At 44.6% G+C, this 288,358-nt stretch overlaps 1 protein-coding gene across 1 annotated transcript; it reads left to right on the top strand.

The window, feature by feature from the left end:
* Positions 1-71,091: 71,091 nt before the first annotated feature.
* Positions 71,092-229,410, top strand: EPHA4 (EPH receptor A4). Its single transcript, XM_086943736.1, has 18 exons — positions 71,092-71,250; positions 78,450-78,517; positions 82,391-83,054; positions 141,172-141,327; positions 160,411-160,746; positions 192,784-192,908; positions 195,513-195,672; positions 198,759-198,870; positions 204,860-204,918; positions 206,210-206,323; positions 207,018-207,203; positions 210,930-210,991; positions 211,410-211,619; positions 213,775-213,924; positions 217,986-218,179; positions 220,330-220,485; positions 220,730-221,574; positions 226,567-229,410. Exons 1-17 carry the CDS (start codon positions 71,157-71,159, stop codon positions 220,842-220,844), a joined length of 2,961 nt encoding a protein of 986 aa, XP_086799862.1. The 5' UTR covers positions 71,092-71,156; the 3' UTR covers positions 220,845-221,574; positions 226,567-229,410.
* The last annotated feature ends 58,948 nt before the right edge of the window (positions 229,411-288,358 follow it).

Below are 288,358 nucleotides of genomic sequence, written 5' to 3'. Positions count from 1 at the left end.
ACGGAGCCACGAGATGGTGGTGCTTTCATGCTGACGCCAGCTTCAGTCTGAAACATCCAGAAACAAGGTGGGGCTTTCATCGTTTGTGAAAAAAAAATGTTTTAAACCAATGAAAAGTGTTATTTTTAGGTCATATGATCAAGCCTTCCATCATTAGGAAACCAAAAGTAAAATGAACCAATGAAAAGTTTTATAAACAAGTCACATGACCTGTTATGCGGCATAGGGCCATCAAAAGCGTAGAAAATACGTTGGCACGTGAGGCGGCGTCAGTAGCAGACCGATGTGCGAATAGGTCGAAGGCAGCACAACGTGCCAAGATCCGGATGGCACCGAGGTGGTGTCCAGCAAGTTGCCGCACTGGTGTGGCCATCCTACAATTCTGCGCCGAAAGTCGGCGTGGGGCGCCCCGTTGGCCTGTGAGGTCGCGTCAGTCAGTGGGGGCTGTTTGAGGATCTGACTGCATTGGAAAGCAATGTGATGCTGTGCGTCGCCCCCAAAATGGAGGCTCCTCGGCTGCAGTGGGGCGCCCCTTGGTGTTTCACTCGCTATCTAGCTGAGTTGTGTCCACAGTAGACCGAAGGCAGCACAACGCGCCGAGATCTGGTGGCACGGAGGTGGTGTCCAGCAAGTTGCCGCACTGGTGTGGTCATCCTACAATGCTGCGCCGAAAGTCGGCGTGTGTTGCCCCGTTGGCCTGTGAGGTGGTGTCAGTAGCGGACCGATGTGTGAATAGGCCGGAACCAGCACAAGGCGCCAAGATCCGGATGGCACCGAGGTGGTGTCATAGTTGAGAGTTCTGAGCAGTGCTTGTAACACTGTCTGAAGCTTATTTGCACCTGCTGCAGTTTCACTATTGCCCTGGTGTGGCCAAAGATCGCCCATGATATAGGCGGCCGGCTCCCGGGGTCCAGCGGAACTTTTTTCCTTTTCCTTTCTGCATCTTGTCCCACAATCCGTTTGACCTGAAGACACGACCAGGTCCCTGAATGTGTGCAGGGGGGCACTATTGATTGAATCAAAATGGCGGCTTCACACAAAGCTGACTCAAGCGTTGCTGCTGATGCTATACAGACAAAAACTGGTTTTCAGTTTGTACATTCTTCAGGATTTTTCCATCCAAGGCTGGTTGAGAGTTTGTAGAACAATGGTTTCAGATTTTCAACATACTACTCTTCAACATTCTTCCTAAATGTAACAATGTGAGACTCACTAGGAGAACGGCTGTTTATCTTTCATTTCAAAATGCTGCCTTCAATATTTTCTGAATGGAAGACACCACAAGGCGCTGAGATCCGGTTGGCACCGAGGTGGTGTCCAGCAAGTTGCCGCTCTGGTGTGGCCATCCTACAATGCTGCGCCGAAAGTCGGCGTGGGGTGCTCGAAGGGGGGGGGGGGCGGCGCAAACGAGCCGAAATATAGTTATGGTAATTATAACATGCATCGTCATATGGAGAGGTGGCACCAATTAATTATAGTGCTGCACAAATGAGAGATTTGGTGGACAACTCCCGACCTGCCAGTACATTCACCAATGAAGTGGCACTGACAGCATCAGAGGCAAGGGAAACGGTCCCAAATATTCAGAAGAACTTTGGAAAGATTAAAATGACATGTTTAGATTGTGGCAAATTAATTTCATGTGGACAGATGAGTGTTACTTTAATAAATAGAGCTTATGAACATCATCATAGTCGATGGTTGGTGGAGACATTTTGACTATATCCTGGACCTGCCCGGCCTCGCCCAAAATGGCGCCGGTATAAATGGGACTCGTAACTCCTTGTTGTGTACTGGTTGCACAACCTTGATATCACGAGATACGTATGCAGTTTTGAAGCACATGGCGGGCGGGGACGAGAATTGATTGAATATTTCGACATCCCTATTGATATTAAGTTCTGATGTGTTATTGATTACTGTACTATTGAAAGTTCGAATTAACGTCACCCATGGTACTTGCCCGCAAATGTATATCTAGATAATTTTATTGTAAGTGGCCCTGTCGTATTTTAATTACAAAATGTACGTCCACCGATTCCACAACTGTTAGACACCTTAGTTCTTGCAACCTAATGGCCCGCTCGTTACGTTCCTCTACAGTGTAAATGTCTCCTCATCATATATGATTCCAGTTTGCTCCGTGGCCGGCCCACGTGGTTATAGGCCCGTATTTGTATACTGACATTTTCACAATAAAGGTTTTTAAAACAAAACATGGTAGTAGTATTTACATTGGTAAAGTTTTTAATTTTAGTCACTGTTTTCGAATCAGTAAAAGGCAAGTGAAATAAAGCAGTCCAATTACATGACGGATAAAAGGTATAATACGCAGGAACGCAGTAAAGATAAATGGTGAAGGGCTGTTGTGTTTTCTACTCCTGCAACATAAAGTGATCGATAAGAATCTGATATTCAGGCGTATCGGCGACTAAGACAGCAGGCCGAGCCTCTTTTGCTCAACGGCTCCGTCATGGGACGAAGAAACGCCCTTTTTCTCGAAAAAGGAATATATTTTACTTGCAGGACAGTTGTAAATTTTCCGGGAAAGTACATTAGCCTGGAACATTATAACATATGTTTAAGAAAAAATAATGTTCGAAAGCAATAAAAAGCGTAATGTTTAGGTCATATGACCAAGCCTTTCATCATTAGAATAACAAAAGTAAAATGAACCAATGAAAAGTTTTATTAACAAGTCACATGACCTGTTATGCTTACGTTACGCGCTGCGCGCCGCGCCCCGGATCGCTTCCGGGAAGCTGCGCTTCGCGCACCGGAGCACTTCCGGGTGCGCTAACGCGGCTTGTCATATAACGCATTACGCGACAACGTAGGTCCAGAATATAGTCAAAATGTCTCCACCAACCAGCGGTCGGAACACAACCCCTTTCAGCAGTCTAAAAAGTTCTGTTAAATGACAACAGAAGGGACAGGCAATAAGAACCATCAGTCAAAGAGGGGAGGGCAAGTTCTTCTCTACCGGGTCACGTTGGGGCGCTACCGGAACTGATCGAATTGGTAGTCTACAGTGTTTCTGGATGTTTCAGACTGAAGCTGGCGTCAGCATGAGAGCACCACCATCTCGTAGCTCAGTCGTGGCCATTCCACGAGCAATCATGGCAGTCGCTCCCCACCAGAAGCCTGCGGGAGTCGGGGGCCCCCAACACTTTTGTAGAATCTTCAAGGCTGAGGGGACGCTTTCGAGAATGGGGCCCAAGCCCTAGCAGACAAGCGTCCGAGTTCCAAGGTGTCCCAGGGCCATTTTAGTGGACCACGCTCAAATCTGAAGAGCCGGCCGCCATTTTGAGAGTCCTGTGGCAGCCGCCTATCGCTGCATCGCAAGAGCGGGAGCAATTGAACTACATGGTGAGCGAGACGCTGTAGTCGCAAGAGCGGGCGGTAAACAGTTGAATGGCGGAAGAGGCACAGTGTAGCAAAAGCGGGCGGAATGGCAACTGAAACGGTAAAGGGGCGCCCCACTACAGCGTGTCTTCAGGTCAAACGGATTGTGGGACAAGGCCCAGAATGGAAGAGTCACCAAAAGGCAAAAAGTTCCGCCGGACCCCGGGAGCCGGCCGCCTATGTCGGGGGCGATCTCAGGCCACACCAGGGCAACAAGACTTGGGGAGAGGGTCGGAGCCAAGCGTCTTCTCCCAGTCCGCGCCATTACACCGCCCCTCGGGGGCCTTTGTCAAACGGTTTAGGGAGGTACAGTATCACATTGTTTTCAAATGCAGTCAGGTCCACAAACGGCCCCCACTTACTTTGAGAATAGTGAAGCTGCAGCAGGTGCAAATAAGCTTTAGACAGTGTTACAAGCGCTGCGCAGAACTCTGAACTATGGCACCCAACATCCAGGACTTATGTTATTTGTGCAAGGCAGTGACATCGAAGCAACTCAGGGACCAAAACCATGAACGTACACTCATGTATAAAATCTTACTATTGATGCTTGACTGAGGCCAAGGAGATCAGAGTGCATGAGTCTCATGCTCGATCGATTGAGCTAGCCGGATCGGGCAACAAAAAGTATAAAATAGTTATGTAAATAGTTATTTAATAAAATGTTTTACCCTATTACTTTGCTGGTGTGTTGTATATATTTATAATATTTGCATAGTGTTTGTCGTTATTTTGGGTGGGGTGGGTGGCGGAGCTGAGCTGTCTTGCAGCCATCATCGTGTGGAGCTCAGTTCATCTCACTAGTTTCGTATTTCTCAAGAGGGGTTGTTCTTAATGTTTCTATTTTAGCGAGGTCAAAAAGAGATCCCATTAGTGGCCTACTGATTTTGCTCGATTCCTTTTGTTTTTTTAAACGATTTTTCACTATCTGCAAAGACTAAACAGAGTATTGCGACTCTGTGCTTGTTTGTAAATAGAGAATGAACCAAAGAAAACCAATTCTAAAACAGTAAATACTTGGATAACAATCAATCAAATGGAGAGAGAAGCAGGCACGACGGATTACAACGGGGGCAAAGGCCTGCGTTAACTACCCTTCACTATCTGCAAAGAGAGAGTACTCCTAAGAGAAAAGCGGGGGGGGCAGCGTTCAAAGCACATCAGCGTGCATAAACACGAAAATGTTTTTACCTATCACGTACTTGACATTTGACAGCTTTTGATATTTGCTATTAAAAAACCATTGAAATTCACTGAAAAAACCATAGGTTATAGACCATATATAGTTAGCAATTAGCATTTACAAAACCTAGAAAATTCACTGAAAAAAACATAGGTTAGAGACCATATATAGTTAGGAATTATCATTTACAAAACCTTAATTTACTCGCACAAAACCGTAGAAATTCAAATATATAGTTAGTTGCAATAACTATATATCGCGCACCCGCAATCCACTGCTGATGATGTCACATATTACATCATTCATGACATGGTCAGTGACATCACTGATGTCATCACTGATGTCATCTCACATGACATCACTGATGACATCACTGATGACATCTCAAATGACATCACTGATGACATCTCAAATGACATCACTGATGACATCACTGATGACATCATTCATGTGATAATACGATGAAGCTCTTCAGACTCTAATATAACCTTAGATCCACTCAGTGTAAACAGACACTCACAGACTGTCACTCATCCATGGAGTTACTCACACACCTAGTCAGTCATGCAAAGTATCAATCACACCTCCATTTCCTCAACTATACAGTTATACACACTTTACTAATTCAAACATATTCTAACACATATTTACTCTCTTATACAATCTCTCATACAAGTTCACAATGATTCATAAAGCCACTCTCAAATTCACTGGCTCTTATGTTCAGTTATTTATATATGTCTACTCTCACATGGACTGTGTTTTACATATGTACTTACTTTGACATGTAGCACTGAGATATCCATTCACTCACCAATACCCTCATGCACACAGTCAACCGCCCATGCAGCTGTTTCCACATGCACTTTTGAACCCATACATCTAGTGAATCAACTGCTCACACATCTTTGCACAGAGTCATACACCTCCCAGCCACTCATACACATACTCAGTCTCCAATACAAATACTTGGGCAACCAATGAATATCCCATATAGTTACTCATATAGCTACTGATTAACATATTCAGCAGTTTACAGAACAACAGACATAATGATGCATAAATTAAGACAGTTTAGTCACTAACCCATGCACTCAGTGTGACACATTTAATCACTCTCTCATACAGTCAGTCATGCACCTACTAAATTCTTCATCCAGACACTTATACATCCACTCATTCTTCAATATGTAAAACATATTTAAACACACAGTCACTGGATGATGTCATCAGTGATGTCATCAGTGATGTCACTGACCATGTCATGAATGATGTAATATGTGACATCATCAGCAGTGGATTGCGGGTGCGCGATATATAGTTATTGCAACTAACTATATATTTGAATTTCTATGGTTTTGTGCGAGTAAATTAAGGTTTTGTAAATGATAATTCCTAACTATATATGGTCTCTAACCTATGTTTTTTTCAGTGAATATATATATATATATATATATATATATATATATATATATATATATATATATATATATATATATATATATATATATATATATATATATATATATATATTATATATATATATATATATATAGATATGGATACATATATATATACATACATACATACATACATACAAAGATATACATAAATATATAGTACATCAGAACACTTTACTTGGTGATACACAAGTGAAACATTTGCAGAAACTCAATTTCCAAACATTGTTTGCCAACTATATAGTTTTATCAGTAAAACGGCATGTCACTTTTTGGTTACTTCAATGGAAGATGTGCTGATTGCAAATTACAGTGTGCTATCACTTCATGCTTTAGTTACAAATTAATTAAAAGTTGTAGTTTTTAGAATGAAATCAGTTTTTATTAGCAGAACGCATAATGATAGTTATAGACAACATAACACCTACAACCCAAATGGGTCGGCCGAGATAAGAGTTACCAAAGGAGACAAGGCAAGTAACCATTGTGAGCACTATGCAAAATAGAAGATACACAGCAAGCCGCCTACAACCCAACCTTGGCCGGCCTCGCCAACCGAGGAGCTAAAGGAGCTGAGCCCAGCCCACATACATTCAATAAAGGAGAAATTCATTCTATATTGCGTAATGTCCTCAAAGTGCATCTCTCGAAAAGGGGGTAGTTGCTAAGCCGTCAAACCCGCCATTTCCAAACTGAAAAACAACAGAGTCCCAAGGGAAAGAAAAGAAAGACACCCGCCCCACCCCACCGCAGCTCCCTCTGAGAGATTCAAGAACCTAGAAATAGTACCCCCCAAGAAAAGCAAGGTTTTAATGACCAAGACATGGTATCACTCCCCCCCTGGGGGTCCGGGATCAACCTCAAATGCGCAGATAAATAGAACAGGTCAGTTCTCAAAACTCACAGGAGAGAATAGATATAAAGGGGTCCAAATCTTCATACAATCAGATTTATCCCCCAATGTTGCCATTCTTTCCATGCCAAGAAGGGACCACAACTGGTGAAGGCACTGTGTATGGTCTGGGATTCTATCAGATTTCCAGCAAGATAAGAGCACTCGATGGGCGGCATTAAGTGCCAGAGCCATCTGCCTAACTATTATTGAGCGAATAGGGAATGTTAATGCGTTAAATAGACCCAGTTGCATGTAAGCAAAACCGTATAACTTAATTAAATGGAGTACATTAACAAATAGACAAAAAAATCATCCCAGCATGAACAGCAAATTTATGTGCAAAATATGTGCAAGTTAAGCTACAATAGAACCAGTATTACAGGACATGCCAATTGTTTAGACCTTACTCTCCACATTCAAAACTGAGATTGTGAGGCGGCAAACACTATGGGTTGCTTTGTATTGGTTCTCAATATCCTAGTTGCTGTTCTATAATCTCCTGTGCCCAGAAGCCAACCAAGTGGAAGTATCCATTTCCCCCCGATATCCTTTGTAGGCTGCACAGAAGAATAGAACATGTTCTATGGTCTTGTTGAACCAAACACAAAGAGGACAGGTTCCTTTCAAATCCTTAGAAGCTTGCAGCCATTTAGACTTAAAAGACCAAAGAGTAAGAGTCCCGTAACGAAATTTCAACTATAACAATTTAGCTAAAAGGAGCTCAACCTCATCGAAAAACGGTTACAATTTAAAATCAACTTTAAAATCAAGGAATGCAGAAGCTAGAGACCCTGTTCCGCTTGCCGAAAACAAGTAGATGTCTTATACTGCCAATACCAGCTCTTTATGGCAGCCATAGTATCCCACTAAGGTCTGCTGGAGTAGTTCATAGATTCACACAGCCTACTTGAGTAAGGGATTGCTGGAAGTACCTAACTTTTTTCAGGCACCTGGTGATCTGAGGACCTCCTCGAGACCCTGCCGATAGGCTAACAGCCATGGTGTCATCCAAATTCTGCTCCAATAAAATATAGTAATAAGCCCTATTTTAAAGCTAAGCGATGTCAGCCCCAGGTCTAAGCGCAAGGGAATGAGCGGGGTGGTAACAGGAAGGTTGGTAGGTGAATGCATAAAACAGTTTTCATCTTTATTCTCAAGCTAACATTTTTGTGGCCCCAAAGATCCACACAGTATGATGCAGCCCCCACAGTTTGAATGTTATACATTTGTAGAGCTGGAGAGATAGAGCGATATTGGAAGCCCCTGAGGCACCTAGTAATTCCACAAGTGTACTGTTCGAGTTTCAACCTGCATTTTAACAATATATAGAGACAAATCTAAGCGTTCAGGAAATGTAACCCCTTCCCCCCCCCCCAGCCGTCCCTCACCCCCCCCCCCCCCCCCCCCCTTAGGTCAAAAAAATTGGAAATCGCTCCAACTGGGCTCTGTGCAGTTCAGGGTTGGCCTTAGATGTCGGACAAGGGTTGAAAACCGTATACTTAGTCTTGCTGATGTTGATCTCCAAGCCCCTCTGCTTGCAGAAGCACCCAAACTGAGCCAAGAGCTTTTGGAGCCCCATCAAAGAACTAGAAATCAGAAGGGTGTCATCCACAAACAGTAAGGTCAGGATCCTAACACCAGCAAGACTTGGTGCATCATTCTCACAATCGGCCAAGTACGCCACCAGACCATTAATAACCAAGCATTGGCATAGCCAATAGGTCTCGCTTTTGGGACCTTATAAGTGTTTAGCCATGCAACAGTTTATGTTGTTGCGCCAAGGATATTGTGCTGCAAAACTAAATACTTCTAATGTCCCAAAAGCGAGACCTATTGGCTATGCCAATGCTTGTTTTAAAAGGGGAGGGGATCCCCAGGCCCATTTCCCAAGTCCTTATAGCCCCAGAAGAGCCGCCTCTGGGGATAAAAGTGACAGAACAGGGGAGGGGACTATGCAGCCCCTTCTCGAGTCTCTTTAGGCCCTGATTCGCCAGAGCCGCTTTAATAATGGGAGGGGTGCTGCATGGACCACCTCCCCAAGCTTTATTAAGCCCTGAGGACCCCATTCCACAGAGCTGTTTTCCTATTAAAGGGGAGGGGGCGCATGGCCCTCTCCCCGCGCCTTATTAGGTCCTAGGGAACTCATCCTCAGGGCATTTTTTTTTATTTTGTGTTTTGGGACCCCCCTTTTTGCTCCGCTCCAGCTTGACAGATCACCTCGAAACTTTTCATGCACAAACTAGTCAACAATGAGGACCTTTTTCGAAAGTCTCATGTAGTACTGTCAAAAGTTGCCAAAGTTAATAGCGAGAAGTCTATGGAAAATACATGGGGATTTTGGAACAGCTGACCTAGGTCAGCTGTTCCATAGCAAAGCGTATTTTGTGTTGCTATTACCTTTGGCACCTTTGGACAATACTACAGACTTTCAAAAAAGGTGCTACTTTTTGACTAGTTTGTGCATGAAAAGTTTCGAGGTGATCTGTCATTGTGATGCTGGTTTAGATCTATGTTTATCAGCCATGAGGCAGTCCAGGACGACAAAACACGTGTCAGCTGCTGTCCTATTATTCATTGAGGAGTGTTTTCTGAAATAAAAAAGCCTTTTTGTACCATCAACTTCTCGAACTTCAATCAACGTCTGCAAAGGAAGTGTTGATTGTTAAAGAGACATTTGTTTGGATAACAGTAACAGTAATGTGTGTGCTTCGGTGCATTGTTTAAGTAACTGTGCTAGACTGCATTGCTGTATGGATGTATGGATGGATAGATAGATAGATAGATAGGAAGATAGATAGATAGATAGATAGATAGATAGATAGATAGATAGATAGATAGATAGATAGATAGATAGATAGATAGGTTTTTAACAACAAATGTATTTTAATATACACACACACACACACACACACATATATATATATATATATATATATATATATATATATATATATATATATATATATATATATATATATATATATATATATATATATATATATATATATATATATATATATATATATATATATATATTACCTACTGGCTATCGCCAGTAGGTATATATAGTTAGAATTTTTTCTCTATGGGACTTTTGAAAATTCTATGTCTAATAACTTTGGCGTTTGTGGACGGAATCGGCTGAAATTTTCAGGAAAATGGCACATTTTGATTCTGAGCAGCCCCTGAAAATTTGGGGGGGTTTCGTCAAGGGGGGGCCGAGAAAAAAGGGGGGTCCCAAAACGCGTTTTTCCCATTCATTTTTCCATAGGGCGGTTGGACTCACTTTTAGCTCGAACGGCTGAATGGATTTGCACGAAACTTGGCAAAATTGTAGGGACTGTTAGCCCGATGTGCCTTTGCTAGGTCTCAATATATGTGCTCCAGTAGTTTTTGAGAAATTAACGTTCAAACCAAGATATATATCTGTAACAGCGCTCTGGGCAGCGATCCGGTCCGCTTACTTTTCGCTTATCGGAACTTTGCGCGCAGAAAGCTGATTGGCTCTCCGGTGTCTGTCAACATTCTAAACAGTCCGGAGCGGACGCCATCTTGTCTCTCGGTAGGATCGAGAGAGAAGAAGAGGTGGAAAACGAAAGGGGAATTTAATGAAAGGGGGCAAGGTATCCCCCTCTTGACCCCCTAGGAATGTTGTTGGGGTTATTAAAGGGTCCCGTGGGGAAAATAAAAAAAAAATGATTTTTCACGGTAGAAGCGCGGCCGCGAACTGGTAGCGAAACGGGAATTCGCCATTTTGAGCTTCGTTAATTAAATTACTAGTTATAAGTGGGTGCGGGAGACGTATCCTAATCCCCTATGTTTCCTGAGGGTGGCTGAGGAGGCTGATATATGTTGATACATCTCTTCCAGCGGCTGTGCGTGAGCTTTTTTTTTTTTTTTGCTGCGTGACAGTCCGGAGCGGCCGCCATCTTGTCTCTCGGTAGAATCGAGAGAGAAGAAAAGGTGAAAAACTAAGGGGGAATTTAATGAAAGGGGGCAAGGTATCCCCCTCTTCACCCCCTAGGAATGTTGTTGGGGTTATTAAAGGGTCCCGTGGGGAAAATAAAAAAAAAATGATTTTTCACGGTAGAAGCGCTTCACGGGCCGCGAACTGGGCCGCAAACTGGTAGCGAAACGGGAATTCGCCATTTGCTTCACGGGCCGCGAACTGGGCCGCAAACTGGTAGCGAAACGGGAATTCGCCATTTTGTGCTTCGTTAATTAAATTACTAGGTATAAGGGGGTGCGGGAGAGGTATCCTAATCCCCTATGTTTCCTGAGGGTGGCTGAGGAGGCTGATATATGTTGATACATCTCTTCCAGCGGCTGCGCCATCTTGCCTTTTTTTCGAATGCCACAATTTTGTCGTGCACGGCAGCCATTTTAGATGCCAGGCTGGTCCCAGGATATCACCTAACCCTGCGGATGTAGTTTATGGCCCCAGCTGTAGAGAATTCAGACATGCCAATCCTCCTGATTCAGGCGTGTGACTACTGATTTCAGTGCTAGTCTCCCGCCTCCCGATTTCTGCAAGCAAAAACCCGGGGGCATATTACGAACAACTAGCGATAATTTTTGTCTCTAACTTGTTTAGAGACAAAAATTATCGCCGCACATCGGCGATTTTTATCGCAGATAAACCTTGCTATTATCGCAGAAAAGTCAGCGATATTCATGTATTATTGACCTAATGCTCTTAGCCATGTTATCCACCTCCCATTGGATAACATGGCTAAGAACTGCTCAGGGCAGGTGTTAGATTTTGGAGATATTCGCGCTTAGCGCGAATATCTCCAAAAGTTGGTAATAGAAGGTAGCGATGTTAGGGACTGTTTCCAGTCGCTAACATCTTGGCACGCCACTTTGCATGTCATTAGTGATAAATATCACTGACATGCAAAGCGGGGCCCAAGATGGTCGCTATCTCCTTTTAGCTGTCACTAACTGGTGTTAGCGACAGCTTGGTAATAGGGAGATAATTTTATCTCCGCTTTCATGGCTTTTAAAGCCAAAAAAAGCGGAGATAAACCCCCTTGATAATATGCCCCACGATTCCTTGGGGGTTTCAGCCGACAGGGCTTGGTATTGTGTTACATGGTAATTTTTCCATGAAACGTCAGAGGGTCGATGCAGGGGTTCTAGAAGAGGTGATAAACCATTTAAGCCTCATGAACAAGCGCATGGTCTTTTAAAGATTTGTGAAGTACTCGGGGCGGCGGTGTGTGTGTGCCCTCTTTCAGGAGCGGGCGGGGGGGCACTGCCAGCAACTTGCCAGGTCAGGTAGTGTTCAACACGTGCATCACCCTTTCTCTGCCTGCTATTGCGCTCCATGCTTCGGAAAGGTAAGAAAAAGAACGTACATTTGAGTTTGAAATGTCCGATCCTGCAGCAGCACACTTCCAAAGCCCACACATGACAATAACCCGATTCAAGGCCCCATTCACCCGTTTTTAAAAAAATAGATAACACTCCAACAAAGTAAGGTTATAAAACTTTATTAACTACTAACTTTAACAAACGGAACAAAAACTAAAAACATTTAAACATTTCTCAACACAAAAAGCAACAATGGTTAGAAGCGGTCTTTTGTGCGAATAGTCCCAAGGCAGCACAACGTGCAGAGTTCTGGACGGCACCCAGGTGATGTCGCCTGGGTGCCGCACTGGTTTAGGGATCCTACAATGCTGCTCCGAAAATTGGCGTGGGGCGTCCCGGGTGGGGCGGGGGGAGGCCTCGTCAGTAGCGGTCTGTTGTGCGAATAGTCCCAAGGCAGCACAACGTGCAGAGTTCTGGACGGCACCCAGGTGATGTCGCCTGGGTGCCGCACTGGTTTAGGGATCCTACAATGCAGCACAGAAAAACAGCGTGGGGCGTCCCGGGTGGTGCGGGGGGAGGCCTCGTCAGTAGCGGTCTGTGTACAGTGTCACATGGCTGACACAACATGTACGACAGGCACCCAGGTGATGTCCAGTAAACTGCCGCACTGGTTTTGGTATCCTACAATGCTGCTCCGAAAATTGGCGTGCGGCGGCTCGGGGGGGGGGCGTGGGGGAGCCGGCGTGAACGGGCCTCCCCAGGTGGCGGCCATCTAGCTGAGTTGCGCTCGCTCTTGCGGCCACAGCGTCTCGCTCACCATGTTGTTGAGTTGCTCCCACTCTTGCAGTGCAGCGATAGGCGGCTGCCACATGGCTCTTAAAATGGCGGACAGCTCCTCGGTTTTAGGCCTGGTCCACTGAAATGGCCCTGGGACACTTTGGAACTCGGACGCTTGCCTGCTAGGGCTTGGGCTCCATTCTCGAAAAGCGTCCGCTCAGCCGTGAAGATTGTATAAAAGTCTTGGGGGCCCCCGACTCCCGCAGGCTTCCGGTGGGGAGCGGCTGCCATGATTGCTCGCGGAATGACCACGACGGAGCCACGAGATGGTGGTGCTCTCATGCTGACGCCAGCTTCAGTCTGAATGATCCAGAAACAAGGTGGGGCTTTCATCGTTTGGGAAAAAAAAATGTTCTAAACCAATGAAAAGTGTTATTTTTAGGTCATATGACCAAGCCTTCCATCTTTAGGAAACCAAAAGTAAAATGAACCAATGAAAAGTTTTATAAACAAGTCACATGACCTGTTATGCGACATAGGGCTACAAAAAGCGTAGAAAATCCGTTGGCACGTGAGGCGGCGTCAGTAGCGGACCGATGTGCGAATAGGCCGAAGGCAGCACAACGGGCCGAGATCCGGATGGTACCGAGGTGGTGTCCAGCAAATTGCCGCACTGGTGTGGCCATCCTACAATGCTGCGCCGAAAGACGGCGTGTCCAGCTGAATTGCGGTCACTGTTGCGGTACAGTGACTCGAACGCGCCGAGATCCGGATGGCACCGAGGTGGTGTCCAGCAAATTGCCGCACTGGTGTGGCCATCCTACAATGCTGTGCCGAAAGACGGCGTGTCCAGCTGAATTGCGGTCACTGTTGCGGTACAGTGACTCGAACGCGCCGAGATCCGGATGGCGCCGAGGTGGTGTCCAGCAAATTGCCGTACTGGTGTGGCCATCCTACAATGCTGCGCCGAAAGACGGCGTGTTCAGCTGAGTTCCGGTCACTCTTCCGGCACAGTGACTCGAACGCGCTGAGATCCGGATGGCACCGAGGTGGTGTCCAGCAAGTGGCTGCACTGGTGTGGCCATCCTACAATGCTGCGCCGAAAGTCGGCGTGGGGTGCCCCGTTGGCTTATGAGGTGATGTCAGTAGTGGACTGATGTGTAAATAGGTCGGAACCAGCACAAGGCGCCAAGATCCGAATGGCAAGTCCTGGATGTTGAGTGCCTCAGTTGAGATTTCTGAGCAGTGCTTGTAGGACTGTCTGAAGCTTATTTGCACCTGCTGCAGCTTCACTAGGTCCGGCGGAACTTTTTGCCTTTTCCTTTCTGCTTCTTTTCCTACAATGCGTTTCATCTGAAGACACGACCAGGTCCCTGAATGTCTGCAGGGGGACGCTATTGATTGAATGAACGCGCCGAGATCTGGATGGCACCGAGGTGGTGTCCAGCAAATTGCCGCACTGGTGTGGCCATCCTACAATGCTGCGCCGAAAGTCGGCGTGGGGTGCCCCGTTGGTTTATGAGGTGATGTCAGTAGTGGACCGATGTGTGAATAGGTCGGAACCAGCACAAGGCGCCCTGCACTGTTGAGCCTTTTTCAATGCCTGTTTTTTGTTGTTTCCCCTCCATCAAAAACAAAACAAAAATACAAGGCGCCAAGATCCGAATGGCAAGTCCTGGATGTTGAGTGCCTCAGTTGAGAGTTCTGAGCAGTGCTTGTAAGACTGTCTGAAGCTTATTTGCACCTGCTGCAGCTTCACTAGGTCCGGCGGAACTTTTTTCCTTTTCCTTTCTGCTTCTTTTCCTACAATGCGTTTCATCTGAAGACACGACCAGGTCCCTGAATGTGTGCAGGGGGACGCTATTGATTGAATGAAAATGGCGGCTTGACACAAAGCTGACTCAAGCGTTACTGTTGGTTCTATACAGACAAAAATTGGTTTTCAGTTTGTACATTCTTCAGGTTTTTTTTTTCCATCCAAGTCTGATTGAGAGTTTGTAGAAAAATGGCTTCAGATTTTCCACATATTACTCTTCAACATTCTTCCTAAATGTAACAATGTGAGACTCACTAGGAGAACGGATGTTTATCTTTCCTTTCAAAATGCTGCCAACAATATTTTCTGAATGGAAGACACCATCTTGTAGCATAAAGGGCCGAAAGGGGTTCTGGTCTGGCCGATTGTTGGTGGAGACATTTTGTCTATATCTTGGACCTGCCCGGCCTCGCCCAAAATGGCGCCGGTATAAATGGGACTCGTAACTCCTTGCCCACAAATGTATATCTAGAAAATTTTATTGTAAGTGGCCCTGTCGTATTTTAATTACAAAATGTACGTCCACCGATTCCGCAACTGTTAGACACCTTTGTTCTTGTCACCTAATGGCCCGCTCGTTACGTTCTTCTACAGTGTAAATGTCTCCTCATCATATACGATTTCAGTTTGCTCCGTGGCCGGCCCACGTGGTTATAGGCCCGTATTTGTATACTGACATTTTCACAATAAAGGTTTTTAAAACAAAACACGGTAGTAGTATTTTCATTTGTAAAGTTTTTACTTTTAGTGACTGTTTTCGAATCAGTAAAAGGCAAGTGAAATAAAGCAGTCCAATTACATGACGGATAAAAGGTATAATATGTAGGAACGCAGTAAAGATAAATGGTCAAGGGCAGTTGTGTTTTTCATGTCTGCAACATAAAGTGATCGATAAGAATCTGATAATCAGGCGTATCGGCGACTAAGACAGCAGGCCGAATCTCTTTTACTCAACGGCTCCGTCATGGAAGGAAGAAACGCCCTTTTTCTCGAAAAAGGAATATATTTTACTTGCAAGACAGTTGTAAATTTTCCGGGAAAGTACATTAGCCTGGAATATTATAACATATGTTTGAAAAAAAAATATTGTTCGAAAATAATAAAAAGCGTAATTTTTAGGTCATATGACCAAGCTTTTCATCATTAAATTAACAAAAGTAAAATGAACCAATGAAAAGTTTTATTAACAAGTCACATGACCTGTTATGCTTACGTTACGCGCTGCGCGCCGCGCCTCGGATCACTTCCGGGTGCGCTAACGCGGCGTGTCATAAAACGCATTACGCGACAACGTAGGTCAAGAATATAGTCTAAATGTCTCCACCAACCAGCGTTCAGAACACAACCCCTTTCAGCAGTCCAAAAAGTTCTGTTAAATGACAACAGAGGGGACAGGCAACAAGAACCATCAGTCAAAGAGGGGAGGGCAAGTTCTTCTCTTCCGGGTCATGTTGGGGCGCTACCGGAACTGATCGAATTGGTAGTCTACAGTGTTTCTGGATGTTTCAGACTAAAGCTGGCGTCAGCATGAGACCACTACCATCTCGTAGCTCCGTCGTGGCCATTCCACGAGCAATCATGGCAGCCGCTCCCCACCAGAAGCCTGCGGGAGTCGGAGGCCCCCAAGACTTTTGTAGAATCTTCACGGCTGAGGGGACGCTTTTCGAGAATGGGACCCAAGCCCTAGCAGACAAGCGTCCGAGTTCCAAGGTGTCCCAGGGCCATTTTAGTGGACCAGGCCCAAAACCGAAGAGCCGGCCGCCATTTTGAGAGTCCTGTGGCAGCCGCCTATCGCTGCACCGCAAGAGCGGGCGCATCTCAACTACATGGTGAGCGAGACGCTGTAGTCGCAAGAGCGGGCGGTAAACAGCTGAATGGCGGAAGAGGCACAGTGTAGCAAAAGCGGGCGGAATGGCAACTAAAACGATAAAGGGGCGCCCCACTACAGCTTGTCTTCAGGTCAAACGGATTGTGGGACAAGGTCCAGAATTGAAGAGTCATCAAAAGGCAAAAAGTTCCGCCGGACCCCTATGTCGGGGGCGATCTCAGGCTACACCAGTGCTATAAGACTTGGGGAGGGTGTCGGAGCCAAGCGTCTTCTCCGAGTCCATGGCCATCACACCGCCCCTCAGGGGCCTCCGTCAAGCTGTTTAGGAAGGTAACATATCACATTGTTTTCTAATGCAGTCAGGTCCACAAACGACACTCACTTACTTTGAGAATAGTGAAGCTGCAGTAGGTGGAAATAAGCTTCAGACAGTGTTACAAGCACTGCTCAGAACTCTTAACTATGGCACCCAACATCCAGAACTTATGCTATTTGAGAATGGTAGTAACATCGAAGCATCTCAGGGACCAAAACCATTAACGTACTTTCACGTATGAAAATCTTACTTGGGGAGGGGGCAGGAGCGAAGCGCCCCCTCCCAGTCAGCGCCACCACACCGTATGTTGAAAATCTGAAGCCATCGTTCTACAAAGTCAACCAAACTTGGATTGAAAAATCTAGAAAAATGTACAAACTGAAAACCAGTTTTGGTCTGCATAGCATCAGTAACAACGCTTGAGTCAGCTTTGTGTCAAGCCGCCATTTTGATTCAACAAAGCACAGGCATTGAAAAAGGCTGAAATTCAGAACTCTAAACTATGGCACCCAACATCCAGGAGCTTGCTATCTGGATCTTGGAGCCTTGTGCTGTTTTCGATCTATTCACACATCGGTCCACTACTGACATCATCTTATAAACCAACGTTATGTAAATAGTTTTTTAATAAAATGTTTTACCCTGTTTCTTTGCTGGTGTGTTGTCTATATTTTTAATATTTGCATAGGGTTTGTCGTTATTTTGTGCGGGATGGGTGATGGAGCCGAGCTGTCTTGCAGCCCTCATGGTGTGGAGCTCAGTTCATCTCACTATTTTCGTATTTCTCAAGAAGGGTTGTTCCTAATATTTCTATTTTAGCGAGGTCAAAAAGAGATCCAATTAGTGGCCTACTGATTTTGCTCGATTACTTTTATTTTTTTACACGATTTTTCACTATCTGCAAAGACTAAACAGAGTATTGCGACTTTGTGCTTGTTTGTAAATAGAGAATGATCCAAAGAGAACCAATTCTAAAACAGTAAATGCTTGGACAACAATCAATCAAATGGAGAGACAAGGAGGCACGACGGATTACAACGGGGGTAAAGGCCTGCGTTAACTACCCTTCAGTATCTGCAAAGAGAGAGTACTACTAAGGCAAAAGAGGGGAGGGGGGGGGGGTTGCAGCGTTCAAAGCACATCAGCGTGCATAAATACGAAAATGTTTTTATCTATCACGTACTTGACATTTTAAAGCTTTTCATATTTGCTATTAAAAAACCAATGAAATTCACAGAAAAAACCATAGGTTATAGTGGATATATAGTTAGGAATTTGCATTTACAAAACCTTGAAAATTCAATGAAAAAACCATAGGTTATAGGCCATATATAGTTAGGAATTCGCATTTACAAAACCTTATTTTACTCGCATAAAACCATTGAAATTCCATATATAGTTAGAAGCGCTAACTATATATCGCGCACCCGCAATCCACTGCTGATGATGTCACATATTACATCATTCATGACATGGTCAGTGACATCACTGATGACATCACTGATGACATCTCAAATGACATCACTGATGACAACTCAAATGACATCACTGATGACATCTCAAATGACATCACTGATGACATCACTGATGACAACTCAAATGACATCACTGATGACATCTCATTTGTCATCACTGATCACATCACTTATGTGATAATACAATGAACCTCTTCAGACTCTAATATAACCTTACATACACTCAGTATAAACAGACACTCACAGACTGTCACTCATCCATGGAGTTACTCACACACCTACTCAGTCATGCAAAGAATCAATCACACCTCCATTTCCTCAACTATAAAGTTATACACATCTTACTTATTCAAACATATAATAACACATATTTATTCTCTTATATAATCCCTGATACAAGCTCACAGTGATCGATACAGCCACTCACACATTCACTGGCTCTTATGTTCAGTTATTTATATCTGTCAACTCTCACATGTATTGTGTTTTACATACGTACTTACTTGCTCATGTAGCAATGAGAAATCCATTCACTCACCAACACACCCATGCATAGTCAACCGCCCATATAGCTGTTTCCACATGCACTCTTGAACTCATACTCCTAGTGAATCAACTGCTTACACATCTATGCACAGAGTCACGCACCTCCCAGCCACCCACACACACACTCAGCCTCCCATTCAAATACTTGGGCAACCAATCAATAACCCATATGGCCACTCTTATAGCTACTGATCAACACATGCAGCAGCTTACACAACAACAAACATACTGATGCACAAATTAAGACAGTTTAGTCACTAACCCATGCACTCAGTGAGACACATTTAATCACTCACTCATACAGTCAGTCATGCACCTACTAAATTCTTCATCCAGACACTTATACATCCACTCATTCTTCAATATGTGAAACATATTTAAACTTTACAGACACATACAATCATTTGAGTTGTCATCAGTGATGTCATTTGAGATGTCATCAGTGATGTCATCAGTGATGTCACTGACCATGTCATGAATGATGTAATATGTGACATCATCAGCAGTGGATTGCGGGTGCGCGATATATAGTTAGCGCTTCTAACTATATATGGAATTTCAATGGTTTTATGCGAGTAAAATAAGGTTTTGTAAATGCGAATTCCTAACTATATATGGCCTATAACCTATGGTTTTTTCATTGAATTTTCAAGGTTTTGTAAATGCAAATTCCTAACTATATATCCACTATAACCTATGGTTTTTTCTGTGAATATATATATATATATATATATATATATATATATATATATATATATATATATATATATATATATATATATATATATATATATATATATATATATATCACACACTTCTTTTGTGGAAAAGAAAGCAGAAGCCACCATGGGGAAATCCGAAGGAGCAGCTTTATTCTCTTTTACAACAGGCAAATGCATTTCGGCCGCGAGGCCTTTCTCAATGCCCACAGTTGTAGAAATGGACACGCCTCCTCCCCTTGGGCTACTTTGAATGTCCAGCCCAGTCTTGATTGGCTGTTCTCCATATATATATATATGTGTGTGTGTGTGTGTGTGTGTGTGTGTGTGTTATGCAAATTGTATATTTAATTCTGCAGTAAGCATTATTATTGATTAATAATTTTAAATGACCAAGTGCCACAGTTTCTGTTATGTGCGCAAAACATTTGCAAGTTATTCTCTATGACATTAATATTATCTTCTGTAAAACTTAAGTGCTACTGTTTTAGGTAAGATCATTTCGTCATAAATAATGGATATATATTGTATATTTTGATAACATGTCCTACTTTTGGTTTGTGATCAATGCCCAGAAGGGTTGTGCTGTCTCATAGTAACACCTATTGTATGGTGTTCCCTTAGAAAACAATCAGTCAAATATCTTTAAATTTAGAAAGTGTACTGGCCTGTGTACATTGTCTTTCCTCTTCCCTTTATTGTGAATTGTGTTCTCTGGTCTGGATTGGCAAGGACGGCATTTAATTTTCACAAAATATTTTTGCACAAAAGGGGCCTTGATCGCAGCGAGGTTGTGAATGTTTTCAAAGGCAAACACCGTGTCCTTTGCTGCCATATATAATTGGAGAGGGTGAATTCTGCCCTAATGACATTTGACATTGAAATTATTAGCACTTTTGGTTAAAAAGAATAATAATCTTTCATGTCTGACTGAGTGCTCTGGAGACTGAAAATTAGCTGATAGCTGAGCCGGTTCTCATGCTTCAGACCACCTCTTTAAGATATGATTTCCAATTATTTTGGCCAAAAAGAGCCACCATAGCATTGAAGCGTTGATTTTGGTCGGTGGAGCCTGGGTGTTTACCAATCTCTGCAGCATTGTGATTGGTATGGAGAGCCTGGCTGTGCTTTCCAGGAGTCCCACGGAGCAAAGCAGGAACAGAGACGCGGAACCCGGCAGCAAGGTATGTGTTTTTTCCAGGGCCGTTTTTGTTACAGGGCCGCTTTTGCAGCATAGCTGCAAAATCGGCCCTGTACCAAAATCAGCCGAAAACCGGCCCCAGCAAAGTGCTCGGCGACCCCTCCAAACCACCCGAGTGGGGAGGGGGGCCGGCCAAGCACTTCGCCGGGCCGGTTGTAGTTCCCAGTCCGACCCTGGTTTTTTCTCAATTTTACAGTGCGTCCCCCCTGCCCGCCACCAGCGAGCCATGCCGGCCGCCACTGGTACTTAGGGTCTGATTTAGAGCCCACCGTACAGGTTTCTCCATCACAAATGTGGGGGATATATGTCATTCACCATATTACAAATGCCATTAGATATAATGCACTTGTAAAATGGAGTGCTGGATATCTGTCACGTTCGTGGAGTAACCCATCCACCAAACTCTAAATCAGACCCAGAGTACTGGAACTGATAGCCCTGGGGATCCAATCAGATGCCGCTGAACTGTGGCACAAAGCTGCCCAGAATCAAATGAGAATTACAGGTAAACAACTATCAACCTAGGCCTTTGTTATTTTCAAAACTAGTTTAAGAGTGTCTACGGCTCTGGCCAAAATTTGGAAACCGTATACTTTCTCCTACTTACAATACATAACAAAGTAATTTTGCCCATACATTTCCATGTCTTTTCACAATATTGTTGGCGCTAATGTTTCAGAATTTACTATCTGGGCTGTACTTTCACTACACTGTGTAATTCCAGCTGGCAGTGGCATAATGCAAAAGGATGTGGCACCCCTTCAGAATGTGATGAGTGGCCCCTAAGTCTCACATTTCTCACCGACATTCATTGGCCTTAGACTGAATGGCCCATTATCCCACCTCCGAAGTACTGGGGTTCTCCTGAACAGTTAGGGCTACCCCTGACCCGCAGAGGCAGCGGGAGCCTGTTTTGCACCCCTCCTGCCACACAGAGTTACACGTTCGGTTTATGGGTTATTGAAGGAAAAATTGCAAATCTGTGGGGTGATACTGCCTGTTATTAATAAATCTCTAGGGAAAACTACCACCCACGTTGCATTCTCCCCCCAAAAATCACAGCTTTCCTGCAGATGCCTAAGTTATGTGACAGCATGTAAACAAAGGCTTCAACAGGCTGACAACGCCTTCTATTTACAGGGGGCCCCTTGTTGCAGTTATCTCTTCTGCCTTCTTCTGTGGGTGTTCGAGGGGAAGGTATTTTTGGCTTGGAGTGGCCCAACAGGTTTGTCTCCAGAGCTGAAAGCTTGAAAAGTGCTGTTTTAGCACAGACTTTGTGATGACAGGTGCCATTTGCTGCGCACATGTTGGCTGCCTGTCGAGCTCAGCGGGCAGTGACAGTGGCCTTCTTGTGAATCCTGTTTTCATCCACAGCCCCCATGGGCGCATCTGTTAAATGCGAAAAAACGACGAATTTCACAAAACTGGACAAAAACATCTTAAATGGCTTGTTTTTCATAACGTTGAGAAAGGAACCAAAAGAAAGCAGCCTGGTAAGCATTCCTAATACATGTTTCTTCTAATCTTCACTTTTTATCTCTGCCTTCTGGGTCGTCCTGAAAAATATGTGCCTTACACACATGCAGACATTTTGTAATTTGATACCAAACAATAATGCATCTTCTGGTTAGGGATGGTTCTAGTGAGCCGTCCCGTCTGCCACCTGCAGGGGGTACCATATTGAACCTACAACCAGCACACATTACTATTGAGCTATGGAAGAGAGGTGACGAAATGTGCCTACACCTTGGGGGATTCAGATGTTTGCACTGGCCCTGCTTATAGTCAACCAGCCAACCTCGGTAAGGACGGCCTTATCTTTGGAAATTAGGTGGACATTTGCAAAAATATTTTCAAATACACGTAGGAGAAAACGGTAACATCTGCTGGGAACATCTTAGTGGGGCAAATAGTGTCAAGTCTGTTGAATGTGCTGATATGGCTTCTTTTTGATTTATTTCTGAATCTTTCGAAAGCAAGAGTAGAGCCTCCGTCTACCTCAGGTGCATCCCTCGTCAATCAGTCTGTGTCCTGGATCCTATGCCTCTCCGTGCTAACTACCCTTACCTGAACGGGCCTTTCTGTGACTATCCCTGGGCATAAATGGACTGGTTACTTACTGGAAATCTTCACTACTAGTTCTAGTCTTTTTCATCACAGTCCTTGATAAATGAGGCTTTCCCTCACAGTGGCAGCTGCCACAAACAAAGGGTGGTGGGGGGGGTGGAGGGAGCGTGGAGGGGAGTGTGACAGGGGGGTTTAACAATAAAAAAATGTAAAGGAACTTACCATAAGCTGCTGGCCGCCTACTGCGTCACGTCTCTGTGTGCTCTTCCTGGTTCCATGCTCCCAGCATACACTGGGGCAGACTCCCTGAGCAATCCCCGCGCTGCTCTCATGCTGTGAGAGCAGTATGGGGATTGGCCTGAGAGGGCTGAATAGACAGTCCGCTGAGGACAGGGTCTGTGCAGTTTCTTCAGCCTCAATGTACAATACAGCCAGCTTGGAGAAACCTAAGTGCACATGTGTGTTTGGTCGGCCTGAGACGGCCAGCCAAACCCACATTGTGCACTTAGAAGTACACATAGCCAGTGGCAGCTCGCCGTAGGAGTGCTGCGGGACGATGGGGCAGAGCGGGGAGGGGCAGGGTGGGGGGTAGTAGTGTCCGACATACGACAGACAGGAGTAAGGTAAGTAATTGAATAAATAAAACAATTGACCTTAGGCGCGCTGCATCGCCGAGTTGGCAATGTAGAGCGCGCAAGGTAAATTGTTTTATTTTTCCAATCCCTTACCTTCCTCCTGTCCGTCGTAGGTTGGACTCCACTACCCCCCCTGTAGTGTCCAGCCCCAATAACTCAGACAGACACAGCGTGTTAGGAAGGACCTTCTTTATTCAGCGTCTTCACTCGTCCACGGCTAACGGCTTACTGCCCTGCCCTTTCGTCACCCAGCTCCTCCCTTTCCCTTTCCGCCCGCCCTTGTCCCTCTGCTCGGGCCGGTTCTAGTGCCTGACCAGTTTGGTCATTGAGCACTGCTACATTCACGTCATTACATCTCCCCCCTCTGTGAATAAAAGAAAACAAAATATATGAACACCACATCAAACAGTCTTTCTTTAAAGTTCTTCAGACGGTTTTGTGATCACACGTCTGGGGCGTGACTGGAGTTCGGGACTGCCATGCTCGTTCTCATCGGCAATATTCATCAATGCCTGGCTGTGACTTGGCATTGTCTCTGACTCTCTCTCTTCCAGTTTCGGTTCGGTCAGTAATTCTTTAACATTGGGTCCGCACTTTTTGAAGTATGTCACGTTCCTGGTAAGTCTTCTTCCGTCGGTCTCGGCAGTGATCATGGTTCCTTTTTGTTGGATCACTTTCAGCGGAACCTCATGGTATCTGCAGTCGGTCTTCCGGTGCTGCTCTTGTCGTGCCAGCAGCCAGTCTCCCTCTTGGATTTGAGAAGCAGTAGCGTGACGCCTCTCATCGGCATAGTCCTTCATCTTTTCTTTTTGAGTTTTGTCTCTGGCCGCGATCTCCTCATGGTCAGAGTCGGGATACTGTTCGTTCGTTGCCATATTCATCATTGGTATTCTGGTGCGCACTGGACGTCCTAGCATGAGAGTGGCAGGACATTTGCCTGTGGTGGAGTGAGGCGTATTTCGTTATGCTCGCAATACCTCGTTTAGTGCTGCCTGAAGGTTCTTTCCGGTGAGTTCTGCTTGCTGAATGGCCTTCTTAATCGTGGCCATGAAACGTTCGATCATTCTGTTGGCCTGTGGCCATAATGGTGTGATCTTGCGGCGTGTGAAATTGAGGTGCTGAGCGAAATCAGCAAAGTCATGGCTGTTGAATGGAGGCCCATTGTCTGACTTCACCACTAGGGGAATGCCCCATGCAGCAAAGACTTCCTCTAGGATCGGTATGGCACTCGATGCTCTCGTGGATGTGCACAGTTGTGCGATGGGGAATCTGGAGTATTCGTCCATAATGACCAGGACCTATTGGCCCAATTTGATTGGCCCAAAGAAGTCAATGGCAATGTGTTGCCAGACGCCCTCCGGTAATGGAGGCATTTGTAGTGGTGCGGGAGGATCCGGATGGCTCACCAGTTGACACTGTGGGCAGTCTTTGAGGGTCGTCTCCACCATCAAGTCTAGTGTTGAGAACCATACTCTTTCACGGAGAGCTCTTTTTGTGGCCACTATGCCCCGGTCTCCTTCATTTGCCAGGTTGATGACCCCTTGTCTGAGTTGTCGTGGGATCACTATTCTGGTGTCTCGTAAGATGAGACCATTTTCTGCTATCGATAGTTACTCGCGGACATGTTTGAAGGCCGCTATCTCTGGGTCGTATTGTTCATTGGTTTGCGAGTGTCTCCAGCTGTTGGTTTGGATCAGACGTTTTACCTCTTGCAAGGTGGCATTGGTGTGTGTCGCTTCACAAATGGCTTCCAGTGGAACAGCTGGAGGCCTCGCTTGATCCACTACGAAGTGAATGTATTCATCCGTGATCGATTGTTCTGGTTTGCTGGACTTGGTGGGGTGCCGGAACATGTAGTCCGCGGGGTTTGCATCTTTTCCTGGCTTGTGAATTATGCTGTAAGTGTATTCTTGGAGCCGGAGGCCCCATCGTTCTATTCTCGTGGCATTTTTGCTCGCGGGTTACCAAAGATTGTGGTCAAGGCTTGGTGGTCAGTTACTAGTGTGAAGTGCTTTTCAAAGATGAAGATATGAAAGTGTTCGCACGCCCAGACAACAGCCAAGCTTTCTTTTTCCGGCTGTGAATAGGCTCTTTCCGTGTCTGTCAGACTTCTGCTGGCGTATGCTACTATGTGTCGCCTGTCTTCTTCTCTGTCATATTGAGCGAGGATGGCTCCTAGTCCTACAGGACTGGCATCCACCGTGATTTCTGTCTTTCGTTTCGGATCAAAGTAGGCCAGGTTCTTTGCTGACTCTACAGTCCTCTTGATCTCTCGAAATGCCCGTTCACATTGAGTGGACCACTGGAAGGGCTGTCCTTGTTTTGTGAGCATCCTTAGCGGGTAGCTTAGCGTGGCATAGTCAGGTATGTATCTGGAGCAGTAGCTGGCCATGCCTAGAAATGATCATACATCACCTACGTCCTCCGGGCTTGGTGTGTCGTTTAGTGCTGCTACCTTTTCTGGGTCTGGTTTCATGCCACTTCCAGAGAAGATGTGTCCGAAAAATGTTAGTGTTGGTTTATGAAGTTCACACTTGTCTTGGACTCAAAGGGCTTCAGCACCCCCGTCGTGTGTGGCAACCCGGGATGAGACAGCTTCCCGGGCACACACATAGCCACACCTGAGTACTTCACAGGTCTTTTAAAGACCTTTTGCATGTTATTGAGGCTTTGATGCCCCCCCTTAGAGCCCCTGCAGCTCCACTCTGCCTTTTGCTTGAAGAATCAGCCCCCCGAAATGTTTTCTTAGCCCCCCCCTGAAATTTGACCCTAGTTGCGCCTCTGCCTCCACCGCCCCACTCCACCGCCCCGCAGCACTGAACATAGCACTTCCCCTACCCCCCTCCCATGACCTCTCCTGCCTCTCCCTGCACACACTGCCTCAGAGCTGGCAAATGAAAAATAAGATGCTATCATCGTTTTATTTTTCACTTGCTGGCTCTGAGCCAATAGGGCGAGGTGCCTCCCTGCATTGTACAGATATAGCTTGCTTTTCCGAGCAATAAGATTCAACCAAAAAAATATTCGACTTTACATTTCATCTCTCCTGATAAGGCTCCTCCCATTCCTGTTAGTCAAATAAAAGTTATCTCGATAGCAGCATCTTGTATTAAATTATCTCAAGAAAAAAATATATTATCTTCGTTGACTTCTTAGTTGTCAAGGTGACAAGAGTGAAAATTTGGGGCAACGTAGAGGAAGACTGGAAGACTAGGACTAAGAGTAATGAAGACTAATGGTGAGTACTTTTAATACGGTTGTGTGATGAAACCACACATGCTAGTTCCACACGGTCTCAACAATGCAAGTCTTAACCAGGAATATACCTTTACCATGCATGCCTTTACAACAAATTATGCATTGTATGGTAAGTCTTCACCCCCGAACCCTTCTCCTGCCCTCTGCCCAGAGTCCTTAACCGACCCCCTCACTCCTGAAAAACAACCCCCTCCTCCCAAGCCCTAGAACTTCTCTGCCTCCAGTCCTAAAAACTATTCTGCCCCCTAAGCCCTAAAAACTATTACAATCCCTGCCCCCCACCTGAGCCCTAAAACGTCCCCAAGCCCCCGTCGTCACCCCTAAAAATACCTACTCCCTCCTAAAAAACAACCTCTCCCCAGCGCTGAAAACTACCCCTAGCCCTGAAACGACCCGACCTCCAAGCCCTGATAACTACACCGTCCCCCGCAGCCTTGAAAACTATCCGGACCCTCCCCCCTGAAAACTACCCTGACCCCCTAGCCCTGAAAACTACCTTGAACTCCTGCAGCCCTGAAAACTACCCCGAACCCCCAGCCCTCAAACCTACCCCAAACCCCCAGCACTGAAAACGACCCCATACCCCCAGCCCTGAAAACTACCAACCCTTTCAGCCCTGAAAACTACCCGACCACCTTGAACCCTTGAGCCCTTGAACTACCCGACTACCTTGAACTCCCAGCCCTGAAAACTACCCCAGCCCCATTCCTCAAAACTACCTGAACTCTTGTAGCCCTCAAAACTACCCTGAACCCCCAGCACTGAAAACTACCCCATACTTCCCCAGTCCTGAAAACTACCCCAAACCCCCAGCCCTAAAAACTACCCTGAACCCTCCCCAGCCCTTAAAACTACCCCAAGCCCCCCAGCCCTCAAAGCTACTCCGACCCCCTACCCCAGCCATACAAACTACCCTTCAAAACCCCAGCCCCATTTACCTCACAGCGTCACGTTCTCTTCTGATCCTTCCTGCTGCTTGGCTGCTTCTGCCAGCCAGCAGCTAGAAGCTAGACTGCGCACTGCCTTAACCACGCATATGTGTGGTTAAGGCATATGCGTGGTTAAGGCAAGTGTGGTAGCGCTTGCGTAGTCGGAACACTCGTCGCTGAAGCCACAGTGTTCTGACTGTTTACCCTTTTAATACATACAGGGAGAGGAGGATGTCAGGCCACAGTACGTTCTCACTAGTTAAACACCCAGTCACAACAAGGGTACAGTAGCTTCACAAGGAGAGAAAATCAACTGTTTCCCAATTTTGGGAACACAAATCAAAGTCCGGAGTATGTATGCCACAGAATTCCTGTCAGGGTATGAAGGAAGATCATTCTTATGGTAGAGGAAGCCTCCCACACATATTTGAGTCATGCTTCATCATTGGAAACCTTTTCCCACCCTAGTAGGACAAAACCACCAGTGCGAACTTGACCTCTTGACGGACCTTGACAGGAGGGAGTTCTTAGATAAAACTATTGGACAAAGGCAAGATCAAGATTAATTAAAAATGTCTTGAGGTTCCACGATATATCATCTTTAATAGTGGGGACCTCAGCTATACATAAAAAACAAATTGAGCGTTATGTCTGAGGACAATGGCTCAACCTGTCTCTCTAAGCCATCATGTTTCTGGCAACATGTTGCTGGCCTTGTGTTTAGACTTAACTGATCTGAGGCATTCTTCAGGGCTCTGGATCCTTAACTTTCTCAAGCAGACTAATCGGTGAGAAACATATACTTACAAACAAAGAAAGCCCAGGTGAGTCCTACCTTGGTGTTGAACATCATATATACCTCACTGGTAGTGGCGGGGAGCTGACTGTCTCAGGTGGAATCACATGATGTGCCTATTGATGTATGTGTGACTATAAGGGACATTGTTCCCCTCCCTGGCCAGGATGATGGTAGCCACTACAATCTATTATTAATATACCTTTCAACACTAGGGCAGAAACATGTTTGCTTAGAGAGACTGGTTGAGCCATTGTCCTCAGACATTTTAACTCAATTCGGTTTTTAGGTATACCTGAGGTCCCCACTATTAAAGGTGATATACCGGGGAACCACAAGGAATTTTTAATTAATCTGGATCCCGCCTTTGTCCAGTAGTTTTTATCTAAGAAATCCCTCCTGTCAGGGTCCATCAGGAGGTTGAGTACACCCTGGTGGTATTGTCCTCCTAGGGTGAGAAGAGGTTGCAGATCATGAAGCATTACACAAATATGTGTGTAAATTTGGCTCTTCCATAAGAATGGTCTTCCCTCATACTCTGACAAGAATTCTGTGACCTCCATACTCTTGACTTGTACTCCCAAAATTGGAAAACTATTCATTTTCTCTCCTTGTGAAGCTACCATACCCGTGTTGTAATTGAGTGACTACCAGTAAGTATTCAGGCCATTATCTCTTTGTCTGTCTTTCTCGTCCCATGAGGCTCTATCCAAGTCAATGCCTGAGGCAGCCAATTGCAAGGAATAGCCTATGTACCTTAATTCCACCTACCTTAATAACTAATGCAAAATTCTTCAAGTAAGAGATCCAAAAGGTATATCTTCAACAAAAATCTTGAAAAGCTGCCTGGCTTGATTTCATGCATCTCCTTGTTAGCCCATTAAGAACCTCTTTATATAGCGGAAAGGCATCCAAATCATTTATCTGTAGAGTTGAATACAATCTTCTCCCACCTGCTTTGAGACTGGATCTGGAAAAGAGGTTATTTCTCAAATTTTGCAAAACTGTTTACAGTTGAGCTCCCTGCAGTCTTACACATGTCTTTGGCTAAAGCACTTATGAGGCTCTATGAGCACCGAAAAGTGTAGAGAGACCCGAACAGTAGCATTCTACACTGTAAAGGACAGGCAGTTTCTTACATGAGCCCAGTTTCTAAGATATAAAATCTAGTATTACAGCTTCTCAGGTGAGAACTTACAAACAGGAAATAGCAGCTGACACAGGTTAATCCCTGGGACAAGACAATCCTTTAATAGGTGAGTTGCACAAAGTAGATTTCAAAATGAATCTATCCTGTGCCTGAAAATGCAGAGCGCACAAACATTCACACCGTGTTGCACCACACCTGAGATAGCTAAGGCAGGACCCATTCAGGGTGCATTTGCACTGATGCCATGTGGAGGCGCAATACCATTTATTATCTTCATGGCATTACCTTCATGGCATTTGGGACAACTAAAGCAGGACCACCACAAAGGACAAGAAATAGCTCCAAGAAGTCGCACTGTAGAAGATAACCCCGTTCACATCTCACATGAAGGTAAGATGACCTGAGCAGATATTTACTGAGTTCTAAAGCAGGAACTGGAAATATAATAACAAACAATTGTTAAATTCTTACCTTGTACAAGTGATAAGTCTTATGTTCTTTCAACAGAAATAAAAAAAGATGTTGTGGCTGCAGAAATGCTGGGAGCACCTATGGTGTACTCATCTGCACTCCCATTGACATATTAACGTTCTCTCCCAGTCACGCAAGAAGGGATATGTAGACGTATGCTACACAAGTACGACATAAACACTGGGGGAGCATTATACACAGAGGGGAGATTTAAACAAAAAGAGTTTTTTTTTGGGCGGACAGACTCCCACTCCCATGGATCTCTTGATGTATACAAGGCTTAGACAAGATGTTAAGGTGGCAACACCGCAGTTCCCTGAGGAGCCGCCCAAACTACCTCCATTACATACTCTCCTTCAAGCTGACAATCCCTCACATGCAGTGTCACGCCTTTACAGAACTGCTATCACGCTACAAATAGGCATCAGTCACAACGTGAGAGCGAACTGGGAGGAGGAGATGGGCTATCCAATGAGTGATGAGCAGTGGCTATACTGTTGTCAGCAACCAGGAAAAATCAAAGCAAGTAGGAGGCTAAGGATTATTCAATTCAAGTTTCTACATAGAATTTATTATACCTCAGCGAGGCTGCATAAGTATAAAATTAAAGATCATGATTATTGCGGGAGGTGTGAGATGGGAGAAGAGACTGTCATACACCTGGCCTGGAATTGCATTTCAATATCTAAAGTATTTGGAGGAGGTGAGGGAAACTCTACAGAGTATGGTGGGTGCACGGATCAACATCACCCTACTGGTGTGCCTGTTGGGATATACCAGCAAAGTGGAGCTATCAATTCGGAGATTTGTGGCATTAGGGCTACTTCTAGCGAAACGTAGAATTGCATGCAGATGGGGAAGGGTCCCCAAATATACGGAGTGGTTGAAGGACATGATATATTGTCAAGAGGAAAACAGCAAATATGGTGAACTGTTGCCACAGAGCTCCAGACCCCATGATATATGGGACCCTCTAAAGACTTACCTTCTTCAATCATCATAGCTTGGTATGGTATACGCGCCCCATCCCTAGTTATGGCTGAAAGCTGATAGTGCATATTCACCTGTTAAGTACCTTATGCGCAACAAGAAAGTATTTGTATTAACCTTGAAAGAGCACTTCTGGCGGATACCACCCTGTTCTGCACATGCTGAAAAAGAATGATTGACTGTCAGTGCTGGGAATGTCTAGAACTGTGAAAATATTGTATAAGGTATGCATATCTACCATATGCAAGGCCTATGCCATGTGATAATTGATGTTTATTTTGAAAATGCAAATAAAAAAGTGTAGCAGGGATTCCGTTCTCTTACAGAACTGTGCATAGAGATCCGGAACCTCAGTGAATTAGGGTGACCCAAAACTCACCTCAGTATCCAAAATCCCCTTACCGAGCTAGCTACAGTGTCTCATTGGTCATAACAACTCCCAATGACTTAGACAAACCAGAACATGAACTTAGGTTACCTCAGGTATCGTGGAACACATGAACACTCCTTCGCTCTATGATCATTTCAAACCAGAACGTGGAGTAAAAGAGGACATGTGCACATTTGAAATATTTATTATTCAATGCAAGGTTCTCAAACGCAGTATCTTATATAATACAAGAAGACATATTATAAGAATCAGAGTTATCAGCATAGTTACTAGTCCATAGTAAGCAAACGGTGATAGCATATTATAGTGCAAAAATGAATAGAAATTTATAACACCTATTTCTCGCACTCCCTATTTAGCATACTATATTATATCTAAGAAGGTCTCATTTGGGTTTTAGCAGGGCGGGCCCATACCTCTGAATCTCAGGAGGAGAAGATCACATCATCTGCCACCAGCTCTCTGCATGCGAAGCATCTTCAAGTGTGTTTTTGCATTCTCAGTAGCTCTATCTTAAACCCGCTTAGAGCCCAATGTTGGCAGCAACTGTATTTGTGTTATGTCTAGTGGTGCGAGGATCAGACCTCCCAGCAACCATGTGTTAAGTTATTCTTAGAGGGTTCAGTACTCACTGTTCAGACAGTGTACCAAGCACGACTGATATCAGAGTAATAACATATTATTCTCAAATAAATCACATCTTTCGTCTAGGTTGAAAGCTACAATAAAAATTATGCGTCGTGTGCAAACTAAAGCCGAAGGAAAATATGTCGTTTAAACACTTAATAAACTCATGCTAACTTAACACAGCATATAGAAAAGCAGCATCTATATGACACCCCCCCCCCCCAATGATCCGAGGACGGTAAAAAAAAACAAGCCAATACTAGAATAGAGGCATAACATGAAAGCAGAGTTCAACAATATTGAGCCAAGCTAAATGTATATATAAAAATTATATAAAAATATGTACGAATGCCTATAGTGGCCAAACAAAATGTAATCAAAAGTCTTCAACGCGAGGCCACTGTAGTATAAAGTGATAGGCCTGGGTCGAATAAATTCTAATGTTCAAAAGAAAAAGGCACCTTTCAAAAATTCCAAAAGTCACGTGCCATAATAAAGAAAGTCTCCAAGGCATCTCATGATTGGACAGAATATGCAAAATAGGCAGCAACAGCTTCCAACATGAAATCACTGTCATCATCCGAAAACAGTTCAGCCATCCAATTAAGCAATGGGAAAGAACATACGTGCTCCTCCAGCACCGGATCCTCTAGCAACATCAGGACAACTCAGTGGGTTCTCAAGAACGCTATGTGCCAGAAGCTCATGCGCCGCTGCGGGTATGTCCCACTGACCCATTAGTCCATGCATCGCTGCCAAGGCCATAATCCTTTCGCCAGAACAAACCAAATCGTGAGCAACTACGGGGCCCATCAGGTGATTAAATTCGACGTCAGGAGATATCGACAAGCAGAGACACAAATCAATGGCCCAGTCGAAATCGCAGCTCAGGCAATGAAACACAGGCTGGACACATGTGAAATAGGAAAATCGAAACGATAATCCAAATGCCGCGCTTAAAGTCGCAAGCGGCAGGGTGCCATAGTAATCAAGCATCCGGTTACGAAACAGTGTCAGGAGGAGCTGAGCGGCTTCTTGCGCTGGACGGGCATCCATGTTTTAGGAAGCAAAATAATATCAAAATGCCTGCAGCCAAAGCCAGCAAAACAGGGAATCCGCCAAACAAACTTGAAAATATAGAATGGAAAAGCGCGGGGATGACACCAAAATTTTTTCAAAGGTAGTCACGAGACCACTGCTAACTAATTTTAAAAAATGAGCTAAGCCAGACGTGGAGGAGGCATTAAAGATTTGATGAACTAATTCGCAGAAATGAAACGGCAAGTCATTATTTAAAAGTGCCTGCACCTCTGTGCGTGTGTTAGCTATGTGAAGGACATAAGTTTCACGGGCCGAGCTCAGGGCCACTTCCTTTTGAGACAAAAGGGCTCTTATTCTACTCATGCCATTGAACTCCGCTTTCAAGGTTAGGATGCGCGGCCAGATGGAAACATCTGAATTCCCATGTGTGGGAGGATATAGTACATTCTTGCAACACACCACACGTTTTGATACAGTAACCACATAAGCGATACCGACCATTAAACCACAACACTCTTCTTTATTCAAAAGCAAATAACTACCATTTGACAATAATGTAAATGTGGGAACAATCGCTGGTACTGGTGTGCCTTTCAAAACACAGGCTAAATTAGGCCAGTCCTGATTACAAGAACCGTGTAACTGGATGTGTCCGCATATTAATGAACGGTCACTTCCTTTCCATCCTTCAGACATCTGTATGTGTATGGTAGAGACCATGCCTCATGGAGGAATGCGCTGCCTAGTGGTTCATATCGCCCTATTGCAATATACCGCATACAATTAGTGAATTTGTACAAAGCAAATGGTAATGTAATTAATCCATGGATTAGCCATGTTGCAGCAGCGGCTTCAGCTACAGAAAAGGGTAAAGATTCTAACTTTTCAATATGTAACATAGAAAATGATGCGTCCCGCATTGAAAGCATGCGCTGCTTGTCAGTCAAATTAAATGGGGCAAAGAGGGAGGACACATTCATGTAACTCCAGGGCACACGCCCCGCCTTATTAGTCTGTAGTGTCCAGGCAAACTGCATTACAGAACGCAATTGATTTTGACCATGGTATAATACAGACACCTCATCATTCACAATGTCAACTACAGAAGAAACAATATTATTCAACGTGTAAATTCGGGAAGAAAGCATGTTAATACTGTTATCGACAACTGCAAACACTTTTTCCAAATTTGCTTGGTCAATAGCCCTTAGGCGCTTAGCAGCCTCAATTTGCGAAAATTTCCAAATTTAATTGTAAACCGCATAAATCCACCGTTTAGATCTACCATTAGCCGGGCCTTTTATAAAATCATTTAAATCCACATTATCATTTAACTGGGATAGATGTAGTTTAACTGCAGCTAACGTGGAATGTTGTAACCAATTCTGACACAGTTTGCCCAGAGAGTAAGTTGTGACAGTATGATCAGTTTCAAATCGGGGATCAGGCCTGACTTGTGTAAACCCTTCGGTCAAACCCAGAAAACGACGTTGGCAAGAATCAGCACTTCTATGCCACCTCAGCCAACCCTTCGGATCCAAACTGGACACATTAAAGGATGAATTATGCAATAGAGTTTGTAACTCACGAATGGACAATTCAGTATAATTACCCCAACCTGAATATTCTTCCAACTCGGGGATAGTTGGTGTATTTAATTTTTTAGAAGTAGCCAATCCAAAGCATATTGTTTGGGAAACAGTAGAATCTAAAAACAACATGTGATTCGGTATGAGACATGCACGGTGCAAAGCCTCAGTGCCTTGTACCTGCCAATCTTTGGTACCCCAAACCGATTTAAGGTCAATTGTTTCCTTCCATAGCTCGTAGCCATCCACAGCTAACTTGTCTAGAAAGGACTTCAAATACAGCAATTTTGTATCGGTAAGTCTAACTTTGGACATGGACTTTTGTGTCATTTTGAAACAAAATGACTCAGGATTTGATTGATTAAAGTCTGTAAATTAAGTGTATTTTTTCAGAAATGTACTGGAGCTGCCTCTTAATGGAGCAGGGCAATGTTCCCACTGTGTGTAATTTACAGTACCCCTTCTGGAACTTGTTTTATGCAGAAAATGATTACCATAATGTTGAAAGCAAAACAAATCACCATAATTAACAGAATCTAAGTATAAATCCTCAGCATCAAAGGTAGCATAATATTTTAAATCAGAGAACAATGCTTCCACGGCCTGAATATCCCAATCATCAGAACGTATATTTTGTTTTACTACATCCCCCATGTTTACTCTAAGCACATTCGGAACATTAATCACTTCAGTGGGGCCATGTATTTGAAACCTAACCGCATCCCACACAATCCCATCAAGAACAGGCCAAGCAGTGATGTTAACTGTATTCAAATCTCTTTTCAGTCTGTGTGCTGAATGTGAAGAGGAAAGAGGGGCCAATGTTCCATTAGGTACCGAATTCCTGTTCTTTCTTTTACATAGTGGCCATCGATCAGACGGAAAAAATAAAACACAAAACCAATTGACATAAAAAGATAAACTGAAAATAGAATCATCCAAATGTATGTCCAAGGGGGAACCCAAAAATGTTTTTTAAATAAAGTGGCATAAATTGCAATATTTGAGGGTTTCTTCGAATGTACTGAAACAGAGTCAAAGGAGAAATTGGATTGTGTGGCCAAACGAGTCTGCAAATCCGGCATTGATAAATCAGTTGCATAGGTGTAGTTCAGCTCATCAGTGCCATTAACAGGAAAGGTATTTAATAAAGGACTGGAAATAACAGGCATCTCGAGGGACACCTCTGGCTCAGCACCAAAAGTAATGGCCAACACAGAATGCCTCACCATGGAAGGACAGGATACCGCCGGTGTCATGCTATGAAGAATCGGCCACCCTGTGTATCTTGACATTGTCAATTGAGATAAATCTGTTTTCCTTACGACCTGGAAGCGGTGGTAATATGACTGTTCTCGTGCCCTTCACTCCAAGAACTCGAACCGGTGCACGATATGAAGGACCAAATTCTTTCTTGTTATCGATCTTCTCTCGAACCAGTTCTCCAACTTGGGGTAGCCAGCCAACTACCGGGATCTGCAACGCATCATCCGATGTGGAGGGCAGATGTTCCTTAGCTAGACTGTCTCTGGTCTTTTGTAGATCTTGTAAAACATTGCAATGTTCATCTACGTCAAAGGCCGCGGCCTGGGCCTTGCAGTCTAGACCGTCGAGGTCAGGTACATACATCTTGATACCAAAGAGCATTTCGTAGGGGTTCCACCCACCCAGAGACCTTCTAGGGAGATTATTAAGAGCACGCTGCACGCCATTGAGATGGGCCAACCAGTTTCTGCCAGTGCCTATAACTCGAGCTGTCAAAGATTGCTTTAAGTCACGGTTAATTCGTTCCACTACACTGTTACCCTCAGGTCTGTACAGAGACGAAAACTTGACTTGGACCCCCAACGAAACCATAGCATCCTTATAAGCCTTAGAGGCGAAAACCGGACCCTGGTCCGAATGGAAGGTACCACAGGCAAAAATCCCTACAATGACATGCAAATCCTAAATGACAGTCCGTGAATCAGCGCTGCGATGGGGCCATACCCACACAAAGCGTGTGCATGAATCAACTGCTACTAAGATGTACTTATACGCAGTATCAGAAGAAAAAGGACCGCAGTGATCTAAATAAACACAACCTAGTGGTTTATTAGAAATGTACAACTGTGTCTGAGGCGGACGCGCAGCAGTTGAAGGCTTAATCTGCTGGCAAATGTCACATTGAAGGACATAATCGCGCGTCTGTTTGTACAGTCCCCGCCACCAGAACCTCTGTTGTAGCTGAGTTACAGTGGCCGAGACGCCCGCATGCGCAGACACCACACCTTCATGAGCCGCTGTAATCAAATTAGCTCTGCGATCCGAGTTGGGAATTAAATGTTCGCCAACTTCAGGAATTTTCACATAAGGAACCTTATTGGGACTTAAGTGGTATGTGTACTTTGAAGGGAACCCCGCAGGATATTTACCTCCCTTCTCAGTAGCAGCAACGGCTGCCAAGATGTCATCATCTATTTTACTTTTGGACCGTGTAACTGCTGCAACTAAGTATTTTGATACTGCTGACTTCGCCGCTTCATCAGCAAGCGAATTACCGACAGCGTGGACTCCCACACGCTGGTGGCCAAGAGTATGAATCACAAACACGAGTGGCAACTTTTCTTTAGGTTCCGCCACTCGGACCCAGATCATTTTATGTTTTATTGTGCTACCTTTGGAATCACGAAATTCATTCTGAATCCAAAAGAACAAGTTTTCATTGTAAGACTGGACACAGTAGTAAGAGTCACTTACGATTAAAGTCATCACACAAGTATCTACGTACTCCAATGCAAGCATCAGAGCACGAAGCTCTGCTAATTGTGCAGTGCAGTCACGAAGTGTCTGCGTGTGAACGACACTGGACTTGAACTAATCGTTCACAATAGCACCAACCACAATAACGCATGCGGAAACGTAGGCATGTTTAGAGCCATGCGCAACCTGCGCCGAACCATCAGTGTAAATGATGCAATGGAGCCGGGTGAACGAATTCATACTGTAAGTACTCCTGCGACCGTAAAGTGGCGTCAAAAATAAACGTGACATCCTGGGATGTCAAGGATGCAGCCCATTGAATCCACCGAGGGTGCAAAGCTTTGGAATTTGGTACACTGGCTTTCGTAACTGCCTCCAAGACAGGACATGGGGTAACAACCAACATGCGTTTTCCCTGTGACAGGGCACGTTCCTTGAGAATTGCCATCTGCACAGCCGTTAAAACTTTCTCCACAGTGGAAAAACGCATTTGAGCCGAAGTGTACAAGTGTGACTTGTAAGCAATAGGTACTGTATCTCCTTCATTAAAAGTTAGGTACGTGAAACCTACCGTCCCAGGGACAATTCTTATCACCAGGTTGGTCTGGTTATCACGAGTCTGTAAATATTCAGAGGCGAGCAAATCAGCTTGCAAAGACTGCAGAATAGCTGAATGCTCAGGCAGCCAGCATGATTTGGAAAAATATGGTTGTATCAAAGCATACAAAGGCTTGATACGCTGGGCATATTCGGAATGTAAGTTCTCCCGAAATTTAAAAAGCCCAGTAAAGACTGTAATTTTTTCAGTGTTGTCGAAGCGCGCAATGTGCGCATTTCTCCAGGAAGTGAGGAGCCAAACCTTTTCCTTCATTGTTGAGTTCATAGCCTAGAAACAACACTGTGTACTCCGCAATGCGCGATTTTGCAAAGTTAAACTTGTAACCCATGTCTGCAAAGTTACAAATAATACTGTTCACTCGACACAGATGCTCCCAAAGTTCGTCGTCTGTGAGATATATGTCATCCACATACGAACAAGCATCCGGGTCGATTCTCTCCAACTGAGAGACACTGCGGGCGGAAAAACTCCAGGACTATTCTATAGCCCGTTGGGAGACGCCTAAACATTTTTTGCACACCGCCGCATGTGAAGGAGGTCCATTGGGAACTTAGACCGTCCAATCTATGGGCATAAAAACCATTGGAAATGTCAAGCGTGGTTTTGAAACGCTTACGCACAAGACTATTCACAAGGGCAGAGCCGTGAGTATTCTCTACTGCACAGTTACGGCAATGCGAGTTTAAATGCCGGTAATCCAAAACGATATGAGCCGTCCGGCTTGTTTACAGTAAAGAGGGGGTTATTCATCGGTGACACACATGTTTCAATTACACCCTTATATTCCAATTGTTCAAGGATAGCCGCAACTGAAGCTTTGGCTTCACGTCTTATGGGATATTGAGGTTGAGGCTGCGGCTGAGACCGTGAAGGAATCTTGTGGCTTGGGGACAATTTTTCTCAGCCACACTGATTGCGGTACACAGCCGGTGCAAGCGCCAGAGCCCATTCTTCTGCAAAGTGCAGCACTTCCACTCTCGAAACAGTGTTCGCGAAACTGGGGAGGATCACCTCCTCCCCTCGCGCAGCTGCAAGAACAAAAGGAGGGGGCCAGTCAGCCTCCGAAAGCAAAATGTCATACGTAGATGAAAGACTTTCCCAAAATACCCCTTTGATGGTACGCTGTATGCCACCTTCAATTAACAGGACAATTTCAAAAAGTCTATCAGGGGGAGCAACTCTCGTATCAGCTGTTTCAATCACAACATAAGTGTCAGTCGCTGTCACCTTCAGTAGTGGACGGAGGGCCTCTCTCACTATGGTAATCTCCGCCGCGCTGTCCAGCAAGGTCAGAGCCCACGTCAGATTCCAAAGCTGCGTTCTCACAATCTGGGGCATATCGATGCGCCGTTAAGGCTGCGACTTTCTTCTTGGCAAACTGCGGTCTCTTAGGCGTAGAGCCCTCCTGCTTGCCTGTTCCGTTGCGCGGGCGGGGCTGGTCACGACCTTGCTGGCCATCCCGGCCCCTCACGCCCCCTCCACCACCGGTTGACGGGGCCGATGAGTCCTGAAAGGAACGAGGAGAGCGTTGTTCAGAAGCCTGAAAACGATCAGGAGATTTAATCATCGCGCGGTCGCGCAAATCATAAACACGTTCCGACTGCGCAGGCAACGGAGACGCAGGGCGTGAAGTCTGAGCTTGTTGTTGTTGTTGCTTACCCTGTTTCTGTTTTTTAGGCCAATTTTGTTTTTTAATGGAATTGGGCTGAACCGCCGTTACCGAAGATTGTCCCTGGGGCTGCTTTTTCTCTTTATCAGAAAAAGGCTTAAGACCCTTGGCATTGCGGCCAACCGTTTTATAAGCCGCCACAATTATCTTCGCTAACTTTCGGGGTTTCTCAGCATCGGGAATCGCCTTTAACGCGTTAGCAACCTGAAAGTTCACTGCATCCGCCTTGACATTTGCAAGGATCAGATCGCAAACTACATCAAAGGTGCCACACAGGCGCATACCCAACTCAACCGCAGACTCCGGTCCGTGATCATCTTGAACACGTTTAAGGACCGTAGACAGATTGGACATAGACGGGGTGCCAAAGCATCTCGAATAGACCGCTGCAAAAGTCTTTCCCCATGTCTCACAGTCAACGAGCTCAGGGGCCAAATCTTTCGGCAAACTAAGCGTAAGAATCCGATGTTTTTCACCCGGAGTCGTATTTGGAAATAGCGCTTCCAGCTGGTCAAATTTCTCGGCAAGCCAGAAAGGAAATTCATCCTTATGCTGGGGCTTCTTGCCCATCACGGAATTGACCATTACAGGACTGATTTTCAAACCAGTCTGCCCTGCCGGAAGCGCCGCACCTCCCGGGGCTCCACCCTGAAGATTACGGCTTGTGTAGTGTACTAGCGCTCGAATCACGGCAATAGCGACAACATGAAGTCGCCTAAGTTCAGATAAGTTACAATTGCCGTGTAGAGGGTGAGGAGTAAATCTAGCCAAAACAGGCCAATTTGCGCCTGGAATGGACAAAGGATCTAACCTCGGAGCGGTCAAACAATGGGGTAGGGCGCCACCAAACAAAACTCCATGCTGCCAAACATCAATAGGTACTTCCTGCGCTCTGTACGGAGTATACACATCAGGTACAGCAGTGGCAGTGTATGTGTGGAACACTCCAGAATTTGCGTCCACCGGCGGAAACGTCACCCATGAATAAAACAATTCATATGGATAAGCATGTTCCGCACTAACCACCATTATCACAGCCAAGCCTTCCAAAGGAACATTATAAGTCCGCAAATGATCACGCACCGCAATGCGACTATGTTGCGGAATGTCCACGGCTTGTGCCATGACAGCACAGGAACGTGAAAAAACAAAGATTACTTTGTAGCACAACTAGGTAGTAATTCAAGAAAACCGTTTTAGATAGAATCAAGCTTGAAAAAGACCTATTTCAAAAATAGGTAGGTTTTTCCGACAGCACCGTTTTCCGGAAACAGGAATGAAGGGGTTAAGGATTGAATGATATACTACTCGAGTGTCATGATATAAGACCACCAACGATCGGGCGCCATGTAGCAGGGATTCGTTCTCTTACAGAACAGTGCATAGAGATCCGGAACCTCCGTGATTCAGGGTGACCCAAAACTCACCTCAGTATCCAAAATCCCCTCACCGAGCTAGCTACAGTGTCTCATTTGTCATAACAACTCCCAATGACTTAGACAAACCAGAACATGAACTTAGGTTACCTCAGGTATCGTGGAACATATGAACACTCTTTCGCTCTATAATCATTTCAAACCAGAACGTGGAGTAAAAGAGGACACGTGCACATTTGAAATATTTATTATTCAGTGCAAGGTTCTCAAACGCAGTATCTTATATAATACAAGAAGACATATTATAAGAATCAGAGTTATCAGCATAGTTACTAGTCCATAGTAAGCAAACGGTGATAGCATATTATAGGGCAGAAATCTATAGAAATTTATAACACCTATTTCTCGCACTCCCTATTTAGCATACTATATTATATCTAAGAAGGTCCATTTGGGTTTTAGCAGGGCGGGCCCATACCTCTGAATCTCAGGAGGAGAAGATCACATCATCTGCCACCAGCTCTCTGCATGCGAAGCATCATCAAGTGTGTTTTTGCATTCTCAGTAACTCTATCTTAAACCCGCTTAGAGCCCAATGTTGGCAGCAACTGTATTTGTGTTATGTCTAGGGGTGCGAGGATCAGACCTCCCAGCAACCTTGTGTTAAGTTATTCTTAGAGGGTTCAGCACTCACTGTTCAGACAGTGTACCAAGCACAACTGATATCAGAGTAATAACATATTATTCTCAAATAAATCACATCTTTCGTCTAGGTTGAAAGCTAAAATAACAATTATGCGTCGTGTGCAAACTAAAGCCGAAGGAAAATATGTTGTTGAAACACTTAATAAACTCATGCTAACTTAACACAGCATATAGAAAAGCAGCATCTATATGACAAAAGTTTTTTTTTTTAACGATGTTGTGGCTATATTGATCTCTCAATTTGGGCTAACAGAAAAGCGAGTAGCCGAATCCAGAGGCATTATGAGTAAAGTCTACTATTTTTGCGGTTCAACCTTTATACAAAGATAAGCAAGCTCTGCCTGTACAAGGGAAAGTTAAATTAGTAAGCAATGAGAAAATGAACCAGGAGGTAATAAGTGCATCCAACACTCAGTTGAGTAGCAGAGCGCTTTCACTTGGAGAATGAGGGACTCCGGTTTGGTAGATTCCCTACAGAGATTCAGTGTGCAGTATCCCACTGCCTTGCTCAGTCTGCAACTGAGTGGAGCAGCCGCTGAACTGCATAGTCATTTTGCTCTCTATGTTTTATAGCAGCTTGTTAGACCCCGTTCGGGGGCTACAGAGCAGATAGAGGCTACCAGCCCCCAAACATGACGGTTGAAGAGGTATCATTATTTTTTGTTGCCAATGGTGAACACCTTTTTATCTAATTATATATCTCAGTTTAACCTATTCAACTTGTATGCAGGCTGTACCTTTTACTTTTTTGTCAGACCAGTGACACTTTCATGTGAGGTGATAGTAAGAATGAGAGATGTATTCTAAAATACCTAACACGTGTTTGATGGAACACATCACAGTGTGGTCATGTGCATATGGGTGAAACCAACATAAGGTTTAGCCAAAGGTAGTTTTTCACTTAAGCATGCTATTGGATCATTATTGGAGATTAAAACGTTTTGGTTCTGACAAAATGAATGATTTATGTTTTTTGTACATACAGGCCCCTGAAGAAGGGATATGTGTATTCCGAAATGCACAGGGCAACATAATCTAAACTTTGGAATTGAACTTCAGAGGCAGTGGGATTACCATTTATGTCATGATTTACATGAAAAAGTTTGAATTTGTATTTGGTTGATTTATGCAAAATTATATAAATGGTGAATGTATACATTGTTTTTTTCTGAACATGAAACTGAAAAGAAACAATGAATAAATATTAGTACATTTTACAGACAATTTTGTATGTTAAATACATTAACACCGTGCGCACCTAGATTCAGGTACAGTTTAACTTGATACATACCACAGGTTGAGGGGGTATGTCACTGGTGTCCTTTGTATGTCCTACAAAGGCTCTCCAAACTTGGCCACGTACAACCATTTCCACACTTAATTCTCAGGGTAGTGAGGACATGCAGGCGCAGGCTTCTCAGGTAATGTGTGGGGGGGACAACAGTTTAAGACTCAAGAAACAAGCAAAGGGCACAATAACTTCCATGCAGATCCCATGCTTATTTTTAGGAAAACAAAGTACTTTTTTAATTACAAAGTTGTACTCAACACTACAAAATTCAATTCAGTATACAGGTAGTGACTCTCGTCTTGACTCTCTTGTGGAGCTACACCCATTATCTCCCATCGTGTTATCACCCACCTGGGTGATCCCATAATAAAATGTCCCATAGCAATATATTGTAGAAGCATGAATTAGGCTCAGGTGTGGACATTAGTGCCTCACAACTCAAATGTGAAAACAGTTCATGTGTTTGCAGGAGTTCTTAACTCTTGTGATGTAACTGGTGAGAAGTCAGTCTTTAATTCCTTTGCATTAGACCAGCGCAAACTCAGGGGCTTGATCCCACCACAGGCAGTGGTCTGTGGTGACTGGGTAGAGTAACTCTGAGGGAGTAGAGGAGGCTGGGCGCAGCCCGTTTCTGTCCATACATGGCCACCAGATTAGTCTGGAGTCAATGGGTGGTCCTCGCACCATCAAACGTGCTGGTTCAGCTACTGTGACACCGTCATGGCCGGTGAGGTCATCAGTGCAAATGCAGCCGCAATGGGGCTGGATCAAACACCACACCATTTAAAGCCCCGATGGAGTCAATTCTAACACTAAGGCAATTGTAGACACCCCCACGTCGAAGTGAACATCATGGCAGTTTCACTGACTGGGCAAATACGAACAGCAAGGAAGCTGTAGTTCCAACCTGACCGATGATAAGTCCAAGGCAGTTACAGCACCGAGCAGAGCAGGACAATGTGAACATCAAGGCAAGCTTTAGGCAGACCCCTAGGTCCACCAGCAGAACGTGGAGACTTCAGGTGGTGTTCCCTCATCTATAAGAGACTATTTGTCAGACAGACATCATCCCTGGTCACAGAGCAGTTCTTCAAGTACTCCCTTCCTTGGTTAGGAAGAACTTGAAACTGGAACAAAGTAGGGTGTGTTGAATCCCACTTTTATCCACTTTTTCAAGCGAAAGGATGTGTCTCCGGTATCGCAAACTTCAAAATAAGTTTGTGGTGGTTCTCTTTCAAGTGTCCATCTTGGGCTGATCTCCAGAGGCAGTCTTTGTGCAAACTAATGTTTCTCACAGCAGACAGCACTAGGGATGTCTTCAAATTTAATCTCTGACAACAAGGTCACAATGAAGTGTGAGATTGCTGTTCTGGTCTGTCATTAGCTTCTCTGAAGCAGTAATCAGGGCTAGACAAAAGGGCATGTCTAACCCCGCAATGTCCTTATCTTGAACAACAGAAACTGCAGACCTACCCAAATGGTGATGCTCAGGAAGAATTAATCAGCAGCTCCTTGCTAACTGAATCATCATAGAATATGTAAAGGCAATCCTGTCTCCATGCTCCTGAATCTCCACCACAGCCGGACTGAGAACGTAAACCAGCCCTGGCAATTAGGCCGGACTGGCCTGGGGGTGGTGGAGGGTGCTGGTGGGAAACACTGCTGCTGCTTTTATTACAGGATGATATTGCAGCAATGCTACAAAAACGGCCCCCAGTAACAAGAAAATGGCCACCACTGCTACACAGCCCCTACACTTTCGGCCCATCAGGAAAACACCCAGTGCCCGCTATGGCCAATGTGTGATTTCCATCTATTATACACAGACATGCAGGCAACAAGCTCCCAGTTTGGGAAAGTTCTTTTCATCCCCATCGTGTACCATAATAAACCAGAGACTTCCAAAATTGAGCCTAATGGCTTCCATGCTCTTATCCACAGAGTCATACTACTGCACATCTGCAACAGGCACACTACACGTACAGGCACTCAACATGCACACAGAATGTCAGCACAAGGTTCTGGGTAGTCGCATAACAGTGGAACTTTACACAAGAGGGCAAGTTTACAGCGGCCTCATTGACTCAGATAAAAACTTCAATCATGCTATAAATCGCAAAACATGGTATTTCTGCTGCCATTACTGCTTTATGAGCCTCACCTAGAACAGGAAGAGTAGTGATCTGTGCGGGCATGCTTGGTGTGCCACTGCAGGTCATGGGATAGGATCTGGACCTAAATTAGTCTGCACACATGCTAGATTAGTAAAGCACAAGGGCAAATATCAAAGTTAGGATACCAGATATTCACAGAGTCAGGCACTCATTCATTTTTCATTTCAAAAACTTTATTTCGATTTCATATAGAAACCATAAAAGTATACATAAACAATTTTAAAATACATTTGAGTTAATCAACCATAAGATCACAGTACATAATTACATAATTATTAAAAAACAAAATTCATCCATATCTTTTTCTGATCACCAAAGCAGATCTAATAAAATTTAAAACGGCATTACAGATATGTGCAGTTGACAACGATAGCAAATGATCATATGCTTCTTTATAGTAACGCGTTTCGAATGTTTCCAACAAAGGTTTAAGGAAAGTGTTTCTTGGTGCTTTATACAAAGTGCAGAAAAGCATGAGGTGGAGAGTATTTTGTGAAACCCTATTGTTACAAGGACAGTAGGGTAACTTCTCCCACCAACCCCCCTGCTTTGGGAAAGCAAACAAAAAGTGTAAGGTGCCAAGGCGAAATCTCGTGAGATAAAAACGCCATTGTGTGTTTGTAATATATGACAAATAAAACTGGGGGACTAATTTTCCCCTTACACTTATCACATGGTCATTTGTCTTTAAAGAACCTGAACAATTACTGAAAGCATTTTTAATAGTCTCCTTGGCATCCCTACCAAGCAGTTCAGGATTGGTAAACATCTTGCCTAAACCTATGTTATTAAAAGTTTCTCTAACATATCGCAGCCACGGGATTTGGGTGTAATAATCAAGCTTAAGGCAATCTTGAATAATGTCTTTGGTTAGTTTCAATTCTTCAGATTGCCAAACCTTAGCCCATAATGTTAAAGGGGCAATATGAATAACATCTCTTATAAACTCGATTCCAATTTCTCCGTGGCAAAATGTATTAGATGTACCCGTTGGGACAGATAATAAGCGTTTAATAAACTTATTTTCAACAGTTTGTATTTTTTCACAATTATACGAGCCCCAAACTCCTGAACCAAAGGTCAAGGCAGAAACACATTTAGCTTTGTATAGTAATGTGATTTCTGCTACACGTCGCTGGCCTAATTTGCTGGCAAAGCGGAAGAGAGCTTCAATTAGCTGTTCCACCTTCTGAACCCGTGCTGTCAGCAGGGGCTCCCAGCTCAATTTTTTGTTGAAGAGGTTACCCAGATAACAAAAGTTATCCACCTTCTCAATAGTGGCATTCTTCACCACATATTTACGTGTTTTAACATTTTTTGGACCACAGGTCATGGCAAAAGATTTGATAAAATTAACGCCTAATTCTAATTTGCCCATGAAAGTATCAAAAGCATCCAGAGAGATCTGCATACTATTGGAGGTAAGTGCCATTAAAACAGTGTCATCTGCATAAGACAACATTGGGATTCGTCTTCCATTTATCTTTGGGAAGTCAGCAGATGTTTCTAGCAAGAAACCCTCTAAGCCGTTTGTATAGATCAAAAATAAAAAAGGCGCTAAAATACATCCTTGTCGGACGCCTTCAGTGGATAATATAGGTTTTGATTTCTCACCACCACGGCCATATCTGACCCTAACCGTTGTGGCAGTGTGTAACCTGCGAAGCAGGGTAACCAGTGGTTCTTCAAAACCCATAGAGTCCATCATACGCCATAGTTTGTCCCTACATACTGTATCAAAGGCGCTGGACAAGTCCATGAATGCCAAGTGTATAGAACCATTCTTGGCACCCATGTACTTGCCCATAATCAAAGCAAGGTTCAGGCACTGCTCGTTTGTTCCTTTGCCTTTCCTAAAACCGTATTGTGAGTCCACAATTACCCCTGAAGACTCAGCCCAGGTTTCCAGCCTTGCCAATATCACCCTACCCATCAATTTACATGTTGAGTTTATTAGTGATATTGGCCTGTAGCATCTAGGATCATGTTTGTTACCCTTTTTAAAAATTGGAACCAAAACGGCCTCTTTCCAAGAGGCCGGAATGGGACCAAGTATTAGTGCCTTAAAAACATTCATAAGTAGAGGAGACCAAAACTCTCGGTTACATTTAAAGAGATCTAGTGGTACTGAATCAGGACCTGGGGCCTTTGCAGGTGCCCCCTTAGTCAGGGCAAGCTCTACTTCAGCGAGCGTTATTGACTCGCTCAACTTCTTTGCTGATTCCACGTTAACATAGAGGTAGTCGTCCACCTCCGGGATAGCAGTATATAATATCTCTTTGGGATTAAAGATTTTGTTATAATGAGTTACCCAGGTTTCCTCTGGTAAGTGAACTCGGATAGTGTTTTCGTCCCCTGATTTCAGAAAGGGCCTATTTATTACTTCCCAAAAGAGTCTGTTGTCCCTTAGATTTACTGCCTTGTCTAAATCTTCCCATGCTTTGGATTTCAATTCATTTTTCCTTTTGATAATTGCCAGTCTATATTGTTTCCTAGCTAGTGTAACCATATTTCTATCTCTAGGGTTTTGGCGCAGAGCTTTAGTTAAGGTTGTTTGGGCTGCAGAGCATTCAGCATTGAACCATTCAGGCCCCTGATCTAGGTTCTTCCCCCCTACCTTTACTAATAAATGTGTGGCTACATTTTCCATTAGTTTCTCAAAGCTAGTGATTATCTGGGCTGGGTCAGGATTAGTCGAAAGGCAGATGTCAATCTGAGCCATATTTTCCTTAAAGATGTCCATCTCCAGTTGTCCAACCACTATTTTATTCCATTTCACCGTAATGCCCTGATTCTTAGTATGTACTATCGGTTGCTCCTGGGGCGATTTTGAATCAGAGGTAATGGAAAAGCTCAAGGTTAAGGGGTTATGATCACTAGCCGGGTTTATCTCAATTTTGAAACCTTTTAAATGATTAAAAAGTCCCATGGAAATGATTGCAAAATCAATTGTGCTTGTTCTTCCCCTTGTACCCTGAAAAGTGGGTATATCCACATTACCCGAGAAACTATTCATATCAAGGATACATAGATTATTATTTATTAGAATGCTATTTATGGCTTCACCTTGTTTTGTATGTGAAAAATGAGCCATAGGGTGGTCATTTAAGTCTATCATCCCGCAAGCTCTAAACCCACTAAGTTTACACAACTCACAATTAAAGTCACCCAACCACATAATCAAAAGGGGGAAAACTCTGTTTCTTACATTGATACTCTCTTCCTGCAATTTATCAATAATTTCCGTTTCATTAGGGTCAAAGATATTGTAATACCAATTTATAAGAAGAACAGTTTCCACGAAAAGGTTCTTGATAATAAATAATTGGTACCAAGGTCTTTCCACCACTAAGTTAACGGTCGTTAAATTATGTTTTACTGAGATTGCTGTCATAAGTCCACCCTTGGCTCGCCCTGAGTTTGATGGTATTGCTAAGGTGTTAAAACTTTGAAAACCATCTAAACTCAGATCCGCTGTGCTCCAGGTCTCCTGTAAACAAGCTAAATCAAAAGAATCTACAAATTCTACCCAGGCCGGGTCCTCCAGCCTACGGGCAAGGCCCGCTATGTTCCAAGAAAGTACACAGAAATTGCTAACATTCTCACAAGTATTACAAACCTTCTCACAGTTATCATCTTTTTCCACTTGCAAGCTATCTAGAAGAAGGGCTTGGGGACATTGATCTTCCTTCGCTCCTATAACATTTATAACATTTGTTACCAAATCCACGACCTCCTGTGGTTCAATTATTTGGGTGTCCCTATCAACATTTCCCACATCCGAATCATTGCCCATCTCTAGAGCTCTACACCTCGATATACTATTCCACCATGCTGGATCAGAGTAGTTTGTTTGGTGTTCAGTTGGGAGAAGTCAATCGTTTAAGTTCAAAGGAGTCAGAGGGTAGAACATATTTGATAAAGGAATATTCCAAAATTCCCTAGGATTAGTTGGATAATGATTGTTTGAACCAGAGTACAAATTTGGGTAATTTACTCCAGGGTGGAAACTGGGGTTTCTGGGTTTTCTAAAGTTTCCATTTGGATAATTGAAGGATGGATTATTTGTGTGTGGTTTCTGATGATGGTTGATGTTCAAACCATATCTCTGCCTATGTTTATTTGATGGAAACATCATATTTTCCGGGTAGAAATATGTCAAACTACGTGTAGAAACTCCACCCTCATTGCTACCAACAAACCAATCATTTATGTACGATACCACCCTTTGGTCCTTAAAATTCACTATAATCAAATCACCCTCTATATCCTTAGGACGTATGCCTATCCATTGGCACCTCCTAACTGATACAATATCCCCATTCAGATATGCAGGTAATGGTCTGTTCATACACAACCAAAGAATCACTTTATTTTTTAAACTTATATCTGATTCAAATTCCCCCTCCCCAGCTACTGGTACTCCTGTTAACACAATAACAAAACCAAAACACTCTGGGGGTAACTGTACCGTATTTTTATATAGTAATTTGGGTCTGTTAGTGTTAGTGGTTTTTGTTTTTGGAGTGGTGACTTTATCAGTTTGAGTAGGCTTCAGCGCCATAGCAGGAACATTTTCTTTTTCCAAGTTTTTTGAAGCCAAATTTGCTGGTGTAACTAATGGGGGGGGAGGGGGTTTATTGACAGTTTGGATCTTCGGGTTATTAAGGGAAATCTGATGGCTAGAATCTTTGTTAGCAATTTGTTCCCTGGGCTTAGTAACCGAAGTAGGTGATGTTATATTCTCTGGGGGTATGGAGTGGGGGAGAAGACAATCTAACTTTTTATCCAGCCTTTTTAGCCGTTCCACAAGAGGGAGAAAAAGAGCCTTCAGCATGTTTTCAAGTGCTTCCAAGAGCTCAGCACTAGAGATGTTTTTATCTTCCCTATCTATGTTCCTTGGTAGAGTATCAGTACCCTCTCTTGCATCTGTTGCCTCTGTTACCTTATCACTTATATCTACTAACAAGGTTTGTCTAGGGGTTGCCTTCTCAGTGGGTTCCCATGGATTGAGAAACCTAGTTTTATTGTTGTTTTTATTTTTATTTTTATTTTTACCTCCCTTTCTTCTTCTTTTTCTAGCTGGGGAGGATACACCTTGTTTGCGCTTTTGACCTTGTTGTACCTTATTCGCTTCAGTGGGAGGGGTAAGAGGGAGCGACGAAATGACCTCTGTCTGTATCTTCAAGGGGGGAGAAATAGCACAATGAGTATCAAGTTCTGGGGATAGCGGGGTATTCAGGTCTATAAGGTTATTTGATATTACTGTGGGCAAGTCGCTCAAACTTTCCACAATCGTATCCCTAGCCCCCAAAGGAGGCTGACTTTCCTGAAAAATTAAAGGTATGCTATCTGTGTTAAAAAGCTCAGCATCCGCTTCCGCCTGTTCTACTATGGATATAGAAAGTGTCCCTTTATTAACATGATGAGCCTGGTTTTTAAGTGCCTCTACAGATAGATGCCGTTCGGCCCTTTTTTCCGCTAGTAATAATTCACGGTCGATATCCTTAGAGGCTTTAGCAAAAAATGTATCTAAAGGACCGAGTATAGAGATGCTCACACGGTCAGGAAGGGAATTTGGTGTAGAAGCAGACATCCTTTAACTTAAAACAAACAAATATTAGATTATGGACATAAAAGACTTAGGGTAACAATGAAATATACTACACACGAAGGGCCAGTATAAGTAACAGCACTTTACCTACATATAAATCTAGTCCACTGATCAGAGGGGTGGCCCAGCCCGGCCGCTTTCGCCCCCTGACGGCCACAGACGGCCCCGCCCTTGTCCCGGGCTTCTCCCGGCGCTCCCGCGCGCTTCCGCGCAGCGGTGCTGACAGTGTCAATTTATGATTCACCAAGGGTAGGGGAGGAGTAGACAGGGAGAGCGGCCCAGGTGTTCTTGATTGGGGCTGGCAAGCGCTCCTGGGAATAGTAGTCCCGGTCCAGCGCTTGCACTCGCTCGCAGCCCCGCCTGTCACTCGCCTTCAGAGCCACCGCTGGAGTCCTTCCTGAGATCACCCCTAACGCTGCGGGACCCGCGGAGCGGGTTCCGCAAGAGGTGGGCTGGTTTTGCTGCTTTGTAATAAGCGCCGTCCAAGGGTTGCTGCAGTTTTACGATGATGCGTCCCAAAGCTCAATCCCCAGCGCAGGAGTCTTAAAGGCACAAGGGAAGGGGAGGAGTAGACAGGGAGAGCGGCCCAGGTGTTCTTGATTGGGGCTGGCAAGCGCTCCTGGGAATAGTAGTCCCGGTCCAGCGCTTGCACTCGCTCGCAGCCCCGCCTGTCACTCGCCTTCAGAGCCACCGCTGGAGTCCTTCCTGAGATCACCCCTAACGGAGCGGGTTCCGCAAGAGGTGGGCTCGTTTTGCTGCTTTGTAATAAGCGCCGTCCAAGGGTTGCTGCAGTTTTACGATGATGCGTCCCAAAGCTCAATCCCCAGCGCAGGAGTCTTAAAGGCACAAGGGAAGGGGAGGAGTAGACAGGGAGAGTGGCCCAGGTGTTCTTGATTGGGGCTGGCAAGCGCTCCTGGGAATAGTAGTCCCGGTCCAGCGCTTGCACTCACTCGCAGCCCCGCCTGTCACTCGCCTTCAGAGCCACCGCTGGAGTCCTTCCTGAGATCACCCCTAACGCAGCAGGACCCGCGGAGCGGGTTCCGCAAGAGGTGGGCTGGTTTTGCTGCTTTGTAATAAGCGCCGTCCAAGGGTTGCTGCAGTTTTAGGATGATGCGTCCCAAAGCTCAATCCCCAGCGCAGGAGTCTTAAAGGCACAAGGGAAGGGGAGGAGTAGACAGGGAGAGCGGCCCAGGTGTTCTTGATTGGGGCTGGCAAGCGCTCCTGGGAATAGTAGTCCCGGTCCAGCGCTTGCACTCGCTCGCAGCCCCGCCTGTCACTCGCCTTCAGAGCCACCGCTGGAGTCCTTCCTGAGATCACCCCTAACGCAGCGGGACCCGCGGAGCGGGTTCCGCAAGAGGTGGGCTGGTTTTGCTGCTTTGTAATAAGCGCCGTCCAAGGGTTGCTGCAGTTTTACGATGATGCGTCAGGCACTCAGGTCAGGGGAACATGCGTGTATAGCATTCAGGCATCATTTGTGTCCCAACACAACTGCTGGGGCAGGCTCTGGTCATTCCTCTTTCTTTCTGATGATTCTGTACACTTCTTCACTGCCTGAAAAGTTTCTAAATTACAAAACCCTGCCGGAAATATCCCAGATTTCTGGAGTTTTAGGACAATTGTCAAAATTCGTGGAACTTTAAAAAACACGATTTTTCTGCAGACCAATCTGTTTACTTTCCCGTACATACATACATTGGATACTGGTTGCTAAACATGGTACACACTTTTATTTAGCATGTAGCGTCAAAACGTAGTTAGTTGTGAAAAAGCAGATTCTGTCCATCTGCGTGCAAAAATTTGTATATTACAGGGAAAAATAAAATAAGTCATTTGAAAATGACAATTGTTGGCTTAAAATAGTTTTCATTCTATTCAACTTTCAATGGCTGACATTAAATGTATTTTATGTATATGTAGCTTTATATTGCATTCTCCAGACCAGAAGGGTTCCATAAGAAACAACTACATTTTGTTCCAGAACACCGAAAATCACAGAAAAGTATTTTAACTCACAGCACAGGTGGTGGACCTGGTGAGGCAGTGTTTGCCATTACTACCTGAAGAGAACACAGACAACTCACATGTAGATATACAAAGTATATTCGACATGTATTTACAGAAATCAGCAAGTTCAAATTTGAAGGTTAGCATTGATATTTCTTAGAACATTCCATAATTCTTAATATGCCAAAGGAAACTACTTGGTAACACTAAAGATAACTGCATAATACCATTTGTTCTCAAGAAGACCATACCAAGTCCCCATCTGGAAGTGATCCTCAGCTGCTGCCCAAGATGCACGGCCTGGGCCCTCCCTCAACCACATCTTGAGGCGCCTAAAGGTCAGAGTCAAGGAAAAATATGTCAGTTATTAATCTTCAAGTACCTTCTAAGGGACACCAGGTTAAGTGATTGGGACAGTCAGAAAACTCTATCTCTTTCTCTCCCTGCTCAGTCCCTCTAGCTCAACCTGTCTACCTCCTCCTCTCTCTATCACTACTGATCTCTTGAACTATCATCACTCTTTCGCTACCTTGCTCACCGCTTTTTACCTTTACGTCCACTTCTCTACTGCCTTCTAACTTAACCATACCTCCCTATCTACATTGCTTCTCTCCTCTCTCCTCGCTTTCTATCTCACCTTTCTTTATTTCATTTTCTGTTCTTTACCTCTCCAGCTTTTGTTTTGTTCTACATTGCCAATTACTAAATCCCGCCCTTCTCTTAACCCGTTTCTCTGTCTATGCTGTCTCTATCTCTGTACATTCCTCTACCATACTCTACTTCTCTTTCTTTACCTTACCTACATTTCTGCCTCAGGTCTCCCGCTTTATTTCACCTCAACTATTCTACATCACAGTTCTCTTTACCTCTTTTTTTATCTATATTTAAATGGCTCTGTACGTACCCCCATCTCTATCTATATTTGCTCTACCTCACCTCTGTCTACCGCACCAGTATTTCAATGCAGCATATCTGCCCCTCCTCTCTTTGCTTCTCTCTCACCAACTTATCTCTATCATACTCTCTAACTTATCTCTATTCCTCCACCCATCTACTTACCTCAACACCCTCTACCTCAGCCCTCTCTCTCCATTTTACTGTTTCCACTCACTCCTCTCTCTCAGCCTCGCCACTCTCTACCTCGCATTTTCCTCTACCTCGTTTCTCTTTTGACTTCATTTCTTTCTCACTTCGTCCTCTCTGTAACCCACACCTCTCTCTCATATACAATCAGATGTCAATTACCTCACCATATATTGGCTACTTCACCTCTTCGCTCCTCTTTTCTTTCCACTCTCTTCCCTGTACCTCATATCCCTCGCTAACGTACTACTACTCTGCTATCTCTTTTTCTGGAACTCCACTTTTTGTCCATATATCATTATCCCTCTATGTTACTCTTTTCTCTATCTTTACCTCCTTCTCCATTTCAACTCTCTCTGTATAACCGCTCTCTTTCTCTCTTTGTACATCTCTCTATTTCACCTCCTTTCTCTACCTCACAACTCTCTCTGTCTTTATCACCTCCTATTCTTCACATCATCTGTCTGTTGCTCTGCTAGTTACACTTTTTAGGTCTCGTAGCGAAAACACAGCGCGTTAGCGCTGTGTCTCGCCAGAGATCTTTTGTTGCTGACCCTGCTTCCCAGGAGACAGCACCTGGCGCGCGCATCGCCTTGGAGGCGAGTTGAAACTGCCACGCGAACGCGTGCTGTGGCCAGGCGCTGTCTCCTGGGAAGCTCAAGCACCACACACGCATTCGCATACACACAGACACACACACAAGCGCCCATGCACGCACGCACATACATACATACATACAGAGACACCCCCCCTCACACATACACACACGCGCGCACACACACACAAGTGCACCAAGGCCCCCCTCCCCCGCCATCACCGTCGCACACATACATACACACACGAGCATACACACACACACAAGTGCACCAAGCCCCCTCAGCCTTTTCGAACTTACCTGGCCAATGTCGGGGACTCTGCTCTCAGCACGCGGCGCCCAACCTCCTGCTGGCGCGGCCCCGGGGCTCTACACCGCTCACAGGAGCCCCAGGCCGCGAGACGCATTGACTCCGCCTGCCTCCTCTTCCGGTCTGGACGTGACCCCGCCCCCGTCACAGGCGACCGTGCCTGACTTCCGGGGCGGCCGCGGCGGGTTTTCCTGTTGTAACATACCACCACCGATCCAACCCCAGGTAAGAGTCAACAAGTGTTACAGTCTGACATTCAACTAGGCTACAACCATTATTATGGCATGTACGTGCTTTCCCAATCTGAGCACCACTTCAAAAGGAACTGGGTGATCAATTATTCGACCTGTCTTGTTTGTCGGTTTAATGTTGTGAGAGGCTGGTAGATAGATGACTCATGTTTAGCTTAGAACTGGTTTGATACGTTCGTGTGAAAGTAAAATGAATTGACCTTGGAAGACCTGTGTTGTGTCTTACGTGTACCGACTGACGGTTGTTCGGTAGGGTTTATCAGTTTTTTTCTCAGAAATTAGGTTAGTCGGACCACTGTTTTAATATCAGAGGATCCATATTACAATTGCGAGAGTTTGGGATTCAATGGCGTAGTACTAAATGAACGGAGAGAACAAACCCTAGGCCCCTGCCATACACCCTCTCCTCCCCACGCCCCCCTCCCCCTCCCCCCCAAAAACAATTGGAAGCGCAACTATATAAAACGGGAGCAGGATGGAAGGCGATTAGAAAGTGAAAAGGCTGCAGCAGCAGGAAATGAAACAAGTGCAGTACCAAGGTCACACATGCACCGTGGGCTGAGGTGGCACCAAGAGTCTTTTTCCACGTACTCTTGTATAGAGGGCGGGTCAAGCCTGTTCACGCCTGCGCCAGACGCACAGTGTGGAGGTGGCTGTCCAGAGAGGCCGAGTCGCAGGGCAAGAAATGTGTTATGGAAGTCCAGACCCCTCATTTGGCTTTTGCTGATAGTTACCAGTTAACGTCCTGACAGTAAACCAGACACCCACGTGCATCACCAGGGGTAAAAAAAAAAACACAGTCGATAGCAAGCGCAGATACGAACGGGTCCTTGAGGGAAACTAGTGTAGACATGGGGGAGAGGTAAGTGGATGAAAGAGCGGCGATGGTATTGTTGAGTGAGATAGTGGCGGAAGCTCGGGGCAATCAAAAGGGGATCGACTTTGGGGGATGGAGAAAGTTCTGTCAAGGGCCTGGCCACAATGAGTCCGGCGGGTCAGACTGTTTAAATGAGAGATTCAGTGCACTAAGAATCAACTATGCTCCCTCCCTGGCCTCTGGGCCTAGTTGGCCCACCCCATGAACCTCTCTGGGCTCTTTGTCATTTATTGATTCAGGATCCCACATTTCTTTCTGCCCCCCGTTGGCATCTGCTACAGGTAGACCGGAGCTCGCAAATCCTCCTTTACTCCGATTCCCGAACCCCCTTCTTTTAGGCACATATTTAAAAGCAGGTACCAATACAGTCAGACAATTTCCTGCCTCTGGTTTCTGGAGTGGTACTTTTAATGCCAAGTAACAATGCTTTCAAGCAACTCAAGCAATGCAAGTCAGACAGCCTATGTGGCCCAACCAGAAACCAATAATTACACACACATTCACGAGAAACAACTGCTGCATAGCACTCAGAGAGTAAGGTAAATTTGGGATTGAGGGGGGGGCGGAGGGGAGTTGCAAAAAATGAACGCAGACCAGTACCACCAAGAAAAAATCTCCTCCTGCGTGTTCTTGACACACAGACCTCAGATGGTCCCAGGCTTTTTCTCTTGCTTATTTAACCACTACACCTATGTCTGTTATAGCTTTTTTCCCCTTCTTAGGTCTCGTAGCGAAAACACAGCGCGTCAGCGCTGTGTCTCGCCAGAGATCTTTTGTTGCTGACTCTGCTTCCCAGGAGACAGCACCTGGCGCGCGCATCGCCTTGGAGGCGATTTGAAACTGCCACGCGAACGCGTGCTGTGGCCAGGCGCTGTCTCCTGGGAAGCTCAAGCACCACACACGTATGCGCATACACACAGACACACACACAAGCGCCCATGCACGCACGCACATACATACATACAGAGACACCCCCCCTCACACAACATCCATGTCATCGCTGCGACTTTCGGCCAGTCCTGTTTTTACAGCCTATGACACTAAGCATGCTGGGACTAGTAGTTTTACTCTACGTATACCACGCTATCAGCCCGCGAGTCTCGGAATGTTCATTACAGTTACTTGGAATAAGGAAGACTGAAAGTCATCCCCATTACTTGTGACGTGGGGCCATTTAACAGCCATGACTGCAGCCTAGACACGGGCTGTGCTGAGACTCAGTCGGAGCCTCAGCCGCCAATTCCCACCCTCCCTATGTATTGTTGGGGAGGGGGGTGGGAGTGCTGGTGGGGGCAGGGAGCGAGCAGAGATTCAGCGCTGAGGCACGGGTAAAGAGAGGGCCCGGGCGCCGTGAGCGGAGGTATCATTGACATAAGCCTGCGCTCTCACAGACTGCGGACACGGAGCCTGATGGCCTGCTGCCGCTGAATCCGAGCCCAGAAACATTATGTCATGGTGTTATAAAGCGATTACCGCCTCCCCAGGGGAGGGGGCGCTCGGGTCATCCAGCCATTCACACGTGTCAGCTGAGCCCAGCCTCCCTCGCTTTGTCTGCCGCTTCATAAACAAACACTCCAGGCCAGAACCCACACGCGGGAGTCGAGAGGGCGCTCACGGGGATGAATACGCACTCTGCACTTGCTGGGTGCTTGCTTACTTGCATCGTTTCAAGACAGTGGTTGATTTGCCAGTGAGATACTCGTCACTTAATGCTTGTTACTAGCCTATTAAACATTGGTGCATGGGTTTTGGCGTACATTTATTAACATATTATACACTCGACGCCTTGAGACCTTTTGATGAAACGTGCGCTATACAAGAGTATAAGAGATTAACCATTGTTATTTGTAATATCAATACATCTAAGTCATGTAAATACAACTCATATTGCATTACAAATGCTATAGGTGTCATATTTGCAAATGTTATAGCTATTGGCATTGTCATACACAATGCCAATAACTCAAACTTTAATGCTGCGAGACCTATTGCATTGTAAATGCTTGTTTTCTTTGCATTTAATCTCTGTTTATACTCTTCCCTCTCTGATTTTTCCCTGCTGCAGCAAGAATGTGTGTTGTGATGGGAATGTATCCAGCAATCAAAGCTTCAATGGCAGTGTCTTTGTACATATGTCATATTTTAACATTAAAAACGAATCTATTAAATACTGACTATGTTACCTTTTCGGACACCTGACTACAGCGGAAGGAACTGGCTGGGTAAACACTGATTCCCATGTAAAACATTTTTGTTGCTTGAACAATATAGAGAAAATAAATGTGATTTGATTTGAACATATTTTATTTAGGCAATCAAGTCCATAAAAGTTTTTACCAAATAATTTTAAAAGATGTACAGAGATGAGACATTAAAATATGCTAAACAGATTACCAGATGAAGCTCAATATGCATACCAATTTAAAGCGCAAGTGACTATTAGCATGATCATAAAGGCCGTGAACCGATATTCAGCATAAGATTTTTAATCAGTTCTGCAACTTTTGCCCGATGTTTCTGAGGCTGAATAAACATTTTAATTACATTTAGCAGGATATCCAGAATAAAAAGACCTGAGCTAGTGGGCCCAAGATTTTAAACTGGCACAATATTATAAAAAGTGTTAAACTTTGAGAGAATAAAGTGCTGAATCTGATGAGGCACTAATGATAAAAAGGACATTTTGCCAAGTGCTAAAAACAAAAGAGCCTCGATATGCATACCAATATAAAGTACAAGTGACTATTGCCATGGTCAGAAATGTGCACCGATCGTCAACGAGGGTGGGTAGAAACATTTAGTTACATTTAGCATTTAATAATGTATAAAGCGCTGTGCCCTAAGAGGATAAGGTGCTAAGTCTGATACGGATCTGACAATAAAGAGTGTTGATTTAAGCTTAAATATTCACAACAAAGCTAGGGGGGCTGGGAAATGTCAAAACTAGCACTAGCACCATAGAAAGCTGATGTTCCAAAACAAACACACTCAGTGGGTAAAAGTTAAATGTACTTCGATGAACAGACATGAATCGTTATGTTCCGTGTGATGGAAGGCTATGAAAAGTACCTCGTTTAAAAAACCTACAAAATAATAAATTCAAATTAGAAGTGGATGTCTTCCACTAACAGCCAGGGCGCTGGGTTCAGGGTATTCTTTTAAAAGATTCTTCAAGCACAACCAAACTGTAAGGGTTGATGATGTAAAATAAATGTTTTTATCAATGCCTGTTGTACCTTTCGTTTGGTACTCTTTGGCTGGCGGACGCTTGGCTTTTTGACCATGTAATTGTTTGACATGCACTTGTCTCTGAAAGTTTAACATGTAATTCAGTAGTGTTTGGCACCAAGATTGAATTAGCTGAAAACAGGTAACAAAATATATGTTGTTACAAACAGGGGCCCCCAAATATGTCTTGTCGATGTCCCTAAAAATGATCATGATGGCAGTGGTCTTACTGTGGATATTCGGTTGCTCTGGTTTTCATTGTCACAAAGTTGACCATATCAAATTGTCATGAATATAAAATTGCCACACAATGCATTAATACAGCTGCTTTGCACGTTTGCAATTTCCAGTTAAAGTCATATTATAGCCTACTCTTAGTTGTGTGGTTTTGAGTCACTTCTTGCTCCTAAAATGACTCCAGGTTACTCTACTAGGGGCCAGATTTACTAAAAGTTCATGCAACACGGCACTTGCGCTGCGTGAAAGGGAGTGAGCAGAACAGAGTAATATCTACTAAGATGTGGCACTGTTCTACACTCTTCCTGCTCTAGCATACTTTTGTCAGCCATGTGCTATTGCAGACACTTTTGTGCAGGGCTCGAGCCGGGGTACCACGTGGGTGGACGGCGTCCCCCCATTTATTTTACTGGGGGGACGCCATACCCCTGCCAAACAGCTGGACTTAACTCTTTGGCCTCTCCGGGACGAGGAGCTCGGCACCTTTCGTGACGTCACTTACTGTTGTGACGTCACTTCCGGTGACAGCGTCCCCCCACTTCTTTTTTTACGACTTGTGCCCTGCTTTTGTGCCACAGTGCTAGGGTATCTGTGTTCTCTAAACAATGTTTTGTGTACTGGATACTTCCCTTCCAGTATAAAAATGATGCTTTAAGACGTTCCCACTTTGTATGTGTGCGGTAAAACAGAGCACATCTGCAAAATAGGAAAACCGAGGAGAAACGAAAACATTTGTCTTTATTACTTCTGCCTTGAGGAGGCATAAGATTTTGGCACAAATCCTATTTCTACGAACTTTGTAGACAGGGATTTGCTGCAAACCCATTAGTGGTGGCATGCGAACAAAGTGCAAAGTGAAGCAAGGCAGCGAATTGCACAACTTTGTGTTACTTTGAGATACAATCCAACACAAATCCAGATTTGTGTTGGACAGTAAATCCCACTATAACACTTTGCATCAGGTTTTAGTTACAAAAGTAACACAAACCCAAGGCAAAGCAATGGTAAATCTGGGACTGGATTCATGATATGTGAAATGTACTTCCCGGACAAAAGAAAAGCAGAGACAGAATCAATCAAAACCGCTCATAGAGCCACCAATCCATTAAGACTGGTCTGCATAATTTCGACAGAGGGAGAACCATTGGGGCACTGTTCCTAAAATTCTAAACTAATGTAAGACTCAAAAAGACACAAAGGGGCTTAATATGATTTGCTTATTATACTTCGATCTGTACATAAACCTCTGTTTAAGCATGGATCAGAATTACAACTTGATAGGTTTTTAACGTATCTGATAATTATAGGATGTGTTAAATGCCACAACCTGTTTTAAAATTCCAAAATCTGCATGTTATTCCCCAATAACTTGCAAGAGGTGTTATTTATCATACATGATAAATAACATACCCTGTGGTATTGTTAGCAATTAAAGTTATAATTACACCCAAGGGAGGTAGCACCCCATGACCATGGGCTAATTTGAGCTAGGACTGATTGGAAGGTTGGTTAGCATGTGGACTCAGCGTACTTGGGTAATGAAGTTTGTGATTGATGTTTTCTCTAGGCCCGTGTGGTACTCACAGTATGGCCCGCGGGCCGCCAGCGATCATACAGGTCTTCCTTCGTGGCCCGCGGACCTTGCAGGTATGTACTCATGGCCCCCCAGAGGGGGGAGAGAGTGGAGAGAGAGCGAGAGAGAGAGTGGAGAGAGAGACAGTGGAGAGAGAGAGACAGTTGAGAGAGTAGAGAGAGAGTCGAGAGAAAGTGGAAAGAGAGTAGAGAGAGAGACTGACTGAGAGACTGACTAAGAAAGAGACTGATAGAGAGAGAGAGACTGACTGAATGACTGAGAGAGACTGATTGACTGAGAGACTGACTGACTGAGAGAGACTGACAGAGTGAGAGAGAGACTGACTGACAGAGAGAGAGAGACTGAATGACTGACTGAGAGAGAGACTGACTTACAGAGTTAGAGACTGACTGACGGAAAAAAAGAGAGACTGGAGAGAGAGAGACTGACTGACTGACTGACAGAGAGACTGAGAGAGAGAGACTAACTGACAGAGAGACTGACAAAGAGAGAGACTGACAGAGAGAGAGACTGACTTAGAGAGATTGACTGAGAGAAACTGACTGAGAGAGAGAGACTGACTTACTGAGACTGACTGACAGAGACTGACTGACAGAGAGAGATAGACTGACTGACAGAGACTGACTGACAGAGAGAGAGAGACCGACTGAGAGACTGACAGAGAGAGACTGACTGACTAAGAGACTGACAGAGAGAGAGAGAAACTGAGTGAGAGAGAGAGACTCAGTGAGAGAGAGACTGACTGAGACTGACTGACTGAGAGAGAGAGACTGACTGACTGACTTACTGAGAGAGAGACTGACCGACTGACAGAGACCGACTAACAGAGAAAGAGAGAGACTGACTGACAGAGAGAGACTGACTGACTGAGAGAGAGAAAGACTGACTGACAGAGAGAGAGACTGACAGAGAAAGAGAGACTGACTGACTAAGAGATAGAGAGAGAGTATGATGGAAATTGGGTCAAAGTGTGTATGAAGCTATGCAATGCCTCTTAACGCCTTAACCGCAGCGGTTTTTCAGCCGCGGTGCGGGCGTTCTAAAGGGTGGGCGGGGCTCCGTCGGCCGTTGGCCGGCGGCAGCACTAGGGAGGTAGTGGCCGACGGGAGCACGCAAGGGGTTAAGATTGCTATTTTCTGCTAATAAAAAATGTATTATCAAAATGTGCTCTTTGTAGGTATATCTGCTTTTAAAATACAGCATTGTCACATTGTCTAATGTTTTGAAACAGGTTTGATTTGTTTACTCTAGACCCACCCCCCAATGACCCCGCCCCCAACTTACCCCACCCCTTCCGGTGCGGCCCTCAGCCACAAACCATACTGTAATTTTGGCTCTCGACAGAAAGTTTATGAGTACCCAAGCTGTGAGTACCCATGTTCTAAGTAAACTTTATTCCTAATTTCCTAGTTGCTGGTACGAAAACTAAAGAAGCAAATGCAAAATATATGCCTCTGTATGTTTAATAAAATAACTATTTTCCTTTAACCCTACCTGGGGAAATCAAGCTTATTTTTAGATGACACTGCAGTACTGATCTACCTGGAAAAATATTTTCCACAACAAATATGTATCTGAACAAGAGACAGGAACACGGAAAAGGAAAAGTTAGTTATGAAGGGCTGGGTTTCCAATCTGGAAAACGTGTGTAAACAAAAAGATTGCTATTTTTGGGAGACATCCAAAACCCTATTAAAATGAGTGTGTCTGTGTGTGTATGTGTGTATATATATATCAATCAAGGGGCTGGACTGTCACATGGCAATGAGATTCATCATTAACAACATTGCATATTCATTACCTCATGTGACTTTCAAGAATGCCAGCTGAAAAATACAGCAGTTAAAGGACATTATTTGTTTTTACTATGCTCAAAGTTATTTGTTTGTTTTATGCTCCAGTGAAATTATATAGATGGGGAAAAGGAGGAACTTATACTAGCCATGATGCAGACTGCCTAATGCAAATTAAGTTCATATGTTTGCGAGTTGTCGCAAATTAAATGAATGTTGGGTCAATATTATCGAAAGGGTAAATAACATGCTTAAAAAGTTGCAAATCTATACTACAATTACGGTTACCCGACTATGTATAAGGAAAGCATGGATAAACCAACAAGCACCGCATCTAGAACAATGGTGGGACTTGTTATGTGTTCATTATGAATTCGAACTTGCAATACCAAGAAAGAATGGCCGAGCCTTCATGAAGGGATTTAGAAGAATATGGCACTACTTAAATTAATGTTATAAATGAATATGTTTTATATCTGTCGACTGGTGAATTGTTGATGTAGCAGATACTATATGTGTAAGTTTGCGGGGGCTCTTGAATGCATAATGATTAAAATATGATTAATTCTCATTTTTGTAATCCTCTTTTTCGAGTTTACTAATAAAAAAATAACCTTGGAAACGGACCCTTTTGCACAGGGGCAGGGACCCAGACCTCGATGAATTATTCGCGCAGTACTGCGCTGCATGAAATTCTGCTGCGCAATTAGTGAGAAAAATATTACAGCGCCATGTTTGTAAAGGATTGAAAGGTCGTGATGTCATGGATCACACTTGTGCTAAAAAAGCTGCGGCGCAAGGGGACCCCACTAACTTTGGGGGGATCCCAACCCTTCAGGAATCTCCCAATCAGCCCTGGATCTATAAATGTCTGTGATACATGGGAGACCCGGGGGCATTCTTCTGTGCTGCACCACTCGCCAAAAAGTGGACCTGAAAAGCGCAATAACCGCCTGTTTTTAGGCGCGTGAATTTATGCATAAGCCTGCAACGTTCTGCAGCCACACTCGACGAATTAGGCTACTTGCATGTTTTATTCTGTGGTAAGAGCAATTTCTGCTTCGTTGCCTCTCTGTCCGAAGCATTAGCCTCATTTCACCTCTGTTCTCGGAGGACGGTGTTTTCAACCACTAGGCGGCGCTCGTGACTCACTGGCGCAGACCCTCGGCAGACCTCGGGTCCGGCTCACCGTTGCAGGAGCGGCAAGGGGCCCCTTCCCCCACAGCCCACAAACCCCGCCGAAGCGGGACGCGTCACCCAGTTTCAACCCTAAAAAAAAGCTCCTCGGCGGATTCATTGGATTGAAATATAGGAACGGCATCCGAGTGCAAATTGCTTTCTGCAGTACGTGCTTGGAATTGTTTTTAGGCTGGCTGCTGCCGTGTGCGCCCTCTAACAAACACATGCTCAATGTGCCGATTCTAACATACCACATACAGTGTGCATGCTAACATTATCAATCTGCTGCTAGAACTGTGCATGCGACAATTCCATTTTGATGGTGCATGCAAAATCCAGTGTTCCGGTGCACACCTGTGCAACAGCATGCCTGCATGCTACATGCCCACTTGAGATCTTGGAGTGTTGTTAAGTGGTGCGTGCGCGCATTCCTAGACTCCTGCTGCCTGCTTCGATGTACGTGCTGACGTTTTCCGATGCGTGCAGCAATAGCATTTCCCCAAAAATATCCAGGGCCTTATTTATGAAGGACTTGCGCCGCCGGTGCGTCACTTTTAACATGGGAAAAAGTGACGCACCGGCGGCGCAAGTCCTTCATAAATAAGGCCCCCAGTGCGTCTGCTAACACGTTTAGACTGGAGTTGCAGTGCCTACGGAGATTTACAGTCCACTGCGACAGTCGGACTACCAGTTCTACACAGGGGCTAGACTATGCCTGGTAAGGCTTCCAGGCAGTTTATAGGTACATGATCTTGGCCCTTGTTACTTATGCGCTGCCTAGTGACCAATCACAACTGCCTCTTGGGCGTCTTTGTGACCCTTGCAGATTGTGGCTTCAAAAATGACTACTCTAACACGTGCATATTGAGTCGCCGCCTCAGTTTATAATTTCCAGTCAATTCGTATCTTTTATGTAACTCATAATCCTAACTCCGTATGTATCGCAACTGGTTCTTTTGTAAAGCGCTCTGACACCTTCGGGTAATGTTCGCGCTATAGAAAATCGCATTAAATAAATAAATACATAAATAAAGTACCGTCTCATTTCAGACTGCTGCTGTGTTTAGAACACTGGTGGCACAGTGTGCCCCTTGGCATTCGTATTTGGCGCGAACTCGACTTGAGTGCTCTCTTTACAGGAGCAGCAGTTACATCACACAAGATCAGATTTTTTTTAAAAGGCAGGTTAAATGATCTGCCCAGGACCACAGGGTGTGGAACCGACGCCAAGACGCTTGCCAATTGCCGTTGGCATGCACAGCTGGCAGCGTCCGATTGCTGGCATGACATGCCTGCACTCACCCCCTTACTGGCCGTGCATGAATCATGCTTCTACACAGTTCCAGCTATGATCACTGCACATATGTGGACCTTTTCAGTTCTTCGAAGCCCTGGGGTCTGTCTCTTAAGCCCTCCCATATGTCCCTCTGCCCTCACATGTGGCCCTGGACTTACTGTCTCTGAATTCCCTGACTCCAGACTTCACACGCTGCTCTTCTGTTTCACGCTGTAATGTTGAAATTCGCGGCTTCCTGCGACGGCTCCGGGCTGCATATGGAAAGCACCTGATTGATTTTTACGCACGTGTTTTGTTTGCCCCCTCACCTCGCCCCAACCCCCAAGCCACACGAGAGGGGCGGAAGTGCCCAGGAATACACATCTGAGCGCTCCAGTGTTTGAGGAGTAAATACGGCGTCCCCAGGTAGCGGCAGATATGCCGGGGCTATCTGTTAGCACAGGGTAATAACGTTTCAATTTACTGCAGGGTTCCGGGACTCAAGTGTGCAAACACCACACCGGTTACACTTCCGGTTACATTCTACCGTGGGCGCACATAGTGCTGGGATGTAAAGCCAGCTGCATGCCAGCGTGACTCCGCACACAAGGCAGGAACCCTCAGGTGGGCTGCAGTTTATGGGGCGCGAGATCGCATCGAGGCGCTATCTGGTTTCCACAATGCAAGACGCGGTTGGATGCAGTGAATGCATTCCTAGAAATTCGTTTGGTACCTTCTAAGAGCCACTCTGCCTAAGGGGTACCAAGCCATGACACAAAATGGCGCAATTCCAGCACTGTGTGAGCAGCATTACTGGTCAGGGATTTTCTGACACACCTCTAACAGTTTCACTTCAATGTGAATGGTTTGTAGTGATATTGGAGGACGGGCACTTTAATTGAATGCAGAGCCGGTCCTAGGCCTTCTGAGGCCTTCTGAGGCCCCGGGCGAAAGAGAAGATGTGAGGCCCCTCTAGGTGCCTTACTGCCTGCGCGAGTGCACTTTTCCCTACTCAGCGGGGCCGGCAGGGGGCCCCCTGAGCGCGAGGCCCTGGGCAGCTGCCCATACCGCCCATGCCTAGGACCGGCCCTGATTGAATGTAGATTGCACTATTACTTTACGGAACGCGAGGAAGGATTTCGGGACGGGTGACCCCCCACTGAAGTGAATGGGAGACATTTCTATTTTGTTGGAGGGTAACAGTGAGTCGGAGCGCGCCGACACCCTCGGGAGAGTGGAGAGTTACGGTTGCCACCTCCTGCCATGCCAGACGGGCACAATGATCGCAGACTTTAGATAACATGTGGCAGTCTAATGTCTTCTCGGAGTTGGAGTTTGGTTTGCTGCGACTGGAAACAAATAACGTGCACATCTTAAAATGGTGATTTGTAACAGAACAGGACAGGAGTCTAGACATGGTTCCTCGTCAAATGAACTAGGTGGCAAATCTTCTGGGCAGCTTCATAATATGTATTTCTCTTCTATATAGTGCTATATGTCTGCTTAGCCATGCGATAAACCATGTAGATACCTGCGAAAGAAAAATACAATGCATGTATGCGCCTGCTTTGTCGAATCTAGGCTATCCAAGCATGGATCTATGCTAGGCAGGCCGAGAAGAACATTTAACACTCTTTTTTTATTTTTTTTATCTGTCCTTGTAGTCGCATTCGGGGGTGCAAACTCAAAATAAAACCTTGTGGGTATCGAACAGCTTGCCTAAGAGGACCTTCCCTTGGGGGACCGGCAGGTATGCATGAAGGACACGCTGAGCGTCCAACTGCTCCTGGCGGGGAGGGGTAGACCCTTAATTCGGGCTCTAACAGCGTCCATCGGAGGCCCTCCCTTTTCAATTGTCTTGCAAAAAGACTTCATTTGCCCATTGCATTCAAAATGGAGGCTAATGACTCGAGGCGACTTCAACACACGAGACTCCTTGCTTTGAATGGAGACCCTCTCTCGATCTGCCTCTTTCCATCAAAGAGTCATGGTTTGCTTTTGTTAGAAACAAATGCCTCGAAGGGTCATCTCCCTGTGGGCTCTTCAAGGCCCCTCCACAATGTATAGGTCGATGGAGATGCTCCTGGCTGCCTCCTTTCTATTTCTTGCATTCTCATTTCCCTGTACCTGCAAGTTCCTGTTATTGGATCCCATCCCCTGATTTGGAAGAAAACACAGCTGCACTTAGAGTGGAGTAGGCCCCTCCCCCCCCCCCCCCCCCCGCACTTCCTGCGCTGTTGATAGCTAAACCCCATGCCCCATGCCCCGGGTCAGAAAGAGTGCTGCGTCCAGTCATCATGGGTAACATTAAATGTGGGCAATATAACACATTGGTAGGGGTGCATTTTGAGAAGCTGCCCAGAAGTGGCTCGTCCATGCAGACGATCACTCAGGGCATCAAGATAAGCAGTGCAGACATTTTGAGATTTTTTAAAAACTTTTTTAGGTGATTTAAGAATATAAAAAAATGTATAAAAGAAACGGTGGAGGCACTGATAACTTGGTTCTCCCAGGGTGCCAGTTACTAGCAGCTAGTGTACAGCCACCCAGGAGGGGCTCGGTATTATCAGACACAACCTTTCTATATTGAAATGAGCTCAGGGGCATGATGCAAACCCCTGCAGACCCTATGGAACCACGGGTGCTGACTCTTATGTGGCGGTAGGGTGGGGAGGGATGTGTAGCAAAAAAAAAAAAAGCAATCACTTGTCAGGTGCCCAGCCCAAGACAGTGGCAGCGGGGCAGTACCCATGAGTTTTCAGAAGCTCAGATGCATAGTGGTGAGCAGGATTTTGCGTTTCAATATGCGACAAGCTATAGCGTGCCCTCCACCAATGTTGAGCTAGACTGCAGTGACACTCAAAGTACGGCCCGGGGGCCGCCTGCGGCTCTCCTGACCATCACACGTGCCCCCAGGTTAACAGCAGCACTGAACTGCTGTTTATTTAAGTAGCACAAACATTAAGCAAGATGTTAAATAAATGAAGAAACTTTTATTTACATGGTAACTAAACTGAAGTAAAATATTCTATGAAAGTATCTTGCAACGTTTAACCACCCACAAAGTCCAACTCCCATCCTGCTACTATCAGTGCAGCCAGGGCCGAACTGGCCGTATTGGGTGCTGGGTGTTTCCCTGATGGGCCGCCAGGGTGGGACCGTTTTTTGGACCCCTGTGGTGCTGTTTTTGCTTTTGGGGCAAGCTTTGCAGCATAACTGCAATATTGGCCCGCTGTAACAAAAGAAGCAGCAGTGTTATCCACGCACACCCCTGTAAGCCCTGCGTCCAACCCGACTCAATTGCCAAGGGTGGGTTGCGTTCCCAGTCCAGCCCTCAAGCTCATCACAGACCACACTTTGCGGCTTCTCTGAAAATGTTTGAGAGTACCTATGAGCTAGAGTCTGCCATTGCAGGTAGCTAAATGTCTGCTCATTTACTGTTTTTTTCTTAGGTGGTGTCTGGGTTTCCACCAGCTTTCAGACTGACTCTGCCTATCCAAAAGAAACAATTGATGAAGGGAATGCCAGACAATGCAAACATTCATCGCCAGTCACAAGGATATGGGTTTAATCCATCATTCTTTTGCTCACCACTCCACCCCAGTTTGGACTCACCCATATGCAAATAAGTCTTGACTCTGTTTCTTATGGGAACAGTCCAGCCCGAACTGCCAAGCCAGGTCCTCCCTGGACCTGTAGCAAGCATCCTGGGACTGGTTTCAGGGCATCACCCTTCTTCAGCCAGGCTAGCTTGAATCCAGTGGTGTAGTGAGCACAGGACCCACGTCGGGTATTCCCTTTCCACCAGCCGCGGTCGGCAGTGGGAGTACCTGCAGGTCGGTGACGTGGGGAGGGGCAGGGTGGGGGGTAGTAATGTATGGATTACGGAGCTTCCCAGGTAAGTAGACATTTAAATGCATAAAACGAATTTCGTTGAGTGCACTGCATCCCCAAATGCGATGCAGTGCGCGCAACAAAATGTGTTTTTATTATTTAAATGTTTAATTACCTGTAAAACTCCCTAATCCATATATTACTACCCCCTACCCTGCCCCTCCCCCTCCCCACGTCACCACCCTGCAGGTACTCCCACTGGCGGCCGTGGCTGATTTCCACTCAGGGCAACATATGCAAAAGAAGCAATCGATGGACGGAATGCTGGACAATGCAAACATTCACCCCCAGTCATAAGTATCTGGGTTTAATCTGCCTATCCGCCTGCTTACCATAATGGCTATTTCACTCTGTTTATACTATATACCCTACTAGTCTCTCCAGTCTGGTATGGGGTGTTTATGCTATTGCTGCTATGTGGCGCTCCCCTGCCTCACAGGCATGGAATTGTGTCTTTTTTTATTTATTAATTTATTTACTTTTACTTTAGCTGTTTGAAGCAGAGCTCTTTCTCACAAGCAGTGAACTGCACAGAGGTGGTAGAGTGCCAGGCATAGCTTAGAAAGGCAGGAGGACCCTGTGCTGTGGGGGGGGGGGGGAGGGGGAATAGTTGAGAGCACGGGGTGGTCACAGTGGCATAGGTCAGGGGCATGGATGTGGATTAGCGGTCAAAGCTACCGATTTAAGAGCTGGGGAGCCAGGTTCGAGCCTTGGCGTCGGGTCAACATCCTGTGATTCTGGGCAAATCACGTAATCTCACAGTGCCTCCCAGCAATGAATGTGTCCTTGTGTAACGTAACCGGTGATCATGTAGAGCGCTCCATACCTTCAGTTCGAGTTCGCGCAAGGTAAAACGGGAAAAAACGAGCGCCCATGTGTCCTGTGGTTTCTTACTTTGTCCTTTCTGGTTGGAACAAATACATTCCAATTTTGATGTTCCCAATTTATCAGGAGAGCCAGTGAAACAATCAGCTACAAAGATATCCTCAACGTCTCTTGTAAAAAAAAAAGGTTTGCCTGAACTGTAAAAAAGAACAGCGGCAGAACGGTCAAATGGTTATAAAAGCAGTGCCCGATATAACGGTTACAGTTAACACCTTGGACCCACTTTTAAAAAGAAAGCCTCTTCACTGCCTGGAGATTCGGAGTTATGGCCTGCTTCGGGGAGGGTAACTGTAGTGCCCCCCTAGTTCATTCTACAGCCATGTAGACGCACTTTATTTTCCCCTATGGCACGCCTTGGAGGTAAGTAGCTGCACGTTATCACGTGTTCTGGCGAAGGGGTACACACAAGGGACTTTGCCAACTGCTGTGTCGTGTGCGTGTGTGGGGGGGGGGGGGAGGAGGGGGTCGTCCGTATTTTTTTTTTATTATGCGTTTTTATATTGGTAATTATTAAGAGGTAGGGGGATGTAATGTACCTCCTATTCGGCCCCAGAGGTAACTATCCGCACTTTACCTCCCGGGCTGTGGAACAGGCGGCTTATCCTGCCGCCTCGGCGCGTGAATCGCGCCCTGTCATCTCCGAGCTCCCCCCTCCAGACAGACTTCCTGAGCCAGACCAGGTAGAGAAGGGGCGGGGCGGCGCAGAGCGGCCACTCTCTGACTGGCTCGCAGCGTGAATGACGGGTGACACGGCGCTCCGAGTCCCGCCCCTGCCGGCAGTGCCGCGAGCCCTGCACGGAGCGCGAGCATTGATTCCACTGGGATAGAAGCGGCTCGGGTGGCAGCAGCAGCTCCGGCTCCGCAGCAGCAGCAGCAAGCATGGCCCGCACCCTCAGCACCCTGCTCCTCCTGGCCGCCCTCTGCGGGCCTTCCCTCGCCGTCACCGGCTCTCGGGTCTACCCTGCCAGCGAAGGTAAGGGCCCTAGACGGGGCCCGGACATGGGCACCCCTGGGAGGTCTATCGCCGGAGGATAAAGTTCAGCCGCGCGACTGCAACTTGTGATGGGATGCGCGAAAGGGAACCAGTGCTCTGTGGATTGACAGCAGAGGGACCAGGGCATGGATGGTGCCAACCTGGCTTGCAGGACAGCGGGCACCTGGGCAGGACGCATCCTCCTTCTTCAGTTGGGCACAGATGCCACTGGATATTTAGTCTCTTTCTACCGCTTCTCTCTACTCCATCCTTTTTTCCCCTTTCTTTCCTGCCACCCATGGCTATCTTTCTTTACACATTTTCGACTTTTTTCCTTCTCACTCATCTTTGCCTAAAACCGAAGTGTCTCGTCCCCTTCCTTGGCTACGGCACTTAAACACCTCCCCATGTTTACCGTGATGTTCTCGACTACCCCAAATATTGTGGGGGTACTCCCTGGATATCTACCGGATGCTTCATCGCCGTATTTTTGGGGTTCTCCGATGGTGGTAAGGTTTTTGATATGGACCTGCACAGTGTCACCATTTTCGGTGTGTCAGTCAGGCGCTTAAAAGCCTGCGTTCTTTTTGTGGCGCTGTGTGACCTGGTTTCTGTGCACTTGCTTTTGTAGAATGTAGGCGCTAGATGCGCGTTTTTATAGAGCTGGATCAGAGTTTAATCTGGAGTTATTTTCCGTATTGGCTGCTAAAATGATGATTTAAAATGTGATTCGGCTATCACAGCCCTCAAGTGAAGTGAGACGGTGTGCTTCTGAAAGACCCCGCACCGTGTCTCCAATCTTCCCTGCGCTGGTTTTGGGCGCTTTAAGGCCAGGTCTTTTGGTCCTTGGTGGCCTGCTGTTGCGTGATTTATGATGAGGTTTTGCGATGGGGTATTCAGGACTATGTTCGTGGCTGAGAATTATCGGGCTATGGCTGTAGAGAGGGAAGGCAGCTAGGTTTCGGGTATGGATTAGGGTGATATGTTTTCTGAATGGTCCAGTTATTGTGTGAGTTGGTGTGTTTTCTGAGTGATTGCTATGTAGTATTTCGAGGGTTACCATATTTTTGGTCGGGGTGATTTCTTTAAGGATGAAGGGGATCCATCAGACTTGTGGGCGAGGGTAATCTTGGTTTTGGATGGGTGTGAACGGGATTTTGATGGGGTGCGTGTTTACATTTACCCCCTTTGTGATGCATGTATTGTTTGTGGCATCGGTTGTTTTGTATTCGAGGGAGGGTGACCAGGGTGCGATGCACGTGATACGTTTTTTTGAGCGAGAGGGATCGGTTTTGTGGCTGAGGGTGCTATATTTTGAGGTTTGTGTGAGATGGTTTCTGGTTGAGTATTTTGTTCGTGATTGTATGCGCTTGGGTGATCTGCGGTAGCCCCTCTGCGATCCTTCCTTGGTCAGCACCTCCTGTTCTCCTGCTCTCCCTGCCAGTCGGACTGGCATCACACACACACAGGCATATCTCCAACATGGGCCGCTTGCCTTGTGGATGTGGCTCCAAGAAGGGGAAGTGGATTAAAAGGGCATTAAGCCAGCAACTCACCCAAGAAGGAAGACTCATGTTTGCCATGTCCAAAGCCAGAATGACTGCCACAGGCCTCAGAAGCTGAGCGCGGCCGGGACCCTCTCTTTGGACTTCTGAAGGCTTGGGTCGTTTCGGCCTCTCCTGGAGGTTTCCGAGAGCCCGTGGGCCTCAGTGCGCTACCAGGATAAATGTCCCGAGCTCGGTAGACGGCGGTGGGGCTGTTATGGCTGCGCCTGTCTACAAATACTAATTGCTATTTCGGGTTAAGCTCCGTGTTTATGTTGAAAGCAAACCATACGTTGCAGGCGCTATCTTCGGAGAGTGTCTGGTGCTGGAGTTGTGAGGTTTGTGGCAGACAGTCTGGGGGTGCCCGGTTTGTTTCATGTGCAGTCGGAGCACACCACACACAACTCCCATGTATTGGCTGCTTTGTCCCCGGCCCTAGCCATGTCGGCCGCGCGCTAGGTGTCGTGCACTGGGCCACCGTTACATAACGGGTGTTGTACTAGCAGAAGGACGTGCAATGGCTTCTCTGCTCCCTCCTGTAAAGGGTTCTTTTATTCAGGGCGCGCGACGTCCTTTTTGCATTGCTCTTGAGTGAAGCAAACATGACTTGGTTAACATGACCTGAATCGCTTCTAGGCGCTTTGCAGAGGGCGTGTAGGGCCCAGGTCTAGCACACCTCGCTCCTGTACTGATAGTTGACTCGTTTCAAAGTGCGTGTGGAACTTTAACCCAGGGATTTGGCCACGGTCAAGCTAGTTCGACCGAATGGAGTAGCGGAGGGTAGAACCCAACCAGTGCTTGTTTAACCTTCTGCAACTTTGCATTGAGACCAAAAGCTTGCACTGATGCAGAGCTAATTCCTTCTAATTCTTTAGCATGCACGTGTTTAGACGAGTTGTGAAGAAGCAGCATTGCAACAATGTGCCGAAATGATTTTAAGAGCTGCGCAGTCTGATTTTGGTAGGACACACGCTTTAAAGCTCCCTCGAGAATTTAGACGCTAGACCAGAAGTATTGAAAGTAGACATAAATACCTGACGATATGTTCAAGCCACCAGCAATACCTGCTACGAATTTAACGTCCACAAAGCAAACCCCGATGCCAGCTTTGTAAAGTTACTGTATTACTGACAAAGCCGGCGGCGCGTTTCGACACTGAATCCCTTATCTTCGGCAGCTCCAAGGTAGAGCTGTACTGTGAGGCGCGAGTAAAATAGCTCGGTGGGTCAGGGCGACTGTTGTATAGATTTACGAGCAAGCTCCTGTCAGACGTTTTTAAGTAGTCGCGTTCGCCATCCACAGTGTTAAGTGACAGCAAAATTAATGTGTGTGCATAGTAAAATATCATAATAAGCAGAGTATTGTTGCATTTTTTTAATTGTGCATTGGAGAAAAGATTAGTTGTGCGCTCTGCATTAAGACCATGTTTGAAGTCAAAGCGTGTCACCCATTTATTTATTTAAAAAAAATATATTTTTATTTGATTTTCACAGAGAAATAAGACATTAAACATTTATATATTGCGTTTTCCATACAGGGAGGCAATCACTTTTAGGATACGGCATTAGTGCTCTATAAAATACTAATTGCCGGATAGCAGCTTCAGTCTCTCTTTATCTTCACTGGAATCCCCAAATGGCCAACACCAGGTGTAATGGAGGGTTGGGGAATGGACAAATTGTTATGGCACAGTTTGCTGTGGAAAGCCAGGAGTATGGCAGGGCAGCAGCTTGCTTAAAGATAAAATGTTCGTATAAGGTGAAAACAAGAGTCATACATTTCCCCTTTATTGGGGTGGGGTGAGGGAGGTTTGCATTCTTTTAATCAGCAGGCAGCACGCCGTGCTGACATGAGGAGACACCCAGGCAATGCCCACAAATGTACTTCAGAATATTGAGGGCAGAAAAGTGCCGAGGCCGAATATCAAGCCCCGAAATAATATTATGAGGGGAATTATGTAAGCGCAGCTTCGGTATTATTGACTCTACATGTTATTTGTTATGTTATGTTATGTTATTTTTGTTTGTACCGGCCGCGCACAGCTGCCCCAGCAAAGGGGCGCATCCACGTCCTTCGAAGATATATATATATATATTTATATAATATACACACACACTCACACATATATTATATATATATATATATATATATATATATATATATATATATATATATATATGTGTGTGTGTGACATTGTTTGGTTCTCGATGGTTCACCCACGTTATTCTGGCGTTATTACGTCGTGTGTTGCCTGTGATGGCCATGATGCCCAGAGCCCTGTGGCAGTGAGCTGTGCAGTGGCATTGATGCCCTGGGCGCCAAAGTGCACTACAGTGGTGCTGTTGTTCCGAACAGCCTTTTTCATTTTCATGGTCCTGCAGCTTTCAGTGTCTGTGCTCAGTTCATTGACCCTCCTTGCATGTGGGGGTCATTTCTCTGCCCTGCTGTTGTGGGTAGCAGTGCTGTTTCAGTGCTGGATTGTGTTTTCTAGTGTGGTCTGTGTGATGGGTGGCCCTAGTGTGACTGGAATCTCCAGGCGGGGTCTGCTGCCTCAGCCCGTGTTGGCACTGCCACCATGGGCAACAAAAGACCCCCCCCCCCATCCATCCTCTGCTGCCTTGGTGAACCAGATGTCCCGAGTGGGTCGTTCCCTCGGAAGTCTCTGCTGCCATGAGAGGCACTCTCTCTGGGAGGACCCTACTCCAGGGCCGCCACGTTGCTGTGTGTGTGGGGGGGGGGGGGGGGGGGGGGGGGGGCGCTGCTAGGAATAGGTTGTTATCGAGGAGGCCCTGATGCCCGGACTGTTTTGCTGCTTTGCTGGCATGTTTTCTCGGGTTGCCCAGCTTCTAGCAGTTTCTTCTATAGAAGGGCGTAATGACACCTCTTCCTGGAGGCCTGTACTGCTATGAATTGTTTGTCCTCTAGGCGGCCCCCACCTACTTCTACGAGTGACTGATTTATTCTTCAGGAAGGACTACTGCTATGACTGTTGAGTTCACTATGAGGGTCGAGTCCAGTTCCCTCAAGAGACCTATTCTCTTGGATTTCCCTGCTGCTATGAGTTGTTTTTTTTGGGGGGGGGGCCCTGCTAGGTGAGAGACTATTTTCTTTCGTAAGGGCAAGACCCTGTATTTATGAGTTTGCATGTTCTCACAGAGAGCACCCCTGCTATGAGAGCCCTGTTCCTATGATTAGTTTGTTCTGTCTGAGTGGTAATGCTGCTATGAGTGATTTGCCATCAGAAGGCCCTGTTGCTATTACTCGTTTATTCTCTAGAAAGGCCTTGCTGCTATGAGTGTTTTGTTCTCTAGGAAGGCCCTGCTGCTATGAGTGGTTTGTTCTCTAGAAGGACCCTGGTGCTAAAAGTGGTTTGTTCTCTAGAAAGGGCCCTGCTGCTATGAGTGGTTTGTTCTCTAGGAAGGGCCCGCTGCTACAAGTGGTTTGTTATTTAGGAAGGGCCCTGCTGCTAAGGGTGGTTTGTTCTCTAGGAAGGGCCCGCTGCTGCAAGATGTTTGTTATTTAGGAAGGGCCCTGCTGCTATGAGTGGTTTCTTCTCTAGGAAGGGCTTGCTGCTACAAGCGGTTTGTTATTTAGGAAGGGCCCTGCTGCTATGAGTGGTTTGTTCTCTGGGAAGACCTTGCTGCCACAAGTGATGCATTATCTCAGATGGCCCTGCTGCTATGAGCTGTTTGGTCTCTAGGTGTGCCCTGCTGCTATGAGTGACACATTCTCCCGGATTTCTCTAGTGTTGTGAGTTGCTTGTCCTGTAGGAAGGCCTTGCTCTCATGAGTGATCACGGTCCTGTGGCCCAGCCTTCTGCCGAGAGTGGCCATGCTCTCCAGGGGGGGCTTGCTCCCATAAGTGCCACTGTTCAGCGTCCCCTGGGCTCGAGAGACTGCACTTTATTGCTTTTCATTCGCCTCACGTCCTCTTCTCTTCCTTCTCCCATCTCATGAATCGGGCCTCAATGTGGCCTTTGTCTCCGGTGGCCCTCTACTATTGAAAGCCAGGGAGGGGCGTCTACTTTCCTGGGGGACGCTAGGCTGGAGGTTTGGCGACGGGAAGAGACTCCTCCCTGTCAGCACTCACCTCCTGGGTGAAATACTCTGACACGTCCTCGCAGGTGTAAGAAATGTGGTTCTGGCCCGAGGTCACGTGTAATGATTTTTAGTCACTGTTCTGATTGACTAATTTGCCTTTGATTGCGGCGGCTGTACATCGGCTGGTTCGGTCTCAGCCTCCGGGTTGCAGTCAGGCTCGCGCTTATGGCGCAGTTAAATGTGGCCGCTCCATTTCTGCACGTGTGAGAAAAAAAGATGGCGGTAATAGGCAGACCTGGGCCTGGAAATGCGGGCGTCATTACAGAGCACAGAGCGCCCAGCACTTTCGGATTTACCTCAGGGGTTTGCTGCTAGAACACGTCTCGTAACAGGCGGTATACATTAAAATGCTTTTTTCATGTAACACATAAAGCCGAACATGACACAAAATTAGGGGCGCGAAAGTTTCAGTTATTTTTCACAGAATAAGTGCAATTTTCACAAAATATTAGTGCATCTGACGAAATTCTTTTCACTGGTATTACTTGCAACTTTTCCCTGTGAACCTACACCTTGCACCAAAAACTTTTCTTTGGTCTATGATTTATACTCAAAATAATCTCACAAAGGCATACATACATCATGCACAACTTGAGCACAGAACCACGCTAAGCAAAAGTGCAAAACTATAGTGCTTTTTTGTGGTGTAAATCCTGAGCTGGGAGTGGAGCTCATACTGCTGGTGTAGGCCTTTATATGTATGTATAGGTATAATTATTGGAAATGGCTCCTTCCAAGGGTTTGCCAGGCAACTACTTTTGGGACAGCGCCTCTCTGCGTCTCGTGCCTGCAGAAAACGTGCTACAAAATACATCTATCTACCACAGTACAGAACTAGCCCCGGGCCTCCCCTATTTTCCCTTCTGGCATGTTTGTGGAGTCACAGGTTTATAAATTTTTTCAAAATCCTGTCAGAACTATATTTTTTGGCACAGGGGAGATTTTTTGTGTATGTAAAACATTTGCTAGGCCTACTAAATATTCAATGTAAACATAACGTGAGACCCTCTGGTGGGAACAAATATATCCGTTTACAAATAAAGCAGTTCTACAAGGAGCAGTGAACATATTAACAAGACAGTGCAGTGTGTTGAATCAAGGTTACATGGAGCAGTCGTGCAGGTGATGATGACGCGAGCAATAAAAATCACAATACATTACATTTGCTTTACTTATACATATCGACACTTTTTAAACACAAAGCATACTTGAAATTTCGGTAACAGAGAATTTAAGCAGTGTGCCTAGACTTATAAAGTCTTTATTCTAGCTCCAAAGGTGGGTTTAAAACCACCAAATTATCCACTCATTTAGGAGTCCATGAATGTCAGATCCGTGCCACCTTTTCTGAATAACCACTAACTCTGTGATTGAATTTCGTTAACAATAATTGTGTACAAAGGTTTGATATGTGCCTCTCCTGAAAATCGTGAATGGGCCTGGCCGTCTTGGACCTATGCTGGACACCCATGTACTAGGCCGTCTTACCACCCATTAAACGCTGTTCAGTCTCAGAAGTGACGTTTATCATATTCTCTTTCATTTTCCTTTGCAGTGACGCTCCTGGATTCGAGATCGGTGCAAGGCGAGCTTGGGTGGATAGCCAGTCCGCTGGAAGGCGGGGTAAGTGCGTTGCAATCAAACAGTGAAATGGAATGATTAGTGCATTTCTGGAGAGCCCTAATGGCTCGATTATTGTTGATTGTGGTGGGCAGGTCAGATTTCCGCCAGGGCCCCATGAAGTGAATTAGCTTTTGTGGGAGAAACCCAAGACTCTCCTGGGATGGCTCTAGTCATGGAAGACCAAGTACCAAAAAGGGCCGAGATTGGGCCTGGAAATGAAGAGGCCGGCTGAGGCCTGTCTCGCATGCCCCTTCAAGGGTAGGAAGGCAGCGGGGAAATGTGATCCGGTGTACACACCAGAATCCGCACCTGTAATTGGGGTATCCGAACCAGGCACAAGATTGGAACAAACTGTTCATCTGTTCTGAGGTTTTTATACTTCCAAGGAATGGCTGCGCCAAACAAAATGCATTTGTGTTTAATAAAAGTTGTATATCTTCATCAACAAAGATGGACTGCCTCCGGTAATAGCTCTGTGGAGGAAAAAGTGTCCAAACCTAACTATTTTCTGGCTTTCTGAAAGAAGGCAGCCTATGCTGATGTTTATATTTGTAGTTTATTTCTAATAAAAGTGTCATGGTGTGTCGAAGCCTAGGTGGGAGAGACATGCAGCAAACATTACTAGAGGACATTTTATTCTTGGTCATTGTGTAAAATGAATGGCAAACACCTTTTTTATTGAGGGCACAGCAGCAGAAAAATACTTTGTTAGTTACGGTCAGCGAGCCATCCACACACTTTAAACAGTGCACAATTGACCCCTGTGCAGCATCGCATTTAATCACTGAATTAGATATCGCAAAATATCGATTTTGAGCATTTTATAGAAGAGTTGAAGACATATAAAGTAATTTACTTAAGATTCACAGCCCTGCCTTGTGTCGAATGGATACATAGAGAGAAGTGTCGTGTTCCGCTGTGCAGCCGCTTGCAGGACATATTTACGATACAAAAGAACTACTCTGCCCAAACGCACTAGCAAAGTGGAATATCTCAACTTTATCTGGGATAGTCATTCCCGGTACTTGACCAAGCTAATCATTTACACACAATACAACAATCCAGGTTTAAATACATTTAATACAAAAATATCTAAAAATATACTTCAAGCATCCTATACATGCAGTATCAATCTGAAATTGAGCAGAATATATATATATATATTTTGTATTAGACACAACCAGGCTCACATGGATTTTCTAGGTTGCAACAGAACTGGTGCAGGAACTTGGTTTGGTAAAGTGAATGTTTCAATGAAAAACCGTACAATTGCTTGTGTTCTTGGATCGTACACATCCCATGGATTTCTGTTAGCTTTAAGGCAAGTGGAGCTGATCCAGGTTGATTTTGGGCATGAACATGATAGCCAAGCCTCACACAAGTGTGCTGGTGCCTATCACTCTAGGCTGTTGCTAGGGCACCTACTGCATCCAAGTCACTGTGATTGACAGGCCGGTACAGAGAGTGCACACTCACTGCCCATTGTAGACAATCAACCTTGTCCTTTGACATGCACGCTGCAAGAATTCTGTCTTCTAGACACCCCCGTTAATCCCAAATCCCTGGCTCACTCATTAAGAATACCTCCCTCACATTTCACTGAGGGCCAGCCATGCAGACACAGCTTATTTCGATCCCACTCGTCAATAGATGAACAATCCCATCTACGACTAATTGGAACGCCCATCCCTCCACTAGGCAGTAACTGTAATTTCTCCAATTCATTAGAGTGGGAGGTAATTGTAGTAGTATTGTAGGTACGTAACTATTTACTATTCTTAACTCTATATATACATATCCTTATGTATAGAGTGAAGACTATTTAGACCTATATTAACTCTTAGATTCTAGTGGTCAGTATTCTGGTCACAATATTTTTGTAGGACAATGTTTAATACTCGATTTTCCGGTACTAGAATGCCTAGCTTGTTTTTTTTAGTTTGTAATGAGGGATGCAGTCAAGCTTGTCTGCCTCTTGCAGTCTTTTTGTGCATTGTTTGTAATTGGATGAACTGCTCCCTCGTTAGGCACTCCTGCTTTCTTCAATTCATACTTGAGTTTAAAAAGTGGCCACTGTCGCCTCTTTGGTGCAGAATCCGTCTGTGCTCTGCAGTGACGTAGATATTTGGAAGCAGAGGACTAGCTAGCTGGCAGGAACCAAACTTAGCCCAAGAGAAGACTGCTTATCGCACAATTAAGCAAATTAATGATTTACCTCAAATTTCACAGTTGGGCGCAAAGCTTTGGGGCATGACAAGTAAGGTGGCTTATCTACCATGCTCTCCCCCAGACAGACGTGGATTTAAAGAGTTAACTATCATCAATGCTAACATTTTTTGTTGCGTCCTTGCATGTTTCAGTATTTTTCCCTCATTAGGATTTTTGGATGAGTGACCATTGGCAAAAGGAGTCTTAACATTATTTGACAAATAATTATTGCTTGTAATTTCCTTCAGGTACAAGGCAAGCTGCAGCTTGACCCATTGGAAGCACTGTATTATATTTATGCTGCCAGTGAAGCGATTTACATTTTTCATTTACATGTAATGAAACAGAGAGACCTTGGTCCCCGAATCGTCACTTTTGGAAACCCACAAGTGGAAATTGTACTGATAAGCGTTCCCTTGCGTGTGCTAGACACAAGTACCACTGGCAGGTGGTGATGTAGCATCCTGCTTAGACTCACTCATATTGATCATGAAGCAGAAACCATAACACCTCTGTTGCAAATTGAAACGAACACACCTCCTGACCCCCCACCCATTCCCTGTTAAATATTTAATATCATCCATGGGAAGGTCAACAGGTGCGATGTCCTTGTTGGAGTGATCCAGCGACACTCCAAATATTTATTGTGTTCTGCGTAATTTGCATGCCACAACCTGGTCCTTTTTGGGTTATTGAACCAGCATAAGCATGCACAAGTTCAGCGGGTAGGGAAACGATCTTGCATAATGTACGATAAGATCTTTGAATCAGAATCATGTAGCCCACATGTGTCACATGCTTTACAGTGTCCTGTGGTTGTATCCTGTATCCTGTTTTTCAGTGTATTTCAGTATCAGGTATACAATAAATGTAACAAATAACACAGAGAATCAAGTTTGTAAATTGTCAGAGAAACATAGTTTAACCTCATGCGTGCTCATGACGAGCTCAGCTTGTCATGAGACACGCGTGCGCTGTGCTCATGTCGAGCGGAGCTCGTCATGACGGCCGCAACGCTCGCACGCGGGGATAATTCCCCCGCTGTACTGAACGTTCTGAGGAAACGGGTGTGGCCGTGACGAGCTAAGCTCGTCATGAGCAGAGCGCCAAAGTGCTGCGTGACGAGCTTAGCTCGTCACGAGTACCAGGGCCCCGTGCGCACCCCCCCTCCCCCCAGCACAGCGGGGGAATTACCCCTGCGGTGATGGGGTTAAATATTTCCTCTGATTAAATGAGACCGTGAGCAAAATGTCCCAACTCCTACCTTCAATATAGCAGTGGTGGCTATCACAGAATATTGATTGGACGCTAAACCCACGAATACCCGTGTTTACATGTTCAGAAGTAAGACACTAACATGAATTTGAAGGTCATGGGGAACATTAGTTTCTTATGTAATTAAGGATCAACACGATCTTGTTTGTCATTTGTTATAGCTGTGATTTTAAAATGCTTCCACCGATTATGGGAGTTACAACACTGTTAATGATGTAGTTGTCTGCCCGTAAAAACAAGGTAGTTCCCTCTGAAGACCCTAGGTGGTTGTCCAGGGCAGATTGGGATCCACTTCTAAGGATTTTGCTGCTAAGAACACACAATTACCTTCAAAAAGGTGATAAATAATAACCACGTCTCATTGATAACCTTTATTTCTTTCTCCACCAGTGGGAAGAGGTCAGCATTATGGATGAGAAGAACACACCAATACGTACCTATCAAGTGTGCAATGTGATGGAGCCGAGCCAAAACAACTGGTTACGGACTGACTGGATTCCGCGGGAGGGGGCACAGAGAGTGTACATAGAAATCAAATTCACACTCAGGGACTGCAACAGCTTACCAGGTGTCATGGGAACGTGTAAGGAGACGTTCAACCTCTACTACTATGAATCCAACAATGACAAGGAGCGATCTATCCGTGAAACCCAGTTCGGCAAGATTGACACCATTGCGGCCGATGAGAGCTTCACGCAGGTGGACATCGGAGACCGAATCATGAAGCTAAACACAGAGGTTCGGGATGTAGGACCACTTAGCAGGAAGGGGTTTTATTTGGCATTCCAGGATGTGGGAGCCTGCATTGCTCTTGTGTCAGTTCGTGTGTTCTACAAAAAGTGCCCGTTGACTGTACGCAACCTGGCTCAATTTCCAGACACCATCACCGGTGCCGACACCTCGTCACTCGTCGAGGTCCGTGGCTCCTGTGTCAACAACTCGGAAGAGAAAGATGTGCCAAAAATGTACTGTGGGGCAGATGGCGAATGGCTCGTACCAATTGGCAACTGTTTGTGCAATGCTGGCTATGAAGAGCGAAACGGAGAGTGCCAAGGTAGGAAAATACACATTGTACTTTTCATTAGCGATCCGAGCATGTAATTAATCGAATTATAGATGACACCAAATGGCCACAAGCCAGTAATTAAGAGTCTCTAGAGTCTTAGGTTGGACAGAGGGGTCTGACGAGCAGGTCCAAGAGCTCCAGGTGGCAAGGCCTAGCCATGTGTAATTCTGACAAAACAAATGATGCCACTGCAGTCGGCAGAAGGCGAGTGGCATTGGCGTAGCATGCTTTTACATTAGTATTGGCTAGATTCAGCACAGTGTGCAGAAATCATGCACACATTAAGTAAAGAAGCAGAAACAGGTGGTTCATGCATCCATCTGTCTCCTATCATTGAAATATGAGGCGAATCTGTACTGAATGTTCTCGAACGAATTAACAATTTTACATTTTGAACATGGGTTGGGTGTTTTGATTGCTAAATCCCTTTCTCTTTAAACAAAGGCACAATGTGAATTTGAATATTCTTTGTGATTTGTTTTATGTTGTGTTGATCTGGTGCGTTATACGCTGTCTCGACTCAGACTCTAATACATGTAGTCAAACTTTAGCTCATGTGTTTGCTTCCTGTGTCAGTTTTACTTTTCTCTCCATCACCTCTTCAACTCTCCTCCAACCACTAGCTTACATACTTTCTCCTAGCTTCTTCTCATTGCTCTCAAATGTGTCCATTCCCCTATTAAGAATGGGAATCTTGTCCCATTCTCCCAAGCCCTCCACATTCCCGTACTGTCTCAATGTTGGCATAACTGATCCCCTGCCCTCAATAGCCACAGTTTGAAACTCACTGCTTGCTAACAGCACCCACATCTTCACCAGTCCTTGAATTTGTATGGGTTCATGTTGTACTTTCCTATGTTATCCAGCATTTGTAAATGGGATATGAAACTACCCCAACAATGTAGTCATAGCTCTCAAACTTATTACATGTGGCCATGTCTTTTTAGCTGGTAGAAGGCACAGGTAGGCTGTGCTCTTTTGGAAAAATTTAATGTGATTAGTAATGGTCTGGTCGAGCAGCAATTAACATATGCAGCCAGTGCAGATGCTAGCATTCTTGAAGGTATGCAAGTAGGGATAGTGTGCTTTTCGGGCATCATTTGTCCTACTTACCCAGTCGATGAATCATGCCTTGATAATCATATTGTCAAGTAAAATTGTTCAATGTGAATAAAGTTTGCATATCTTCAGAACGTTTGCTACAGAACTTTTATAGGTTGTGCTTTGTTGATAGATAATACATTAGATCAAATTATTGGAGGAGGGAAGAATCATTGCCTTGCACCACGGAAATTCAAATGGCCATGTTTGAGAGTTGATTACTAATTTCTTTATAGGAAGCTGCAGCCATACCCCTCTCTGTCTTTGCTGAGAGCTCAATTCATAGATATTCATGCAATGTTTAGGTGTTCCCATATGTCGAAGTCGAGATTTATCATCTCACAAAGGCCACGAACTGCTCAGAGGGTGTAATTGGTTGCACGTGTTTGTCCTTGTAATTAATCTTCATTTGGAGCTGGACTGCTCAGTGTCTCTCCATCCTCTCCAAGCATAACATGTGATCTTCATGGCTGAAACTTGTTGTCTTCATTGTGTGTTGGGGTGGGCCAGGAAAGTCTGTTTTCCATCTCTTGTCTGCTCTGTAATTACAGAGAAGAAATATAACAGACGGCCTACATTCAGTCATTCCACCCTGGCTACTTTTCAAGGCCTGCACCCACAGGTCTTAGCATCTTTATTGGTAAACCGCACTCCGAATTAAACCGGTGCTTTCATAAGTCCGAATATGATGAAGCCGACATTCCGGAAAGCCGCTAAACCTTCTGATTTGATTGGATTTTTGGGGATAATTGCCTTTTTCTGCCTCCTTGAGCAGGCGTTCAATTTAAACTAATGTAAGAACAATGAATTACGCATTCCAAAGTTTACTGGTTTGCATATCAACTGTGGCCGTGTTTGTGTGGCACAACATTCGCCACTAACGTGTTTACCTGAAAAGTTCAATCAGTATGACATTGACTGCTGTAAGTTTGGATCTGTGTGTGTGTGTGGAACTGAGGCAACTTCAAAATTTCCTCCTCGTGATGTTCTCATAGCAACCACCCAACCCACAGCGAGTCTTGATGGCGCCAAATTGCGGTGGCATTTGAATAAAAAACGAGAAATGAAATACAGCAAGGGCCCAAAGAGTTGTGTGTCATGCATTACGTTGCGTTCTGGACTCTTTTTGATGGAGATTCAAGTAGGCATATTCATGGAATATTGTTGAACACGTTTAATCAATTTCTTCTTGGCTTTTTTCTACAAACGTACTAAGTTGACGTTTTGAGCAGTTGCAGTATGGTCTAGCACGAGATTTAGAGTATTTTTGGTTGATGAAACTATACATTTTTGTTTTATTAACTATGTTCTTTTTTAATTGATTTATATGCAACAGAAACACAAAAATTGATGGAATTGAAGAGGGTAGTAGCATAGTACCACATATCGAAGGGTATGCATTTTGCTGCATTTCTTGAAAAAGGAAGGGAGCAAAAAGTACAGTAATACAACCTGTAAAATAGGCTGAATAACATCTTGATGCAAGTTAGCACAACCCTAGGGTGATCGGGCCTATGGTGCTACACAACCAGAAGGTTTCTGAAGTCTCAGGCTAAAGGTCCGTACTGGGTCCTGTTGATTGATACTGATGCAATACGTTGCATGGCCATTCGTCCAAGCAGATTGAGTTAATTACATGGAAAATACAGGGTTGTTCTCCAGCCGTCTCTTGAGAACTGTCCCTGGTGAATAGTACTAAATGGTAGCATTAAAAAAAGTAAGCTAGGATGTTGTCCTTGGCCCCTCAATGTTACAGCTTCTGTTTTTTGCTTGTTTACCTCGCAGCATTTGCTTCTGCCTGAAATTCTGAGGGGAGGCATCATAGTGCAAGTTTAGTGCACACAGAGGTATCAACACTTACTTTACTGTTCCGTCTAAGACTTAAGTCGAGGATACAAAGTTAGCTGCAGTCGAACATGTAGATGATAAGGGAATATCCTTATGTTCCTTATTATCGTGGTTTTCTACATTCAGTTTTAAGTTCAGTCTCTCTTGGCACCTTCTGCTTATCATCTCTGTCATCCTAGTCTGACTGTGATCTTCCAAGTATTCCTAAAAAGAGCTTGTCATTACTAACAGTGTGCAGTGTTAGCCTCAAAGTGGTAGTTTTTTTGTCCTGGAATGTTTGGTTCGATTCTTTGAAAATTAAATAAGTCTACGTCCTCTTAAACAATGGGTTGGGCCCTCTTCTAGTGCCTTGTGGAAAATGCTGCATGGTACAAGGCGCCACAAGTGCATTTGTATGGGTTGCATTAGCAGTTGAAACTCTTGAACACTTCCACAGGCCTTTAGATGGAAGAGAAACCCCATCCACCATTTGTGGTTGGTTTTCAGCAAGTGACAGATGATCGTCCAATGCCCCGGTGAAGTGTAACAGTGAAGAATGACTGAAATGGTGCATGCAGGGAGTCTAAGACCCAGTGGTAGAGGTAAACGTGCAAACTGTGACATGCGTGACATGGCAACGGGCAGGGAGGGTTGGCCACTTGTGTTGTTAAGAATGTTTATTTTACCCAAGATGTCCCTGGGTGAGATTATACCAGATAAAGGGGTGCTCTCTCTGGATTTGTTCAATTCGGTGCTCTAATGTAAATTTCTTTAAATGTTATCAATCAACGTGAAGAGAGCAGTAGGCCATGTTCCGTCTTGGAGGCAGTCACCAACTTGACTCTGGGATTGATATCAGTTGGTTCAAACATCTTGTCATCTCTGTGTGGTGTTATCACATCGAAAACGTGTGTTAATGGTCACGTGAGAATAGCCAATGAACATGGAGCCCATGGTCTGGGAGCTGTGCCTCAGACCCAAGTAGTCTAATATACATTTCTCTTCTGCTCATTGTAGTCTAGCATGCTGCACTTCGTTATGTGGCATGCTGGGAGATAAGATGTGTGGGCTGCTGATTGGGTCTGTGCTATGTTTTTAAAGAACACACAGAGAATGTTATGCTGATACTTGCGAGTAAAAGCCATCCGTGTGGCCTGTGGATTCAAACCATATTTTGATGTTTGTGGTAAACAGGTGGGACGCTTATCAAGTGGTCGATGCCTCTCAGTCCAACACAAAGGACACATATAACTTATTTAGGTCAAAAGTTATCTAAGACCTTTTGACTTTACTAAAATTATTTGTATAATATAGTTAAATGAGTTTTCAGTCAGCCCTCTTCATCGATTGGTCAGTTATGTTGTCATTCACATTTTTCTTCTGTCCAACACAACATACAGCATGGGGCAATGGGCTTGTCCACTTCAGCCATTAGTTAACTTCACTATGACTGGCAGTATTCTACTCTTTCACAAGAAGCACATCCACACAAAAAGTTGCCTTCAGTACCAGTGACTACTACAGCAATTGATGCATTTGAGACCAAAATCATTCTTACTTTAATCCACTTTTTTAGATTGACGAGGCCCAGCAGCTTCCCTGCAATAGGAGTTTTTCAAAATCCATAACAAAACAAACATTGACAAAGCCAAAAGGGAGATGCAAATTCCAGTCCGATTGGCTTTACCAATGTTTATTTTTTATTTTGTACGGGGAGAATGTAGTTTAGTTCAGGTCTCTTTTACTACAGAGCCTAAAAGAGGCCTGATAGGGAGTCTTATGGTTTCAGTGACAGACCCGCTTGCATCTGGCATTGCAATATTTACAGCTGCAGGAATTGTTGCAAATTATGTGCTCTACACACTATCCGTTGCCTATTCCTACTGCTTTCCAATTTCGCTCTGGGTGTAAATTTCCGGTGTGTCAGTCCTAAGTCTTAGTCGGACATTTAATGATCACTATAGCTGCACAATTATCGCAAATGGGGCACTACAGTATTGTATATGTAAGTGGCGCTAGGACCTAATTATATGCATTTTGTACCAACTCACTGGCACTCATTTTATCATCCTCAAAATCATGAGAGGCTGAGTGGAACCACCGGCTTCCAACCTGCGCACTTCATAGCCACATTCTCCAGTTAACCAATTTTCACTCTTTGCCTCATCGCTCACAGATTGGGCTACGAACGTCATTCCTGCAAACCTTTCACCGTCCCACAAACAAGGCCTTCTCGCTTTCTGTAAACACAGCATTCCCTTTCCCTGGCTATGGCCGCCGCATTGAATGACATCTGTGTCATGGGAAGTGAAGCTAGCCCGGCTTGAAGGTCCAGGAGCCCGCGCCTTTCAAAGGGTACAAAGGGGCACCAGCCTAGGTGGGGGACTCGGAGCCGGGCGCGCCCCCATTGTCCCCCTCCGGCCGGACAAATACACGGGCGGGTCAGGGGTCGTCCACTTCCTCATCCATCTTCCTCCTGTCACTTCGAGGTCACCGGAGGCTGATTAAGATCTCAAGCCCGACAAAGGCTCGGTGGGCCGGGCTGGAGTGCGGGGGCGAGCGGCCGAGGCCTGCTGCTGCCCAGGGCCCCTCTGCCCTGCGTGCCCGCACAAGGGACAGGGTGACACTTCCTCGCGCCCTCCTCACCGCAGCTCGATATGCTAATGAAGGCCAAGAATAAGAAGCCGTGTCAGAGTTTACAAGGTCGCGGCAGTGGGGACCCGCCCAAAGACAGCTGCAAGTTCATTCCACTTGTTACCTCTTAATTAGCCAACTTTGCAACGTCACTAGCACGATCGCGCATGCGTAGAGAACACACCGTGGGGCTGCCCCGGGTACTCAACAATCTGCCTGACTTGGGGATGTCCAGCTGATGCTGCACGTGCCAATAAAACCAGAAATGTAAGAATTTAGGAAAAAGGACAACACATATACATTTCGCGTTTAAAAGGGCATCCGCACATTTATTTTCCTTTTCTCTGTTATTTTGTACACAAGTTAAACCTAGACGTCACAATCAGTACCAATAGAAGTGTAGGAAAGTAACTGGAGGAACAATCTTTCAATGAGTAAGAGGTATACTGGTGCCTGGCAGAGTACAAGGGCTATGTTGTGGGCTAATCTCCAACCACAACAGGATGTTTCCAGCCCTCTAGTTAACTCAGAGCTACCAGTTACCATAAAAACAATGTAAACTCCCTTGGTGACCCCCGTGTCTGCAACTCGATCCTTTAGTGAGCGTTATTGATTGACAGGAAGCAAGGAGGAGGTGTTGATTCTGACTAAGGTTTTGGCTTCTCTGTGTGATCGTCTACACATGCACATATACATTCTTTGACAGAAGTAAACACTAGGGTTAGGAGACATACTGATCATGAAAAAGAGCATGCATTTCAACTAGAAAATGCACTATTCAGCTTAGCAAATCAGTGAATGCTAAAAGTATTATCTGAACACAGTCAGTGCCCTGTGTTCACAAAAATAAAATAAACTTAGTTTTAAGCTGCAAGATCTTGATAAATGCTGCTGATGTGCTCCAAGCATGTAGCTGCCGACTTCTCGCCCTTCAAATAATGGAGAACATATGTGCTACACAGTGTGACTCTCAACTAAACATCAACATTTTAGGTTTCCAAACCCACATTTATCATGAATGGAAAAGAAAAATATATGTAACTTTGGATATATTCCTCCTAAAACTGACACCATAAAAGCACCGAGAGCAAGTAGAAAATAAGTTGGTAAAGGCGGGCAAAGTGTAAGATATGGGGGAAGACACACAGTGGAAAGTAAATGTTAAAACATGAGATAACCACTCACTGTAGGTCCCAGAAGGCAGCTGCTAGGACGGTTACGGAATGCAGAAAATTCACTATCACCTTCTCCTCTTGCTAGAAGTAGAATCTGGGGTAACACTAGAAGCTGCCATACTCGTCCAGATAATCACACACTATCAGGCATCATTCTACCTGAAGCAAAAAAAATCAATGCATTCACACTCAAGCACCAGCTCTGAGCGATGAGCATCAGTCGAACAATTCCACTTAAAGCAGGCAACTGCAAGTGGAGGCCTGTAGCAGTAGAGGCTGGAGCCTTAAATGCCCTGTTGCTCCGAAACAAATCTACTCTCCTACGAGAAAGACATCTCCCTGAAAGTGAACTGAAGCAAAACTGGACTAAACACCCCCTGTAATGAGAGCAGTATACAGTGGCGGTGCGTCCATTGGGGGCGTTGGGGCGGTGCCCCACTAGCCATGGACGACCGCACTGCCAAAATGAGCGTAATTACTTTTTTTTAAATAAAACTGAGCCGAGCGCGCAGGCACCCGAGCACTGCGCGCTACCGGCCCGGGACAAGCCCGACTGAATCGGGCATCCATTAAGGAAGTGGGCCGTGGGGGGCGGGGCTGAGGCAGAGAGTGACAGGCAGAGGCAGGCAGCACACAGTTACCGTACAGACAGCTGCCCGCTGACAGCGCATGTAAAATCCCGGAGTCTTTAATATTTTGACTGGCCCGCGCATGCGTAGACTGTAGCCCTCCTCCCCCCCCTCTCCCATCTTGCACTCAGAGACATAGGCAGGACCCGGGCCCCCGGTCTGATGTAGGGCAGATAGTACCCTGCTCTTAAGCCAATCCTGGCGCAGTGGCGCTGTTAACGCTGCGCCAGGATTGGCTGCTGCAGCAGGATGGTGCCACATGGGTGTTGGCTGCTATCTATGCTGAGGGTCGCACACTATGGCCAATCACATATGGCTATGTCGCCATGTAGTTTGTGATTGGCCATTTGCCTACGCTGTGGGGACGTCACCGTGCGTGGCACACCAGTGCTGGAGACTCTTCGTCGTGACCGGCAGCAGTGAAGAAAAGTACTGTCACACCCTGTCCTCGTAGACTCTACGATGGCTTAACCTCTTTCAAATACACCAGATATATTGTCTCAGTTCCCGATATGCTAAAAAATCTTTAAATCTATCAGGATCAAAACGGGTGCAGATCTCCACTTTAGCTGCTTTCCTACGATGTTTCCTGCGTTCTGAAAAGACGTCCGGTGTTTGAACTAACTGGAAACCTTTTGAAAACCTCTTGAACCTGGAAGCCTGGCGCTGGCGCCTAGAATCAAGCAGCCACACACCAGGGTGCGAAACAGAGTTACTCACCACTCACCGCTACCTGTCAGCTGTTCCGTAAATCAGAGGGATCGAGTGGCCGCGAGTCTTCTTGAGTATCTGGGAGCAACTGGGATCAACTGTGAGTAAGCACACACTGCACCCCACATCTGTGTATTTATTAACGTGCTAATATGCTGCTCACTGCGCTAGCAGCATTAACGGCGCGACTCAGACTCTGCCTCTCGATCGCGGCTGGGAACCCGCTCTCTGTCACTGCCTGCTATCGCCTGCTTCACTACTACTGGCCTCCGTTTTCCTTTTTTTTCTCACCTTCACCTCGGGCCTCTGCGCTTCAAAATCCGCCGTGGCCATCTACTGCCTTATTTCGCCGCTGCATTGCTTGCCTGTGAAGTCGTTGTTGCGTTGCCGTTTCAGAGTGCAGCCTGCGGCCTGCCTGGACCTTTGCTTGTGCAGCAGAGTAGGCACTAGCAGCAGAAGTAGTGTGCGTGCAGTCTGAGTTAGTGCCAGCCATCCGGTCCACCGTCCACCCTCCGTAAGTTAAACCGAAACTGGTTAGAGTTGTGTGTGTAAGAGCAGGCACAAGTTAACAGCACACCACTGTTCCAAAATCACGCAGCACCCATCGGCTGTGCGTCTGGTAACGCTGGGAAATGGTCTCAAAGCTGGGGCGGCCACATTCACAAGAAACAAGGCAATTAGTGTAAAACGTCCGATTTCGTGGCAAAACCCCTACCTAAAGAGAAGCGCTGACTCCTTGCAGAACTTTACCGTCTGATCCCCTGCATTTCCCCTCTCCCTGTCCCCGTGTGGGTGGGCAGCACAGCCTCGCCGTCAGCATCAGCATGCCAGCAGCTGCTCTCCAGCTGGCCGTGAGAATGATCAATTAATTTCACTACCAAAGAGGGTAAAGGCAAAGAAACAGGTGCCAATCAGTTCATTGCCTCACAGCAATAACCCCCAGCAAAAGTGGCATTTAAGTGAATTATGATATTTGTTTTGACGAAAAACACCAGTGTGCGGGCGGTGGAGGCAGTTGAGGGAACAGGGCCCTGCATTTCCAACTTGTTCTGCTGCCTAGACCCCCCCTTGATTACTGCAATGCACAGGATTTGCTTCTCCCGCTATATGGTAAATAGTAATGAGGTAACCCAGGGCCAGAGCTGCTTCCTAGAAAAAGTACAATTAAATGTGCCTTTTATCTTACCAATTAATATTCTTGTCTAAATACATTAATCACAAAAATGCCTGCCCCTAAATGCGCTTTAAAGACTGGGAGAAGTTATAGGCCAAACTAACTTGTTGTACAGATACAATGAACATTTAACCCGTATTTACGCTTGTCACATGGATGGGGTATAGTATAGGTAGTCTAAAAAAATGAAGGAACAGTTTTTTTAAAAGTTATATATAGCGCAAACTCGATCCAACCGAAGGTGTTGGACTCGGAGCGCTGTACACGAGCACCAATTGTATTATGCAAGGACACCTTTTTTGAGGCACAAGGATTGTAAAAGATTTGCCCAGAATCACAAGATGTTGAGCTGAAGTGCAGAGACTCGAACAGGGTTCCTCATTTCTTAAAGTCGGGGTCTCTGGCCTTCCCCCCCATCCTCTCCTTTACCTTCAGAGGTCAAGTCAGCTAGCAACGTACAAGCATTGGTATTTATTTCATTTTCCATGGACCAAACGTGAGAAACAAAAAGAGAGGTTTCTCTCCCCGTCCTCATGGTTGGTCAGCTGATGTTGAACACATCTGCTATATCAAGAACTAACAAAGCAACCAAGAAGTTTGAATTTTGTGAACTGCTTGCATACAGAGGCAAAAACAGTACTGGGGCACATCCACACAAAAATGGAATGTTATCCACTGTAACACAGATATGCATTATGCACCCTAGCAATCGGTCCCATGAGTATACATATATCCAGGGCTTTACGTGGGCCAGGTCACTGTTCTCAGCCCCTGACCCGACTAGTAGCTTCCTGACCTTTGCTCTGCATTCTAAACTATGCTCAGCGCTCCATCTGGTACTTGTGTTGCCCATTTATAACGCGCTCCTTTTCAATTGTCCAAACCCTCTGTCTGGTTCTCATTGGTAAAGCTCTGCCATGCACATGAACTGGCTTCTCTTCCGAGCTGCAGGCCAGCAGCAGCACCTGAAGGAAAGGATGAAAGGCGGAGTCGACCCACTTGCATTCGAACCGTCCGTCGCTATGAGGTCGAGCTCAGCCTCAGATTCCTAAAGTGTATAATCAATAATTAATACTCTGCGCCATGGCGGCTGGTACATCCAACAAAGTTAATTTTGTTTGCAAAGCGCACACTGTTACTAGTTAAATTGCTTCTAGGAGGTGCTTTCGAGAGCAGCACCAGTACGTGTGAGAGAGGTTTGCACTCCGCGCTTGTGATTGTATGCTGCATTCATTGGTTGGTGCTGTCTTCCCTGCTGTGGTTACAGTTGTGGTCATTGCGTTGGTCTCTACCCTGATGGCACCTTTGATCACTACTGGAGTCCTGTTATATCTTTAGCTCTGTAGTACTTGCAGCCGTTGTTACTGTTGTTGCATCAGTTGTTGCTACAGTGGTGGTGGCAATTGTCGCATCGGTTGTGACTCAATCGGAGGCAACTGTTGACGCTATTGTACTCCACTGGTGTGGTTACTACTGTGGTCGCTGCTGTTGTCCCTGCAGTGCAGACAGCTGTTGTTGCTTGTATGGTCCTTGTCATGATGGAACCTGTGATTGCTTCATTGGTAACTGCTATGACAGCACATGTGTTACTGCTTTAAGGACAGCATTTGTTGCCGCTCTGGTCCCTTCTGTGGTGATAGATGTGGCTACTACTGTAGTCCCTGCTGTGATTGCTCACTCAAGTCACTGGGAGTACCAGGGGCAGAATGTGTGTCAGGAAAACTGCATAGTTCAGTCGCATAAAGGGACTGTTTTTCATTGCCTTTACGAATGAAAAACGCAATTCAAAATGTACAAGTGCTCAAAAAAGCCCAGAAATCCCCTGTTTATATTTTCCCAGGTATTCTCATGTTTGCTGTTAAATGAGATCTTGCCAACGCAAAATCTGTCTCTAGCAGACCTGATAAGATATAGCCAGGGGCCACGAAGGTAGAATGCAGTTTTCATTTTAAAGGGCCAGTAAAGCATTTTATCCCGCTCAGTACACTGTTCCTTTCTCTAGCTGTCAGTACCAAACAGAGTCGAGCTTTATCCCCATTCAGGGAAACATTCTGTTTACAAAGAATGGAAAAGCTGGTAGCCGAAGTGGAATATTTCCGTGTAGCGTATGTAAACACAATTCCCTTTTTCAAGTGCTACTGAATAGGTTTTCATATTATGGCAGGCCGTCATTAGCTCAACTCTAGCTTTTCATGATGTGTGGGTAGTGAGACAGACCGACCCTCTGTTATAATCCATGTCAATGTTGTTTGTAAGGCGCACACAACATAATTGAACTGCTTCTAGGTGCTTTTCTGAACAGAAACAGTATTAAGTGTGAGGGTGGTTTGCATAGAGGGGGTGTAAGACCTGGGGTCACCAGCTCTTAAGGGGGTAGCATGGCTCGAGCAGGAAGGCAGCCAGGGGCTTGTGTGTAAAGCAGCTACTTAATGCACACATCCAATGAAACACACAGTGGAGCAATAATGGAGACCACACCAGTAGTTGTATTTGAAAGAATCAAGATCTTTTATATAGGCTTTCAAATAGAGCGTTGCATTATTAATTCATCAGCATTTCAGGTAAGCATTTCATCGAGACATTTCATGAATCACGTTCAGGTTACATTTTTCTATGAATGGGTGAACATTTCATTAGAATATTAACCAGCTCATCTAGCAGTGAAACACTAGCTAACCCCGCTTGTCGTATCAACTCTCTGACAGGCAACGGGGTAACTGTATTAACCTGGAGGATCCTACAAGAAGTGACTATAGTAATGCCTTTAAATATCACATCAAACCTCTCAAGGACGCCTTTCCTTAAAGGTAATACAACATTGGGGGAAGAGAACACCTGCACCCTGGCATTGGTTAGCAATGGGAGGGTGCCCAGAGTCCTAAAGCCAACAAAAAGTAGGTGTGAAAAATGAGGCAAGGGCAAAAAATACAGGGAAAGACCACCCAAGGGCTGACAGGTCTAACAGGGGGCTTGTGGGATTTTAAGGCAGGCAAGCATTGCTGGCTGATTTAAGTGGATCAACTCTAGCTTTTCATGGTGTGTGACGAAGGGACTTCACTGCCCACAGGGCCACTGCTGTAGGGTTACTTGGCGATCTGCTTTGGGTCCAACACTTAGGATTGAGCCTCTGGACATCAACAGCAAAAAAAGGGGTCTGGTTGTCAAAGGACAGTAGTCGCTGACTGCCCGGGCGCCCCTAAAAAGACAGGCACTACCGAGGTCTATTTGGTGCTGCTGACACTGCTGAGGCTGGGCTCATGGTAAGGGGGGCCGAACTATAGAGGTGAAGAACTGAATAGAATTGACTCAGTTGGAGCCCATGACCCCTCATTGCCATGGGACACCCTAAAACACTCCCCGCATTGCTCTGCCATAATTTGTGGCCCCAGGTCATGTTTATCCTAGAGAGAGATCAGAGTTTTGTCTAATGGAGGTTTTGACTCATGGAAAGGTAGCAGAGAAGGTTAATATGCCTGCTGCAAGGAACATGTACCTGATCCAGATCACAAAATGCTGTAAAGAGGTCAGTGAGTCACTGCATTTGTCTGTTATGAAGCTCTGTTGTTATACTGAATAAGCAGCTACCTAGTATGTTATATGACAGCTCTTTAATAATGTAATACCTGCACTTTCACAATTGCTTTATTAACCTTCCTGCTTTCTCAAATTTGCTTGAAAATGCACCATTTTTCCACTATTTTGTCAAAATTTTCTCGGGGGGAATTCCCCCCGAACCCTCCTTCGGGGGGTCCAGGCTCGCTCGCTACGCTCGCTCGCTACGGTGTAGTATCATTATCACTTTCCGCCCCACCACTTTCAAATGTCACCAGCCGCCACTGGCAGTATACTAACTCTGCTCTCTGCAGAGAACAATGGATACATGAACATTGGGACACACCTTTCTCCCTCTTTAAGTGCTGGATCAGCCATATACTATAGGACTTTGTGGTGAGGAGCGGTTATCTACTGGCTATGTTCTGACTATGGCTTAATTTCCAAGTGTCTCCATTTTTTTGTCTGACAAAAGTAAGTGGCCCATGGAAGCTGTGCTATAAAAAAAAAAGAAAGAAATGTGCAAGACCATGAAAGATCGTTTTTGGCATCTACAAGAGAGACATCAAAGTGCACAATTTATTTGGCTATACAACTTATTTGGCTGATACAAGACGAAAACTCGCAACTTTGGGCATTTTTTTTGTTCATTGCTGCATTGTGTGCATTTGTTTTCAAGTGCAAATTCAGCAACTTCAGTAATTTGCCTAAAAAACAAATTTGTGCTTCATAAGAAAGAGTTTAATTGCTGAATTCTGCATTGTAATTTCCAGCTGCATTAGCAGGCGACAGAAAGAAGGCCCTTTTCAATGATCTGATCTGTCTGAGGAGTGGATAAGATGTTATATTCATGGACACCGCGGTGTGGCTGGTGCGGGAGAGGCACTCGAGCACCTGTCAGCAGAAAACCCTTGGCGAGACTGGCTGCCTTTCTCCGTCGTTGCCATTTTTGGAATTATTCGCTCCTCCTTTGATAACAGTGGCTTAAAGAAGCCATCACTTGAATGAGACGATTCCTTTTATCTCTATGTCTTTGAAGCCTGGCTGCGATCAGGGAGAGGAGCAATTCCTTTCGTATCAGGCGGGAGAACCCAGCCTTGGTTCTTTTTCTATTTTCTGGAAAACATTGTCTTTCTAACATCTTTTCAGAAAATATGAAGGCAGGATTGCACGGAGGAGAGTTGGGGTGAAGGGGCAACAGGCTTATCACAGGAGGGGAGCACTGAGCTCTTCGTTTAAGATCTGCAAAATGAATAGGCTAAAAACAGTCTCGCGGGGCTCTACAGATTTGGGCAACCCTTGTCGATGTAGACGAGATCTCATGGAACAGAATTAATTGAGAGACTTAGCTGTTGTATTTGCACCCACTAGAGAGTTTCCAGATGTACCCCCCTTGCTGTTTTTGCTGCGTTCTATCTGGTTACCTCTGATGCATCTCAGCTGGTTGTTAGTCGAGTGGGTCACGTTGCAGTTGGGTTGTGTACGCGTTTTTAGTGTCCTGAAAGGTAGTACCTGCCTGAGGGACCAAATACCTCTATTATACTAACACCTATCATTTAAGAACCGAGTAACAGCTCAATTTATATTGAACTACTTAGACTCAGGTGTATAGCAGTGTTTGGTTTTCTGTCTCTCACGTGTTGGAAGGTCAGCTGCAGGATAGAACAAAATGCCTCCCTTTTAGTTCATCTTTCCATGGGTCTCTTAGTTTCAACCTTGCTTCAGTTTAATCAAAAATGCATTTCCCTGCATGAGCTATTCATGCTAAATTACTCTTTCTAATTTGAGTTTTTAATTTACTTATACCATGTTCTGATTCATTATTTTTGTAGCCTCCATTTTTTAGATTTTTTTTAAAGCATAACATTACCAATATGTAGATAGTTAATCTAGTGCCTAGGCGGGATGGCTTCTCACTGACCAGGTTACTATCCAGAGCTATTACGCACAGTTCCTCCTGTTACAAAAGGATACTTTGACCAACTTAACATTCTCCACGTCTTATCTTAAGAAAGCTCTATATAGTTACATGGTTATACTACACAGACCTACATACTACACGTCTGGTGTACCAAAGACGTTCATACTACTCTTGGCCACTCTCGACTGGTTTCGAGGGTACACCGGGTTGCGCTCCACAGATCTCCACGGTATACCAGGCTGTTCTACACAAATCTTGATATTATCCAGGATGATTATAAACAGATCCTCAAACTACACAGTGCAGCTTGCAGAGATTTGGTTACTGAATTTCTAAAATAATGATGCAAGCAAATGTCTAAAAAAGAGTACAAATAACACAAGAAAGCCATTTCATGAGCAAGTTGAAGGCCTGTGTAGTTACTTTTGACTTGTGGCACACATTTGTTTCTAGTACCTTTGGGGTAAGTTGTGTCAGCACATTTGAATTCTGAACTTTTATCAAATGGAAACTCAAAAGGTCCCCAATCATGCCTTAACAGCTTACAGTGTTGTAAATGATAACCCCACATATCACAGCCCTGATGAAGAAAGATCCACCCCAAAATCCTTTTCAAAGATTTTCCATCACACTATAGTGACGGGGCAAATTCTTCTTCCACATGCATTAGGGTTTCGGTATTTCGGGGTGGGGGTGTTCTGCCAGGTTTAGAAAGGTCCCACTCTTCAAGTCTGAATCTACTGGTGCCCACATTTAGTTTTACACTGTCAAAAATGCTGCCACATGTTGAGTTTTAAAGTGAGCAGGCGTTTTGTAGGTGTGGTGTAAATTATTTTCCTTATGAATAGCTAAAGAGTAATTAAAAAACCAGTGGATGAACTCTGTATTTCTTATTTTATATTCTTTGCAACTGTAACTTTGCATAGTTCTACTGTGGCAACATTTTTAACATTATTGACATCTGCCTGGTACAGTGAAGATTCTGCCAAACAGCTACATTGAGGGAGCATTCGCTAAGAGCGTTGCAGCGACTGGTTTCGTGAAAGGGCCAGCAATGATACCGTCTTGACCTAACTGGAATAATTTTGGGATGGTTACCATAATTTTGCAATGCCCCTATTGTCATAATCTGTGGGGTGGCGGAGTGCAAAGCACTTATGTTCTACCTTTGACCTACAATTTACCTGCCTTCAGGTTTCCGCAGCAGTTGGCAAGTGACACTTCTTTGTCGTCTGTATGAGTTTTGGTGATGTTGTCTGCATGAGATAGTGATACTGCTGATTCACCTAACTTGAAGTGGTTGTTGTATTGTTTGCTGATGGAGTGGTTCTGTGCCATGTGTCTTTTCCAGATTGTTTTGTAGATGTTGAGGCATTCTGGTTTTGTTTAGTGCTGCTGACAAGTGAAACATTGCCACTTATATGATTTTTGCCTCTGTTTTGACTGAGTGAGAGTATGGAGTTGTGCCAGGCATGTAGTCTTGTGTATACTCTATTTGTTGCGGTAGCAGCAAATCTGCTCTGTGTCTGCCGTCTTTCAGATTGTTTGGTAGATGCTTATCCATTCTGGTTGCGTTTAGTGCTGTTGATGAGTGAAACATTGCCATCTGTATGACTTTTTCAATTGTGTTGGCTGCAGGAAAGCAATGTGTTGAAGTGGCTTGCTTGTGATGTTGTGTTGTAGCACTTATTGCTGAGGCAGTGATTCTGTGCTATTTCTCCCGTCTTTCGCATTATTCTGTAGCTGTTAAGGTGTCCTCGTTATGTTCTAGTTATGGTAATACTGTGTGACTTTTACCACCGAGCCAGCTGCATTAGAGTGTGTTGTTGGTGTTTCTAGCAGCGCTGCTGTGTTTGCTGGTTATGTGCTTTCTGTTCAGACCTATCCACGAGCGACCCATGGCCATCAGTGTCTCCTTTGATCTTGCCACAAATGTAGAGTGCTCAGATCTTGGACAAAAGTCCAATGAACATTATTAACATTCTACTTAGGAGTCAAAGTTTGAGGCAAGCAGTCCCTAACCTTACCTTCCATCAGCTTGGCTAGTGTGGTTACTCATGAGACTCATTGCTTTTCATGCTGTGTCTCCTCTGAGGGGGCTCAGGGGGTTGACACGCTCACAGGACTGGAGAACAATTAAGACTCCCATGACTAAATGGCCTTTTTTATGAATATTCAGAGCCCGGTTCTCCTCTGTGGGAAGCAAACACGTTGTTTCCCTTTCCTCCCTCTCCCTCTGGAGGCAGTGAGGCTTTCTTCCATGAATGGGGATTGTCAGCTGTCTGGCTCGTTTCCCTTTCTGCCAGCAGCAGCATCTTCATTTGCATATCTTGTATACACCCTCATGCAAAATAGCACACCCACTTCCCCGTGGCACAAAGAACGCAGGAGCTTCCTATTTGGAGGCCCAGGCCAAATCCCCTTCTGTTTATGCACAGCCTGCTGATTTCGATTCCATGCAAATTATTTCTGTTTTGATTTAGGCTTTTGTTTAAGAGACACAGAAGTGCCGTATCTGCATGCCACCCTTTTTGTCCCTGATCCTAAGTTTTCAAAATGGAGTTGGACTGTTTCTGCAGGAGCCCTGCTGTCCGCAGTCTACAGCCCCTCAGAATTCCGCCCTTGACGGCTTTGTTTGTGGTGGAGGTTGCCAGCTTTTAGCGTTCTTTTAGTTCCTAGAAGAGTTTTTACAGACATGTAGCCGTAAAGTACCAGTAGAGGTGACTTTCCGTTGCCCCTGATTGGGGAAAGAATGGAAAATGTACTCTTGAAAATACCCCAAGTCAAGTGCATTAGCTAGAAAGGGAAATGCACAATTTACAGAGAAGCCCTAAATTGAAAGTCAGCTCATTGGATCGTGAAGGCAGAGGTTTTCTTATTAGACAAACTGTAACAACCTCGTTTGTAGCTAATGTTTTCTGGATCCGAATACCCTGTTGTGGTTTTTTTGTGGTATGCTATTCTTTCCCTTGTTGAACGGCTGCTGCTTGCTCTTTGGTTCTGGGCTGAAATCCTTGTATACAAGGAAGGCTTCATGAAGTGTGAGTTCAAAATTGGGGTAGAAACGTGTGTAAGTGAACACATTGGTGGGTTTGGTAGCTATTGTGTGTGTATGTCGCCACAGAGATTCACACTCACTGTATGTGAATTATCAGATGTTGGAGAGGTTGGTGGCTGCATGGTGGTTTTACCATGAGTAGGTTATCATAAGGAGGTGGTTGCTGGTTCTAAAGTTTCTAGATTATCACAAAGTTTAGGTAGCAATACAGGGTGTGTAGAATATTATACATTGGTGGATGTGATGACAGTGGAGTGTGTGTTTTATTACAGCAGTGCAGATATGTATAAAGATTAAGGAGTGGAAGGTGGCTGTATGGGTACATAGATTATCAGAGGGGTATGTGTTCATGGTGTGTTTCTGGATTATCAGATTAGTTGTGGATCTGTATTGTGTGTACTTTTTTTTACAAAGATGTGTTGTACATTGTGTAGATTATGAATGGGTACTTATGTTGACGGTTGCTTGTCAAGTTGATTCCCGGCAAGTTGGAGATGTTTAGTTTATATATGATAGGGGCATGGTTGGTGGTTGTATATGTTGATTTTTTTTTGGGTGGGATTGTGTTGGGTGTAGATTATTAAGGGGGCCGGTGGTTTTGTGGTGTGCATATTATAAAAGGGGTTGAGAGGCTTGTGTGTTTTGTAGATTAGGATGTTCACATCGGTACCATGGCATGTTTCGTTTCACTCTAACACTGGTTTTTCCACAGCAAGCAAATCGTGTAAAAATGTGTATTTTTGCTAATATTTTATGCCGTATTTGCAGTATTTCAGTGCGATTTTGAAACATTCAGTCAGAAAGCATCAGGGCACACTTATGATTTTGTGCATAGGTCTGTTGGTATTCTCAGAGGTGGTCAGACGTGTGTTTTGTCAGCTACTTGCTGTGTCTCTCTTACAAATCTGTAGTTCAGCAACGCTGCTTGTAAACTGAGTCGCAGAGTGCCTGGTTTGGCCCTGTAATTTAAGTCACCGTGTTTCAGGCCACACTGATAAGGTGAGTGTGTACCCTTGTGCAACATCTGACACCAGCCGATGCAGCGGTTCAAAGTCTGATAGGGGTGGACTGTCTTGATCGGATAAGAGCGGAAGGGACTGCTTTCTTGGTATGTATGCGGGCAGTCTGTGAGCAGGTCACTGAGAGGCAACAACTTTTTACCTCTATGTAGTCTTTTTGCTAAACTTCTGAACTTATCAAGTAAATCTCCAAAGCCACTTGACAACATAGGGGTCAATTCATAATAAAGTAAATATGCACCCTTAGAGGCATGCCTACTCCTAGGTGCATATTTATTACTTCTACGTTTCACGTACATGCATGGTCCTGAGCTTGGAAAGCTGCACCAGGCGCAGGTTACCAGACCTACTGCAGGGAATGTCATGCGACAAATCCTCTGGGTCCTGTTGCTCCTGTGCCTAATTCTGCATAGTGTAGAGCTATGCAGCCCAATATGAAAACACTCAGTTTTTTGCCTGGGGTATAACATTTCCCCACTTGGAGCCCCTTGCCCTGCAGCCCAAATATATTTGGCGATGCTCTTGGAATGGAGTACATTTCTGACCATTTTCAGGCTGGAGAGGTGTCGGATCAGAGCTTGGGAACACCCACCAACATACCACGTCTTGTACTGCCCGTTTTCCTCCCTTTCCCTGGTATTTACTACTTCACATTTTTGCACACTTGAGAAATCCACAGTATAAAGGCATTTACGTCTGCCAGAAATCCTTTCTGTGAACTCTTTACAAATGTAAATGGAAGTATTTTCATCCGTAACCAAAAATAGCTTTGAAAACGTCCCCATCCTCTTTACCAAGGTATGCATCTTTAGTTGCTTTTAACAACAGACTTTGGAGCTGGCTCTTTGACAACAGTCCTTCCCTAATTTTTTTTTTTTTTTTTTGAAATATATTTTTATTGCAGGAATCAGTAAACTGTTACAATTATGACCAGCATCAAAAATACACTGAAATCAATCGACTGCATCCCGTCCACCCCCCGCAGCACGTTTTTAGACACTAGACTCCAGCCCACAGTTCCAAAGTCGGGCGATAAAATCCAGTGGGGGTTCAGCAGGAGCGAAAGGCTGGTCCGGATAATCCACTGTCCGTCATCTGCTTTTCTAAACAAGCCCCCAAACCCAAAAGAAAGTCCCACCCACAAAACTCTAACTTGCAAAGAAACCCCCTCCCCCACCCAACCCCGCCATCAGTGTATGGTAGCTACCGCAATAGGATTCGTGAGAGGACCCAAGATGTGCGCATCAGTAACAGTAAACACCATCGCCTATCGGGACTCAGGGCGCGCTGCTATCTCACTATCAGAGTCGCTGGGGGCGCAATAGTCTCTGAGGGCCTGCACTAGTGTCTCCCATTCCAGCGCTGTCTCCTGTGCTCGTTCGTTACGTTGTCTCCCAGCCAGTTGGTATCTCAGCGTGCTCTCCCCCGCCGCCCACTTCAATAATTCGCTATGCCATCTGCTCCCAGTCGGACCAGCTCGTGCCTTCCAGTTCCTGGTCACCTCTCGTTTGGCTAAGAGAAGCCCTAAATCAATAAATTTACTGGAAATTTTGTTTTTGGGGGTATGTGGAAACCAATGCAACAGACCCACCGCCGCATCAACCAATAGAGGTCTCCCCGTCACCTCCGTCAGGGTCTTCTCCACCTCCACCCAGTAGGAGGATAGACCCGGGCAGGCCCACAACATATGGAGGAGGTCTGCCTCTGGCGCCGGGCATCTGGGGCAGGCTGCCGAGCCCGTAGCGAAATACTGTTGGATTTTCGCCGGGGTCAGGTATGCCCGATGGAGTACATAATAGTGGACCAACTGAAAACGTGCGTGACGCGTCCCCTTCCAAGCTCGCCGCACGAGCTGAGACCAGGTCGCTTCCGGGATTTCCTTGCCTATGTCCGCCTCCCACCGGGTCTTGAGGGTCGTAAGGGGGGTCAACCCTTCATGATCAATCTACCGTAGAGGCAGGTGACCGCCTTCACCGTGCCCGCAGACATCATGACGTATTGACACACCGGAGACGTAGGAGGTTCCTCCTGTCCGCCTTTCCAATGCGCCTGGATCGCACGGACCAGGGCCGAGTGCAACAGGAAGTCCCCTGGGGGAATCTCGAAGCGGTCAATGAGCTCCTGGAAAGGCAAGAGTACCCCGGCCTCATAAAGATCCCCCACCAACTGCAGCCCCGCGTCCTCCCAGTCCGCCAACCGTGACCAATCCCCGCCATGGGGCAACGCCGTCAGCATCCCCAATGGTATTTCCGGCGCATACGGTATCCGGAGTTGGCCCCTGGCGTGAGCCCGGTTCCAACACAGGCGAATGGTCTTTTCCTCCAACGTCAGGTCCTGTAAGGTCAAACGTTGGCGTAGAGCTATGAAAGATAGGACATGCCTGGCCATCCCTGTACCTCTCCTGTCCTCCGGGCCTCGGAACTCCCTGGCAACCTCCTGGGTGAGAGTCTGGAGCTGCGCCGCCAGATAGTATTTCTCGAAGTCCGGCACTGCAAGTCCCCCTTCGGCTTTCGGCCTCATCAGGGTCTTAAGGGCCACTCTACGGCGGCCCGAGCCCCAAAGGAATCCAGTCATCGTCGACCGTAAGAGCCTAAACGTGGCTGGCGGGATCCAAACTGGCAGCGCCCGGAAATAGTATAGCAGTCGGGGGAGAGCCACCATTTTGAGGAGGGCGACCCGCCCCGCCAACGAAAGCGGCAGTGTAGCCCAGAAGTCCATGTTCCCCCGTAGAGCTCGACTACATCTGGCGATGTTTCCGTCCAGGAGGTCAGATGGATCATGATAAATGTACACCCCCAGGTATCTGAAACAGTCAGGTTCCCATCTAAGTCCTCCAATGAGGACTGGACTAGGGGTGCCTCTACGGACCGGGAAGAGGCATGTCTTGCTCCAATTTACCCGTAGGCCCGAGACCGCCCCGAACGCCGTGAGCGCCGTCTTAGCGCCAAGTAGGGCCTCGACTGGGTCCTCAAGGAAGAGTAATAGGTCGTCGGCATATAACGAAACATGGTGCGGGCCCGAAGGGGTCCGGAAACCACTGTAATGCGCCCCCGACCGGAGTAACACTGCGAGGGGCTCCACCGCCAGCGCAAAGAGAAGTGGGGATAACGAACAGCCCTGTCTCGTGCCCCTTTCTACCGGGTACTGTGAGGAAATTAATGGGCCCGCCCGAACCCTGGCCGACACGGAGGCGTACAGGACCGCGGTCCATCTGATGAAACCCTCACCGAGGCCAAACCGTCGCAGCACCGTGTGTAGGTAGTCCCATTCCAAGCTATCAAACGCCTTCTCTAAGTCCACCGACAGGACCACTGGGCACGGAGCATCTATTAGCGGCTCACCCAGTAAGCGGAACAACCTACGGATGTTCATTGTTGTATTGCGCTTGGGGATGAACCCGGCCTGGTCCTCATGCACTAGGGAGGCCATGTGGCCGACTAGTCTCGAAGCCAGGATGCTGCTCAGAATCTTATAATCGACCGTCAGCATCGATAAAGGCCGGTAGGACGCCGGATCGGTTGAGTCTCGCCCCGGCTTGAGGAGGGGAACCACCAGGGCCTCACGCATTGAGCCAGGCAGTCGGCCAAGCCTCTTCGCTTCTCTATAAACAATCACCAGTCTCGGAGCCAGGAGGTCGGCATAGGTCGCGTAAAACTCCACAGGAAGACCGTCTAGTCCTGGGGTCTTGTTCCGCGCCATCCTTTTGATGGCGCCGCGGATCTCCCCCAGTTCGATATCGGAACCTAGGGCTTTCGCCACGTCAGGCTCCACCACCGGGAGCACTAGGGGTCGCAAATAATCCTCAAGAAGGTCGGGGTCTTTGGCAGCGCGACTGCGATACAACTGATCGTAGTAGTGCCGGTAGCAGCCTAGAATCTCCGGTTGAGTGTGCACCATGGTCCCGTTCGCCATACGCATGGATGTCGTCAGTGAGGTCTGGCGCGTAGGGTTTGCCAACCATGCCAGCAGTGCACTCGATTTATCCCCTTCTGCAAGGGACCGAACTGTATAGGCCTTGTAGTCGAAGCAGCGCAGCCGCTCGACCTCAGCCGCTACCGCCTCCTTCGCCTCCGCCGTGCGTCCCTGGAGTTCAGGGTGCCCGGGGCGGCGGAGTTCCAACTCCCGAAGCTTCCGGTCGGCCACCTCCAAGTCATCGAGGATAACCCGCCTCATACCTACCTTCTTGGTGATGCAATAACCCCTCACCACCACCTTAAAAGCGTCCCATTCCAGCGCCCTCGAGCTCGCAGAGCCCCCGTTGGACGCGAAATACTCCTCAATCTTATCACCTAAGTCCGCTCTGAAGACAATGTCCTCGAGCATCTCAGGGCGTAACTTCCAGGTGGGCACCGCCGGCGCCCCCGGAAACCAGCGAAGGGCCAGCAGGAGGGGGTTATGGTCCGAGATGGTCCTAGTCAAGTATTCGGAACAGATGGCCGCCGAAACCAGTTCTGTCGAGCCAAGAAACCCGTCCAGCCGAACGTGCAGCTCGTGGAGGCCCGAAAAGTAGGAGTAATCTCTAGTGTCGGGGTGCTGCGCTCTCCAAATATCCGTCAAACCCCACCGTGTCTGCCAGTCTCTACGGCCCTTGGCCACGCGGCGAACCGGAGAATCAGGGAGGGGCGGGTGCGAGCGATCGGTCTCCACATCCACCACTGAATTAAAGTCCCCACCGAGCAGGAGGGGCCCCGTGAAAAAGTGGGCTAACGAGCCCGATAACCTAGAAAGGAAGGCAATCTGGTCCATGTTAGGTGCGTAAACACAGCAAACGTTCAGGTCCCTCCCCCCCAGAGTACCAGAGATGGCCACGTAACGCCCCTCGGGATCTACCACTGAGTTTGTGACCTGAAAGGGAACCCCAGCCCGGATCCAGATTAGCGCCCCCCTGGCATACGCTGAGTACGACGTGTAGAAGACCTGTCCCCTCCATCTACGCTGTAGCGCCGCCCCTTCCGCCTTGTTCAGATGGGTCTCCTGCAGTAGCGCCATTTGTATTCCCCTACGCACTAAATAAGCGTGGACTTTGTGCCGCCTAGACATGGTGTGAAGCCCCCGCACGTTCCAAGTAATACACTTCACATTAGCAACGTCAGCCATTGTCCCATACTGTGCGTGCAAAGTCTCTCCATCTGGGTCTCAGCAATAGGCAAACAACAATCCCCCCAACACTGATGGCGGCCATTTTCCCCAACCAAAACTCAACAAATCTTACGTTACCCAAACCCCTGCCCACCCCCCCCAGAACAGGACCCAAATAACTCCATCTAGTTCCCATCCAAACCATGCCCTCAAGAAATCCCCTCATCCCAAACTAATCCTACAGTCGCCACCGTAGGAAGGCCTTAAGGGCCAGGTGCGGGCTGGGCGGTGGCAGTGGGCCCTCGACGCCCTGGCTGCCAGGACTAAAGCAAGCCCTAAACAGTAACGGAAACCCTCGGGGCAAAGGCAGGGCACCCCACCCCCCGCTTCTCCCGTAATCATGTTGAACCATCGGCACCCTCCACCCCCGCTACGGGCCCCCACCCAAAAGGATACAGCTCACCCCGTCAACCCTGTCCATCAAGAAGGTCCTCAACCGATTTTGGTGTAATCACCGGTGTGCCGGTACTATCTGTCACCGAGTTCTCCGAGTCCGTCGACGCCCCCTCGTCACCAGGGTTCTCTTCTTCTGCAATAGCGTCCTCTCGTGACCCAGACAGGGCAGACAACACCTCCAATACACCTTTCCGCTCCGTCGATGTCTCTGCAGTAGTAGGGCCGCCTGAACGGCCCCGGCGACTCCGCACCCTCGTGGATCGCCGTCGCTGTCCCGGCTCCGCCGTTGTCTGAGATGTGGAGGCAAAGCCATCTTTCCCAGCCCTATAAAGTTCAAGCCAGTTACAGGCCTCCTCCGGGGTATCAAAAAATTGAGTCTTGTCATCAACAATGACGCGGAGCCTTGCAGGAAATAGGAGCGAGTATTGAATACCCTCGCTCCGGAGCTCACGCTTGATCGCCAAGAATGAGTACCGCCTACGTTGGGTTTCATAGGTGTAGTCCGGGAAGATGTTTACCTGGCTGTTCTCCACCTTGAAAGGGCCATTATGTCTAGCGGCATTGAGGATGAGGTCCCTGTCGCGAAAATGTAGGAGGCGCGCCACCACCGGGCGCGGCGCCCGGCCCAGTTGCGGTGGCCGTGCTGGGACTCTATGAGCCCGTTCAAGGGTGTAGAAAGAGGATAGGCCCTCCGGGGCTACCGTGTCTCGGAGCCAGGCCTCCAAGTAGGCCACCATGTCGCCATCCTCGATCTTCTCCGGCAGGCCTACCACTCGGATGTTGTTGCGCCTGTTACGGCCTTCCGCATCCTCCGCTCGCTGTTCCAGGGCAGAAATCCGGGTTAGAGCATCTTTCATTGCCGCGGCCAGGGTTCGCTGCGCCGGCTCCAAGGTTTTCACCGAGCCTTCTACTTCTTTGACCCTGTCCGATAGCTTGCCATGATCCGCCCTGAGGAGGCCCAGACTCGTCGCCACCTGAGCAATGTCCTGCTGGAGGGCCGAGCGTGTGGTCGCAATCGCTTCCAGGACGCGGTCAAACTGTTGCTGCAGCGGAGCGCCACCAGCGTCCCCCGGGTTGCCGCTGCCTTCCTTGTCTGGGGTCTCCGAGTCAGAGGCGGCCGGGGTGGGCCCCTTGGCCCCTCTCGGCTTCCCCATAACGCGGGAAGCGCACAGTGTGGGCTCAGATAAAGGTGCCACCGAGTGCGGACGCCGACTATAACTCTCCCGAATGGAGGTCCTCGGGGTGAAGGCCGGTGATCCTCTTCTCCAGGGCCAGGTGGATCTCCACAGGTTCGGCTCGCGCCACCACCGTGTCGTCTGAGAGCGCTGAGGAGGAGGCGGAGACTCTCGGCGCCAGGCCGGGCAGGTCCGTCTGGTTGACGAGGATCCGGAACGAGGGCCACCCACACCTCCAGAGACTTTGTGGCACCAGGGGGTTATGCTTCCCATGGGATCGGGACGATCGGGGGATGCAGCCAGGCGCCGCGTCGGAGGTCGTCACCACCGCCGGGACCTCCAGTCGTCCGCGTGCCAAGGTTCACTATGGTAGGAGCTCCGATCGCCCGGGCGCATTCATCAATACCAGGGTCTCAACAGAGCAGAGTCCAGCTCCTCACTCTCCTGGAAAACACAAGAGCGGAGGGCACGTTATGACCAGCGGCGTTCCTCTAGGCTAATGGCCCCGTCCAAGGGGACAAAGGGGTCCGGGCGCCATATTGGGTCGCTCTTCCCGGGACCTCAAACTTCGTGTTTCGGGCAAAGCACCACTCGTCCAGGCCGCGCCGGGCGTCTCAGTGGGGTCCAGGTGGGCCGAGCGACGATTTGCGGGGGCTAGGGTGCCCCGCGGCCTCCGATTAACAGGATAATCCCGGGCTCAGTCCCGGAGCCGAGCTCTCAGGCGACCATCGCCATCGGCGCCCAAGCCACGCCCCCAACAGTCCTTCCCTAATGTGTGCAGACTTTTCCCGCAGCACCCAAACAAAGCCCCCCTGCAAATTCCCAAATAATCTTGTTTGGTAGTGTCACTCACATCTGCAATACTTAATTGTATTCCTAAGCTATGAAACACCAGGCGATTTCTTCCACTCTTAACAGGCGACAAACGCGTAAACAATAATTAGTATGTTAGACAGACTAATGCACTTCAAAGCAAATTGGATTTTATTCAGGCTATTCAGCATGAAGTCCCATAAAGTTAACAATTTAATGGCGAGGAAGCAACTTCCATTTTGTTGATATTTTATGGTGTTATGTCTCCATGGCTCTTTTCCGAGCACAACAGTGAGGCCCATGGAAAATGTCTCTCTCCCTGCAAAGAGGTTCCTTCACAATTGGTCCCCCGTGGTTTTTGTTTGGCTACGGCCAGCTAGCCTCCGGATTGGCCTCTTTGTCTTCCTCGTTCCGAAGTGTGCGGTAGGGAGAAGAGCCAAAGGTCAACAGAATACTCATCTCCCCACATTATCTGTAACAAGTCATTGTAGCAAATGTGGTTAGTTATTCTGGGATGTGCCAGATCTACCCAGGCCTGCCATAATTTTGTGTTATGGAGAAAAAAGAAAGATTTAGACAATACGTTTAGAGGGATAGAATATCAGTTGGGTGCCTTTTGAGCATAGTCGATTACTGGTCTCCCCTTAAGATTGTTTAATAGCTCTGAAGCGGCTTTTGCTAACGCCAGATATGTTGTTGGTTGCGCTTTCGGCAGCAGAGAAGCTATCGCCATGGTAGTTCTTCATGAAATGGTCATCGCCATCAACTAGGTAGTATTTTCATTGCTGCTCTTTCTGGCAGTTTTACCCAGGTGGAGCATGATATGGGTCTGTTTCCACGCTTACTTGCAAACTGCAAATGACAATATCCAGCTGATTGGCCAATTATGCAACAAGTGACAAATGTTCCAAGAACTCTTGGAGAATAAGAGTGCAGTCTTTTGACTGAGGTGTGTGTGTCTGGATGGATACCTTATTGGCGATAGTAAGAAATCGCAAGACTGACAGAGGGCACCTAAGCTCATAAAATGTGACATCACATACTGGAGGCCGAAGAATGTTTTAATCTGTGTATTTCTAGATACCTTTCTTTGTGAAAACTTTGTTATATTGTTGTAAAAGTAGCATGGGAAGTTAAAGACAACCCACAAACCGGTCAGATGATGCATTTGAAAGTAGCTGTGGCTGGAAGAGTAGCACCACCAATGCCGACTTACATGGCATTCCAGACTGTTGTTGGCCAAGAAAGATGAGCTTAAAATCTTAGGTGGGTTGCATAGAAAATTGACATATCTATCATGCAGAAATATACCTGCCATTCATAACTTGGTTAAAATAACTATTTGAACTGGACGGTTGCATTTCTGTCAGCGTGCTCATGAGCAGCTTCTACGGGAGTGGTGGCTGAGTCTACCAATACATTGCGGGAGCTTAATTGCAGCTCATTTACATTCTTTGTCCTGTAGGAACAGGTGGTTGGGTGAAGATTAGTGGGACACTTCAGCCAGATGGAAACTAACAGAAGCCACTCTCTATACTCCCTCTTGTGTTTTTCTAGAAATTTGAGGGCACTGACAAAAACCTGTTCTTCCCACAGAGGTCCTGCCAGGGCTGATTGTAACAGCCATTAATTAATGGGTCTTCTGCCACCCATAAATAAAACATATCTGGCTCAGGCGTAGCAGAAATGTGTTGTCCCGGCCTCTGTGAACTTGAAGCCTGAATTCATTTGTCATGTGCTAAGTGTGTTCTAGGGCTGAAACAAGACATCTCTGTTTGAAAGCAGTCTCTTTTGAAGTGTGCCTGCCAGGCAGTGATTGAAGCAGCTACCAAGCACATTAGCATGTTAAAGGATTTGGGTCAATACTTGCTTTATTTCCCCCCTGTCTTCCTCTCTCCAGCTCTTGCCTCTATCATGCTATCCACACCGCCGAGCCGGGGAGGCGTGCTGTTTCTTATGCTGGTCGCCAGAACAGCTTCATCAGAAGCATAGCTTGCTTCTTTGCCTTCAAAAATGTCCTTAAAGGCATTTGACAGATATGAAAAGCTTGACAGCACACATAATTACAGAGAGGATTAGAAGGAATGTAGATCAATATGAGAGTAAGTGTGGAATAAGCGCATCTTCGGAATACTGCGCTACGCACATGAATGTTGCTTTGCCTGAAAATCAGAAAAACAGCAACAAAAAAGATCAATTCTAGGTTCTTAGCTTCCCAAAAGTATTCTGTGGCATCTAGACTTCCAAGCAACAAAAAAAAATATGGCGAGATTTCAGAAATCAAAGGTATCTGCTGCTGTCTTGATACTTATAACACTGGTTTAGCACATAACATTTATTTATAGCTTGGGTGTGGAGGTGTGAGGTATGATTGATTTTTAATAGCGGAGGCAGGGGTTGGCTTTCCATTCAGCATCTTGTTTTTTTTTTTTTTTTTGCTCTGGTAGATAATAACGCTGAGTGCATTAATAAGCTGTAATTATGCTTCCGCTGCTTGCTGCCACAGCCTCTTCCATACCTGCACATTCCTGTCTGCATTCTTCAGCACAGCTTCAGAAGGCCTTTCAAGTCAAAACCTCCTCCCTCCTTGCCTTTCTTGAATTCTGAGATGCTTCTGTGAACACTGGATAACTTCACTCACTGACATTTGTCGATTGCTACACTTAATCGGTATACCATGCAAGAGTGCACAATTATAGAAAGTGCATAATCAATGTATAGTTCTGTCTCATTCATTTACGCTGAGCTCATGTGTGATACATTGATGGACGTCCCGCTACCAGCATCCCTATCTTATCTTGTGCTGTAGTATTAGAAACACTGTGTGGTTGTGACATCCACCGGTGGTACAACCTGTTCATATTTTTTGCAAAACCCCTTGGAACATTAGTTTTTCCAATTTGTGGTGCGGTGCTTTGGGCAACACACTTCAGTGCTTCCCTCTATCGGCAGGACACCTGAGCCTTTTGCAAAATATTATATCAACAAAAACAGTACCGTGCATGAATTCTCCAGTTACCTTGTCTTTTGCGGCGTCCCCTCTTCTACCGACACTCAGCGTGCTGCAGGCAAGAAAATACTGCACAGTTTACAAATGAATATTCCTCTGCAGACCTGCCAACGCCATACAAGATTTTGCAGCTAATGCTGCAAAACCTATCCTCCTGGAACCTTTTTGTTACTAAGTAGCTCCCTTTTTGCAGAAGTTAGCAAGTGTTGTAGCTGTGGCTATCATTGACAAAAATATATTCCGATTTAAATATTGTCCTAAATATTGTTTACAAAAATATCATTCCATTGTGTCTAGATTTTCTATTACTAACTTTAGTGGGGCAGAATTTTTGAAAGCTATAGTTAGAACATGATACTTTGTGTAAAATGATCGTAAGTCCTCAATATGCTTGAATTGTACCCCAGGTCACTGTCTATAAGCCTAATGGACGAATGGTCCTCAGTGAATTACCACAACATGGCTCTGAAAGTTGCTGGGGGCTTCTGGACCATCTTGTCTCGTTAGATAAAGGAGAAAGCGAGCCTTTAGATGTAACACTTCACAAGGTTCTAGTTTGACTCCTTTATGAGGTTTCTTTTGGCACAGATCCCCTGACTTACAGCTCGTGGTCACTTTCACTGCAGCAGGCCCCCTATGTCTCAGATCACTCCACTTTACAGCCAGAACTCACTTTTCGCTCCACAAGGTCGCCTTTGTCTAAGATCCCTGCACTTAGAGCCAGTTTACACTTTCCACTGCATGGGGTCCCCTTTGTCTCAGATCCCCACACTTGTAGCCAGATTACACTTTCAACTGCATGAGATTCCCTCTGCCTGAGATCCCGCCACTTGTAATCAGATTACACTTTCCATGGATGAGGTCTCCTCTGTCAGATCCCTGCAATTATGGCCGGATTACACCTTTCGCTGCATGAGATCCCCTTTGTCTCAGATCCCTACACCTGTAGTCAGATTATACTTTCCATGTATTAGTTCCTTATTTTTCTAAGATCTCTGCACGTTCAGTCATATTATGTTGTTTCCTGCATGAGGTCCCTGCATTTGCAGACAGAGGACACTGTTTCCTACTCTGTTTCAGATCCCTGCCCTTTCAGTCAGATGACAAGTTTTTAGGTCGAGCTTGGGTAGCCCATTTGCTGCTCTGCGAGGCATGATTTATTGAGGTAGGGGCTTGAATCTCTGCCCACTCTCCGCGCAAATTTTTCATTGGCTTGTGTCATTGTCTACTGTAAACTGTGGCTGTTCATTGGTGAAAAGGCTTAGTAGTCCCTCCTTAGTAAGTACCACCATGTCTCATTTTGTAACCTTCAATGGCAACACCCCAGGTTACATGTTTTATTGCTCGGTAGGCTTTAATTACAGCCTCTGAGCACTATTTTCTCAAGTAGCGTCGTGAGACGCTCTTTCCTAGCGCTTTTAAAACATTTTATAGCATTCATTTGCAATTCAATAGGTATCGTATTTGCGAGAGTTTAAGCTACTGGCATTGGAATTGACAATTACTTTTATTTATCCGTTTTAAAAACATCACATAAATAAAAGGCATTGTCATTTACAATGCTTAATAGCTTAAACTCATAAATGTGAGACCTGTTGCATTGCAAATGCTTGTTTTTAATTTAGGCCTAACACTGACTATCTGATCCACTGTGTGGACCGAGTTCTAAAACAGCTTCTGCAACAGAGTGCAGCAGAATCCTCCCGCTCTGAATGTCCTTCCTATACCTAGTTTTGCTAGGCCTTTACTGGCGTTTGAAGGGTGCTGGAAAGGTTTATTTTTTCAATTGATTACTAGCAGATAAGTTGGCTCTTTTTTCCCTTATTGACAACAGTGTCCTGCGTCATTTCCTGCACAGTTCTTAACAAAGAACATGTTCCAGCAGGCATATCCTTCAAGTCATTAGCCGCGTTCCGTGTTCCAGGCAGTAAGCTCATTAGTGAAAGTGTTGCAGTTAATGAGAGTCTAGGTGAGAAAACTATCGAACGCCAGCTCACGGATAGCAACATTTCACTTCGAGGGTAGGTAGGCCTAGCTGAGGCCTTCCGCCTCTCTCCCACTAAAGCGATAGCATTGATAGGCCTCCCCCTTAAGCCATGGCACAGTGCATCTCTCCATCATGCTCTCTGAATAAAATAGCCTTTGGGGCATGCAGCACTGAATGCTACAAAACATGGATTTTATTTTATTTATTTATGAAGTTTTATAAAACGTGAACATGACCAAAAAGGTGGTGTCAAAGCGCTGTACAACCTGATAAATAGCATCAAATATACAAGGAGCAAAATATAGCATATACAGCAGGAAAAGATAACACAAAGAGACATAGTGAAAACACCAGCAATGAAATCAAATTGGCATGGATAGTCGCCTCGCATACAAAAGAGATTATTCACTATTCTCATTTTTACTTAGCTCTGTAGCCTTTAAGCAAAGGAACCATTGAACAGCGGGCATTATTTATTAAACTCTTTGCTCAGAGCGTAGAAAAACCTGGGTTCCGGGCCACCTTCTGAACAGCGAACCTTATTTGTCCATCTTAGATCAAATACATTCGGAGTCATTTTCATGGCTCCAGTTCTAATTTCTGGATGACCCCTAGAGATGATGTGGTTACTCATTTATTAAAAAGCGAGAACCCCGGTGCAAAGGGGCCTGTTGATTAATCACCGCTTTGTTGACTGAGTACTTGTGCGGCACTGAGTGACGGCAACTTGTCCTGCAGCCAGTTGGCAATCTGGCTGCCGGCTCGAGTGCTGGGACGGACTGCGAAATGAACCATGCTATAGTCATAACCGCAGTACTAGGGGTAAGAGACAGACATCATCAAACGCAGTTCCATTCTTGGACCCCTAATAAATCTTTAACAGTGGACGTGCGCCAGAGCCTGATTAGCCGGGATCAAAGATGGCAGCATATTGTACTGCCGTGCAACAAAGGTTTATGTTGTCATGTGTCTTATCTGTTGCTAAAGGGAATCGTCCTTTGTTATCAATATGGATTCAACAAAGGGTGCTTCGCCAATAATAATAATTTAAAAATGGCATCTATATAGCAGATGTTGGGTTTGTAGAGCTTCATTTGTCCTCCCATTGACTTGGCGCTATACATGCGTTACATCTTTCTCATCAAAATCCCTTGCTGACTGTGAGAGCAGGCTCCAAGCATGTCTAGCAAATGGATCTCAGTGACATCAAAAGCTCTCGGTGAGTAAGAGGGGTTTTCATTCTCCTGATGCGATATGGGAGGGCCTTCGATCTCTATTAAGCACCGCAGTCGTTGCTCTGTATTGGTCACTCGTACACACTGACTCCAGTCAAAGGATGTATGTAATTGGTATTGGGTCTTCTGTAAAGGCCTAGACAAGCTCATCTATTACTCACTGACGAAGTACTGGGTGATTGAAACATGCTTATTAGAGCACGCGGCAGCCTATGTACATTCCAGGATTACTTTGGAATGGTAGAGCCAAAAGCAAACATTGTATCAAACGCTGGTATAAATAGGTGTATGGACTCTCTAGTCCGGATTCCCAGACTGTTATGGTCCAGCTGATCTTTGCGTGACAGATGTGCGTAGCACCAAGGGCTCCAGCTGCGCAATTAAAAGGTAGATCAGAGTGAGAGTCGGGCAACGAGAGATGGTTGACTCTACAAGAGCAAAACAAGCTTAACGGGATTAAGCAGTTGGGCCCTCCATTCGACTGTTAGAGACAAGCGCCGCGTTTTCACAGCAGGCCTGCCTCTAAAACCGAGAGGTACAAAGGCACCGTAGACTGGCACCTGTTCACTGTGCTGAATGAAATTATGGCCATGTTTCGAGGGTTGAAAAGCCTCTTCCACAACAATCCTTCAATTCTAGTTGCTAATAGCTTCCTAAAAGACACATCACAACTTCAACAAACTCATCACCATAATACGGTAGCGATAACAGCGCAGCCTATGACTTGATTTTTCAGTTGTCAACTGCGCAGTGTGCTTTGCAGGACAACAAATGTGTTTTACTCCTATATTCTCATGGGTATAGATCTGGATGTAAGGTTTTTGCTCTGGTTTGGAGTTTTAAGATTGAAACTGAGAGAATTATATGCAATATAATAACTATTTAAGGATACTGCAGTAATTAGCCATCTTGTGAATTGTTTTGTGTTCAATATGTGGCAAAAGGAGAACACGTAATCTGATAACCGAGAGTCCTTTCCAGATTTTTAAGACAGTGTACCTACTGTCTCAGGGCTAATCTCTACTATGCAGGAAAGACACCTGCATTTGATCACTGACAACACTGCTTGGTCATGCAAGGCTTAAAAGCTTGCTAATTACGTGTTTTTACTTGTATGTGAATTCTGTGCTGGTCGCCATAAAGCCTATTATGCATGTAACATGTCTCTGTGAATTAGGCGCTCTCTGCTGACATCCGATGTGGTCTGCAATTCACAAGTTTGCATGATAATAAGGCCAGCTCAGCCTTCCATCTTTTCACTGTAACTTAGTTGAGTATAAGTAAATTACTTAATAGCAACACCTTTTTATAGTGTTTAGCAACTGCCGACACTACACAATTAAATGTAGACGGCATAAAGTTGCATAAATAAGTGGTAAAGGTGAGCAGACTAGTAAAACTATGTGAAGAGCCGAGCCATGGCGCCTGGGTTGGCCCTAAGAACCCTGACACAATGTGAGGCACCAAAAGCTCTATCACGTCTGCTAGACTTACTTTCACTTTCATGTTCTGAATGTACTTAATTCTCTCTTGGACCAAGACCAGGCCCACTGGAACAAGGCCATTAACTGCAACAACAAGAGGGTAATGGATGGATTGCTTGACATCTCAGCCACTGGCAATCGCTCAGGGTCTCATCCCGAGCCATTGCTTTTTGCCCGCCCTGCCAGCTCAACCTAGCAGCCTACAAGCAACCAAGGACCAGTCCTGGGCTGCTTGTGTTCCGGTTCAGAGAGGACCTGGCTTGGCAGTTCGGGCTGGACTGTTCTTATTGGAGCATTCTGATTTACATTTATCTGGGTCCAAACTGAGGTGGGGTGGGGTGCAAAATAAGGATGGATTGGGATGCGGCCCAAGTGATTGCCAGTGACTGAGATTAATTCAAGTAGTCCATCCATCACTATTTTATATGCCCACTGCAATTGGGTGGCACGAGAGGACCAGCTTGTGTGGCAGATTTGACTAAATTATGCAGCAAGAAAAGGCAGATTTGCCTCATTAATTCCACTTTAACACTCAAACACCGCAATACACTACTGAAACCTGACCAGTCTACCTTCACGAAGGGCCTTCACTGCGCAGCAAAACGCTGCGTTTTTGATAACTTTTGATCCATTTGAGATAGAAACTAATGTTTATTTGTTAAAATCTCGAAATTACGCAGCATATTATGAATTATGTATCAAAAGCATTAGATCCATAATGATGCGAAAAACCCTGAAGCTGCAAAATGGCACAATTGCAGTGGCCCCGACCAAGATGCATAATGTGGGTGCATCATCCTTTAGTTGGGCCAGAACCCGAAGACTGGGCCAAGGCAGGCTTGAGTTGCCTTTGTTCAACCATCTATTGTGAAATGTCCCTGCTGTTCTTTAAAGAATGATAACATCGCCTTTAATGTTTGAAATGCACATTGCTCATTTTCTGTTCATTGATGGAATTGAATCACCAGTTGTTTCACGTTAAAGCACTGAATGCCTTGGTCAGAAGTCCAAATTGTACAATGGTTTTTCAGGAGCAAACATTGTGGTAAACCTAACACAATTTGTTATTGAAGCACAAGAAGTGGTACTTAATCTCGGCAGCCGGATCCATGATATTGAGCTGTGGTGAGGCCTAATGCATAAAGTCATGCAGCCATTATATCTTCTCCATAACCACAGACACCACATTGATTCCCCACACATGCTGTCAGTGTACATTTTCCTGCAGTGATCTGTGTTTTGTCACTGCGTTATTACAGCGTCATAGATGTCAAATTTAAACCCTGCAGTTGAGGCTGTACTCCCCAAGGAGCTATTAAACCAGAAGAAATGTGCCAACTTGCCCCCCCCCCCCATCATTTTCTGCATCATGGGTTTTAGCAAGAGGCAAGAAATAGGATTAATTATATCTGTCTTGAGGATTTGGTGAACAGTGTTAGCTGGTCTTGTTTTCTTTGCACTGACAAGTCCAATGGATTATTCAATTAAGCAGGCCTACATCTCTGACAATTCTGGATATCCCACCTGATTGACCAGCGCCAAACGCTATTAGTGCGAAGGTTTGCTCTTACTTCCCAAAGAAGTGGAATTGCGTAATCACAAATGGCCATGTTCGCTCCCAGTTGTGTAATGAGCTGCCAATATGTTTGAGAACTGGATCTAGTAAGCGTGCAACAAGAATGCCCATAATCGAAGTAATCTTTGCAATACACCTACAACACTCACTGAAAATACAAATAGCGTATGGGGGAGGTTTATCACAAGTTATTTTTTAGGTTGGGTGAAGAAATGAGCCTTACGGGTTTTTAGTCCACCTGTGGAGCAAGATTGTGCTAATAAAACTCCACCTAAAGCTACTCTACAGATGAGCTAGAGAAATCTGCGAATTTCTAGCACAAACTGCGCGAAGAGCCTGAGCTGCCACAATCCAGTAATTTTGCAGGAGTTCGTTGACTACTGGGAAATAAACATCTACATTGGACTCTTTTTTCCTGTTGTAGGCGGAAGTGGATCCGAGTAAAATGGCTGATTTGAGTTGTGATTTGCATTTGTGCACCACAAACAAGAGAGAAAAAAAATGCCAAACCCTGGTTGTTTGTAGATGTAAAATCTATCTTTGTTTGCCTAGTTCATTCATGACACTAGAAATGCATTCAGGAGAGAGGGTTCTCTAGACCCTCGACTAGATATATTTGTACTGCACTTTATTTACTTTACACCATGAGCGCATGTTCTGCATAGTTGTGTGGCTCTGGAACACAATCATCATGTGTATTCTTTAACCAAAGCACACTCATGAAAATTTAACACATGTTTTCAAATACGTCTTGTTCAACAGAGCCTCCAGGGACACTGAGCCAGCTAAAGAAATTAGCCAGCCATGGGAATAAAACCACCACAGACAGTCTTTTGCTCCGAGGAAGTGTTTGTGAACTAATGTTTGCTGTCAGCATGAAAAATATACTGACTGTCTACTCCCAAAGAACAACAGCTGCCTTCTTTCTAGCAGCAGATCCAACGCATTCTACATTTGAGTTTCTGAAACTGACTCTAAAGAGAAGGGAGTTTCGGGTGAGACTTGAGGGTACCACAGATAAAGGGTTTATGGTGATTCATGACAGTGACCTTTAAACCATAAGCAACATGCCATATTGCAATATTAGAGAGAGGACTTTCTGCAAGTATGGCCTGAAGAATATCATATAAAAGGCCCTGCTGCATTCACTGCGTTTATGTCTTGTAACAGGAGTCATTCCTGCACACATGCGCTTGCTCTTCGCAAGCATTTTAGTGTGTGCCCAGGAGCCTGGATGCACACCAAGTGTAAGCCTGAAAGCAGCCTGGATCTACACCGGCAAATGGGCAGTGGAGGCTCCTCCGTTTGAGTGGACGAATGTCGCCCCACTGAAATGCCGCCAGGGATGAAAAATAAAATGGGAATGAAGTTAATTTTACCATTTTATTTTTCGGTACACCGTCCTAAACGGAGCGACAGGACGGGGGCAGGGCTGGTGCTGACTGGCAGCAGAGAGAGAGCAGGGCACTTTCAGTTTAAAGTGTGCATGTCCTTTTGGCCGGCCGTCTTGCGACAGCCTGCCACACATGCACACTTTAAACCTCTCTAACTAAGCCTTAAGACAGCTGGGTTAAAGACAACTGGGTTAGAGAAAGCAAAAGCTTTCAAATCTCTTTTGAGCACTGATAGAGGCCGCTCCAACCAATCCGGCGCTTCTCTCATGCTGGAGAAAGCAGCGCCAGGATTGGCTCGGGAGTTTGGAGCCCGCCAGCCTCGAGGAGAGAAGACCATCAAGGAGGACGTTGCGGTCGCAGGTAAGTGACTTTAATTTTTTTTTTTATAACCCACCCTCCTCACCACCCTCGGGACATGCTAACCGCCACTGCAAATGGGTAGGGAGTCCATTTAAGGGCTGTGATGCTGGCTGCATTTTGTACAAGTGAATTAAAGCCTGGTATGCACCGGAGGCTAGGCCAATTTCATGCCTGTGTGATTGTTATATCCCAATTTTCCTCACATTAGAAATGCAGTTGACATCCTGGGTAAGAAGCAGAATGTGCTGATGGTTGAATGTGGATCAGTGGTGGTGGAAGCGAAGGCCAGGAATTACCTTGATTTCAGAAACAGGAACAGTACCGAAGACTCCAGGGTGGGAGAAAGCAGGGCCGCTTCATTCCTGCAGCGGAAAATGAAGTTACTTGGTGATTGACGTCCACAAAGACTCCAGTTAATTTTTAAAGCATTCCTGTGTGCCAACCGTAGCTGGGAGGTTAAGAGATCATGGCAGACAGCGCAAGGCATCTGATGGCGGGGTAGGATTCTCGAATCCGAGTCCATCACTTTGTTCCATCTTTCAAGAGGACCATTCAGATCGGGGCAGACAATCGGGCAGTGTTTGGAATCCACCTAGCGAACACACTGGGATTGTTCATCCGGCCCACTGGGAGGGTACCTGTTTAAGGCGTACACATTGCTTGCATTTTCAAAGGTCAGGCAAGCACTGAGTGAAACAGGCTCTGCTCACATTTGTGGCATTGCCGCATTGTCCATTGGTATGCCCACTGTGTGTTGCCCCATGGCTGTAGAAAAGCAAGGATGTATACTACGGGTCCTTCAGTCGCAATTCTTTTTTTAAATTTTTTTTTTAATTGTTACATTTCTGTACACTCTAGAAAAAAGTGGTGTGAGGTATACAGTAGTGATCCAACATTGTTAGAAGCAGTGGTATGACGTAGTAGCTATCACAGTCTACCGTACAATGAAAGTTTGGCCAACCTTTCTGAATAAAGTGAACTTTAGAATTCCATGCGTGACATCTTCAAACGCTGGCAGATTGGGAAAAATATGAATGTTTTCCAGAGTGATCCCCACCTTCATGCGTCTCCGGTAATGCTGGAGGCCCACCATACTTATTCAAAAAATGTAAATTGAAATTGGATTTCAGAAGTTAATTGCCTGTTTGAAAACTCTGCAATTATCATAAAATACGCTAGCAATGAAGCGCATTAGCAGTTAGAGGGTGAGAATAATTTGAATGGATTTCATACCACTTCTCATTTTAGAGAGCTGCAACGAGACTGAAACATATTAACCCGCAAATGTCCCATGCTGCCCTTGTTGATGCTGCTGGCTCTTGATGGTCGCTGATGTCGATTTAACAAGGAGCTGTGGTTTCTCATTGTGCATCGGTACTTGGCCGCATCTAGTATGGCCTTGTAGGTGCTAGGAATGCCAAAACATCCAAAATTAGGTGGCACTACTCTAGATCAGCAGTTAGCACAAGCTCACAAATTGCTGCAGGTATGGGATGTGTAGGAAGGCTAATAGGGTATAGGCTTAAATCTGGGAATGGGAATCCAAAAGCGTTACTTCTATTAAATCGCAAAATGATGGCTTTAAAGAGGAGACGTCTGCTTCAGGACTTTAGACTAGCGTGATGCACCACGTTGGGTGGTTGGAAAATGACACGAAACATATTCGATGACTGGTTCACACTTCCCCATAAGCAGTGCTCTTCGCTATGCTTGGAAGACGATTAGAGTAAAGAAACAATGTGAAATGTGACCCTGCACCCACTGTCACTTAAGCAAAGTTAGCTTCTTCACATTTGTAGAGTGGGAAAGTTAAGACTGCCCAACTGCAGAAAAGGTTGCCAGCTTTAGAAGGTAGAAGATCTGGACCATTTTCGCAAGTTTTTGGAAAACTGGTAAATGGTTGGAGTTTAAATCAAGAGTTAACGGTATCCATATTTGTAGTTAAACCATATGCAAGTTTTTGAATGTCACTCTTTTTTTGTTTGAAATCAGTTTATTGACTTTTTGAGAGGAAACAAAGACATGAAGAACTAAGCCTTCACACATGTATGCATCCGGTCAATAACAATGGTTCAAAATTATGCAAGAGTAAAGAAATGCGCAGGGCATTATAACTAATATGCACTATCACAAGTATACACGTCAGGCCCCTCGATAAGGCCACGTCAGGTACGAATTTATAAGAAATAGTTGCAACTGAATAGACCACAAAATAAGAGGGGAGGAATGCCCAATCCAATGAACAAATTAAGATAGGAACATTACAAATCTAAGCGTAGGAAGGGTCATTGTAATATATGTGTGTGGTGATACCTTCTCCTGAAGTTAGTGTGCAGATCTTTCTCGGGCTAAGGTATAGGGGAGATTATGAGCATGGCTGAGATTGTGCTAGTCGGTTGGGGAGGCTCAGCTGCTATTCATGCAAGTAGGCATCTCGTTTAAGGAGGTAGTTAGTCAATTAGCGCTTTGAGACTAGGAGATTTAAAGCAAGTGTGTTTTAAACGGGTGAAGTAGGTTATCAGAGGTTGCCATGTGTGTGTGTGAATTTCTTGTTGGAGTGGGACACTCTGTGGAAAAGAAGTTCTATGGCAATTATGTGCCAAAGGCATTGGAACCACTGGGCAATCGATGGGGCTGAGGCGTTCTCTAGTGGAGGGAAATGTGTTGCCAAGTTGCACCTAACGTGTGGGTCATTATGAGTAGCCAGTTGGCATCTGTCATGGCTTGTAGTGTCAGAGATCGAATGCCCAGGATCACTGTGTTGAATGAGTCAGGGAGTGGGTAGCCCACCACCCCTTTGATGTGGCTCAGGATCTCATTCCAGTAGGTTGCTATGAGGGGGGAGGATCACCAGATGAGAAGGAAATCGCCCATTGCTGAATTGCATCTCCAGTATACCGGACAAGTGGTTGAGTAAATAGTGAGCAAGTTGGCCAGGGTATACTACCACCACGCCATCAGATTATATGCCGTCCAGTGTTCGGATATGATCCTATACAGTTTGGGGATATCTTTGCAGAGCGTGCTCCACTGCTTCGGCAAGATTCCCTCTGTAGTATCAGCGTGCCATTGAGTTGGGTAGGAATGAGTCTTGGATGGTGTTGAGTGTTGGAGAACTTTGTAGGTGCAGGAGATCAAGCCCCTTGTTCCACTGAAGGACCAAACCAAAGTCCCAAAGGACCTGAGTGAATTTGTGGTCCCTTGGTTATTGGAAGGGAGGAGCGCCCAGTGTCTTAGTTGGTAGTATTGTACTCTAGATGACTCCGGGACCCGGAAGTCATGCTTACATTGCTCAAATGTTTTGATCCAGTTGTCTTCAATTAAGTCTCGGAGGGTGTGACAGCCCTCCTACCTCCAATCTACGAAGGATGGGTCTGTAGCGCTGGAGTGAACTCCGGGGTATGAACTTGTGGGGTGTTGGGAGAGGGGAATGTGGTAAGGTGGTAAGGCCTCTCTTGAGAGCAATTTTGTCCCAGATTTCACGGACCGTTTTCATGGGGATGGCTATGTAGGTGCTCTAGGGTCGAGCGTGTTTAGGAAGCCATGACAAGTCCCAAAGGGGTCTACAGGCCACGGCATGATCCATGTGGAACCAGTGCTTCTCGCTATCTCTCTCTCGGGCCACACATTCCAAAACCTATCATAGATAAGCTGCCCAATAATATTCAAGGAGATTAGGGCAATTTAATTTAGAAGAGGCTGCTTAAGAAAAGCTGAAAAGCTAAAAGAGGTACACTCACTTGGTGTGTTGCTGCAGGGTGATTACCCTGCTTCAGTGTGCAGCAGGATAGCCTACAGAGTTTTACAGCTGTGCAGCAATTGGCGTGCTATGTTAGCTAATAATCTATTTGCTTTATTCTTCCCTTTTCTTGACTCTCTCTTTTTAAATCAAGCCAGTTCCATCCAGTTTCACTCTTCATTATGTATCCAGGCAGAATTACTCGATGCTGGTGTTTACTGTAATCTCTTATTTAATTAACGTAACAGCTGACATGATTTCACTTTTCTGAGTCAATACTCCTCCGCTCAAGAGAGAACATATTCATGTGCCTGTGTGAGATGCTCAGGCATCTAGACACACCTTTATAGTTGCCAGGTTTATCTGACACTTAAGAGTCTGTATCCGCAAACAGGTACCTATTTCATCAAGCATATATATGTGGTTGGTTTTGTCAAGAAAAGAATGGGATCAGTTATTTTATCAAACACAACAATGGTGCCTGCACCCTTTCTGTCCTTCCGTTATCTGAAGCAGGAATATATTCTTTAAAATGAATCCCCATAAACTGTTTTTGATATAAATACAGAGTTGGGGAGGGGGGGGGGGGGGGTTATAGTCTGAGTTACTGTTCTCAAATATTTTTACACAGTCTCCTTCAAGTTCTGACGTTGATCATTTCTTTTACTGCTGTCTGGTGACATGGCAAGTGTGCCACAAGCCCTAAGGAAAGCTAGGGCATAGGGCCCCCATCCACTGATTTGGTAGTATAGGACAGTCACTAAATGAGGTGAATTATAACCACCTGGGAGAGTTCTAGGGCCATCCGCCTTCTTCACTGTTACTATTGCAAGGGCTAGGGCAAGATTGTCAGGAAAATGGCGCCCCAAGGAAAGAACTTCTAATTAATGTGTGCAACAATATCTTTTCCTTTCTATTTTTAAATTTTTCAAAAAACTGTTTCAAAATAAAGTAAAAGTTTTAAAGTTGGAAATTGTCAGGTGAAACTCAGTATACCGTTCCCCTATGTTATCTGCTTGTTTTACTTTTTTAAAGCAGCAGCTATTAATTCCTTAAGTGTGAGTGCACTCCCAATTTTCTTTATGCTTCCAAATGAAAATCAGGTCTTACTTATTTCATACACGGATCCTGCTATGCCGTATTCATAAACGCATAATTCAATTTAAAACAATGTAGGCAACTTTTTAAACTGTGTTTATTTGCTAATTGGAGTTTCAGCCCTATACCGCGTGACAGTAAGAGTTACCGTCCATGATTGTCAGCAATTCTTAAAGCAGTTCTTGATGCAGTCTGGAGGAGGTTCTTGTCGCCCATGAAAATCCCGTGAGATTGTGGGTGACAGTTGGCTTTAATTTGGCGTAAAATAAGTCAAAGTGAATAGTCAAATGGTCCTCCATTTTAATGGAATATGGTGTCACGTGGACCAGGACCTAGGGTTGAAACCAATTCTCCTAGGTTTTTGCACCAGTACCCTGTGCTAATTGTGCTGTCTGGTTTCGTAGGCGGTGGTTCACATAAAAAGATGACACAAAAAGTTTGGACGACACACACACACGCCCGATTATTGTCAGGGTGTGAAATATACCAGAGCTGGTTCTACTGACATGTCTGACAACTATTCCGCCATGAGGCTCCCCTTGCCAGCACGATTTACCCGAAAGGTGGCCTATTTCTGAGTCTTGTGTGCTTACACTCTTATCTGAAATAGTTTAGCCCAGGTTTGCCGAGGATCACAGCAATTGCCTCCAGGCCTCTCTTTTCACTCTGGGAGGATACTGGGGGTGGGGGTAGGGGGGCTTCTAAAGGAGGGTGTCCTAGTCCATTTTCAATTGGAGATAAGGGAGAGTGTGGTGTAAACAGGTTCGGCAGAGCTGCTAGTGCACATGAATGACCCCTTTGTATCTTTTGTCTTGTAGTCCAGCGACATTCCTGAGAAACCTTAATCTACAGCCCCCCCCCCCCCCCCCCCCCCACACACACACACATTACAACGTTTTTAGTATCGAACCCTAAAAATGTGCTAAAAACGATATGGCATCTTTACATGTTTTTTTCTAAATAAAACCATTTTCTGAGATTGCCTGATAATGTATAAAAACTAGGCAGAATAAAATATAGCTAGCTCAACACCATCACTTTATAAAAGCATAAAATTGGCTTCCCACAAATCCCTAATGTCGCTTTTTTGGGGAAAGTAAGACTGTTTGCTCATACATAGGTTGTTGCAACATGTACGTAAAATTGCCACCCGTAATCACGTTTTAAATGCAGGCTGAGTAATATTTGAATATGTATGCATTTGTCGAAACACTAACTCATCAACTAGCGCGAGCCTAATGAAAGGTTTCAGCTGGCAAGTAAAAATCTTAACTGCAACGAGTTCCCTTAGGTGGATTAATACCACTGGTGTTTACAAAAGTCTGGCTTTAAGTAGTCTGGGTCCGCCCGGTCTCAGACTCAGTAGAAATTAAAAATGGATCCTGAAATGGGTGACTGTTGAGCTACTATGGCGGGTTATTGTCCTTAACCTTACTAGTAAACAGATCGATTTTTAAACAATGTATGTAAAAACATTAAGGTAATCCATGTCAGCTCCTGTTTACATGTCACATGTTTGACATAATCTTGGATTTCCTAGTGATGTTAGCTATTTCCACGATGTTGCATTTTTTTATTTTTTTTCCATGTAGCATATTACTCTTGTATAGCGCTTTATGTTAAACAGCCAATGATCCCTGACAAAGCCAATAGTCCTGGCTGGCTATAGGGTTACGGCACTTGTTGTGTTGTACAGCTGAATGCAATTATAGAAAGCTTATAGAGGCACCAAAATGCTGGTTGTGTGGCACACTGTGTGAAGCACAGACATTTAGTTTAGGTGTTTCAGTCACGCCCATAATCACGTAGGCCACACCCCCTTTGGAGATGTATGGTTGCATCCCTGCTTCTGTTTGCCAGTTGCTGAATGGTTGAATGAACCCACTTTGCTTTCTTTTGAGCTATTTCACATCAGGTAACCACCCTGGCACTTCCAGCTCTGTAGGATCCATTGACTAATTCTCATTAGTAGAACCACTGAGATGATTGCACGAACTCGGCAACCCATGTTTCTGCAGCAAGACTTACCATTGCTCTGTGTTGTTTACTTGGGACAGATGCAGCAGTTCACAGACCATGTGCCAGCAGGTTTGTGTTATGAAAATGAGGTCCAATTTTGATAGGATAGCAGAGTCCGGTGAACTTCTCGAAGGTGCACAAATGTGCCTAGCAGCCAATAGAGTCCCTCTTCATCTTCCTTCTCTTCTCTGATACCTATTTGGTGTGTAGTGTGAGGAAGCAGACGAAGGTCAAATCGAGAAGGAAAAATAAACGTTTTACAGCACAGTGTTTGGCCAAGCTGGTCTTGAGTCAATTAAACAGTAGCGTTCGCTGTGCTTGCTGATATGGACGACAGATTTCTTACAGGAGACCCAAAACGATATAAAAATAGTGCATGGTGTGTTTCTCAACATGACTGGTATTTTGTAAGTCTGGAAATTGACTTACAAACTAAAAGGAATAGCGTTTATCATTTGGTTCTCCATGCTGTAGACACTAAATGTTAGTGAAAAGTTCAGGAAGCAATCTCCCTGGCACAGCACGTCTCAAAAAATGGTTAATCTAGCAGCAATTTATCATTTCTAATTCATTGAAAGAAAGGCTTCTTGTGTTTCTGTGACCATGCCAGCCTTTGAAAACTGTAGCTCCATGGAAACCAACAAGCTTGTCGCACCTAGCTCTCCATTGGCATTGACCACATTGAGACAATTGCTGCAGCACCAGTTTGCTCCAGTCTGGCACAAAGTGTACACACTATTTCACGTGCCATGTTTAAAATTAAAAAGGTTTCAGTAGATTTTGCTTGGGCTGTTGTCTTCCCTCAAGCCCCTACCGCCGGCGGCCCCTCCGTTTGAACTGTGGCGCATCACCCAACTGGTTAAAATGTCCCAGAGTTGAAAAATACAATTGTAATAATGTTGGTTTCAGCCAGACATGAGCATTTTGAAACCTCTTACCCAGCTTTCTTAAGACAGCTGGGTTAGATAGAGTAAGTGCAGGGCTCAAGCGCCCTTAGGAGTGGCGAGTGAGGCCACTTCCACTAATCAGGGCGCTGTTCTCATATCATGAAAGCAGCACCGGGATTGGTTAAGGCAATTCTCATGGGTTCACGCTGCACTAGGAAGAGGTGTAGCGAGGAAGGAGTGGCAGTCGGATTTGTCGCACATAAGTATTTTTCACCTATTTGCCCACCCAACCACTCTCCATAGATGCCAGCCGCCACTGGCCCCCACCTATAATTCTCTCAATTTATTTTTCAGATTTCACTGCCATTGTTATTTCGATTTAATCCTGTATAAATAGAACTTGCAGGCATAGGATACTGAAAAGTGAGAGGCTTCGGTTCAGTAACTTTAGTGCAGATTTAATTTCATAATCATTGCCTTTTTCATAGAGCCTGCCTTACACGCTGAAGCGAGGTGCAGTGGACATACCCTGTCAAAGCGTTCAACGGAACTGGTTCTTCAACATATAAGAACCCAATGTCACGGTCGCCATGATGCAAGGAATGTTAGTTGTGTCTAGTTGTGTTGACTTATTTGGTTTTAGAGGCAAGACTAATTCTGTCTCCATTCCTCTAATTCTGGAGAGGAATATGGTTCTCCATCAGATTTTCGTTCTTGCGTTTTTCATCTCATGATTGGTTGTCAGAGATACATATCCCCCTGTGTAACCGCACACCATCCATTGTCTGTATTTGGCATCAACTATTGTCAACAGGAAATGAGGGTCACCTCATGAGGCGTGATCACCCATCAGCTCCGCAAAAGGTGAGTTACAAGGTGAGGAGTCACTGTCCTCATTGATAATGTCACCAGTAGAGAGATCCACCCTCGCACAAGCCGTCAGTGTAAATCAGGCGAACTTGAAAGGGTGGCAGAATTTACCTGCGGGCCTTTCTGGCACACTGCCTTTTCCCAAGCAACAGAAGCCCGACACAGAATGCAGAGGGCTGCCAAAGTACACTGGACCTGTAACCGAGCACTGCACCCCCAGGTGGGGAGTTTAATGTCTCCGTGATCAAGTGCCCGCGCCCTCTAAGAAGCGAACCAGACATGCCGCCTCGCAGGGATTTGACACTGTCAGGGCTCATATCCGGCTCATGAATATGGAAGCACATCTGATTTCTTACTTTATTTCCTCTTTTGACAGCTCCCTCAAGCGTTGTGTTCTAGCCCTATAGTATTGCCTTGGAAATGCCAAAGCTCTGCATCACTCTTTGTAGAGAGCATCCTTATGTTTCAGACAAGAGTGCATCTTTGTATTTCTGATTTACAATTTTCAGAAAAAGAAGCCCCACTAACTCCTTACTGTATAAGCAATGTGTTATGGCGTCTTTGGAACAAATAACACGTGCATATCTCCCCATGCGAAGTGAGTGTTGTTATTGTGCAAATGTGTAGTACTCAGTCCATCAACTTCAGAAGCTTGAGATGCTCGGTGGAATTTCAGGGATGCAACATGTTTGCCTTCAATTTATGCACAAATGTCTTCTGTGAATTTATGAATCCAGGAATTTTCACTAGTCATATAAGTCCTGAGACGTTAGTGATCACAGAGGATGCATGAGTCTGTAGGTCATGTGCGATGTGTGACCTGCCAAATTCTGACCATTAAATGACTGTAGTGCTTTATTCATTATAATGGTTTATATCCTGCAAGGCAATGCAAATTAGCGTGGGTACCCTGGGGCTCTCTCACTGCAGAACACGGGTGTACTCAAGCAAGGCAGGCCTATTATTAGTTGAGAAAGTCATCTCTAAACTGCAGCACCGAGGAGCATTAATGTGGGTGTAGTCTGTAAATAAGGATAATGATTTATCCCTGTATTGTAATTGTCCAACCTTTCTCGTGCGTGGTGGCACAAGGGAAAAGTCACGCCAGGCAAATCAAATTGAATCTTTTGACTGATTGACCAGGGGAGTAGGTAATGAAAGAGTGATGGATGGGATCTGCATAGGCTTCAGTGCAGCCTTTGTTACTCTTTCACACAGAAGACTTGTAAACAAGCTGAACAGCCTTGGGATGGAAGCCATTTTGGTAAATTAGGTTAGGAACTTGCTAAATGATAGGTACTCGAGCCAGTTCTCTGGAAATGGGTGCTGTAGCCCCTGCCCCCATTGGTGTCTTTACCATGCTAACTGTGATGTGATTGGTTCTTATACAGAAGACCTTTTTCGTATTCCTTGCTGTTTTCTTCAGTAGTACTGATGTCAGTCCACACCCCATTGCTTTTCTCCTTTTATATCTAACCCCCAAAACAGTCACATTTGCACAGTCTCCTTAATGTATTGAATCTGTCATCATGGTTTTTGTTACTGTGCTGTTGTTGTGCGCTATTATCTATTGAGTCTCGCCTCATATGTTTATGGTGTTCCAGATTCACTGGATTCGCTCATGACCATGTAAACGCTCTGACACCTTCTGGTCTACCTAGCGCTATACATGACTTACAAATAAATAAATGTACGTATTGAGATCACCTTCCATTCGAAAGTGAAACTTCCCTATTCCATCTTAGAACTCCTCGAAATGGTCCAGTATGTTCCACAATATCAATCTATTTCTATCCCAGAACCACAAGCTTCTACCTATGCCTAACCTCCATTACAACATCTCTCCTACTCAATCCCAACAGTCTATTTTACACAATGATAAAAAGTTCCCTTACGTTTCGCTTCGAAGCAACACATATTATAATCTCCGAGCACCTCCATCCCATCGCCATCTCATTCATCTTCAAATCTTTCCTAATAATCCCATATCTGGGCCTCTAGCTCCTTGGTCCTCATTCCATTAAGACTAAGCTGTTCCTACTACGATGCCAGAATATTCCTTCACTCCAGTAGCAGGTTACCCATCTACTTCTTGCTACTGTCTTTCGTCGTCCCCATTCTCAAAGCTACATCCCGTTGAACCCTTCCAGTAGCCAAAGTTCCCACTCTCAAAGTCCTGACCCTCCTTAAGGTGATTCTGGAAGAGGCAACATGGGTTTAGTGGGGGGCGCGGAATCAGCTGTAAAACTGCAGGGCTTCTACCAGCATGTGACAACTGACGGTACAGAATCCCATTCACTGTGTTTTTAATGCCTGATCAAGAAATGCATACTTTCATGTTCAACCATTCGTTCATGGCCGAAAACAACATTGTATGAATATGTAGTAAAGACAGTGCATCACGACTCATGAATACTTAACCAGCACACTGTTGGGTCTGACCATGTATGGGGGTGGCCTAACGGCCAGAGCTACTGACTTAGGAACTGGGGAACCAGGTTTGAGTGCTGGCATTGGCTCAACATCCTGAGATTCTGGGCAAATCACTTAATCTGCATCTGCCCAAAAAAATACTGAATCTGACCTTGTGTATTATAATCTGGTGTTCATATAAAGCTCTCTAATACCCTTGAGCCAAATTCATGCTATATGAAAACTGCAACAACAAAAAATAGATAGATATATATAACAGACAGACAGACAGACAGATAGATGCCGACGTTTATAAAAATGTAAAAGTGCGAAATAACTGATCATTTTTTCCGGTTCGATACCAAGTTGTGATATTGCTTATAATCCTCAAATGTGGAATGAATCAATACTTTATGTAGGCTACCATGTCTGCTGCATCAGAGGCCAGCTCAGATGGAAGCAACTTATCAAAAATGTATTGCTCACGCCTAATTGTCTGAGGTAATTAAGATCCTTGCTGTAATGCAGACTGATTTCTGGGAGCCAGTTCTGATTAATAAACTCCCAGGCGGGTTAATGATTGTTGTAAAGATGCTGAGCTGGAACTATTTGCAGATATGCTGAGCAACTACCTGAAATTAGTTTTCAACAAGGCTGTACTCTACTTTGCTGCGAGATTTGGCTCGTTGTTAGCCCGAGTGATAGACTGTGGGTTTTTTTCACAGTCAGTAGTGATGTGTTATTTGTCTAAGCTGGACTTTGATCCCGTGCAATCTTTCTAATAGTGTGCCTTTTTGCTTCTGAAACCTGGTTGCCAGGCTGGGCAATTGCAGACGTTTTTGGAACCTTGTAATCAATAAGCAAACGACCACCATAAAAACGCCATCCTGAATTATGAGGCCTGCCCGCGCCCAGGTCGCCCCCTGGAAGACCACCCATTTTTTACAAGGCCTTCTCAGTGTGTGGCAAGTTGAAAGAGGAGGAGGAAAGAGGCATCCCCAGGAAATACAAAGCTGTTTTAAGTTGTATTGAGTAATGCTTTTTACTAGGAGGCAACTGAGCTCTAAAGACTAGTTGATCAAGATTATCAATAGACTTTGCCTTGACTGGGAAACCACATGGTAGTTTTGCAGGGAAGTGAAGGGTCATAAAAACGCCCTTTGCAAGGCATCAACCATGTAGAGGTATGGCATCTTCTATACACTCCTGTGATTTAAGCGTTTCCTGATACCAGCAAGTGTAGTGTAAACACTAGTGTAGAAATAATTATTTAGCAATGGTTTTCATAGATTGAATCTGCTGCCAGTTTCATGCTGGTGGCATGAAAAGGGACTTTTCCCTGAAGCCTGGGTTGATACCAGCTGTAGGGTGACACCCAATAATGATAATAAAGTTTATAATGCCAGGATTAGCGAGTGGGGGGTTGGGCATGAGCCTGTTAGAGAACGGCCACTGTGGTGCAGAGGGTGATGGCTGCACTGTTCGGTTGTGAGGGTACAACCCTTTCGTTGTGGATGGATTACTAAAGTTCATCACGTTGCCTTTGCATCCGGTTTGTTCTTTCAGGGGTACAGACAATGTTATCCAGCGCCTTTAGTTCCCATTCCCTCCGCCCCTCCCCCACTCACAAGCCTGGGAAGCAGAATGCCGATATTCTAATGCTGGCAGAATGGCTCAGTGAGTTAAAGATATGCGGTCATCTGCAGGTCACGAGCCGAATCATGGCAGGGCCAATGCAGCCTTTCATCCTTCCGAGGTGGGTATACTGACGCCCATTACATTGGATACGACGAGTACCTTCCGTTATCTCCAGCACTGAAACCTCTCAGCAATGCTGTATGAAGCAGGCTCTGCTTTCACACAGACAGCAGAGTTAAGATATCGATCTGTGTGTCCGTCAGCGCTTTCCATAGCTCCGGGAGTGTTTGTGGTGGCTGGCCTCAGGCTATGGGATTTGATTGTGTGGCCCTGCGCATCCCTGATCAGTTCGCACAGCACGCTCCTGGCAGACACTGACAGGCCCGTTCAACAGGTATTTCAGAACTGTGATTCGAAAACAAATAGCGACATTATTCGGTCGAGATAACTGTGCTTTGCTCCTTGTCGATGTGTGGCACGCCTGGAGAGGGACTGGATGCTGTCGGCGACTACATGGCCCTGCTTGGCCCTGGCGTGAACCCAGTCTTTCCAAAGACACTGCTGCCTCCTTGGGTTATTCTCTGTGCCTGTTTCTAAGAGGCCTGGTGTATCTGCGATGCTGACAGCATCAAGTGTGGGGGGAATGCCAATATATGTTTTCATTTCCGAGTAACCATTACTTTGTTTTTTTAATGGACAGTGAGGCGTAAAATGTCCTTTAAAAGAGTTAGCTACCTACCTTTTTGCAGGATCGCCCATACCTTTGTGGGACTGAACACATTCTTAATAGAGTGAGCAGAAAAACTCTCATTAGTACTTTACAGCATTGGAGCTATCCCAACTTTATTTATTTTTCTATATGAGTGTTTGCGAAGCAGACTTGACGTTCATCGTATACTTTTTGTAAATTTATTCTCTAAACATGTAAAGCGCTCTGATACCTCGGGTCTAGCCAGCGCTATATAAAACTCAAATAAATAAAATAAACACATCCAAAATATATATATTAGAACAAGACGTTGGTTCACTGTTGAATCATCTTTAGTGGGTGTCGGAAAAATGGCCATAAAGCGATGGGTGCTTTGACTTTCCAGGGAGGTCTGTGGAGATGGGCGAAAGAGGGCCATGTATCCAAATGCACATTAATCAGAACCACACAACATTTCACACTGTGAGGTCCAAGTGTTTCACGGGATTCTAATAAATTATTGGATGACTGGGGAGAAGGTTTGCCCTTTTCCCCCCAGTATTCCTGTTTCTAGGACCTGCTTGTAGTTTGTGACCCGTTAGGGGACACTGACGTGAATAATTACACTGGGACTGAGGAATTTAATTTCAGAAGAAGCCTCGTCTTTATGTCTGTTTTAAAATCCTATTATTTCGCCCTCCCTTTGCCCGGCAAACCAATTACACTTGTTCCAGCAGTGATCCGGAATTGCATTGTCCACTTTGAGACTGAGAGACCAGGGCCGGCTTTACGCTATTCAGCGCTCAGAGAAAGGAGAGTCCTCTCTGTTCAACTCCCAGGTCAAAAATACCAGTTGGCGCGACTGTCCAACCTCCAGACGAGCCGGACCAACATTTGAAGCAAGAAAGGTCTGCAGAGCAAAGACATTGGCGTGGTCAAGGCCTGTGGCTCAGAGTGCTGGACAAAGTGCCTGTGCACATGTTTCTAAACTATAATTATCACATGAACTCCTGTCCTAAAGAAACCACAAGGACATCAAAAGGAAGGAAACGGATAGGAATGTAGCTGTGTTATTCTTGTCGCTGCCAGTGCTTTTCCCACAGTGTCCTGGGAGGAGCGGGTCAGCATGGAATGACTCTGTGGCTCAAAGTTACTGAAAATTGCAGTTTACTGTTCATCCACATAGATAATTAAAGGAATAATCAAAACGCATAAGCATGTAAAAAGTTGCCTGTGCAGAACATTTCAACATCTAAATTCTTGGTGTAAAGCGGGTTCAGGCCAGCGATAAAATGTCTTCTGTGGCAAAAAGGACGAGGTCGAGAACAAGAGCTCTTTCCTGCTAGAAAAAGAAAGCATCAACCTGAAACAGAGTTTTGCGGACACGCACTTTTTGTTGGTCGGTTGAATAACGAGACACCCGCGTGTGTGCGTGATCCGAGCGGGCTGAAAAGAAGGCGAGGCACTTAAAAAAAGAACTAATTAAAGCAACGCTGAAGAAACTCGATTCAAAGGCTATATTGCACATGTGAACTAATCTTCCCACAATGGCATCTTTCTAAAGCGGCGCAGGAGCGCTATTCACATCGCATCCCTCCAACAAATCCCCTCCAGAAGAGGAGAAGGGAGGATTGCTTTAAGTATGCTGCAAAGACTGCCCTATGAGGGGGGAGTGTGAGGGGTGCGGGGGCAGAATTCCATCATGACAATTCTGTTGAAGAATCCCACTCCCAATCTACAGGCGACTTGATTCATGTTCATTTGTATCTTGCATCTCCACTCGCTAAATTAGGTATCTGGGGAATATTCATGGGCTCTGACCTTCAACTTTTCAAGTCTAAATTGCATGTGCCATGTTTTTTAATTCATGTCACTGGAGTTAAAAAGTTATGCCCGAGCTTCTGGTCAACTCTGTAACTTATGTCAGGTAAGGAAAATGAGTACAGAGAGGGGCCACACAGGTGCCACTGTACGAAAAGTGTCAGGGAAGGAAATATTGGGCTTACAAAACTCAGAGGTCTGAGGGTGGACGTTTTAAGTGAATATTTACAGAGCATAATTAATCTCTGCTGCATATTGGACAGGTAGAGTGAGACATGGGTCCAGTGCGCACTGTGGCACAGGTCTCGGGCTGCACCTCACTGACACGACATAAGTTGGCCGAGCCCTGTCTGGGTCCTTATGTTCCCAGCTGGAGGGGACCTGGCCTAGACTGTTCGTACTGCGACGGGACCAAAACTGCTTGGCATATGGTTGTCTCTGTCTGGATTGGCTGGACCGTGGAATTAGTGACTGCTAGTGGCTGAGAGGAACTCTTTCAGTCTTTCCATCACCTTCTTGTTTGCTGCATGCTTAACAGGAGTTCTATGTTTAGGAGAGCCTCGGTAGCCCAGGGGGCGTGTCTGAGGTCCACCCGGACCCAGCAGCAGCTGGTTGAAAGATGTGCTTATTAGAGGGTTCTCAGAAGAGCCTGACTTTCAGCCTCTTCATGACAAAGTGTGGAGTGACACAGAGTCAGGCGAGACCTTTGCCCTCTCCCAGCTCACTTCTTCTTTTACCTTCTTCCTGCTTTCACTTAATAGAGGCAGATATTACAAACAGTTTATATCTGTGGTTCCCTTTCATGGCACATGATTCGAAATCAAGTCCACCAGGCAATGGATTTGTTGTGGTCTAAGCACCTTAAAGATGATGGACTTAAACCCAACAAGTCTCAGCGACAGTCGTGCGCAGGAAGAGATGATGGGAAAGGTTTCCTGATGAACGTAACTGCGAGTGAGTTATAAGAAGACGCAGTCATGCATTGCGTGGGTGGTATGGAAGAGCGGTGTACCCAATCAGCCATTGCGCGTTGGATGACGCAAGGCTTGGCACGGATCAGACATTGCTCTTTTGAAGGCTAGATACAGAGGGCTTATCTGACACCGCTGGCTAGGACACAAGACTTTGATCAGACATCAAACATTGTTGTTATCCCCTCGTGTGTTCCTCTTTAGAAAATATTAGGAATGTTATAAACTGACAAACATTTTTGGACCCCCTTTAATACAAATTATCTATTCATTTGAACTGAGTCAGTTCCAGCTGAAACCTTTTCTTTTTAGCAAATTGTCCATCTTTACATGCGTTTCTGATCTAAAACCTGCTGCTGCAGACGCCTCACCTTTGAAGCTGCTGGTACAGTTACTGTTTTTTTCTTTTTCTTTTGAAGATTGGCAGTTTGTGCATTTTTATAAAACAAAACATATTTCAGACTCCGGCACATAAGGAGTTTGCTGAGCTTGTCTTTGAGTTCTGCGACGCAGATGCAGGGGACCCTTCTGCTGCTTTTGGCCTGCCTGCCTGCCTGCAGATTTGCCCATTTTACACAAGCTGTTCTTGTTCGCTGCTGTTGGTATTTGTTTTGAGGGACTAGTTGGATTTGATGCAGGGATTCTGGGCTTGACCCGAGTGTGTCTTTTCTGCTGAGCTTCGGTCTCTGGTTTTAATTGCTCCCCCCAAGGCCGCTGCAAGTGAAGCCGGGCAGCACCTTGCAAGCTGAACCTCATCTAATTGTGTGTTTTGCAGTGTTAATCTTTTCTGGATTCACATGCTGTCCATAAATATTAGTCAGCAAAAACCTGTTCACTGTAAGATTCATCTGTACAGTCGGGGGGGGGGGGGAAGTGAGAGTGGAGGTTCTTGTGCGAACTGTCCAAGTCTTGCAAAGTGACAGGCATTCTCCTGGTCAGACCTGATTGTTCACAAGTTATAGTTTGTGGAACATATTTTTCTACCGTGCACATTGTGTAGTGGCTATACGCTTGTGGGATACACTGTTACCACCTCATATTTCCTTTAGTATATAAGGCAGTGTAAATACTGTACGGCAAGTACATTTCCTATAGGCCCGCTTGTGCCTGCACCGAGTAAATAAGGCTGTTATTTGGCCATTTAGAACGTTGTGTAATAACGTGCAAAAGCACAACATCACAAATAACGTTTGCAATGCTTATCAGGTATGTTTTGGTGCCTGGTTAACACATCTTCGCTAAAAACTGGGGCATAGAGTACAGAAATAGATTTTGCTCATGTTTTGACTAGGAAGTTAGGCCAATTAGGTGGTAAGTGCCCTGAAAACAGGAATGAGCACAGTTAATGTTCATCACCTAATTGAAATAAGTGTTAAATAGGAGAAAATGCAGTTTGCACACGTCTCAACACTTAAGCTGTTAATTCTTTTGCACTGTTATCACATTTTCGTCGGATTTGAGAAAATATCCGCTTTTCCCATACAGTTATTGGCTGGTGTAAGTCATTTACACCACAGGGCTCTGAGGCGTCGGCTGTACAGCCTATATATCTGTGATCTTGGTTGTGGGTTTGTGTTCAGTCACAGGGGCCGTGTCTGGCAAACCATATGCTGAGGTCATGAATCGAGAAGAAGGCCAATGTGGGGGGAGGCTGTGCCTTTGAAATAACCATACACAGGGGTGGAACCTAAGAAGGAGAAGAAAGAGCGGGTGAGATATAGCATGGTTGGGTGACACCTTATAATGATATTAAACTTTATAATAATTATTAGGAATAGTCCGCCACTGATCAATCAGCTGGAAGGTAAAAAGAGGGTGATGGACGCCAAGTCATTCTTTGACTCTGAGCTGGTGTTGGGGTACGGGTAAATGGGTGTGCCTTGGTATGAGGAATATGCAAAGTGATATCCGAATTTAGGAAAGTACGAGCTGTGCTGAAAGATCTTCAATGATTGGGTAACGAGGCAACAATGGAGGATAAATTGGTTTTGACAGTTGTATGTCCTTATACCATGGTGAAAATATTGATCCACCAAAAGATCACAACCACTACTTTGGTCTACCACTATGTCTCAAGGTAAGAATATATTTACTATATTTTACTCACCAGCCAGATACCATGACAATATAGTGCTAGTTAATGTAGTGGAAGCAATTTTTCTGTACGGCAATATTTCTAACACAATATTGCGGTAGAGCACTGGTATTGACGAACTGCATTTGATAGATGAAGCTGAGAGTTGTGATCTAAGGATGCCACGTACTTGTTATATTTCAGTGTAAGTTTCAGTAAGACAAACTGAATGACTGAGGTGGTTGCTGTCCAATCTAATCAATACCGCCTTGTCTTCTAAGAGGGTAGTATGTAGAAAACAGGGTAGACATGTTTCGGAGCTTGACATCAATGACTGTCTTCTGCTCCTGATTAATTGCCTGGCTCACCAGCTGTTTTATCGTGGACACTTAGTCTCAGAATTGTTCCTGCTGTGTTGACGGCTCTTCTTTCTCTGTCATCTGATCTGGTTGCTGAGCATGTGGTTAGTGCAGCTCCCATCTGAGGCCTGCCCCCTTCCTATGCTTCTGGTAATGGATAGAGGCTGTTAAGAATGTCCTGCAAGCCACATGTTCTCGCAGTGGAGCATCCTGGCATCCAGCAGGGAATCACTCAATCACTGCAGACACGTTTCTGCTACAGCTGAAATGAGTGTAGCAGCCGGAATAGGACAGTGGGGTTTTGTAGCTTCTGTTTACTGTACCATCCACCATAAAGGTAGGTGGTAGGGAGATGAGATGAAGGCTCTGTAATCCAGTTTCCCTCTTCTCTGTTGGACCATCCAGTAATATAAGGAGAGATGGGTATTTTGCATGTCTGTTGGCTGCCTAATACATTAATATTACGTTAGTCCGTGTTTGCCATAGATGGTTAAGTCGCACTTCAGCTTTTTGAAAACAGACTCCAGTTGGTAGAGCCCTCCTATCTGAATCTTAAAGCAAAGACACTGAGGCAATGTCGGGAATATCAATGTCTATTATGGGGTACTGTGGCACTGTCCTTGCTACCCCTATCCTCAGGGGGACGCAAAGTCATCATCAGGATCTTAAAGTGGGAGCCATGTTTGCTTAATTTGGTTTTATACTCTGTGCCCTTCTTCCAGGCCCCTAAACAGCAAATTTAAGGCAATGGAGGAGCTAAAAGTGGGGCTAGGGTTCACTCCTGGAATTCCCTTGAGATTCTGAAGGGAGATGTTTTCACTTCCTCCACCCCAGTATCAAAGTACTTTGATGAATCAACCAACATGGTCAGGAAGGCAGAGAAGTCCCACATAGACACATGCTTATAAAACAGGGGAGTATCAACAAAGCAATGGTTCCAGATCTGTCCAAAGGATCAGCAAGGTATGGAAGGCAATCAGCAAAGGGTAACAACAGACCAAACTAAACTTATAACAGAGGAGGCAAAGGGGCTGCAGTCACATTTTAACCGTAAGTTCTTTAGTCTTGGCAGTAAGCATGTATTACTCACGTTATCTTCTAATTTCCACTTTGAGAGAAGTAGATCCATTGAGCCTACACATATTGCAGGAAATGTTTTTCCAGCTTAGTAAATTGAAGGTAAACCTCAAGCAGGAGTGACTCAGGCTCAATATTATTTTCCTTGATAGCATGCACAGTTTTGCCGCACTGTTTGTTTAACAGCAGATAACACACCAGATGAAAGTGTGGCTTCTCCGTTCATGCAAGGGGAACTACAGTGGATCATAATTTTCTGCAGAAATAAAAATTGCAAATGAAATGTTTCTGCCACTGTGGATATCCTTTCTTGCCTTCTTCAGTATTTGCATGTTAACCTATAAAATGTCAAAATCTGCATGATATATTTTCTATCCTTGCCAAAAAAAATTCTCACTCTTGAGCTCTTAACCAGTGCTTTCTTTGCGCTCTCTGAATCGTTCATCAACATTTGTGCGTGGTGGGCCTTATGAACACTGACATAAAATTATGTTTGATGTCTTTGTTAAGACCAGGTACAAAATGGACAAACACCTAATGTCAGGTGATTCAGCTTGGTGTTGTCAGTCTTCGGGTGGAAGGTGTGCTGTTTGCTTGACATATGTATGTTTGTCTTTTTTTCTGTGTGGACGTGGGTGTGCACACGTTCCTAGATGCGATGACAGGAAAGAAGCATATTGTTTTCCTCTGAAGCATGCGTAGCTTCTTATTTCTCCTTGGCCTTTGCTCCCAAACGGATATCCATTTTCCAAGTTGTATAGCGGCTTGATATAGCATGGTTATAGGAGTCAGTAGAAACCATCTTGATGTTTGCATCTATTGCTCGGACCCAGAATACGTGTAGTCATGTCACTGCACACAAAGCTATGAACTTGTTCAAGTGAGTGTCTGAAGCTCTTGACGCAGAACAAAGACACTTCGTGATTTGTTTGTATTAGGCACATTTCTCCTTCCTCATTAAAAGGACCCTGGTGGTTATAATTTTGGTTGTGTCTCCTCTTGCTGTAGTTGATATTGTCAAGGTCTGATTTTATTGCTGTGTGCTGTGTAAATAACGCCTTCCATTCCTTTTCTCTTACCAGCCTGTAAAATTGGATACTACAAGGCCCACTCAGCAGACACCATCTGTGCCAAATGCCCTCCACACAGCTACTCCATCCGCGAAGGCTCGAAGTCCTGCACCTGTGACCGCGGCTATTTCAGAGCCGAAAACGACCCCGCTTCCATGCCTTGCACTCGTAAGTTTTCCTTTATATTTACAAGGGATAAACCAGTGGGTTCTAATCCGGAGAATCAGACTTTGTTGCACTAACTAACAATTTCACAGAATCAATCCTTAGCGAGGGAGGTCTCCTTTTGTGTGCAGTGTCCCTTACATTTTTGTTTGGCTTGCCATAGGGCCTATCAAGGACTTGGAGACCATTTCAAGTTGTGTGTAAAGGCAGCTTTTATTTAAATTTATCAGTGTGACCACAAAGAACCATAGAAGTAAGACCACGTCGGTTCTCCTTAAAGCTTACTCTTAGCTCCAGATAAGATTTAGAAGTGGCAACATTCTGGTCCCTTTTTATGGAAATTTTTCCTAAATTGATTTCCGTGGGAGTAAAAATGGTAATTCTCATTCCCAATCGGGGTATTTTTATGCAGACAAAATATATTTTAATGTTAAAATTGTCCATGTTGTTCCTGGTATTTCAAATAAATTAAAATGTATACTTTTACCCCAGGGTGGAAGCATGGTTAGACTCCTGAGCCTCTCTTATACACCATACTTCAATGTTTCAGAGCACTGTTGCATTTTTTTCTCTTGTTAGTCTTTTTGGCACGCTCGTGGGTGTAAAATATCTGGGAACAATTCTTCTTTGAAGTTCTCGCTAGCATTACAAATTGTTACATAATTCATCTAGGTTAGCCTCAGCACTCCAGTGCTGATGTCAAATGGCATGCTTTCATTTTGGCTGGCATATAGTATTTGTGATGAAAATGGCAGTTCTCACTAAGCCATATCTGAAGAGTTTACAGCAGTGAGAAGTTGGCCTTCATGTGCCAAGCTGAGGAACAGTGCCCAGCTACCTTTTGTAATATCTTCAGCAGAATCTTTTCTCACTGGAAACAAAATAAAAAACGCTTACAAACGTGTATAGTTCAAAAATATATATATGACTAAAAATGCGAAAAGATGACATTTGGGGTTATTCATGGGGAATATATATATTCATTAACTCTAAACACATTGTGAGCACCAAAACGTGGGGGCTTTTTCAGTTTTCGCCCTTTAAACCAGCCCTAGTTTCATCAACTTTCATCAGGTTTCATACTACTTTCTCACAAAAATGACAACAAAATAATCAAGTGTTGAAATCACGAACTCCAGGAAAGATTATGCCAAATTAAGACATGACTCCTCGACGTGAAGTGTGAGGGCAGAGAGTTTACCACTTTCCGAATCCCTCAATCAGGTTCCCCAGCAAAGGGCCTTTCTCTAGTTGTGTGGTGTTTGTATAAATGATACTTTCCTAAAGGTAAATACAAATGTTACAGGTGTTGCCTTTATTTGTAGATTAAAATCTTTATTTTGTAATTTTTGTCGATGATGGCTAGACGTCCCAGCAGCTTCCTAGGAAGCGCGGCCCTCGTGAAGTTGTGTTCATGAACTGGGGGTGTGAGGATTTCGCTGGATTGTCCTCGAGGCCGGCTTTGATTGTCACAGCAGTGTGTTTGCAGGGGATTACTGTTGCTTTTCTTGCCAGCTGAGGAGTTTTGAAACATGGGGTGGCCTAGAGATTGGTTTTCCTCATTGACCGTTTGATTTGTCGGTTTAACCCCCTCCTCTCTCACACACACAAACATGCTGCTGTATACGCAGGCCTGTCCTGTCCTACCCTCCCCTGTGTGGCCAAGCCTTGTCTTTGTCCATCACCGATGTTTATTCAGCAGGATGTGCCAGGCTGTGTGTTGACCATGCAATAGATCCTGGCAAGAGCAAGCAGAGGCATCGTGATGGCCTTACCAGCCCTCTCTGCACAGCATGGGTGAAGTCATGGCAAAACTGCAGCTCAGTTTGTGTGTAGAATTCAGTGATGCTGTGGGTAGGTGCATTTTCGCGGTACCCACACTGGTGATGTCAGACTCTATTTTTGCCCCTGTTGTAACGGTCTTCGTTTCTGTACACTGCTCTGATACCTCTGGATCCTGTTCTCACTTTACAAAACTCTCTAAATAATAAAACAAATACATTTTTCAGAACCACCTCCTTCCCCATTGACAAATCTAATGATGTATTCTCAGTCAATAAGTCGCATGAACGGAGAATACTCAGAGGAGACATTTATACTAATGTCTAAGGGAGCTCAGAAGTTGTCAGCGACTCTCAATAAGATTAATGAACCTTTTTATTTAACGTGTATTAATTCACTTCTGAAGTGTGTAATTGCTGTAAACATCAGCTGTTACTATTACCAAATTGGCTTAGTTTAATGACCTTTTGAAGGGCCAGGCTGGGTCTCACTCCTCTCCTCGCCTGCTGCCGTAGGGAACGTTCAGCTCGCTGAGCCACGCTGCCACGGAGGTGCCTGGCAGAGCCATAAACAACGCAGGCATCTTTCCAGCACCCTCGCAGGCGGCCATCGCTTCTTGCCAGTTGCCTCCACCAGGTGACCGTCTCCATTCCACTGCCCCGGGGGCCATCATTAGGGGGCCCCGCCTCTCTTCATTATGCTCTCTTTAGCCCCGCAATTCCCAGCCAGCCCTGCGTTTAGTACCCGGCCAGCGTGACGGCGCGCTAATGAAGAAATAAAACACAGCTTTGGGGATCTATTCTTCTCGCCAGAGATACTCTCTGCTCCAGTGGCCTGTAAAATCAGATTTCTGTTTACCTGGAGACCTGGTATTAGCCCAGATGAACGAAAGTATCATTTGGAGGTTTGGGGGCCCGCCACCTGCGATGGAAGAGTGGCCGCTTGTCCCCGCTCATTGTTTCCAAAGATAAAGACTTCTGATTTGAAGCCGTGTTAAAAAAAAATGCTGCACAGTCAAGATTGAGGCCTGTCTCTCCCTGCTACCTGAGCCCTTCGTTGTGCTGTGCTGGAAAGGGTATAAGGTGCAACTTTGCTGGCGCTCTGAGTTGCTTTTGTAGCATTGATTTCCCACAATTGTTCTTTGACTGCAGGGGAAGGGAAGTGTGTCAGGCGAGAACTCGGGCGCCATTGCTGTCCGTGGATTCGTTGCATCACATCCAATCATGGCAAGGCTAACAGAGTAACAGCCCGGATCTGGTCGGTTCTGTACGCAAACCATTTCCAACAAGTGCTTTGAGTGGGTAGGTGCTGGCAGGCACTGAGGACCTGTGCTTCTTTAGGTTGAAGGGGGTGGGGGTCGTACCTGCACTTCTCGTCACTGGTGCAGTCCATTTAGTGGGAGCATACTGTCACCTCTCAGTAGCAGATACATAGGGATACTAGGTACATGCACTTCAGTGCTTCCATTCCAATGAAGCACTGTCCCGACAAAGAAACAGGCAAAGATTGAATCTCATATTTAAGGACTCATTTGCAAAATATACTTTCTTAAGCAGAACTTCAAGTACGGCAATGGGTTAGGATCTAAACAACATGCTGAATTTTGAAATAAAAGCCTGGCTGCAAAAAAAAAAAAGATTTTTACATTGAATTCGATAAACTGTGCAAACGCTGTTAAATGCGTGGTAGGTAAGTGCCAAGTAAACAATACGTCCTAAAGCTGAATGTCGTTGAAGACACTGGTTTCATTGATCTGATTAGCTGCAGTGGCTCTGATAAACCCTTTTAGTGATAGCTTTTTTCTTTGGTTTTGCTGTGAGAACCATCAGATGATCTGAGATGATTTTCAATACAACTATTTTGATGTTTTATATGGAACATCCCACACAGTGATATCCCTAAGAATACTTTTTGTAATTTATAGACAAGGAATACATTGATGGACATGTTTTGGGCTTCAGAAAAATGACGACTAAAGGCCAAATTACGAGTCTGTTGTCTATGACCGCTACACTAGTGTGGCGGTCCTGTGGTTGCCGTATTACGAGGTGGCCATTCAGACCACCATCGCTGTGCCATGAAACCACAGTTCCCTAGCGGTGGTGCAGCAAACAGGGGTATTCAATATGCAAGGCGTGACCACTGCGGTCCACCTCCACCCCTTTCCTGGCAGTGAGCCCATCATGAAAAGGCTGGCGGTGAGGAACCAAAGAGGGATCTCCAGGGCCCCCCTGCCTCCGCGGCCATGGGGATGCATTCAGTGGGGCACAACATGTACTCCCTGTTTGCAATCACCCCAAGTTCCAGCACGGCATGGACTTCACAGTCCATGCTGCTGGAACTGCTGTTGCGTTCCTATTTCTGTGCCCATTTTCAGCTTGCAGATGACCAGATGCCTTTGCAACAGGTGCGCTACCCACTGTACTATTTCACCTGCTGTCTCTCATTGAATCCGTTGTTGTAACAAGACTAGTCTGAAGGGGACAGCACAACTTGTGTCTCCTGGAGGCTCATGTGGATGGACTGAGTGTGTTCCTCCATTACTAGAACAGTTCATTGTAACCACGGATTGACCTGACAATAAGCTATCAACCATAAAAGGTAGGGGCAGGAAAAAGGCGGAATTCCCAAGCATCAAAAATAACTTAAAATTATATTACGTTTGAAAATAAGTCTTATTTATTGAACATTTGCCTATTTAGGGTGAATATGAGGATTTAATATGGGTTATGTGTTAATGTGCATGTGGGGAATACATATATACGTGGAAATATTACTACTAGTAAAGTTTGAAAAACTTGTAGTGTCTGATCCCTCAGTGCTTCTAACATTATACAGATACGTGATGCCCACCGCCCTGTATTAAGCCAGTCCTTATGCACATGGTACCACTTCCGGGATAGAAGAGTGGTGAGCTTGGCTGAGGGGATTGTGCACAGCCCAGCTTGCATTGGAGCTTTGTCTGGCCCATTTGCTTAGGGATGTGCCCCTATTTGAATGCAGCCTGTCTCCTTATAAAGCAAGCATTGAACAGAAGAAAATGCTCTGTGTCACTATGTGAGCAAACGTTGCCCAAATGAAGATACGCCTGTACCTAGTTTTAATCTGAGTGGTGTGTTGTGGAAAGCAGAGACTTCCAAAAAGGCCAGGATGCCATCCACTCTTATGGGGACAGCTATGTGGACCCCTTCCTGAGGTAGGGGCACCGAGATGTCCCTACGGGGACGAGTCTTCGCTGTATCAAGACTCAAATAACATAACATAGGCGCTGATATCGCGCACTCCTCTTATCTGAACTGAGTCATTTTTTCTACGGAGCACTGAGTGGAAATGTGTGGGGGAAGGGAGATCCGCCCTTTTCCTACCCTTTTAGATCGGAAGGGATTACTTTTTGTAAATTTTATTTAAAAAGGACCCATATCTTTTAAAATCATATTGAACCTTTTGTGAGTCTAAATTGAGGTTTGTAAATCTCAGTGTTTTCCAAACACTTTGAAAGAGTTATTTATAATATGTGAAAAATTCTCTGTGAAGGATACCCTAATCGGTAACTTACAGCAATAATTTATAGAGAGTGGCGTATTGTGTCGGCCTTACTGGCATATCAAGATCGCTATTTTTCAAAAATGTAAACTGCATGAAGCAGAAATAATGAATGATTATAAATATTGAAATACATTCTGTTGGCACAGCATATTGAGAAAACCCACAAGAGAGCAGTCTAACACAGTTATGCCACAACATTTCCAAATTAAATCATTTCATATTAACTTATTTTCTCTCTGTAGGTTGATCGCTTGTGCCTGGCATGAACTACTGCAATTTCCGCAAGATGCTTAGTTCTGATTGGCTGCCTGGAAAGTGCTTAGTTTCACTCAGATTAAAAGACACGAATTAATTAGTGTCCTCTGCCACAGAAACATAATTAGGTGGAAGGCCATTGGAAAACATGCACCTTTTAAGATATTTAATATAGAAAAAGGCTACAGTTATTAAAAGCACAAAATAACGAGATGATGGTAGGAAAGTGGCTGAAGCTGTATAAAAGGTTTTTCTTCAGCTTTCAAATTTCACAAAACAAAAAATCAAACAAGCTTAATCCGCGCAATGGACCTCACTTACTTAGTCTGTATATAGGGCTTTTCTAATTGGATTTACTGCTCTGCCGTATTTCCTCCAGAAAGTATATTGTTTTTGAATTACCATTTCTGCCCTATCGCTCAAGGCCTCTGGCTCTAATGCTTTCTGACAGTTATCCACATAATGAACCGTAATGAAATGATGAGCATTCTGGGGTGGAAGCGGTGGTGGCTCAGTGCTGCTGTGCTGTTAAAAGTAGAATGCAAATGATCCGAACGCCATGCTTTACCCTTTCGAAGGTCAAAGATTAAAGAGACACTTTTCGATTCATAAAAGCTTTAATCTTGTTAACTTCATACCTTCATGTGGCTTTTTTTGTTGTTTTGTGCCTGACACTGGGACAAGTCCCCCCTCCACCCTGACAGGTCAAGACTGAAAGTCTGAATAAGGCATTCCAAAAACCGTCATGCCAGTCCCCACCCCTAGGGGGCTTTGCTGTAGTTATCCTCCCAAGAAAGATGTAAACATGTGTTAAAACGCTGAATTTTACAGTAATCATTCACAAATAAATAGGCACCCATACCATGGATTTCATGGCACTTCTGAGAAAGACCTACAGAGCTGTTCCTATAAATTCTCCCACAGGGTCATGGAATACAGTTTCTCGATAACTGGATAATGTATGTGCATTTTTTAAATTGTGTGCCCAGTTCTAAAAATGAGTGCACTGCAGAAAACAACACATTTGTATGATAGGATTTTATTCGGATACACGGTGCCCCACTGGAAAGACCAGGACCCTCACAATATGTCTCTGTACTAGGCATCATCATACGTCACTACCTCACTTCGGTAGCATCCACAGAATTCTTCCAATATTGGTCTGTATTTTCTTGTACCATGTACTGTTCTCCTACCATTAAAATATGCCACCTCATTTTTTCATACTAGCTTTTACGAGTAGATTGTTAGTCGTTTTAGGGTGGAGAATCTTCGTGGAAAGGGGAGGGGAGGACAGCATAAACCTTACACAGGCAACAGCGCTAGACATTTATTAGAGGTAGAGGCGGTTACTGCGTAGCTCACAGACACCCTGCAGGTGCAGGCAGCAGGTCCCAACCTAAAGGATTGGACATCAAGCAGCTTGAGTGATAATGCCAAAAAAAGCTTCATCATTATGGATAATGAAAATAACACATTTTGGTTTTAAATACAGTCTCTTAATTTTTTATCAATATACTCAATGCGCCCAAAACTTAACATTTTCAAGATTTTTTTTTTCCTGATATACAACCATTTCCGTTTTTTGGGAAGTACCATTTGTCATTTTTATCAAGTACTGATATAACGATCTTGGCATTGCATGCACATGTATTGCCAGCATATGCCAAAGAAGCCAAACATATGCCAGGGGTGCCCACAGTTATTTCCAGAATGCCAAGGATTGACATGGATCACTTTGAATACGCCTGCATACATTTTACACCTCAGAGTAGACAAGAATTCTACAGATTCAAACTTAAGAGGAACTAAACCGCAGGGATTCAATGTAGATCCAGGGAAGTTGATGTACAGAATTTCCAAATCAGAAATGTGACCATATGTAATGAAAGTCGAGTTTGGGTCTGGCGCTCCTGAACCTTGGTTGGATAGTCAATTCAATGGATTGCAGAAGGGTGTACAATCTTCATTTCGAGTCTAATGCAACAGGGCATAAAACCAGAGATGAGTTTGGCTTGTTCTCCATAGTTTTTATGGGTTAGAGGAGAGTGCTCCAGATTCACCATCACTCCCCGCAGAAAGCGATGTATTTGCAATGTCTCCTTTCACAGTAGGATAGATATCTACATTAGCATACTCCCAAGGGCTGTTGCGAAGTGTCGTACCACTTTACCCTAGATTCATTATGGCTTCTGGAGGACAAAGCAGAGTTCTCCAAACTCACTCTAACCCAAACTATAAGAAATAATTCCAGAGCCTTCAAAATAAGGGTCTGATTACGAGTTTGGTGTTCTTACCGCTCTACCGAAACAGCGGTGGTCCCAAAAAGACTGCTGACTAGGCAGTCTCCTGCCTGCCATATTACGATGTCACCGCTGGCCCTGCAGCAGTTTCTGATGGAGGTGAATGGTTTTTCATATGTGTTGATGCATGTGTGTATATTTTGAATGCACAAGTATTGTATGTACACATATACATGACACGTGAAAAAATTCCTACTACGAGTACTTTCCCATTGCTGGAGTCAAGGACCATATGTGCCCAGTCCAGTCAATGTATAAATAATGTACAACTGACTTACCTGGATTGTGGTGAACTTCTCTGTATTGCCCTCTGACAGCTTCTTTTCTCCTACCTGCAAATGGATGTCGGAGTCGGTGGTGCTCCGGCGGTCTTTTAATCTGCAAATCAATAGCATTGAATTACAGTGGGCAGACGCCGAGTCGGTGAGCATTTACTCCGATGCTACATTGGTCCCAAGATTGCCAAAGTCATAATCAGGCCTTTAATTATGTCTCACGAATGACGCAATGGAGCGTTTGTCCTGAAGTTCCATGAGGTACATAAGTCCTCTGAATCTTAACAACTCATGTGTTGTTACTGTTACTCTTGTTGACAACTTCATTTCCTTTGAAAAAGGGTCAGCGTGAGCGGTACTGCCTCAGGGCATGAGTGGGGGAAGAAACACTGTAACTGAATTCAGAAAGGTCAGGGATGGACAACTGGGAAGTGATTGCAAGGAAACAAGGTCAAAGTTGCAGACTAAACAGAAGGTCTGTGGAGTTACAGTGGACTGTGTTCCATGCATCTGGCTGTTGGTACTTTCCTGCTCTCAAATTCCTGGCTTGCCTTTTTGCCTTAGCTCAGTATTTAGTACCAGGCCTTTTTCTTCACACAGAGATTCCACAAAGCCCTCAAGTGACAAGACGAAAGTATCAGACGAAAAGTTATAGCTTTTATGTATGTTTTGGGAACTAGAAACGTCCGCTCGGCTGTAAATATGATTCCACACTTTGCCAGTTGTAGTAAAATTCTTAAACCTCTTGAGCCCCAACAGCCACAACAAGTGCAGTCAGTAATGAGCCTCATTAGGCGGCTCTGCGTGGACACCAAGAGCTGTGCATTGACAGACGACTATGTAAATATTATTTCCCCAATTCGAACTGGTAACAGTTGGCTACTGGCTGTGGAAGGGGAGGCTAAAAATGAGAAGGATGTGTGTCTTTTTTTAGAACATGGGCCTACTAGGTCTGCAGAAGGTCGAGGTCTCCTGGGGCTGCAGGGATCAGGGAGACGCAATTAGTGGACCGATGACAGAAGTCTTCAGTATCGAAAAAAGGAAGGTTCCGTAAGAGTGAAAAAGTACTGTACTGTCCTGTTGACGTGCGCAGAATGATGCAGTTAAGCCCTCCTTACAAGTACTTCGAAATTTACGATCTGGTAATTTTGCACCTACGGGCCTCGGTAAATTTGGGATGCTTGCTTATGAGATCTGAGTTATACCTTTAGGAATGGGGAATTACCGTGAAAATCAGTTTTCCCACGCCAATTTCCACAAGTAATGCCCCATTATTTGGCCTTTTCCAGGGACTAATTTGGCTGTGCTTACCCTGGTGAACATGTCTTGGAAATCCTGAGAAATTACCGCACTCGGCAGCGCTGCATCACTCAAAAGCCCCAATGTGGCGGTAACTCCCTGAATTCCTCTTAACTTGTAACGAGGAGTTTAGTCTCTTCCAACTCAGACACAGAGGGAAAGGGAAGGAACAGATGACGGGTATTTCAAGTGGCTCCTGCATTTAACGGGACTGTTGATTTTGGAGCTGACAGTTGTAAAAACCCATCAGCTACGATGATAAATGGCCTCGATTGGACACACAGGCGACCCAGCCTGGAAGATGCAAGGCCTTATGTAAACCAGCCTGCAGCGGGGCGCGAGGGAGGGCCGGGCCGATGAACGAAAGCAATTAGTGGCGTCAGCAGCGCACAAATGTCAGGGGAAAGCGCGGGCTTTATTTCCGAGTCCAACCCGTACACATCCCCCGTGTTTACTCTGCCGCTGACCTGTCTTTCAGCGGAGGAGAGATTAGCGCGGAAGGCCCTGGCGCGGAGGCCTCACCGCTCCACACGTGAAGCCGCACTGACAGCCCCGGAGATGTACATGATTAATGAAGCATCCGGTGCTCAGGGTCACGGGCCTCGGGCCCGCGTGGGCCGGGACCTCGGTGAGCTGAGGAGGCAGCGCGGGGACCGCCGGCCTCCATTTCATGTGTGAGAGTTGTTTGTGAGGCCGCGCACTTCCGTTTATCTGTTGTCACATTTGAGCCGCTCATGTATGGCGTGTACTGAGACGTATGCACGCGCAGGCTGCTTAGGTGGGTCGTGGCTGTGTGGCAAAATGGACTCCTGCAGTTGTTAGGTGTTTTAGGCCAGATACCTCCAAGTACCCGTCAAATAACCCCTCTTTTTGAGGGTGAGGTGCGCTTTCCAGTGAAACCTGCCCGCCCTAAAAGTAATGTGCCTCCTTATATTTCAATACCACTACCCTCTTCAAACCTAGAGTTTTCCTCTGTAATAGTATCCCCCTCTTCCACACTTGGCCCCAGCCTCATTCGAGAACAAAGAGTTTGACAGGTGTGATAAGTCATTCGGCAAATGTGATTGGAGCCAGTGTGATTGTTTGTGACATTATTTCTATCGTTATGCGAATAGTAGCATAGGGCCATATACACATAAACATAACTTTCTAACTAAGCAATTTTTTTTAGCATTATATACATTGTATGCAAATATTAATGGATCTACAAAGTGTGTCAATGCACCTGGCAGTACAGGGAGTTGTTTCTTGAAAATGATTAGAAAATGGTGGTATGTGTTGCATATTCCTGGAAGAGGACCCACTTGGTTAATGCATATGTTTTGTGTTTTGGGCAATCAACGTAAGACGTTCATCCTTGTAAGGGTGATAACTGATTCTTACTGGAGACTGTAGCCATAAACCTTGCTGCTTTGTATCCTCCACATGGTTGCAATATGGTGACATAAAGCTCTATATTTGAAAACATCAGTATTAACAGTGGTGGCTTCTCCGCTAAGGCGGAGGAGCGTCACACCACTGAGCAGGCCAACAAGGAAAATATAACATAATAATAACTCATTGTTATTATCATTTTATTGTCCTTCTTGCTCAGGTGGGTAGGGGCGGGCCAGGCTGCTCTGCTCACAGGGCAGGGCGTGAGTGGTTTACCCACTCCAAGTGCAAAGGGACGATTTGGCCAGCCGTCTCGGGCCGGTCAAACCGTCCTGCACACTTTGCATGTTCTGCACCAGGCTGCATTACAGCCTGGGCGGAGACCATACCAAGACTCCCACTGCCTGTCTGAGCGACGAACCACACTGCTCAGACCAATCACAATGCTGCATTGCAGCGTTGTGATTGGCTATGGGTGTGCTTCCTATTCCAGTCCGGAGCAAGGGACTACGGAGGAGAGGCGCTGCGAGGAAACGGCGAGAAGGTAAGTGTTTTTTTTTTGTTGTTTTACACATAGTTCACCTGTCTCCCTCGCCCCATCTCCTGCCCCGCCACCCCTGGGCCGTGCAGGCTTCCACTGTATTTGTTCACCGTCCCCTGCTCTTATAAATCCTGACACTTGTGTTGTCATCTAATTTCCTGTGCTTGGAACCTGAAGACACATCATTGGTGCTTTTGCATCCATCATTGCCCGTCTTTAAGCTAACCCAGTCGGGCCCAGCCCAAGTTACGAAATTGATCCCCACAATGGAGGAAGTAAGGGAGGCCGACACTGATAAAGATTACTGTTGACATGTATGAGATTTTCTGATAGCTGGAAACAGAATGCTGTTTCACACTCCTAGATAAGAGGATGAATTAAAAATATCCTGACGCAGTGATGCTGCAACTGGAGCAAAAACACGTATTGCAATCAAGTGGTTTAGGGAGGTGGCGTGAGCCAGTGACTAAGGCGTCTGGTGCGAGTGGGGGAACTCCAAGTTGATATCCTGGTTCCCACTGTGTTACCTGGGCCAGATAACGCAAGATCCTTAGCTGAGTCATTTAATTGGAAATCTCAACATTGTTAAAGACGGTTTTCTGTCATAATAAGTTGGCCAATCAGTGTGAGAGTCACTCTCCAACTGCTGGACGTTTCCGGGTTCCAATAGGTGCTGCCGCTTAACCAGCGAGCTGTAGCAACGTTTCTAGCCCTGCCATAGAGAATATACTAGGACTGAATCATTAAGTGCTCGATTTAGGTATTAACAAAGAGATAGCATTGGAATTGCTGGCTACTTTAAAGTTTTGTACCATTTTCTGGTGATATATATTCCTGACCTTAACAGTGGCTGCAGTAACTTGGTATTTGTTTATGCCTAGATATTGACAGACATTCCACAGGCCCGTGTGGCTGTATCAAATACCAGGCCCTGCTTACAGATCGCAACATTGCATAAGTGCCATAGAGCATAAAATGCAGTATCTCTGCCACTAGTCATGTGTGCTGCCTGGCTGGGAAATTATCTGTAACTACTTTACCCAGTGCCATTGTGGCCACTCACTACCGGAAGCAACCTATAGGTCCACAGGAGTGTGATGGGCCCTCAACCTTCTTGCCAGACTGTAAGGAAGCCGTTTGAAACTCAGGGGCTCCTCTCTGTACCATCAAGCTATATATCAATAGACCTTTTATTAACAATGTTGTGCCTCTGCATAACAGAAACAGTGGGTTATGAAAAGGTTAAAAAAGGTAGTCTGACATGATGCTGACTTAGCTAGGGAACAAAAGAGTGCTGTATTGTCACTGTATACGCTGAATGGTTTAAGACCATTCTCAGAAGAATGGCGGGGGAGAAGTGTTGTTGCTTATATTAATATTAGTTGTTACTATTTGTGTTAGGACACTGAAGGTAAGGGTGCGCACAATTGTGTCCTTTTTTCCTGGGAAATTTTACGAAAACTGCTTGCACCGCAAATTAAATTTTCACACAAGGGCATACCTCATGTAAAAAGTCCCTGCAATGCCTTCAGGGGACTTGTTTGAGCAGAAAATATCTATGTTGTTTTCTGGTCCAACCAGTCTTCTGAAAAACGAAACAGAAAATTTTGTAATGCAAAATTTAGCATGAGATTCTTACATTTTGTGAGTGGTATTTAAGTTCTAAAATAGATTAGAAGCAACTTTTTAAACTATATATTTGAAAGTAATTGTGGCTTAAAACTGGATAATGAACACAAACACTAGTTGATTACGATAATTTGAGTAAACCGAAATCAGCTTTTCTGCAGTGCAACTGATGTTCTCTTCCCAGAACATGCAGTTGCGCACCTATGATGAGCAAAAGCCACCCTGCCACCAATGGAGCTTTAATGTTTCCGAAACTTTCACCTCCACTTATTTTTTTCCTCCATAACTTTTAATAACACCCTTGATCTACAGTTGAACTGAGTTTGTCTCAGTCAAAACTTGTATAACTGGCCAGCTGAGGGAAACATCAATAGTCTCCTCTCCCTCCTACACCCAGCCAAGAATGCACAGGAAATGACCTGACTAAGCAGGTGAGGAACATGGGCTGCGATTCCTGAACAGGGCCGCGCCTGAGCTGGAGAATCAGCACTAATCAGAATTTGCTGTTGCACGATGGGTAGGGCAGGTCTGCAAGGCCGACCTTCCTTTTGGTGGTGGATTGATTGGAAGTTGTGTGAAATTTGCACCCAGGGGTATACTATATCTCGTGTAAAAAAGTCTCACAAACCAGCAGGGAATTTTTACCGAGGAGAAAGTATCTCTCATCGATGTCCAGATTTACGCCCATTTAGCGCGGGCGCCTATGCAATGGTATATTTAGAGGAAAAACATTGCGGAAATTGCACAAAACCATCCCATCACATGCAGAGCCAGATATATTAAAGGAGAATGACCCGGTGTAGTGTTGCGTGAAAACCTAACACCACATGAAACAGATTCAAACAAGGGGCAGATGGAACCTGTCTTGATGCTCTTAGGCATAACATGTGTAATAACAACAGTGACACATTACACATGCCTTACCATTGGATGATTTTCCTTTTTACGAAATTTTAACTGGAGGGTGTAAGTACAAATCTCCTGTAAGACAGGGCTAAGTTGCCATTCCACTGTAACCCAACACTAAAATTACTTTCTAGACCAAACACAGCAATGACATCATGTTTTTTTACCATATGCAGAACCCAGCCCTGTTGTTTTTCATGCGACACAGTGTGAAGTTTAGTGAATGTGGGCCTATGTTGTTTTATTTTATGTGTAGGAGGCATCTGGTGGAATATATAGTTACCCTCCATACAGCTGTTCGTTCCAGGATTAAACAAGCATTAGAAATGCAATAGGTCTCGCAGCATTAGAGTTAGTGCTTTTAGAATTGTTTATGGGTTTTTTTGTAAATCTTTAGCATGAGGTTGAGGGTGAGTGAGGGTGAGTGAGGGTGAGGGGTTGAGGGTGAGTGAGGGTGAGTGAGGGGTTGAGGGTGAGGGTGAGTGAGGGGTTGAGGGTGAGTGAGGGGTTGAGGGTGAGTGAGGGTGAGTGAGGGGTTGAGGGTGGGTGAGGGGTTGAGGGTGAGTGAGGGTGAGGGGTTGAGGGTGGGTGAGGGGTTGAGGGTGGGTGAGGGGTTGAGGGTGAGTGAGGGGTTGAGGGTGAGTGAGGGTGAGCGAGGGGTTGAGGGTGAGGGTGAGTGAGGGTGAGGGTGAGTGAGGGGTTGAGGGTGAGTGAGGGTGAGTGAGGGGTTGAGGGTGAGTGAGGGTGAGTGAGGGGTTGAGGGTGAGTGAGGGTGAGGGGTTGAGGGTGGGTGAGGAGTTGAGGGTGAGTGAGGGTGAGTGAGGGGTTGAGGGTGAGTGAGGGTGAGTGAGGGGTTGAGGGTGAGTGAGGGTGAGGGGTTGAGGGTGGGTGAGGGGTTGAGGGTGGGTGAGGGGTTGAGGGTGAGTGAGGGTGAGGGTGAGTGAGGGTGAGTGAGGGGTTGAGGGTGAGGGTGAGTGAGGGTGAGGGTGAGTGAGGGTGAGTGAGGGTGAGTGAGGGTGAGTGAGGGGTTGAGGGTGAGTGAGGGTGAGTGAGGGGTTGAGGGTGAGTGAGGGTGAGTGAGGGGTTGAGGGTGAGTGAGGGTGAGTGAGGGGTTGAGGGTGAGTGAGGGTGAGGGGTTGAGGGTGGGTGAGGGGTTGAGGGTGGGTGAGGGTGAGGGGTTGAGGGTGAGTGAGTGTGAGTGAGGGTGAGTGAGGGTGAGTGAGGGTGAGTGAGGGTGAGTGAGGGGTTGAGGGTGAGTGAGGGTGAGTGAGGGGTTGAGGGTGAGTGAGGGTGAGTGAGGGGTTGAGGGTGAGTGAGGGTGAGTGAGGGGTTGAGGGTGAGTGAGGGTGAGGGGTTGAGGGTGGGTGAGGGGTTGAGGGTGAGTGAGGGTGAGTGAGGGGTTGAGGGTGAGTGAGGGTGAGTGAGGGGTTGAGGGTGAGTGAGGGTGAGTGAGGGGTTGAGGGTGAGTGAGGGTGAGGGGTTGAGGGTGAGTGAGGGTGAGTGAGGGGTTGAGGGTGAGTGAGGGTGAGTGAGGGGTTGAGGGTGAGTGAGGGTGAGGAAATAAAAAAAAACGTCATTCTGGTAGACTTCCGTCGGAGTTCTAAGGTACACGTCAAACTTTTTAAGTCGCTCCCACCCCTGCGCTTAGAGTTCCTGCAGCCCTCGTGCACGTCTATCTATCAAAAGACATCCCCGCTTCTAATAGTGTAACGTGGAACAAAGTGCATTTATACTACATACAACGATGCCTGGACAGCTTCAGGTTAATGAAAGATTTCAGTAAAGAAAAGCACAACATGGCGCCTCCGTAGTTAGCCTGAAACAGGAAGCCGGGAGACCAGCGCTGCACAGAATGACGAGGGGTTCTCGAACAAACGACGAGAGGTCCGGGGCTGCAGCCCTGGTCTGGGCTTGAGGCCACCATCCCTGCGCCCACACGGAACACGCATGGGAGACTGCAAGCTGGAGTAGCCCCGAGTGCTTCCAGTAAACACAGTCAGACACATCTCCCCAGACTGGCGCCAGCACACATTACACACCGCCCAAACCCCCTGGCTTCTCCATTGTGCAATCTAATTTCGCCAATCGTAACAGTGGATACACAACAATACTGAACATGCACGAGAGGGTATATTTTTCTATAGCCATGCAACATTTCACAGGACTTTGAAATACAAATAGGTTCGCGAAGTAACAAAGCTGAGCAACAAAACACATCCAGCATACCAAACCGAAAATATCCCAGTAAAATATTGGCAGCTGAGGTGGCCGCTGTAGCCAATGATCTCGCTGTGACATAAGACAAACAAGAAAGGGTGGAGGGGGCAGGGGAGGAGGGGTCCGGGGAGGAGGGAAGGGCCAGAGGTACTTGATGGAGTGGTGGGGAGGAGGGGGAGGGTATAGAGAGAGAGAGGAGGAGAGACAGGACAGGGGGAAGCAGCAGAGACACGGCGGGTAAGATAAACAAACAAGCCTTAGGGAAGAGAGGGGAGGGGGGAGGAGAAATGCGACACGGCGGGAAGGGGAGGGGGCGGAACGGGGGCGGAGAGGGGAGAGAGAGTAGGCAAGGGTAAACAAACACGGACGTGCACGCGCCCGTGACTTTTAAGGTCAATGCGCATGCGCATAAGCTTAATGCGCATGCGCATTGACCTTAAAAGTCACGGGCACTGCAAGGAATCGCCACGATTCCTTGCAGTTAGATAAAGAGTCGATGAGCCCCTATAGTCTCGCTTGCTCGATGCGCATGCGCATCGACAGGCGAGACCTAAAAACATGTGTACCAGTCAATAAAAGAAAGCTCTCTGGATATTTTGCTGCAGGAGCTTTAGATGTAATGCTCATGAAGTAGTTGGAGCTTTCTTTTTGTGACGTATAAGTTGTGAGAAGTGAGAATAATATATATATGGACATGAATAATCAAAAATATTGTTTTTGCTCTTGGGTCGCGTGCAAGGGTAGGAGCTACAATGATGCTCAGCGGATAAAAAATACCCACCAAAAATTGATACTTTTATTCGGCACACATTTTAGCTGGATATAAGTTTTTATTTATCAATCAGCCTGAAAGTGAAACTAATGGTGAAATAGTTCTGTCTGGGTAGAGTGTTAATGGGATGGGCGTCTGCGTCAAGCACCAGTTCAATGTGGCACACCTTGGACAATGGGCAGAGCCCCTCTTCCACTCACTCCCCTCGAATATCTCTTTTTGTCTCCTCTTCCCTAAGGGACTTCCTGCCTGTCTCCATCGTTGCTGCTCATAGCAGGGGATGGCAGAGTTGTCACTTTTACATAATTGGGGTGAACTTGGAGATGCCAAGACTGGTGTTGGCCTCTCCTCCCCGCTTTGCCCCCGGGCCCCCTGCCTCTAGGAAGGGACACTGCCTTGGCCCTGCCTGGCTGCGGGTTGGCCGCTTGGCATGTGCCCCGGCTGCCTCATCCCTTTCAGGCCGGAGGCGGCGGCGGATCATCTCGCTGACCCGTCGGCATCTGCGCCCTCCCTGCCTAGTTTTCCACTCGGCTGCTTCCCTGTGTGGACACTGCCAGGCTCGTCCCCCATACTGATTAGTGGCTTTGCTTCCAGGGGCCTTGAGTCGCTGCCGCACGTTTCCCACGTGAAACGGCCGTCGAAACCATTAAATCCTGATTTAAATAGATCCAAGAAACCCCAGACTGACTCAAACCTTCATTCTAGAATGTGCGGAGAAGAAAATAATATCAAGAAATTCTGTTTAGCAGGAGAAGTCAGTTCCATAACTGCAGCCCGCTTTTTCATGGAAATCCAAGAAAGATTATGTGTCTTGTGCAACTCCTGTCAGGGCTCAGCATTTCACCAAAGCAGTGAATTAATGTGACACAAATAATGCGATTGTCGGCTTTTGTATGTTTGACTGAATATATGCAACAAGAAAATGTGAAATTATGCGGCATAATGTGGCACAGTCGTGGCAGTATTTTTTCGCTTTTTCATCATTAGTATGCACATTTAATAAGCAAAAATGTAACCTAAATAGTACAAGTTTAACATCTAGAGCAGCCTTTGGTTTATGATTTGGCACAGCAGGGCATCGTTTGTGGTACTTTTTTCAGTAGTTTTTGATCCATTAGAGGTGAAATTTGGAACTTATGCAGAAGAGTATGTATTATGTGGCAAGTGCATTAAATCTAGTAATTTAAAAAAAACACATCTGAATGGCACAACCTGAGTACGTCTCACTGTGGATGTATTTTAAAGATATTTCCTTCAATTTCTTGTCTTAGTAGCAAACTTCTTTTGGTTTTCCCAACATGAAAAGAAAAGTATTGCATAGATGCCAGTTTTACTGCTCAGTCACAGTGAAATACTAGAATCCTTATGTCTTTTTAATGAAAGGCATCTGCGAATGTAGTTCCTGTCGATGCTGACCTTGCAGTTTGCTTATTAATAACGCCCTTAATTTCCGGCAGAAACTGCAGACACATTAAAGAAGTGCATGGTTTAATATTTGCCCTCTATTAAACGTGATTCCGCAGTTTTGAACTTTGTTTTTCTTTTTGAAAATAACAGAACATATGAGCCAGAATCCATTTGTTTTTCCAGCTATATCAAAAATTGAAAAACCATTTAAGAGAGACGCCCTAAAATTAGTATGGTGTGTAGAATGTAACAAACAGTTAGCTCTTAAATAACTTAGTGTCTCGGGAGCGCTAGTATTTTTGTGCCTTTAGGAACACTAAATACTTAAGTAGATATATAGTGCGTTCCAACTTGAGCATACAGTATTAAAAATAAATATGTGAAATTTCCTGAAAAGCAAGTATAGCCTGCTATGTGAATGCTTGGTTAAAGCTTCGCCTATAAACTTTTGCAAGACTTATTCACTTTTTTTATGTTAGTTTAACTGGAGCCAGAGCAAAATTATAGTTTACGATCCAGGTGGAAATGGTTCAGGTACATTCTTAATGAAGGGCCTGGAAACACTGTAAAATTATTGGTACATGGGAGTAGTGCTACTTACTCAGTGTGTTTGGCATTATGGAATTACTGCTGTCTGCCGGGTAGGCCTGGAGCCAGCAGATTTTTGTAATAAGTGTGTGTTGTTTTAAATATGTATGCTGAGGTCTTGCATTCTTAACACATCTGCATTGACAACATTTTCCTGTTGGTAAAACGCTGTGTTTTTTTTGTTTTTTTAAGGACCCCCATCCTCGCCACTGAATCTGATTTCCAATGTCAACGAGACATCTGTGAACCTGGAGTGGAGCACCCCCCAAAACACAGGGGGCCGCCACGACATCTCATACAATGTGGTGTGCAAGAGGTGTGGGGCCGACCTGAGCCACTGCCGGCCATGCGGCAGCGGTGTGCACTACACACCTCAACAGAGCAGCCTCACAAGTACCAAGGTGTCCATCACTGACCTCCAGGCCCACACCAACTACACATTCGAGATCTGGGCGGTGAATGGCGTGTCCAAGCAGAATCCTAGTAAGGAGCAAGCTGTCTCTGTCACTGTCACGACAAATCAAGCAGGTAAGAAATCCCGCCACATTTGTCTCTTCATTCTCGTCTGCAATAGGGGACTACAGTTATTGTATCTGTTACATGTGCAATAGTGTGAAGTGTACTAAATGTTGGTCAGCTTTGTTTGAACCAAATGCTTATAGTCACTTAGAGAGATGATGACAAAACTACCACTGTGGGAAAACTTCATGTACCAAAATTGGTGACGTGTTAGAATAGTGAGGCCCAAGATTAAGCTCTGTTACGAAGAAACTTGTCATTCTGTTCAGTTTAGAAGATCATAAATGCAGTTTAGTGAGTGGTAGTATAATTGCATACACTCACTCACTCACTCATTCTATACAGTATATGAATTAAGTTCAAGGTGCTAATGACATTGGCTTCTGTCTGAAAAGGATTATGAATGAGGCACTTGGACAAAAGATGGGACCTATTTACTTTGTACGGGTACTGGGCTAATTGTACCTCAATAGGAGAGAGGTAAACACCTTCAAAAAGCAGTGGTGCATGTTGACTCTTGCATACTTAACCTCCCTATGCAGCCTCCACTAAGGTCTTTAAATTCATCTGTCTTGGGTTTTTCAAGGGCAGAATTGACCTGGGTAGGATTTTGACCTTTATGCTCCAGTGATTGAGAAGGGCTGTATATCACATTATCGCTTTCCAAAGTATCAACCTACACATATATGATAACCATGGCATCCCCTCCCAAAATATCGTCAATGGTAACTTTAGTTATATTAACTACTATTCACTCCTTCGTCACGTTATTTCGGAGTCAATAATATGGTCACAGAAGATGTGTAGGTGTTTTGACCACTATAACGTGTACCATCAGCAGCATCTTGGTTGGAATGGACGGATGCCTATTTCTCCCAGGAGAAGGGAGTTTGGTGGAACGAATTCTGGTGGTGGAGAAGGCTCCCTGTGATCACTTATAAATAAATCATGGAGTCATCAGTTATGGAAGAACAACATGCGTGTATTGCCTTTAATTTTTTTTCTGAACCTGTATCCTCACTTAAAGAGAGTATGAGGTGTCTTAGCAAAGCCTGCAATTCTTGTGTCTCGCCCCTGCTGCAATAATCAGGATCCCTAATATCTTTTGTGGATTGAACGTTTAGGGCTCACTGCTATAATTTATCCACAAAACGTCAAAACAGAGACCCTATTCCAATGAAGGATGTGAATCATAGTTTTGAGAAGCAGTGTTGGGTTGTGAAAGGCTCAGAGAATGCACTGCAGGCGTTGGCCTAAGTTTACCCAGCAGCTTGACTCAGGCACACAATTCACGTTTTGGATCTAAACATGGCCATGTATGTAGGACGGTGGATTTCGACTGGGTGGGGACGCACAGCACACTCACCGTGTGAAAGCCTTCCGCCCTGTGATTTAAATACCAGTCTGAGTGCGGATGAATGAGACAAGTAAAGTGCCTGGCAAAGTGACAAGTTTTTGAGTTATTTGAGAGGCAGCTGAATGTGTGCATGGGTGGTGGACCTAATAATAGTACAGCCACCGTGTGAATATTCATTCAGTTATTATTTCATATGCAAACCCGAGAGCTCATTTGAATATGCACATTCGAGCCTGAGCTTGTTTGCTGTTCTGTTGTCACTCGGACAGTGCTCTCCTCTCAGGCCTGATTATTTCTTCCCGGACATGAGTCGTACCACAGATGGGTAGGCCATGCTGACACTTGTCAATATAGGTATTTGGCGCATAAAAGACGCAAAATACAATGCATAGAAAAATGCTACAATCATACCCAAAAATCCGACAGTTTAAAAGACGAGGTTCTAAACATACTGTCAAGACATTAACATTTGCTTTTCCACACCTATGCGAGATCAGCTTGGCTGTATTTGTTTTTTTATTTCAAAAGCCCATGTCTCTTTTGGACAAAACGCCCACTTTAATAAACAACGAGCCCATTATGTATATGGGCTGTAAATGTAAATGTTTTTGTACTTGTATAGCGCACTGCTACCCGCAGTGGGTTTCCCGGCGCTTAACCCTTCCTGGCTTTCCCTGTGAAGTGTCCACTCCTGGGCACCCCTCCATGGTGCAGACCAGGCATCCCTCGCGTTGCGGGGGCCATTGTGGAGACTAAGGGCCAGATGTAGGTAGGCGTTTACCGGGTGGTAACGGCCGAATTCGGCCGTTACCGACCGGTAAGAACAATTTGACATGTAGGTCCCTGTATTTTACAGACTCGGTAAATTTACCGATAGGTAAATTTACCGAGTATGTAAAATACCGAGTCGGTATCATTACGGATTCCGGTAAATTGGTATGTAGGTGGGACTCTTCTGAGTCCCACAAGCAGTACAAAATCGGTATTTTACCATCAAATACTACTTGATGGTAAAATACCGTTTCTGGTGTGCATGCACATGTGTGCATGCACACCTATGCCATATGACAGGCAGACCTGCCCTTAGGGCAGGTATGCCTGCCACATGGCACCCGAGCCTCTTTTGGGGGTGCCAGAGGGTGTCAAAGTGACACCCCCTGCACCCTTGTGACAGTCGGTATTTTCCGATGTGGTAAATACCGACCGGTAAATGCCCAATCAATCCTATGGGCTTCAAAGCCCATAGGAATGAATGGGCATTAACTGGTCGGTATTTCCCGCATCGGAAAATACCGACTGTTTCCGATTCGGTAATTGTACATCTGCATTTACCTACATCTCGGTACTTTTATTTTCCGACCTCTGAAATACCGAGTCGGTATGACTCGGTATTTAAGAGGTCGGAAAATAAAATTTACCTACATCTGGCCCTAAGCAAGCTATTGCTCAGAGTTGCAGCGTGGGACCCATGATCAGAATACGCACTGAGGCAAGAATATCCGGTATGGGGAAATAATGAGCCCGAGACTCACCGGGGCAGGAATCAAACCCTGGTCCCTGGCCAGAGCTCTGCATCGAGGTCTGCCTGCTCTAACCATTGAGCCACACTTCTCCAGAACTAGGTTTCTCAGGAGGGCCCCAACCCACTCGGTATGGCACTCACCATAGCTGCCATTGTGGTTCTCCAGACCACACAGGGCCAGGGAAAAGTCTGCCAGAGCAGCAGGTCCCAATGTTTTGAATCAATAGTACCACACGTTAAATTGTTATTGATATGAATGTAAGACTAGCTGATTTGTTGAATGACGGATCAGCGCAGCTCCTCTTTCAGTGAGAGCGCATTTGTGCGCACTCACTCACACTCGCGAGCACACACACACACTGACTTTCTACCTATTGCTTTGTCATAGTCCATGTTCTCAACAACCCCTCTCCCTCATTTTACCTTTATCTCCATATGTCTTTACTTCTCACGTATTCACGTTTCCCTGTCTCCTTCTCTTTTCCTCTCTCGCTCCCTAAGTCTTCCCCTACCCCCTTCTCTGTCTCTCGGTTTCATTTCTTTAACCCTCTCTCCTTTTCAAATCTATTGTTCTAGCTCACTCTTTCCTTGATGTGTGTCTTTTCCTCCTTACTATTCCTTCCCTTTCTCACTCCATTCTCTCTTTTCCCTCTTCTTTCCTTTCTCTACATCTCTTCGTTCTCCCCACACCCCTCCTCTTCCTTCTCTAATTCTCTATCTTTTCAATGTCCTTCCACCTCCACTCTCTCCCTTGCATCCCCTCTGTTCCCTAATGCTCTCTATCTCTCTTGAAGAACTCTTCGTCCTTTTCCTTTTCTTGTCAAATTCCATCCGCCCATCTCTTTTTCTCCATCTCTTTCCTTCTCTCACTCTCCACTTTCTTTCTCTATTTTTCTTCTCACCCTCACCTGCATTCTCGACCCCTCTCTTGGTCATTCGTCCTTTCCTTTCCCATCTTTTCTCACATCCTCCCCGCCCTCGACTCTCCTGCCTGCCTGTCCACCTCTCTCACCTTCCTCCCCTCTTTCTCCGCATCTTTCTGCCTCCAGCTTCAGCAGTCATCATTATTCCATACCTACTCTCACCCCCGTCCCCTACCCCTATCCCCCCCCCCTATCCCCCCCCCCCCTATCCCCCCCCCCCCCCCCCCCCCCCGCACCAACACTCATTCTTGAAGCCTGAAGTAGAGCAGCCAGTGGGAAGGAGCAGGGGGCACATTTCCTTTCTGCACCAAACTGTTCTATTGAGCCCGTCGCTGTGCCGTCCACCCGGGAAGTTTGCTGAACGGAGCAGAATCATCACGTCCTTATTTTCAGCTCCAAAAGATCAACATTTCGCTGCAGAGATTTTCCGAGGTTTAAACTAAATTATTTAATACGTCGCGCTCTCGGGTGAGAGTGCTTAGTCATGCTGCCTTTTGGAGCCGAGTGTAAAATCTTATCTTTAAGGAAGTCAGAGGAGCTTCGAGCCGTGGTTGTGACAGTGAAGATGGATATGGCCTCGCCAGCCCTCGCTTGAAAACGCTTCTGAAACTGCCCGTCCCATGGGAACCATCTTTGAGGAACAGGGCCCTGTGTGTGCGGCGCTGAGGCAAGCAAAGGGTGTTTGTGTGTTCTCGTCAAAAGACTTCACGCGAGAGACCCGAAGAAGAAAGCCAGACAGGCCTGCAAATGAAAAGATCTTTATTTCGCCTCACCCTTCTCCCCCTTTTCTCTTTCATATTTTGTAGGTCAAAAGAAAGTGGGTTTTTTTTCTCCTTTAAATGTTTGCCTGTTTCTTAGAGTGAGGCATTGCACGAGCCAGCCTGTAAGCAGACGTAAATAGACCTGGCCGGTGATTTGTAGGCTTGTTAACTTTCCAGACCCAAATTTGGCTTGAGTGGCCCATTGGAGCTAGTTGGGCATGGAATACACCAATTAGACCAGTAACACTGAGTAAATAAATGAAGGTAGCGCCACCTTGCTCTATTGAAAGCTGTACTGTGCAGCTGCCCGTAGCAGAGAGCAGACCCTAACCGCCTGCTGTCCACCACCCATCCTGATAGGCCGCCCGCTAATGTCAGTCAAGAAACGGTGCCAACTCAGAGGCACCTCGTGAATGACGACATCCCAGCGACTTTCTAAAGAGAGAGCTTGAGTTGTAGACACTTTTAAAAACATTGTTGTAAGACACTACCATTTTTCTTCTGGTCATTTCAGACCTTGAAAAAAGTTTTGCTTCGATCACCCCTGGGCACATAGATGAGCCGTGTGTCGTGTGTAGACCATTTGTGGCCCTTCAGTTGTAGTCTGTCTCACAGAAAAGAGACCTAATCCTGATTGGGTGGGTTGGTTCTGCTGAATGTGTCCAGTCACGCTGGTTAAGCGGAGTCTTCTATTTTTTTTTGATTTAGAACAAACCTATTGCAGAATGTGAGGGAATCCATAGCATCACCCATCTGGCACTATAGTACGAAATTATGCTTATTTTTTTTCAAGTGCCTTGTAATATATCGCACTGTTTATTAGGTGATGTTTTGGCCACACAGATTTTTTTTCTCACAATTTTACGATTGTGTCTTGTTTACTTCTCAATCCAATAATTGTAGGAAAACATTGGCCATGATCAACTCATACTACATGTGTGACGTGTAGGAAGCAAAAGTACATGTCATGTAGAGTTTTATTGATAATCTTCAAGCTGATTATGAGAGTATCTGAGCATTGGCCTTTGAGTGAGCGGTGGGAATGTTCAAAAGATTGTCAGAAAACTCTTGAGTGAGTGTGCCTCGTGGGAGTGGGAGTCCACGTTGGCTCTGCGTCACATCTCTTTTTACAAAGTAAGGCAGTCTCGACCATGGGAAAGATTTTTATATAAATTAGCTAGTTTGAATAATTAACTGTTATTAAGCATATACAATGAAACCGTAGTTACTTTTCCCTTTCTAATTTTACAAGGCAAATAAATAGAATATAAATTCCGAGCACATGCTGAGGGTTCTGATTATTGGATCTCGGCTCCAGAAAGTTGAAATCATGGGCGACATCTGCCTTCATTGTTCAACCAGTTGTATTTCATGCCATTAGATAATGGAGTTTCCTTCAGTATCCTTGAATTATAGGAAAGCTTGATTTGATATTCAGAGATGTACCAGCTCATCTGGAAAGAGTCCCCTACTTTGAGCAGAGGTGCATCTCTGGTCCATACACCAAAAAAAGCTTTGGACCCCGCCATTGTGCAGTCCTGCACTCAAAAGCACAGGTTCCCACACACTGCTGATTTACCCTTGCTATAGAAAACATCAAAAGGATAGATGTCAACATTTAAAGTTGTTTCTGATTGTCTGTGGCCGAAGTGAAAAACTAGTTTAGAAATAACAACTCAAAAGAAGGAGATGCTGTTTTTAAACAATTTAAAAAAAAACTTTGGGCCAACACAGAGTGAAAACCAAACAAGTGGTAAGCTCAGAAATTTCAACATCCTCAATGAAATCTGCTTTTGACCTGATGGCTACACTTTCCACTCTTTAGCGAGTCGACACAGCTTTCCATACATTTGAGTTAAAAAAGAAAAGTACATTTGAACTACATAATACCATCTACTATAGAAGCACCAAATAACAATTTAGTTGTAAATGGGCAATCATTGGAATCAAATGCCCGGGTGCGATTTGAAGTCGCAGTCACTCCCAAAAATAGGCCGTCCATAAGCCTGATGGCACCTAGCCATGATGGCCCCTCCTAGTGCTGTGTTAGACTGATCCTGGTTGCGTCCACTCGTCTGATTAACAAATCGGAAGGCATCTTCGGGAGGGCCGCTGTCGGTGACTTACAACAAAATATATATCTCAGTTCGCCACCTTTTCAAAAATGTGGGAGGTGGAGTGAGCTTTGACAGCTGTTTCTGAGAGGTAATTGCAGCATTGCAGAAAAAGGTATGAAATAACCAGCTTTTTTCCAAGCCGAGGCCAACGAGCCTCCCACTTTGGTGAATTTGTATGCATGGTGTGCGCCCTGAGTCCAAGTCAGGGGAGAGAGAAAAGCTTTTTACAGAGAAGTCAGTATATAACCAGCTTCACGGTTCAGCAGGCTGCTCGCGCAGTAAGCATGTCAAAGAGTGCCAAGAAGTAATCGCAGTATTTTAATAAAAGTTTGGGCGTGTTTTCCCTTCCAGGAGACATAAACAGTCAGCCCTGCCAAAACCTGAAGTTATTCCGTACCGTGAGCAGCAAATTGCGTTTCTAATACTCAGCTACCTACTGTTATTACTAAGGGCTGAGAGGGGATTGCTGATAAATGCAGAACTCGGTTTCTCTTCTGAGTTTGAATACACATTGCGAGGCCTTCTTGCTCTTCACCTGCTTTCAGATTCCAGTGCCATTCACAAGGAGATTCAAAGGAAATAGTCCGGGTTAAGGTGTAGAATATAGGTAAATATGGAATGGCTCAAGATATTTCAGTTTCATCATGGATTCATGTGTTATTGCAAGATGGTGGTAGGAAGTTTGTCATTTCAACTCCACACTTGAATTAAGTTTTTATGAGAAACTGGGAGACAGTGACACACTAGCGCTACTATAAGGCCTCAGCTGCTCCTTTTAGGGACTGAGCAACGGTGGAGAAGGATAGAGGCCAAAAAGAGAAGCAGGAAAAGGGGGTCGAAGAACAACTGTCGTAGTTGTCACTCGGGGCAAAAAGCATACCACAAACACACTCCCATCTGGGGTGCGGGCTATTGACTTATAGAATGCCAGAATTACTTAGATAACTTTTTCGACACCATCAAACACCTCACCCAAGCTATTCCTTAAGTTAGTAAAAGATTGCAAATCATTCCTGGTCCTACAAAAATTGCACTGGCTTAAAAAAAGCTGAACGTGATCTGGTGAAACCATAACTATAAGATGCTTGTACCTCTTTGTACCAGTGAATTAGATGGCTGCAAGTGCTGTGTAAAGCTCTCAGATACCCGATACGGGTCAAGTTTGCGCGATATAAAGCTGTTAAAACATTTTTTTTTTAAGTGTGTGTCTTTGTATGGCTCACACTATGAGCTCTTGGCATGTCTGTGAAGTGTGTTTTCTTGAAAGGAGTTGGGTGGCATACACTGCAAATTGGCCTCCTGTGCAGCAGAGGAACATCTGATTCTGCCTTCCTGGGTGTACTTGCCTCGACTTACTGGTGCAAATATAGTATAAATGCTCTTTCACCTTCAGGCCTCTGTTCTGAGACTGGTAAGAACGTTGTTAATTCGTGCCTACCTTGAAGGAGTTTTTTATGCTGTAAACGCCTGCCATTGCTAATAATACAGCGGAGACCAATAATGAAATTATCATGTTGTATTATCGATGTACATGAGGTGCAAGACCATTAGAACGTTTTGTGGTATTAATGTTTAGGGACAGGGTGGAAATGTAGATACAATAGCAGCTCCAAAACCAAACGATCTGGTAGAAATTAATTGTGTTCAGTATCTACACGAACGGCTTTATAGTGAGTGCACAGTGGTGCAGCCGCCTGGTGACCACATATCAAGCACTTAGTTACCCAACCAGCTGAACCGTTATTTTGGTGAACAGAGATTTCAACAGTGTTTGCTGGAAAGCTTATTCACATTGTATTGGGTGAGGATTTTATAATTAGGCTCAAAATGAGGATGCAAACTCAATGCGTGTGAAGAAGGCTGAAGTTGGAAGCGGATCGGCCTTCCAATAATTGTGCCATTTCCCAGAAGGCTGGCGCCTTTTGAGAGGCACAAGCCTGCTGGGAAATCTCCCCATTGGCCAGCTTGCCTCTAAGCACAGATCACAAATGTTGCTTTGGGCGGTCTACAATTTTGAGCGATACATCCATCTTCCTTAAGTGGCCAAATTAATCGGTGTACACTGAGGGATGCCAGAAAGACACCAGAGCTGGACTGCCAGCAGAGCCGCCATTATAGGATTTAGGGAGCTGTATCAAAGCTTCCATTAGCCCCCCGCTGATGTCCCCAAACAGGATTGTTCCAAGCGCAGTTGCACAAAGACGTGGCTTCTGAATGGGCCTTGCGCGCGCACTGAAAAGGGAGAAGGCGGGATTGCCAGTTGGACTGCTGCACAGCACACGCACACACATAGGCCCTTGTGGCGCAATTTAGAGGATTTCTCACAATTTCCAGACCACAAAGTCAGACTCGCAGCAGTGCATAAGCTGATCAGGGGCAAGTGGGAATTGAGTTCCTGTCTCATGTTTTTTAGTAACCGCCGCCAGGTTGTTTAACTGTAGCTGCAGATGTGTGCCAAGTACCAAAGATATGAACGTAGACATTACGGAAAAGAATATGCGTGCCCTTGTGCCACGTAGGCTACACTTAACTTCCTAAGCAAACTCACTCTATCACTGACTGGTCCACAATCCTGTGCTGAGGCTAATACAACACCATTTTTTTCTATCAAATCAAATCCTAGCCATTTCGGCCACGGTGTGCGCTTCATGCGTTTGCCGCTCATGGATTTAGCTGTCACTTTGCATCCACCGTGACAGGAGGTGGGCATTTTCTCATCCATATGCATCGGAAATATGGGGGACGTTTCCTTTGAACTCAGGTACTATTGAACCGCAATGAGGGAATGCATTCAGCTCCCTCTCGCCTGCATGAGTCCCTTCAAGGAGATGAAATTCTGCTTGACATGTCAGCGCTTCCCTTGCTTTGGAAATTTGCAGTATTCACTTACCGTGTAAAGCCACTTCTAAAGCACAGAAGAACATGCAGGGCAATAAACTGTGCAAAGAGGATTGTTTTTTTTTTCCAATTGAGGTGGCTAAGGCAAAACACTCTCAATAATATGGTGAGAAAAACAATATGGGGGGGACCCATCCTCTGTAATCAGCAGTAGAAGTCCGATATTCCATTGGGTGATCTGGCACGCTATGCATCCCCGTCGACCCATTTATCAAGGAAAATACCAAAACACAGACCAAAGGCGGGCATATGCAAATTTTCACTGAGCAGCGGCAACTTAATTTTAGTTTCGGTGTTTCCAAGCACAGATCAGAACCATATTATGTAAAAGTAGTGTCACCTTTACTGAGCCCAGAGAATTTTTGTTGATTTAATAATGGAGGGATTTATTAATACGCCGAGCCAGGGGTCAGATTGCATGGATTGTACTGGTATAATTGTGCGCGCACAACTCCCTTTAAAATGGATTGCACCAGTCAGTGCCTGTGCTGCTGTACTCAGACATTTACACCTGTTGAGTGAGATGTCCATAAACTACATTACCTAGTAGGATAGTCCAGCAACCGTGCCGAATTGATTCAGTGTTTGTGCGGTCTATGGAGTCTGGGCATTTTGGTGCAAAAATTGCAATCTAAGTAATCCGGCCGCTGGAGGGTGAACGCCAGCCTTGCACCTCTCGGCTGAACCTTGTGTCGCACTAACAGATGGTGTCTGAAAAGCCACTCACTATGCTTGGCTGACCGCGCGGGAACAGACATGCACGGTTCCTCACAGTTTGACAGAAGTGCTGTCTGCTTGTGGCTCATTTGTTAGGTTCATGCAATCATTTTTCTTTCCCATAAAAAAAACATAAAATGGAGGCCTTCTGAAGGCTGACGTGAAACACAATGGCTCCCTGGGAAGAATGCACTTGTCTGAATAACATATTGGATTTTTCTTTTTTTTTTTCCGAAAGACCCTGTCTTGTGAAACGCCCTTGATTTATCTTTCTCCTCACAATGGAAGTTGCAGTTTGTGAGGATACAATTCCATGTTTTGTCTTAGGCTTCAATAGGGTTTGCTGACTTCTAATAGAAAAACAAGATAACATAGCGGGGGGATTGGGATCAGAGCATGCGACACACGCACAAAGATCCTGAGGTTTGTGGCCATCGCTGGGGAGAAAATAAAATGGCAAATTCAAATTGGGATGGTATCATGGCAGCCGCTGCTCGACCCCCTCACATCCCATCCGGTGGACATTTCGCCAGCTATAAGCAATTTCTCATCGTTTCTGAGCCCCTAGTGGCCAGTTGTACATTCCGCGATTCAGCTTTTATCTTGGCCTTGAGGTGCTTGCGCTGAGGTGTTTGCGCTTGAGATGCTATTACCTTGACACTCAGCTGTGTTGAAAGAACAATTCGTTCTCCTGATGGCTCCTGCTCACCGAGTGCAGTTTCAATGCTACGCGCCGCTGATCAAAAGCGACAGGTAAGACGGAAGCAGAATTTTGGAAGATTACCTCTGAAACCATCACTCAAACTCTTGCCTAGGGGTGATGGGGAGCATAGATCTCCGAAGCAGGAGCGCTGCACATTTTTCCTGGGACTAATGTGGGAAAATTCATTTGGAAAACCTCATTCTTATTTTGTTTATGATTCTGCATTTCTGACAGCCTTGACTGTGTGCCTTTCTTTCACCAGGCTACGAATAAATGTGGTGAATCCAATGTTCCGAATTCTTTGTTAAATTCATTAAATAGTGGTATGCTGATTTATTATATATGAAGTGTGCCTGGTAGTATGCCATAAATGACCTTACTGTGTGTGTTGCCCAAGTTTGTACTTGGATGTAGACATTTGCAGGAGCAGACAAATTGCTAATGGAAAAAAATACAATCATATCTTGTTTTAGTAGGTAATGAAAGCGATAACTCAGTTTACACAAAATAAACATGGGGTTTGATGACGGGTACAGGCTGTAGTGCTAATCTGAGCAGACTGCTGCCGTGCCTGCAGTTGGCCAAGAGTCCGACCGGTCTTTCTTCTGCTCTTTTACTGCATTTACCCGACGCCTATTTCTATAATTTACTATTAGATCTTTCATTGCAAGTTCTACTGTCCCACAAATCTGCACCCTTTCCATGAAACACTATTTTCTAATGGTATCTGGGCCATTCAGGAATATTAAAACATGACCTCTATTTCTAGCAATAATATGCAGATCTAAAATGTATGCCTCTTGTATCGTTCATTCCCTTTAGCAATGTCCCCTCCTAAATGCATACATATGTATGTGGATTCTTGAGTGACTTGTGGTTTTATACAACGCCCAGTTTTTAGGTCTCGCCTGTCGATGCGCATGCGCATCGAGCAAGCGAGACTATTGCGAGTTATCCACTCTTTATCCACACTGCAAGGAATCGTGGCGATTCCTTGCAGTGCCCGTGACTTTTAAGGTCAATGCGCATGCGCATTGAGCTTATGCGCATGCGCATTGACCTTAAAAGCGCGTGCGCGTGCACGTCCGTCTTTGTTTACCCGCTCCGCCCCCTCCCGCCGTGTCGCATTTCTCCTCCCCCTCCCCTCTCTTCCTTCCGTCTAACGCCCTTCCGCGTAACACCGCCGCAACGGTCACATCCTGCCGTGTCGCACCTCTCCCCTCTCCGCCCCCTCCCCGCTCCGCCCCCTCCCCTTCCCTCCGTGTCGCATTTCTCCTCCCCCCTCCCCTCTCTTCCGTCCGTCCGTCTTGTTATTCAACGCTCCATGTCTCCAGGCACCAGTCGGGACCTCCTGCTTCCCTGGGCCTCTCACCGGGGCTACAAGCGCGCCCCGGGTCTCAACGCACCACCACAGAGGTGCTCAGGCCGCAGAGCCAGTCCACCGCAGGCTCGTCTTCAAATCCGGTTCGGAGCGGGATCCTCGGCATTCAATCGCAGTCAAGACAGGTCTGCCCCGTATCCCGCGGCCCGGCAGACAACCCCCAGTATGGCAGGCATGTTCAGGCTTTCATCGGCCGGCTATCTGAATTCTGCATAACAAATGTGTGGGATACTGAGTTGGGCCCTGGTCTCCGGAATCAATATTATATCAAATGTGCTTTCTATTCTTGTGGGAACTTCTTAGTTTAGTTATGAGTCCCAGCAATGCTCGATCTTCATTACTCAGCTATCCATACCTCCCCTCCGCTCACTGCCCGACCCCTCTTGCTCTGCTCCCCCCCCCCCTGCTTCCCTCACATTGTGACCTGCTTCCCAGAGTCGCTCTTGCAATGCCTGCAAAAAGATAATAGCTTCCAAGGTATACAATGGGCTGGCTTTCTAGGGCGTCTTTCGCCACTTCCACTTCACCCCCTTCGTGTGTATGCCTTTCTCACCTTTAGAAAACATTCTGCACATGTGCGTCTCTTTGTATGTACGCATTTATTGCATTCTGTATGTGAGCACGTGTATTATTGCTTTCAGTCAGTGTGTATTTTTGTGTTATGTGAGTGTGCCTTTGTGTGTGTGTGCCCGTCTGTGTGTGCCGGATTGCTCCTTCTCTCTCACCTTACCTAATCACTTCTGTCTTCATCTCTCTCCCCCTTGCTCTCTTGCTCTCTCTCTTTACCCATCCACTCATGTTGCCCCATCTCGCTCTGTGTCCTTAAAATCTCTTGTTTCTTCAAATCTGGACGCTTTAAACCTCCCATTGCAAAGCAGTGAACGGCAGGGGTCTTCTGAACCTTCACAGCTGTGGTTCAGGAAATAGGAAACCCCTCTAGAGGGTCCTGTAACACTCGCAGCCTTCTAAAAATCCTGGTCACTGCACTCTACCCTCAGCCCAGCCACCATCTTCGCCATCCTCACCCCGACCATACTTTAACCAACCGCACAATGGTGTAGCGCCCGCTGTTACGTGAGTTTAGTGCTCATACAAAATATGTGACGCAATGGAAAAAATGGACATGTTGCTTCACTGCAGGCTCATTAAGTAATTGACATTTTTTATTGTTGTCATGCTCCATTAAAGTGCATGTTCTACAAGGGCATCTTCTGCCCTCCCTGTCCTTACTTGCACCCGCCTCCCACAGCACTTCTACATCAAAATTGCTTCCACCCGCCCGAGCACTTCAAATGCTTGCATTTTTCAAAGGTGTAACATTAATATTTCATTGAAGCCACCTCACAGGGGTGATACAAGAGATACAAGAGTGTGTGCGTGTATAAGTGCGCGTGCATGTGTGTCTGAGTGTACACATTTGCATAGGTATGTAGGAGTCCCTGTGTTTGTGTGTGTGCTTATATATCTGCATGCGTGTGTGTAAATGTATCTGCTCTTGGTAGTAATCCGGTTCGGAGCGGGATCCTCGGCATTCAATCGCAGTCAAGACAGGTCTGCCCCGTATCCCGCGGCCCGGCAGACAACCCCCAGTATGGCAGGCATGTTCAGGCTTTCATCGGCCGGCTATCTGAATTCTGCATAACAAATGTGTGGGATACTGAGTTGGGCCCTGGTCTCCGGAATCAATATTATATCAAATGTGCTTTCTATTCTTGTGGGAACTTCTTAGTTTAGTTATGAGTCCCAGCAACGCTCGATCTTCATTACTCAGCTATCCATACCTCCCCTCCGCTCACTGCCCGACCCCTCTTGCTCTGCTCCCCCCCCCCCCTGCTTCCCTCACATTGTGACCTGCTTCCCAGAGTCGCTCTTGCAATGCCTGCAAAAAGATAATAGCTTCCAAGGTATACAATGGGCTGGCTTTCTAGGGCGTCTTTCGCCACTTCCACTTCACCCCCTTCGTGTGTATGCCTTTCTCACCTTTAGAAAACATTCTGCACATGTGCGTCTCTTTGTATGTACGCATTTATTGCATTCTGTATGTGAGCACGTGTATTATTGCTTTCAGTCAGTGTGTATTTTTGTGTTATGTGAGTGTGCCTTTGTGTGTGTGTGCCCGTCTGTGTGTGCCGGATTGCTCCTTCTCTCTCACCTTACCTAATCACTTCTGTCTTCATCTCTCTCCCCCTTGCTCTCTTGCTCTCTCTCTTTACCCATCCACTCATGTTGCCCCATCTCGCTCTGTGTCCTTAAAATCTCTTGTTTCTTCAAATCTGGACGCTTTAAACCTCCCATTGCAAAGCAGTGAACGGCAGGGGTCTTCTGAACCTTCACAGCTGTGGTTCAGGAAATAGGAAACCCCTCTAGAGGGTCCTGTAACACTCGCAGCCTTCTAAAAATCCTGGTCACTGCACTCTACCCTCAGCCCAGCCACCATCTTCGCCATCCTCACCCCGACCATACTTTAACCAACCGCACAATGGTGTAGCGCCCGCTGTTACGTGAGTTTAGTGCTCATACAAAATATGTGACGCAATGGAAAAAATGGACATGTTGCTTCACTGCAGGCTCATTAAGTAATTGACATTTTTTATTGTTGTCATGCTCCATTAAAGTGCATGTTCTACAAGGGCATCTTCTGCCCTCCCTGTCCTTACTTGCACCCGCCTCCCACAGCACTTCTACATCAAAATTGCTTCCACCCGCCCGAGCACTTCAAATGCTTGCATTTTTCAAAGGTGTAACATTAATATTTCATTGAAGCCACCTCACAGGGGTGAGACAAGAGATACAAGAGTGTGTGCGTGTATAAGTGCGCGTGCATGTGTGTCTGAGTGTACACATTTGCATAGGTATGTAGGAGTCCCTGTGTTTGTGTGTGTGCTTATATATCTGCATGCGTGTGTGTAAATGTATCTGCTCTTGGTAGTGCTGAATATGTATATGCATGCTTGCTATATGCATTTCTATGTGCATGTGTGTGTCTGTGTTTGTATGTGCTCCTGCTTGCAAGCGTATGTGTGCCTGAGAGTGTATATGTATGCTTGTGTGGTTGCATCTATCAATGTATGTGGCTGCAGGTGACTGTGTTTCCAGATGTGTGCATGTCTGTCTGTGCATGCATGTTTCTATATTTCTGTGCTTGCACGTTAGTGTTTCTATCTGTGCATCTATATTGATATTTAAGAGTTTTTTAGGTCGAGCTATTCGATTCGCATGCGCATCGAGCTTGCGAGCATATAGGGCTTTAAACAAACTTTAACTTACCCTCAACCCCTCACCCTCAACCCCTCACTCACCCTCACCCTCACTCACCCTCAACCCCTCACCCTCACTCTCACTCACCCTCACTCACCCTCAACCCCTCACTCACCCTCACTCTCACTCATCCTCACTCACCCTCAACCCCTCACCCACCCTCAACCCCTCACCCTAACTCACCCTCACTCACCCTCAACCCCTCACTCACCCTCACTCACCCTCAACCCCTCAACATCAACCCCTCACCCTCACTCACCCTCACTCACCCTCACCCTCACTCACCCTCACTCACCCTCACCCTCACTCACTCTCACCCTCACTCACCCTCACTCTCACTCACCCTCACTCACCCTCACTCACCCTCACTCACCCTCACTCACCCTCACTCTCACTCACCCTCAACCCCTCACCCTCACTCACCCTCAACCCCTCACTCACCCTCACCCACCCTCACCCTCACTCACCCTCACTCACCCTCAACCCCTCACCCTCACACAGTGCAATAGGTCTCGGAGCATTTGAGTTAGAGCTTTTAGAAATGTTTATGGCTTTTTTTTTTTAATTCTTTAGCATTGGCTACAGGAAACAAAAATGCTAAAGATTTACAAAAAAACCCATAAACAATTCTAAAAGCACTAACTCTAATGCTGCGAGACCTATTGCATTTCCAATGCTTGTTGTTCTTTTAACTCTAAGCCGCATTTAAGATCAGTTTTTCCCCTCTGGAGTTCTTGAATCCAGAACTGGATGTAATGCTTATGCTGAGTTCTCACCAGTGATATGTATAGTGGTACAAACAATTCTCTTTTTTTCTTCTGGTAATCCGTCTTCCTTTGCACACCCAACATTCTCCTGTTATTAGTGCCACATCTATTGCTCAACAGTTTGGATTGTTAGTGCTGCATCATGGAATTTGGGCCTCATACAGGAGTTTGGTTGTGTGACAGAATATTGAGGTAGAAAATATCGACCTTCAAGAATATCAATTGTAGAATATCGTCTACCATCGATCATCAAACTAAATATATATAGGTAAGTCCAGATTTACTGTTCTTGACTCCAAATTGACAGATATTATCATCGTAAGTAGGTGTGGAGTTAAGAACGGTAAAATTACCTGTGATATGGTGGTAGATGTGAGGCTGCAGTCAGTATTCTTGTAGGTCGATATTCAAAACTCAATATTCCAGTAGAACACAAAGGTGATTTGGTCGCTATTTCGGGATTTTTTTAAAATCATGCTTTAAGCATCAATCACAGTGCATCACTTTTGTGGTATAATGCCTCTGAGAAATGGGTGGGAGAGTAGTGGGAGAGAAGCTGTTTCCCGTGACTCCGCTCCACTCCTCTGTCTCAACTGCAAATGGCTTCCATCTTGTTTGATGTTGACCTCGAAGTCAGCTGGGCAGCGTAATCTCACCAAGATCTCAGGGATAGCAGAAGTGATATCACATGTACTGTGACATCCCAGCAAGTGATATTACCTAACATTTGACCATAATGACGGTTCGCTATGTATTTTTGTCTGAAATGTGAAAGCAGTAGCATTGTGAATACACAGCAAATGATGGGTACAGTGGGGCCTAAAATGAGAACTAGCTAAATGCTTTCTTCTTATTAAAAGACCGTTTTTATGTAGTTAACTCCCTCCCAGTGTTTATAAAGCAGTCCACAAAGGTACCTTTGCAAGCCTCAACATGGGGGTAGACATTGGTGACACTAACTATTCCTAAAAAGGCACTATTGAGCCGGATCTTACCCATTTCTCCATCCAGACTGCCAATCCCGTGAGGGTTAGCATGTTTGCTTGTTATCTGCAAGGAGCAGAATCCTGGACTTTGCTGAAATGTTGCAGGTCATTCTCAATCATCTGCCTGTGACTCGAAGTCTAAGCAAGTGAATTCAATGTTTTTAGCCTTGTTGTGTCTTGAGAGGACACTGCCTTGGATGCTGTAACACAATCGCTTTATTGGACTTGTCATTCATTATTTAGCTCAACGGATACCACAGTAGTGATGTGGGGCTATGCCGCCTATGGCTTGTAGTCTCCGAAAGCACCTGTTTCGATAACGTTGACTAATGTTATTTATCTAGAACAATCTACACTGCAAGCTTATCGCAGTGAAAGAGAGTTTCAGAATGGCGCCGCTCGCACATGCTTAATTCACCAAGGACAATTTGTGCTGAGAAGGTGATAGCTAATCAGAACATGAAATGTCTGTGGCCGTGTATGCTTTTGAAGTCGAAAGGCGATAGGCTGCAAACACACACTGTAAGGTCATCCACCACTTCACATATGCTGCAGGTGTAGGTTAAAAGTATGGTACATGGGGAGAAGCACGTGCTGATTTAAGGTCAGATGGGTTTTCTTCAGAGGAGGATATCTACCCACGTTACTACTATTATGGAGAGGAGCAAACTGTTCTGTACCCCAAACCTCTTAAGCCCACTTCAAACCACGCTAAACTACTAACAAAATACGTCCTGTAAATGTTGATAAATGCACAGACTTCTTTTCTGCCTAGGTGTCTCAATTGTCCCCAAAGAATGCCACAGCCCTGTTCTGCCTTCAGGTCCTAAAATTGACTTGTGCGATGTGTTCTGTGTTTTGGCCTTGCATGCCATTCACATCATGTGGAAAGATAGAAGCCACCACAACATTCCACTACATATTTTACGCCCCTTCAATTTGCCCAGCAATGTATGGTTTTTGAAAAAATGCTCACATATTGAGCCATCTTCTAAAAGACACAAAATGGACATCAGCCCTCACTTGATATTGCACATTGAAAGTTGCTGCGCTCATTGAACAATACCATTAAAAATTAACAACTTTGGTGCAAATCACTTTGCATAAATGCATGACATAAAGCTTGGAGAATGATGGGGGTTAGTAAGTGGCAATGTTCATCAGTACTCTCTCCAGGTAGCCATATTGTGGTTGGCGACCCTGGTTTTTTCTAGTTGATATTTGCCTATAGATATCGCAGCTTCAGATTACAGTTTTTACCCTCTGTTATATGGAAGCTGTCCCTGGGTCGCCATTGCTCCTCACAAAACGAGTGTAATATAACCAGTTCCAAACAGAAGGCATGCTTCTGGAGGTTTATCCTACTCCAGCAGATAACTTCTCCCTTGCTCCCCTGTTCGTCATTGATCCAGGTTTACCTCACTCTTCGGCCCTTTCCTTTTCAGGGCATCTTTCCAGCTAATTGTGTACATAACTAAACACAGCAATCAAGTGAACCAAAATGCACTTAGCTGATGGCACCTGTCCTGATTTAAATAAATGCCAGCATTTGTAAACGCACTGCTACCTCCGGAGAGGTGTCCCGCTGCTGGGGGCCGTCAGGAAGAATATCGGAATATTTGTCTGTTTTGTAGCCTTCCTTTTTTTTATGCACATTAGAATTAAGTTGTGTGCACTTGATTTCATGCTGCTGTCATTAGAGATTGCCTAAATGACCCCAGCTGCATGATGGGAATCTAATTGCGTTTAATGCCATGATAACTAGACAAAAATGGTCTCATGATATCTTCTTGAAATTTCAGTCTAGGGCTTGGCAGAGGTAGTTAAGTGGAATTTTCCGTTTCTGGTTTCTTTCTCTGTCACTCAGTCTACCCCAAATTCACAATTTCCTGACTAAAGATGGAAATTACTAGATGAAGGGAGCTATGTCTTTGTAGCAGTCTTGACTGAGAATGGCTCGGCCATTTTCCCCTTGTGATTGGAAGTGCAGTCTGTGCTCCTTATCCTCCGAGTGACAGGATTGCATTGGCTTGGCCCTCATTGAGGGGGGTCTCCTAACCCATGCTTTACATAAGGAGACTTCAGAAAAATGTTCAGAAAAACAAGCATCAGGGTGCAGCATAACACTTGAGCAATCAGGTTGACACAGCAGAGCCATATAAATTTTCTGAAATGGAGGAGTAATTTTGTCTGGTAGACCAATGCCCTTCTTCTTAATGTGCACGTTCTTTTGATGGCAGATCATAGCAGACATCCATACACAGGTAGCAGCGGCAGTATTTCTTCAGTTGCATCTATAAAATCCATTTGAATGGATGAAATTGACTTTTGTTGATGAGATGGCTTTGAGTGAATGTTGCTGTTCTGAATTTTATGCCAGTTTTGTGCATCAGTATTCTTGAAAAATCTTTGAAAACTGAACTAGCAGACTGCGGATAAGAGATAGGAATGAAGCTGATGCTCCCTCGTTGATGCATGTAACAGCATTCTGTACTTCATGCACAAAGTCAGAGTAGAGCAAAATGTTGCTGTTAAAGAGGATCTGATAAATTGTAGAATCGCAAATACTTATATATCATTTTGAAATGAGCAGATGAGTCCCCAACCTTTTGTAAAAAGAGCTGTTAGATAGACAATGGTCTTTGCCACTTGGAAAGTTGTTGAGCCATTAGAGAACAACTTTCACCTTGTTAGTATAATTCAGAATGGCAGATGAACCCAGTTAAAAAACTGGAGAATTTCGATTATGCATTCAACAGATCGCCACCTTGGAAATAAATATGCAAACCTGTCATCTATTTTTGTCTGGTGATGGCTCTGAAACGTGACTTGTGTCATGTGCTTAAGAACAGTTTTTTACAACTTGTTGACATACTCATACCTTTGGATGATGTTTTAATTCCTTAATTTCCTCCTTCTTTGTATTCTCCACTTTTCGGGGATTGCATTTTCGCTGTGTTGAGTAAAGATGGATTACGACAAGTGCCTGGTTTATTTGGCCACTCTAGTACTTTTACTTGTGGTAAACCGTCTTGTGGAAAGAGAGTTACCTGACAATGTTCCTTGAGAAGTACCCCTATTTTCCAGACTCACACACTCCTTTGGAAGTGTTAGTCCATGTCAAAGGCTACAGGAAATATTACATATTGTAGAGAATTTTCACAAAATAGCCCTGCATTCATAAAACACAGGAAGCAGACCCCATCATTTCACCGCCAACCCCTCAGGAAGCCATTAAAGTCCAATAGAAAGTACAAAGGATGCCGTTTCAGACAGAGCAGGGACTTTACAAGCTGCTTCTGGGTCCCATGGAGGCCATGGGACAGGCCCCGTGGCTGTCTGAAAGCTCATTATTGCTTTTTAGCAAACTCCTGTAGCATTCCTCTTTACTGCCAGCAAGGCAGCATTTACCTGCAGCCACAGTTTAAGGCGGCCATTTGAGGATTAGCAGAAACCCCGCCCCAGCCCACAGATTAAGCAGGGCTGTCTGCATCTCTGGAATATTTATCTGAGATTAGTACTGGGCACCTGTATCATGGCTGCTTGTTACGTGGCAACTCTGTGTCTCCCCTATTGGTTCTGATTAGTAACATAGTAGCTGATTTTGCAAACACAAACCATTCATATTCTAGTAGTCAAAGGCAATTCACCCCTAATCTCTAAAAAGATGGCTGCGGAGATGTGTGTAATGGCTTCTGTTTTCCTCATGGTTACTGATAGCAACTGCTTGTGTGTGCTTGAACTTCCTCACAGTAATTGTTCTTGCATTGGAGTTTTCTAGTTCATTTGCAGAGAGAAAATGATCTTCAAAGTATTAACTGTATAAAAAGCACCGGTAATCGTGGGAGTGGTTTCTCTCTTTGTTGTAGTTGTGGAAAATGTTCTACCATTTTACATGTAGTCGCATTCCTGAATAGCTTTTTTTCAACGTTGTTTTGCAGTGTATTCTTTCATTCAGGAAGCCTACACCGTTTCCTGGTATTTTCCTTTTTTAGTAGGTATTTATCATGTGTGTGAAACAAAACAGGATCTGCGATAATCAGAAAGAAAACAAGCTGTGTGGGCCAACGCTGCCGGCCCTCCCTGAGTATGGGTCTGTGCCTTGCCATTGTGAACTGACTGACCCAGACCCTCTGCTAATGTGATGTTTAGAAAGTAGCTACAGCGCCTCAAAAACGATAACACTAACTCTCCTTTTCAATATATAGACAGATTATTTAACAAGCATTGGTAAAGCCATTAAGTCTAGTGTCCTTTTGAGTCTTAATTAAAATATTTTCTAAACGACTGCTGCATAGATAACATAAAAATAATAAAATAGCTTTTTTTCTGTACTGTGCGCCTAGGAGGGGAAATTATGTAATGTGTGATGATTCAGTGTACTGTTTAAGAGTAAAGTATCTTATCATGGAATGTAAGGCAAGCCTTCCACAGTCAGTGGAATGATACACCAACTAGTCAGTCGCATGAGGTGAGAATGAAATACTCCTCTGGGCGGAGCCAAGGCCCTCTCTTTGTAACTAACTTGTGCCCTGTTTTCATCAGTGTCGTTGATCATCTCTGTATTTTGTAGCTTGATACTTCCTTTAGAGACAGTATCGTTTCTCAGTTTTCTGCTGCTTTTCTTGTCTCTGTGCTTGTTACTGTTGCAGCCTTTACACTGAGCAGCAGGTTCGCTTCACGTTCAGTGAAAGTGAAGACAGACTATAAGCTGGATGGGCGCTGAGATCCCTCTCTGCCTTTGTGTTCCCTGATTGCACTTCTCATTCATTAACAGTCACACAGGTAGTAAATTTAGATGTGGACCTTGGTCGTTTAGCTTCTTGTTTGCTGGTTTCATGACTGACCTGGGGAAATTATACTTTGTGTTTGGTCATGCTTAAGCGTAATGCTCGGTGCATAGGTGAAGAAGGGCAATGTACTTTTGTGTACCCCGGTAAACCGCAGAATCTACTATGAAATTGTATGCAAAGTGTTAATCACCACTATTTTTATTTCCCAATGTAGATGTGGAAGTAACTAACACCTTTCAGGGATATGTCTGTAGTTGCTTGGTTCCACTGTCATCAGAAACGCACCCGGCCTTGCTGCATGACTAAATGTGTCACAAAACATGGTTGCAGAAAAGCTTTAGTCTAAGCATAGCACAAGTGCCAGCAGCCCCTGTGCTCCAGAGTCCCCCACATTATGGGGATCAAGGTTGAAACTCCCCTTCACAAATGACCCAGACACTGGCAACAGAAACCACAGTGTGGGTACAACTGATATTGTTTGGGGAGAGAGGCGGTCACGTTGCACCTTGTGGATTGCTTGGTAATCCATTTGTGTTGAGAATCTTGGGCCCCCTTATGAAAATGTTTAAAAGGCCACCATTAGTTTGCTTTGCATCACCAAGGGCTAAGATCAAAGCTGTCCATTAATCGGCCTTAAGACGCTGCATGCAACAGGGAAGCATTGTTAGCATGCTCAAAAATCACAGCTGTAGACGCCATTTTATATGCAGAAGGGCAGTCCGGTTGAAGTTGACTTGAAAGGCTGAGTGCAGCATGACCTAAGGCATTGCTGGGAGAAACAGTGTGCAAAGAACGTCCAAAGGATGGCGTTTGCAGTTACTCACAGACTGGTAGCGAATAAGAAACAGAGATGACTCCTCTATGCCGTGTGTTGCAGTGACATCACAGGCAGCATGAGACTTTCTTGCCTACAAGATGATTCAGGAACTCCTTTGTTGAAATTGCCATATTTATGTCACTAAGAGTCCACTCATCGATGTATGGTGCAGTACGCTGTCAATGTTATCCCTTCTCCCTCAAACTATGCCAACAAGCCAAGCAATAGATGGACTCTGCCTACTCGGAAGTACTCTTAAAGCATAATAAGAATGTTCCAATACATTTAATTAATGAATGTTAGAGTAGCATGTTTTCAAACACCATAAAGTGTTGTTTCCTGTTGCATTTATGCATTGTTTTCCTAGAAGTCCTTTGCTCTTTTTGATTCATGTTTACAAAATACCCTGGCAACACAAAGTCCTGTTGTGTTGCTGCCCGCAAAGCAGTCATGAAAATAATATGTCATTTGCCTGCATCTGCTGTACCCTTGTTTCCAAATTGCCACGTTGTCAAATTAGAACTGCATTTCAAGCATGAAGGGATGTGGCAGGGCAGAGATGAAAGTGTGTCTGTAGACACCAATTTAAAGGGTGATCCTTGGAGTCAAGCGCACACACCCGAGCCTAGCCTCCATAGTCATTAAAACCGGTCACACAACAAACCTACCCAAATCATCCTGTGCTCTAACCAGGCATTTAGGGCTTAAAGCTGGGAGATGCTTTCTTAAGATGTGATTTTGCTAATCCCTTGCCCAGCAGAGGTGTAGTGCACGTCCTAAAACAGAAGAAAAAACAGGATTACAAGAAGGGAAACACACTGGAATGCGATTTAAAGAAAACAAGTTTAGAGAAGATGTCCAGGGGCAGAAACCAGCCTAATATGAGGCGTAGAGTGGCTCTATTATGCCTGTTTAAGTAGTTGAGAGGAATGTCACAGGTGTGTACAATGGCCAATCCTGCCTGTTCAGGGTAAGGTCCCCAAAAACTGCGTGATTGCCACTCATGCATGATCTGTGCCTTTAAAATGTTTTAACTTTATTCCTGGGAAGCTCCAAGCGGGCGTTGGTACAATCATGTCTTGGAATTAGGAAAAGTTGGAGTACTAGGGAAGAATTTTGATTACTGGAAAAGAGCATGACATACATTTTGGTACTGAGCAACTTATGCAGCAGTCACCAGTGTCTTCAGTCCTGGCATGGATCCTATAACTTGCCCCACATCTTCTTAAAGAGATTGTGTGTGAGATTTGAAGGACCTTATTCTGCCTCCAGTCGAGAATCTGAAAACTCTGTCATCAATTGTGGGGTAAAGTGATAACCCGAGTTGGAGGCCTAAACTGAGACACAAGGATACCCCGGAAAATGAACAAGTTTCAGCATTAGGGCAGTGAGTGCACAACACAAACCAGGTAAATTTAAGGCAGATTTTTTTGTGGTTATTGCATTTATCTAATGTAGACATTTATAAATGCATCAAGTCCTTTATTGGTATTTCGTGGCTTCTTTATGTTTTTATTGTTCTGCGCACAGCGTCATTTGCCGCGTCGCGCTACATGAGAGCACTACAAGTGAACCTGAGTCACACACATCTGTGATGGTTTGGAAACAGGGTGACATGCACAAAGGAACACACGGCCAAGGTGTATGGTTGTTTAGTTCTTCCATAGAACAACTTTTTTACGCCCTACCTTTATCTTTGGTGTATACCTCCTCGTGCATACGCTCCAATAATGTCTGGTAGTAAATGACGCAATCCATAGCCTCCCCTGCTTTCCTGTAGGCCTTGGTCCGCCTATGGTTGTTGATGGTTTCCCACAGTTCCGAACACCTAAACAATCTCCACGGAGGAGAAACAACTCGATCTTTTATTTATCATTTAGCTTTTAGGAACGGACACACAGAAACAGACTGCTACACATCTTGATTAGCCATAACTGGATATCTGAGGCGAGATTGATTTATTTAAAAAAAAAAAAGTTTCGAAATGTTCAAAGTCCTTTCTAGTAGCAGAGACTGTTATTAAAACTGTTTTCTTTTGAATTAGCCTGAATGAAGGGAAACAATTTAATCACCTGGCCTGGGGGACAAGTACTTAGCTTCAACCCCCACTGGTGACTTCAACCATTTCATTTAAAGGCCAGAAGCAGAGTCTCAAATTAAAGGCGAGTGCAGAAGGAAAGCATGAAAGGAGAACATCCCAGGCTGCTGGTTTCGATTTGTTGGAGGTCAGCTACAAATTGTGGATCTAATTTTCCGGTGAGGGAATGTCCTCTGTGCAACTCTAATTCGTTTAATTTGAATATTGGCGGGGGTTAGAGCGAAGTCCACCCTGCTGCTGTATAAAGTAAAGGCATCTCCTTTGAAACCCGTGCCATTGTGCAGTAGCTGTTTTCACTCATCATTGCCCGCAGGCTTTTTTTAAATTGCATTTGTTTATTTCCTGTTTTTTTCAACCATCTTAATTTAAGCCAGTAAAGACATCATCCGCACACAGCTCTTTTACTCTAAACTCCCCCCACTATTGTCCCCAGCCACTGCTTGTGTCGGCCCTTGGAATTCAGTTTATGGCGTCTGTAGGGTCTTTTTACGGCGCATCTGTTCTCCCAGTATGGCAGCCACAATGCTCGTCGAAGTGGGGCCATAAATCCAGTCTTAGGTGTTTAATAGCAGGTTATTGAGGAAGTGAACGGAAACAAAATGGCCGCCCTCCTGTGAATGGAGAGGCAGGGAAAAAAGGATTTTTTTTGTTCTCATATGCTGCCGCCTCTATCCCCTTTGTAAAATAAATTATTCTTTAAAAAGAACACTCACGAAAAACAAACAAGTCATGTGCCTGAGGTGTGAGTGTGGAGAGGGAGGGGGTCTTACTCCCAAAAAGCAGTTTGCCTGGGTGCAAACACGTAGTTTATTTTTATTTGACAGCATGCTTTATTTTTAACTTGGAATCTATGTTAAGACTAAAGAGAGTGTGCTTGCTCACTCGAGACTCTTTAACATTAGAAGCTCATAATTATGACCGAATTTTGTGATGCATTTTTTTCAACAGTATTAATAATCTCAGAAGTTAAACAGATGTCATGTATTCCATCGACAGCCCGGATCTTCAAGTGTTTCCAGTTGTGTTTGAACCTTCTGGCTCATTCGTATTAGTGGAAAAAATCATTATAGACTTTTGCCTGCTAATGTTGAATTAATGAGAGCAATACAATCAAGATACATATCTGATTCGATGCACTCGGCCACCTCGCAGTTGATATGTTATGTATTAGTGCACTGACCCCTAGCAGCCTACCACATGCAATGCCATTTATCTGGTGTATGTAGCCAGTATTGAGAAGGGGTAGAAATGGAAGGGGACACATGCAATTAACTTTTCTTTAATCCGCTGTTCTCGGGGTCAGATCTTGGTAATTGACAGATTCCCCTGTGAGAAAATTGCCTGTCAGCCCAGAATGGCACTGATTAACCAAGCGGTTCCGCTTTGGGCGTGCTAGGCACATTCTGCTGTGCTTGAGGGAGAAGCACCAGATTTCTGTGAGCTACAGCAAGCAGTGGGGTCACTGCGGCTGAAGAGAGAGCAGCTCGCATTCACTCAGAGACATTCTGCAGGCAGGTGGAACAAGATTTGCAATTAGGAGCCGAAGCCATGTCGTGCAACCTGGCTCAGCACCTTGACCATCCTGCTTCCTTGCCCTGATTCCATGTGTCTTATTGGTCACTTGTCTGATCTAGTGACGTTGGGAAACAACTGGTGTCGGGGAGGTTGCAGTTGAAGACATCAAAGCTAGGCATCAAATCTTGTGTATAGCAGAGGCACTCTGTCGTGTGTTCTGGTGGGTATTTCCAACCCACTCTTCGAATCATCTTTAACAGCCACGAAGGTCGGCAACTAGAGACCTCAATATCAGTAATGATTTGCATTTATATTGAACTTGTACTGATTCCTGGAGGCTCTTACATCATTTATTCTAGTTTGCATCCACTACTGAAGAAGTTGTAGTTGCTGCTAAGCAGAATACTGAAGCTTTTGCTTTGGCTGAGGTGAGCAGGACAGGCAACATTATGCTGTTCTGGACCCTTGACTTGCATGCCACTGGTGATATGAGGTTGGTAAAAGTAACATAAAGTGTGTGAAGAGAAAAGCCAATACCAACAAAACTTGAAATTTCTAACTTTGTACCTAATCCGCAGCAACTAGTGTTATGTGACTTAGTTAGACCCAGGGGAAAACGTTGCCATTTTTGCTATGCACACGATTCCTAAGTTGCCTTCTCTTTCGCACAATGACCTTTGATACACATTTGCATACGTGACAATGCAGGATTAGTTTCTCTGCATCTATGTTGCTTACAAATTCCACTGAGTAGGAACATTATCACGACACCTTGACCATCACGTACAAGGCCTAAACACAGATTGTGCAAATGTCGTTATTTGTTTTCATCCATAAGGCGACACAGCTATTGATAGATCATACCAATGTCAGCCTGACTAAGGTTTTGGCTCGAACGGAAGGATGCTTTTTGTTATAAAATATAGATTGTTTGAGCAAGATGGTGAAAATCTGCATTCTTTTCATTGTGCTTTTAGTGCTAATCACTTTCATCTGCTTCTGTCTATTAATCACTGCAGCACAAAAAGATGATGGACGGAATGTTGAACATTGTCAAACAATCACCCCCAGTCACAGATCTGTGTGATGTTTGCATTGCTCAGCATTCTGTTAATCTTTTATTCCTTTTGCCACTGATCACTGGAGTATATATATCCTATGCAAGAATCACAATGGTTCAATAAATATTGAAAACACCCTTTTATGTATTTCTTGTATATTTCTCGGAGCAAAAGACAGCACAAGTGACTGCGCGAAAGGGGTCTAGATCTGTTACCACAGTCCCTGGGGGTACTCACGGTTTTCATGTTCCGTGGTTGCCAAAACCATGCTCTATCTGTCTAGGTCTAGGGGGCATGTGGTGGCACTGTGAGCTAGCTGGTCTCTAGGACAACCTATCCTGCGGGCGGCACGTAATCAGTCTGGCACAATCCCTATGTTTATGTTGCCCAGCAAATGTGCAGTTCTTACTGGAAATTGGGGAACTACATGACACCATGCCTCCTTTAAAGTCAATTATGTGCAGTAGAAAAGATATACCCTCCAACCCAGCCCATGAAAATCTTCAATCCACATATTTCCCTTGTTTAATTAATCTAGAAGTTTCCCCCGAGACTCACTGCACAGTCAAGAATCGGTACCTGTGCATATTTTCACAGCATAATAGGTACTTTATTGCTTCAAACTCTGAAAACAAATGTTTAGAATAATGCCAATATCCAAAGAAATAATATCTCAGATGTGAATCACAGATCTTTAGTTCTGAAACATGTTCCACTATCACAGTCTTGCTTGTCTTGTTTGCAGCTCAGGACCCCGCAGACACACTGATAGTAAGGAAACTAACGTGGGAGAGCAGATTTATGAAGTTGGTTATTGAAAGAAGGAGGGTTATGCAACAGATGGATGGAGCATTTCTGAGTATCAAAGTTATTATGATAAATATTTATAGTTAATAATGTCTAATTATATAACAAATCACCTGTTACTATCAGAATTTAGTTGTTTAATATACATTTAAAAAGGGTACTTAGTTGGGTATTCCAAGAACATTTGTGCTGGAAAATTTGTCATAAAGTAACGCTTTGATCCCATATACGCAACTAAACAAATGTTCGCCATATTTGTAATGCTAGTGAGGCAACAGTAAGCTGATGTTCTTAGCAGGTCCTGAGACATTTTCCCGAAATAATGATTTTTCATCCTAAAGTACATCTGGTACTATTCACTGATAGAGTAGTGCAACTCTAATGAAAAGATGCAAAGTCCTTTCCAAATTTCTACAGAATGGAAAACGTAAAGAAATTTACTCTCTCCATAGGTATACATTTAATGATGGACTTTTCTGCCAAGGAGAGTCACCTTTAGCATGCAAACGGAAGGAATGAAAATATGGTACCAATAGCAGATGCTTACATTTTAATTTTGTGTACAAGTTGAAAAACATCTAGAAGGATACATTTTATGCGGTCAATGCAATCAGAAGAGAAAAATGGAGAAGCATGTTAAAGGTGAGGGGTGAGAAGGGTTCTGGCTTGTTGAAGAATCCATCTGTCAAAATGCTTTGCCAGGTGCCAAAATATCGAATATGTCTTTTTACTACAAATGCGCTACAACGCATTCCATTACAACGCTCTCATTACAACGACCTCCTTGTTTCAACGTGAACCATTACATTGCAAGTCGTTACAACGACTTGCTTTAGGGGGCGTGCTGGACTTAGGAATAGTATTATTTACTATTCCTACTCCAGTTTGTGCAACAGCAGGGAAGGTTTTGGATTGTAAATCCAACCCCAGCTCGCCCCCTACAGCAAGTTGTTGAAACGACTTGCGATGTAATGTTCATGGTGAAACAACACAGTCGCTGTAATGACCGCATTGTAATGAAATGCGTTGTAGGACATTCGTAGTAAACAATGTCTCCCAAAATATCGCTGTGTCGTGGGTTTTTTAGACACAACATATGTATTTTTTTGCCCACATTTACATAATTGAAGGTGAAACTACAAGTCCCAGAGAGCATCTTGCAGACTGGATCATGGTGTCAGTCATGAACTTGGAACTATTTGGCTGCTACATGTTTCGAATATTGCTTTTTTTGTGATGTCTTAGTCACAAGATGTTGTGCTACTGTTCCAGCTGTTCCCCTCATGGGACATTATTCATCGGTCTTTAAAGTGCCCTACTCTTCTGCAGGATGTTCAGCCTGTTCACAGCAAGAAAGAGCGCTTTCAATTAGGAAGGTTTCTAATCTCTGGCTATACACAACAGCCTAGTTAGATAAGATTATAAATTCCCTGCTTGTCCATTTTTATCCCCCGAGTTTATAGCAGCGACGGGAAGCCTTGGCAGGCTCGATAACAGCTGGCTGCAGACGTGACCACACAGCAGCTCGGCATCAGGAACGGGGCTGCCTTCTTCGTACATCTCCACAGGCTTGTCTGCTGAGCAGTGCAGGCAACCTATTGTGCTGTGCAGACGAAGGTGGAGCATAGTGTCCTACCAGCCAACAATTAAACTTAAACACCTCTATGAGTCCCCGCCCTCCCCAGCCGAAAAGCATTGCGCTCAGCAACTAAGCTGCTTCTGCTGTTTTCTTTAGTTCAGGATTTATTTTATATTTAGCATACGTTCTGTCTATTTCTCTATCAATCAGTCTGACCAGCTAGTGGTCCGTCCTTATATCAGCCATACCCCAAAATGAGTATCAAATGCTGGTCCTTCTCTATCAAAGTATGTCCCCATAGACGTAGATAGAGCAACAACCCTTCGATGCATCAGGCCAATTGGTCCGTCCCTAGTGATTTAAAAGTGTTCACTTAAATGCTCCTCCATTTTCGATTAAAAAGGGTATGATTACGTTGGTCCTTTAGTCAGTGTTGGTGCACGGCTAAAGCTTGGTCATCACAGTATTCTTTCTGCTTCTTATGTCCATGCTACTCTTTTTTCACCCTGGAGCAACATTAGCATAACTCTCTCAGGAGACTATTGAAGCAATATGTGTTAGCAGGTCCCGTAAACATGTCTCCAAAAAGTCTCTGATGAAAACAGATTGTTATAATATGGGTCCCTGTTGTTGGCATAACTAGTTTGTGCACACATTTCGATTGCTGTAAAGAATGTTGAGGATTATACCAAATCATTTTGGGCCAGATGTACGACCAGTACATTTTACAAGTCGCAAATTGCGATTTTTTTTAGCGACTCGCAAAACGGAATGTACTAATGTGTCTCAGACATATTTAGTGATTCCCAATGGAGTCGCAAATGACCTGCCTTGTCACTATTCATGAGGCAGGTTGCAATTTGCAATCCATTGGGAAGGGGCTACAGTCACAGGGATGGCAGCCTGCGGGGGACAGCAGAAAATCATGTCTGTGTTTGCCTTTAAATAAAGCAACTTTTTTTCAAGTGCATCCTGTTTTCCTTAAAGGAAAATGTGATTTGTTCAAAGAAAAAATGTAAAGTGTTCTTTTCTTGTTTTAAGGGAAAACACTGCCTGCTCTTAAAAAATATTTTTCCATACATTCACAAAGGGGGAAGGGTTCCCCCGGGCACCACATCCCGTTCGCAACTGGCTTACCACCTACTTTAAGTAGGTGGTAAACTGCGATTGTTGGGTTGCAAAACAATTGTATATCCCCATGCGACTCGCTATTAGGAAGGGATGCCCTTGGTGCGCCCCTTCCTAATAGCGTCTCGCAAACCCTATTTTGCAAGACGGTAATAGGTTACTGACTCACAAAATTGGGTTTGTACTTACTACAACCCTTTTTAGTGGTCGCAAATGGACCGATTTTCCATTTGCAACTGCTAAAAACGGTTGTACATCTTGCCGGTTATGATTATTAGTAAGCAGTCTTTTAAATGCACTTGATGAAAAGGTCTCATCTTCTGTGACCTTTTATCATTTAAGACTTGGCTTTCCTTTGTCTTTTGATCGAGTTACCAATTTTGGTTATGAATGCAATTGTAGTCATAAACTTTATAGTTGTGTTCAGTAAAATGGTTGTCTCAAGCAAAGGCCTGCTGAGGCATTGGCACATGAATTTCATGTGAAAAATGATTTCCCTCCAGAGTTCCTAGGTGGCAAGCTGAGGTTGAGCTGTAGCATAAAATGATCACATCACAGCCTAAACCATAGAACACATTTCTCCAGCTTAAGATCTTTGAGCACACTTCATCAAGAAATCAATCCTCCTCCTTGGGAAAGCATTGTTTTCCCCCATTTGTTGTGCTATTTCACACCCAGCTCCAAAATCCCTCCATCCTCCTCTCTCGTGCTAACAGTATTTCTTACCTATTTCCATAACAGCTCGCTCAGTGACTTACCGACTTTTTGTTTGGGATAAACAGTGCTACTAATATTACCTGGAGACTTTCCACCAATGTCAGAAGTGACCTAGAATTATGTAAACTTGTGTTTTGGCAGCTCCTTCACCGGTCACCCTGCTCCAGTCAAAGGAGATCACGAGGCACAGTGTGTCCCTGGCTTGGCCAGAGCCTGAGCGGCCCAACGGAGTCATCCTGGAATATGAAGTTAAATATTACGAGAAGGTAAGCGATCTACACAAAAACACACTTATCACATCTTTCTCTCTCACTTACTTGTTCCAACTTTTCAAGCATGTGCTGAATTATATTGATTTTAATTTCAGTGCAGGGTATTCTATCAGAGTGCAGAGATACCAAATAGAACCTGGAACACAACATAGTACAAGCCAACTTATCATTTCCATATCCATTCTATGCCACCTATGATACAGCATCCGCAATAACTGCTTTCTCTGACTATGCTAGTGTGGCTTGATTGGTGTTAATAGACTGCCTGTAAAAGAGGATATTTCCGAAAGGAAAATTGCACGCCCGTGCATCGCGGGCAGTAAATGCATAATTTCTACAAATCACATTCCAATTTCGTGTACTAGGCTGCAAAATGGAGCTATTTGTATTCTGGAATAGCAGAAAAATACCCCTATCAAGTAGTAATTACCTTCTCTTTTTTCGAAGATGATCTGCTACTTTCTTGTATAATAATAAGGACAGAAAAAGTACAGGATCATCACAGAGCACAGTATGCTTCTTCGTGAGAAACCTTTTCCCAAAGTAATGTAAAGAGAAGCATTTTCAGGTGCGGTCTTCCAACCCTACAGTTCCCAAGGGCTTTATACTGTTGACCGAAGAACGCTACACAGGACATGTCCCTTTGGTCATCTCTTTCTTTTCCTGCATTGGACTGTTTCCAGCATCCCTTAAATGCAATTTCGCAAAAGCCAAGCACACAAGAAACAAAAAAGTCCTTCATGAGAACAAGGTACTCTTCTTCTCTGTAGTAAACAGTCCACCTTCTTCATAGGCTAACTCAATGCTTAATTTGCAAATAAATAAATGCCCGAGCTCTCGTCAAAAGGCCACTGCAGCTTGCACTGCCCATTGCCCCTGCCAGAATTGCCAATTGAAACACAATTACTAACATCACACTCCTACAAGTGTAACAATGCAGACTATTTTAGTTCTCCACAGCTATAGGAATGGCCTGTGTGTCAGGTATTAGTCATTTATAATGTATATTGAATTAATAAACAACTATTGTTATGATTATTTATAAATTAGACAAACAGCGCCACCATGTGGCAGGCTATCATAAGTTCTGGTGTTGAGAATTCAGTCCCGGCACCGGCACCTGCCCAAATTAAGCACTGGACAACCAATCAATGGGCGAGAAGTCTTTTTTCCATAGGAACACATGAGACTTTTCCCATAGAGTAAACAGCCTACATTTATTATGTGCAAGCAAGCTACTTACCTATAAAAGCAAAAAAGCAGTCACCCAAAAGAAACATGCAACTCATAAACTCATTTCCAACATGAGCAACCAGCCCATTGCAGATAAATAAATCTCCTTCACAACGCCTGCAGGAGTAAATAATCCATGTGTTGCGCAAACAGCACAGTAATAAACCCAAGCCACCCATCCTTCTCATACAAAATTAGACACATCAAATCTTGAATGAGTGACCAGTGTATCACTGATATAAACAAACACTACAACTTCTCATTGCAGCAGAGAACTCAAAATCCGGGAAGCCATCTCCCACAAAAGCAGCCTTCTCCCATTATAGTTGAAACACAGTGTTTATGACGTGTATACCTACTGCATATTAGATCAAACAACCCATCTTCCACATACCACTAATCCTTTTTGGGATTCGGAGTAGCTTGCTACTCGCCGAAAAAAAGCTTTGATGCATCGGCAGAGGTAGTGAGTGCTATATAAATGCAATTACAATACAATATAATATAATACACAAAAACCTATCTCCTTTGTGTCAAAGAAGTGCTTCACCCTCCCAAAATAAGATTACATGCTGACTGTCACCACCCTAATGATCTTATTCAAACTCCCAAGTTCTTAGCCAAGTGTATCCAGTTGTCAAGATGTTTACAGAGTTGCAAAATAAAGGAATACAAGTTGGACTGTGGCCAGTATCAACATGTGAGGACCCTCTTCCCAGTCCTTCTGAAGTCATTCGTCCTGTATCCACAAGTGTATTTACTCTATGGAGGTCTTTAGCCCTAGCTGCACTTAGCTTACACATTCAAAGCAGCACTTTATACATTATATTAGCTAGACATGCAGTAAAGGCTACCTCGTTAACCCAACAATAAATACGGCCTGAGATCTGAATCTCTAACCAAAGCAAGAAAATGTGGTCTCAGGTCGACATTGAAGGGGGGTCGATTGAAGAAGGGAAGGCAGCAGTGTTTTCAAGTGTTTAAGTCTTAGGTCATTGACTTGTCCCCTCCGTACTCCCCTCCTACTCACCGAAAAGCACTTCAATACCTCATCTGGGGTAGTAAGCGCTAAAAAAATGCAATTAAAATCACAATATCAAAATGTATTTCTGTGTAGACATGCTACGTAATTCTGAAAAAACAACCTTTTGGTACGTTGTCCACAATATACACTTTTGTTGTGTTGGCAAAATAGTTAGTTCTTCTGTCTGCATTGCCCACATACAATATCACTCTAAGTTGAGGGTCATTCATTCAGAGTTGACATCAGTGGTAAAATATGAAGTATGGCTTTCATTATGTACCTGCATGGAAACGTTCATGCCATTATAGAGCTTATTTCTCTCTTTGCTCATCTATATACAGGATCAGAATGAGCGCAGCTATCGAATTGTTAAAACGACATCCCGCGGTGCAGATATCAAAGGTCTCAACCCACTAACGACCTACGTCTTTCACGTGCGGGCCAGGACTGCAGCAGGATATGGAGAGTTCAGTGCACCTTTTGAGTTTTCAACAAACACAGGTAAGTCACTTACTATTCATTTTTTCCATACATAAATTTTGCGCTTTTCACTGGAGTATGCAGAACCTTTCTACTGAATTGAAACAGACTCCTGTTCCTGTCTCTTCATATGTTAATTAGAGTTATGCAGATGTATTCTGCCCAGATCCTTCCTCCTACATGACAGCTTTGCTAATACTAAGGTGTGGATTGCCTGTTTACTGTTGTTTACAAGAGTGTGACAAGCAGAAAACATAGCAACTCTGCAAATAAATATGCAGCATAGCTCTGGGATGAAATTAAATGATGCAAAAACTGAAAGAGCAATCATTTGACAGTCAGCAGAGCACTGGATGGAAAAAACGAAGCATTCGTTTTGGTTGCAGTCAAAGAAATAGCAAGTAGGGAAGCTGACCATCGTGCCCTCTGAGGGAGTAAGTACTTTTACTGAAACGCCTATCATCCCAGAAGATTGGCGAAGGCTTGAAGTTGGTAGATTGAAAGAATCATTTGTCACGCAGAATAAGATCACTAAGGTTCATTAGGTAGATATGGTACCAGAATATCGTTTTACATAATGGGACTAATTACGATATCAGAAGAATTGCAACTGACCGATGGTCGGTTGCTGTCCTTCCGACATCTACTCCTCTGGCCTGCCCGCCGCATTATGGTGCGGCGGGAGGGGATATCAGGCAATGGGACCGTCTGCTGCGCTCCTGACGGGCTCAAGGAGCCCGTTGGTGCGCCAGAAGGCACCATAATCTCTTAATGATGGAGGAGCCAGGCTTGGCTACTCCATCGGGATTATGATGGCACTTTCCGACAACCATTTCGTGTCAGCCTTTCCGACATTAAAGGGCTGTCACAAAGTGTCTTTGGGGGCCCCTAGCAGAGCACTCCTGGCCCTCCGCAATGGGCTGGGGGGCACCTTTAGTGCCCCCCTTAACATCCCTACACACTGTGCCTGCCACATGGTGCAGGGATGTTTACAAACATCCATTTGTCAATAGAAGCTTGTGCTATGGGCCTTTTCCGCCAGTCTCATACAACTTGACCATCCACAATACTGTACAACATGCTGTGCCACAGTTTTATGCAGCTTCCTTATTAATGGTTTCATACAAATTCTGATGGATGGTTCCGTTAACGCACCATGCTTTCAATGGATATCAGTAATTAGAAGTGCTTTGTACATGTTTACGACGGCTTACAGAAGAGAATGCAATAATATTGCACCTCCATTGTGGTGTCTCTTCCTGGTTGTGGAGATTGTCACAGTTTGTGGGCCTATAGGGGATACAGGGCTCACTGCAGGGGTGCAGTCATTTATGCGATGTGACCTGCGTTGTCTACTTTGCAAAAGTAAACCATATATTTTGGAGAATCCGATGGCCTGCACACAGTGCTGCCTTCTTGCAAGTGATTCTCACAAATGCTGTTGCCACAACTCAGGGATTGGCACCAGCCACGTAAGTCCTGTCCGTGGGAATCAGGTCACTGTACATCCTGTGTCACCTTCCCTCAGGCATCATCTGAAGTGACAAAACACAAAACAGTGCCACTCCTTCAACAGAGGAAGCCATTGGAAAGCACATGCTCACACCCAGGACATGGTGGCTTTCACCTGCAGAATATTCGGCTTCTAATGTCTCCACACTATATACGGCCAGAGCAGCCCTTATGCCAGTCGAACCTGGGCATTCAGTATATACCCAAAACAATGGTTCACCTGGAATTCATTTATACGAACATTGCAGGGTAGCCACAAGGTTGTGATTGGATCAAGGAATCAGGAGGTGTGAGTGTTCCAGTGGCAACTAAAATGTGATAGATAAATTGTACTCACTCTGTTGTGCTTGCAACCAAGTGGTGGCGGCGTGGGCCATTGATGAGCGTTTCGACCCCGTGGGTCGGTTAGTAGGAGACAAATGCCCTCTTAGTCTTGAATATTTCCAGGGCAAAGCCTGAGCAGAATCCAGGCTGCTGTCACTATATCCAGAAGTGAATCCCCTTAGAGGAAAGGGGGCGTAGTGCACATCTGGGCTAGAGGTAGGCTCCTAGGCCAAGATGGCTTTATCTGAAGCCACTTTCCCTTCACAGAGAGGGAATCTTAACAAAGTTACTAGCATTTAGTCTCCATATTTGTTGGTGCCTGTTTTAAAAGTTTAAAGGTGTGTTTGGAAGCTGTCACTGCCCCTTTGGGTGACTGAAGACATTGTTAGGGCCCTTCATGATGGGTTGTTGTTGTATGGCAACACATCCCTCTCACTGTTCCAGCAAAGCTTTTTATTGCGCAAAGAAGCACTGCGGCAGAACACCGTGAGCACCAGGGAACATGCTGCGAATATTACTCTTTAATAATCCTCATTACTCATGTTGAAGGAAAGGCTCTTATGGTTTGAAGCGTGCTTTGCGCGATTATCAGTCAAAATGGTGCCGCAGTACGTAACACGGCTCATTCACCTGAGGCTCATTGAGCATGCCTTGAATGTCACGTGTATGCACCCCATCAAACATGTTGAATGGACCCAAAGGATGATCTGTGAGGCACTTGTATTTAACAGCCACTCCGGGGATAGATTGGGGTGCCCTGCATCAGGTAAATGTTGGAAATATCTACAGTCCTGGAAGGTGCATGCTACAACTCCCAGCTTTTGCTGATTTTTACCCTTAAACACAGACAGCAACTCTCCATTCTTTTGTCAGTATTTAATGTTAAAAATCGAAAAATGCAGGAAGAAGAGTTTCTCTCTATGCTGTCAATCATGACTGCCATGTCTAAAAAAAAGGGTTGAATATCAGCACACATGCCCCTTTGTGTGTTCTGCTATGCTAACCTGTAATGGTTGGGGCATATATAGCTGCTTATGGTGTTAGACTAGAAAGACACCATCTGAGAGTTGACATTTGTTTACTGTATATGAAAAGTTGCAGTTTGCACCTTCGCTTTTCCACATACCCCAGAATGCATATGAATAAGTGGCGACCGAATGAGACGAAAAACACAAATGGACACAGAGGGAAATGTTGGTGAATGCATAGCCTAAAACATGTAGCCACATTAAGAGTGATATGGTGACTGACTGACTTTCCTCTGCTTGCAGTTCCCTCCGCCATGATTGGCGACGGTGCCAATCCCACGGTGCTCCTGGTCTCGGTAGCTGGCAGCGTTGTCCTCGTGGTCATTCTCATCGCCGCCTTCGTCATCAGCAGGAGGTAAGAGTCTTCCTGCTCTCGGCCTTTCATGCCCGCTGTTTTTTGTCTCCGCCCGACAATGCCAAATTCTTTGATTAGCATCTAACACCAGCGTTTGCATGACAAGGCCCAGTCCTCGGGCCTTTGATCTTCCCAGGCCTGTTACCACAACGCCTGTAAAGCGCTGATGATAGCGCCTGCAGGACTCGCCATTCACATGTTAAGTTGACGATAAACACAAGAGCTACTCTCATTGGTTGATAACTTTGTCTTCACTGTGTCCTTCGAAAATAGCACGTTCCTATGGAAGCAAATGCATGCATCTCTGTTTACTGTGCCTTGACTGTGTTTGCTTTATTAGCACCGACTTCATCTTAATAGCTCTCATGTGTTCTCCCATTCAATATTTGGTGTAAATACAGTATGGCGAATTGCCACAAGGGGTATGTTTGTTTCCTGTCATCGCCCAAGATTGTAAAAAGTCAGTATGCATGATTCACATTTGTTTCTTATATACCCCAGATTTGGGTCTGACATATTTGGATTTGCAACAGTAACTCACACTTGCTTAATAAAAAAAACGTTCTAATTAGTAACACCTACTAATAAAAAAATTAAAAAAACTTTGGGAATCGGGTGTTAGCAAGGTAAAGAGGCCTTTCCCCGATTTTAGAAAATTCCCGGTGTTATTTGACTACACAAGTATACTTTTGCCATAAGAATTCACAGTGAGTTATATTTTGGGGTAGGAACAAAATAGTTCAGATGGTTATCCCAGAGTTAAAATATATTTTAATTTCTTCGCCATCCTTACCAGTGCCTCTCCTAGCTGCCTGTGGCTCAGTATGGTTTGGGGGTAATTTCTTCGCCATCCTTACCAGTATGTCTCCTAGCTGCCTGTGGCTCAGTATGGTTTGGGGCTTCGAGCAGCAGCAGGGAGAGACACGTTGCAGATCTGAATTCTTCTTTCCAGTTGCCACCGAGGAGCAAAGCCAGGACTATGACCTCCGAGTTTGCACTGCTTGGCATCAGGGCCTCTGTTGATACTGCCTGTGATTCACCTGTTTGCTTTCCCACCTGGGTGCCTGTCTTGATTCCTCCATTGCCATCTCTCCATAAATGTGTGCCATGCAAGTGCTTGATGGACTCTGTGTCTTGGCACTCGATAGTATGCAGGAAGGATAGCTGGATCTGGTGGCTTAGTGGAGTAATACTTCCACTGCAGGGGCCTGTGTTCGACCTCATTGTCACAGGTTCAAATCACAGGGGGTCCACTGAGCCTTTCATCCTTCTGAGGTCTATAAAATGAGTACCATTGAGTTGGGTAACAATAAACATCTGTTATTCAGCGCCAATATACCTATGGGTGAACGTGATACACGTTGTGTTTATGTTAAGGATGCTTTGTGCCTAGTGGTTGGCATTTAGTGGACTGGGCCAAGCTATTTTGAAGCTCACGATCCGCCTATCTTTTGGTATTGTACCTAATTATCAACTAAATATTGTCTGAAAGAAAAGTTATGTACTTTATTCCGTTTACAAAAATCACAAGCATATCTCCCTCTTGAAGTTAATAACAAATAAAATGTACACCCAACAGAGAGATATATTTGTAAACGATATTTAGGTCATGAGATTTCTGTTGGATGATATATTCTGGCATACAACCCATGTTTTAAGTGAATACTGCAGCCTCATTTGTATTTAGGGTCCAGAACCACTGGGTGTTACCAACCAACAGGGGCTACTGCTCAGGTCTTGGCAGAAGTTGGGGTGCTTGCTTTTCGGTACTTGCGTCTCCACATCAGTGTGCATTCAAGACAACAGGAAACAGCACAATCATCAGCACAGTTATGACATTTGCTCTGGAGACTTTCTGGGGGCGATGCGCTGCATGCGCTCCAGCTGGCGGGAAGAAAGAGCCCATATGGAACAGCAGTACTGGAAGACAGGCATATGAAAAGTGATTGCAGCAGAAAATAGCCTCGTCAGGCGCTGTGACTTAATTTCCTCTCTACTTTTATCGATTGCCTGATTATTTAGCGTGGCATGAATAGCAGGAAGCATCGGATTTGTAATTATGAGTTGCCACCGTAGAGAAGTGAGTGTCTGTGTGGTCCGGGGCAGACCGTCCTCCCGCCCAGCTTCCTCCATAACGAGAATGTCACTTCCCGTGGCTGATAAACACTGCCTGCTGATTGGCCCTCCATGGATCACTTTTCAGAAAATGAAGTGTCAGCCCTTTGCCCTAGTATTGATTCGACTTTAGCACTGGCTATAAAGCTGTCAGAGATGTGCACCATGAGCCAGGTAGGCTGCTATGGCCAACCCCGGCTGCCTGCTTAGTTATCACAGTGTTGAGGTGTTTAAATTGGACAGATCAGGAACAGATGGGAAAGCAGGTGGGCGGGAGAAAGAGATGGGGAGGGCCACTGTGCTTCTGGGAACAGAGGTAAAGGTTATCGAGGCGTTGATGGGTTCAAATGCATCCACTCTGAAACGAAATGAGTTTCTTCGAGATAGAATGTCTTAAAAAGAGCGAAAAATGTCTAATTTCCTCCAAGCTTTATCTTGTGATGTACAAATGCTCACACAGCAAGGTGCAGTTTGAGCAGGCAGAATGCAAGGAGTTGTCAGGACCAATATTGTGCATTTTACCATCCTACCATTGACTGCTCTTGTGATGCCGACATAGGTAGGATTCTGTCCCACACCCTTGGGTCCAGTCGTCACCTCATCAAATCATAGTTAATGTTCAATGTGCTCTTTGCAAAAAGCTTTGGGCCTGGAACTCACATTACAGAATAGGGGGATATTACCTGAAAATCAACCCCAAGGAAGGAACTTTGCTTAGACTGCGTTGCTCTGGGTCGGATCTCTCTGCGGTACTTTCTTAGCTGGCCTCTTTAGCCAACCTTCAAAACAAGTATGTGGTCACTGAACAGATATTTTTTTAGACTGTTCTTATTGCACCCATTTACAAGAAATTCTGTGTTGATGAATGCTTTAACTAATAATTTCCCTTTAAATACCATATACAAATTCACTCCCGCAATTTCTAAGTGTTGTGAACAATAGGATAGAACTCAGTTTACTAGGCTCGGAAGAATTGAACGCTGAGTTGCTTTTGTTTGGATTCAAACTTGTGACTTCCAAATCACAGCAGATGTCAGTGATGTGTGTTATCTCACTGAGCCATCTATGATACATAAATTAATAAAAGCGAGTGTAAGAAATGAGGTGGATGCTTCAAAGTGCACACTTGAGTTGTCACATGTGTGGATTGGATTGCTGCGGGTTTCCTTTCCCCATACTGCAAAAAGCCAAAATTGTGCAAAAAACGGAAATTCAAATTCAAATATATAAACAAACCCACTGTAACTTACCGGATTAGGCCACTTTTGCCTCATCTTTACATTGTACCAAAATTATTGAAATTATATATCTACATACAGAGGCTTTCGCCCAGCCCTCTTCATCCATCGGTCTATTGTTGTGTCATTCACATTTTTCTTTTGCCCACTACAGCATTGGGAAATGGGTCAACCCACTGCAGGAATTGGCTAACTTCAGTCTGAGTGACGTCGTTCTCTCTTTCATAATGAGCATGTCTACCCAAAAGTAGTACCCTTCATTGCCCTTGCTTACGATGGCAGTGTGTTTAATTTGAGACGGTGGTTGCAGGTGGTGCCCACTGGCACTCATTTTTGTGGACCAGGAGTTATTTATCTTCATCAGACTTTCACCCAGGACAACAGACAGAAAAGCAGAAAAGGGGAAGAGACGAAGAGAAAGATACCAAAATAGCAACAAAGGGAACAAGCATTAGCAAAGCCAATAGTTTTTGCCTATGCAAAATCAGTTGGCTTTGTCATTGTTTTTTTACATGTTGCACAGCAGAGCGTTGCACAGCAGCCAGCGGGAGTTGGTGAGGGAAATACAATCAAGAGCAGGAGTTAAGTATGGGACGGCAGAGACATGCACTCAATAAAATTGCATGTTGAAAAGTAGCAAAAGAGTACTTGCAGGAGTCTGTGGCCAGTGGAAGGACAATGGCCGCAGAGAGGATACTGTACTTAGTCCATGCTCTACAGCAAGGACAATCATAAAGCCCAAGAGAGTGTCAGAGGCGAGGAGGAGGTGCTGACCAATGGGAAGCAATGAAACAAGAGTTACATGGGAGCCAAAACATATGAAGTAAAAGTAAGTAGTGCCTGGCTCTAAGACCCATTTAAGATTTGTTTCTTCATTAAAAGATTTCATAAGCACAGTCAGCACTGTGTGCGAAACCTAAAAAGCAGTGATGACAGAACAAACATCAAGAGTGATATAAATGTAAGGAGTGTCTGGTGGCGGATAAAAGAGGCTTGACATGAAATCAAGACTACACATTCTTGTTAGTTTGCACCTCTGATATTCGTAGCGTCGTCTGTGGGCTTCTGCGCACTAAGGGGGTCATTAGGATGACGGGCAGACTTAGTCCGCCCACCAACCTATCTGATATTGGGACCACCCGCCATAAGGGCGGGGGTCCAGTTGGGGGTATTAGGATGCGTGTCTGTGAGACACCGCCACCATATTAAACCTTTTCCGCCCGGTCGCCTTGACCGGGGTGGAAAAGCGGCGGATGGTCTTTCCATCCGCCGCGGTCCCCCCCGCCATAGTAATATGGCGGGGGGAAATGGGTGGCGGGTGGATAAGGATGGCTGGCGGATCACCACCGCCCGCATGGCGGTGGCGATCCGCCAGACATCCTAATGGGCCCCTTAGTTTTTTACAATGTAAGCCCTGGGTGAAACGCAGGGGGTCTCCTCACATGCAGGACCGAAGCAGGAATCTCTGCCCGGGAGGACCCAGTGCCCCGGCCTCTCCCGCCTCAGGTCTGTTTCCTCAGCAGTGTACACTCCTGCATTCTCTGAGCAGGGTCTCGGATACAATCTCTTCATGCTCTTTGCCTCGTTGGCAGCTTGTAAAACAAACATTAAACACTTTTTGAAAGGATTAAATGAAATGGAATCGGATCGCTTTAGTGAATTGATTTCCGATGCTTAAGTAAAGGCTGAATTTCTACAAGGCCTTATATTCCCCCCCCCCCCCCCCCCCCACACTTATTTTTAGGTTTAATATATTGTGTATCTTTTCCCCCTACTGGGACTTGCAGAGCCCAACACTCTTAAAGCCCGTGTGTGAGCAGAGCTCGCATTCTTCATTCCTCCCTTTGTGTGTGCGTGTGCAAAGGGAGCAGCAGGTTCCGCGCGCACACACTGCGCCACAACAATGCGCGTGCATACCTCCCTTTGTGGCGGTGCCGGGGACGCCTCGAGGAGGATCTCGCGCCGGCCCGCATCTCCCAGCCTCACCTGGAGCTGTGAACGCATCACTGGCCCTCCCTCCACACCTCCCCGCCGCCCAACCTGCCACAAAGGTTTCCTTCTGAGGGCAGGTGAGCCTGCAGTGCCGCTCTGCTGGCCGGCGACAATGCCTACCCCCTGCCGTCTATGCCGAGAATAAAGGCCCTCTGAGCATCCTCTGCCCGGGACAATGCGCGCCCCAGTGCCCTCGCTGAGCGGAGGGAGGAGCAGGCAGCAGGAGACAAAGGGGCAATTACAGGCCAGCGCTTCACTGGGAAGGTGTCATTAAAGGCTAATGAGCAGAATGGGTATAAGGACAGTCATTAGTGGGTTACTTTCCGTAGACTGATTCTAAACTCATTTTGGGGTTAGTCACAGAAAGAAAACAATTGCATTACACAATCTGCCAATGTCTCAGCATGCTGTCTGTCTTGTATCTGTACTTCAGTGAATCACGCCTTGTCAGACTACTTTTGGCGATGGTTACGGTTTCTGCTGCCCGCCATCTTCTCTAGGCCTCTCGCTTGATAATATGACAAAGTCCCTCAAGAGAAACGGAACTTCGGAAATGTATAAGCAATTCAGCGCGGCCTGGTCTGACTCTCATGCGTATCATTCATTTAAAGGATTTTAAATCGATGTACCTTTGCTGTTCACAGGCGCAGCAAGTACAGCAAGGCGAAGCAGGAAGCGGATGAAGAGAAGCACATGAGTCAAGGTAGGCCCTTATCTCTGCCACCTGGGTTGTCTGATCAAAGCTGCTGTGAATGACTTGGAGAAACCCGCCCGTGCTGTGTTTTGGCATCATAGTCAGGGCCACTGGAATTATGCGGCAGGGCAGCATCAAAGTGTGCAGCAAGGTTGACTATATTATGCGGCAAGAAAAGGAAAATGATGCAGCATAATGTAGCATATTTTTTCATAGTATGAATTCATTATTTTATCATTTGTACTCATGGTAATACTGTATAGGCAAATATTTCACCTTATTAGTGTCAGTTTAACAACTAAATATCAAAATAAGTGAATGAAAGATGGCCAGTTAACATTTGGGAGCGGCCATTCACCGCAACTGAACATGTTGCCACATTTCTAGTATCTTTTGATCCGTATTAGCTAGAAACATTTTTTTGGGTGGGTGAAACTCTGCAGATTATGCAGCTGGTTGATAGGTTATGTTCCAAATGCAACAAATCCATAATTATGCGAAAAAAGCTGTGGCCGCAGACTCCCATAATTCCAGTGGCCCTGACCCTAGTCAATAGTGGTGGCTTCTTGCCCGTAAGTTCAGGGACTCTGTTTGTGAATGCCCCTGCACAGTTGATTTGGCTTTGTAAATTCTTGGCATTGTAGTAGGGTGGTTGATTTATGCTTGTGTTTTGCTGTGAGTAAAAGAGGTTCCACTCAGCGATTCAAGTGGGATCAAAAAGTGGGGGGTTTCTAAAAAGGGCTTCGCCTACGTAAGTAAAGGCGTAGGTTAAACATATAAGCTACATTTTTGTGATAGCTGTTGTGTGCCACCTGACCAGTATTTTGGTACAAGAGTAAGTAAAACATGGGAAATATAAACAGAAACTAAATAGCTGACCTGGATCACCTTTCCAAAAAAAATAAAAAAAATAAAAATCTCTATTTTGACTGATTACACATGGGATAACTGAAACACAGCCAGAGCTTCTCCCCAAACATAAGCAGTGCTGATAAGTGAGTGACTCAAGAGTTCTCATTCATGCTCCCCAGACTTCAGAACCCTTTTGCGGTACATTTACTGTTGGTGTTGAGGGCCTTGTAACATGAGTTTAATGCCTTCACAGAACATTAGGCTTTGTTTTCTCCCTGTTTCCTTGCACGCCTCCTCACTTCAGTCACCTTGATGTTTATGTACAACAGTGGAAGTGTAGTCCATGTGTCGCGTTAGCCCTGGACTCTTTTGAGTTTACAAAGTTTGAATCCAGCTGTTTTTCTTCTTTTTGAAATAATTGAATTGGAGAGCATGATTTTCTTTACAGGTGTTAAAACATACGTCGACCCATTTATGTATGAGGATCCCAACCAAGCAGTTCGGGAATTTGCCAAAGAAATTGATGCTTCTTGTATCAAGATTGAGAAAGTCATTGGTGTTGGTAAGTGATTGAGGCAGAATGATCACTAAGTTCTGCTGTATGATCTTGGGCATCATTTGCATGCTCAGCTAGCTCAGGCATTTCTTACCATACATTGAAACATTTTATTGGCATTTATTGTGCATTTCCCTGAATTGGCATCCATTTTTGCAAATAAAACACAGAACTGGATGTAACCATCAAGCACCCCTTGGGCCACTGCTTCACACCATATCCTCCCATAATGCCGCAGGCATCCCTATTCACCATCTTGTTTCCTCTTCTCTTTGTGGCCTTGGTCAGCATCCCCTTGCTCATCTAGAAAAGGCCTCCTGAGTTCCCACCCAGAAATATCATAGTGCCAAAATGGCAGACCCATCTTAACGTTGAAATTGACGAGCAAAGAGAGTTTAACCCTCCAGTTTTCCGTTTTACTGAAAATCCCTGTCATGGAATTGTAATGGAAGATAAGGCATGTGGCCAAACAGATTTCACCTCTCTTATGATCAGGAACTATATTGAGGCATGAAGCTAAGTGGAATCTTGTAACTAAGAAGCTTCTGAGAATCAAGACAACATTCTAATGCTTTCCTGCAGCGCGTGTTTTTTTCTGTAAATCGTGCATAGTAGGCGTGTCATAAATAATTTTTAAAACATTTGATGGAACCTGCAGAGTTCATGGTTGTGACCACATTGCACTACATCTGCTTTGCAGGGGAATTTGGTGAAGTCTGCAGCGGACGTTTGAAAGTGCCTGGCAAGCGAGAGATATGCGTTGCCATTAAAACGCTGAAAGCAGGATACACAGACAAGCAGAGAAGAGACTTTCTGAGTGAGGCCAGCATCATGGGCCAGTTCGATCATCCCAACATCATCCACCTAGAAGGCGTCGTCACCAAATGTAAGTCATAGTTGTTTGGTAGCGGAGCCTCCCTTATTTCAGCAACCCGGACTCTCGCTCCGCATGTTTTTATTGTGAAGTGACAGATGGCCTTGATGCACTGACAGCTAATAGAAGGAAATCAGTGCACTGCAGGTCATTAATCTTGTTGGCAGCTGTGAATGGGTTTATGGTTTCCACTGATACCCTATCTCCTGGCAGCTTGCTCAAGATTTTGTGTAAAAATGAATACTGACGGGTTATTCTGTGTATACCAGGCCATCTTGCAAGTGTGTGCTAGAGTGAGCCGATCGTCAGAGGGAGGCGACAGCAGATGGTCACAGATTTTTAAACACTTAGCTTGGAAGTCAATATCCCCTGCTTTAGGATGAGAACTGCAAAGGGTGACTTGTGCAAGTGATGCTTCAGCTCTTAGGATACAGCCGCCTCTTCTCCTGCGCAGTCTCCCGCATGCTGTTTTGGACGTCCCTTCGCTGCTGTTTGCAGAGTCCATTTTCAGTGACACACTAAATGATGTATGGGGCCAAAATGATGCTCCTAATCATGACGAACCGCCCTCCACTGTGAAGGTGACTGAGATGAAGCGAGGCGGTTCCAAATTTGAGTCTAGGTGGTGTCCTCCCGCAGAGCAACGCTGATGGTGCTTCTGTAAAAGACTCTGCCATGGCAGTGATCAAGCCTCCCCTAGATGTAGTAACCTGGACCATTTTCAAATATTTTCAAGGGATAATAAGTGGAATTTAGTGGGAATTAAAAAAAAATAACAACCGTTTAAGAGAAGGTCTTTATAGTACTTTTGTAGCAAAGATGACATTTTGCTGATCATGTATTCATAATTTAAAATTCGATAGTATTTCTGTTGTTGTCATATTTTAATATGCTGTTGAATGGCCTTTTGGTTTCCTCACTATTCTCAAACTATCATCTTTCCTTAAACCGAAGAGTGGCTGCTTCAGCATTCTTTATGAGACATGCCCCTATGTAAAATGAAACAAATCATGCTACAGCTCATTTTAAAACTGTGGCCATGTGGTGTTGTGTACATATTGCTGTATCTGGTTGAGGTGCATTTATATGCGTTTATTCTTTCTCAAAGAATTTTTTAGCTCAGTAATTTTTCTATTTGTTTTACAAACACTTAGCATGTGACACCTCTGAAAATAAACACATTTGAAAGAATAGTTACTTCACAAAAATAGGATTTGTACTAGCATATGAAATGAAGGCAAAAAAACAGAAAAGACAGATTGAGAAGCAGAGGAAAAGAACAAAATGCATAAAATGGGTTTCCCCTAAAAACGTTATGAAACAGCTGGGAAATTGCATTAGCTTCAGGAATTGAAAAAAAACAGGAACTGATAAATTTCTAAAGAAAACAATTAATAAAAAAAAATGTTGTACTGTTGCATGGTGATAGCATTTTCCTACTTTATGTCGAGCCCCTAAGATGCTCAAGAACTGCATCTGTAATGAATGGATGGGAGAACGGTGTTGGCAGAAGACATATCAGTCAGCGCTGTGTTTTGATGTCATTCTTAAGGCCTGGAGAGTGTGCACCACGCTTGGTGAAGCAGCATGAATGTGAAGTTTATACTTGTGGTTGGAAACAAAGGAGTTTGAGGATAGGGTCGCAAGCTGCATGTGCAAACCATCCCATGGTAGCAAGATGAGTTAATTTGAGTCAAAAACTTGGCAAAACCTGTTCTTCATTTCTCTTCTAAGTTCTCATAAGTTGATGATCCCTTTCCTCTTTGGGCATGTGTTTCGTTACTGAGAAGTAACTCTCACATAGGCAATTGTTTTTAATAAAAAAGCGGATTAACATGCATGGGACTGCTCTACTTTTGTTGTATAACCACAGCCTGGATTGCAAGAATTAAACCAACTTCTGATGAACACATTTCTAATATACAACTTCACCATCTTCCTAAAGCTAGAAAAGTTTGAAAAAATGCTGGTTAAAAATGTTGCTAAAGATAGGTTTCATAGGGAAAAAACTGCAAAGCCTACTAATTTAAGGGAGGTTTGCCCCAACAGAAAAATATTTGTAGAAGGAATATCCTACAAAAAAAAATCGTGGTCACAAGCACCTTATTTTATTTTTTTCATATCTGAATATTTTTGCCTAATTATCTTTTTTATTTTTGGCATCGGTGTCCCGTTTTCGTGTTTCTTGATGTTTCCTTAAATCAGGGTCACTCATTATGTTTATAATTGATCTGAAGCTCCTAAGTAAAGTCGAACATTTTGAAATAGTAGCCTTTGATCTCCTACCAGAATCCTAAAATAACACGTTAATTACTAGTTAGTGGTGCAGAGGCAGACTGGACTCAGGCCTTTTTTAGTAAATGTATTGGAGTCCTTCTTTCCACCCCTTTAATAAATACCTTTGTATCATTCTAGGCAAATTTGCCTCCTAGGGACGGTCAGGTGGCATATGAGTTTTGAGGGAAAACAAAGTCAAATTTTACATTTGAAAATACAACACTTATGTGCCTCCCCACGCCACTCCCCAACTCTCCTCCAATTTAAAAGTACAAAAATTGCAAATTGATTAAGTAAAATTAAAGAAAAATGTTTATGGAGCATCTTTAACGTACAGAATGTGAGGAGGAATTTCTTAAAATGCAATCTTGCATATGTGCCCTTGCTTTCAGTTTAGGTACCACCACCTTTAGTTAAAAAAACACTTTCTTGCTACAACAATCGTCTCCTGAATAAATATATTTTGAAATATTGACATGGGAGATTTCCAAAATGTGTTTTTTTCTTGTCTGCTGAGACACAGGTACTGGCCACTATTACTGAAAGATTGGACCCCCAGCTTTGTTTCAGAAAATAAAAATGCCCTAGATTTTTTTAATGATGTATTGTGGCAACGGGTTCAAAATAAATAGTGTAATGTACACACTGCTTGGCTTACTCTGGGATGAAGGAGTGATATTCCAAGGTATGGGGTACAGAACTCCACATTTTTGGGGGTGGGGAAATAAGGCATCAGCTTCGTTATATTTTAAGATCTTGAAGAAACATCATTTTTACTAACCACAATGTGAGTGAAAATCAGGTAGCGGATCTCACCAAGGGAAAGTAAATTACCTATTAGTGCTATGATTACTTTAACTATTAATTATTTCTCTGTAATGTTGCTGTTTGTTACTGTAATCCTAATAATCAGTTTGTGCTTAAATCTAATTTCCATATGGTAATGGTGCTAGTCTGCTGTACTGTTTGGAGAACTAAGGGATTGAACCAGGGTAGTTAGCTTTTTCGACTATCTTGTAATCTAAAAGTAATTAAGTTATCTGTTGTCTGCTCCCAACGGCTACACAATGCCCATCTCAGTTCTGTATCTAAAATACTTATATTTAATAGAATTTTCTTATGGTTAAAATGGCTGGTATCAAAAGACCCCACGTTACACGGGTCTCTCTTCTCTCGAAAGCATTTATCCATGTCTGCTTTCTCAGGAGACCCTCAACCATTTTTCAGATGACCTTGTAAACAAGTCAATCAAGAGGTTAATCTTCCAGATGGAATCTGAAGTTGTCCTTTAATATTTAATTTCCCGTTCCCTACAGCTGAGGCTCCACCATGGCGTGTTTAATTAAATGAGATGGTTCAAGACAGATGTCACTGCGATAAAATAATGTGCAATCTATTTTTTGACTCACTAATGGTGTCACACAGCTAGTAATTTTGCTTTTTTCTCCCTGAAAACTCCAGGTAAACCTGTAATGATCATAACTGAGTACATGGAGAATGGCTCCTTGGACGCGTTCCTCAGGGTAGGTGAACACTCAATAAATAATATGTGTATGGCAGAGCCCCGGCCCCCCGATTACTTGTTTTATTCCATGTCGTCCAAATATATAAAGTTTCTTATAAAGCACACGTGCATGACTTCAACTGTTACAAGAGGTATAATATAATGCAATTTCTGTGCGCTCAGGGACGTGTGATTTATGCAATCCATTCTGAGCACGTTGTAATGTCGCAGTCTTATTAAAATTGAATGAATCCCATATATCACAGGAAGCCACAGTTTGGTTCTGAGCACATACCGTAGCCATGAGTTATTGCTTCTGGTTGGAAAGGTTGGGGGAACGACCGCGAATTTCATTTAAAAAAAGCAATGGATGGTGAAGAGATTCAGGTGTGTTCAGAGCTAAATGCTGCTTTTCCTTCCCGTTCCCTTCTCTGCAGAAGAATGACGGCAGATTTACGGTAATCCAGCTGGTGGGAATGTTGCGAGGCATTGGCTCGGGAATGAAGTATTTGTCCGACATGAGCTACGTGCACCGTGATCTGGCAGCCCGCAACATTCTGGTCAACAGCAACCTGGTGTGCAAGGTGTCCGATTTTGGGATGTCCCGCGTGCTGGAAGACGACCCCGAAGCAGCATACACCACCAGGGTAGGTATAGAAATGGTGGGCTACTGAAAACCTTTGAAGCAAAATCATGCTCCTCTGTTGCAGATCGAACATCAGGGAATGCAAGATAATTATTAATATAGAACAAATGACCAAGCCACATGTGCTGTCCATTCACCACCCATTACGTCTTCATTGAAGTGCACTGCTTTTGAAACTTGGTCGCGTGTGCCAGTAAATGGGGATCGTTACTTGTCAGAAGGTCAAAAATTGTTTTGCTTTAATAATAAATTCAGACTTTTTTTTAAGTGTGAGGATGGTCTACATACTTAACCGTGGACCATGACAAGATAAGCAGCTAGAGATATCCCATTCAGAGGTGCCACTCTTATTTTAAAAGAGCATTATTTTTCTAGCTGTATCTCGTACCTTCTGCAGGTGCGTTCAGATGGCAAGAGGCCACGTTGAAGATAAAGGGGGCATCCAATAGGAGTCTGATAAGCGCTAGCCTCCCTCAGGGCATACTCCTGCCTCTGATGTCTTTCCGCCACGTTATACAAACACTGTCGTATTAGCAAAATACCCATCAATAAACCTTTGTAGAGTAGAAACACTGATAGAGGCACTCAAAGAATATTGGCCTCCATCATTTTTTTAGGTCATGAACAGTTCCTGTACCCCTTTGCACATTACCCCCACCAGCCTGCAAGTAAAAACAGCATTGCAATGATCTAATGATCTAATAGCATAAAGTTGAATGGGTGAATGGTAATTTAAAAAGAATTTTCAACTTCTGAAGAATACCTGTCAGTGTACATTAAAGGTAAAAAAAAAACACAGTGACGTAAGCCAAGCTTTATGTGGCCAAATAAAAAGTACGTCATTTGCCCGTAGATCATGAAGAACGTAAGATCTCCAATTTCCTTGTTATTAATTCGCTGGTGTTTGGAGATATATACATTCTTTGTGGTAATTTTTATGCAGTTTCAGCCGTTAACATTCATTTGCCTCACATGAGTAAACCCGCCACTCGCCGAAACTCAAGCCGCAGGCGCCCGCTGCTAATTCTGCTTTAATAAACTCTTAAAAGTTGCTCACTCTGTGCACAAAAGGAGTGGTGAGCAACAGGGCGTCAGAAGGGGATGGAATCCGCTTGAGTCACTCCTGCATTAGGAACACTCTCTCAATTCAAACATGAAATCCCTATCCCTTCTGGCCCCCACTGCCCTGCTCCCTGGGAAGGGCCAGCCCTGAAAAAAAAACCACATTATCCGTCGCCATAAATACCTGAATGCCCTTTGGCACAGCCGTACTGAAGGGATATCAGATTAGATAAACATCAAAGGAGCTGCTTGTAAGCTGGCAGCAAGCATGGGTGCTGCCCGCTCCAGCACAGGTTGTAGCTGCTAGGAGCCTGGGCCTCAGGGGCAGGCTATCAGCAGCCATCTTGTTCCAGCTGATCCTCTTTCCTCCCCAGTGCTGCAGACAGCCTGGAGGCTGAGTCACGTGCACACCTTTCCCCTGGTATTTATGACCTTAGGTGCACCTTTTCTTGATGTAGGAAGTATCATTGTAAGAGAAGAAAAGCAAGCACAAAGGGACAGCCATTACCTGTCAAAGTTGTTTCCAACTCCAATGTTTATGGCATTGCCTTCACGAAGCCGGATTGGCAGGCCCCAGCAGCAAAGCACCCCAATAATCAAGGTATTGCGTAGGAAGCATGAAGTTATGTTTTTTTTAGCACACACACAGCCTGTGGGCTCTCCCCATGCTTCTCGTCGAGAGAAGAGAAAATCCACTTTACAATTTACTGGTTCACTTCACTATGACTAAAGGAAGCAGATGGGTAACAGTACTCTGATCTGCACGTGAATTGGGCATGGCAGGTTTATGATACACTGTTACAAAACTCCTCCTACGGTGGGTTTATTTGTGAAATATTTTCGTAGCTGGCTTTCCAAGGGATAAAAGAAAAATGCCTAGTAAATGAGATGTTAGCGAGACAAGCAGGACATATCCAGATGTCTAAAATCTAAACAGCCATCTTGATTTTTCAACCGTGGAGGCATAAGCAGATGATTGCGTTTGAAGATTTGCAAGGCTAAATCTGAAACGGGTTTGTGAAATGAAATGTGTATCTGCCAAGATTGCGGTAACCCTCTGTTGTAATGCGTCAATTATTTGTTTCTTTTCCCAGGGCGGGAAGATTCCGATCAGGTGGACTGCGCCAGAAGCCATCGCCTACCGCAAATTCACGTCTGCCAGCGACGCCTGGAGCTATGGCATTGTGATGTGGGAAGTGATGTCATACGGCGAGAGGCCGTACTGGGACATGTCTAATCAGGATGTAAGTTTAAGCTACATTGCAAATTGTTTCTCCAGTTTTCAGTTAAATGTAAAGGTTTTCCTGTTCATCTGTGTTTCATATTCTGTCTCCTTTGCTCGGAAAACGCATTTTTTATATATGGTATTGTAAAACACTGAAAATGCTCTTTATAAGGGATTATACATTTGTTCTGGTAATGAAGGGAAGGCATCCATTATTTCCAAAACGTTTAACAAAGGTTGCACACCTTGAAAGGTGTTCTTTCTGTTTCAGAGGTTGGCTTCCTTCTGCCAGCTGTTGGTAAAAATGCTTTTGAGCGGCCTGTTCCTCTTAAAAAATTATTGCTAATTAATTATTTTTGTTTCTTTCATCTGTTTAAGAGGCTTACACTTATTATGCTTATATTGAGTCTGCAGAGAGTCAGCTCCATCATTAGGGTAGAACACAAGTCTCTTTTGAGAAGTGTGGCTCAATGATTAGAGCGGCAGACCCTGATGCAGAGGTCTAGCCCGGGACCAGGGTTCAATTCCCTGCCTCGGCGGGTCTTGGGCTCAAAATTTCCACGGACCTGACAATTCTCGTCTCAGTGCCAATTCCAATCATGGAGTCCCACTCTGCAACTCTGGGCAATAGCTTGCTTAATCTCCACAACGGCCCCCACAACGCTAAGGATGCCTGGCCTCCACCTTGGGGGTGCCCAGGAGTGGACGCCTCACAGGGAAAGCCAGGATGGGTTCCACAACGGCATTCGTACAAGCGCCTTGAGACCCTTGTGGGTGAGTAGTGCGCTATACAAGTATCAATTTACAATTTACATTTTGAGTCTGCAGAGAGTCAGCTCCATCATGAGGGTAGAACACAAGTCTCTTTTGCCTCTTTCTTCTCTACTTGCAGGCTAGGTGTTGTTGGAGCTCCTGTCCCTGTCTTGTTGGCTGACAGTCATTCCTTGTACGATATTTCAGATGCCTGTGATTGGCTTTGCCTCTACTATCATGGGCTCTGCAGGACCGGAGCTAGCGACTATCTGTTTCTTTTTCCTCCTAACTTGTTTTATTTATTTGCTTTTAACTATTCTTCTTCTTTATGCACCGAAACCCCAAAGCATACCGAGGTCTTTCTAAGATGGAATGTACCACTTTATAAAAAGCACAAATAAAATAATATTTATCAGGGCACTACCTTTTAGTTCCTCTTTACAATAAAAGAATTGTAACCTTATTATCCGGTATTCTCACGTAAGGGCATTTCAGGCAAAAGAACCCCTCTTCTGCTATGGGACCGCACATGCTGTGTATGTTTTTTTTCAGGAATGAGTCATTTACAGACGGGTTAATCCATCAAAAATGCATTGGCTATCCTCTCCCCCCTTACGTCTAGTGCACTATATCCTATGACACAGATAATATGGCGGGCAGGATATCTGTCACATTCGTGGGGGAATATCCAGACCGTCAAACTTTAAATGGTCTTTATCTGCCAGTGCTAGCACTCCACCTCAGTTTGCCACAAGAACCTACAATCTACCAATTGTCATAAATCTGAAGGAGTCTATAAAAAATCTTCTTAGGCACTCTTCAGCTCTCCCGCTTACTTTCCTGGTACTTCTCTTTGCTTTTCTGCCCTTCCTTGTAACCCCTGCAGAACATCTCACCTCCAAAGAGGGTAGCATTTCTCTGGCAGCTTTAACACCCTGTTACTACTGCTGGTAACCAAACTGAATATCCAATAAAGTTAATACCTGGTATGCTGTTCTAACTTTAACTAACAGGACTGTAACCTGGACGGGTAAGAAACTCTTTACCCACTGGAAATTTAATCCATTCTGCAAAAACCCTAAAATGATATAGTAATTTAAAAAAAACAATGGCTCAAGTCTCACTTACACTGTCTGCGGTTCCTCAAAGAATTTTATCATTGGGAGGGGAGAGCACTCATTTTTCTGTCTTCTCATTCACATTTTTTTTCTCTCATAGAGCAAAGTGCAAATGTGCGACACAAGGAGAATATGAAATTTGTGTTATGCTGCACTTGTTAAAACCTTTGCGGTGAAGACTGTCTCAAGATGAAATGGTTTAATGCTCGAACAACTGTAATTATGACTCAAGTCAATAGACAACTGTCCCTGGAGGACCCTTAGAGGAAGGATTCACTAAATGACCCCCTTTAAATTATTCATATCCCCTTTACTGTACCATCTGGGCTGCTTCATTCGACTCCACGAGGGAGTAAGCGCTCTCCCTGTCATTTCTGAAGAGCCTCTTACAGTCAGACGAATCAATTATGATGGAGGGCTAATAAGAGATAGAACAGAACATGCATTCAAGTTAAAGTGGCTCATTCCTGGATCATAATTCCCTTTGTTAAAAGATTCTGAAAAGACTTCGCTTTCCTTCCACGCGTATGTATCGCTGAAAAATAAATCTACTCCATGCTGAGATCTAAAGGAAAGACAGGTTCCTGAATTATAACAAATATCTCTTTAATATTTTACAGATTTTTCTGTGCTTTATGTGTATTGGAACTCATCCAAACATGTGTACATGTGGCAGTCATTTAATCCTTTTTTCCAGGCTTTACATTTAATTTCCTGCTGAGATAGAATGCCTCATTTGGCATCTTGCCTTCTTGTCCTCCTGTATCAACAGGAAGTCATCCAGGCTTGTACATCAGAGCCAGGTGCAACCAGAAGTATAGAGCACTTTCCCTAAGTGTGTTTTTTCAGAGGCCTCTCTCCCCTGAATTTAGGTAGAACAGAACATCAATTACTCAGTGGCAACCAGCAAGGGGTCTGCATAGGCGGAGCACTGCACAGTTTCATGTTAACTCTTTTCTTTGTGGCACTGTCGAAACGTCTGCCTAGTATCTCTTAAAGTAGACATCTACTACCTTGACAAGGCCTAAAGATTACAACAAACTCTTACAATATTTTTTGATGTCATATATTGCATACTTTTCTCTTGATTAGGAGACCTCTGTGATCATTGTGTTAATTCAGAAGCATTAGATTGCTTGGATAACAGCAGGGCCACTGGAATTATGTGATTGTGTGGCCGTGGCGATTTTTGCATATTTATAGATTTGCCTATTTGCCACACAATCCATCATCTGCTGCATAAAATGCAGATTTTAACAAAAGGTTTTTTATATTTCTAGCTCAAAAATTACAAAAAACTTAGCAACACACATTGCCTTAAATTCGAAGACCCTTTGCAAAGGTTGACCTTTCTGTAACTTATTGCTGTGTTTGGGGGTTAAATTGGTACTAGTGAGTTACAACCAATGCCCAGACAGTGTCACCAATTTAAAAAATGACAAAATAATGAATAAATACTATCCCAAAATGTGCCGCATAATTTGTCCCTCTCCTGCCGCATAATTCCAGTGGCCCTGAATAACAGTCCTCGTAGGCTGCAAGAGAGCACACTCGATTAAGTGCCTCCTACATAGATCGTTCTAAAATCTGCAGGTCAGAGGTTCATATTCATATAGGGCTTTAAATTTGATCCTTCTAAGTTCAATTAAATGAGTACTATGTGAAGCAGTAATAATAACGCACATTATCAATACTGTATGACAAAATATGATTTTTGGCGTTGTTTCCTAACACAGGGTTACTATCACCCGGTCTACTAAACTGGAGCGTATTTTTTTTTATAAAATATGCATTTTCCTAAGGGAAGAAATATGTTTGTATTTTGCGTTTGTAAGTGTAAGACCTTGGTATTGTATAACCTGCAGATTTTCTGGACTGCGTCTGCTTTTTAATTGACAGTTTAAAAATATGAGTGGCGGTGTAAGCAATACGTATTGCACTAGTTTACGTATGTAGGGTAGTGACCGCAATAGCAGCATTTGCAAGCAACCATGGAGTACACATTCCCCGATTGTGCAGAGTCTGTAGCAGTCTTCTCTTTCATGTTGCAATATGGTTCTTGCCTTTTATCCAAAATGCAAATATTCATGTTTTTTACCTTCATCCGCACATTGTAAAAGCTTTCTTCTGACAATGTTGAAGATTATTTTGAGTCCCTCATTCAGTGTACGAGAAATTGTTAACCTCCTGTGTTTGTTCCCCTTTCTAGGTAATTAAAGCCATTGAAGAAGGCTACCGGTTACCCCCTCCTATGGACTGTCCCATTTCCCTCCATCAGCTTATGCTGGACTGTTGGCAGAAGGAGCGCAGCGACAGGCCGAAATTCGGACAGATTGTCAACATGCTGGACAAGCTCATCCGCAACCCCAACAGTTTGAAGAGGACAGGTCTCGAGGGCCCCAGGTGAGTTGATCGCCGCTCGCATTGATGTTGGAGAGGAGGATTCTGGAGGCAACATCCATGCCGCAGTCCCATCGCCTCGTCTCGACACATATTGCAGCATGCGTCACAGCGCTGGCGAGACCGAACAGATTCTCTTCGCAGCACATGTTGTGCTTTCATCCCATGAGGGTGACTCATCTGAAAACCCAGTTGGAGTGAGAAGTTTGCAATTTTCAGGAAACAGCTTTCATAAATTATTTCTGATGCTCCTGTGTCATTTATGGCACTTTGAATCTCTCTTGTTACTATATATTGAACATGATAAAATTACCCGAGGGTGCAAATGTATTTTATTGACAGTAAGCTGTGATTCTACGCTTGATGCAGGCCACTAAATGCTAATTTGTTGTAGCTGTAATACAGATTCCACCCTGAAAGGCGAATCTCATTTTTGACTAATTCTCCTGCCAATAATGCCAATACGAGGTATTCCTCAGTATCCCGTTAAATAAGGGTATGTGTGCATGTTTTCCAGTGCATATACATATTTGTGTCCAGGTTTTAAGATATAGAGTCTTCTTCAGAGATGGGCTGGTGCGGATAATTATTAAGAGTTTTTTAATGTTAGGACTGTGCTAAATACAGCGGATGGGACATCTACCTCTTTTTGCCAGGTGTCTCCTTGTGTTGAACTGGACCATTTGGTGACAGGGCAAAGCAGGACACTCACAAACATTATCTGCAAGTTTTCAGGCTAAGGCTGAAAAAATATAATTGTAGTGATGACTTGAGCATAACCAAACCCTGATTTTGCGAAGGCGCGACACAATTCTCCTTCCCCTTACACACACAGACTCAGAACAGTTATTAAACAGACAGCTGACGCCGTTGCTGGGGACAGGCCAACATCTCTGTGCATGCTGTGATTCTTTTCAGCTAGCATATCCCTCAGTGACTATTGCTCACTGCTTACATTCTATAGACAGGTTATGAGCCCTCTGAGGCACATCTAATCACGTTTCTCCAGATTGCTCTTAATTGCAGTTGCGGTCTGGCGGGTGTTTCCATCCGCGTGGGTTCAATTCTCTCAGAAGCGGAAAGTCAGAGAGCTCACTGTTTAATACTTTCCAGTCGAAACCCCTTTGGGCTTCACTCGCACAAATTCGTTTTTATCCCCGCGAGATACTGTTGTGAAATCTCATGGCATAAAGAATGTGCTGGGGTACATGACTAGTGGAAGACCATAGATCGGGGTTCAGCTAAAATTATTAGTAAAGCCAGCAACAGCGGCAAGGCTGCTCGCTTGGATTCCTCACTCTGATCATAAAAAGGTGCAAAATGTGACCCCCTGCCTTGTGGCACAATTGGATTTTGTTTATTTATGTGCCGGATTTTATCCACTTGATGAAGTAGAGTCAAGGTAGATTCTGAGCACTTAAATCAATATTTTTTAAAACAAAATCAGCAGGTCTCAAGTGGTGTCCTGAACTTCTGGTATCTGTTGGAAAACTAATGCTTAGCCAAGAGCAGGTCACCAAAGAGCAATCTTTACACCCTGCAAAGCTACAACCCACCTACAGGGAGCACTAGGCAGTTTGTGAGAGCGAGGGGAATATTACAGAATAATTTCACAGTCTGCGTCAAGGTATCAAATTAAAAGACTCATTGCTGAACCATGGTCTTTAAAAATACCTCCAGCTGACAGCTAGCAAACCGGAAGAATAAGTGCAGGGTAGTGTATTCTTATGTCGCTGACCTTACAGTGGTGAAAGAAGCGTAGTCAAGAGCTAATTTTGGGGTCTTTGTTACTCTAAAGCAAGCTGGATTGATAATACCACCTTCCAACTGAGGTAAAGCAAGTATGACAATAAAAATGTTAGACAATGGGAACAAGATGGTCTAAAATCATTCACTGATATGACATTGTTTACTGATCTCATGATCAGATCCATAAACTGTGCTATTTTTGAGTTGAGAAATGTTATAAAAATGTGTTTCCCACTTGTTTATGAGTTTTAATGCATGCTGTATTTTAATTTCATCGCAAACCCCTAAAGTTGGCTTCATATGGCAGTTTGGTTTTCATGCTATGCATGCATGTGTTTTTCTTGGCTCTTCTCCCATTTTTTAAATACGAGACTCATGTTTGTCTTTAAATGTTTTTCAAATAGACCAAACACTGCCTTACTGGACCCTGGCTCCCCAGACTTCTCTCCTGTGGTAACGGTTGTGGATTGGTTACAAGCTATCAAGATGGAACGGTACAGGGATAACTTCACTGCTGCTGGTTTCACTTCTCTGGAAGCAGTGGTACATATGAACCAGGAGTAAGTCCTTGGCTATTTCACATAAACATTAGTAAATCACTTTGGAGTTAGTTGTTTTCATTTGCTTTAGACAAAGTGCATGCTTCTCATTCTGATTTAAGGAGTAATTTTTATTTCTCCTACAGCATTACATTTTTCCTCTAATGTACTTTGTATATGGTGCATCATGCTTTATTAATGCTTTACTTCATCCACCTCTGAAACGTGAGTTCTCATTCTTTCTTTTACTTCCCATTTGACGTAGTGATCTATCGCGAATTGGTATCGCTTCTGCTGCACATCAGAACAAGATCTTGAACAGCGTCCAAGGCATGCGGACCCAAATGCAACAGATGCAGGGCAGGATGGTCCCCGTCTGAGCCAGTGTTAAATAAACTCAAGACTCTCGAACTTAGTTTACCTCATCCATGCACTTTAATTGAAGAACTGCACTTTTTTACATCATCCTCGCCTTGTTGGAATGAAGACCTGCAGCATCGCTCATTGTACAGATTGCTAGACTGCTGGCAGAGGGGATCGAAATGACCAACAACATTTTCAGCCATACTTGGAGCACGATGTTTTGTTATAAAGTTCTTCCCAGTCGTTCAGCTCTGCCAAACCCAACTGTGTCAATAAACACATAATGCCACAATAATATGCGCTGCCAGATGCTGTGCTTTCAAATGCATTCTTCTGTTACGATCCCGCCTCCCTGGATTACAAGCATAATATTTTTTTTTACTGGGGTACATGTCCAGGGATGCCTCATTGGAATAAAAAATCGGGGTAGGATAAATTATGGAGACTTGGGCGCTGCTCAAAAAGTAATGCTGGCATAACCGCGAGGAAATCTCATGGACAACTTACTCTGTTTATCAGTGACTCCCAATCAGTGACTTCTTTTTGGGTTGCTCTGTAAGGCAGTGAACGGAAAGATCACTGGGGCTTTTTCCACTGACCATGGATGCATCTTTCCAAGACTCACTGTAGACAATGTCCACCCATTGGAGAAAGTGGACTGTGAAAATTCAATTGTCAACTGCACAACTGCCAGGAACCTCTGTTTTTCCATTCGAAGAAGTTTCGCTGGTTGGGAAATCCAGAAGGGTAAGTGGGAGTGAACAGTCTTTCAGTAATTTGTAACACATGTATCTGTAATGTTTTTACTTACTTATAAGTCTGGCACAAAATGTGCTGTCTTAATTCAGGTGTTGGTGCATCTGTTAAAAGTTCTATTCAGGGCAACAAAAAGTGTTGAGAAAAGTTAGAGTGAGTGTGGAGGGTGAAAAATGTATTTCCTTGACCCTCTTTGTTATTTCGGGGATTTCACCATTGCTTTTTGGCATGGAGCATGGGGTGTCTGGCCAAGACAGTTGATGATCTTGAATTAGAAGCGTCCAAATATTGCTGACACTTAGACATATTGTGATGGGGCGCTGTGATGCAGGAGTTGCTTACTCACCGCTTCTGGCAGCCACTTAAAGGAATCACTGCTGGAGCCTGATCTGGAGAAACTGGAGTCTGTTCTTACTGCTTAAGAACCCAGATCTGCTTGCATGGTGTACTTGTGAGCTGCTGGCGTAGCGCGTTTGTGAGCTGCTGGCTTAGTGTGCTTCCGAGCTGATGGCTTAGTGTGCTTCCGAGCTGCTGGCTTAGAGTGCATGTCATGTCAAGAAAACAGTTATCTGGCTTCATTATGCTAGCAGATTCTGACTTGAGCGTTTTTTATGATTTGTTTGGAAAAGCAAAAAGACCATATAAAATCCAATTTTTTAATTGCAAAAAAATTACCAGTATACACGTTTTTGTATTTTTGTCTTTAGATATTTTGGAGGATGTTTTTCCTTGAGGCCTTTTTAGCTCAGCTGTAGAAAATAAGCAGACCTCATATAATGGGAGCTGGTGAAAATTCGTTGAGTTAATCACTAAGTTCTGGGGCTTTCACAAAATAATAATTCCTGAAAGGTAGTCCCAGGTCGATTCAGTTTTAAAAAGCTTGAGGGTTTCAGATAGGCAATTATTTTACCCTTTTCCCATCTAAAAAACATGCTGTCTGAATGGATAATTTGCATTGTCGCAAGTATAAACAAATTACAGATGCATTTGCTCACTAGTGCAAAGTATCAGATTCAGTTAAGCCTCACACACCACCCAAAGTTCCTTTCCTCGTTAAGCTCCCCTGCAACGAACTGGTTTCTCATATGAAACATATGTGGAGGTATATTTAGGAAGCTTCATCAGTTCGAGATATATTTACATTCTACTGGCATATTCTGCATTTTTCATTGCTTCATGTAAGGCTACCGAGCACTGTTTCACAGCCTCAGCCATTCCCCAGGTGTTTTTTTCTTCATCAGTAATATCTCCAAATCGATTGCTGAGATGCATCTGTAGAAAAAAGTCTTAAAGAGGAACCTGTGGGATTTTGCTTTGCAGGCATCTTCCTTCATCTCGAAAAGGATTTCGTGAGGGACCTCTGGGTAGCAGGTGGCATTCTCGGTTCTATCTTCTAACTGTGCCACATTGGTGGATCCACGTTGTCAGGTGGCCTTTTCACTTCAACGATAATAGTACCTGGTTGGTGCTTGTGTGCAGCCAGATCTGTGTTCAAGAGAATGCTCTGCGAGTCCTTGTGACATGCATCTTCTCTGAGAGATTCAAGAGGCACAAGGGCAAAGAAATGTAAGTAGAGGACAGACTGCAAGAATTAAACATGCTCTGTGCTATCTACGTGCTTTTGAAAGACAGCTCTAAGAATTTCCAAGGAGATAGATTTGAGCATTTAATTCAGATTCAGGAAAGGAACCTCTCACCAGACTCGTAGCATTATTCTCTATGGAACTAACCCTTTGATGAGGGCTCACATTGATCTTTTGAGAGTTCTTGGTTGTGTTCACATGAGTAAGGGGTCATGCGTTGTTTGACAAATAAAAATAACATTTCCCTGTGCTGTAGGTTTAACAATTGCCTACATGTTTAGCAATGTCGAATTGGACAGCCGATAAATTGTTGAGCCCTGATTGTGAGTATAAGTGCTATTTATCGCACCTTATAAATACATAAAAAGCACCCGTTACGAGTTTCTGTTGAATAGCATGCGGATTTTGGTGTTTAGTGCACTAAAAACACATGATACGGTAAATACCGTATGCTTTTCTCCTGGTAAATGTCTGCAAGTTTCACCTGCCGAAATGTAATGAAGGTTGAGGTATTTAATGCATCAGATTGCTATCGGATGCTTAAATACAATCAAACTTGCAGTTCTGACCCCTGAGCAAACAGAAGTTTAAAGAGGGGTCGGTAGAGAACTGCCCACTTCTAATTAGGCCGTAAGTCTTTTGCCGTTTACCTGCTCAGTCTAGAAGGGCACGTCTTACTACTGACACTGCAGTAAATCGAAATCCCTTCCTTCAAAAAGAAGCCAACATTAAATGTCAGTCAAATTAGTACAATTCTATCCTCGATCAACAACAAACGTTGGTGCAGAGCATAAAAAAGAATAAATAATTGCTATTAATAAAATATTAAAAATCCTCATGAATGACAGAATGACGATAATGAAATCACTATGTAAAGTCGAAATCCCCCCCCCCCCCCCCCCCCCCCCCCCACACGCCCGCTTGTGCTCGCCTAACCTGCCAGGCAGCCACCCATCTTTCAATTCTTTTTTCTACCCTCAAATAAAATGTTTTTTATTTATCTTCTGTCGGGAGATATAATGTATTTTGAGACACATTATAGGCATTTCCATTTAGTTGAAACTGCTTTATAGGCCAATTTTCAACCTAATTGAATACTTAGCCCCACCTCCCCCTCTTCACCACTGATTTCTGTTGCACAAATAACATGGACCCAATTAAGTCAATATTATTTTTCTCAGTTGTTTTGCTGATGGAGTTTTAGTTCCGAGCTTCGGTCACATAAGTTTGTGCTTCAATGATTAGCTAAGTGTTTGTAGTCAGTTGATGAGTTCAAAAGAAACTATGTGTGGTTAATCAGTGATCAGAGGCCCTGTTTAATAATTATTTTACATATTCTTAGTTCCTAATAAATAAATAAAAAATATTGCGTGCGGTTGCGGATTAGGACATCATATTTATCTTCATCTTATTGAATGACTTTGCCATCAGTTTGTTGTCGAATGTTCAGAAAGTAATTGCCTCGTTGGCTAAATAGAGATATAATGCATTCTTTCCTTTGAGCCCACATAATATAAATTCAGTAATCAAGTGGAGATGTTTGTCCTGTGTAAACAGACCCAGAAAAGGACAATGTGTGTTACTCGCTGGGTTTTGAAAGACTGCACTGTTTACTTGTCCCTTCTCTATTAAACTTGTATGGCTCACTCGTGAATGATCAGACATATTTCTAGTACCTCATTCATAGTTACTTACGGACTGTAGACTGGCAGTCAGATCACATTACACTCAGTTTTACCAGTTATATGAACATGTATTCTAGGTACTCTCTTTTCAATTCAGTATATGCTTATTCTCAAAGCAAGATCCCAGAGCAAACGTTACCTTCGAGTCATTCCAATGTAATGTTCGCCTTATTCATGCCCTGTGCTTAAATGACGCCCACAGGAGCAGATGCTGAAATGATGCCTTCAAGACGGTTTGCTTATTTTATGCCCTGTGTTTAATGATGTTTTCAAGAGTGGCTGCCGAAAATATGCCTTCACTTGTGGATGCTGAAATGATGGCTTCAAGAGTGTACGCCGAAGTGATGTGTTTACATGTGTTTGCTTAAATTATTGAATGTTGAAATGAGGTCCTCGAGAATGTATGCCATCCAGCCGTGGCCCGTGCAGGTAAGAGTGGTGGGGAATTTGACGGACGATGATGAGGAAAAAATTAATTAAAATTGTTTTAATTTTACATCGTCCGCCGAAATATCTCCCCCCACCCAACACGGCCCCACCGCTCTTACCTGCACGGGCCACGGCTGGTGTCATCAGGATTGCTTGAAGGTCTAATGCCAGGAGGGTGTCTGCAGGAATTATACCACTAATGGTATCTGCGGAACTGATGACATCTCTAACTGCGTCACACACCTCACTACCCACACTCGCAGTAAGCTCTCCCCATCCCTACCTTTTCTTCTGCACATGAAAACCCCCTTGGTGTAACCCAACTCCTCACCCTCTTCTTCTGCACTGTAGGCACCCATCATATATAACAGACCATAGAAGTCACATACATTAAATGAACACAAACAGTGGTCAGGAAGGACTGATGCCATTAGGTGGGCTGACGGGAATAATATCACCTAGAGTACCTACAGGTAGGACTTTACAAAGCATTGATTCAAGAACAATGGTACCAAGAACACGTGAAGGACTAATGCCACCAAGTGTGAGGCAAGAACGCAGCCACCAAAAGCGTCTTCAAGAATAATTACATCCAGCTGCCTGGCGGGATTATGTCTAAGTTGTCTGTGCAGTTCCATATCCGGAGCCATTAGATGTGTCTTCAAAATTTACAGTCAACATTCAGAAGTTTGCCTAGAACAGCCTCTCGACTCATTTCTTCAAGCTTCCTTCTCATCCCGTTGCTTGTAATGTTGGACCTTTAGTCTCCTTGCTGCTCCATACCAACTTTTATGGTTGTGCATTGTCGTCATTTCCATCAACAACATGTCATTAAGGCCACTTTCTATTTTCCACCCATTTAACTAATTCCTTAATGTGAAACAAGGCCCTCACACCTAACATCCCATTAGACTTTCTTTCCACAATAATGGGTACCTTTTCTAATTTCCCGCCGAATGTGTTAGGGATATTTACGAATAGAATGAGTAGTAACTTGAGGAGTTGAAGCATACACCACATTCCGCCTGCAATCACGAATATACTTAACTACAATTGGTCTAGGTGGCACTATTTTCTTTCAGCATAAACAACCTTACCTGAAAAGACACTAGATGTATGTTTATGCTTAAAACTGTATTTTCTTTATTTGTTTGTTCTTTAGCACTGTATATCATATGACCACATTGTAAAGAAGCTCAACTGTGCTGAATACAAAATTTGAATGCATTGTTCCGCTATTACCAAGACTTCATCGCACCTAATATTCTGCTCTGCTTTTCTTGTAGATTCAAAGTCTTCTTTTTCCTCACCTACTTCTCACCTCCTCACAAGGGATTTTGTTAAAATCCGGAAGACATAGCAGGAGCCGGACTTGAAGTTGGATAAGGCTAACTCTTTATCAAGACAGTTGGCAGAGACATTTACATGCATTGGGCAACTGAAGGACCCCAAACTGCGCCTCTTGTGCTACATGGAATGAAGACTCAACATGAAGGCATCTAGTTCTCAAATTGTTGTTTGAGGAATGTTCTGTATCAAAACAGTTCGCCCTACTTTATATGATTTTCTTTTTTTTCTGGTTCTCTATGATTTTTCTTGATGAACATTGCATTTCTATTGCTGTGTGCCACTGCTTCATCTGTATATTAACTTTGAGAAACGGAGCATTGTTCTCGTGCCCGTCTACACCAGATCCAGGCCCTCAGTGCAGATTCTTATGCATGTCGGCTACCCGCAGGAGCTCGTGCCCGTCAGTTTCTACACAAAATGTGCCATTGTTGTGCCGAGAATATAATCGCAGAGGTGTGTTTTCTCAGATAACCTAAGTCGTGCTTTGGGTGTACATTTGAGTTCCCATCAGTCATCTTCGGACAACAATTTTATGGGCTCGCGACTAATATGCTGTAAAGTTCCAAGATAAAATGGAAAGTGTTGTCAGCCTGTATGTGATCCCTAAAACATAGAAAATGTTTAAAAAAAATAGAAATGATCTCACTTCTGAAACGTTATAGTTTTATTTTTAAACTGCCAACATACCTTAAAGTGATGGAGTTTTCTGCTGCTGAGTAAATCAACATTTCCCTTAAAGCTGTGGCATTGTAGTTGATGATATCTGTAAGGAATGCTACAATTCCTTTTGCTATCGCGCCTGCGCAGAACCAGGAAAACTATGACCCCTCGAATGAAAGGCAACTACTTCTATTTCTTCTGCTGCCATTTTCAGCAGTAGTTAAAGTGGCCTTTCTGTAGACCAAGACATTAAAATACTTGCGAATGTGAACAGTATATGCATTTCTTATTAAATCACAGCAGCTCAGTGGTTGAAATGCCAACCTGAGGAAATGTGTGTCCTGTAACAATTAACCAGGCATGGTTCTAACCTAAAGATATTGGCGCAAACCATGCGTTGCATTAAATTCTATCAATAAGAGGATAAACATAATTGTGTTTACACATAACTATATGGCTAACTATTCTAAGTGTACCTTGGCTGTCCCTTCTGTAGGCCGGACACCACTTCTCAGTTTATTGTAAGTTTACGATTGAGAAAATTTAAATAATTGTAGAGCTTATCCCTAAACAAGCTTCTTTGGGGGGGGCTACGTGGACTTTTTGTGCTGTAACCCTAAATATAATTTCTGGTAATGATGGGTGGGGTTGGTGGAAATTGCAGTGCTGTCGTACATACATGCAGAAACGGAAGAGAGACTCCAATTGCGTCATTTGAAAGTAAGCCGACGTTTCAGCAGAGGTATGTGTAAGAGTTTGTACACATTGCCTTTTTTCTGAAAACAAAATAGAAAGGAAAACGGTTCCCAACTAATGATGCATTCCTGCACTCTAGGCTGTGTCAGGGCCATGATGCAAATGGAGAAAGTGGGCGTATTTATTCACCTCTGTTAGGTGAGGTTAGGCGACGGGTACTAATAGCTTTAATCCCTGCATGCTGTCTGATTTCAACAGTTGTTAATTGCCTTTAATTGTGGAACAAGCTGAGGGCATTATCTGGCCCACAAATTGCACTAGTGCTGGTATTTTGAAGTGTTAACCCTGTGTGTGTCAAAGGATACAGTTCTACTCCCTGCATTTGAGGAGAGCATTGGCGCAGCGTACTCCAACACTGTATTTATTGATCTCTTGAGGGGTGGGGTCAAAATTGTTTCGTTATCGCTCTTCTTTACAAAATGGATGGTTACAGAGTGTTGCCCTGCCATGACGTGGAGTTAAATATAGATAACACTTACCAGATTGTGTCCAAGTTTCACATCCGTGCTGGCAGCCTGTATGTTTTAATTCTATTGTACACTTAATTCTTCCTTGTTTACCTGAATCTCAACTCCATTCTCAATGCCCTGGATATATTTGCTATTTGAGAAATAAAAGAAAGATGAATGTACTAGTTCCGAAAACACCTAAAGAAAGGACACAACACACCAACAGATAATAAAATGAGTGTATAGCAATAGCTGGAACTCAAATTTCGATTCAAAAACAGTTTACCACAGTGTTTGCTTCCATAGTCTCCTAGTTACGGAAGATACCATTGATGAAACTTCTCTCGCTCAATGCCTTCTTTGCATTCACAAATATTTTTTATTACACAAGTGTTTTAATTTTATTTTTTGCTGTGTTCTGTATGCGATGTGTATATGTATTGAAAGCAAATTTACATATGTATACATGTAAAAAGGAAAAGGTTAGGTCTTACCAGTTTTCTAAAATGAACAGGACTTTCCCTTACATAATAATTTCATAGCCAGGAAACAACCACCCGAGCGCTAACAAATAAAAGAGTGCATTTATTTTTTGTATCACTGCAAGTATGTTGGAATATGCAAGGTCTGTGGATAAAATTAGAATGTATGAAGCTTATTATAATTTAGTTCATACTGGAAAAAAATCTAACAGAGCATTTCTTCGCTCATGTGTGGACTCCTCTGTGAGTTAGGCATATAGATTTTCTATTTTGTTTTAATTTGTAATTTTCTCCTCCTTGAATTTTAGGTACACATAACTTATGTCATTTATTTATGGTCTTTTATACCTAGTTTGTAAAATTGTAAAATAGAAAACTAAATGCAAGCATTTGCATTTAAAAAATAATAAAGTAGTTGCTGTAAAAATAAGAATCTGGTTATTTGCTTGTTTAATTTCTTTGCATCTGTGGGGCATCAACTAAAACTGGTTGATTACTGCAATTTAAAAAAAATCATGCTTACATTTGCTCACATGCTGATATACTGCCTTGTGGTTGCCAGCGCTCTTCGCTATAATTTCTTTGACACAATTCATTGCAAGAACTTTCTCGCCTCACTGAAGTGCTGCACCACGCTTGCTCGAGTATTATCTGAACATATCTCTGGCCCTCATCCACTCACCCCACCTACACTTACCACCCACCAGTGCTTTCCTGCATTTAAATGGTACCAAATTCCCACATGACTTTTCTTGCTTTCAATGTCAATGGGCCGGATTCACAGAACTAACTTAAGACAAAATCCTAAACTTACTACCATTTTGGTAATCACAGAAGACACTTACTCATGTTGGTATTCACAGAAGGCACTTACTCATTTAAGTATTCAAAGAAGGCACTTACTCATTAATGAGTAAATGCCTTCTATGAATACCAAAATGAGTAACTTACTCATTTTGAGTAACTTACTCATTTTGGTATTCACAGAAGGCGCTTACTCATTGATGTGAATATCAAAATGAGTAAGTGCCTTCTGTGAATACCAAAGGTCTTAAAATTAAGATTTTTCTCAGTTTAGTAGTAGTAAAGTTAGGACTCCTACCTTTACTACTCCAAAACTGAGAAAAATCCTAACTTTAAGACTTTCGGTATTCACAGAAGGCATTTAGGAGTCCTAAAGTTAGGACTCCTAACGTCTGTGAATACCGAAATGAGTAAGTTCCTTCTGTGAATACCAAAATGAGTAAGTGCCTTCTGTGAATACCAAAATGGTAGTACGTTTAGGATTTTGTCTGTTAGTTCTGGGAATCGGGCCCCATGGATTTCAGCACTCCTTCACTCCTTCTCTCTAATTGTGCGCCTTTCCATATGTTTTGTTACTGCCACTGCATCACAGTGTGCTTGAACTCTCTTGAGTTCAAACACATCCCCTAGCTTCTTACCTACAGATAGGACCTAACTATGCGGAAGGGTTGAATGAATTATGTGGCAAATTAAGCAGCGTGAGGTGGCACACTTTTGAGATAGTATTACTTTCCTATTTTGTCATTTTTACACACATTAACACAGTTTAGTCAAATGGTTCACTTCACAGATAGCTGAATCACTGACAAATCACAGAAAGATACAGGTGATCAACCTTAGACAGACTTCGAGGAGTACGCTTTTTTTCATGGGTAATCGATCTAGTTCTAAAATCTTTCTTTGCGAGATTTTCAATTTCATCTAATTACACAAAGGTGTTTATTTAAATATGCCCGGATTGCCACTGACAACTCATATTACCTGACAGCCTCATTTGGCATTCTATGTGTGCCTAAGGATCCTCAGTCTCACAACTGTTACGCTTTTTCTTTATTGAGCCTAATCTATCGAATATAAGCGTTAAACCCAGCGCATTGGACAAGGAAGGAAACAAAAGAGTACCTCAACACATCAAGAAAAGAAACACGCATTTACAATGCAATGGTCTCGGCATTATTAAAGTTAGAGCTATTGGCATTGCTCATGACAATGTTTTGTTTTATGTTTTTTTTTTAAACATAAATAAATGGCATTGTCATTTACAATGCCAATAGCAGGGCAGGAGAGCAAGCACAAGCAACGAGGGGGCAGGACAGCAAGCACAAGCAACGAGGGGGCAGGACAGCAAGCACAAGCAACGAGGGGGGGGGCAGGAGAGCAAGCACAAGCAACGATGTGGGGGCAGGACAGCAAGCACAAGCAACAAGAGGGGGGCAGGACAGCAAGCACGAGCAACGGGGGGCAGGATAGCAAGCACAAGCAAGGAGGGGGGGAAGGACAGCAAGCACAAGCAACGAGGGGGCAGGGTAGCAAGCACAAGCAACGAGGGGGCAAGATAGCAAGCACAAGCAACGAGGGGGGGCAGGACAGCAAGCACGAGCAACGAGGGGGGCAGGACAGCAAGCATGGCAACGAGGGGGGCAAGACAGCAAGCACGAGCAACAAGGGGGCAGGCAGAGGCACAGAGAACAGAGGCACAAGCATGGAACAGAGGCACAAGCAGGGAACAGAGGAACAAGCAGGGAACAGAGGCACGAAAACCGGGAACAGAGGCACGAAAACACACGGTACATCAGACATGTGAGGTTGATCCTACCTGCTTGAACTGCTCCTCGTAGGTCCACTTGTGGTGCCCCTGCGCCCCCAGGAGGGAGTGCGAGTGTCCGGGCATGGGTGTCCGGAGGCTGGGCCCTGGGTGGCGGCAGGTACCGGGACGGCGCTGGCTCCTCAGCCCCCGGGATCCTCTTCCTCATTGTCATAGTCCTCCTCTTGCTCGGGGGCCGGGGAGACCTGCCGGGCAGGCGGTGGCTGCACGATGAGGCCGGGCCTGCGGGGAGGCCCCACGGCCTGGTAGTGGCGCAGCGCCAGGGCCTGCTGTTGCTGCTGGAGCCGGGCCTCGAGTAGGTCGCACTGCTCTCGCCGCTGCCACGTCTCCATCACCGCCTCCAGCTTCAGGCCGCCTCCCAGCACGTTCACCCCCACGTCGGGGGCCGACACCAGCAGCAGGCCGCCGACCGGGCCGCGGGACGAGAAGGAGGAGTCCAGGGGAGACTTGGTGGCCACGGAGGCGTTGTCAACCATGCTGCCACCGCCTGTGCCCGCGGCTCCCGATCTTGCCCGGCTGGGGGGGTCACTGACTCTCCGCGCCGCTCCGCTGCACCTGCAGTGCTGCTGGGCATCCCGGGCAGTCCGTGCTTCCCCTCGCTCACGCGCAGTGCCCTGGTCTCACTATCTCACCGGAAAGAGACAGCATAAACGAAAGCCGCACATCCCCCTCCCCGTACAATGGTGCAAGCCTCGGGGGTGGGGACGAGGAGGGCTGGCTGGCTGCCCCCACCACGGGTTTATTTATTTATTAAGGTTTTTTTTTGCCGTGCATCGACTAGGCTGGTTCGGGCGCAGGGCTCTGCACAATGTCAGTAATACTTAACCTTGAGAGGGCGCCACACAGGTCACTTGAGCGCTCAGAAAGGCAGAAATGTAGACACTTGGTTAATGGTTACAACTCGTTACTGAACTATAAATAAACAAGAGAAAGGGGTCCGAGCAGGCAACCGGGAGAAAGGAGCCGAGGTGGTGGAAACACCACCATGTTTCTCCGAGGCGAGGCAGAAATGCCTCAGAGAAACCAGCGTCGTTTTTGGATTTAGGGGCGTGGTTTTCTTTCTCTCCTCTTCCCATTGGCTGGAAGGTAAAATTCCAGCCAATGGGAAGAGGAGAGAAAGAAAACAAGACGCAAAAAAACACGCCCGAATCCGAAAAGGACGGGGCTTGAACGGAGTGATGCCCCGCTCCTCCAATGGCTGGCCTCCGTTTAGGAAGCCAGCCAATGGAGAAAAGGGCGGGTTCAAGCCCCCATACTAAGAAACATTAAATCTCGGAGCGAGACTGCGCAAGCGCAGCCTACGGTCTTCGACCTAAAAATGAAAGCCATTGATGTTGAAAAAATGTGAGTCTTCAACAGACGCTTTTGCAGCAGAAAAGTCTAAGGGGTACAATATGGTGACTCATTTTCAAGAAATTACCTCTTGTAGTTAAAATTTCAGATTTTGTCTCAGGAAATATTCTTGAGAAGAAGTCAAAAACACATCGGCCTAACATGTGAATCAGAATTACTCAAATATGGTGCATTCGAGTCAACGTCAAAAACTGCGGAATGGGAAATCTCCTGCATGGTAAACGTTTGCTCAAGGTAGGTTGTGTGGGCTAGCAACCCCAGATCTCTAGTACTCAACAACAATCAATACATAAATCCCAGTCAGTGATTTTTCTTTTAAAAACACGACTAACTACTACACAATAAATTACAAAAAAAAACATTCAGGTAGATGGAAACACCATTTATGGCACCCTCATATCATGTTATACCCCCAAGTGGGTTTTGAACTCTATAATCACAGTACCCCCTCCTACAGCAGATGCAATATCACAATATAAGTGGGTGTGAGTATCGATAAGGCAGGCCTACTGGCTTTGTCAGGTGTGTCACCACATCAATAAAAGCCATTACATGTTATTATTCATCAATGTAAAGCCATTATAGTCAATGGAGACACCCACCATTAAAGTCAATAAAAATAGTATCAACAGTCAATAGCATTCACTACAGTATATAACCTTGCTTTGTTAATAAAAGGGATTCACTCTCCTGGGAGAGGTAGAGTGACGTTTGTGAAACATCTTGTGCAGGGCTTCTGCACTTCCTACAGCCCCCACAACTCTTTTGGGCCATGTTGGTGGTACCTCTATCCATCGTGGGACACCAGACAAGCAAATATAATTTACTGGCTGCTCTCTAGACACATCTTTAGTGCAAAATGATGTGTTGCATAGCAAATAGCAATGGGGTTGCCTCCAAGCAGGAGGAATCAAAACGGATATACGAAAGAACCACACATTCCGTGTAACGCATGCCGTTAGAGCACGAATGCCATTACCATGCATAACCTTTACCACGTATGCCTATACCAGCGGTGGATTCTCCATTATGGTGGATGAGCGTCACCTCACCTGCTGCGAGTGCAGCAGGCACACACACTGATAAAATGTACTAAATACCATTGTATTCATTTGTCCCAGGCTCGCACTATTAAAGCGCGAGGGCAGGGGGTGGGGCTGATTAGTGCAATTACACTCTTAAAGCAGCCCCCGCCAGTAGCAGGGATTGCAGCCACAGGCACCCAGCCTCAAAATGAGCGCTGGGTGAGCCTGCTCCAACCAATCCTGGAGCTGGTTTGGGTTGTACAGGTGAGGAAGTCCCTCCCTTTCCGCCCGAGGCAGCGTAGAGGAGGAGAGTGCCAGTACGCCAGGAATGAGACCGCATTTAGACCCTGTGGTCGGTATATATGGTAATTGTTTTGGGCATTGTGCCTCATCATATTGTAATGTTACCAGCCGCCACTGGCCTTTACAGTGCATATGCCTTTACCACGCATGCCTTTACAACAAATTTCATTGTAAAAGCATGAATAAGGGCATATGCGTGGTAAAGGTTTAACAAGAAATTATAAGTATTTTACAGATAAGTAGAAACCCTTATATATATAAAAGGGTGTATATGTTCATGTAAAATACTTGCATTTTCGTGATGAAAGCATGCACAGTAAAGTAAATACACGCATATATATATATATATCCTTTAAACCCCACAACCCCCTCAAACCTTATCCACCGTAAACCCTAAAATTACCCTTGCCTTCCCAAAACCCCTACCTGCCTTGAACCCTAAAAATTACCCATGCCACCCCAAAACCCATACCCACCCTAGATCCTAAAAATTCCCCTTGCCATGCCAAAAGAAAGTGGTGAACCAGCAGGAACAACACGGACCAAGCCACCTTCAATTCTGCCCTCAACAACTACCACCGCCAGATCAAAGCCTAGAAAAAGGACGGATCGAGACCAGCATCAACCAAACCAAGAAACTCTTCACCATCATCAAAGAGTTGACCTACCCGTCAGCCTCCGAAAAATCGATCTCCTACTCAGAGGTACTCTGCGACGCCCTCGCTGACCACTTCCACAACAAGATAATAACCATCTACAGAAACTTCGATCCCCAACCGACCGAACTGCTCAGCATCCCATCAACAACGGCAGCTGACCACCCACTCACCATATGGGAACAGATCAGTACACCAAAATCAAATAATCCTATGAACTCCATTCACCCTGGAGCACCCACTGACCCATGACCCCACTGACTTTACAAGCTCGGAATGGATGAGATCAGCCACCAGCGCACCATCATATTCAGCACTTCAATCGCCACACCCACCTTCCTGACACCTGGAAACATGAAGAGGTCAGACTTCTTCTCAAGAAACCCTTGGCAGACCCCAGCAAACTCCAGAGCTACCGTCCCATGTCACTGCTCCCGTTTCCTGCCAAAGTTATGTAATGTTATGTTAATAGGTGATTTATATAGCGAGCGGCTACTCGGGCAGAGTGTCCCAGCGCTGTACAGATCTGTAAAGAGACGCAAAGCAGAAAACAAGCGCACTAGAGGCTGAAAAGCCAGGTCTTAAGGCCTTTCCTGAAGGACAGGAGATTATCAGCTTTTCTCAGAGAAAGGGGGAGCTTATTCCAGAGCTGCGGGGCACAGGCTCTGTAGGAGCGACCTCCAATGCGTGAGTGCTTTACAGATGGAACGACAGCAAGAGCTTGTGTGGCTGAACGTAACGATCTGGTAGGATGGTAAAACTGAACGTGTTTCCTGAGGTAGACTGCACCGGTACCGTGTAAGGACTTAAAGGTCAAGGTCAAAGTCTTGAAGATGATACGTTTCCTTACCGGGAGCCAGTGAAGTGCCTCAAGGAGGGACGAGGTGTGAGATCTGCGGCTTAAGCCGAAAATGGCCCTTGCAGCGGAGTTTTGGACAGTTTGTAAGCGAGATAGGAGGTATTCTGGGAGACCCAAATAGAGCACATTGGCGTAGTCAAGCCTGGATCCAATCATTGCTTGTACAGTGATTCTCCTATGAGCCTGAGACAATAGAGGTAGGAATTTCCTGAGTGTACGTAGCAAGCCAAAACATTGGCCGACTAGGGCAAGGATCTGGGGTTTAAAGGTAAGACCATTGTCAAGTTTGACACCCAGATTCTTAGCGATCGCAGTGGGGGAGGAAAGCCCTGGAGAAGGCCATCAACCTGAAAATCACCAAGCACCTGGAGAGAAACAACCTGCTGGACCCTTCCCAGTCAGGATTCAGAGCCAACCACAGCCCCGGGGCAGTCATGATCCCTGTAACAGACAACATCCGCACCCTACTCGATAGAGGAGAATCAGCCTACCTGATCCTGCTGGACCTCTTCATAGCCTACAACACTATCTCACATCACACACTCATGGATCAACTGCAACAGATCGAAATCACAGACGATATTAAATGGATGGTATACTTTCTAACGGGATGCACCCAGCGAATCCATCTCCCTCCATTCACCTCCCAACTCAAGCGCACCATCTGCATTATCTCTCAAGGTTCTTCCTTCAGTCCAACCCTCTTCAGCATCTACATGACACCACTCATGGACAACATCAGAGCCCACGACATCAACATTTTCTCCTACGCCGACAACACCTAGCTCATCCTCCTGTTCTCAGCAGACCCCACCATGATGAAGACCAACTTCCACAACTGTATAAAAGACGTCTCAGCCTGGATAATGAACAATTGCCAGAAGGTCAACATGGACAAAACTGAAGTACAGATCTTCGGCAGACACACCTCCCTATGGTACGATTACGGGTGGCCATCAGAACTCAGACCCAACCCCACTCCAAAAGACCACACCGCAACCTCAGCATCATCTTGGACAGCATACTCTTCATGAAATGCCAGGTCAACACTGATTCTTCAGCTTGCTTCCACACTCTCCACATGCTCCAAAATGTCTTCAAGTGGCTTTTCATCAACACCAGGAAAACTGTGACACAGGCCCTTATCACCAGTCGGCTGGACTACGGCAATGCACTCTATGCAGGCACCACCAGCGATGATCCAGAACGCAGCAGCCAGACAAATCCTCAACCTCCCAAAGAGGACCCCTATTACCCAGCCCCTGAAAGACTTCCACTGACACTCCATCCACAAATATGGCAATTCGAGCTCTTGACCCACGCCTACAGAGACCTCCATGACCAACGACCCACCTACATGAACCACAGCCTAAATTTCCACCTTCATCCCAGGAAAACTCCACTCCCCTTATCTTGCCCTCCACAGATACCACACATCCATCGCTGCAGCAACAGAGGACAATCCTTCTCCCACCTCACTGCCAAGGCCTGGAACACCCTTCCCTTTCCCCTCCAACTCCATACTTCACTCTCAAATATTTGCTTCAGGAAGGGACTCAAGGCCTGACTCTTCGACTGACACTGCAGCACAGTGCCTGGATACCCTCTCCTTTGATAAGCAGCGCTATATGTACTGCCTGATTGATTGAATAAAAAAACAATACCCACCCTATACCCTTAAAATTCCCTTGTCACTTCAAAACCTATTCCCACCCTCAACCCTAAAATTACCCTTGCCAGCCCAAAACTCATGCCCACCCTAAACCCTTAAATTAACCTTGCAACCCCAAAACTCATACCCACCCTAAACCCTAAAATTACCTGTGCTACCCAAAAACCCATATCCCCCCAAGCCCTAAAATTACCCTTGCCACCCCAAAACCCATACACAGCCTAAACTGTAAAATTACCCTTGCCACCGCAAAACCTATACCCACCCTAAACCCCGAACATTCCCATACATTTATATATTAAATCAACCCATACCCACCCTAAAAAAGGCCATCCTAAACCCTGTATGCCCTAATATATTTATATATATATATATGTGTGTGTATATATATATATATATATATATATATATATATATATATATATATATATATATATATATGTGTGTGTATATATATATATATATATATATATATATATATATATATATATATATATCCCAACCACAAAAGTCCGGTTGTTCCTGGCGCACAATTCGTTGCGATCCCGCGTGGTTGCCGGTCACCCTCAATTTGAATCAACAACAATTTCCCTCGCCAAAAGGAAATAACGCGGGATACCTCTGGATGCTTGCAAAGATTATTATTTCGGCAAACGTGGCAACTGCCTACCGACACGTTTCACCAGTTACGGCTTGTTCACGGTAAAGCTGTGAAAGTGACCAGTGCTATTTACATGCATGTGCTCAAACAGTGAGGTAGGACAACAAATCATTACATGGCAGCCATATTGGACTAATCAATTGCGCGGAAACAAAGAGGTCAACTTGAAAAGTATACAAATTAATATTTTTAAGCAGGTCAAGAGCAATAGTTAATCGTTATCGTTTTTGAAATAACTCATAATTGCTGCACGATTGTCACAGACTTTCTCCTGTTATAGTAACACATCAATGCATGTTCGCTGAAGCGTCTTACGGTCCCGCCAAAGTGGGCATGTAACAGTTGTTGCCGCCATTGCAAGCTTAAAATAAAGCTTATACAAATTACGAATGGCTTAAGGCACAGTTTGTAGGCCAAATATGCATATGTTATCACACTACGAAATATTCATAGTTCAACCAAAAGACGAAACATGCATATCTCATAACAGTGGTTCCGCTTGAATCAGCATCATTGAAGTATAAACAGATTCTAATTTACTGCCTGGTTAGATTTTGCAAAAGTCCCGCCCAAGTGGGCAAATTCCACAAAAATGACAATACTGGCACTTAAATGATTTGTTGAATTCCGGATGAGTCAGTTAGTTTATACAGGTGACATGTTTTTTTCATTCAATTTTCAAGGACGAGATTTCATAGGTTCCCATGGCTTAAGAAATTAAGTTGTCCTACAAAAAACAAAAATGTGCATTTAGTGAAAATTATACTATACTGAAAAGTATAGTGAATCGTAGTAAAGGTTAAAAACCAATCTTGTGTCACTTAAAAACAGTTTACATCATTAAACGAAAACAGATAAGTTACAGATCCTTCATCATTGTTATATTTCTATGTTATGTGTACTGCCAATTCCTCATTCGAGTTCATCCCTATCGGGTGTAAAGTTTCGAAGTCAATGATGTACTTTGACTCCATTACTCTCAGTTGGTGTAATCTGTCCCCACCCCTTATTGATAGTTTCACCGCATCCAATACAACAAAAGACAACAAATTGTCATTTTGGCCATGATAGATTTTAAAATGTCTGGCGACAGGATATTGTTCGTTGTAGTTGCGGATTGCCCTCTTGTGTTCAAGCACTCTCATTTTAGCTTTTTTAAGTGTGCTGCCGATATAATATTTAGAACACGGACAAATGAGGCAGTACACACAGAACTCTGTGTTACAATCTGATAAGCGTGGCTCAAATCCACCCGAGTGACTTACCGCACTCACCTATAGTCACTATGCAGGAAGTCAGCCGGACAGTGGAGAAGAATAAACAAAAGTCTTTATTAGGCCAAACAACACTCATATGAGAGGGCCCTGTCCGACCTCACTCCTAGGAGTGTGAACGAGAGGACTGACTCTCTGCACCACAGCAATACATTATAATGCAATACAGTAATGAGGGGTACGCCCCTTGTGGAAAGTTACCGAGCCTCAGACCAGTGAACAATGCTCTCATAGAGCAGGCATCTGCACCTGCAAGGGATACATCATTATCTCTACTCAAGGCCATGGAGCTAGGCTTCAGCGTCTCTGGGTGTGAGAACATTACTGATAAAGAGACTTGTTAGTTTCGGCTACAGTAAGCTGAGAAACGAAAACTGCTGTCTTAATACATTTCTGTATTCCTGCGGGAGGGGCATATGAGCGAGCAGGGCCCGCAGGCACAGAGGGTTACACAAAATGGTGGCACACAGGCTAAGCTAAGAAACTAATGTGGTCACACATGCATTTGAATATACATAAGGAAGTGCATATACGAACGTCATCAGTTAGCCATATGATGCTAACTCACACATCAGCAATAAGTAATTAGGTGTCGAAAAGTGAATTCTATCAGACCCTCCTTTTAGCATCATTGGCTAACTATGGCCTCATTTATTTGCCAAAAGGTAGTGCCGACATCCATTCTAGGGGCAGGACTTTGTGTCTTTAATCTAGAACATCTTCTGCAATGAACATCAACCAACTTGCATCAGCAGGAATCTCAGTAATCATAGAATTTGTATATTGACCAGGTGGCTTCTTTTTCGGTCGTATATTTGCAGCACACATTGAACAACAAGGGGGAAGACAGTATATGCAAAGGCAGCAAGTTAAAATGATAGTCACGACACCAACCAGACCCATCAGTATTTTCCAGCCCCAGGAAGAAAAGGCACCCCAAAGCCACCCCTGCAGGGACCATGTCCCGTTATCCTGATGCAGTTCAGTCGCTAGTCTATGCAATTTTTGTACTGCCAAGTTAACTGTCGGGGCGGAATCAGGGATATAAACGCAGCAAGACGTCCCGATGACGCGGCAGGCCCCGCCCCTATCAGCTAGTATGACGTCAAGGACCATCCTGTTCTGGATCGTGAATAATCTCATAGCCTGAATCTCAACAGATATATTAGTCGTAATGTCGGCTTCAGTTAGAACTACCTTCTCCATTACCCTAGACAGTCGTCTAATAGCTCTACTGTTAAATATCGGGCCCCAGAAAGGTAGTAAACCCTTAGAGAAATCAGTCCATTGCTGATACGAGGTGTCCGTCTGGTCGACGTCATCTACCTGAAGTTCCCTCCTTTTACGCTGCTCTAGCGGCTGTTCCTGAGGACTGGGGAATCGACGATGAGTTTTGTGGTAATCAGAGGGAGCCACATACACAGGGGGAATCATGTAGGCTAGATAGCACACCCCACCCCAACCCTCAGGCAACCATAAGTATCCATTATCGCCACAGATGAAATAGATACTTGGTGGGGCGATCAAAGAGGGGCTAAGGGGCAGGCGTATTGAAGCAGTCACATTACAAGAGCTATTACCAACCTTTATGGGACCCCTTCCCTCTATACAGAAAAATGGAGGAGGACCCACCACAGCCAGAGGTATCAAGGACTTGGAACTGTCGTTACTCTTTGAAGGGTGTCTGTAAGATAGAGTGGCATTCAATTTTAGGAAACTGTCCCTCAGTCTGTCGGTATCATTTGGTATCAAGAATCGGCCCAACCTTTTCTCACATGTCTCTATGAAAGTCTGGTCAAAACGTCCATCAGTATATATTCGTCCAAGGGAAGATGGAGGCAGAGGGCGTACTCGCATTGTCATCGTCCACCCCCTATTCTGCAGTCAGGGGGTCAGAGAATCTGGCTGCTGGAAGTATTTAACAAGACCTATAAGAGTATACCACCCCACACAACTATTCACTGGCGTCAAAGGAAGAGCAAGGAATCTGTCTTTCTTATAGGCAGCAGAGGGTAAAAGCCCGCAAACCCAACAATCAGTCAAGTTGGTAGTGGCATGTGCATGGTGCAAAGTCTTAATAAAAACATTATCCTGGTAGCTTTTACGCAACATTCTTTCACCATAGTCAACAGTAATCATATTGTGTTCAGGAACAGCAGTGGGTGTGGGTGCGAATACATGAACGGGGTAAGCTTTGTCTAGAAAAAACAATATTCCAAGAGTCACTAAAAAGGCAATCAAAACAATTATTATGACCACAATCTTTCCTTTCCGGGGAAGGGCCAACCAAGGGGAATCAGGCACAGGTCTCGGAGGAGCCGCAAAAGGCTGCTCCTCATCAGGAATGGGACGCCCAAAGGGATACATTTTAGAATAATCTTTCAAAAATATCAAAAATCAAAAAAAATAAAAATCACACTACTACTAGAAAAATAGTCCCAGACAATCCTCAACCGGCCAGAGGGGTTCTTCAACCCTTAAAAAGGGATCTTCTCCCTGTGTCCTTCAAAGCCTCACAGGCAGGCTTTTACCGTCCATACCTGACTCCAACGATGTTATTCAACAATTTAGAAACAAGGGAAGCACTTAATTCGGGCCCCGCACCACTCTATTGTCTCAAAGAACACAATCTTCGGCTAAACACCAGGGCTCTTATAAGTCCATCCCTACCACTAAATCTTCTTATTCAGGAAATCCACTAAGCCCTTCTTCCGGTGTCTAGTCCATCATTTTCAGCACTGTTACTTGTTATTTCTTGTTCGGGGCCTCAAATTATAGCGAGTGCTCCCTGGCACTTCAGGATCCGTGAACAAAACAGGTGTATCTGTGGCAGACGCTGTACTTTCTGATGTCTCTTCACTAGTAGCAAGGGGAGTAGTAGAGCTCACTGAATTCTCTATTCCGCTACGCTCTTCTCCAATCAGTGAAGCATCCGAGAAAGGAGCATACCTCGGTATAGACTCGTGCTCTTGGTCAGCGATGCCATCCTGTACCCATTTGTCATAGGGCAACGGGAGCGGGACTCTCTTTACGTGTGAGGCGTGAGTCCACGCTTTCCTGCCGTCGATCCGAAGCGCCGTGCGCGTGGTGAGGAGCACCTGGCGCGGCTCTGACCACCTTGGCTCCAGGCAAGACTTCCGCTGGTATCGTCGCACTACAACCCAGTCCCCTGGGTGGATGGAATGACCAGGCCCCTCCGGCAACGGCTTCAGAGTGTCTGCTACCTGCTGATGAATAGAACGGAGATCTTTAGTCAAAGCATACAGATAATCTGTCAACAGAGGGTATGGCACTTCAGAGAAGCATTTAGGTCTGGGCACTCCCCAGATATTGGCCGGACGGCCGAATACCACCTCATGGGGAGAGACGCCCATTTTTGCATTTACAGTGACTCTCGTTGAAAGCAAAGCTAAGGGAAGTGCGTCCGGCCAACGGAGACCTGTACTCTCACATATTTTGGCCATCTTTAGCTTGAGCGTGCCGTTAAACCGTTCCACCAGTCCTGCCGCCTGAGGATGCAAGGCTGAGTGGAACTTCTGGGAAATGTGTAAACCTTTGCATATTTGTTTCACTAATTCAGCATTAAAGGACGTACCATTATCACTCCAGATCACCCTAGGTAATCCGAAGCGGGAGAAATACTCCTTTATCAACATTTTAGCAGTAGAAATGGCTGTACAATCTTTCGTAGCGTACGCCTCCACCCACCTACTAAAAGCACATACGACTACAAGGACGTACTTCAAGTTATTGACCCTTTCCATTTCGATGTAATCCATCTGGATCACCTCGAAAGGGAAAGAAGGGGGTGCAAAATTTCCAGTTGGGACAGGAGTACCTTTTCCAGGATTGTGTCTCAAACACACCATACACTGGCGAACCAAATTAGTGGCCATTTTAGAGATATGTTTATTACTCCACACCGGGTCTAACAGCTTGCAGATACCCTTGGCGCTCACATGGGCAGGTCCATGCGCCATCGTCACTACTGGAAGAACATACGCATTCGGTAGCAGCCATCGTCTCTTGTCTGTCGCATCTGTCCAACATTCATCCGCATCCAGTCGTCCCTGCCCATCCTTCCATGCTCTCAATTCCTCGTCTGCCGCTTTTCCCTGTATGTTCTTGACACTCTGTACAGTGTCCGCGAATATATGAACATCTGGGACCCATCTGGCTGGCCCTGCCACAAACATCCGAGGTAATTTTTCTCTAGCAGTTTCCTTTGCTGTCTCATCAGCAAAAGCATTGCCCCTTCCAACATCATCCACTATCGTCTTGTGTGCGCTACATTTTATCACAGCCAATCTTTTGGGTAGTGTCAGTGCCGTTAGCAGTCGTAATATCAGTGGACCATGTTGTATACGCTGTCCGTGGGAAGTCAAAAATCCCCGTTCTGCCCAAAGTCGCCCATAATTATGAGCCACGCCAAAGGCGTATTGGCTATCAGTATAAATGTTCACATCCAACCCCTCACTCAACTCACATGCTCTCAGTAAGGCAATAGTCTCAGCAGCCTGGGCAGAATTGTAAGGTATTCTAGAAGTCTCCACCACCGTTTGTAATGTTGTTATTGCATATGCTGCCGTCGATGTACCGTCTGGTAATTTAAAACAGGACCCATCCACATACAACTCCCCGTCTGGTTCGTCTAAGGGCCTGTCTGTCAGATCCACCCTCCCCTTTGTCTCCTCTTCCGTCCTGAACAAACAATCATGTATGTCATCGTCTTTGGTATCTGTATCTGTGGGGATAGGTAACAAGGTGGCAGGGTTCAGTGTAGCACACCTTTTAATCGTAACATGGGGTGCAAAAAGAGTCATCTCATAACCCGTAAGACGAGCACTAGTTAAGTGCTGCGTCTGTGTCCTGTTCAGCAAAATGTCCACAGCATGCGGTACCATTACTGTGAGGTCTGATCCCAATACGAGCCCTGCCGATTGTCTTATAGAGACCGCAGCAGCCGCCGTGGCTCTCAGACAGCTCGGCAGCGCTCTTGCCACATTATCGAGCATGGCAGAGAAGTAAGCACAAGGTCTCTGCTTCCCCCCGAAACACTGAGTTAAGACAGACAACGCGCAACCTTCCGCCTCGTGCACGTAGAGAACAAAAGGCTTCTGGTAATCAGGTGTTCCAAGAACTGGCGCAGAGCACAAAGACGTTTTTAGTGACTCAAACGCTTCTTGACATGCGGGGGTCCAGGGTAGGGGCTCGCGCACTTCTTTGGTAGTCAGATACAATAGGGGTTTTGTTAGTAACGCATAGTTAGGTATCCACTGACGACAATACGATGTTATGCCTAAGAACGCGCGCACCTCTCGCTGCGTGTTAGGGACCTGCATGTTAGTGATCGCTTTTATGCGCTCTGGCGTCAATCTCCTCCCCACTTTCGAAAGGAGGGGACCGAGATAGGTGACCTCCGTTCGACAGTATTGAAATTTCGGAAGGGACACTTTATGCCCCCTTTTAGCCAAATGGTGCAACAATTTCACAGTAGCATCCCGACAACCCTGCTCGTCGTCCGATGCTATTAGGATATCATCCACATATTGCAACATGACGTTGCCAGGTGGAAGTTCCAGGTCATCCAATTGTGCCTTTAGAGCCTGACTGTATATGCTCGGACTCTCAGTGTACCCCTGAGGAATTCTCTTGAAGCGGAAGCTTCGGCCAGCCAATGAGAATCCAAATAGATAACGGCTGTCCTCATGTACTGGAATACTGAAGAAAGCATTTTTCAAGTCTAGGACAGAGAAATATTTGGCCGAAGGGGGAATCATGGTCAATATTGTAGTGATGTCCGAGACCACCGGATACTGTGGCTCCACTACTCTATTTACTTGCCGTAAATCAATCACAAATCTATAAACATCAGGAGTATTATCAGTAGCATCAGGTGACCGTCTCTTAAGAATAGGCAAAATAGGACTGTTACATATGTTCGAATCAGTCTCTTCCACTACTCCAGACCGTATTAAATCTTGTATTATTTGTAACAAGGCCTTCTCTCCCTCCCTAGGTATTCTGTATTGTGGAACTCTGGGCAATTTGGCTCCCACCTTCACTCTTATTGTCACCGGGGCAATATCCATTTTTCCTACATCATTATCACTGACAGCCCACAAGCTGTCGGGTATGCCTCGGAACTCAGGTGGTAACGGGTCAACTTTTGAAAAACACTGTAATGGGCGGGCAACATTCGGGCCTAGAGTAAGGTACACGCCATCCGGAGAACAATAGATGGTGGCATGCAATCTCTTCAATAAATCTAAACCCAGCAAATTTTCTCCACAATTTGATGTCAATAAAAACGGTGAATCAACAGTAAAAGGGCCAATCGTTAACGTGAGAGGTTTAGAAATGGGGCTAATCACCGGAGTTCCTGCGAAACCCACGGATATATTATTCTTGCCAGACAGAGCCGCCCCTGGGACCCGAGAACGAGCCACTGAACTTTTCATTGCACCCGTATCCACTAGAAATTTTTGTTGAGACCCCATTAAGTCAGCTTCGACGTAAGGTCCCCTCTGATCAACTTCCATAAGTACTGGTCCCAGGCTCTGTCCTACGCTGTCCTAGTTGTGGGAGAACCCTGTCAAATCGTCAACTGAGTAATCATCGTTATAGTACTGACCACCACCCCTCTGCAACTGTTGCCTGTTTGTATTATTGTCAAAATAATTTCCACCCGGTCTCCCACCTCCTTCCGACCGTGCCACCTGTCTCCCAGCATCACCACCACCTCTTCCTCTCGCCACTTGCTGCAACAAAACCCTTGTCTTTAAATCCTTAGCCTTCTTTTCCTGCTTGTCCTTGCTCTCATTTTCCCTGTGCTCGTAATATTGCGCCATACTGAGTATTCCCGAAGGAGAGGACGTTGTCCACGTGCTCTCCGACGCTTGCAGTCTAGCAGATATTTCAGGCAATAAGTTCGTGACAAACCTGTTGACAAAAAGCCGTAAACCTCCATCCTGTGACACATCCTGCCCACTAAAATCCATAAACGTTTCCTCAAACCTCGTAAAGAAATCAGAGACCGCCTCATCCTTTTTTTGTTTACAAGCCGTTAACTTGTCCCAATCTACCTTTTTCGGGGGAATGAGAGAATGCATATACTTTATAATACGCCCTGGCAATGCTAGTATCTCAGCCTTCGGCTTCTCCCCTGGCTTACGCTCCTTGTCCCAATCCTGCAACTCCTGCCATGTACCTCCTAACTCTTCCACATGGTCAGTACCTTTCACTTGCCGCCACACATCAACCGGGACCAAAAGCCCGAAAAACAATTCAACATCGGCCAACGTCATCACAGTGGAAGACGCCGCTTCTGTAAGCTCTTTGTAATAGGCAGTCGGGTTCTTTCGAGAATCCGGTAGCTGGGCCTTCAATGATAATACCTCACTTCTCTTCCATGGCGTATACACCCATTGCTCCTGGAAATGTGCATCAATTCTATTCCTAGTAACAGCCTTTGTTACTGGATCTAGCAACTCGGGGACCTCGGGATGAAAAATAGGGTGCACCTCGCGCATTGGGTGGAGACCTGGGAAATGGGGTGTGCCAGCAGAGGGTAATTCATTCCTGTATTGTAATAGTGCACGTAAACTACTCATCACTTCCTTTACCCCTGTATTCGTTCTATAGGCTCCGGTCTGTATATCTCGTAAAGTCGCCGGAGCCACACCTCCATACCCCTGCTCCCAAAGCGGTATCAATACATTGGACATATGCCACAAAGCGTGCTGCTGCATCAAAGGCTCAAAATCTTTCATGGTGGACCAAATATCTTCAAACGAATAAATATTATTCCTGGCCCACTGACATGCCTGATTAGCCACCATGCTCCTTTCATCTAAACCAACCGTAGAACGCGTAAGCAACTTCCGTACCTGTGAGAGTAGTCCACTACCTGCGCCTCGACTCGGTGTTAGCATTTCCTGGCCGGGGGTAGTACTAGCTGAAACAGTAGGAAGTGCTAAAGAAAATTGGGAGGGGGCGGGCGAAGTGGTCTGGAGTGATGAGACAATTGGTGTCGAGGGCGAAGATTGTTGGGGGGCACTCGCTGAAGGACCCAGAGCTCCACTAACGGGGGCTGAAATTGGCAAGGAGGGGTACAAGGACTGTGGGGCATAAGGGGGAGGGGGTCGGGTATTCAAAATGTCTTCCATCTCATCCGGATCGTCCTCTCGCACTACATAACTTTTATTTTCTTTCAACCTACAAAGTCTATCTGAGCGCTCCATTCGTAGCGCATTCTCATTTCCGACCTGCTCTCTCGCCTTCTGCGCCATAGTCTGGGTGGACCTTTTATACTCCTCTTTCTCCTCTCGCATCTTGCGTTTCCTGGCCTCTTTCTGCCACACTCGCAAAGAGTCGAACATACTCTGACGGCTACGCTTAGCAAACAATTTGTCCTGCAAGTAGTCCAACTTAGCTTCATCAAAGGAACCCGTCAAAGGCCATTGTAAATCCACATTATCAGCAGTGTACCGGTGCCACAAAGTACCAAACAAAAGCGGGACCAGTCCATGTTTGACATACATATCAAAGTTCGGAGTCCCTTCAGGGGGTGCAGGTTGGCTCTCGGCCAGTCTAGTATCTGAGGGTCGACAACAGCATCCAAAACATCGTAACTTACTAAAACACGGCATCTTTACTTCGGTGTGAAAGAGAACACTTCACCACAGACCAGCTCAAGCTCGTTCATACACACATATAAACATACATTAGAAAACCACACACACACATACACAATATCTCCAAACACGTGTTACCAAATGGGACAAGGCCCGTCGACCAAGTCCTGGGGAACCTGGACTCTACCGCAGACCGAACAGTACACTAACTGTTCTGAGGACGGGGAACAGATCCGCCACCCGTGCGGCACTATGGATCACTGCGCACTTTACCGCGGGAAACCCAGATCTCACCTCCACCGAACCACCACACTAGGAGTTCAGGGTAAGCGCACCAGAGTCTGCCCACAATGAGCCACGCCTTCACCACAGTACCACCCGGTCGGATCGCTACCGACAATTACATCTGATACGTCCCCAACCTCGTCAAGTCTGTCAGAGCACCAACTCGTACTCTGAGTTCCCCGGAGCACACTAGCCCCAGGAGCACACCGGCTCCTCAAACCGCTGGAGACACCCTAGTCTCCCGGAACACTCCCGTTCCTTAAACAATCACAGGTGGACCACTCACCTTCCGTAGGCGGCACCGACCTCTACCGTTCTCCACCTCCGGCTGCCAAGACCAACACGGTCAGCTTCAAGTTCCGCCTTCTGGACCCCGGCGTAGGATCCGAACCGGGACCTCTCCCGATCAGCAGGGTGGGGCAGCGCTGCGAGAACCAAGCTCGGCATCAGATGGGTACCCGGGCCCACCGTGCCGACCAGCGGGTCCCCGGTCTTCTGCTACCCACTTACGGGTGAGAAAGATCCTTATCGCGGGGTCCCTATTCGGGCTCCATCTGATAAGCGTGGCTCAAATCCACCCGAGTGACTTACCACACTCACCTATAGTCACTATGCAGGAAGTCAGCCGGACAGTGAAGAAGAATAAACAAAAGTCTTTATTAGGCCAAACAACACTCATATGAGAGGGCCCTGTCCGACCTCACTCCTAGGAGTGTGAACGAGAGGACTGACTCTCTGCACCACAGCAATACATTATAATGCAATACAGTAATGAGGGGTACGCCCCTTGTGGAAAGTTACCGAGCCTCAGACCAGTGAACAATGCTCTCATAGAGCAGGCATCTGCACCTGCAAGGGATACATCATTATCTCTACTCAAGGCCATGGAGCTAGGCTTCAGCGTCTCTGGGTGTGAGAACATTACTGATAAAGAGACTTGTTAGTTTCGGCCACAGTAAGCTGAGAAACGAAAACTGCTGTCTTAGTACATTTCTGTATTCCTGCGGGAGGGGCATATGAGCGAGCAGGGCCCGTAGGCACAGAGGGTTACACAAAATGGTGGCACACAGGCTAAGCTAAGAAACTAATGTGGTCACACATGCATTTGAATATACATAAGGAAGTGCATATACGAACGTCATCAGTTAGCCATATGATGCTAACTCACACATCAGCAATAAGTAATTAGGTGTCGAAAAGTGAATTCTATCAAATCAAAGGGCCCTTTGATAGTGAACACTCTTTTACTGTTAGGTACTTTTATTCTGTCACAGTTTTTGCTGCCCCTGCATGCTTTGCACTTCATACAACACTCAAACCCTCCTGTTATTCTGCTGGGTCCGGTATCCAAGGTTGAGATTGCATTTTTGCTCAATTCATCTTTTAATGAAGTATTTCTCCTGTAGGTGATTTCAGGAGTATCACTAAGGCATTGGCTCAGATAGTTGTCTGTCTTTAAAATGTGCCAATTTTGTGTCAGAATTTTCCGAACTTGAAAGGCTTGGCCTGAATAGGTGGTAATGAATCTTACTGTGTTGTTATCCTTATCTGTAGATCTAATCTTGGGTGTAAGTAGTGCAGTTCTTTCTACTTTGTTGACCTTATCTATGGCTTGGTTTATTGTTTTCATAGTGTAGCCTCTCTCAGAAAATCTCACTTTCATTATGTTTTTCTCTTTCTCAAACTCTTCGATCGTACTGCTGTTCCTTTTGGCTCTCAATAATTCCCCATAGGGGATGCTTTGTACCAGACTATACGGGTGGGCACTAGTTGCAAATAGTAAGCTGTTACCCGCTGTGGCTTTCCTATGGAGCTTGGTTGAAAGCCTTTGATTTGAGACTTCTACCTCCACATCCAGAAATACTACTTTCTTTCTGCTAATGTGAGATGTCAATCTGATGTTATAATCATTATTATTCAAGGACAAAATAAACGCTTTTGCACTGATCTCATCTCCTCTCCATATCAGAAAGATATCATCAATGAAGCGTGTCCACAGAATCACCTGCTCCCCTTGATAGTCCCGACTACTGGACACTTGCTCCTCCCACCAGCCCATGAATAAATTCGCGTAGCTGGGGGCGAAGCAGGTGCCCATCGCCGTGCCCTGTGTCTGTTTGTACAGTTTGTCATTAAAGAGAAAAAAATTGTTTGTTAGACAGAAGTATGCCATTTCCACCAACATTTCAGTGTGTAACAGTGTCTTGATGGATCTAGCTCTTAGGAAATGCCTCATTGCTTGGATGCCTAGATCGTGTCTGATTGATGTGTATAAACTGGTCACATCCAACGTGACCAATAGAAAGTCTGGTTCCCAAATCAGTTCATTGATTAGGTTCAAAAAGTGCATAGTATCCCTCAGGTATGATGGAAGGGTTACAACAAAAGGCCTAAGAAAGAAGTCTATATATTTAGACGTCATCTCTAACTGTGATCCCATAGATGACACAATGGGTCTACCAGGTGGTGCTTTAGGATTCTTATGGAGTTTGGGCAGGAGATACATTATCGGGGTTTTCGGGTATTTGCAACTAAGGCTGTTGAACTCCCCCTTCTCCAAAATCCCATTCTCTAACCATTGAGATAGCATGTCATCATATGTAACATAAGAAGATGATACTTCTCCTTGGGTTGCTGCCTGGTAACAAACCTCATCATTAAGTTGGTGGTGGCCTTCCTGCAAATAATCATCTTTTCCCCATACTACAACATTACCACCTTTATCCGATTGACGGATTACAATTGATTTGTCACTTTTTAAATTCTCTAATGCTTGTAGTTGTGGTTTGGTAAGATTACATTTAGCCCAATTTTTTTTGCAATAGCGCAGTTTTTTCAAATCTTTGATGACACTTTTTTCAAAAACGTCTATTGCATCACAATGAACCACCGGTAAAAACGTAGATTTGGGCTTAAAACCACTTTTACAAGGCTTATCAATAGTCATTTCCAAATTGTCTAAGTTCAAGAGAGGATCTTCATGATGTTCAATATCCTCATCTAGTTCGGTGATAGTTTGCAGTGTCTCAATGTCAGATAAACATAAAGCCCCTTGAGATTCAGAGCCCACCTCTGCATTTCTATTGGGCGCATGAAACTGGAACCATTTTTTTAATTTCAATTCCCGCACAAAGCAAAAAGTATCTATGCGTGTCTGAACATAATCCAGTTTACGAGTAGGACAAAAAGACAGTCCTAGGGCCAAAAGATCAATGTCAGTAGAAGTCAACTCACGTTTCGAAAGGTTGATCACCGTCATTTCATTCCTTTTCTGGCTCTGGTTACCATTGGACTGGCTTTGTTGAAATCTTCTCTTCCTTCTCCTCCTTGCTTTTTTGTTCCTCTGGATCCTCCGGCTTTGCCTCGAAATCCTCGCCCCCGACCTCTCCGAAAAACCTGCTCATCTTGGCCCATTGCTGGATTCAGTTTAGCTTGGTTGAGCATTTGAAACTGGGTGAGAAAGTTGATCCTCCCACGTCCTCTCATCGTAGTTTGCGGCGTTCCTCTACCCACTGACGCATCCGAGAGGTTGCCATCTGATGCATCACTTTCTTCTACAGTAGTATTGACTGCTTCTGCTGTCACATTTTCAGTTGTATTAGAAGAGGTGGCTTCGCTTGCTTTTTGGAAGAGATGATCATATTTCTTGTGGAAGGTAATTGTTCTTCCAGATTGATAGTCCTTGAAATCTCGAATGAATTTTCTTTGTTTTTTACTGGTGATGTCTTCTTCCAGTTTGGTAAGCCGTGCTTCGAGTTTGGTCATAAACTCTTGTATTTTATCCTGTGTGGTTAACACGGCTACTTCAGTTAGCGCATTTTCAATCTGCTCCAATAGTTTGGCTCTGTCTTTGAGGGCATATTTAATCAGTATTCTCATCATGGTAATGGAGCAGTCCTTGGAATTTCCTGACCACTCCTCTAACATTTCGGGGTCTGGGTTTTCGTAAGTAGGGATAGTGTACACTCTCAGACCTCTGGGTACACGCCCTACATCAATGTATTTTTGCAGTGATTCTGCCTCCCACCATTTAGATATTTCTTTGCAATGTAATTTTTCAATTCTATCAAATATTTGTTGAATCTGTACCTCATTATTCAATAGGGAGTGTTCCTTGGTGCCCTGATTGCTCTCAGTTGAATCTTGCGCAGTCGTTGTAAAAAATAAACGATCTGACATTTCTTTTCGTTTGGCATCCGATCTTGCTGCCATCTTAATGCCTCCAATTAATTAGTATTGGCGTGTATTCCAACACGCACACATCCAGATGCAAGGGAAAAACAGTCGTTCAACTCACGTTCCCCGTTGCTCAACCTCCGTGGAAGAGAATAGGTAAAGTTCAATAATCGTGCTATAGCGGGGTGGGCACTCCCGTAGATTGCTCTCAGTGCTCCGTGCGAAGCAACGCACTGGAGTTTATCTCCGGGTTTTGGCCCCGCTGCTTACTTAGCACGCTGTTTGTTTGTTAGCGTTAAAGTCGCTTTACCTTGCTGCTTTCCATCCGCCAGCGTTCCCACGATTTAGTGTTGGAGCTTTGTTCCTCCAAAATCAGCTAGACGACGATAGAATCCACAGGGCACCAGGACCATAGAACTGCTTCCAACCACAAAAGTCCGGTTGTTCCTGGCGCACAATTCGTTGCGATCCCGCGTGGGTGCCGGTCACCCTCAATTTGAATCAACAACAATTTCCCTCGCCAAAAGGAAATAACGCGGGATACCTCTGGATGCTTGCAAAGATGTTCATTTCGGCAAAAGTGGCAACTGCCTACCGACGCGTTTCACCAGTTACGGCTTGTTCACGGTAAAGCTGTGAAAGTGACCAGTGCTATTTACATGCTTGTGCTCAAACAGTGAGGTAGGACAACAAATCATTACATGGCAGCCATATTGGACTAGTCAATTGGCGGAAACAAAGAGGTCAACTTGAAAAGTATACAAATTAATATTTTTAAGCAGGTCAAGAGCAATAGTTAATCGTTATCGTTTTTGAAATAACTCATAATTGCTGCACGATTGTCACAGACTTTCTCCTGTTATAGTAACACATCAATGCATGTTCGCTGAAGCGTCTTACGGTCCCGCCCAAGTGGGCATGTAACAGTTTTTGCCGCCATAGCAAGCTAGTTAAAATAAAGCTTATACAAATTACGAATGGCTTAAGGCACAGTTTGTAGGCCAAATATGCATATGTTATCACACTACGAAATATTCATAGTTCAACCAAAAGACGAAACATGCATATCTCATAACAGTGGTTCCGCTTGAATCAGCATCATTGAAGTATAAACAGATTCTAATTTACTGCCTGGTTAGATTTTGCAAAAGTCCCGCCCAAGTGGGCAAATTCCACAAAAATGACAATACTGGCACTTAAATGATTTGTTGAATTCCGGATGAGTCAGTTAGTTTATACAGGTGACATGTTTTTTTCATTCAATTTTCAAGGACGAGATTTCATAGGTTCCCATGGTTTAAGAAATTAAGTTGTCCTACAAAAAACAAAAATGTGCATTTAGTGAAAATTATACTAAACTGAAAAGTATAGTGAATCGTAGTAAAGGTTAAAAACCAATCTTGTGTCACTTAAAAACAGTTTACATCATTAAACGAAAACAGATAAGTTACAGATCCTTCATCATTGTTATATTTCTATGTTATGTGCACTGCCAATTCCTCATTCGAGTTCATCCCTATCGGGTGTAAAGTTTCGAAGTCAATGATATATATATATATATATATATATATATATATATATATATATATATATATATATATATATATATATATATCACTTAATATCACTTAATTCTTACCTAATATTTATATTTAAAACGCATGTGCCTTTACCTTTACCATTCATGCCTTTGCAAATGTCTTCAACTGCCACAGCTGAAGCCCAGTAGTCCCTGCCTGCCTTGTGACCCCGCTAACAGGGTCTGAGAGACAGCGATGTCAGAGGACAGAAATGTTAAAGCACCAGCATCTTCATCACAATTCATCAAGTTCAAGGGTAAGAACCAAAAGATGCATGCAAGGAAAAGACATCAAGGGATCCAAAGTTTAAAAAATACATTGACATTAAAAAAAATATATTTTGAAGAAGCTTTTGCCTCTTACCAGTACCCAAGACCAATAGTGCAGAATATATAAAGGGAGAATACTAAGCCCTGTAAATAAAGAAGGAAAATAGGCCACCTAGATCTCCATTATAAAGATGAAAATGAGGTTCGAGGTGGTAATTCTTCAACAGAAGTGTTTTTCACACACATGCCACACATTATTCATGACGTAAAACAAGTTCTTGAAGAGGAGGACTCAATTTGAGAGAATGTAACCACTGGCTCGCCAGACAAGGAAGTTGAAATATATCCTCTAGATCAATTCCTTCATCAGATATTAATATTTAGCAGACAGAAGACAAGAAGATGCAGACTGATGACACGTTAAAAGAACCGCAAGATTCATGTTTCAATGGAAATACTAAACTCAATACTTATAATCAAATTACTACATGTGTTGCCTAGGGGCAGAATGTATGACCATTAAGTTTAGCGAATCGCAAATTGTGCAAAATTGCGATTCGCTAAACTTAATGTACAACATTGTCTCAGACACTGTTTGCGATTCCCAATGGGCTTGCTAATTGCATGCCTCATAAATATTAATGAGGCTGTCGCAATTTGCGACCTCATTGGGAATAGCTAGCACTCCCATGGATGGTGGCCTGCTGGGGTCAGCAGACTACCATGTCTGGGACTGTTTTTAAATAAACCAGTTTTTTTATGCAGCCCGTTTTCCTTAAAGGAAAACGGGATGCATTTAAAAAAGAAAAATGAAACTTTTAGTAAAAAAATATTTACGCACATGTTCACAAAGGGAAAGGGGTCCTCTGGGGACCCCTTCCTGTTTGAGAGTGGTTTACCACCTACTTGAAATAGGTGGTAAACTGCAAGTGTTTTTGGGGCCGCAAATGCAGTTGCAAAACAACAGTACATGTCATGGTGACTCGCTACTAGGAAGGGACACCCCTTCCTAATAGCGAGAGTCGCAAATCAGAGACTCGCAAAATAGCATTTGTACATGCCTGGAACCTTTTTTGCAGTCGCAAATGGTCTAATCTCCCGTTTGCGATCGCAAAATAGGGTTGTACATCTGGCCCCTAGTGTAGCACAACTGTATAAATAAGTCTTCAATAAACAGTAGCACCAAAAGCAATAATATATTGCATGCATCGAAGTCTCACACAATACCCGCTATCTATTAAAATGTCAAACTTGACTGTCTTATCGTCCCAACTGCTAAGAAGAGAGCATAGGACCATTCTTAGATAAAGAAAGCAAATGTTTTGAACCAGTTAGCAGAAAAGGGTTGCCCCTTCTTAAAGGAGTATTGCAAAAGCAAATCCAAATTCCCTCCTAAAAATATATGGCCTGTAGAGTGGAAGGAAAATGCAGATCTGGTGAAGCATTTACTGGAGTAGGACCAGAAGAGTCAAACATTGAGGACAAGACTACATTAAAGTCTGCACATTCTCTGGGAATGCCCCGTCATTGCTTCCTACTGGAGACGAGTGCATCGGGTTATGGAAGAGGTGACTGGGGTAGCGGTGACTGCGGAAGCTAGGAGATGCCTCCTCAACATCTGGGAGCCATCCGATCATAATGTGGCTCAGACGCAGTGGGTGACCCTTGGCAACATGGTGGCTAAACGCGACATTGCACAGAAATGGGGGGCTGCGACGGCTCCCCTGGTGGTATAGTGGAAAGCCAACATGGATTGGTGCATGTTTAGAGAAAAGACGGTCTACATTGCCAGGGGTAAACCACGGAAGTGGTCGAAAGTTTGGGGGGCTTGGAATGCTTACAGGGGAGATATTTGCTTGCCCCCTGAACCTGTTTCTTTGGATGAACATTTGTCGCCATAACCTGTGACTCCAACTGTTTTATGATACACTGCTGAATCCTATTCTTTCCTTCTCCCCCCCTATATCCTGCTTACTTTTCTATACTTGTGCTCAAGTGTACGCTACTCCCTGCCCCGCTCTGGCACCTCGTAGGCTCTCCCTGCTCCATTGCCACTCTTCGACGCCCTTGGCGTCTTCCTTTTTCCTTGTTCTAATGTTCCTTCTTTTATATAAAATATAAAAACAACCTTCACAGTACTGTTTTAAAAACGCTCTTGCACTATTGCTCTTCTGATTCTCGATGCTGCCTTGCCTCCGGGATGTCAGGCTGAATAGCTGTGTGCACTTTTTCAATAAAGGTTTTAAAAATAAAAAAATAAAAAAAAAGACTACATTAAAGACGTTCAAAATAATCAATTAAACTGGCTGGCACAGGTAGTAAGCAACTATCTACTGGAACTGTAAATTGCATACATGAATGGCTCTGTACTTCAGTTTCCATACCAGAAGTTCTGCATATGTCTTTGACATGCTCTTTTTTTATTAGAGTGCGCTTATTTGACCCAAATGTGAATGTCTTTCTAAAAATGGAGTCCAAAGCGGTTGGAAAGGGCCATGGGAGCTGCGCTTCCACAAGGGTTCTTCGGGAGTGGTACTCCAGGCAATAGATGGGTTCAAGGTCATCCGCAGTTTCAAAGCCAATCTTCAGGTTTAGCATATTTATACTATAGCCAGTGGTAGCAATCTCCAACAGCACCCTGGCATTAATGAGTGAGGAAGAGGGCAAGCTCTAGAGACTACAGTTCCAAGCTAATGACTTACTAGGTCTGCCCCACTACACAAAACATCAATACAGGGCAGATTAAATGACTTTGTGTAGTAAAGGCAGTTGATAACCAAAGGTAACTGAGGTCAGCATTGATATTCAAAGGATTTGCTATGAATGCATCAAAAGGCTTTCAAACACTACAGCAAAATAGGCAGACAATCAAAGGGGATCACCTGCAGGAAAAGGAGCAATAGAAGTCACACCTATAGGAAAGGTATATGAGAAAAGTCTCTACATGTTTTCGGAAACCACTTAAAACATTGACACTAATACGTATTATAGATGTAAGATCAATGAGCAAAGACTGAAAATTTTCAAATAAGCATGCTCCATAAATTGGTAGATGGAGAAGGCTATCTAGCAACAATCGACTCGAAGGATGCACTGTTCCGCAGGCTGATTCATCCAGACAAAGGATGGAACTATCCAAGGTTTATAAAGCAAGGTGAGAAATTATCAGTTTTAAAATACCATCACGTGGCATCAATGCCACACCTAGGCACAGATTTTCAAAAAGTTTCTGTCGCTTTTGTGGGGCAGCCAGACTCATCCTAAGTTTTGATTATAGAGAGCAACGTTGATGACAGCTAGGGCAGTAATTAAGAGTACATCTGACCGCTTTGCGAATATTGGGCCATATGTAGGTAATTTGTGTTTTTGGGAATCGCACTTAGAGAATCACAAAACACAATCAGCCTGATTCATCAGGCATAATAGCGCTCGCAAACGGCCAGATTCTGAGAATCTGGCCCTTTGCAAGTGCAATTTTGGCTTTTGGGATTCATCATCCCAAAAGCAAAAGTCTCTATTTAAGAACTCGCAAATTTGCGAGGAATAGCATTAAAGGAATCTCTATTAGAGATTACTTAAATGCTATTCTTGAAACATTTAAAAATTGCGATTTCGCAATTTTGGCCCGCTATTTACCGCGAGGTCAAACCTCGTGGTAAATAGCAAAAACTTAGAAAAATGCTTTTAAAAGCATTTTTCTAAGTTGCATGTTACACACACACATGTCCTTTGGACATGTGTGTGTGTAACATCTGTGTAATTTAACATTTCAGGGGTGTTACAGGGTGTCCTTTGGACACCCCTGCACCCTTGAAATCGCAATCTCATTTGCGATTAGCTAATTGCTAATCGCAAATAAGGAATGACTCCCCATGCATTCCTATGGGCCTTTAGGCCCATAGGAATGCATGGGGAGTTATTCTTTATTTGCGATTAGCAATTAGCTAATCGCAAATAAGGAATAAGTAGGACTCGCAAAAAATATTGCAAATCCTACGTGAATCCTGTTTTGCGAGTCTGGAATAGCGATTCCTTATGAATCGCTATTTCAGGCTTGCAAAACTTCACATTGATGAATCAGGCTGAATGTAGGTAGGATTAGCAACATTTTTTGCGAATCCCACTTATTCCTTATTTGCGAATCGCAAATTGAGATTCGCAAATAAGGAATACCTTCTCATTCATTCCTATGGGCTAGAAGGCCCATAGGAATGAATGGGAAGACATTCTCAATTTGCGATTCTCAATTAGAGAATTGCAAATTGAGAATGCAATTTCAGGGTTGTAAGGGTGTCAATAGGACACCCTTTTGCACCCCTGAAATTAACATGTGTGCACATGTGGCCCACATACATGCCCTACGGCCATGTATGTGACCCACATGGCACTTTGAAACATGCCAAAAAGTGCATTTTTCAAAGAAATCGGAAAATACCACCACCCTGGAGCTGGTGGTATTTTGCGATTCCTTAAGCTAAAATTTGCACACCTTGGGTGCTTCCTACATTGCATTTAAGGAATCGCAATTTGCGATTCCATAAATGCAATATCAAAATAAGGAATCACAAATGTTTCGATTCCTTATTTTGCATGTGGATTTTTGTGTGCTACATAGCCCTTTGCCCTAATTGCGATTACAAATGCTGAAATTCTGCGAATTTCAGCATTTGTGAGCGCAATTAGGCTCCTACATATGGCCCATTATCAGGCATTAGTTCATTTTTTGTAAAGTTTGAAGATGTTTTAGTAAAATATAGGAAACAGTGAAAAATCTACATAGTTATCATGACTGGACAGAGCTAAGAAGGCTGATGATCAAACTCCTCTTTCGAATGCTCCATTAACAAGTGAAGCAATGTATGAGACTTTAGTGAAACAGGATAGTGGGAAAGCCACAGGTTTTGATGGACTATTGGTAGAAATTTACAACAGACTCCCAGAAGTATTTGTAGTTTATGAGGCAAAGGTGCCTCATAGGTCACAAAACCGTATGGACGGGCACTTATAAAATCAGGCATGGGAAAAGAATGTAGTGAAGTATTGACCGGTCCCATAAGTAGGATTAGACACAGCCAGCTGTGCTACATCCAGTTGGGACTTCTTTCAGGTAATTGCCTTCTAGGTGCTTATTCGGTTTCCTCGACCACTTTCAAGGAGATCTATGTTTTATCTGCTTACACGTGGTATTCAATATCATGTGCTTCTTTTAAGTACACCAGAGGCTAGAATATCAAAACTGACATGGTGGTGCAATGGGCATGTGCACCTGCTATTTTTGCTATTGCATTTAAGGAATCTCAAATTGCTGGAGCGTATTATAGAAAGGGCCACAGACTTTTGCATGGCTCCTTCTGTGATTGAGCTGGCTCACATGTAGCACTGGCACAATCTCTGTGGGTCTATCCTAATTTTCATGGGGGTTTGGCCCCATGCAAATGAGAAAATACTTTGTTTCGGAGCATGTCAGAAGGCACACTGACTGACCAACATAGAGGTGACATAATCATAGGATCTTAATGAACCATTGAACTGAGAAAATGCATAGCCCTGCAAGTGGGTGCAGTAACTCACTGCACCAGTCTGCAGTCAAATCACTGCCTCCTTTCAAAGGCTAAATTATCGTCCTCTGCACAGTGAGAAGTGGACTGTCGGCTTTAAATAACTAGTCCCCCTTTCACTAATGACCTACTTCCAGGAGATGTGAGCATTTGTGGCTGTAGTAGGGACAGTGGATTCATTGTGATAGGGTGCACTGAGTCGATCTGTACATGGTACACTGATTAAAGGTGCGCTGCAATGTCGACCAATGCAGTGAACCCTTCCTGCAATATTGCCCCTGTGGTGCCAGATAAATGTTTAAGAGGCAGTTCTTCGAGTGCCGTCATATGGAGCTCCCCACTGTTTTGAAATTGTCAGGAATGAAGAACACCAGGAGAGGGCAAGTCCACCTGCATATGACAAGAGGTAATGCAGAAGAATTTGTTGGTTGATACTTAGTGGTGGCAGGCATGGATCGGGAGTGGTGGGGGAGGGCTAAGAGTGTGTAAAAAAAACCAAAAAAACATACCTCTCCTCTGCGACGGGCCGGAACAGGAAACACTTGGGTTCCCCTAAGCCAATCGTGATTGATCTGAGCGCCTTGGTTCATTGCTCAGATGGGAACTGGAAGCCTGGGCATGTTCTCCACCTAGGCTGTAATGCAGCCTGGGTGGAGAGCATGACTGTTTGGCCGGCCCACGACAGCCCGCCAAACATTCATGCGCACTTACAGAGTACCCACTACTCTTCCCAATTATAATATTGAGTTATTATCAATATATTTTTCCTTTATTCACACTGCTGAAAAGCAGTGGGGTGACTGTCCTCCGCTCTAGCAGAGGAGCCGCCACTGTTGATACTGCCAAATGATGCTGAAAAATCAAGAAGAATCAGGGCACATGACAGACCATTATCTCACATGGCAATTATATCTTATCTGTTGCTCAGGGAGGCAGTTCCTGTGCAGAGGCGGACTGCACGTTGACCAACATATCACTAGCCTTGAGATGGGAAGACATTTCTGCTGCTACTACTAATTAAAGTGACATAGCAATTTATTAAACCCCCAAAATGGGACTTTAGCAGAGATGATCTCAGGGTCTCTGTGAAGGTATTTGAGAAGGGGTTTGAGGATTACATGTTGAAGTGTCTGTGGTATCATGACCATGAAACGAACTTGATGATGACTGAAGCTAAGCCAAAGAGCGTCAATGGCAAAGCTCTATAGATATGACTCTGTCCTGCTCTCTCTCTATCATACAAAGCAGTACAGCAACTTAGGTTGCTGCATTGTGTGGAAAAATAGTATATTTGTCTCTTCATGTGGATAGGTGTAATAGTGGATTGCTTTAGTAAAGACTTTAGAATAAAAGACTTCCAGTTCCTTCCGACTGAACATGGTGAACAGATTAGCTGTCCAGTCTAATGAAGTTGACGTTGTGTATGATGGAGTAATGGACACTGAATTAGTCTGTCCAGGACTGTTGCAAGCACTGTGAGATGATTTGTTCAAGAAGAATTAATAAAATGGAGTCTGTTATAAGGCTATACGAGGCAGCTCAGAATATTTAGGCCCTCACTAATTCTTTGGGCCTAAGTATTTAGCAGGTCATCAACCCAGCTATTTAAGTCCCCTAGGATGAACACACTCCTAAACACTATGGTGACATGCAGAGAGAGATTGGTGAAGATGATCAGGCAGGAGTCCGCAACGCAGATTTCTCAACACTTTGTAAAATTAAAAAATTATTTGAGCTGGGAAGTAGCATGTTATTAAACACAAATAGCGATTTGCACTACTTTGCACTAATTTGTGTTGCAATGTCCCATGGTTGGTACATGGGCATTCCCACGATACCACCCATGGGTTTTCATGCAAATTCCTTTCTTCTGATAGTGGGACAGGGCTTTGTGCCAAAAAGTAACACCTTCTCAAAGTAGGCACCAAGTTGGAGAAATGTTTTAATATTTCCTAATTGTTCAAACATTGTATGTTTTCTGCACTGTATAGTGTGCCTCCAATATGCAAAAAGTTTTAAGCCTTGCATTGGCATACTATTTAGTGTTGGAAGGATATATTTGCAGGACAAAACCCCTGCTAGACATCACACACACACTTTTGCAGTATGGTGCAAAGGTGTGTGTGTGTGTTGTGTAGGTAGGCTAATTGTGCATCCAGGCTAGGAAATGGAGTAGCAGCGCCATATCTTAGTATATGTAGTTTTGCCCTTCTGCTGGAAAGACCCATCTTTTTTGTCTTAACTGTTTTTACCGACTGTAGCTCTTTTTGTTAGATTACCCTATTAACCAGTCGCAAACTGCTTGTACTTTCCCTTTCAGCATGTTGAAATTAGCATACACCTGATTGGTATATCAACTTACCGATATGTCCCTAGTATATAGTAACACATCTTACCCAGGGCCTGTATTTTAAATGTCACATTTGTGCTATCCACTGTAGTGGCAGTGTAAACATGACTGCAGTCCTCCCCCATTAACCTGATAATACAAGTCTAAAGTAGAAATTTGATCTGTTAACATAACACACTTTGACAGGCATAACCCATCCTTTTAAATAATAATGTCACCACTAAATAGGCCTTTTTGCCCATAAGGGCCGGGTGCATGGCATTTAAAAGTAGGACCTGTAATAATGTAATGTTAAACATGTCCTTACAGTGAAACTGCCTTCTGAGCTATTTTCACTGTAGCAAGTATGGTTGTTCCTTGGAAAGCATGGGGATACAATGTTAAATTTAATATTTGCTATCTCCACTTAGGAAAAAGCTACAAAATTCATATTTAGTCTTTTAAAAAATATTTGCTACAAGCCCAAATCATTGGTAAACTCGGATTTGTGATACATATTTTAGAAGAAGTATTGTATAAAAGTTACTTGTTACCTGCCTCAAGCATCTAGACGCCCATTTGCATGAGCACTGGACCTGCTCTCCCTCTTGTACCCAGTACAAAGAAGTAGACTCCAAGGGCCATAAGACTGACCTCCTGTTGGGACTACAGAGATACAAAAAGCTTGAAGATTCCTTTTCCTGTATTCCCAGCTGACCAGTTCCAACTGGACCTGCCCTGGACCCTGCTGCTTGGCTCTGCTGGAGTGAGTTTTGACCACCAAATGTTGTCCCCAAGCTCCAGGACCCTTATCTGTTATCAAAGTCTACTCCTGCTAAGAAAGCCTTATAGACTTTTCCCCGACTTTTTGCTCTGAGAGCTGATGGGGGATTGGTAGCAGCCTGCCAAGCAGAATAGACAAAGGTGCATCCCCCTGGGCCAAAGATTCAGGGTGCTCCCACTTCATTCTTCGATCCCAGCAGCAAACCTGAGTCAGCGGGACCTCGCACAGGGGCGGCCTTAGGCATGTGCAAGCTGTGCACCTGCAAAGGGCCACCAAACCCCAGGGGCCACCACGCATATATATATCCTTAATATAATAATCCTCAGAGGATGGATACATATTTGTGTGGTGGCCCCTGGCAGGGATTTGGCGGCCTCCGGCTCTGTTCCACTTCCAAACACCCTGACCCCCCCCCCCCTCTTCACTGGCCTCCGCGCTCCGCCCCGCCCGGACCCCCTCTTCCGGGGCCCCCTACCTACGCTCCTTGCCCAGGGCTGCCATGAGCCTAGAGCCGCCCCTGCCTCGCAGAGAAGGTATATTGCCTCTTGGAGCCCTCTTAGGCTACAGCCTGCAGCTTTGCCCCGCTGTAAGAATCCAAGCTCCAAAAAAGTGACCAAGTCCGAAGGTAGAAATCTTCACCAGGCAAAGTATATGACAAGTGAAGGACCTTCCCTAGAGCGCAAAAATACAATTTCTCCCGTTCTGAGCTTTCCCTCCAAAATGCAATGCTTCACCTAGATCTCGTCCACCAGCTATGCAACAATGTGGCAGTCTTTTTGCCCCCAACCTTCTGACTTGCCTCCAGAGAGAGCTTTTATTTCCATTCCAGAGACTAAGGGCCTGATTTAGATTTTGGAGAAGCTACCGTCGACCTGCCACTGTAGTGGTTCCAAATACTCCATAAAGCTGACGGCGGTCTGCTCGCCTTTTTTAGATGTATGCTGGCTAACTCTCCGTCTGTGTCGACAGAGTGTTTACCACCAAGTACGTGGGTAACTACGGCTGACACTGCGGATTCCAATGCAAATAGTACTCTAGAGCTGTCAGGGAGGTGGGGTTGAGCTGAGCATATTCAGATTTCACAGTTCTGCTGGCAGTGTTCTAGAGGCGGTTTGTTCACAGAGTGAATCCGTCATGGGACGCAGTCAGCATTGGATTATTCATGTGAATAAAGGGTGGATGCTAGCATCACATACCTGATGTGTTTTGGCTAATTGTTAGACCCTTCCTACCACACTATACAAAAGACTCCATTTCAGACCACAATCCTTTATCATGCTACTGCACCACCACATTTCGAAGCTGAACTTTTGTCAGTTAAGTCAGGGGTCTTGTTTTTTTCAGTTTCTTCTCCCTTTTTCCTTCTTTCATTTGTTTTCTTGTGGGTTAAATCATTTATTTCAAATCTATTAATTTAGATAACGGCATGGAATGAAAATCCCCTTTGTACAGAAGGAGAATTGTCAGTTATGGTCGATGAAATTAGTAATACAGAGCCGCAATTGTTTGGATCCCAAGTCCAAAATACAACCTTATCTCAGAAAAGGCAAATGTGGGCCAGAAAAGTTGACAGAGTGAAAGCTGTAGCTAACAACCTGAACACATACAGGAGGAAATTAGGAAGAGGCAGAATGCCCTGCGGGAGAGAATGCGTTCCCTGGCCTCCAAGTGTTAACTGGAGGCCCAGAGGACTGGTTGTGATTCTACCAGGGGGCGCTATCAACTCATTCCCTGGGAGGAGAAGGTCTTGCAGATCCTATATCCTGAAGGCTTGACAGGAATTCCTGGTAGAGTGGAGACTAGTAAATTAGACTGTTGAATGGGTCACTAATGCTAAAGGTCCTTATTGATTTTCATTTAGCTGTTGCTAATGTGTTTTGCACCTTCTGCAAACATAGAAACCTATATATATTTGCATCGATCTATTTTTTGTCATGGTTTTGTGTTTCAATGTATTAGCTCTTATTTAAGATTATGATGTAATGGTCCTTGTAAGTGTTTTTACACCAAATAATATATTTCATTTATGCATCTTATATAGTAAATGTCTGCCCTTTTTAACTGCATTTTTTCACTAGGTATGTTTAACTTTCATTGTTGCAAGTGTTGTGTTGTTCATATATAATTGAAATGACTACAACTACCATGCTGCCTTGTTATGGTTTTGAGAAAATAAGATTGCTATGCTATCTTGCTCATTCTCTTTTTTTCTGCAACATTTCCACTTATGTTAAGCTGTGATGTATTAAATCAATCAATAGTCCACGCTAAGTGTAGAAATGTTGTAAGGTTACATTTCTATGTTGTCCTTTCCTTGTTATGCTATAGAAGTGATGTCATGTGTATCACAAAGCAAAGTTTGTTGAATGCTAAATTGTAAGATATATACATTTGTATGCTGAATCTAAGTGGTGTTTCTTTTAATTAACTGCAATACTTATGTGATTACTAATGCTATATATCATTCTGGGCTGTGTAATAGTCATAATTTGAGCATGCTAGGCATTGGAATGGTTGATTTCACATTACTCCACTCTACTGTGTTCTTTGGAATGTTTGGTATATTTAATGTATACTTTCTAATTAATAATTGTTTGTCATTCAGGACATCTGTTTACCTGCTTTTCTGATTTACTTCTGTGTGTCATTTAAACTGTCTTATATGTGTTATAATACCACTGAAATGTACAATCATTATGTTAAATATATTTTACTTTGTAGGTTTCTACTTTCTTAGCTTCAAACATATTTAATGTGTAATCCAGACTTTTAATAATTGTTTTTTTCATTCATAATAAGTCCATTGCAGAGTGTTCGTGGGCAAACACCTATCCACAAGGGAGACCTCCACTCCACTGTAGGAAGAAGCCTTCGGTGAGGACTCTACTCCTCCAAGTCTGAATAATGAAGAGCTGACTGGCCCAGACAGCTCCAGTGAGTCTCACTCGGCCAAACACCTACACCTCCCACCCCAGTTGTTACCACATCTCAGGCCATGGATACTTCTACTTCCTGCTTCCAAAGCAACATCACCCCAGGCTTGCACCCCCAGTCCTTACTTCTAGTCAGCCAACACCACCACCACCTCAAGTTCAGCCAGGAACCAGTGGGATGGGGCATACTGGGTTTAGGTCACTGGGTAGTGGGGGTAGGGGTCGTGGGAGGGATTTAGTTGACCAGCTAAGTTAGGCCACGGGGTTAACTGTCACCCAGGCCTCCATCAGTCCCAAGACATGATGGGCCAGGTACTCACAGAGCTCAGGGACATGAAGCAGTTGCAGAGGAAGCACAATGTATAGATGGAGACTCTCAACTCCAATGTGGTCTCCCTAACTGGGGTGCTGCATGACATTCACACACATGTATGCAGGGATTTCCCAGCACCATCTACCCCTGTTTGTGGTCCTGCAACATGCGGCTCGGGAACATCTTCCGCAGCCACAGAAAGGGAGGACCAGCCACAAGGGAGAAAAAACGGCATCCACCCCAGTCCCTGTAACTGTGGACCCCCCGTCAGGAGGGGACTTTCATCCAGACAAACAGACGGTAAGGATGGCAAGACCTCTACCATCACCAGCAAGAGATGCCAAACCTAATTTACTTCAGTGTGGGACTACCATTCACTCTGTAGACTGTGTTTTGGATACAGTCACCTTTCTGATGCCAGTTGTATTTTGGACATTGGACTTCAAACAACTTTGGCTCTTTAAAATGATTTTTTTTCATCATGACTGACTTTTTATTTTTTGGCTTGCTTTTTCATTCTCATCCTGGTTTAATTCATTAGGTGTTGTTTAATACAATCACAAGACACAAATGCAAAGACTGGTGTATTTTTCAACTCAATTAATTCATTTGTTTCCTTCCATCATAATTTTACCATGTCAAACAGCAAATGAATGTGTAATCATAAATGAATCAAAAGTAGGTAATGTTTTTCTCAAGTCCTCAACCATGACAACAAAATACAAATGCCAATAACACAGCACTAGTAATTAATCACACTTGATGAAGATTTATCTGTCAACTTTTTTACAAACATAACAATCCATACACAACATAAATACTCAATGTGCCATTTTCACATTGCCAATTTTAGACCTTACCATCAAGGAAGAAGGGGATATAAAAAACAATCAGATTCAATAGGCAACTTATTATTGCTTGATATCATCAGCTGGAGTTAGATCATCTGTCTCACATTAGGAATCCTACATAAACAACACCAATAGACAAAATCATGGCAGTACTACATTTTGCACACACAAGATCATTACGATACACTGTTCAACTATCTGGTGGAATGTCGCAACCAAGTTTAAGCGGTGTGCTGCAAGACGTTTGTTCTACAGTGATGAGACACATGAACAGCTTCATACATTTTTCACTAAATGAAGATTTAGCCAATGTGTAGGGAGATTAGTATGCTTTGGCCCACTACCACATAGGGTTGGAGTAAGTGAAGACATACATATTGCCTTAATGCCAACACACAATAGGGTTTGAGTCCAATGCAATCTTCAAAACCTCCATTCAATTATTGTACAAGTTGTCTTGGTGCAAGTTAGGTATACCCAAAGTCTGTGTGTGTGTGTGTGTTTCCCAGGATCAACTCATGGTCCCTTTGAACATTGAAAAAGCACCATTGAGCTGCAAATGTCGCAACTTTGAAATGTCCAAATGAAGATGACATGGTGAAGATACATGAAACAGATTAAATCCAAAAGATGAGTAATGAAACACAATATAATTGACACATTACAAAGTCACCTTCTTGAGTACACATTTTAAAAAACACAATCAGAGATAAACAATAAAAAATGAACACAAAAGTCAATGTGTCAGGACTTTGATTTACTTTTTCAAGTGCGGAAATCTCATAAAAACCTTATAAACAGCTCCATCTTGAAACATTACTAAGATAGTCTCTAATGTCCACACCAATTTCTTACTCTGGTTAGTGAATCTTTGCCACCATGTTAGAATGGTGCACAACCCAAGTAAACGTTGAAATCAATCATTAACTTACAGAGTGATAATGTTCAGTCACTGGGCGTTCCCTTCCTCATAGCGAGCGCAACCCTAAGTAAGAATGTTTTGTGTCTGCAAAAAGTGGGTGCAAAATACTTGCAAATTACCTCCCTCTTCAAGAGGGTGGTAATGGGGTCGCAAAAGCAGGAGAAAATATTTTTTAAGGGGATTTTTTTTTAATTCAGCCCGTTTTCCTTTAAGGAAAACGGGCTGCATTTAAAAAAAACTGCTTTATTTAAAAGCAGGCCAAGACATGATGGTCTGCTGAGCCCAACAGGCCAACATACCTGGGAGGGCCTGCCATTCCCAATAGGGTCGCAAATTGCGAGAGGCTCATTAATATTCATGAGCCTCTCTATTTGCAACCCCATTGGGAAAAGCTAACAGTGTGAAATACACTGATGTACATTGGTAATAGCGCCTCGCAAATTGTGAGTCACAAAGGACACGCAATATACGAGCAGCTATGGTCAGGGTCGTGCATCTGGCCCTAAGAGATTAGTCTGTAATTTTTTGTCTTTTTTTATTCAGGTTAGTCAGATAAATCAGTTTACAGAAATATAAAAAAAATGTGGTTAGAGAGAGCATGCAAAATAAAAGCATTTTCCATAAAGAATTAGTCCCTGTCTTAATCTAAAGGACCTAACCTATCCTAGCAAGAAACCATAAAGAGTTCTTTTGGAACAGAGCAAGTAAAATTTAGAGAAACAAGCCTATAACTATGAAAGGTCGAACTCCTCATAAAGAGTGGTTCTCGAAATTCAGCCGAGTTCCCTAACAGCTGCAGTAGCAACCATTGCAACAGGTAGAAGGAAATAATCACAGCCGAAGCTATTATCAGCAAAGAGAAAGTCTCCAAAAAGAGTTTAGAATAACAGAAACTCACTGTTGGCAGTAGCTCATAGTAATGTCGAGCAAGAGTAGCACAGTCAAGTGCTAGCACAGTAAGGAAAAGATGTGCTTAAAATGCATCAAATGCCACAGCTCTCTAACTAGGAACACATACTTTATAGAAAGCACAAAACATGTCGAAAAAACAGATGCTTTAGTCATTTCGAGGCAATGAAGAAGGATCTTCTGATGGTCCGTCGTCTCCTCCCTCGATCCCCACGGTAAATGTCCATGCTGACATGATGTTATTTGAATGCGGCTACATCGGATTACAAAGAATACATCTAGGAAGGTTCCCATGAGAATCTTTGCAAACCTACTCTGTTAGCTGTTCAGTGTTCGATTGTGTAACAATGGACTACTCTATGAAATGTAACATTAATATCTATCATTTCCTGTTTAGATCATGTAATTCAAATTTATAGCAAGCATTTTTTTCTTCAATATACTTGTTCTTTCTAAGCTTGTGGCAGAGGAAACTATCCAAAATATGATGAAGTCATATGATGTGAGGAAATAAATAAATACATTTTTCAGCAAACAGCACAATTTATGAAGATGTCATGTTCTGCAGTTCTATTCTAATGCTAAATCAACACTTACAGAAAGGTATATCTTTTATTAAAGGGAAAGAATAAAGAAAAATATTGAGGCTTAGCAGTGAAAGAACAGTAGGAATGGGAGTTTTTTGCCGAAATAAGTAGCATTTTTCTATTTACACGTTTAATCAAGACACATTTTCTCTAACCACTATATTGGCACGCATTTTCTTTGTTAACATTAAGGCACATTTCTACATTGTTATGAGGTAAATTTTGTAAACATTCTCAACTTCCACACTTTTTTCTCATTACATCAATAGTTGGTTTAACAGTTAATGTGATAAGATGCAAAGTGAAGAAGTTGTTAATGACATTCTAATGTAAGCCAACCGTTCCTCCTCACTACTATCAACTTCATTTGGCATTTCAGGATCCTTAAACGGTGGCTCTTCATGGTCTCCATCCTCTGTGATATAAGGGATGTTCCATCGCAGGGCTATGTGGTGCAGCATGAAGCAGCCCATGGTGTTGTGGGGATCTGCACATTTGTTTGGACAACATAAACTAGTGGCTTGGTGCCAAGACTGATTCCGGACACCCCCTCAGGATATGTTGACCTATAAATCATCTAGCTCACAGTCCCACCCCAAGCCCCCCAAACTACCAGAAAGCAAATGGTTTCTGGCAACCACTGAACATGACAACCCTGACCCCTCAGGGATCGTGGAAAAAGCACACACAGATCATGTCGCTCAGTCACTCGTGCTCACTTTCTCTCAGAGAAGTATATAGAGAATACACAGTGGAATATTTTCAATAAGTTTATTCTTACATAAAATATGTGTGCTGCAATGATTAATAGACAGAAGCAGATACACGTGATTACAAGCACCAAAAGTGTAAAAAGTAGATATAGTTCTACCATGGTGCTGAAACAGTGCATATATGCAGGCATATAAAACAAGGAATTAATCAAGCGTACTCTTACTATGTGAACCCTACTCTAAGTGTACCTGGAGTGTGTGTTGGTGTAATTCCAAGAATCCCCCCGAGGGACGATCCAACCCCATCACCTGATGAGATAGAATGACGGACCCCATCTTAGTCACGAACCTGACACCCCTCACAAGATGTCAGACTACTGCATGATGAACTCTCAGCATGCAGGGACTCTCAGTGTCAGCTAAATGGCCTCCTCTACTAATCTATTGGGCTGCTTATCTATTATGATAGAAAGCAGCCTTCCTATTTGCTTATAGATTTGTGATGTTATGGTTGTGTAGATCGCCTTGTGAACCCATAGATGAAGATAGAGATGACATTTGTACATAGTGTGAAAAGAGACCTTGTGCATGATGTTCAGGGCATTGTGATAATGTGCGAAGCTAAATTAGTAAACAAGTTTCATTTCAGGGAAACTAATCGAACATTGTCGTGCACGCAACTATGTGCAAAAGGTCACAGCTGATAGGTTATTGTGAGGACAATGTGAGAAATAAGCTTCTTGGCTACATGGGCCTTTCCCGGTAATAAAACAATGGTGATTTGGCAACCCTTATCGAGTGAGTAGAAGAGGGCTCCACCAGTCTTGTCCAGACTGAAATCTGGCTTTTAGGAGCCCAAAAGCCCACGCCACTGGCCTCCATGTTCTTCTATGGCCTCATTGAAGGAGACTTCTCTGGCGTTGTTGGATTTCTCAGCGGTGCCATCAATCATGATCGGTTAGGATAAGCAGAGTCTCATAAACGGAAAAAAAAAGAATATGTAACATAATTTCAGATTATTCACTTTCAAATTACCCAAACAATATTATGTCAGATTGTACCAACCAATAAGCCAGGCCCTCTCAGTTCCAAGTGATGACATTTGCAGGAGTATGTTCCTGTTCCGTAGTACAAAGGAAAATATGGGTTGATCTAGGGAAACGTGCACACACACTTGTGATGTGCAAATAAGCTAAGCAGATGAAATGCATATTGATTGAATGGAAGGGCTACCTATTCTGGTAGACTTGTTCCCTGGTGTGTGGTGGCACTAAGGCAATATATGTGACATCAATCGCTCTAGCCTCATGTGGTGACCCAAACCATAGAAATTGCCCTTCACATTCACAAAATCCTCATGTTGTGGAAACTGGATGAAGTTGTTGATGTATCTCATCATTGAAGAAAGAACTTCTTGTAGCACACCACTTGAATGTGGTTGTCACATTCCACCAGATACTGCCACAGTGTATTGGATGATCCTGTTGCCACAAAATGAAATACTGTCATGAGTTTGACAATTGCTATAATAAATGTGGGATTTCTATTGTAAGGCAGAAGATCTGGCTCCAGCTGATCACAAAAAAGCAGTATAGTTTGCCCATTAAATCTGAATTTTGTGATAATATCCCTTTCTTCCATGGTAGCAAGGTCTGGAAATGGTTGGAACATTTTAAAACTTATACAAATGTCTTTGTAGATAAAGGACAGAAATGTCATGTTTAGCCAAAAATATATATGGTTTCTTTACATATCTTAACACAACATGTACATTTTTTGCTTGTTTTTCCAATCATTTTTTAAATGCTTATTGACTAAAAAAAATGATGTGTAAATAATACATTTCAAATGTATTATTTGCATATTATTTTTATGTTCATTTTGTCACAAAAAGTAGCATCAACGAAAGTACAAATAACATCGTATTAAACCCCAGTATCACTCTACACATACATGTTTTTTTATTTTAATTCAGTAACATTAGCATTTTGCAAACCCAGTAGCCACCATTTTCAGTGGTTGTGACACACTTAACATTCACATACCTAGCCGTCAGCACATTTGGACTCAGAAGGATACGGCAGAAGTTGACCGGGTAGTGGGTGGGAAACTCCACGACAGACACTGCCGTAGGCTAATGTGTGTGAACGCAGAGCAGGAAAGCCAATGACTGTGTTTGTCGCCATTGACAATTGTGTATGCCCTGTGCATGTACATGACATTTTGAAAAAAGCTAACTTGCCTCCTAACACTGCAGCCCAAAAACCTCTTCAACTTTTGCTGCTGTGTCTGACCTCTGGAAGCCAGGATGCCAGGAAGAGCAGGTGACAGGGCCCCTGCCTTCTTGCCAGAAGAGCTGGAGTTGCTGGCAACGGAGGCCCTGTCCCTCTACAGTCAGCTCTATGATTCACCAGAGGAACAGGTGCAGGTTTAAAATGTATTTGTAAATCTAGCTAACAGTGTTTTCCAAACATAGCCTACAATGTCCCTTTGAGTTCCTGAGTGAATTGTAGTGATTGCAGTGGTGTCATGTATTTTTTACATAGCGATACAAAAGGGGATGATGGACGGAGCGCTTGAGCAAATCAAACACTCACCCCCAGTCAACTGATCTGGGTTTAATCCATCACCATTCTTTAGCTCACTCAGCCACCCCAGTTCAGACATGGCCATATGCAAATCAGTCTGACCCTGTGCCTCATGGGAACAGTCCAGCCCGAACTGCCAAGCCATGTCTTCCCTGGACAGGAAACAATCATCCTGGGACCGGTTTCGGATTCATAATCCTCATCAGCCAGGCTACCTTGAATCCAGTGGCCAAGTGAGCAAGGGACTCATGTCTGAGCATACCCTGCCAACTTAGGGCGAACAAAGCGATACAAAAGGGGATGATGGACGTATGTATTTTTTACATTACATTAAGAAATGATTCTGCGAATTTTTAAGCACTTTATGAATAGAGAAAACAACAACATTAGTATATGGTGTGTGTTTCAATTTTTATATTCTATTTGGTGTGCATTATGAGATATATGGGTGCATGTATGCTTTTCATGTGAAATGTAGACATTTCACATCATGTAAAAATAGAGAATACTTTGTATCTCATTTACAACCTTCCATATATATCATGTATTACATACCAAATGGAAATGAGATTTGCTGTGTGTGGTATGCCACATATCACTCAGTCTAGATCAGGTGCCTCCAACCAGCTGTTTGGGAGCTACCAGTAGCCCCCAGATACCTTCAGAGTAGCTCACAGCCTTGAGTTATTTTCCAAATGAGCACATTGTCATATTCTCATTTCAAGTTAAGGGAAGGCTGTGTTCATGTGACATCATGATCATCAGGCTGCAGATAGCAGGGCCTGACGATCAGCAGTTCTGAGTCAGATTTGTGGGCCAGGATGGGGCTGAGTCGCTGAGGTGTACAACTTAAGCATTGAGGTATTGGACTCTTGGAACAACTTCCTTGTCAACTCAAATTTGGAGTTTTAAATGTGTTTTATTGGAAGACAAAAAAAATTAAGAGTTAATAATTACACAAGCAGTTCAAATTTCCTTATTGCCCTTATTCATAGTATGTAGTTCAAACCATAGTATCTGGCTCTATGGACATTAGAATTCAAGTCACTGTAGCTGGGCATGAGCGGTTCTGGTTACAATGCACAATTTGTGTTGTCTTCAGTATGCAACAATGAGAATCACTGATGAGAAGTGGCTCCTATTACATAGAATCTGGAGCATAGCTCGGTCAGTAAGATTAGGGGGTGAGCTTCAGATTTCTCAACATTCACACTGGAATATAATTTTAAAATACATTATATGACAAGCAGGGTGCATGAGAGGTGCTTCGGTGCACTGAAAAGGGAGAGGAATGCAGAGTGGAAGGATTACTATGTAAGCGAAACACAATATTTTGCAAATTAATCAAGACATGTTAGGGTTTTCAAAACAGAGATGAGAGAGAGAGTGTGAGTGGTTTTTATCAGTTTATACATGTCAATGCCATGTGAAATCCGACAGACACCTCACCATATAGGACTGTAAGCACCTGCACCAAATCATTCATCTGAAAATACATTTGTTAAACACCTCACCTGAATCTACGCCCCTGAATAAAAGGTTGCAGCCCTCTGGGCTAGTTGATGTCACTGGCCTGGAAAGTTCCACGAAGGAAATGACAAGGGCTAAGGATAGTCAACAGGTTACAACAAAAGTCTTAACTATGATGGATTCAACCGAGATCTGTGACTGGGGAGGAGTTTCTGAAATGTTTCAGTGTTCCAGCCATCATCTCCCTGTGTTATCTTTGTTCGGTCTAAGTTGGTAGGGTATGTCCAGACGTGGTCCCTTGTTCACTTTGCCACTGGAACGAAGCTAACCTGGCTGACGAGGGGGCTACCCTGAAACTGATCCCAGGATGCTTGTTTCCAGGCCAGCGAAGACCTGGCTTGGCAGTTTGGGCTGTACTGTTCCCATGAGAGACAGGGTCAAGACTGATTTGCGGTTACAACATTGACTCTAATAACATCGAACCACAAACAATATCATATTAAAAATATCGATGCACAATACACAAAATAGAAAATGACACTAACATTGATAAATAAATATTGTCTATACAAATCTCAATTACAAAAATATAAACGATAAAAATATAGAAAACAAAAACATCGATAAAATGAACCCCTTGCATGCAGCAAACGCCCCCCCCCCCCGCCGTCCAACGTCACAGTGGGCGTCTGCGGAGTATGGCCCCCGCCCGTCCGAACCTCGCCCACTCATTATTTCCCCAGCACCGCGGCGGAATTTGCGCCGCAGTCAAGGGGTTACAATAAAGTGAAACACAACAAAAATATTGATATATACAATATCGACAACACAAACATCGATAAAATAAATATAAACTATATCAAAAATAACATTTGAACATAAAATAATACTATTTACGATAATGTACTAAAATAACATATACCAACTATTTCAAAGAAACAATAAAAATAATTACAATTTTATCACATTAAATAAAGCAAATAAATAAAAAATACAAAAACAAATAAATAAACAAGCACTACAACATTAAAAATAACAAAAGAAAGCTAACAAATGTTTTTCTTTTCAACAGCTTCCAAAAAATTCACCAAAGCCACAAAATATACCAAGGACACTCCATCACCTAACAAAAGTAAGTATATTTCTGTAATTACAAATAAATAAAAAAGAACACTAATTAATATAAATAATCAAAATAACTAAAATTACAACATATTCTTTTATGTTTCACAGATTATACTTTACAATAACTCCAGCTAAAACCCCCCAAAACAAACATTATGTTTGAAAACAAATACAAAATGAACATAAGAGAAAAGGGGGGGGTGGCTTGCAGCCGAGCATGGAGGACGTGAGCTAGGCTTGCTCCGTCGGTAAACCCCATAAATCCTGTCAATATCCTGCATAAGTGAGTTCCGCACCCTTACCCCGCACTGATGTCCCGAGGAACCGATGTAGCCTGAGTCCGGTTGCGATCACGGGACCCAGAGGCTCTCCGCTGCGAGTTGGGCGCTGGCACGCAGTCAAAATAGGAAGAGGCCTAGCCGCATGGAGAAAGCCGCGGCCCACAGTGCACCTAGAGACGGCCCGGAGGTGCTGCTGATGCGGAGTCCGTGACACAGCCGCGGCCGGAGACGCCTCCATTTCCTCAGAGTGTGACACCGGAGCAGAGTGGCGACCTGCGGGACGAAACCACGCAAAGGGAGAGGCGCTCGATACGACTGACAGCGGATTGCCTGGTGTTTGCAAAACGAGAGTCCGACGGCCGGTCGGAGGGGGAGCTCCGGGGCCGCCGACACCGACTGCCTACTACAGTGGGGCCCCGTATCCTGACGCACCCAGCTGGTCACACCGGCGCAGGGGAGGAACTGCTCTCGTGCTGAGACTCCATGGGCAGCGCGGCTGGCGCGATGGTGACTGGACATTAGGCGCCCGATTATACCCTGAGGTGAGGCCTACCACACGCCTTGAATCCCCGGCCACAGTGACGGGACTGACGGCCCGGTAACGAGGGGTGGTGGGCAGGAGGTGGAGTGCACAAGTTGACGTGCCCTGCATTCCCGGAGTGCAGTACTTGGCTGGGGGCATATGTGGAAGACGACCAGAGTGCCAATACCAGGCTGAACGCGGGATCGGGACTGCGTCTTGCCACGATTCTCGGAGAGGAGCTGTGGACATCCTTGGGGGCCAGGGCCGGAAAAGAATGGCAAGGAGACATGGCCGGCCGCCGACACCCCAGCGAGGGTCAACCATACCCGGAGGACTCACTCAGCTGAGGGGCGCTATTGCCCCCCCCCCCCCGGGGGACTAGAAGACCCCCACCTGGAAATTGGAAAATGCGAGGGCCTGCACACTACTGTAGTAAGGGCCCGACGATCGAAGGGCCCAATATAGGATTCCTGCAAATGTCCAACCCTTGCAGTGATTACAGGCTAGCCCTGAGGACGTCGCATACCGTGCGCTGCTGGCCTACAGAGCACACCGGCTAGAGCTGATGATGGGGAGGAACAGAATCCCCCGGCAGGGAGCGCATACGTCAGGTTCGGAGGATCCGCTGACCTCCTCCAATGAGGACGTGGTCCCTCCAACAGGAGTCGCAGTGCAGGACGCCAAACTGGACCTAATCCTGACCGAAATTAGGGCCTCTAGGGAAGCCCTTGAGACACGGATTGACTCTATGGCAACGGGGCTGTCACTACTGAAAGACGATCACAAGAAATTAGCCGAGAAGGTCTCTGAGCACAAGTTAGCCATCGCAGACGTCATACCCCAACAGACGGAGCACTCTACGCGGCTGGAAACTCTAGAGAAGCAGATGCGATACTTGAGGGACAGAGTGGATGATGCCGAAGGGCGATCACGCCGCAACAACATACGCATTTTGGGAGTGCCGGAACGGAGAGAGGGGACGAACCCGACCCGCTTTGTGGAGGACTGGCTGAAGACCGTTGTGGATCCGGCGGAGCTTACTCAGATGTACAGCGTTGAAAGGGCGCACAGGATACCCCCTAAACCACCGAAACCGGGAGCTCCGCCGCGGCCGTTGATAGCGTGCCTTCTCCACTTCAAAGACAGAGACACAGTCCTCAGGGCCGCGAGAGAAAACGGGCCGATAAAATACGAAAATAGAACCATCTTCATATACCCGGACTTCACGCAAGCGGTGCAGAGAGCTAGGGCATCATTCTGGGGGGTGAAGCATGCCCTCAGGGATCATAATGTGAAATACGTACTCTTCTTCCCGGTGCGCCTCTGGGTCATCCACGACCGTAAGACTTATTTCTTCGATACCCCGGAGGAGGCCTCGGAGTGGATGGAAGTGACACTCACGCCACCTCCGATGCCGCAAAATATGGACACAGTCCCGGAAACGCAGGGCTCTGCAGATCATGAGTTGTCACGGAACCGGACACGGACACCAGTGGAGGAAGCCCCACAACACGACCCAACCGACGAGACGACAGGCGCCGAAGCGGCGACGGGCCGTGACTCGATGGCGGCGGCACTACTGACAACTGACGCTCTTGCGGAACACGATGCAGCTAATGGGGCATTATCCGCCAGCCCGACCAGTTCTCGAACGACGGTGTCAGAGGCGGAAGGCAGCATGCAGTTATTCCCACGCATCACGGCACAGATGGCAGCGGACATGTGACCATTGGACTAACGATAACGGATTGGTAATGTAGAAACTGTAATACTTGGCTACAGCGGGGATGGGAATAGGACATAAGACGCTTGTTATTGAAGGGGGCCACACATACGAGACTCTTAGTTGCTACCTGAAAAGAGTGTCCGGCTGGACACAAGCCCCACAGGCGCAGGCAAGATAGAGTTCTGTTTATACCCATGTTGGGTGTTTTGGTTTGGTCCTCTCTGTTTCGGGGGGAGGGACCGTAAAGTTGGGGTAGTTTTAATGCATGAAGCACTGAAAATGTCTACCATATGGTCAGTTTCTATGAGGGCAAAGGCATGGTCTCGGATCAAGAATACTTGGGGTAATGACATCTCCTAATCTTTACAAGGTCTGCACTTGGAATGTGAGGGGCATGGGCTCGATACACAAGAGACACAGGGTACTGGCACAACTAAACAGGAGACAGACACATGTGGCATATCTCCAAGAACCGCACGTAAATGGGACAGAGGGCGCTAAGCTTTTAAAAAAGTGGAAGGGACAACTCTTCGCCACAACTTTCTCTGCATTTTCCAGCGGGGTAGCCATATGGGTTAGAAACACAGTTCCGTTCAAACCATTAGACACACGGGTGGACAAAGAAGGCAGGTATGTGTTCACGAAGGGATTGCTCAATGGCACTTGCATAGTGCTGGGCAGTGTCTACGCCCCCAATACTGACCAAGCAAAGTTTTTTGCAGACATTGGCAGGGTGTTATCAGATTGGGTGGGGTATGACTGGATACTTGGGGGTGATTGCAATGCAGTGTTGGACCTAGCACTGGATAGGTCGCACCCACCACTACACAGTACAGAGAGCAGAAAACAGGCACTAGCGCTGGCGCGTTGGGTGAATGGCTGGGAACTGATTGACGCCTGGAGAGTACTTCACACGTCCCACAGGGAATACACTTTCTATTCTCCGCCCCACAAGTTGCACACCAGAATCGATAGACTACTATGTTCCAAGACCCTACTGGCGTCGATTATCTCAGTACAACACATGGGTAAGACGCTATCAGATCACAACCCGGTGGAGCTGACACTACAATGGGTGAGGCTGCCCACCCCGATCCCGACATGGAGACTCTACCCGGGATTACTGGAGGACCCTGTTTTTAGGTCAACGTTGCTGGACGCAAGCTCCAACTACTTTACTGACAACGAGGCCACGGCCAGCTCTAGGCAGGTCGAATGGGACGCCTTTAAGGCGACCATCCGTGGAGTGGCAATGGGTACGAAGGTAGGAATTAAACACATTATACTAGGAAAACTGAAGGCGGTGGAAGACAGCCTGGCGCTGCTCGAAAACGAAGCGGTCGGCATGGACGGCGCTCTCACGCAACTCCAAGAGGCCCACATACAACATGCGGAACTGAATTGAGAGTGGTCGACTATGGGGAATATACCACCAGACAACACTCACAAGCAGATAGAGCGGGCGCGCTGTTGGCATGCCTAACGCGTAACGAAGCGACGGGCGCTCCTATAATGGAAGTGCGAGACGAGGCAGGGGTGTTAACACAAGACCAGCAAGGGATCAACGCAGTGTTTCAATACCATTACTCTGGACTGTATGGCTCACACGAACTGCTCTCGGACCAGAACTTAGAGTCCTTCTTCTCTGACATATGCATTCCCCAATTGAGTGAGACGCAGAGAACGGAACTTTCAAAGCCCATTACCTTAATGGAAGTGAGACAGGCAATTAAGGCGCTTCCTGGAAACAAGGCACCAGGGACGGATGGCCTACCGGCAGAATTCTATCTGACGTACATAGATCTGATGGCCCCCCGACTACACACACTTTACAGGGAGGCACTAGAAGGTGATTCACTGCCGGGCACGACATCGCAAGCCATGATAGTGTCTCTCCTCAAACCCGGGAGGGACGCCCTACAACTGGAGAACTATAGACCCCTGTCGTTGCTCAATATAGATTTTAAAATCCTTAGTAAACTACTTGCCACAAGACTCTCCCAATTCATTCCTGACATGATACATCCTGATCAGTGCGGCTTCGTGGCGGGCAGAAGCACTGCCCTAAACCTGAGGAGGCTTAGCCAACTCATGGTACCTAATGCCGCGGGAAAGGACACAGAGGGATGCATATCCCTGGACCTTAGACTGGCCTTCGATTCCCTCAGGTGGGACTATATGTTTGCGGCGATGGCCAGGTTTGGGATCCCACCGGAATTTATAGCTTGGGTGTCCCTACTGTATCGGAGACCTACAGCACGGGTCCGCACCAATAAATGTATCTCGGGCCCATTCAAGATAGAGAAGGGCACGAGACAGGGATGCCCGCTATCGCTCCTGCTCTTTATACTTGCACTGGAACCCCTAATGATAAAAGTGCGGGACCTTGCAGCCACTACTGGTATCGCCAGACTTGCAAACCATCATGTCATCTCAGCGTATGCGGATGACATATTACTGTTCTTAAATGATATCAACAGTCCAGTACACCCATTACCGGAGATCTTTACTGCCTTCCACGGGCTCTCGGGCCTTATGATAAATGAAACAAAATCGTATGGGTTCGGATTCCACAGAACACTGGATGAGACACACATCCCGTTTGGTCCCTACCGATTTCAAATAGCGCCCGTGACCTTTAAATACTTAGGCATCCAGATATATCGCAAACCACAGGACATGCTGGAGGGCAATCTGGGAAAGGCCCTACGCGACCTGAAGTCTCAGGTGCGCTTCTGGACCTCCCTACCCTTGTCTGTGGCGGGCAGAGTCGCCATCTCCAAAATGGTGGTACTGCCAAGACTGCTCTACTTCTTCACCAACTTGCCTATCCTCGTGCCTGCCCCCTTTTTCAAGTCTCTAAACACGATATTGACAGAACTGGTGTGGGGTACTGGCAGAAGGCGTATAAGCTTGGCAAAATTACAACTTCCTACGGGCAGGGGCGGCTTGGGGGTGCCAGACCTAATAGCATACGGATATGCGTGTCAACTACAATGGCTGGCGTACTGGCTGGTGGGCCGAAAACTCCAAGAACTGGATATGACAGAAACAGACAGACAGCGGGGTGAAATACAGCGGTTGTTACTTCCAAGGGCCAGGATACCCGACTTAGCACCACCTCTACTTAGACTGGCGCTCACACATTGGAAAAAGGCCGTACGTTACACGAACAGACATACATCCTATGCACCCTCAATTCCATTGCTGGGTATCCCCTTGGGAACAGGTTTACTGACGGAACGGAAACTACATCCTTGGACTGACGCTGGTGTTACGCAGGTCGGGGACTTCTTCTCGGATGGCAGACTCATGACAAATGCAGCCTTCCTCAGGTTGCACCAGGCGCCAGCGACACTGTTCATAACGCATGCGCAAGTCACATTATATAACCACGCAATGTGCGGGAGGCGGACTGGAGCCGGACACTAACACACTGACCACTATGCTGTATCTGATGGGAACGGGTAGCCACCTCACGAAATGGCTGTCTCATGGCATCAGAGCCGGCAGAACTGATCCACTGCAACTCCTTAGAATGCGCTGGGAGGAGGATGTGGGGCGGGCCCTGCATGATAAGGAGTGGGATAGGGCGCTACAATTGCCAAAGAAAATATCTCGCAACCCTAAATTCAAGTTCATACCGCTCATGATAGTCCACAGGTCATACCTGACGCCCCACAGGCTGCGGACGATGTTCCCTGATGCAGCTGGTACATGCGCCAGATGTCAACACGAAGATGCGGGATTCCTACATATGTTTTGGACCTGCCCCAAACTGGATACTTACTGGGTCACGATTCAACACATCCTGAGCGACTTAGCACCGGGCAGGCCCTACACGTCCGCATTGTTTGGCATAATAGGGATAGGCCACAAGGAGAAGAAAAGGAGTGTGGCTACTAGGTTTGTGGATTTGGCGTTGTTGCTGGCGAAAAGGGCAATAGCTATGAATTGGAAATCAGCTAGGCCACCAGGCGTGGAACACTGGGGCAGGGAAGTGATACGATGGGGTAGGGCAGAGGGGCAGGAACTGCATAGAGAAGAGCGTAGGGGACTCCCTAAACATCCCATTTCACTGGACTCGAACCAGTTGTTGACGGAATTTGAGCAGGGTCTTAAGGAACATGATGACTAGGGATACGACTGCACATGACAACAGAGGGTGCATGTGGCCTGCAATAGGATGAATTGTTTGTTGGGTGACATGCATATTCGGTGAGACAACAGCCTCCCGTCCTGTCTGAGATGTAGACCTTGCTAGAATCATATACTGTCATATAATGTTTTGTGTACATATAACAGGAGAATGAAGAGGAACCTATTACTAGGTTAACATGATTGTTACAGCCGAACCATTGCCTTTACTGGTCTAATAAGCTGGAACTGTCAGTGCTGGGGGGGAGGGGAGGGGGTAAAGTTGTGGGATTGGGGTGTTTTTATGAAAATGGAAAAGTGGAAATGATGAGTTTATGCTGTCCTACTCACCAATACAGAGGACATGACTTGCTGATACGTGATATTATACCAAGCCTGTTATGGTGACTCGATATGACTAATAAAAATATTTTTTAAAAAAAAATGAACATAAGAGAAAAATATAATGCAAAGTAAGTATATACATTAACCAGCAGATAAACCTAACTATGAAAAAACAATACATTTAATAAAAAATGAATTATTACTAACAAATACTTTTCTCTTAACAGCGTCTACAAACTTCAACTAAAACTATCATCAACTAAAGAAACTTCACCAACAACATTCAGTAAAAAACAACATCAACGAAATGAACTTCACCAACTACATTCAGTAAAAACCAACATCAACAAAAGAAATTCACCAACTACATTCAGTAAGTACTTTTTTTCAATTAAATAAAGAGACTAAAGAAGTGAAATAAACAAATATACTGATATTATAACATTATATTTTATATTTCACAGATTACACCTCAATAAAACTCCACCTAAAAAAGTCAAAACAAGGATTAACTTCGAAAACAAAGACAAAAGCAACATTAGAGAAAAATAGAAAAATAAGAAAGTATATAAATTAACCAACAAATACATCAAAAAATTAAATAAATTAAAAAGCAAATATAACTTACAATTATTTTTCTCTTGCCATCTTCTATAAACTGCAACCTACAACAAAATCATCGAAATAAACATCATCAACGAAAAATAGTAAGTAGTTTTTTCCTCAACTAAATAAAAATAGAAACTAAATAATTAAATAACACAATAAAATGTAACACTTAAATAAAAATAAATTTTGCATTTAAACCAACTGAAACAAGCACCAGTGGATAAACATCAACAATTAAAAACAAATCCATCTAGAAAATCAAATGAAAATACATGTAAGTTTATTTTCAAATATATTAATTACCCAAAATATTTACTAATCAAAATCATATGTGTATATATGTATATAAAAGGGAAAACTACTTCTGTGCTACATGGGCGTCACAAGAGAAAATGACTGGAAACAAAAAACATTGGAAATGCAGTAAATATGTTGGGCCTCATTTATGAAAAGTGACGCATCGCTGCGTGAAAACAGCGATGCGTCACTTTTCACTGAGCACTCCTTGTGACACCAATGATGCGTCATATTTAATGTATGACGCATCATGTCGCAAGGACTTACAGATACGTCAGTATTTCTGACGTATCTGTAAGCGCAAAAGTGACGTATTGCTGGAGTGTGTCACAAAAGTGACGCAACTCCAGCAATGCGTCCTTTCACATGGGAAAAAACCCCATGTGAAAGGGCTTGCATCAGTCTTACGCCTGCTGTGAGGCAGGCGCAAGATTTTGACGCAACATCATCCTAAAAGTGACGCAGTGAAATCTCATAGATTTCACTGCGTCACTATTACGAGGATTTTTGCGGGGAACGCCCCCTCTGCATACATTATACCTGACGCAGGTATAATGTGGCGCAGGGGTTTAAAAAGTGACGCATCTACCTAGATGCGTCACTTTTTAAATATGGCGTAACAAGGCGCATATTTTACGCCGCTGGTGCGTCACAAAAAGTGACGCACCGGCGGCGCAAAACTGACGCAAGGCCTCATAAATAAGGGCCGTTATGTATATGAATTTATTACGCGCACGGCTACTCGTTAATATCCTGGCGCAAGACCAGCAGGGTGCGGTAGTGGGCTTCAAATGAATAGATGAGTTTTCAGTTTTTCTTAAATACGACTGGATCCATGATGGTACCCAGGACCAGAGGAAGAGCATTCCATGCAACCACTGCTTTAACTGAAAAAGAACTGCCCCCTATCCTCTGATGCTTTAGGCGTGGGACCTGGGCAAAGCATAGGGATGAAGAGCGCTAAGAGCGCGCAGGAACATAGAAGGAGATACGCCTCTGCAGGAAAAGATGGCCACACCCATGAGCGCACGGTGGGCCAAGATCAGTAGTTTAAATTTCACTCTGGCTGCCAAGGGCAGCCAGTGAAAAGAGCGCAACTGGTGATGAACACTGTCCCTGGCCGACAGACCCCATAGAAGTCTGGGTGCGGTGTTCTGGACTACCTGTAACTTCTTCAACGGGTAGCCGAGGATGCCAGCAAAAATGGTATTAGCGTAATCCAGCCGAGACAGGATCAACGCACACGTGATCGTTTGCCTCGCCACAGGTGACAGAAGGGGAAAAAATATTCTAAAAGACTTAAGCAGGCCACAGCAGCCGCCGGCCAGCTCCTTGATGTGTGCTGAAAAGGAAAGATCTTCATCAAACCAGACCCCCAGGTTTTTTGCTGGCTTCCCAGTTGAGGTCGGTCGTGGGTACTCAGGAGGCCAGAGCTGATCTCTGAAGTTCAAATATTACTCTAACTCTTCCTATGGGAGAGCCACTACAATAGAAACCAATGTAGTAAATCGCAAAGAACACAACCATTCCCCCCAATGTAACTAAAATTGAGCTCCCAAACAACAAGTACCCAAATACTTAAAAACATGTTAACTAGGGTACCTGAACATGTTACAGGACAACTACCATCTATCCCAACTCTAAAGACGCTAATTGCCCGAACTAAAAAAGCTACAGCTCAAACACCACCCACCCCCCAAACCTTTGCAGAAATACAAATATTACCAGAATACACCATCACCCACAAAGATGAAAAATTCCTTCTACATGACAACAACAGGCATGAAAAACTAATTATCATCTTTGCAACAAACAGCAACTTACAAAAACATGAAAACTGCGCACCGTGGATGAAGGATGGCACTTTAAAAGTTTGCCCCAAGCCTTTTTATAAACTATATACTATCCATGGTGAATATGAAGATACTAACATCCCTTTCATATAAGCATTCCCTAATAAACAAAACACCCCATACGTAGAGATCCTAACAATATTAAAACAATACACCAACAACTACTTTCAGCAAACAAATCATAATTGATTTTGAGCAAGCAATGATTCCATCAATTTTTAAAATATACCCACACACTGCAATACAAGGTTGCTACAACTATTTTAACCAAAGTATCTGGAGACACCTACAAAAATCTGCTTTAAGTGTAGATTACACCACCAATAGCAAATTTGCCTACCAAATAAAAAAATGAATAGCCCTGGCCTATTTACCACTAACTGAAGTAGCAAACCATTATAACCTACTTCTTAAAAGCCTGTTCTATCAAGGAAATTAAACTAAACAAACTCCCTTCCTAGACTACTTTGAAGACACTTGGGTGGTGAAGTCTACATAGATCAGGGCACCGTAGACAACCCATGCTCCAAATACCCTGGTGGAGCATCCACCACAATTCTCTAGCTCAAAAAGCTAAACCCAACAACGCAGTGGAAGGATGGCACAATGCCTTCCAAGCCACAATAGGAAGAGGACAACCAACCCTACATAAACATATAGAAGATATAAAAAAAGAACTAAGCTATCAAGAGCTAAGGCTAGAACAATACTTAACTAAAATCACCCCTAAACTAAGTAAATAAAGTAAAACAATGTATGAATATCTACAACACAAAACTACACTATTTGGAAACACCAAAGGTCTAGAATACCTAGACACGATAGCTAAATTTATATTGTAAAAAAAACAAAGCTAAACACCATAAGCATTTTAAAATTTCTAAACATTTAAACAACATAAGTCTACAATTCTTTAAATTAATAATTATAAGTATGTCATGTAAAATGTAAAACATAAAACAAGTATATGACATAATATAATTATTAAAGTAAAAAATAATCAAACAAATCAATGTAACTAAAGGCATTTCCCACCCATAATAATAAAAAATAACATATACGTATGTAGCAGTAGACAATCCTGGAAATTCAATAGATCCATAGAAGATGAATGGACACACAAACCCATTTGGAAAGAGAACTAAAAAAGAATGCAAAAATACAACTATAGGAAAAAGGAACCAACAACCTCATAAAAAACGAAACTCTCAAAAACCCGAAAATTAGTTAACAAAAACACAAACATTAACCTCTAGAAAAAAGGCTCCAATTACTCAAAAACCCCAAAATGACCTTAAAAAAAACACTCCAACAAACCCAAAAAATAAAAGGAGATACAAGAAAACAAGATGCATTTTTCATTTTTTTTTTTAAAAACGCATCGACACCACCATCGTTTATGACCTGGAAAACTTGAAAACCTGAAAAGAAAAGAACACCCACCCAAAGACGCGTACAAACCCATAAACATTAATAATAAACACAATATTACAGAATTAAATAACACATAACTAACACTACATAACACTCTACTCCTATCCAACACAACGTCAAACACATAAAACACTAAACTACCAAAACAACACCTAACTACACCAAAAACTAACAAGTGATGTTCTAACAAACCTAATTACACTACTACTATCTCGCCCCTACCGTAAAACTACCTTAAAAGTAAATTAAAACAAACTTACCTTAAGCGACGAAAAGCATCTCTCAACCGTGAAGAAATGAGAAAAAAATGGCTGTGTAATAAAAATAAAAAAATACTTATTCCAGATAGAAACGAATGGAGAAACATTTCTAAAATGCAAGTAAAATATATATTTTTATTTACTGTCAAAAAAATTAGAAATGTTAGAAAATATTATTCATTTTTTAAATATATATTAAATATTATATTATCATAATATATATATATATAACATTTAATATGTATTAAAATATAGGTTTATTTCATGTCCTTTAAATGTACCCAAAATATTAAAATGTATAAATAAACAATATATGTGAAAATATATATCTTGTATACAAGTTCCAAATTATTTAATATATGAAATATTATTTAAATAAAAATAATATTCAATATCCTAAATAATAACATATACAAAACCAATGTAATATATATATATATATATACATTTGTTTGTCCTCATTACCACCATGGTTTCAAATGCCAGACCGGATGAGCCTACGACCAGCTGTCTCAGTTAATTAAAACTGGCAGGGACAAGGAACGAACATAGTAGAGGCCAGGCATCCCTCAGCTATTGCGGGCTCCATCGAGAAGGCATAAGATCAACCGATTACCTAACCTTCGGTAACCCTGGTAGGAGTAACAGCCAACACGAGCCGGGCTAGGACCGGGCAACGACTGTGCCGACGGTGTAAGAGAAAGGACACCATAGCAATGTAATCATCGGACCCGGGAAAAAAAAAAAGGAAAAAACCCCCGGACAATTGCACCCATGACATCCATACGTGAGGTCTGCAAGACGGACACCTGCCAGTCGCTGAAAGAGGGGGGTAAAGGCTCCTTCCATTTCCTGCGGATCTCCCTTCTTGCTAACAGCACCGCATAGAACACCAAACTTTTGGCTGCGCTCTGTACTCCATCCAGGGTCCCAAAAATCACTAGAGGCTAGTCTACGGTAACCGGGGCACCCAACGATGTTGTAAGAGAGTTGCTGATCGCTTCCCAAAATGTATCCAACCGGGGGCATTTGAAAAACATATGGGCATCCGATGCTGCCACAAGCCCACACCTCGCACATGAAACTAAATTACCATCGGTAAATTTAGATAGTCTCAGGGGAGAGTAGTACGCCCTATGCAGGGTATAAAGGTGATTTCTGCATAACCATGAAGGCTTCACAATGTTCCATAAAAGCCCAAATAAAGCGGACCAGAGCTCTTGCAGATTGTGACCGATGATTGAAGAACCCCACAGCGAGTTCGGTAAACTGAAGTCCCCATCCGTTTCCTCAAGTATGAGTTTATACCACTGTGAGATCTCTTTTTTAGCCGGTCCGCTATTCACTAGATTAGGAATTAGTAGGCTGTAGCCTCCAAGTGCAAACTTATTCCCTCTTGGGGGAAGAGTTTTATAAGCTTGAGTCCAGCTGGCCATTTGGAGGTATTTAAACCTAG

The sequence above is a fragment of the Lissotriton vulgaris genome, chromosome 11 (assembly GCF_964263255.1).
Source record: "Lissotriton vulgaris chromosome 11, aLisVul1.2, whole genome shotgun sequence".
Lineage (NCBI taxonomy): Eukaryota > Metazoa > Chordata > Amphibia > Caudata > Salamandridae > Lissotriton > Lissotriton vulgaris.
Note: the sequence above shows the minus strand (reverse complement) of the source record. Positions and strands in the feature narration are given on the sequence as shown.

What these genes read in the sequence shown, in the direction of transcription:
- EPHA4 (XM_086943736.1), top strand. Translation starts at nt 71,157, where the DNA reads ATGGCCCGCACCCTCAGCACCCTGCTCCTCCTGGCCGCCCTCTGCGGG. An exon ending in TGAGTTTTCAACAAACACAG is followed by an intron (nt 195,673 to 198,758) that starts GTAAGTCACTTA and finishes CTCTGCTTGCAG; the next exon opens with TTCCCTCCGCCATGATTGGC. An exon ending in CCTTGGACGCGTTCCTCAGG is followed by an intron (nt 210,992 to 211,409) that starts GTAGGTGAACAC and finishes CCTTCTCTGCAG; the next exon opens with AAGAATGACGGCAGATTTAC.